Consider the following 288,358-nt stretch of genomic DNA (forward strand, 5'->3'; position numbering starts at 1 on the left):
ACAACTCCAGTTAATTTTTATGTATCTAATATCTTAATGTATATTTGACTATTAAACTAAAGCTGTTAATTTTTGACAATGGAATGTAACAATCAGGTGTAACATGAAATATTACTAGTGATCTTGCTATGAACATTTTAATATTTGCAGTATAGGCTAGGTCAATAAAATCAAAGGAAAAAAAAACTTTGCGTAAGTAAAGCTTGCAGATGTACAGCTCATAAGGGAGTGTGCAGTGAGCAGACATTTCTAATCAGATTGTGAGTTTTTACTGTATCCATTGTGCTATTTTTTAAAAAATGCTATTTTAAAAAAATTGATAATTACTTTAGATAGCTGAAGATTTAAAGTTAAGCTAACCTCAGTATTTGAGGTATTCAAGATATTTTCCATAATACACATCGTGAATCATAAGGCAATACTACAGATACTACGGGTAACCCTATTTATTTTAGGCTAAATTGGCTAGTTTTTCAGAGTATGTGCATTCTCAATAATATATTTGGAAGCAAATTATTTTTGTTATCCCTACAACTTGAAAAAGAAAGTTAAATGTCAGCAATTCCCTGCATGATTCTTAGTTATGTTTCTTGTACCTTATTATTATAGCTGCTTTATAATATGTGCAATGCCAAAAGCACGATAAGCAGCTATAAGAAGGTATTTTATTAGAGTTGTTCTAATAGGATCTGAGAGGCTGAGCCTGGAACAGATTTCCTGTGTGACCTTAGGCAAGTCACTTACTCTCCCTGTCCCGCAGTTACCCATCTGTAAAACAGTATAATACTGTAAATAATAATACTGTCCTCATCCACAGGGTTGTTCGGAGGATGAATATATTAACGATTGAGAGTTGCTCAGTTGCTACGGTAATAGGGGCTACACAAGTACCATTGAATTAAAAGTTGTACCTAACAGCACCAGCCAAGGGGAGCCCTATTGTACTAAGTGTTGTATAGACACATTTACGCTTCACTGCTTTTGATACTTACAGCAAAGACTGGAAGAAACCAAGCTTCAATTCTTAATCACCTTACTTCCGTACTTACTGGAGAATCTCAGCACCTTATCTAATTGTACATGAGATCAAAGTGTGAAGTTCTTGAAGTCAGATACCACCCCATTATCTCAACGGGGTCACTAAGAGAGGGTGCATTGTGGTTTCTGACATCAAAAACTATTGACAGGCTCAGCAGAAGCTTAAGGCATCCTGAAGGGGTCACTTTGTAATGGACTTTGCACACAGATTCCTGGTGGTTGGTTTGCAGGGGGTTGGAATAGAAGCCCCTGCACGAAAGATGAGTTCAGAGAAACCCCTTCTCTTCCTTCCTCTCACAAGGCCCATCATCCGAGAACTCCCCCCAGCATCCATTGTTTCCCCTTTTTTGCATAACAGGCTCACCGTTGGTCTGGACAGTTTTAAGAAAAGTCTCAGTACAAGCAACACATTTAGAGCAAAATCATTGCGTGTGTATATCCCTGGACTGGTTTAGACAAGAAGTGGGAAAATCTTCCCTCCCCGGGCTGCAGGGTCGCTCTTGGCTACTACTGCATCCTTAATGCTCCCTCTTTATGGGGAGATGAAGGGAGGAAAAATACAGTAGCCCCACATCCCATCCACACCTGCCCCTATGAAACTGTCACAGAGTAGAGTTCCAGGCAGTTCATGGGGTATTTATCTCCTGCTCCACCAAATTCTGCCCTTCTCCTTGTTCAGGGGAACAGCACAAGTTCTTCAGCCAGAGGACACTCACCAGCTGTGGAGCATTAGGCAAGATTTGGGTCACATTTTGTTGCTGCTTTTTAAGCTTCTCGGCAACACTAGGATGCAAATATTGAGTATGTGTTTGGAAGGGGTGTGAGGTGGGCTTAGGGTGGGTGAGGCAGAAAAATACGAATAGCTCAAAAATAAATTAACAAAACACTAAGTAGTTCCAGAAGCGCAGTAGGATATTTCATCCAAATTAAGTGTTAAAGATTGGAGACAAAAACGTACTATGGTTCATTTACATGAATTCAAAATGGCTGCCTTCCTTCTGAAGAGTGTCCCCAGATACAATGAGCTAGAGATGTCTCAGTAGAGGGTGACTGAAGCTACAGCACACCTGGGTCCACATACATACAAACTAGAAGTTTTAGTCTACGGGGAAACCTTTTTGCCAGCAGGCTTAAAAACTAACCACACTAAGGCTTGGTCTACACTACGGGTGGAGTGTGTGGGGGAAATTGATCTAAGTATGTCAACTTCAGCTACATTATTCACCATGGTGTCTTCACCGTGGTGAGTGGACTGCTGCCGCTCCCCCATCGACTCCGCCTGCGCCTCTCGCAGCAGTGGAGTACAGGAGTTGATGGGAGAGCACTCGGGGATCAATTTATCACAATCCGGTGGGTAGTGTATGTGGTTTATAGCATGGAAGGTCACTATCAGTCATCTCCTCTACTCAGACAGCAGTTTTTCTATCAGACATCTCAACTCCAGTCAAGGTATAATGTTATGCATATTGATACATGTACTCACAATTTGCTTTCTACAGTAACAATGTCAGATCTTTTCATATCAGTCTTTTCTCAGTTTTCCATGGAGCCCCTGCAGAAGAGATCTATGGACACTTTAGTACAAGTACAGTATATTGTACTTGTACTAAAACCTTGCAGAATTCTAGTGACCCAGTCGCCTCAGGCAAGTTGTATTCTTTTCTATTTTGAATGGGTAAGTAAAATGTTATGGTCAGTGTGACAGAGTAAGTTTTATGTCTGGACTGGTAAATTAACCTGACAAGTTTGCAAGGCTGCCGTTCTGTATTTCATCATTTTGTAGATATTTCATTTTGAATATACAAAACTAATGAAACTGCCCACATATTTGGCAAAGAAATTTAAATTTTCTAAATTGTATTTCTTTATGCTTCAAATGGTTGTTTCTTAGGCATATATATGTAAAACCAACACAAAGATCAACTGCTTTGTAATTTCATGCATACTGTAGGAAAGCTGAACCTTTCGAGCACAACACTGATTTGGATTGAGAAGATCACATCCACACCAGATAGAAAAACATCAAATTCCTCTGAGTAATAATTCCTTAATTGCACCCACTACGTTTACTTGGAAGGAAAACCAAAATTCCATAAGAACAATCATTAGAGGCAGTGGGCCTGGGCCTGCCTGTTCTTAATTATCCCTCTTTTCAGGCCTCCAGGTTCTGCAATGGGCTACTGTGGCTCAAGAGCCCCCTGCCCACCTCACCCTGACTGAGCAACATAGGCCTTGGTCTACCGACCTGGTACTGATGCCACAAAAATCCTAGTATTGTTTCCTCCCCTAATGCTCAAGCTGTGGCTCTCTCAAGTGTTGAATTGGCTCACCACCAAAATGCAAACGCCAGTCATGAGCTGATTGGGCCATACCAATCTGCAGCTACCCCAAATGCAGACACAGTTTCAGAGCTGGAGGACCTCTTACTGTGAGTGCACTAAACTATATGCTTTGGTAGCAGATGGCCTATAGTCCGGCCATCCCTAGCTGTGATCGTAAAACAGAGAATGGTATGTTACAATGTACAGTGACCCAAGTGATGCTATCAAGTCATGGGAATGTTTGACCTGTACATACAAAAACAGAATTAGTACCAGTTAAATCTAAACCCTACCCAATGAGATGTTCTAAGCCCCCTGCTGAAAGAAAATTGGTTCAGTGGAACAGAGAATTAAGGGGACTCTTACCATTCCACGAGACAAACTACCAGATTGATTGAGGGTCCAATTCCAGGCAGGATCTGGGACCTGTGAGCCAAGTGTGGGTTCCACCACCTCTATCTGCAGATGAACATCACTGTCACTTTCCCCATCAACTCCAGCAGCTGGGTGTGTAGCAGCTTGCTCTGTGGGTGTGTTCAATTTGCTTCAAATGATGGCCCAGACTTCAAAATGTACAGGCCTATCCCTCACTTATGCTGTTATGACTTCACTTGCTGGAACACAAAACTATGAAATTGAGGGAGATTTGTAAAATGACCTCTAAAATAAGAGCTGTGGCATTACAGAAAGGGCTGCAAACTAGCAGACCGAGTCTTCAATTATGTTGATATTATACTGACATACATTTACTGTAGCTGTAGCTTTAGAAATGAAAAATGTCTCCATTTTAAAATGAGATAAACTAAATACTTAGTCTTGCTTGCAGATAGGCACTCAACCATTGAGCTGTGATTGAAATTTCAGCTATTAATGCAGTTATCTTGATGATACACAAGCACTAGCTGCCAGATACTTAGAACTAACTGGGTATGGTATATTGAACTGTATATTCTGTCTGTTTCCAACATGAGGCCCTCTACATCCATCACAATCTGGTTGCCAGAATTACTTGCAGAATCCCTAAATAAAAAAACTTGGTTAAAAAGAAAACCAGCTAATTCTGCAAAAAATATACATCCCTACCATATTACTTTGCATTTAAAATCTAGGAAATGAATAATTAACGATATCATAAATGCACACTGCCAGAGCAATAAACGTATTCATCTTGCCAGGTATAACACAATGCTTATTTTAATCACATTCATCACCTTAGCTTTCCCAACCTAGTATTATTTTATCAGTAAATTCAAAGTATAAACAAAGAAAATTAACTATGGAAGTACCATTTCCACAATGAAACCAAGTTCAGTTTTGCACTTGAAGCACATATTTCACCCATTTTGTGCATGAAGAATGCATGTTATACTCCCCCAAAATTATATAATGCATTACAGCTTATCCTTCTCCAATTTATACTTTGAGTATAGAATGAATTTTCTGGGAGTTTACAATTAAATTGATTAGTTTGAAATTCTGTAAAGGATAAATTTTTAATTAATTTTAACTCAATGTCAGACTTTTCTCCTGAATAATCTAAATATTAATTGAGACGCTTCCAAGTTCTCTTAAAGTTAGAGCTCACCAAAACCTTTTCCATAAGCTACATTTAAGCAATGTTTAATGATGAATGTTCACTTTCCCATTACTCTTCATTCACGTAAGTTTCTTCTTCAGTGAGACTGATCAATATTGTACTTCAGAAAATTCCACATAGAATTGCCCTCTTTCAAAATGACTGCCTCTCCTTTATCATCAATAATAGTGAGGTCGTACTCTGCCCACAGTTAGGTGGGCAGTTTGAGATGACCATTTGTTCTCAGTAGGACTGAGGCCACAGGCCGATCTTTAACACAGATGGGTGCTGGCCTCATTTTCACTGGAAATAATGGGAGGCAGTGCCCTTTTGAAAAAGGGCACCTTAAAATGAAGATAGTGTTGGTCTTGATCCCACTGAGATCAACGGGAGATGGCAGTCAATTTTGAATTGCATCAACCTCTGCTGTAAAGTAAACCTGTTGCACCAGATCTACTCAAGAAGAGGGAAGCCTATGCATGTGGTGAGGGAGAGGGGGACTGGTGCATGCCACATACAGGGGGATGTGCAAGAAATGGGGAATTTGGAGGACAGGATGTAGAGGTGAACTCGGGTGTTACACTGTAGTTTTACACTGCTCTGGCAATGTAAAGCACTGTAAGCACAGCTTAATGGTCCCATATGCGCTGACTGCTTTGTACTGCTCCAGAGCATAGTGGTGTACATAAATTACTACTTGTTTAACTGTCTAAAGTTCGTACTTGATATAATTAGAATCATGTGCCCTATAGTAACACTATGGAGGGAATCTAATGTATCTAACATTCAGTTTAATCCATTGGCACAATAGTGTCTGTATTTTAAATGGCAGTTATCTGATAGTAGCCTCACCCCATCAGCTGATGCTATGCACAACCTTGGTGCAAGATGTTATCATGTTATATATCCCTAACAGTCAGAGAGAGATCATTCATTTATTACTGGATGATTATTTTTAATGCTCCGAATAAACCTTGCGCTGGAAATCTGCATTTTACAATATTTATGGACAAAGGTTAAATAGATCTCACTCCAACTTCAAGATAGAAGCTCTATTTCTATTTGTTAGCAAATGTGCTTTGTTAACTCGATATGGGTATTTAAAACAATGGCATAATTCTACATTTTTAAAGACTGCTTGGGATAAGGACCATCAGACATGTAGTTTTGCATTGTCTTTTTCTTCTTGCATTTCTATAGCACCTTCCAGCCAAAGATCCTGAAATGTTTAACTATGAATTCAACTTTATACTATCCTCTCTTTCCTCAGAGAGGTGTAATCTTCATCATGCCAAACTGAGAACTGAGGCACTAGGGGGCATTTAGTGACTTGTCTAAGATTTCTCAGTAAGTCATTGGCAGCCCGTATGTCAAGCCTCTCAGTTCCAGGCCTTAACTCTGAGGCCATATGGAGGCCACTATATATTTTACTGTACACCAGTATTGTTTTCTATCTGAAGTGCATTTGCTAGTGATATTTGGAAAATAAAAAAGATTCACCCATATGCCATCAGTCATCCATTGAGAGTTATTCCATTCTGTACACAGACACACTCTACCGTATGGAATACTCACAGGCAGAAATTTTTGGTTTTTCTTTGCTTATTCACAATGGTAAAAGGTATGTTTTATTCTCTATGCCTTCTTTCCCTTTAGTAGCTAACAGCACAATGCTTATCTTCAACATCTTGGGACTTTGCACTGTTAACCATGAGATTTAGATATGCAAATTGCTACAAATACTTATGCAAATAAAACACATACCTCAGTCTTCTGGCAAGTTACCAATGCTGCCCTTGCACTGGAAGTGACGGCCACTCCCCTCCATTGCTTTATTAGACACCCCTGTCCTTGATTTTCACACAGCATGGAATTAAGTGGACTAGTAGCAGTGGCAACATGTAGTTATGAAATGGCTTGCAGCACAACATGGCTCATTCACTAATGTAAGAGGTAGAAATATTGACCCCACTTTTACCTCTGCCACCCGAGCGGTTAGCAAGAAGAGGAATATTTAAGACATGTAGAACATACTTAAGGAGAAACAAAACTGAAATGTGTGCAGTTTTATTTGATCTACACAGTAGGTACAAATTAACTGAAAAGAAAGTGGACTTAAAAAACAAACAAACAATTCACAGAACATTGTCCAGAGACCCAACAAAGGAAGGGAAAGGCAGCATAGTGCAGTTCTAGGTAAGTATTACCAAGCAGCTTCTACCTTTCCACAAATTTATAGCATGTATATTTACTAACAAGAATATATTTGTGAACTCTGATGTACAGCTTCACACTGCAGTGGACATTAGAATGACAATTTATTTCAAAAGCAGTCTCAGCTACTAGCTGGTGGTTCTTAAGAGACATGGAATTTGCTGTTTTTAAGCCTGATCCAAAGCTCACTGAAGTCAATGGAAAGGCTCACTGATTTCCCTGGGCTTTGGATCAGAGCCATACTGAAACGTGAGTTACATATAGGGTATTTACAGTAAACTTCAGTGGAACCAGGAGCCAGAGTGTAGTCAGCTTTCACCAGGTAAAACATAAAAGAATGACAGCGATAAGTGACTGTTCTACTGTTGAGTCAGCAGCTCTACAGGAGTAAACAGCATTTCTACTAATAAATGCATGTCTCAGTTACAGTTTAGTCACTGAAGGCCAGGGTTAAAACACAAACTGTGTTTGAGTAAATTATATTACACTGAAGTAATTACATATTCAATTCTGTTTTATTTTTTCCAACAATATTAAATACATTCAACATCTTTCACAGTCACAAACAACCAAAGCATGAAAATATTTATACATCATGTGAGGAGATTTCCTGCCTTTCTTGTCTCAATTTCTTCCCGTAAAAATGGAAGGACTCCTATAAATAGAGAAGAGGGAGAAAAAAAAATCAATATTCTTGCACTGAAAGTTACTAATCGTAAATAAACCCCCACACTTCCTGCGAAAAGCCAAATCTATTTATTGTTATATGCTATGCACTAGTTATCCTATGTCAAGGTTTATAGAATAATTTAAGAAAAATACTTATGTTGAGTAAAAGAGTAAAGAAAATTTTTGCATGAAGTGCTTAAGAAAATACCATAAAAAATTTTCACTTATATAAAAATCAAGATATTTCCCACCCTCAATCTGCAATTGTGTGTTTGAGAATAAATGAATAAAATAAAGAAAGCATCTCAGAAGCATCAAGTCATATTAAATGAGAAAAGAAATAAGAAAATGGAGTGGAGGAACATTAGAACATTGAAATAGGAACCCCCCCATCTTCACTGCTAGTAAGGAGGTTAAAAAAAAGGTATTAAGTGATGTGATATGTGTTAAAATTAAACTAAAGAACCCCAAATGAGGTTTAAACTACTGCAAGCTGCGTAAAACTGCTCCTAGAAAATGTTTAGTGCAAGTATCTTGAGGCAGCATTTAGCCCTTAATCCAGTTTACAAAACTGAAAAAGGAAGGAGAGAACAGTTTCTTATTACTACATACTGTAAAGAAAAACATACAGAGAAATTATATGTAACAAAGTCTTAGAAAAAAGGCAGAAAAAATGGATTTAAAAAAATCAAAAAGGCTGGAAACAGCAACTAATCAAAAATATGTACTCTAAGCAGCATAGATCAAGGGAAGGAAATCATCTTAACTCTTCAGACCCTGGTATTTGTAGGCCATGGGTGGGGAACCTAAGGCCCACGAGCCGGATCCGGCCCATTGCTTAATTTTATTCAGCCCACGGTAAGTCTCGACGCCGTGGGCCGGAAGCCCAAAGCCTGGGCGCCCTCCTACAGGGCTGGAGCCGCAAGCATTGGTTTGCCTCATCGCAGGTGGCAAGCCCTGGACTTCGGCGCTCCCCACCTGTGGGGTTGGAGCCGCAAGCACCGGCTCCCCGCCGTGGGAAGGAAGCCCCAAGACTCCTCCCCCACCCGTGGAGCTGGAACCACAAGTGCTAGCTCGCCCTGGCGTGGGTGGGAAGCCCCAGCCTCGGCGCTCCCAACTCCCTCTCGCGGGGCTGTGTGTGGCCAGTGATTGATTTTTATTGCGGGTCACTGGCCCGTGATAGAAAAAAGGTTCCCCACCCCTGTTGTAGACTCTCTGCCAAAAGAATGCACTGGAGGAAACATATTTTCACTCTCCCCAAAACAGTTTCATGCATCTGTTGCCCTCACGAAAGGGGCATTTATAAAGGGGCAAAGCTACGTATTTTTATTAGTAAAGCCAGTAAGAGTTAAGCTGCAATGGGAAAATTAATTCTACAGCTTTAAAATCCCATCGTACTATTGCAATATAAAATAATGTACATTGGAAATAAAATAAGCAATTACCAGACACTAAAATCCTTTAATTGTTATTGCAATACACATTCTAAAAATAATTTTAAGTTGAAACACTGAGGTAAATGCCCCAAGGATATTTGATAAACACACACCTGTAGATGAGTGCCGATAAGGATCCTGTACTTTAAATACAAAAAGCCTCAGAAGGTTCTCTTCTCCCATAAATCAAACCCGATGCAGATTAATACTGTACCTACAAAACTCAGCACTTCATACATTGACTCCTTTGAGGGTTCTCCATGGAAATATAATCCCTATGCATTTAAGTATGCAACTTCTTTTATTAACATGGAACATATACAAGTCTGTGGAGCTATTTCTTTTTAAATCAGAAAAAACACTCACAGGGGGTTCAGTGAACGGGACAGGCTCTCCTGCATTCTTCAGCAGAATTGCCAAACGTTTTAGAAATATCTCATCTGTGTGAATATTCTCAGCCTTCATTTTCTCAAACAGAATTTTTGCAGAAACAACGTCGTTGTCTAATGCTAAGGGAAAAAAAATAAAAGTTACAGCAGATGTCTGTTAACAGTTTCTCTTCAGCTGTACACTTCATGACAAACACACTTCTAGTTTCCTAACTCTTAAGGCCATTTCGACCATCACAATATTAATAAAAAAACAAATCCAGTCCACAAAGCAATTTTCTTTTCTCTTTTGCAATGAGGCTGGATGACAGATTCCTTTGGCGTTTGCTAGATAGAGATAAGAGCTGCACATTGAGAAGAAAAACATTCTAAGGCTTGAGATGTTTAGGCTACATCTACACTATAAGCTAAAGAGTGAGATTCCCAGCTTGCGTAGGCATACCCATGCCAAATCTCCTTGAGCTGGCATGCTAAAAATAGTAGTGTAGCCAGAGTAATATGGCCATCCCGCTTACAAACCCACCGGAACCCTGTGGGTGCATACTCAGCACAGCTAGCGCATACTGACACTGCTCATGCTATCCCAGCTACACTATGTTTAGCATGCTAGCTTGAGGACAGCCAGTGCATGTCTACACAAGCTGGCAATTATACCCCTACCTCATAGCATAGATGTAGCTGTAGAGCCAATGACCTCTTACTGGAGTGAATGATAGAGACCAATTGTATTGCAGTTCAGATCAGTGAATCCTAGGTCTGTGGACTGCAGACTCATTTTCCCTTTCAAATAATCATGGCATGATCCAGAACTCTGTGCTGAGCTTGTTGCTCACTTTGAAAGTTACCTACTTGGAAATCCCTTTTGCACAAAATGCACAAAAATCTGTATTCACATGGGCATCACATCACGTTCAGATGTTAAAACTGTACCATCTGCAAAGAGGGATAAACTCCAGCATCTTCAGCTCCAAAGATACAAATCTCTACAGCTCTAACTAAAGGAGACTCTCCATTTGCTATCACCATAGCAGCAGCAATGTTTTTCTTCTGTGGGCCAGTCATTAGAAGGGAATGATTCACTAGCACAACATATAGTGTGTGTTGGTGGAAGGAGAACACAGAACTTTCAGAAAACGTGTTGGAACACTCCCATTCCAGAATATCCCCAATACATTTCTCTATATTTTTTCCAAACAGGTTTTTCCTTCAAAGTAGGTCCATTCCATCTTACCAACCAGGAGCAAATCTCTTCTTGAGATATTAACCTTTAAGAAAGAGACTGATTTAAAGCCTAATTGTTGTGGAGATTGCCAATGTTTCTCTAGATACACCTCTACCCCAATATAACGTGACCTGATATAACACTAATTTGGATATAATGCAGTAAAGCAGTGCTCGGGGCGGGGGGGGCTGCGCACTCCGGCGGATCTCAGCAAGTTCGATGTAACATGGCGTCTCCTATAACGCGGTAAGATTTTTTGGCTCCCGAGGACAGCATTATATCGGATAGAGGTGTATAGAATACATGGCTCATCATCTGTATCAGCCTCTAGCTCAGGGGTGGGCAAACTTTTTGGGGCGAGGGCCACATCTGGGTGAGGAAATTGTATGCAGGGCCAGGGCAGGGGGGGTGGAGTGCGGGATGTGGAGGAAGGGGCTCAGGACACGGGATTGGGGCAGAGAGGGGGTGCTGCGTGTACGCGGGGGCTCAGGGACGGGGGTTGGGGTACAGGAGGGGTGCGGAGTGCAGGACGGGGCTCAGGGCAGGGAGTTGGGGTGCACGGGGTGCAGGGTGCAGCAGGGAGCTCAGGGCAGGTGGTTGGAATGCACAGGAGTGCAGAAAGGGGCTCAGGGCAGGGAGTTGGGTGCAGGAGGGGTGCGAGGTACAGGCAGAGGGCTTAGGGCAGGAAGTTGGGGGGCGGGGGGCAGGAGGGGTTTGAGCTCCAGCCCGGTGCCGCTTACCTAAATTGGCTCCGGGGTGGCAGTGGCGCACACCAGGGCCAAGGCAGGCTCCCTGCATGCCTGCCCTGTCCCCACGCCACTCCAGGAAGTGCTGCGGCCCCTGGGGGAGGCGGGGGGGGGCAGAGGGCTCTGCGTGCGCACATGGAGCCCTTTGCCTCCCGGCCCGGGGGCTGCTTCTGAGAGCAGCGCCGGGCCCGCAGCACCACCAGGGGTAATCCCGCGGGCCGGATCCAAAGCCCTGAAGGGCCGGATCTGGCCCGCGGGCCATAGTTTGCCCATCCCTGCTCTAGCTAATAGATTTCTCACAAACATGAAACTCCACTCACCTCTTGCTACTGGAAGGAAATAGCTTTATTTCTCTTCCTTCTAAAATAGAAGTAGAAGCAGAAAGAAAGTGGTCTCTGCTCATTTGTTCCTCCCTCAGCCTACACCTTTGTGTCCACCTCCGTCCTCCTGCCCATGATTAACTTTGCTACTATCCAAAGCTTTCCCCAGGCAGCATGAAGTTGAAATGATCCTTGACAGGTCTGCTGCTGCCAACAGGGTTCTAACAGCAGTAAAACTGTCCAGTTCTGTTATGTTAATTTTGCTGCTGGTTGGTTGATGCAGAAGCAGCAGAAGAATTGGAGTTGGCCTTTCTGTAGGCTCAGGAAGACCTTTCTGTAGTGGTTAATATTTTGTTCACCTTTGGAAGTTATCTTAAGAATCACAAATGTTAGAAACTTCATTTTTTTAAAAAAAGAAAGCTTAAATTCTGTAGAATCTGATAGTTTAGACCCTACATTCACCAGGGAAAAACTTCCCACTCACACCTGGTGAGTGGGTGAACTTCTTTTTCAGTGTGGGAGGCTACAGAACCTGCACAATGTGACGGTTTAATGAAAGTATAATAGAATTGTTAACTTCCCATTTCTTTAAACTAGAAGTATCTATTGTATGAAAAACAAAAATGAGAAAGATCTAACACCTGGATTATGTTCAATGGACCACACAACTGAGATTTCACTTGATAATTCTCCATTCTTGAAAGAAAAGCAGTTTGAAGGAATTTTTTTGCCACATTCAAGAATCCAGTCCCAGAGGAGGATCACATTTCAGATAAGAACAAAAAAGTGAACGCCCCCTTACTTGTTCATAGTTGGAGATGTCTGCAATAGTCAATCCTCACTTTCCTTTCAGAATAGAAAATAATTCCTCTGTAGGAAGAGGTGGCCTGTGTTCCTACCACAAGCTTGCAAAACTCTTAGGAAACTATTCGCCTTAGTACAAAATTGACTTGCCTACAATTTATCATGATGACTGACAGTAACAGAAAGCTAATGATATTTTATTTGCCCAACAAACAATTACTCTGGATGAGTAGAATTTCACAAGGCTGCCTACAGATGGATGAGCAATTCGGATTCAGGGAAGGCTAGAGGCTATCAATAATATAAGGTCAAATTCAGCAAAGATTGAACCACCTTCTGTAGAACGATTTGTGAAAAGGGTCCCTAAAAAGAAAGGGAGATACCCAGACAATCAAAAAAGGACATTTAGTAGGACAAAGAATTCAGATCTTCTAGATTACTTGTAAGAAGTCACCATCTGGACGTGACTTATCTGTTAAAAAATCTTTGAATATTTAGAAGTGAGATTTAGCTGCCATATTCATGCCAAAAGACCCTCCCGTGGCTTTTGTAGGTAATTCTGTGTTATCTTAGAAGATGACCTCATTTATAACAAAATTATGTGACTGCAAAACTGGCTAAATTATTGCTATTTTTAAGGTTGCTGCACAAATGTGAAGAATCTAAGCTTTCATTTTTTTTTAAGTCATGTTTCTAGTCCTTGTATTTACAAACACAGTCTTCCAGCTGACATAAATGATCACTGTCCTCTTTATAGCAGCCCTTAACATATATATGTATATGTATTTGGGGAGAGGGCATGTGCACCCACACTTCTCTCTTCCCCTCACCCCTAAAGTCCCAATAGATATCCAGTAGATCAGATGGGGAAGTGTACCAGGAATCTGCTAAAACTGGTAAACATGGAACTAGGCAACTACATGAAGTTCTAAAGGAAGACAAACAGATAGCCGTACCAAGTTCACTATCTGATGGGATTTTTATTTGGGCAAACAGGACAGGGAATAGTTGTTTAAAAAGAACAAAAAAACCTCACAATGCTGGTTCAGAATGCTACCTTCAGAGCAAGGCAGGTTACTGTGAGCACAGAACATCTTTGCTCCAAGCTCTGTAGTGGCTACCCATTTGTTTCCAAGAACTATGGTGCTGGTTATCGGACCATTATTTTTGGCTCTTCCCTTATGCAGAGGTAACAACAGTTTAGGTTGGTTAAAACGCATCTGCTGTCTATTCCTGGAATACCACCTCATAGGACAAAAAGCAGGGAATTTTCAAGCAGGTGGTCATTCACTTATGGAGCTTACTTTCACTGGTGTCTTGCCAGAGTTAGGTGACCTTCAGTGAACAGAAGGCAGCAGAGTTCTGGATGGCGATATGATAAGGTCTACCAACCAGTGAAGGAGGCCACTGAATTGAAGAATCATTGGGGGGTTTGTTTTGTTAGTAACTACATTGTTTTGAATTATATGAGGTTACTAGTGTTGCAGTGATAGGTGGCATATTTACTGTGTGAGAACCTCTACAGTTCCTCTCAATAAAGATTTTCTGATTTTTTTAAAAACAACATTATAATATAATCTGGTAGGGAGAATGGTGGTTGTTTGTCTTTTGATTTTCCATTTTTGACACATTTTGCTGAGAGGTTTATTCCTTTTTGCTTGTACTGTATACTCATGGAGAAGATTACATTATCTCTCTCTAAATAAAACTGGAGCTCCGAGTCACAGTAAGGTAGGCTCAGGACACAGCGGCATGTAAGATTCTAGCTGTGCGCTGTCAAAGGGGTTGCATGTCCTGGCATTTCAACTTTAGATATGCTGCAGTCAGGCATCCAAATAAGTGGCCTGATTTTCAGAGGTCCCGAGCACTTGTTGTTCCCCACTGACTTCTACAAAAGGAAGAGTTATTCAGCATCTCTGAAAATCAGTTATAGACATACTTCGACTCCCAAGAGCCTGACTTTAGCACCCATATATACAAATTTTAGAGATATAAAACAACATTCACCGTGTTCATGGTGTGTTTCCAACAGGACTAATGAGATCACTTAAGTGTTGCAAAATATTGCTGGAGTTAAGGCATAAGTTCTCTTCCCTTTCAGGCCATGGAAACAATACTACTGCAGTATCTGCCACTTCCCCTGCAGAGTTCTGACCAGGGATCCACTAGCCACTCCCCTATCCATGCCATTTGCCACAGCCACTGTGACAACTACTGTGGTACACTGCACATCAATGCATGAGGAGGAAGTGAACTCCTCTTAAGTGGCTCTCCTCAATGTCTGGGACACCCTGCACCTCCTGCAAAGCAGAACTTTCCTGGGTTAACTGCTTTTGAGTCTTTCCATGGCCCTTCTGAAGGCCTCAAGATATGCTCCTTACTAAACAGAAACTTCAAATGTAATAAGTTACCGTGACATTTCAGGAGGTAAGAGTATACAATTTCCATATCTGGGAAGTCAGGAACCAGATCTAGCAGTGTCTTGATTTTCTGCCCCTAGGAAAATAAATACATACAACAGTGCTTACAATAGGTCTTAAAAAACAGGGCTATACTAACTTGGGTACTTATATTTCCATTATGTCTGAGTCTTTCAGATGAAATTTATAAGAGGACTGGACTATTCAATTTGACGGCTGATCTTCACATTTCTTTTCATGATTTCACATGCAGCATGAAAAACTGGGGCCAAAATATTAAAAATAGTTTCCCAAATCCATTATTAGGCTTTTCAAGTCAGTGGGAGTGTTGCCAATGCCTTTGATGGAGCCAGAATTTCACTTCCCCATGTTCAAAAATGCAGAGCAACCATCAGCTCCCATTGGCCCTAGTACTAGCTGTTGGTCAGTTGCCCTCCCCCCCCCCCTTTTTTTTTAAACAGGCCATTCATTAAGCTACCTAAATATGAATTTAAGAAACTAACTATAGTTTCTAATTTTTGAAACTCTTGCCCTGTAAGTACAAAATCATAATACAAATTAAATAAAATCTATATCTAAAAACAAAGTAGTTTCTTTCCTCACTTTTTTTTAATATGTGGACAGATTTCAAATTATGTAGAATCAGGGTGTATGCAAGAACCTGCACACACATGCAACCATGTATATGTGCATAAAACTGATATGCCCTAATTTGAAATGTGCCCTCTAATACAAACCTCATTATACAGTGATTGGCCTGGTCAACTGGTTTGTGATCTTACAATGCAGCTAACAAATAAGCTCAAATTTTCACATTGGAAAATATGTGCATGCTTACTGTAGTACAGAAAACAGACAGTTATACTGGACTGAGTAAGAGGAAGTTGAATAAAAATGTGTGAAGTTACATATTGAGAACGAGAAACAGAATTATAGTATTCTATAAACACCCAGGCACATTTAGTATTCACAATAAAATAAATTGGGTTCCTGATGCGAGTTCTATAGATTAATGATGTACTCTGAAGTTAATGTAAAAACTGTTGATATTTTGTATGGGAAAAAGAAAAAGCAATGTCTGATCAAAGCTAGCTTTGAACACCACAGTAATTAACCTTGTTAGTATGCTTTGGCTCAACTTTCTTGCTGGGCTGACAAACTTTCTTGCGACACATTAATAAACAAGTGTTCTAAATTCCAAACTCATCCAAAAGTTGTTATCCAGGACTGATTAAATAAGAATGCTGTTAATATATTTAATTACATTCATGAAAATATACCTGTCCTGGTTTTTGTGAAGATTTAGCAATGAAAGCCATCAGAATTCTCTTTTGTTCAGCTATTCCACCACACCTCTTTTTAAAAAAAAAAAAAAGGAAAAATTAAAACAGCATCAGTGAGTGTAGCTTCTTGATAAACAAACTGGCTAAGGTGAACATTTCCAATTAAAAAGGTTCACAATAATACAGTAATATATCATTAGCTAGCAGCAAGGCCTAATAAAAGACCATTAATTAAAAAATACCCCCCAAATGAAAACAAGTGCATGCCATGCCAAGCTTTTGTAAATGCTGTCCTTGGCATGGTAAGCATGAAGTTTGTTTAAAAGAAAAAGGAGAAAAAATTAAATGCCTTAACATCCCACAGAAATGAGGTTTAGGTCTGCAAAAGAAAGAGGGGAAAAAAGAAACACTATTCCTCTCCAATTATACTGCCAAGCATTCACAAGTGAGCTAGGGATCATAAGGTTAATTATACATTTAATAAGGTGTCAGGGAGATAACTGCTCGTTTCTTTATAAAAATTAAAACGTACAAAGCAAGTTCTCTTTAAAGTATAATTACCTACACTTATGCATACAAAAGGACTGATTTCAATCTCTCTATTTTATAAAAGGCTTTCATTGCAACAGACAGCCAGTGCTTGAGAGAGACAAAAGTTAAACTTAAAAAAAGTTTATGTGACAGACCAGATAAATCAAGTGTCTATCCCATCTTAGAAACTATAGTAAAATCAAATATGCAGGACAATATTTTAGTTTATGCTCATTGTAAGTGTCATTCTTATACACTTTAAAATACACATTGCTTTTTATAACATTTAAATCATACTACAAATACTAAAATGCACAGTAGGAACAAACACACTTTGGGGAGTGTATATACACACACAAAATGAATTTATAATATAAACTGATATTTTAGACATGCATGAACAATAAATAATTCTCCACTGCATTAAGAATATACTATGTATATAATATTGTTTGACAAGTTCTTGAAGGTCCAGGTGCAAAGGTTATTGTTTGACACCTCATTCTATCAAGGAAAGGCAAACTGATGAAACGCTGAAATCCATATAGACCAAGTGTTCTGTCAAATATTTGCTTTATGATGACAGTGTAAAAGCATTCTGTGGGGAAACTTACAATATTATTGCTACTGGTACTTGCCATCTTCACCTACTGTCACTCTGGGAACTCAGTTCTTTTAAGAGGAATAGAACATAGTAGGAATATATTTGCATATCCCCTTCACAGGCTAAGATATCAACACAAATATCTATCTTTTTCAAAAGTTTTATATTTTTAAAAGGTAAGGAACATCTTCACTTGCAAAATGGTAAATGTAAAAATTACAGTAAAAAGCTTCTCACAGCATATAATTTATGTTGTACCACCATAAAAACTACACATTTTAAAAAGAGGTCGGTGACATATTAAAGACCATGTTTAAAAATTATGTCCTCACATGTGTTCCTAATATCATTTTAGATTATTACAATGAAAAGGATTCAACATTTATGCTGTTGGGTTATTTTTTGCACTCCATACAGTTTGGATAATGTAAAGCTGGTAAATATCACTTTCTTCTTTCCAAATATTAGTGCACTACTTGAGCTACAGCATTGTATAGGAGTGTTTAAACCCAAGTAAAAATGGTTTCCACTGACATTTCCCCTACCCTCAAAAAGTATTTTCTCTTTCACACCCTAAATTTAAGGTCTAAACTACCTGATAATGTCCACATTTAACCTCCCCCAACACCCTAAAACAATCAACATTTTGTGATACATCACCAAAATCTACCCAAGAAGCTATCTCTAATATACAGGACAACAAGCTCCAATTTTGCAGTAATAAGATTTTACACCTAAAGTACAGATGGAATTATTTCCATAACTTCTAGAAAATTCCAAATAATTTTTTTTTTAAATCAACACTCTCTTGCTGTATTTGCAATCCAGCGTGGGAACCTGAAGGTTAAACTAACAACTGATTTGCATTGTTCAATCCAAGAGAAATGCTAATAATTAAATAGTGAAATGTAAAATGGATGTTTAAAATTCTTTCAATTTTAACTATTTATGATGTTATGATTAATAAGTGAAGAAATAGGTTTGCTTATTATGTGATTTTTAAGTTGACCATGCCCATTTTAAATAATGCCCAGATACCCAATATATCTGTGTAAACAATAATAATAATAAAAAAAGATGCTTCCACAGTGTGTAATGTGCAAATAATATGTTTACTCCTATAGCAACTATCACTGATGAAATTTCACTAGCTTTATTCCTGTTAATAAAATAAACTGTTCCTGAATGTTTAAAAAAAAAAAAACAACAAAAATAAAAAGAGAATGAATAAAGTGGAGATTTTCCATTCCTTTTACTGTTTAAAGTACTTAGCAGCTGGTAAAAACCTAAGTGAATATAGTACTATTTACTATCAGAAATTGGTAACAGGCCTCAATTTGACACAGGGAGTCTACACAAACACAGCAATCTGCAGGATCACTGTGATTGTTTGACTGCCACCTGCTGGGAAGAGACTCCCTGTCTGAGCCTGTTTGTGTATACTGCCAGTGGCAGCTCTTATCACCCACAGTTCTTTCTGCATTTGGCTCAGCTTTATATTTAGCACTGTTAAAATGGCATGAATGCAGTTGTCTCATTCGCTGAAGATTGCTAATTTAACTGAGACTGTAGGCCACAGAGACCTGCATTTGTCATTTAATGCGTCTGTGACGCACAAGTGAATAGAAAGCAAATTCAGCTCTTAATAAACCTTCCATAAACCATACAGAATGTTTGCGTATTCAAGTGAGATGCTGCACTTAAAAAGGAAACATTGCCCACTTTTTGTTTGCAAGCTGTGTAGCTATAGAGATGCATGGTATTTAAAGTATTACAGAAATTAGAGAGATCAAAGGAAAATTGTTCTTTTGCAAGAAGAGATTGCTATATAACTGAGCATTCGTGCAGAACCACTTGCCTAGGACAGGAGTTCAAGTGAGATACGAGTTCTCCTTCCCTTGTTTCAGGGCATTTCACATTAGAGGAAAACAAACCATTATTCTTTTCCCACGCTGGCACCCATAAAACTACTAGTCTATAATTTGGGACTATCTACCCAGGCCATGCTACTGCAATTCACATTGTAATTTAGGTGCACTAGCATCAGCACACTCCGTGCACTGCACTCTAACACACACCGACGTTTGATAATTTCTCAATTTACTTATGACAAGCTCAGAACACTACTATTTCTCTCCTGGCATATTATTACCTGTAGTAGAAATCTGGCATCATCCACTCTTCCTGCATCCACATACTGAAGGAAAAGATCTGTGGCAGGTTTGTAAACTCCAAATTGATTGACCAATCGCTCTGCCATGGCACTTACTGCAAAATGACAGGTATGTAAGAAATATATTTCATTTTAACAGTCACTTTTAGAAACTTTACTGGCATGATTTTTCTTGAATAAGGCAGGATTTTATATGCAATTATGTTTAATAATGTTTCTATTTAACCAGCATATTTAATTTCACTACAAATAACTTACATTTTTCCAAAGCTGGCTCCAGTCTTTCCTCAATCACCTTTCTAAACACATAGGACATACTTGTGATTGGTGAATCAGGATTTTGCATTCCAGAGATAAACAAAGGCTCAATATATTCCACTGCCATATCAAGGTTATTGCTAAAAAAAAAAAAAAAAAAAAAAAAAAAAAAAAAGGTGCATTGGCATAGTTTCTAACATTAGAACTCAAACTAAAAGAAGCAGGTACATGAATGTTTTATTTTTCTACATTAATATTACACACAGTAGCAATGGTAAAAGAACCTATGACTCCATTCATGCAGATACTGTAACAACACAAAGTGAAACAAATTTATGGCTGAATGGATAAAATCACCAGTAACAATTTTTTTCTGGAATGAACTTTGACCTGTACAATGCTAAAGTAACTTTGACATGATTTTTTTTTATTTTTTTTTAAGTATTAAACAAAGATGACTGCTGGTTAGCTACTTAAAAAGGGTGTTCTGCAAACCTAAAGGGTAAAAATAAAACATTAAGGGATGGTATTTGAATAATTAATACAAAAAACTCAAAGAGTATTTTTTTATAATATTTAATTCAATATTTACCTGAATTTTTCATAGATGTCTTTCTGGATGTGTAAAATGATATTAAATGTAATTTCTTTAGCAGCTTTGTCTATGGTCTGTTTTAACTTAGCAAGGAGTACACTGTAGCATGCTCTAATAAAATCATGGGCATAAGGTACAGTATTCATAAAATGCCAAGTCTACATTTAGTGTTCTAAGAGTTTAAATGACCATACCTTGCCTCAATCCATTCTAAAAATAATTATAATAATAGAACTGAAAGGACTCTTTAATTTGAGCAAAACAAATATTTGGTCAATTAGAAATACAGCATATTTCAGCATTTATAAGCCACTGAAAACACTTACTTTGAAATCCATCTCACAAAAGAATATTTTCCGATCCATAATGGATATTTAAATATCCATAAACGTCTGTTGTTGCTGAATGCCACAACTTGCTAACTAATTTTTTTTTTTAAAGGAAAGGGCACCAAGGTTTTTGCTATTGAAAATCTGAAGTCTTTGCATGTAGCCTGCTATGTTAACCTGAAGTTAGTGTGATAAGAGAAAGAAAACTGATTACACTGTTTTATGCAGTAAATACCTCTGTATAATCTGATCTATCTAGTTCTTGTAATCACTCCAATTTAGGATAAATACATGACAGGGCTTTGACATTCCTCCATGGATAGAACATGGAAATATAGTACAATATCCTATTTAAGAGACTGATCCCACAAAACCATACTCACACGAGTTCCCATTTCTGATGCAAATAATCAATTCACATCACTTTAAGTTAATTACTTGTGTAGAAAAAGACTGCTCATAAACTTAAAGGTTTTGCAGGATTGGGTCCTTAAAGTAAGATTATTTTCAGCCACTATATATCATACTAACAGGCCTGCTTGGCTCTCCCCACCCAGTTTAAATCATCTTGCAGTTCCAAATACCTGAGTTGGGTATTTTTTCTGGGCCTCAATGCCTGAGGCAATCATAGATATCTGCTATGTATTACATATTTCTACAGCTCTCCTGCTGAATTAGGGACAGAGTTAGCTCTATCTTGCGAGAGTGGTTTGAAATAAAAAGTACAAATAAATAAGAAAATAACAGAATGTGGGATTCCTGAGGACTATTTCCAACTGAGGTAGTTTGAGAAGCTCAAAGTTTAAAAGAAAAAAATAAATCAAAGTCAATTCACAGAAACCTACTGAAGATACATAAAGACGATGAGTGAGCAAAGAACCAACATGAAAGTTAAAATAAAAATGCCAGACCATGGAGCTATAAATCTGAGTCAAAGTATATGGATGACTTTAGGGGACACATAACACAATGGAAATTGTGGTCATACAGTAGTATGGCAAATGGATTTTTTTTAAAATACTCTTCTTATAGCTTTTACGTTCATGAAAAATAGATTAGTAGCCACACGGAAGGCAAGTTATTTAATTAATACCTTTGGAAAGTGCACACTCAACCTCTACATTTCATAACAACCTCTGGAATGGCTAGTAGTTTCAGTTCTCCAGTTAGAACTATAGGTGTCTGGTAAGCTTTCAAGTCCTATATTTGCACACACACTACACTTAACTCTGGCAAAACCGTAACTGATTAAGTCCCTAATTTTCAGCATTCAGACTTCAATAAACTTTGCATCAGGCCTTAAATGAGCACTATAATATGCACAACAGTTGAGGACAGGAAGTATTACAATCAGCTGAAGCTATGGGGTGAATTTAGGTAGGCAGGGTTTGGCAAGTACATAGATTTTTACATCATGATGTCACTCAAAGTTCTCCCAGCTAGTAGCTGCAAGTCAGCCCGTATGTTTCATTAAATGATCTCCAGGCTACACTGTACATGTAAAAGAAACCTGAACAGCAGCCAACTTGGCCAGAAATCTAGTATCCATTCAATCTTAATGAAGGAAAACAACAGAAGTAACGCGCAACAGAGCACTTTTCCCTCCTTGTACAAAAAAAGCCATACCAATCTTGCAAGTACTTACTTCTTGATGTGAGCCAATACAGTGTTATTGACAAAAAGCATGCGAGATAAACCAATTGAGGCTGCCAGGTTTTCTACCATCTTCTCAACTGTGCATATGCTCTCCAGATCACCTTTCATAGCCAGAGCCTGAATAAGCCGAGTCACAGCTAGTGGCATAGGCACCATGTCACTTTCAAGGACTGTTTTTAGAGTAGACATAGCATCTAGTCAGAATGAAAAGGGAGAAAGAAAATTAAGATTTTAGTTCAGAAGCAAACCTTATTATTAGCCTTACTTGTTCTATTTAAAATATTATATATATATATATATATATATATATATATATATATATATACACACACACACACACACACACACACACACAGAAAAGTAGCCCTAAAACAGCTGCAATTAAATAAAATATTAAACAAGTATATACATGAAGGTATCAGCAGGGTTTTTTCATGTTTAACAATTAGGCTCAGGAAGATAAAATCCTCCAAACCTTGTTCGCTGGAAAACCTTGACAGGATTCCTAAACAATATTTTTGGCACATCACATCCAAGGAAAGCAGCCATATTATGAATATTTCCCCCCCTCATACTCCTCACTGAAGCCTGGAAGTTTTTAACTTATTGTTCTAAAACAGATTGTAACCCAGTTTTTCTTGTTATGAAGCCTTTGCCATTGGAAATATTGGATACCCTAGCAAAGATATTTTGTTTAAAATAAAGTACATCAAATTAGTAAAATCGCTAGAATCCAGAAATCACACTAATTTTCTTTTCAATAGGCTTTAGAAAAAATACAATATTGGATAAAACTACATGATATGAATTTACACACAAGTTTAAAAACCATACATCAGTTATTTGTGAAAACCGAAGAGCAATCTTGCCAACCTATAAAGCAGTAAAACCACATTAACAACATGCTTCAATATCAATCCTCTTTCTCACACTAATTTAAAATAACAAAAAACAAACAAAATCCTCTCCACTAAACATTCCTCTAAACTATGATTGTTCTCAATTTACATTATACACAAGCAAGCATAAAAAGAAAGACAGACCCCTCCTGTAAAAACCTCTCACTGCTTACCAGCACAGGTAGGATTAATCAAAGGTAATAATTATAATACCAAACGATAACACTTCTACCACAACACATACACATTCATGAATAGTGTTAACATTTAGATTCTCTATACAGCAGGGATCGGCAACCTTTGGCATGCGGCCCGCCAGGGAAAGCATCCTGGCCAGCCGGGCCAGTTTGTTTACCTGCCGCATCTGCAGGTTTGGCCGATCAGGGCTTCCACTGGCTGCAGTTCACTGTCCCAGGCCAACGGGGGCTGCGGGAAGCTACGCAGGCCAGGGGATGTGCTGACCGCCGCTTCCCAGCGCCTCTATTAGCCTGGAGCGGCAAACTATGGCCAGTGGGAGCCGCGATTGGACAAACCTACGGATGCAGCAGGTAAACAAACCAGCCCAGCCCGCCAGGGTAAGTGCCAAAGAAAATACTGTACAGTATGCCTAATCCCCACAGCAAACTCCAAACCCTGGTTTAGTTTTGCATCTTGTTTTGACAGTCTTAAGCAAAGACATGCAGGACAAGATTCCTATAACCTGAAAACTAAACTGAATTACCTGAAAATTTTAGGGAGGAAAATTTCAAATTTTCCTCCCTATCCCAAGTGTTGCCCATTAGCAGTTCAGATGTTGCTTGATTGGCCTTCTCAGGAATAGGAAGAGTCTTATACAACATTACACAAACCCAGCAACATTGCAAAAAACTACTAAAGGCAACAACAAACGCATTCGGTATGTCCTTCTTAGTACACCACCTACAAAAACTCGTAAATTCACATTAGGACTAGTAAGAATTTAACATTTTTAGAATGTTTATCATAAACCAATGTTCACCTTCATGTTTGACCATGTTTTTCTCTACAGCCTGCAATCCCAAAACAAAGCTCTAAAACTTTTTATTTAATACAAACTAGTTCTTACTAAAAATATGTGATACATCTTTTAAGAAGGGTTAAGCTCTCCAAAGGATACAAATCTTTTTATACAGCACTACAAGTGTACATGGCATGTCACACAGAAAGGATGGAAAGAGATACTTGGAACAAAGTTTACAACAGTGAAAAATCACAATACACTTACTGTTACTCACGCATCTTATTAGCTCTTTTTAGTCTCTTTTTTTTTTTTACTTAGTATATTTAAATTTGGGGGAAGCATCCAGGAAGCAGGCCAGAGTGGAAGTCAGAAACAGTACGTTAGGGGAGGGGGCAAAAACAGAAAGAAGCCTCTGCATTTTGGGGCTGGTCTGTGAAATATTTTTCAGGCACATCTATACTAAATGATAACTATGATGGAAAGCTTATCAGTTTACTATTTCAAGGCCTTCTCTGCAGGGAAAGGGGTAGAAACCATTTTTGTTGATGGAAGCTGCACTTCTTTATATTTAAGAATATGTGTCTGACGAAGTGGGTATTCACCCACAAAAGCTTATGCTCCAATACTTCTGTTAGTCTATAAGGTGCCACAGGACTCTGTCGCTTTTTACAGATCCAGACTAACACAGCTAGCCCTCTGATACTTTACAGGTTACCAAAATCAGGGCAAAGGAAGAAGATCTACGGCTATGGTTTCAATGACTGAAAGCAGTGAGTTTTGAAGGACTGAAATTGTATAATGGACAAGATCAGGGAGGATATTCCAAGCATAATGGCACTAATTCTTGGAAACCAATGCAGATCTCAAGCAAAGAGAGTGAGAGGCATGCAAGGAGGAGGGATTTTTTCAGCACACGGACAGAATTGAGGTGGTGCAATGAGAGAATCTGGAATGCCGAGGGAAAGAAGTTACAATAGTCAAACTAAGAAATGACTAGAGTATTGGCCAAGGATTCAGTAGTGGGTTATGAGGAAAGAAAGTATCGGGCGATAGTTTAAAGAAAGAACTTGCAAAACCTGGACCATGCTGGACTGAGGACAAAGCAGAAGGGAGAGAGAAATCAAATATGACGACAAGTTGCAGGCCTGTCTGACTGCAAAAATAGCGGACTATCAACAGTAAGAGATGAATTGGAGATGGGGAAGAAAAGGAGTTCCACTTCACCATACTGAGTCTGAGTTGGTGTTAGGGTCCTTGCATGCACGTCAGGGGGAAAATAACCAAGGAATTTGAAACGGGCAACAGAAAACACAGTGAGATGATGTATCTCACTTATTGCAGAAACATTTTAACATAGGCAATGCTACACACATATATGGTACATCAGAGCACAGTGAAGTGAATTAATTTAAGGATGATATGGCAGCTACAAATCTGAATTTCCTTGATTTTCTCAGATTAAAAATCAAACTGTTCCCCATTTTGCTATTTGTGTTTACATTTAGTTTCTCTTGCGTTTTAGAGTAGTATTGGAAATATATCAATAGGAAAATATTTCTGCTGTATAGGCAATTGCACTGACTCAATACCCTGTTTGTGCAGGGCTTTCCAGTCCTAAATAATGAACTCTTAGTAGAAGAGTTTGGCAACCAAGTAAATAAAACTCTGATAAAAATTTTAATGTGAGGATGTACACACACACTCATAGGGCCAGATTTTTCAGAAGTGCTCAGAGAAAGACTGGAAGCTCTAACTTTACTAGCATTGTTCAGTCCTGATGCATCACCCACTTTCCATTATTCCCAATACCAACAAAACAAAGACATCAAACTGCAAAACAAATGATTCTGAAGAGCTGAAAGTTGCATAACAGTTTTCCACCATCTTGTCCCATCCATGTGCTTCCCTCAGCCACCATTTCTGTTATAATATTAAATTAAACAGGAAAGAAAAGTACAATGTATATTTCAATACTATTGGTATTGTGAACTATTAAAAAGTATTAAATTAGTTTTTTAAATCAATATTATAATCATTTAGTTCACAATCATGTACATTTAACACTCAATTTAACTCATCTGATATCTCACACAATCAACACAATATGAAAGAAGCAACTGCTGGGAATTGTTTCAGATGCTCTAAAGTATGTTAATTTCTAAAGCAAAATGACTTGTGCTGTGAATTTTAACGCACTTGAAAGCCTGTACTTTCTCTCGTTCTGGAGCACAAATTTTGCATGTCTGAAGAGCTGTGATTCATCTTAAGAAAACCCATCTTGTGTTAAATGGAATGGAAACTGGACTAAGTGGTCAAATGACAAGTACATTCATATTCAAGCTGTATTATAAATGCATGTACAGTAATTTACGTCTCTCAGCTACCACAAAAGGCTCTTGATAAGCAGGTAATTTGCTAAATGGACTCCTTTATCCAAGTATTCGAAGGGCGTTACAAGAAAAATCTGCAGAGGCATTAATGTGACGTAAAGGTCAAGCATTGTGACATACCTTTCAAATAATCCCGCCTAACTTGCGTTATGATGAGGAGGCTGCTGGCAGCATCGTTCAGTGTGAAGCCCTTGATGTGGGTCTCAGCGCTAAAAGAAGCAGACATTTAGAAAGGAATTACTGACATGCTTCTGATACGATAATAAATGGTTGAGCACCAAGGTGAAATTATAAAAACTACTGTTCGTATGTTAAAAATATTGCTGCAAAATATCGACCTGGAGACAGCTTTTGTGTTATCCTGTCAATGGTTATAGAAGGATAATTTTTTTTTGCATTCTGACAGATGACAAAGTTGGAAATGAGCAACAAAAGAAACAAAGTACAAGATTTTTTTTAAACAATCGGTTCAGATTCTTGAATGCTGACATATTAGATGACTAAAATAACTGCATGCCCTGCATTGTTCTGTTGTATCCTAAGCTGGATACTTTTTCTTCTTTTTTTAAGTCACCATAATTATAAAATGTAAAACTATTCTTTCAGCAATAAAAATGAAACATTTATTTTCAGCACTGTATATTTTAAATATAAACTAAAGCATATTATGAACTAAAACCATATTATTTGGTTGATTAATTTTCAAATTTCTGTCATCTAGATGTATACAGTTTTTAAAACTGAACATACTTCATTTGCTGCCTTTGCCATGTTAAAATTAAATTTCATTTACCATTTCTGCATCCCTTGCAATGCAAAAAAGTCACACATCTACTGCAAAGAGAACTTTGCTTTAATAATACTGCTTTTAAGAAATGAACATGTATGCTTTTAATGCAGACTAACCAGCAATCACATCTATTTTATACTTGCAAAATGCCCCTATTTCTAATGAAATTTAGGCACATTTTTAATACATAAGGATAACTTTACAAAGGTTCATTTCTAGATTACAAAATCTCCCCACACAAAAAAGGGGCATTGCCATTTGCCATATCAGCAATCAAGATAAACCTCACTGATCATCTTGTGGCAAACAACTGAGCAGCCTACCTACTTGAATTTATGAGCTGAGCGGATTGGGAGGTAAGCAGGGTCATTGCTAAATTATTCTCATCAATCCCAAGAAAATCCTTCATAGAGTACACAATATGACTATCCTCTCAGTCACTTTCAGTCTCCAGGGCTCACAAAGGCAGTCACTGGACTCAGGATTTTCTTACTCTCCCAACCAATCCTCTTAATCCCTGCCTAAGCACCCATTGCTCAGTTCCGTTTTTTTCCCTTTGTCCCATCTGTCAAAGCCCTTAAGTCAACAATTCATGCATGAGACTGTAAATTACATATAACAAAGGATTTACTTTCTCCAATCTTCCAATCTTTAGTGTGATTAAATAGATGTTAGCCACTATTACAGAACTAATCCCTCATTCCAATACTACTAAATTTCTATTTTAAAACTCTTGAACTAAGTGCAATAAACATACCTAAAATTCATTAGAATCGGAAGGCAGCAGCACTTTGGTCTGACCAAGATATCAGAAAACTCCTGGACTTTTCCAGAGTCTCAGCTGGCATGCTGCTTCCCTCTATCATCATCTCAATTCAACATTAGTTCTTTCCAGACCCGATACCAAGATATTAATTTTAAAAATAAACTAGTCTTTTGAGGCAAAAAATGCATGTTATGGTACCTATACTATTGCTAACACAAACACTAAGATTCTCTAAATATGATTTAAATTTCAAATTTGGCTTCAAACAGAACAAAAGAAAAATATGTAAGTCTACACAAGTGAAACTACCTTTCATATCTTTTACTGTAAATATTAAGAGAGATGTAAGTTTCAGGCCACTGCACATATTTAGGCTTCAAGAAGTAGTCTCTCAGTAAATGAGGTTGTTAAGATTGAGTCCTATATAGCACAAAGTTTCCAGAATATAGAAATGTGTCAAGCATGAACAAATTTACTTGTTCTAAATTGTTCACACCACAGATACTCTTTCAATTCCATTCACTACTCCAATACACTATCTAGGCATTTTTAGAAGAAAGTTTGCTTCCATAAAATTGTTTTTGAAGTCTGAGTACTTATAATTTTATTCGTTATTAAAAGACTCATGTACTGTCAAAGTCATGAGTACTGATGATAACAAGTGTACTCTCTATTATCTTGTAAAGAAAAACCAGCAAGAGTTAACCAGCATGGGTTCATTAGAGTGCCATCATGTGATATTTCTGAACCGGATGGTTTTCTGAACTGCCCTGCCAAACAATGCAGTTTTTATTATTTTAGGTTTAGATGACTGACCAATAAGAATGGAGCTTCTGGCTAGATCCTACTTCCATTTTCCCTAAACCCAAGAAGTTTTTAAGAAGGCACAATCATGAAAATTATTTTATTTGGGAGCAATATAGTGTATTTTCACAAAACACTAGAAACTAAGTTTTGTGGTGACCTACACATTGTTTAAAATCACATACAGGTATTATATGTATCCAGTTCATAATTTTCTTTTGAATAGACATGTTGCACTTCTCTTCATTGTTCTTGTTTTAACCAAATAACATACCACTTTCTGTTTTTAAACTTCTACTCTCCTCAAATCTTCCTTTGATGACTAGTTGGGTTTTATTACAGTACATAACCCATTAAAATGAAGATACTCCCTTCCCACTTTCCAGTAAAAAGAATTTTACAATCAGTTCTCCTTACTACATGACAGCTTTTCACCCAAATATTTCAACCATTTATGCAACTTTTTTTTACCAACGTAAAACGGATAGTAATCTCATCACATAATCAGATTGCCAGACTGTTTAACAACCCAACTGATTTACATCGTGACACTGCGAGCTGGTCTATACTTTTAGTCACTAGAGTGCCTAAGCCACTTTTGAAAATGAGATTTAGGTGCTTTAAGATTTTACCCTATTTCAGTATACTAATCACTGGCACATGACCCTGGGACACGTTTTACATTCAGCAGTCAAAACACATGGTACAACCACATGACTCATTAAAGTTAAACCCAATCCAACCAAATCCAATCCCAAATATTTTACTAATACACACTATAGAAAGACATATTACAACTTGATTCATTAATGTCATATTCCTGGACCAGCTAGCCTTGAAAGGTGAATAATATATTGACACCATGCACACTTCTTTTGATTTGATTTATGAAAGACCAATGCATTACTCACTATATCATGATGTTTCCAATTGGGGCCCACTTTTTGTTAGGAAGATGGGACTTTACCTTAAAGGAATGCTCATGATAATTTTCATGCAAGGTTATGAGTGCAGTTTTAGAACAGAGCCACAGGTTTAAAAAACAAACAAAAACTTACATGTTTTTCACTTTGATGGCTTCCTCAAGACAACCCTCAGCCAGCAATGCTTTTATAAGAGTGGAATAAACAGAGGGAGGAAACATAATATCCTTCTTTTGTGCTTCCAGTAAAATATTGTATGCCTCTACAAAGAGAATAAAAAAAAACAATTGAGATGTCACATTGCATTGAAGTGGCATATAAAGAGCATTCACATCTCTTTTTATTTAAAAAGACTGCATCTTAAACATAAATCTATTCCTCCTTTTCTTAAATCTTTTAGTCTAAAGCTATATTTTAGAAAATTGTTGGTTTGCCCAGGTTTGAATGAATGCTCCTATCCACGGAGCCAAAAGTTGTAGGGTTTTTAAAATGTATATATATATATAAAACTGTTGTTTCTTCTAAAATCCAGGTGTTAAGTTACATTTCTTCCCACCCTCAAAAAAACACTGAGTCAGATAAGCTAACTCCAAAAAAGTGTTTGAATTTCCTTCCCATAGTTCATTTAAAATAAAAACCTCCATCATACTTCTGTTCATGAGAAAAGGAGAACTAATGATTTTTGAAGCAACACCTAATTCTGGGGTAGATGGTTACAATGTTTGGCGCATCATCACAACAGCATTCAGCAAATATAGGCAGTGATTCCAGTATTGGGAGATCAAACTGTTTGGCTACGACAAGATTTATATAAAAACATACAATTTACAAATATACAGATATTTAACAAGTAAACTAAGCGGCATTTGTTTGACTGATTAGCAGTTTTATTTCACATATTCACAATAACTGTCAGTGTATGAAAAGACGTTACCAAAAAAAAAAAAAAAGGCAAAAAAGATAACCACACTTTTCAATCATTTACTTTTTGAAACAAGATTATGCAGCTGTAAACATTTGGCTCATACCTTTGGCGTGAAGGGGAAAATAATTTGTATTTGAATTTTAACCTCAAAGGAAATACAATATGAACAAATGAAACTTCAGGGCACACCCTGGCAGACAAATTTTCAACACACATTCTCAAGACTGAAAGTGTTACTGTACCATCTTGTCTGAACCATGGTCTGACTTGAGTTTAAGGGCATGTCTACCCAGCAAAAGCTGTGCATGGGCTTGCCTATCCAAGCTAGCTTGAATCTAGTTAGTGTGGGTAACAATAGTATTGAAGACAGGGCAGCGCAGGCTTCAGAATGAGCTAGAAAGCAGATTATGTGTCCAAGGCCTATGCTGGGCTTGTACTATCTACGCTGAAGCTGTACTGTACTTCACTGCTATTGTTACCTGTGCTAGTCGGATTCAGGCTAGCTCAGGTAGGCTGGCCTGTGCACAATTTTTCCTGTGTAGACATACTCTAAGAGTATATATTGGGACTTTTAAAAAAAATATGTATTCATATATGCATGAATGTGTGTCTATTTAAACAGGTATGCACAAATTGTGACTGTGTAGTATATTGTAAGAATACTGCCGTATAGTTATCTAACATCTTTACACAGATTACATAGCACATGTATATCAACACAGATATAAAAGAAGATCTTATGGCAAAAATTAAAACAGCCACTGTGTTTGTTGTTCTGACATAAGTCTGAAATAACATTACTTAATTACATCACCACTCTCTGGATCAATACTCAAATAAAAGGAGAGGGGAAAAAATAGTCAAGTAGCATGTGGTAGGATTTTAAAATAATCTAACTGGCCAGACATACTGTGCTTCCTGTCACAATTTTCAGAGTTCTCTTGCCCACTACTGTGTCAAACAAATTTTAATTGCTAGCATTTACAGAAAGTGTTCACTTCACTGAAAAGTTTGTGGAATTTTTTTTTTCCAATAAACTTTTTAAACTGCGAAAGTGACTAAATCACCACTAGACCAGTAAATATCATTCCATGAAATAAGTTTGCTTACATATGATAATGAAGAATCATTCAATACACAAGTGCAACAAACTCTGACTAGCATTTGAAAACTCTTACGAGCACATTCTTGCATTGAGCAGCTCTGGCACACACCAGAAGAGGGTATCTACTTTTCCTCTGCTTTACTTCAAGTACAATGGTTGTGTTTACAGTACAGTTGCTAACTATAAATGTCACTGTAATGCAAACAAAACAGTTAACTGTGCTTTTCCTTATGCTATTTGATTCAAGGCAAAAGAAATTCAGACTCCTTCATTCAACCAACTGGCACTGCAGGTGGGTTTTTGCACAGTAAAGTTCTGAACCGGAAACTACTAAAAGAATGCTCCCCACTTTCCCAAGATTTCTATGGCAAATCATAAATGCAAACACTCACTCCAGGATCTATTTTCCTCATCACAAAAAATTATGGTTTGGCAAGAGGAGTTTTAAAGGTTAATCATGTGAACAAAACAAACAAACAAACATACGAATTATTCAAATACCAAACAAGAATTTAAAGTGAGCAGAGTAAAAAAAAAAAGTTTAATCTCTTTTTCTTCAATCTGAATTAATTCAAGAATATGATGCAAATATGCTTGCTTTTACTGTCAAATTCAAACCTTTTGAATGAGATGTTAGATGCACCATAAGATCTTTTGTTGCCTAAAAGTGGTTGCCAAAAGGTATTAAATGTACATGCAATAGATTATGGATAAACTCCTGGCCCCACTGAAGTAGAGTTGCCATGTGTCGAAAAGGGACCCTAGTGGCTCAACTCAGCGCTGCTGATTGGGCCGTTAAAAGTCCGGTTGGCAGTGTAATGGGGCTAAGGCAGGCTTCCTGTCTGCCATGGCTCTGCACGGCTCCCAGAAGCAGTGGAATGTCCCTCCTCCGGCTCCTAGGCATAGGGGCAGTCAGGGAGCTTCGGCACGGTGCCTCTGCTGGTGCTGCAAGCGCCAGCTCTGCAATTCCCATTGGCTGAGAACTGTGCACCTTGCAATGCTGTTGGGCCACCTGGCCGCGCAGCAGGACATGCTCCTGCTTCCAGGAGCTGCTTGAGGTAAGCGCCGCCTGGAGCTTGCACCCCTGCCCCCCCTCCCCTGCCCCAATCCTCCATTAGGGAGGGAGGTCTCGTGCCTAGCCCCACTACCCTGCCACAGGGTGGAAGCCCTGAGCCCCAACTAGCGCATCCCGGCTCTCGAACTTCTGAAGGTTGTCATATGCAGCTTGGAGGGTTAGTAAGTTTGGCCATCTCTGCTATAATATTTTATTTTTTTCCTTCTAAATGGCAAAATATTTCATAACTGTCTCCACCACCTACCTTTTGAAAATAAACTGGCATTATCTTACATCAACTCCACTTGAGTTGCATGTCTGAAGCTGACTAAAGGGCTCTCAAATGGAGACCATACCCCCAAACAGGGATTATTAGTTTACTATTTCTCAAATCGCCATCTTTTTGTGAGAAGCTGTACTCAAATATATGAGCATTCAAAAGAGTTTCTGGCAGAAAAATCATATCATGTTGTATTACCACTTTAAGAGAGAGCTGTTAGAAATGTGACAACTTGCCAACATAAAATCTCAATTCTCACAACACAGTCACATTTGGTTCAGCAATTTCCACTGCTTGGACACATGCACACACTACCCAAAAGGCCAACTTATAACAATGCATAATCAAGTCAGTAAAATGAAAATATTGTTTTTCATAAATAAAAAACCTCAAAGAATGTTTAAAACAGCACCCTGCCAAGGAATTAATCTAATTTTATAACTAATATTCTAAACTGATTAAGTTCACTTTCTTCTAATAAAAACGTTGCATTGATACAAAATTTATTACAATATCCTATTGTATTCATATCAAAATGACACTACATTGTTTACATAAAGCTGACAAGTTAATTTTTCTAGGATTTCAGACACATGCATGCAGCACATTTCACAGTATTTTCAGCACAATATTTTCCTACAAAATTTTCATTCTTAATATCTGGTAGGTCTGGATCATCTATCAGGATCACTACAGAATGTAACTGTAGGATGTGCAATATCAATCTATCAGTAAATTCAGTCTCAAGGTGTCAGAGCTATCAGTAATAACTGGTGCAGTTTTTTGTTTGTTTAACTTTAAATCTTAGAAATTACTCAGGAAATTACTTTGGTATTCAAACCATATTCATAAATAGGTGTAAAATGTTTATGATTTTGTTTCCCTCCCTACTTCAATCCTATCATTTATGATATTCAAGGACATTAAATCAATATTACCTAGTCCTCAACACTTCCCAAAGAAAAATTAATTAGTTCTGTTTTCAGAACCAGATCCTTCTAAGGTACATCCATTTTCAAGCCTGCCTTTTGATCCCCCAAATTTACTGGTATGAAAATTAACATTCTGAGGAAGCTCTTAAATCTGTCATAATACAGAGATTACCATTAAAGTGATATGCATACAAAATATGAGCGTGCATCTACTATATATGATATATGCTTACATATGCATACACAGTACATGCAGACTTATGCATAATCCCTCAATCAGGGCTCCCAGAGTCTGATGGTGCTTTAACACCAGTTTCTCTAGTAACAGCAAAACAATTCTGGGGCAGATTATAGTGTATGCTGTCTCACTTCTGAGACACTGAAAAGGCGTAGGTGTCTGCAGTTCCAGCCTGCACAGCTTAATGCTGGCATAGACCTCCAAGAGAACAATCATCCAACAAATTATACACTAAATGGAGCTGGCATCTTTCACCCAACCAATTCGATTTTCTAATCAGTCCCTGTGTCAGATGACTACCAGTTGTGTGTTTAGGCAACGAAAAGAAGGAATGCAAATGGTCCTCAAAAACTAAGGCCCAATCACCCCTCTGCCTTAATGACTGACAACCCTGTATCATGCACGTTTTCCCTGAAGAGCATGGAAGAGGATGAAAAGGAGAGGGCCAGTTTGGTTTCACTGTCCCCACGGCTTGGGATTCTTCAGACACGCCTCTGAAGGGAATGTTAGGGATGGAATAACTATACTTAGTTCCATTCCTCATTTCCGCATATGGAAACAGATATCCAAGCATAAATTAATGCTGCTTTGCAGCAGAGAATGGGTTTTTGCATAGGTGGGAAATATACCTGTCTACTGGCAGCACCAATACTGGAAAGAAGGAAGTATAAGATCAGCTGTGGGGGAGGGAAGGGAGAGAGAACCCTCCATGGGACTAGGAATTTCCATCCCTGCAGATCATTATGATAGGGAAACTGCTCCTTTGGCTTTCTCTCTTGTCAGGTACTTCTGTAGAAGGGTACAATTTACCCTTACGACAGAGGCGAAGCATTGTTTTTTTAAAATGCTATGACATATCACTACTAATATATGGGGATAGGAGGGAGAAATCTGTGTCTCCCTCGTCTTACTCCCACTCCAGCTAACAAAGTCTTATTTTCATCTAAGAAGAGAACTCTTTTACATGAAAAGAGGAAATATGTTTCTCCCCAGCATACTGAAACATCCTTTTCGAAATGTTAAGGGAAAGTCAGAGAAAAAATTTCAGAGATTACACAAAAAGACATTTCTCTAGGAGCAAGGTTAAAATGGAATCTTAAATTATTTTAGCAAACATTTTCATCTTGCCAGCATCTTTAAAAATTGTCTATGAATCTTCATTACTGGCTCTATCTCTGCTTTGATGGAGGTAATTTCTGTTTTAACATTCTCCTTTAAAAAAAAAAAAAGATACAAGTTGAATAATATTTTAGAAACGCTTTCTAACTCACTTCTGGAACATTCTGAGGCCCAGTGATAGGCCTTTTATGTTTGTGATGTGGCAGACTGAGGTTTGATTCCTAAGTGCCTGATCCTGCAAAGCAACGAGCATTGTAGAGGAATGCTGAATTTAGAAGTTTTACGTAAATACAAAAATAATAATGATGACGATGCATTCCAGGTGAGTGCTGTAGAAGAAATGCCCTCAGAACTAGGGAAGTGGAAGGTATTGCACTGGAGTGTAAATGACCACTCGTCATGCTTAATAACAAAAATGCACATCCATTCTCAGTTGTACCGATAAACTAAAATTCATTGTTGGATATAGATAAGAAGAATGCTCAGACTCCGATTAACTAAAATGCCACAAAACTGAATATATGTTCTCTACCTTTAAAGTAAAAGAAATGTCTTAACTTTATATCACACATTGGTTTTAACTGGGGTGGTTTGTTATCAATTAAAATGGCAGTTGCTTAAGGTGATTTACTTACAGTCAGTATGTTGGAGGTTAAAAGTGTTCTTAGTTCTAACTAAATGGGGGAAATGGAAAAAAAAAAAAGACTTCAAAGAACTCTATGTAGGAATCTGTGATTTTACAGGGCTTATTTTGTTTACAGCCAAGAGACAGATGTGATCTTTTTTCAGTGGCAAGTTATCTTGCAGCATTACAGTGAAATGGGTTCAAAGACTTTCGGGCCAGAAGGGATCACTGTGATAACCTAGTCCAACTTCCAGCATAACATAGGCCAAATAATCTCACCTATTAACTTCTGCATTAAGACCACAATTACTGTTTGAACTATAGCTAGGGCCTTACCAAATTCACAGCTGTGAAAAACACACCACAGACCATGAAATTTGGTCTTTTGTGTATTTTACCCTAGACTATAGAGACGTCACCAGCTTTTTTCAAACTGGGGTTCTGACTGAAAAGGGGGTCATGGAAGGGTAGCAAGGTTATTGTAGCAGTGGTTGTGGTATTGCCACCCTTGGGTGGCTGGAGAGTGATGGTTGCTGTCCAGGCACCCAGCTCTCAAGGCAGTGCCCCGCCAGCAGCAGCGCAGAATTAAGAGTGGCAATACCATACTATTCTATCCTTACTGCTGCTGGTGGCAGCGCTGCCTTCAGACCTGGGCTCCCGCCAGCAGCCACTGCTCTCCGGCTGCCAGTAGTAGCGCAGAAATAAGGGTGGGAATACCGTGACCCCACTACAATAACCTTGCACCACCCCTCCACTCCCCCTCCTCCCACCGCCTTTTGTGACAGGACACTTATAGTTACAACATGGTGAAATATCTGAAATCATGAAATTTATGATTTTTAAAATACTATAGCTATGAAATTGACCAAACTGGACCATGAATGTGGCAGGGCTCTAACTATAACTTATCTTTTAAAAAGACATCTCAAATTGATTTATAGACTTAAGTGGTGGAGATTTTTCAAAGTTTTTCTAGTTACTCTCACTGTTAAAAACTTGCACTTTATTTTCTAGTCTGAATTTGTCTAGATTCAGCTTCAAGCTAGTGCATCTCATTGTGCTTTTTGCTGCTATATGGAAAAGCTGTCAACTATCAAATCTCTTCCTCAAGTAGGTACTTGTACACCATGATCATATCACCTTTTTACCTTCTCTTGGATAAACTAAACAGACTGTGCTCTTTAAATCTCTGACTGTAAGGCATGTTTTCCAGATCTCAAATTATTCTTGTCGCTCTTTTGAACACTTTCAATTTTTCCAACATTTTTTTCAAAGTGTGAACACCAGAAATGGTCACCATAGTCCAGTAATGGCCTCACCAATGCTGTATACACACATACTACTGCCTCCCTACTCATACTTGGTATTTCATTGCTTCTGCATCCCAGGACTAGATATAGAATATATGAAAATGAAAAACCTACAATAACACAATGTGTTCAACTGGTTACTGATAAAAAGTATAGGACAGGATAATTTCTTTTAAAATAAACCTACATGTTTGGACAGCTATCAGTGCTGAGTGGCCTCACAGTGGTCTTTAACACTGATCTCGACAGAAATTATTACCCATTGATATTCGATCAATGCAACTCACAAAACTCAGAAATGAAAGTTACACAAAGGATACTGCAGAACAACTGGATGCTGCACCCAGCACACACTTGCCTGGAAGAGATTCCAAAAATACTATTGCAATTTTAAACCCTGCATTCTAGACTCAGGTATTGCATTAGGTTTTTGAGAGTACTGGTTACTTTTGTTGATTAATAGAACCTTGCTTTTTTAAAGCCAAAGAAAAAAAAGACATGTTTTCAGTTTACCTTGGACACTGCCCTTCTTGCAGAGCATCAACACTTTCTTCTCAGGGTTATTTTCTGAAACAGGAGCTGATACTACATGGTCTTCATACCAAATCTTTAAAACAAAGTAATGGTTTAATAAAAAACATACAACATGAAGAGAGACATGAAAAAAAAGCATGATTCAAACAAAAAGAACACAATGTAAAGTTAAACACAAATTACCTCAGGCACATCAAATGGTACTTCTTGACCATTGTTCTTAAGAGTATCAGCCAATAACCTTAAAGTTGTCTCGCGAGGAATAACATTTTCTTCCTGCATTTTAGTCCAAGTGGCATCAGCTTTTCGCCAGTCATTACTGATCTCTGAAAGACAAGATTCAGTCTTCACATCTAATACATATCCAGATACTAATCCTACATTTTCAGTGAAAAGCTGTATACTGAAAAAGTAAGCAAAATCAAAAATTAAATATATAAGATAGTTCTGTTATTTTTAGAAACACCAGAATGAGAAGAGTAATGGGTGTCGACGGGAGAGCGTCCCCCCTCGACATAGTGTAGTGTGGACCCCACGGTAAGCAGATCTAAGGTATGTCGACTTGAGTTATGCTACTAACATAACTCAAATTGAGTAGCTTAGATCAACTTTCCCCCGTAGCGTAGACCTGCCTTAAGTGTTTGAAGCACCCAGGCCTTAGATTTTAGCCACGAAAAACTGGGAAACTTCACAAGTGACAAAAGGTTAGGAACCAGGAACATGCTATTTCTCTTTAAGGCAAATATTGACATAAAATGACTTCTTGATTTCTAATCATTTTTGAACTTCCACATTCAGCTCCTTTTTGTTTACAGAATATAGTTCCCAAAATAACTCTTAAAATACTTGTCTGGAAATGTCACATCAAGGTTGGATAATTATGCTGATATAAATGCAAATGTTTCATGAGCTTCTGAGACCCTGCACCAGTTTTTGTAACTTTTTAATCACATTCCCACATATTAAAAAATGTTCTTTTTCACTGTTGCAACACACAGAAAATATTGGAAACTGAGTATACACAGGAACACAAACTGACCACACAAAAAGTTCTTACATGCATAAAGTAAGCAAACCGAAAAGAAACAACAGTATGTAAAGTAGGTTCTGAGAGAAGTGTGATTTTTACATTGATGTTTTCCCTTTAATCTCCACTACAAATTCTGAGGTGCTAATCATTTCTCTGAAGACTATCTGACAAACAGTTCTCTGAAGAATTTGCTATATTTAAAATTTGGTGCAGATTCCAATGCATAAAAAACAACTTTGTTCAGAGAACTTTTAAACTCTCTCATAGGAACTTCTAAGCTACTTGAGGTCTTGTTGAGGTCCCCCCAAAGGAATTTAGAAGCTTTGAAGCTGCTATGTCAGTAAATTAAGAAAGAGCTCCTTAAGAAGACATGCATATCTGTAGAGACCCAAAGCAACTCTCAGAGGTTCACATTCTCAAAAAAGGAACAAATCCAAAATTTTTCTACCTCACTTATAGTCCTGTGCAATTGCTCTCATTCGGCACAGGGAATGAGTGTCTAGCATTTTTACATGACTATACAAAAATGTTAGCACATTCAAATGGAAAAAAAAATCCCTTTTTCTCTAAATCCCACTTCTTAAAAAAACAAAACAAAGTTAATTACCGATATATGAACTGTGGTTCTTCAAGATGGTGTCAGCAGTGTGTGGATCCCACTTTAGGTATGCCTGCACCTCATGTGTGGGAAACTGGTATAGAAGTATGTTGGGCTATGTCTGTCATCCTGTTTGCTCTGGCGAGGGCATAAAAAGGCACAAAAGCCACAGTTCCCTAACTAATGCAGAATATCAGATGTGGAGGACTCTGAAAAGTGGGGATGGGGAGAGGGTCATGGAATCCACACTGATAACATTGCAAAGAACCTCGGTTATTGTAAGGTATGTAATGTTCTTTCTTGAGTACGAGTTAGTGTGGATCTCACTGTAGGTGACTGATAAGTAGTGTCCAACCTGGAAGGTGGGACTGAGGAGTCTTGATTTAACTCAACAATGATTGCAATATTGCTCTTCTGAAATTGGCATCTAACCTTTCAACTAGATCAAAGGCATAGTACTTAAAGAAAGTCAGGAGGCTAAAGTTTCCAGATATGGGTACGTTCCTAAAGCAGAGTAGCTGTAGCTTGCGCTCTAGTGGAGTAAGCCTTAATATGTGGAAGGAAAGATACATCAGCCATTTGGTAGCAGGCCGATATGCACAGCGTGATTTGTTTTAATATTCTCTCAAAGGAGAGGGCTTACTCCTTCGAAGCACCAAAGATAGCCATGAAGAGACAAGAAGACAGAATAAGCCCTTCAGACTATCAATGTAGTATAAGGCTCCTGAAACATTCAGCATGTGGAGTTTTTCTTCTCTGGAACAGAACAAGGTTTAGGGAAGAACAAGAATAAACTGAAGGACTGGTTCAATGAAATTTCAATACCACTTTAGGAATAAACTTCAGATAAGGTCTCAACACCACCATATCTCTGTGGAATACTGTATGGGGAGCGAGGGGGTTAGAACTTGGTGATAACCGACCCTTCTAGCCTATGTGATGATGACTAAGAGAGCCCACCTTGAGGGTAAGATAGTGCAAGCACCATTCTGAAAGTGGCTTGAGAGAAAGTTATAGGAGGTTTGACAGGTGGACAAGTATGCAATAATCCTTTCAGGAATCTAGATGCTGAGGGATGTGAGAAGACTGAACAAGTGGAAAATATGTAGACTGCTGCAAGGATGGAACTGAATGAATGAGAAATTTCTTACCTTATAATTTTCTGCTAGCAGCTTCTCTCCTCATTCATCACTAACAAGTTAGCCCCCCACCCCTCCATGTAATTTGGAGGCAGTCCAGTGTTGTTGCCAGAGGCTCCAGCTTAGGCCACCAGAAGAGTTTTTCCAAAGCTTAAGAAACCCTTCAGCAACCAATTATTAGCATTAATATATTAATTAACCTTAAGTCAGTTATACCCAAGTCTCCCTTTAGAGATAAACATCGATTTGTATTCTGATCATTTACCAGACTACTAGGGTGGGTTGAATGAGGTGAGAAGCTGTTAACAAATAAGAAATTTCTTACCTGATAATTTCTTTGTTAGCAGCCTCTCCCCTCATTCGCCACTAATGGGAAGTAGTAATTAGTGAATCACAGAAATGGGAGAGGGGAATGATAAGAAGAGCTTAGTTATTGTTATAGTAGAAAAATCGGCAGGAATTGAAAGTCTTGCCCTCTTCCCCCAATAAAACAAGAACTTTATAAACTGAGAATGACTCTGCAGAGGAATAGAAACTTACTTTATAAATATTCCTCAAGTGAGACTCATACTTTTTCCCCAATGCCCCCAGGGACTTTTGTGAATAGTTTTTCAGGTGCCTAAGATGCCACCTGGTGCAGCATTTTAACATCTTGCCTGCAGCAACTTTGTGGCCCTAAGGCTTTGGCACTTATGAGGTATGAAATGAACAGGCTACAACTGGTGTGCATGCTCCATTTACTGGACTAGGACCAGGGCCAGCTCTACTGTTTTTGCTGCCCCAAGCAGCGCGTCGAATTGCCGCCGCAGACAGCAGGGGCAGTCCGTGTGCTGTTAGGGCGGCATGCGCGTTTCCAAGGCAGCGGCAATTCAGCGGCAGCTTCTGTCTTCAGCCAGAAGACAGAAGCTGTGCCACCACGGACAGCTGAACTTGGGGGCAAAAGCACATGGACTGCCGCCCCTTGCAGATTGCCACACCAAGCACCTGCTTAGAATGCTGGTGCCTGGAGCCGGCCCTGACTAGGACCCCAGAGTGCTAGGAATGCCCAAGTATGCAACAACCTTCCAAAGGAGTGCTAAGGGTTAGAACAAAATGATGGGAAAACTATTTCCCAGGAACTGTGGAAAGCGAAACTTACCTTGAACAGAAGGATTTCTGCAGCTATAAGAATAGCCTTTTCCTCACAACAGCAGCAGTGCTGTTAGAGACAAGATGGAACTAATCTCAGAAAAAACAGTTATTAACCTTCCATAACTACTGTTCTTCTAGATGTTTTGCTTATGTCCATTCCAACATAGATGGGCATGCAGCACGTGCACTGCAACCGGAAAGTTTTCCCTCAGTGGTATCTGTCAGGTCAGCTCTGGTGCCTCTTGGAGTCGGGTCTTCATAGAGCCAGTACATAGGGCCCTACTGTCACCTCAGTTCCTTCTTGCCAGCTAACTCTGACGGGGGGGGGGGGAGGGGTGAGGGGGAAAGGGGTTTGGAATGGACACGAGAAACATCTTGAAGAACAGGTTAGTAGGTTAGTAACCATTTTTCTTCTTCGAGAGCTTGCTCATGTCCATTCCAATGTAAATGACTCCCAAGCAGATGTAGGAGGAGGGTTTAGAGTTCATTAACGAGCAGACTAACACAGCTCTGCCAAATCCAGCATCGTCTCTAGCCTGCTAAATGATGGCATAGTGTGATGCAAAAGTGTGAACCGAATAAGTGTCACTGCTCTACAGATGTCCTAGATTGAGACCTGTGCCAGGAACGCTTGTGACTGGAGAAGGATCTGCTGAGACGATCAGCTAATTAGTTCTGTGCCTCTGGAAGATAGGAGGCTTCAAGGTGGATTAAGTAGGTTATGCAGAACTCCCACAGGCAAAGAGCTTCACGGTATAGGTGAAAGGAGTGCATCCCACCCTATCTGTTTATATAGAACATTGCTGTTGTGTTGTCTGTAAGTACCAGCTTGAACTTGCCTTCCAGATGGAGCCGGTACACTTGGCAGGCAAGGTGCACTGCTCTGAGTTCCCTCACACTGATGTGTGGAGAGAGTTCCCGTCTGGGACTAGAGGCTCTGGGTTCTGAGTACCTCCAGATGAGCCACCCAACCCAGTGCAGGTGCAGTTGGTGATTACAGATATTGACGGATGTGGTCTTGAGAATGGGACACCTGCACCTACTGGCCTCAAATCCAACCATCAAAGGAGAGTGGTGATCACTGAAGGGAGAAGAGTGACAACCATGTCCAAGCAATTCCAGCCTGTACACTGATGCTAGCTAAGTCTGAAGAGGTCTGAGTCATACTTTTGCATGCTGTACCACGTAAGTGCATGAGGCCATGTGCCACTGGAGTTTTAGGCAGGTTTCTTGCCATAGTGGTGGGGTGGTTTCTGAGGCTCTCTGTGAACATGCTTAGGGGCTGGAACTGGGTCTTCAGAAGGAAGGAAGGAAGGCTCTAGCTTGGACAGAGTCAAGGACCGCCCCTATAAATTTTAATTTTTGAATGGGAGAGCGTGTCGATTTCTGCATGTTTATCAACAGGCCTAACTTCGTGAAGGTTGACAGTATTAATCTTACATTTGCCTGTACCTGGGCTTTGATCAGCCAGTCATCGAGGTAACGATAAATCTATCCCTTTGCTTACTCAAGAAGGCCGTGACAACTGTCATGCACTTTGTAAATACTCAAGGGGCTGCTGACAGGCTGAATGGGAGCAGGGTAAACTGGTAATGTACCTGGTTCACAATGAATCAGAGGAATTTCTTCTGATCTTGGGAGATTGAGATATGAAAGTAAGAATCTTTCAAGGCAAGGGCGGCATACCATTCCTCTGGAACCTGGGAGGGGACAATGGAGGCCAAGGAGACCATGTGGAACTTCGGCTTCTTCATGAATCTGTTGAGGTTTCGCAGGTCCAGGATGAGTCTGAGACCACTGTGACCTTGCAGTCTATACAATTTTATAAAAATATGCTAATAAGTGAATATAATGTACCTGGAATATGCTTCATGCAAAAGGTCTCTTGTAAGGTATCATTAGAAAGCTTATAATCTACTGAGTGTCATCATCCTATTTGTATAAATATACCACTCTTGTATCTGAAACTAGAAATATGAAATAACTCTGAGAGCCTATTGTAATTACGCTAAGTGTGGGCCATTAATGGTGGCTTGGAATCTTGATGACTCCCATTAACCAGAACAATTGACTGCAGAGGGCTATGTTTTACCTGTAAGTCTTCCAGTATATGTGTGTGCTGGCAAGTGGGTAATGAAGTCTTGCAGTGACGAGCAAAAGACTTATGCAAAAGATATATAAATAGGTGGAACAGAACAAAGAGGGAGGAGCCATCATGAAAAATCCCCTAGTGACCACCTGAGCTGGAACAAATTGGGGAAAAAATTGTGCCCAGGCCTGGAAGGTGTCCAGTCTGAGGAAAATCTTACTGAAGCATCTCTAAGTGTGAGATTACCTGTATTCAGTTTGATTAGACATAGATTTGCATGTTTTATTTTATTTTGCTTGGTGACTTACTTTGTTCTGTCTGTTACTACTTGGAACCACTTAAATCCTACTTTCTGTATTTAATAAAATTACTTTTTACTTATTAATTAACACAAAGTATGTGTTAATACCTGGGTGGGCAAACAGCTGTGCATATCTCTCTATCAGTGTTATAGAGGGCGAATAATTTATTAGTTTACCCTGTATAAGCTTTATGGATTTATTTGGGTTTAGACCCTATTGGGAGTTGGGCATCTAAGTGTTAAAGACAAGAACACTTCTGCTAGGTGCTTTCAGGTAAGCCTGCAGCGGTTAGGGGACATGATTCAGACCTGGGTCTGGGTTTGCAGCAGGTCTGTCTCAAACCAGGCAGGGCACTGAAGTCCTAAACTGACAGGGCAGGAAAACAGGGGCAGAAGTAGTCTTGGCACATCAGGTGGCAGCTCCCACGGGGAGTTCTGTGATCCAACCTGTCACAACCACCACTGGCCTTTGAGATTAGGCAATAGCAGGAGCAGAACCCCTGCCCCAGCTCCGGAGGAACCTTCTCTACTGCTCCCACTTGCAGGAGTGTTTGCACCTCCTTGATTAGAAGTTGCTTGTGAGAAGGGTTGGGGGGAGGGGGGGAGAGGGGAGAGCAAGGGAAGGAGGGGAAGAACTAAATGGCAGGGTGTATCCCAGTCCTATCATGTGTAGCACCCGCGGTCTGAGGTGGTATGGGCCCATATTCAATAGAAGTGTGATAACTGGTCCACATTAATTGGGGAAGGTGGATCCACACCATACCACTGGCCTGGTATACCATCCTCAAGTGTACCCTCAAAAGGTTTGTTTAGAACCCAGCGCTTGTCTGGCAGGGCCTGGGGCCAAGGACTGGGGATGAGGCCTCTTCTTATAGCTCCTGCCCCGCCTCTTACTGTAGTCCTACCTTGACTGAGGCTGGTAGAAACAGGGCAATGGTTGGGGCTTAAAATACTTTCTTATAGGAACTGGGATGTGGAACCCAAGGGATTTTAGAGTGGCCCTCGAGCAGTGGTGGGCAATCCATTGGCTGCATGTGGCCCTCCAGGGTAATCCACTGGCCGGCTGCCAGACAGTTCGTTTACATTTGCACGGCCAGCTGCAGATCCCAGTGGCTGTGGTTCACCATTCCCGGCCAATGGGAGCTGTGGAAAGCAGCGGCTGGCAAGTCCCTGCGGCCTGCGCTGCTTCCCGCAGCTCCCATTGGCCGTGAATGGTGAACCATGGCCACTGGGAGCTGCAGGCGGACGTGCAAATGTAAACACATTGTCTGGCAGCCCACGAGCAGATTACCCTGATGGGCCGCAGGTTGCCCACCACTGCCCTAGAGTCATTCAAGCTGTGGAGCTTGAATCTGTTTGCTCTGAAAAGAGCAATGTGTCCTCGAAAGGGATAGTCTGCTGGACCTTGTAGGGGAGGCCCGAGGCCTAAAGCCATGCGCTTCTTCTCATGACCACAGTGGAAACCATGGTTTGAGCTGCAGAGTCCGCTACATCTAAGGCTGCCTGAAGGGATGCTTTTGCCACCACTCTCCCTTCCTTGACTAGAGCTGAGAATTTGACTTTGGATGCCTGTGGCAACAACTCTTTGAGTCTGGACGTCATGCCCCCAAGAGTTGAAGTTGTAGCAGCAGTTCAGAAGCACCCATTGGTTAGCGATCTGGAGTTGGAGCCCCGCCTCTCCTGGCAGAATATACTTTCCTGCCAAAGAGAATCAACTTGTTAGCATTTTTGGCCTGGGGACGCTGGGGGGAGTCCTTGCTGTCCTTGTCTCTTTTGTTTGTTGGCCCCACTAGCGACCCCGGCAGAGGATGGGTATATGAAAATTCAAATCTTTTTGTAGGGACAAAGTACTTTTTCTCCACCCTCTTAGAGGAGAGTTATAGTGAGGCTGGAGTCTGCCGGAGGTCCTTAATGGGTTCTAGAAGGGCATCGTTCAGGGGCAATGCCACTCGTGACGGACCAGAAGAGATCAAGATGTCCACCAACTTATGAGACGATTCAGATATTTCCTTTGCCTGAACCCCCGGGCTTTGAGCAACACTTCTGAGGAGCTCCTGATGAGCCCTGTAATTGTCCTGAAAGGGCGCAACGATGTCCCTGCTACAGTCTCATCAGGTGAGGAAGATGAAGATGCCTGCATGCGTACAGGGCCTTGTTCTTCTCCCTCGGCCCTGGAAGTATCCTGTGGTACCAAGTCCTGGGGTTTGGTGCTAGGCTCGGTACCAGCTTGAGGTTTCTGCACTGAGGAAGGTGGTGGGAGAGCGCTACACTCCAAAACAACAGAGTACAATCTCAACTGTGACTCCTGGACTGGTTGAAATGTCCAGGGGTTCTAAAAGGGCCACTGCACTAGCATTTACCACTTCGCTGGCCAGGCCATTTGCACCTGGGGATGGCGATGCCGGGAATGATAGTAGCTCCCTTGCTGCCTCGAATGTCTCTAGAATAGATGGTAATGCCAAGGAGAGTCCAACGGTAGCAGACTCAATGGGTCCCTTCCCAGGGCCAGAGTCAATAGTACTGTGCTGGCAGCTGTTGAATCTGATTGGCCTGGCATGGATCACACTCTTTAGCTTCCCTGTGAGCTGCGGACTTCAGAGTTAGTGAGCGCCCAGCCAGTCTTCCACTGCTTCTTCCACGGTACCGGTGCCGAGAGTCCTGTTGAGGTGTGGACTTCCTCTGTACCAGAAATGCCTGACAGTGCCAAGAGTCCTGGGATGCAGAAGAGGAGTCCTTCCTCAGTGCTAGAAATGACAGGCATCACATCGCTGTCTGACCCTCAGAGAAGCCAGAGCACTTTTCCACCAATGTTGAGGTGCTCAGTGCTGAGTCAGCATGGCTCGGCTCTGATAGGGGATGCAGAGCTGCCCCCATAAGAAGGAACAGAGCCTTTGATCCCTGTTCTTCTTGGTACAGGGCTTTAACTCCTTATAGATCCTGCAGAGAGGTTCCAGCTAATAACTGACAGTCCTAAATAATGCCTGGAATTGTTCTCTATGCTTCTGTGGAAAATGTTCAATAAAGGATGCAAACTTGTAATTTGTGTAGTCATACTTGGCCATGATCACCTGTTTGTGATCTGAAAATGGTGTGTTGCCAATTAGCAGGCCTTCCATACAAAAAGGTCTAAACTTTTCTGGTCCTTGCTTTCTGGTAGTACACCTGAAACAATGCTATCTATCTTCCTCATTTGCAGCATCTACCATCAGGGAATTAGGAAAGGGACAGGAAAAGAAAAATTCTGAGCCCTGGAGGACAGCATAATAATTCTTATCTGTCAGTTTACAAGTTGGCAGTATGGTGACAGGAGTTTGCTAAAAAACCTCCAGGAGTACTTCATTAATGGGTAGGACAACCCAGGTAGGTGTTGCCAGCTGCAAAATGTCCAGAAGCTTGTGACTTGAGTCTTTAAACTCCCCAAAAGTTATCTGGAGAGCATCTGCCATCCCATTCACATAGTCGTGGAACTGATAAAAGTTATCAGCCATTGATGGTAGTGGAGGAAGCATGACTGCTTCATTCGCAGATGAATTAGAGGTTTGAGGGGTAGCCTCTTTGTCCACCCTAGTCTCCTGTTCCTCAAAAGTCTTCTCATGTTGGGGGTTTGGTGGAGGAGACTGTAACCCCTTAGTTTCCTGATATAATGGAGAGGGAGGTCTGGTAAATTGCTCCCAATACACTGCCCGAGGATCTCAGTATGGCCATTGGCGAAGCACATACAGGGCAGGAGGTGGTACCCAGGACTGATCCCACCATCCCTGACATGGCTACGGGTCTTTGACAAAGTATGGGTTTCTGTAATGATGAGGAGGGGAACCCCGTACTGATAAGGAGGAGACTCTGCCTCAACGTCCCCCAGTGCAGGTGCCCCAGCAGAAAAGGGAGGAGAATTCTGCAATGGTAATCCAGAGAGCAGATTCTTGGTATCAGAGGGTCATTAGGTTCCCATAAGCAGTGGGGACTCTGGCTCATCTCACACTAACAAGTCCCTGGAGTAATGGAATTCCTACAATATGAAGTGGATTGGTACCGACACTGCAGTTGACTTGGGCAGTACCATTGGTTTGTAGTGCATAGGCACTGGGGCTGAAGTGTGTACTTTGATTTTGTCAGTACTGATGGAGACGACAGGCAAGGTACCATTGGTGAGTTTGAAATGGACGGTGTCGATCTGGAGGTGGATGGTACCAGGGCCCTGCCACCGATGTTTCTCCAAAGTGCTTTGGGATCTCCCTGCTCCATTGGTACCAGAGGAAGAGTCTTTTGCCTCCATGGTACCAAGTCAAGAAGTCAAGGCCTCCATGGTACCAAGTCAAAAACTAGCAGGAGTTCAGGACTGCTTGAGAGTTGTCTTCTTGTGGTGGAAGACATAGCTTCTCTTCTTCAGAGCCTTCCCTGAATCCTCCAAGATCTTCCTCTTCTTAGGCGTGACCTTAGCTGAAGGGTCACTGAATCTGTCATGAGACAGATGTTGGGAGGAGGGAGGGAATCTCCCTGACCTCACTCAGAAGCAGGTCAAAGGGAGCACTCCATCATCATCAGCTTTAGTTTGGTCTCTTGATTCTTCTGAGTTCTAGATTTTAAAGTCAGGCAAAAGTTATTCTTTTGGGAGATACGGGACTTTTCCATGCAATGGATACACTTACAGTGGCCGTCACCTCCAACAAAAAAAGACCGCGTTTGAAACCTGAAGAGCTAGGCATGCCCTGCCAGGCTAAATATGCTCCTTAGGAAAAAATGGATGAGAAAAAAAGGGGAGAGGGAAAAACTGGAATTTCCCAAACTATCTAACTAATTCTATACTAAACAACAAATAATACTACACTAACTAAACTGCAACACATGTTGAAGCACACATCAGGTGGACATACTAGAGCTCCATCTCAGGAAGAGGCAGTACAGAAGGAACCGAGGAGCGCCCTATATGCTCTCAGACCTCAGCACAAGGTTGTATAGAGCGCATGCATGTGCCAACCAGACCCTACTAATGGAAAATCTCTGATCAAAGGCTTGCGAAGCACATATGCACCTGAAGTAGAGCACCAAAGAGGGACATTATTTGAAGAACAGAAACTGTAACAAGCAATTTTGGTAAACAGCTCTTGGAATGCACTGAAGTCATCGGGCAAAGGTATCAAAGCTGCAGAGATAGGAAGAGATGTGGTGATGCTCTTGTTCTGGTGCCCTTTCCTCCTCACCTCCCTGTTCCTGCTCCTCTCCGTCACGTGTTGGAGGTCTAAAGATAGCACAAATGACTGCTTCCTAGCATAGTGGTAATGCGACTGGCTCCTGGAGATGTGAGATGGTGTACCCCAATAACTCCAGTAGAGTCACAGTGGCACACGATACTGATATGGCTAGATTTGCTGGGGTTGGCCAAGTCACTGCTATCCATGTGATGGTCTACCTCTGGTCTGCTCTGTAGGGTTGCCTTCTGATCACAGGGGAGAAGGCTCCCTGCTGTACATCAGTGAGAAGGTATACCCTGTTGAAAAATATGATGAATAGACCTCATCAAGGGACAGAACTGACATATATGGGAATCTTGTACCAGTGTCAAAAAAGGTCTCTGTATCAGCCAATGACATCCTTGGTAGACTCCTCCATTAAAGAAACATTAGGTGCCATAAGCAATTCTGTAGATGGTGCCAACATGGACACCAGCACTGCAGCCAACATCAAGGATGGTGCGAAGCCTCGTTTCTTCAGCACCAAGTTGAGGCCAATCCAGCATCACTAGCCCCTGAGTGTTTTTTTCCCCTGGAAGGCTGATGTCTAGTTCTCCCACAAAGAGAGGTCATGTCTGCCTCTTTGTGCCATTTTCCTTGCAGCTGGGGAGAGGCAGTACTAGTCTTCAGAGACAGAGTCAACTTCCTGATGCCAACTTCTTGTCAATGTCAGTCTTTGGGGGTCACCTGCCAACTGGTAGGGACGTTCAAAGAGGAGTATTTGACCAGGATATGGTGTATTTTTAGATTAATACCCTCTTCTGGATAAAAGGTAACCTGCATGCATTTTTCTAGGATATAAAACCTGAGGCAGATGCCCTAGAACTCTCTGCGGTCCCTCAGCTTGAGCAACACAAGTTAGAACAGCTTCCTTCTTCAGGATCAACTTCTGGTGAGCTCATGGTTCCAAGCAACTTTCATCTCCCAATAAAGGCGATATAGTCTTATGAACCAAGAGAGGGATTACTCAGTGGCAAAAGCATCTTTGATTTTGAATGTCTCACATACACATGATATTTGTTATCTGAAATTGTCAAAAGCTGAAGATAAATTTTATGGGCTAGATTATTTCAGAAGTTCAGATAAAAGATTTCTTAAACATCTAATAGTTTTGTCATCTCTTGGTTCTACATAATCATGGGTTAGTTTTTTATACCCAGGATCACATTTTAGATTCGATTGAGGGCTATTAATTTTGCTCTGCTTAAAATTTGAAAGCAGATACAGAATTATGGCCTAGGTATTCCATGAGATCTCTCAATTATACTCCTGTGTGGAACAGTTTTGATACTTGGTCTTAAATGGTTGAAAGCAGGCAAGTGCATGGTTTTTGTCTTTTATGGTGACAGAAAGCTGTAAACCTTTTCCATTTATTTGAGTAGATGGAATTTGTTGCGACTTTTCTTGCAGACTGAAGAATTTGTGTGGCAGAGTTTGATAAATTATATCTGTTTAGATTTCTACTCTCAGCAGACATGCTGTCAGATGGAGTAACTGTTGGAGGGGACAGGTTGCTTGTTCGGAAGTAGGAGGACTACCTCCTGGTGAAGCAAGATTATATTTTAGGCCCAGTTGTTTTATTATGGTGAGCCAACATTTATAAAGCCAGAATGGAGATACAAATATAGCTTGGTTTTAAAGCTTTTTGAGGCTGCTGAGAAAATGAAAGGTATAAAAGGCATGAAGGAAAGATGTACAATAGGTTTTTAGCCATTTTTTGTTGCATTATTCATCTCTTCTGCTTGCAGGAAGTTTAATCAGGACAGGAAACATCCTACGTTCTTGCTCTATGACGTGAAAAGGCAGTTTTCTAATAGTTTGCAGAAAGAGCACTACTTAATCTGAGTAATAACTCACCATCTCTAGTTCTAATAATAAAAGGATATATTGTGGTTATCTTCTCAGACGTTTGTGCTTTGAAGTCACTGGATTGCTCTGGGATAAATATTCCTTGGCATAATGAATTGTTAAGATGTAGCTTACATTCTTGGGGGGGGGCAGGGGGAAACCTGCACATTTGTTAAAAGATGTGTCATACTACTTCAGGCTTTAATGATAAGTTTTCCCTTGCACAATTAGAACTAAGTGTTGCAAAGGTTTCTTGATAGATATCCATGCCAACAGATTTTATTTGACCTTTCTTGAAGTTTTTTATAATACTTTCTAATGTCCTGATACAAACACATTGTTCAGTATCTAATCTCTAGAACATGAAAAACAGGTACCCCAAGCTTCTGGATAACCAGAATGAGCAGCATATTTGAAAGTATATGGTATAATTTCTGGCAATGATAATCTTTCCTGCACAGAACAGCAAAATCAATGTTAAGATAAATCATTCCTGAAAATCTTATTTCAGAGCAAATTATTAAGAAATTATACATACTACAGCTTACAATAGTTGTAGCAAGAACATTGTAGCGGGGTGGTTACCCGACTCCTGCTCTGAAGGGCTTACAACAGCCCTGGGAGAGGGCTGTGGCAGGGAAAACAGCTAATAGGCTGATTGGAGAAGCAGCCGCAACTGGGCCATGCCCCAATCAGGCCTCAGCTGGCCCTATATAGGAGGCTGGGAACCAGGAGCTCAGCAGTCTCTCTCTAGCTGTAGAGAGAGATGGACCTGGCTGCAGGGACCTGGGCAGAGTACCTGAGTGAAGCAGGGCTGGGGAAAGGCAGAGAAGCTGGGGAGGCTCCAGTCTGGAAAGCCCCAGGCTGCGGCCTAGCAGAAGACCAACAGGTACTGGGGGTTTAGAGGGCAGCCCATGGATAGGCAGAGGCAGCAGGTCCAAACCCTCCTTGCCAGTGATGAGTGGCTTATACTGCAGTCTACCCCAGGGAACGGGGGCTAGTTGGTGACTGGCAGTAGCCCATGACTGAGGCAAGGCGGGGATAGAGGGTTGGGGGTTCCCCTGGGAGGGGAGACCCTAAGACTGCGGGGGTATTGCCAGGGGGCAGTGCCCAAAGACAAGAGGCACTGCGTACTGGGAGGAACACCGGCCTGCAGAGGGTGCTCCAGAGGCTGGACGAGCTAACTCCTAGAGACAACCTGCAGGAGGCGCCACAGGGGTGAGTCCCGCGCCTTTACAACATGGGTCTCGAACTCAAATGACCATGAGAGCTAGTTCATTGGCCTGAGGGCCGCATCACTGACACACACACCCCTTGCTGCCCCCGGCCCTGCCCCCACTCCACCCCTTCCATGAGACCTCGCCTTTTCCCACCCCTTCTCTGCCTGCATTCCCACCCTTTCCCTGAAGTCCCCACCCCAACTCCCCCCCCTCCCCGCTCCCAGAGGGTGCATGAGGGATGTGGCGGGGGCTCACGGCAGGGAGTTGAGGTGCAGCAGGGGGTTGGGGTGCAGGCAGGGGGCTCAGGGTGCAGGAGGGGTGTGGGATGCAGCAGGGGGCTCAGGGCAGGGGGTTGGGGTGCAGAAGGGGGTTGAGGTTCAGGCAGGGGGCTCAGGGCAGGGAGTTGGGATGCAGCGGGCGTTGGGGTTCAGGCAGCGTGCTCAGGGCACAGACTGATTAGGGGATAATGGACATTTTTATAATCTTTCAACCAAACAAATCTAGCTACAGAATCTTCAGACAATGCCACTACAAAGAACTATAACAGAAATTAGCAGGGGTTTTCCCTCTTCAAAATATTTTAAAAGCAAAAGGTTGTAAATTGACCAACTGGTATACAGGCCAATCACACTGGATGAAATTTACTCATGGACGGAGGGTCAGTACGAGGCCTTCTTCATCACTGAAGCCCTACATAGTTACTGTGTGGAGGCTATGCTGGTGGAGTGGCTCTACACCCCTGTGTGTTATAGAAATGGTCTCCAGGCTGATCCCACATAGTTGGGCATGAAGGTGGAGTAACATAGGGTCTGCAGATCCAGTGGACACAGTAAACTCAGCAACAGTTACAGCGGAAGTGCAATGGCTATTATGGCTCATGGCTAGAAATCTCTGGCAGGCAGGTTTCTGCAGCAACCCTAGCCCTGGGTTGCAGTACAGAGTTGTATTTTATCCCTCCCAACACACCCATACAGAGCCTGAACCAGCTTTGTGAGTGGAATGGATCTCACCCAGTTATAATTGCTTGCGGGCAGTCTACATATTTGTGGCTAATTTTTATTAATGCTGTGAAATATAAAGAAAATGGGAATCTAATCTCTGCTACAGAAAGTGGCCCCAAAATTAAATGGTTAGAGCGATCACATAACTAATTCTATATTTGAAACCATTTTCCTTTCCCTTCCACCCAAAAAAGCCTCCACAAAACAAAACACTCATCCAAAAGCACAAATCACAACCACAGCAACAAACAAGTTATGGGTAAAACTTTGGAGCATGTTACAAATACATGGAATCCATGATAAATAAAACCTACGGCGTTTCTCAAGTATTTTACTTGATTTATAAAAATGGAATAAATGGAAAAATTTAAATTTAAACTTTTATGGGTTCTATCTTTAGCTACAACTATGGATGTAACTTCAGACAAATGAAGTGGAATAAGAGTTTTGAAACACGGCAACATTGGTGTTTTCTTTGGATGTAAAAAGAAGCTAGGAGAGATGACAAAGCAAATGGTTCAGTGAAAGTAGGGACAAAAGGCACTTTTCAGGCCACCTCACAAGCCAGGAAAAAAAACCCTCTCCATGATCTGTGACAAAAGATCATGTTAAGAATCAAAGGAAAAGTTTCCGTGTTGCAGAGAAGAAATTCATGGTAAAAATGCAGAGTTTACTGTCTGAGTAGCCTAAATAGAATTGGTAGATAGCAAAGCAAACCTAAGTCAGAAAATTCGTATCAAGAGCTGTGCTACACATCATTACTATCAACACCGAGAATGGCCCTTCTGAGAAATATAGTTTTAATTGGTTAATTAAAAATCCAAAACCAGTTCAAAAACTTACATTTTGTTCCCATTACACAATTTAAGGCTTTTTCAAATACTATTAAAACAATTAAAATTCCCACAAAGCTATCACTGGAATAACAGTTTCTAATAGAGCAAAAGAAAAGATTTTCAGTTAACTTACTGCATAATTTTAGGAGGTAGTAGTACATCTGATCTCTATCACACTCAAATAGTTTTTGAGTCATTTCCACCATATTTTCTAAAGTTTCCATCTGGGGGGAGGGGGGGGGGAGAACAAGAAAAAAGTTGCATAACATAAAATATCTGTATATCAGACTATGGCTTAATTTAATTTTTATATGTATAATCACATTTGCAGATCACAAATATGTATACACACACACGTTCTGTCCAAAAATTTGGAAATGTAAATATAAGACTGTATATAATTTTTCACTAAATATAAAGTATCAATTTACATCATTACTGTTTATGTAAATTGTGATATGCATGAAATACTTCAAAACTTATTTGTGTATTACCATTGAAGTATTAATCACAAACAGACAGGAAAACATCATGCAATAGATGTACCTGGTTAGTTGCAATACACTTCTCGGCAAACCACTGCAGCCTCCCAGAACGAGCTCTCAAGCCTGGTGTCTGTAAAATAGTATTTCCGCACAAACAAAAATGTCAGTTTACTTAGCCAAAGTATTTTCTTAAAATGTAAAAGTAATTATATGTTGTCATAATGAAGTATTTTATGGTTGATTCGAAGAAGACTTCTCACAATTCTAAACATTTATCCTAAGTGAGTTAAAAAATGCAAAGGTTGTATTGGCGACTCTGCAGAAACAATAACCATGTTTCATTCTAAATATATTGCAATTCAACAGTACTTTTGGACTGGAAATTGCTATGCTGTTTCTCTGATTGAACGGGATTTTTTTTTTTAAAGTCTCAGACATTAGTTGAGCCATTTGGGTAGGTAATAGTGAAAAAGTGACACGCATTTTGAAACAAGAATTTTTTTTAAAAAAAAAAAACTTCATCACATAGTTCAAGAATGGTTTGTTTCAAAGACCACAAGCGTGCCTTGATTTTTATTGTCAAGACCTTTTGATATTTGAAGAAATAAGGTTCATAATGTAAGTACAAGCAACTGAAAACTGAGCATGCAATACAACTTCCCTTTTCCTGCCATCATTTTCAACACACGCCCAAGGTGAATCTACAAACACACACAACTACAGACGACCAGAGCGCTATATATTCTGATAGAACATCACAAACATACCACCCTGCTGATTCCATTCCTTCCCATTACAAAATACTCATATTTTAGACTACAAATACACCCCAGTCATCTCTCTCACTCCTTCAGAAGAATGCCAAATGTTCACAAATTGTTGTCTTCATGAAATAGTCACCCAGAATAGTAGCAATTACTCACTAACTGAAACACCAGGACTGACTCTTTTTTCCAACTGCAGCATCTATTTACATCCCTACTCCATCAACATCTAGTACCAGAAATTTTCCTACTATATTCCACTGTTTTTAGTGCCAGCTTCTGTCCCAACTACAACACTCTCACCAGAAGACAAGCTTAATCCAGTGTACATTACAGCAGTTGCAGGCAGCAACCACTCTATTCAGGACACATATACACCATAGCATAAATTCCACTACAAATTCATCTTACAGCTATTTTTTCAGGCTCTCTACAGACTCAGAAAGAAGATACCACTGCATGTTTTCAGGATCCTCTTCAAAATCTTAAGGTCTAGATATACTGTTTAAAATAAAGTTGAGATTCTGCAATACTATTCTGTAATAAGGACTGAAGTCGGTGGGTATGGAATCACAGAATATCGGTGACTGAGGGTACAGTTAAGGTTGCAAAACAATTTACATTATAACTCTGCTTTCACTTCCTTATAATGTGATAACACTTCTCCCTTTTCAGGTGAGATTTTCTATACTTAGTCCACGTGGCTTCCTTGCTTGCTTGCTTTCTTTAAGTCTGAGTCAAATCTGTTCAATTATTTTGAGTTATGGGAATATAAAAAAAACTCCAACTAATTTTTTTGTTTTGTTATATTGCCCTTGTTTGGTTGGAAAAAAGTTGGTTTAAAAAGTAAGAAAGTGTTCAAAAACTGCATACCAAGAACATTCTGCTGAAGATTTGCTCAAATCTACATGTACACACTAAATCTGAAATACATGGTTCAAGGACAAAGTTCCACTGGTAAATTTCGTAAGCTCTGCAAGCTGTATAAGCTATGCAACAAACAGCTTACCAACTCCAAAAACCGAAGAGCTTTTGAATCTCTCTCTTCCTCATCCCCCTCCCCCCTTTTAAAGGCAAAGCAATTAAAGGGGAAAAAACGTATTAATGCAACATTAAGCTGCACACTTAAAACTGTAAGTAAGGAAATACAAAATTTAAGGTTCCAACAGCAGTGTTAATTCAGACATTACACATGTATTATTTTATGCATTTTTTTAGTTAATTACTTTAATACATTCCTTTTACAGTTGTAAAGTATAGATTATAAAATATTCATTTTGTGCAATACTGTGATAAATTATCACTTCATTAACCTTTACATTTCCTGACTCTGCTAAAAATCTAGCTGCTTAAGATTCTACAGTCTTATTATGGGTCATTTTGAACCAGAAATAGTTCAGAACAGAATCAAAGTAAGTTTAAAACAATTAAAGGGACATCATTAAGTGAAGAAAAAAATATCACATCTAAATCTGAAAATCGTGGACCTACTGTTTTCACACTGCAACAACTAATACTCCTGAGGGCATTCTGCGCCAAAAATAAAAAAAATTGTTCTACACAGAATATTTTAAAATTCTGCAAATTTTATTTGTCAAATAAATGTGGAGGCTCCAGCATAGCATTGGGGAGCACAGGCCACTGGCTGCACAGAGGTGGGAGATTATTGTGCAGCTCCTCCCAGGACACAGACTCAGCAGTGAGGCTGCACCCAACTCTGACAAGGCGCAAGGACCAGGCCTGTCCCAGAAACACCCCAAGGCCCTGCCGCACCATGCCAAGTGCACCAGGCATGGATAGGCAGGCTCAGCAAAGCAGGATCCAAGTGTGGAGGGGCTTAGTATGGGGGGATCCAGTTGTGGGTTGAGAGAGTTCTGTGTGGGGCAATCTGGGTGTGGGCAGCTCAGGGGGGGGATCCAGGTGCGATCAGCACAGGGGCTTGTTGGGGGATTCTGGATGCAATGGTAATGAGATTCTGCGGGGGGGGGGGAGGGGCAGGTGATCTGCGGGGGGGTGGGTATAGCTCATCAAGGGGTATGGGTGGGCAGAGTGAGGGGTCCAGATGCTGGGGGAGTGAGGCTCAATAGGGTGAGGATCCAGGTGTAGCTGGTTGGGGCTCAGTAGGGTGGAGATCCAGGTGCAGGTGGCTCATTGGGGTGGGTCCAAGTGCACGAGGAGCGGGGCTCATCGGGGGGGAGGGGGTTTTCTGGGTGCAGGAGGATGGTCTGGGTATGAGGGGGTCTGGATGCACGGGGGTTGGGTGGATGGGGGAGCAGCTCCCTGTACCTCCTGCACCTGAGAAGCGATGGGTGCAGGAAGCGCCGGGAGGAGTTTGCAGAGCTTCCTATAGCTTGGGGAGAAATCTGGAGGTAGGTCTCACCCAGCCCCGGATGCCGTGAAGGGAAAGAGGAAGTCCTGTCCTCCCCAGTCCACCCAAGACTAGCAGCTGAGCCTGGCACAGGGTAGGAACCACCAGCCAGGTCTTCCCCCATCTTGCCTGCTTTCCCTCTTTGCTGGCTGCCATGGTCACCCAAAACATACTTCTGGGGAGGGTCACATGACCGCTCGTGGCTTCCCTTTGCTTCCCCACTAGAAAGTCATTTTTCTGCAGGGAAGCAAAGAAATCTGCAGGGGAAATAAATTCTGTGCATGCACAGTGGTGCAGAATTCCCCTAGGAGTAAAACTAAGGAGTACAATATAGATTAGAGATAAAACATTTCTCTCGTCTCTCAATTTACTTAGTGCATTTCCAGCATTTAGTGGATAGTTAGATTAATTTTTTTCCTCAGTGCTCAGTCACCAGGCAGTCAAAGGGTGGGTAAAAACAGAATGATCCTCCACCGGAGGATGGGAAGCACTAATAGCTGCTGAGTGCGCCCTGACGGAGTTGAGAGCAAGTCCTGATGCCTTTAGATAGAGGAAATATCCAAGAACATTGGGATGCCAACAGCCTCGTTTCTGTTGGGCCCAGGATGTGAAATGTGCCCACTTAGCCCAGCAGGATCATCTTGTGGAGTCCTTCCTGCCAACGAACACTCTCATGCTAGCAGAGGTGTCCATCCAAAAACCAGTCTGTCAGGTGAAGCATCTATGGATCGGGGAGTCTGCCATTGTATTGTGTGAGCAGTTCCGGGAACATCAGGAGCAGGAATGGAAGATGTTTTGAAACGTGGAGAAGCAGAGGAAACCAGAATTGGCGAGGCCAGAATGGAGAGATCAGGATGACTGATCACCCTCTCCCATCAGAGTTTTTGAAGAATGGATGGCCCAAGTGGTAGGAGAGTTGACCCAGTCCAACTAGGTGATTACCAGCGCATCGCCCTGCAAATGGACAGAGTCCTCCCCTTGAGCAGTACTGAATGTACATGGCATTGGTGTGAGATGCAAAGAGGTCCTTGACTGGAGTTCCCCATTGACCAAAAACATCTGCAATTACCGTGTCATGCAGTTCCCATTCATGGTTGGTTGTCAAGTTCCTGCTGAGAGCATTGGCAATCACATTCTGCGTCCCTGGTAGGTAGGCCATTGACAAGAGGATACAGTGTACAATGCACCATTTCCAGAGGCACATGGCTTCCACACACAGCGCTGGGGAACTTGTGCCTGCTTGCTTGTTTATGTAGTAAACCATAGTGGTGTTGTCCGACATGATGAGAACATGATGAGAATGGATGGACTGGAAAAGCGTGCGGCATGCCTTGTGTACTGCTCAAAGTTCCAGGATGCTGATGTGCATCCTGGCTTCTCAAGTGGTCCAATTTCCTTGCATCATGCAATATCCCATATGTGCTCCACAGCCATCAATCTGTTAGGATAGACATGCTCGGTGAGGATGGGAGGAAGGGCATTCTGAAGCAGACTTGGAATGGGTCTTTCCACTAGCGGAGGGAAGTGATGATCTCTGGTGGGATGGTGAGAATGGTATCCATGGGTTGGTTGCAGCCATAGTTATAGGAAGCAGAAGCGCAGGCAAACAAACACTGTGACATACATACATGCTGCCCTGTGGCTGAGGAGTGAAAGAACAGTTCTGGCTGAGACTGAGGGGTTGGATGACACCGAAGAAAATCAGGTCCAGTAGACTCCGGGGTGTCTTTCAGCAGGTAAGCACATCTGGAGGCTGCACTGATGCATTTGCCGTTGAACTCCAGCGACCTTGTGGGGTAAAAAGTTGATTTTTCAACGTTCACTCACCCCTAGGGAAGAGAGGAGTAAAAGGAGCTGGGATATTGATTCTTGAGCTTCCTTTCTGGATTGCGCTGCCAGTAGCCAGTTGACCAAGTAAGGGTAGATGAGGACTCCTTGCTGTTGGAGGTAAGCTGCTATCATGGAAAAAAAAATTGTGAAGACTTGTGGAGCAGTGGTGAGTCCTGTATTGGAAATGTCGCAGAACCCACTTCTCCGTTATCGCGCTCCATGCTGGTAGAAAGTTTTATACAGCCTTCAAAGGGAGTGGTCAACAAGAGTATTGGGATGCACTCAGAAATAATGCTTACACAAAGACTAGGTGTGCTGTGTGGAGGGCTGCACTGGCGGATCAGGCAGACAAGACCTGTGGATCTTCGGGTGCTTCTGCGGAGATTCGTAGGCTCATTGGTGGTACAATTGGGGAGTTCAATAGCATTGTGTAGGTGGTGGATGGTAAAATGTTTCGTTTCGGTCCTGGATCATAAGGTGGATCTAGAGTCCTTCAGTGACTGTAAAAAATCATCCGTCTTCTGGATGAAGAGGTGTGATTCATCAAATAAGGGAGTTCCTCAGTTGTGCTCTGAAACTCTCTAAGGAAGCCTGAGGAATGTAACCAGGATTTCCTCTCATGATGATTCCAGTCCCCACTGTTTGCGTAATCAACTGCAGCCTGAAGTATGGTCCTGGAGACCAACTTGACCTCCTCCAAAATAGCCTGGAAGCGGGTACAATCTTTCTTAGATAGTTTATCTGCAAAACCCGCCATCTACCCATAGTTCAAAAAGTCATATTTGACCATCATTACTATGTAGTTCGAGATATGGAACTGGAGGCTGGCTGAGGAAAAGACCTTTCTATCCATCAGGTCTAACCTTTTGCCCTCCTTGTCAGAGGGGGTGGAGCATGGATGCTGCTGCCTGGCCATCTCCGTAGCAGACTGGATCATCAAGGAATTAGGCGGAGGGTGGGAGAACAGAAACTCAGATCCCTTGGGGTGGACACAGTACCTCTTTCCACTCCCTTTGGGGTAGGGATGCACATGGTTAAGATATGCCATATGGTGCATGCCGGTTGGAGAATGGCATGGTTGATCAGTAAGGCAACTCTGACCGGTACTGATTCATGCAAGATGTCAAGTAGATGGGTCCAACTGTCTTGCACCTCTTGGGTAGAGCAAGATGGTGCCGTCAAAACCCTCTGGTAAGCATACCGTTGGAACAGCATGCATAGTGTCTGAATCCTCAGACCCAGAGGAACTGGAGGCCTGTACAAACAATCAGTTGCACACGTATAAAATAGGAAATGACTGTCTAGGAAGGACTACTTCAGAAAGGGATCTGGGGGTCACAGTGGATCACAAGCTAAATATAAGTCAACAGTGTAACACTTGCAAAAAGTAAGAAAAACTTCCTAACTGTCAGGGTGGTTAAGTACTGGAATAAACTGCCCAAGGTGGTTTTGGAATCTCCATCATTGGAGATTTTTCAGAGCAGGCTAGACAAACACCTGTCAGGGATGGTTTAGATCAGGCAACCTTTCAGAAGTGGTGTGCCGAGTCTTCATTTATTCACTCTAATTTAAGGTTTTGCGTGCCGGTAATACATTTTAACATTTTTAGAAGGTCTCTTTATATAAGTCTATAATACATAATTAAACTATTGTTGTATGTAAAGTAAATAAGTCTTTTAGAATGTTTAAGAAGCTTCATTTAAAATTAAATTAAAATGCAGAGCCCCACGGATCGGTGGCCAGGACCAGGGCAGTGAGAGTGCCACTGAAAATCAGTTTGTGTGCCGCCTTTGGCACGTGTGCCATAGGTTGCCTACCACTGGTCTAGATAATACTTAGTCCTGCCATGAGTGCAGGGGACTGGACTAGATGACCTTTTGAAGTTCCTTCCGGTCCTACCATTCTATGATTCTTCTTGCTTTTGTGAGCCTTGGAACATGCCCCCCCTCCATGGCCAGAACTCGTAAATGGTGCCGCCTCTTTCCTGAATCTGAAGGAAGACGTACTGCTATTCTTATGCGCATGCTTCCATGTTTCATGGCTAGGCCCCAGCGTGGGGTCCATCGCGCTGGTTCTGGCAGGTCTGGAATGGGACACTGTGGTAGGAGGTGCACTCCTGGACTGCTCTGGCTCATGAACTCCCCCCTCCCCCCAATTCCCCAGCCAGGATCAGACTGTGGCCCCATGGGAACCTCCACAAGGTACTTCTTAAGGATTAGGGCCCAACCTTCCCAGGTAAGGAGAGATACTGCACCTGGATGTGATGTGGGCTCCCCCCAAAGCAGTACAGACAGTGTTGGTGTTCTTAGCTGAGCAAAACCAAACAAGGGCAGGAAGTGCAGACCTTGAATCCTGGTGTCTTTGGCATAATCCAGTACCCAGACATGGGTGCTGGGGGACAAGGGGGTGGCAGGAAACCACCAAAGCAGCATTCCAAAGTCCTTAATCCTACAAAAATTACTGTGAACATTAAAACTACTACCACCAAAAAAATCAGTAAAACCTGAGCTAGATACTAGAATAAAAACAGTTTTGCTGGAAAGTGCACCATGAAGGATGAGAGAGAAGGCAGAAGCTCCAACTTTGACCATGTAGCAGTGAGAAGGAATTGAAGATGAGCTCAGTCCGCCCCACCCTTTATCGCCTCAGGTAAAACCATGAGGCAATACAAGGGCGCATGCACGGATCAACAGATGCTACTACTTCGAAAAGCTCCGGCTCCAGGTGCATAACCCTCAGTGGAATACAACAGGGACCACCACTTGAAGAACAGGAAGTGTGCTCAATCTAGACTCTGGATGATATACAGGGGAGATGCCTAGGCCAAGTGTGGCCCCACTGCCTTCTCCATAAGGCATTTTCTAAGACGGAGTTCCCTCACCTCACAGGTATAGCTAGGAAAACATGGCATACATTACACCTAGCGGCAACATGTGCCTCCTTGAGACTGTACAAACAGCACTGGTGATCGCCACTGACCAAGAAGGAATGGGGCAGGACACACAACTGTTGAAGGCTGGAGTTCGAGGTAACCTGTAATAGGTTATTTTGGGGGAGGAGGGGTCTCTGAGGGGAAGAATATATTCTACTAGAAAACTTTGCTAAAAAGCTAAAAAAACTAAACTACAAAGAACTACGTACAAAAGGCACTAAAGGGAAATTTTGAAATAGTTACAGATTCAAGAAATCAAAGAAAAGCTCTGGACACTGGAAGTTCCGACCCAAGCCATGCAGCTGTAAGGAATTGGAGAAGCAGTTGTCTGCTCCACTCTTTATGCCGTCAGTTGGAAGCCTGAGGAAGGCAAGGGCACAAGAGCAGACCCAACGAACACTGCTTGCAAAAATTCTCTGACTCCTGCCACGTTCACACCCCCCCACCGCAATACACATAGGGATCAGCACTCAAAGAAGAATGGCCACTTACTTAGGCATCAGTGGCATCTTGGGTATAAAGGGGATTAAATTATTGACAAATTTGGAGTTAGGAAGGAATTCCCCCCTTACCTTCAAGCTTCTGTAAAGTATGACTCTTTAGTGCTCAACTTTGCAATCTTAACGCTCTTTTAACACAGACTGTTTGTGTGTAATTTCCTAGGGCTTTTTTTTTTTAAGCAAAAAAAATAAAAAAAACAACAACTGAAATTTCATCATGTGGCATCATATTGACACCTGCAAGGTTTATCAGCAGGGATGGAACTTTTAGATCCACCACAAAGACCTCTGCCACTTGACTTAATGAAATAATTGATGGCAGGAGAAGGTTGTTATCTTTTATGAGGAACAAGCATTAAGGGGGATGGGCCACTTAGCCAGTGGGTATGTCACAGATATTTGCTTACAGTAGAGGAATGGTCAGAGAGATTCAGGAACCTTGGGTTCTATTTCTGCTCAGATGGGGGGTGTTCTCAAGTGGGCACAGATTTCTGCCCACTTCCTCCAAGCTTGACCCCTTCTGCCCCATAATCTCCAACATGTCCCAGTCCCAATTTCCTTGCTCAGCCATTCCCAGTCCCCATCCCACCCCCTGGCTCCTCATCCAACCGGTCTCTCTCTCTTCCACATTGGGTGGAAGGGGCAGGCAGTGGAGACCATTTTCCTTGCTCCCAGTGACTCCTAATCCCAATCTCCTTTACTGGGCTCTTCATCCAATCTCAGTGTTCTGTTTCCCCACCCCAATAGCTCCGTCCCAGTCTCTATTCCCAGCCAGTTTCAATTCTTCCCCTGCACCTCAGTTCATCATCAGATCTGTCTCCTCTCTCAACTTCTTTTCCCCACCCCAATGGTTCACAATCCTAATCTCCTTGCCTAGTCAATCCCAGTCTCCCACACCAGTCCTAGTTTCCTTCGGCCCTTCTTCCTTCAGTCTCCTCCCTCCCATACTCTTTGTCCCTATTTCCCCATCCCTACCTGACTCCTTGCCCCCTCCACATTTGAATCAGGCAGATTCCTCCTCCTGGGCCCAGCTGGAGGCCATTGAGGTTACAGGAGAGAGATTCTCTTTGCTCTCAGTTCAGGGGCACAGCCCCAGTTCAGCCTGCAGCAGCCCAGAGCTGCAACTGCAGGGAATGTCCCATTCAGCCTCTAGATGGAACATGCTATATGTGGACAGATTCTTCACAGAGTTTAGCAGCTAAAATCTAGGAAGTCTTTACTGAGAATGCGCAAACTGTGATTTTTCAAAGATTTGTAATTTGGCCCAATTTGGGCAGATTTTAACAACGACAAAAGGCACATCATGATTAAAAGGCCAACCGTCTGACACATGTAAAGTTCTTACTCCATTGTACAGGGGCTCAAGTACTGTTCAGAGAAGACAATTGGTAAAAAAAATTTCCAACCAAAAATGTTTGGCAAATTTATGAACAACTGAAAAAAGGTCTAACAATGGGGTCTGAGGCAACTTTAACAACAGGCAGTGCTTCCAGCCCCGCCAATAATGCAAACTGTTTAATGTGACTATTCACAAGGATGAATTAAAAACCAGTTGCTTAACAGAGGTAGTCTTCCAAAAGAGATAAAGCACTATTGTTCTCAAGATGTTTGGTGATACTGTAGGATGGTCTCAAGGCAGGAGGTTACGCAAAAACAGGTCTCTTGTATAGGTTTCAATGTACCTAGTGCAGGTGTACACAATAAAACTATGTTGTAACAGGAACAATTATTGGGATTTATATGCCTCTGTTCATATATGCCTTTGTTTCATGCAAAATACACTGAAAACTGAATCAATAAGAATTAACATCTTATACAACAAGCTCTTGAAAATTAAAAAGAAAAAAGTATGTTACTTTCATCTGTAGTTAATCCTCTTTGTGACATGGCAAAATGCAAATGCTGCATTCACTTACAACTTCGAATATCATTGCTGATCTCAACACCAATGATCTAAATGCTCCAAAGCTGCAAACTTTATATAGTAAATCCTTTCCTGTTCAGCAATGATTGATGTGCCTGTCACTACAAGGACAGCTGAGTTATACCACAGATATTCTTATGTTTCATTTTGAAATTGAGAAGTGTTTTCACATACAGAAGGTCTCAATCATCAAAAGAACATCTAGGTCAGATTAACGAAATCTCTAGGGCTTGCACGATAGTCCATATTTGTGGCTTATCTCTTATCATCTTACTGAATTTTAAACCGTGTATCTAGAAGGAAACATTCTACAATTCAGCAAACTAAAACACAGAATCCTAGTGCAGAAACCTAGTACTAAGTTTATTAAAATACCCATTACGCTGAATAGCTATCCCCATTCCCAGGTACAATACTCAACAGGTCACCATTAATTCTCTTGTAATTTACAGTACACACACAAAAATAAAGACATCTATAAGAGATTATGCTATCTTTGGTTTCATATTATATTTTTTCTGGCTAAGAATATCACCTTTTATTTTGCTCTTTGTTCTTTTAAGAAATGTTCTGCATTAAAGAGGGTCAGTGTCAAGCAACTTACACCCCAAATATTCATAATTCTAATAGAGCCATTTTCCTGAAATTTTACTGTTGGAAATCCAAGCAATAGTAAAAATAATTCAATTTACTCCTGACTTTTCAGTGTAGAAAAAAGTGAATGCACTATGTTAGCAGGACATGTTATTTCTCATTAGCCCCATATTTTTAAAAAGCTTTTTAAGGCTAGGCTATGTGCTTTTGTATATCCTCACTCCTGTTTTACATGCTGGGAGTGGAAAAGGCTGTTTAGAAATAAGTTACCTGAAACCTAAACAACGAATTACTGAAATGCTATGGACATTCACTCACTAATTATGTGTATGTATGTAAAGAAAGATGACTTGAATGAGAAAGACTAGCAGAAGAAAATAAAAAGTTTCCTCAGGAGCATCTTCTGTATCATAGGTCAAATTCTGCTAAAGGTGCATTCAAAACATGGGAGTGATAGGTAGCAGCCATTGGAAACAGCCTTTAGATATCTGTTTTTCCTCACAAAATTAAAAAGTCCTTCAAAAAGATAATTCAGGCAATTCTTTCTCCAAGAGTTGCATTTTCTAGCTGGCTTAGCCTCCATGCATAATATGGTAAGAAGAAAATTGCCTATCTTATGAAATATTGGCCAGTCTGGAGAGAGGATCTTTTTATATAAATGAACAGGAGTTTCCTGGATTTCAGCAAGAGTAGGTTTTGACAAGATGGCGGTAGAGATACCCAAGTTCTGTCCACGCCAGGGATGGGCAAATGGCAGCCCACAGGCCGCATCCACCTACCATTTTATTTGGCCTGCCCATAAGCTGCAGGGGTGTAGCCATGGCTGGGCCTGAGTGGGCCACAGTCCACCCAATGACCACTCTGGCCCATCCAAATCTGGACAGCAGGCACAGTGCTTACAGCAAGGGGGATCGTGGCTAGTATGGCGCAGAGCATGGGATTGGTAGCAGGAGTCTAAGCACTGGGTCACACCACTGGCCCAAGCACCTCTTAGTCATTCATGCAGGGGAGGAGCTCGGTCCCAAGCCACCCAACTCTGGTTATTGCCTTCCCATTGGCTCCCATCTCCTACAGCCAATATAACTGTGGCCAGCCCAGCCCCTGAATGTAGGTGGGTCAGGGCACATCTCTGCCAATGAGGAGGCAGTAATTAGAGGTGGGAGGTGTAGCAGTGGAGCCCCTTCCCTCCTGGCATAACAGGGGGGAAGCTTGGCCAAATTTGAGAGGCACTGCAACCTGACACACAGGGTCCTGCTGCTCCTGGTCTCTGCCTTCACTCTGCTCCCCCAAGGGCACAGGTTTGGCCATGTAGGGAGCCCATGCATCAGGCCCCCCATCAGCAAAGGCTCAGTCTCCATCCCATGCCACCCAGCACTGGTTACTTCTTCCCAGTTGGTGGAGATGTGCCCTGTCCTCACCCACTGCTGGGAGGAGGGTGGGGCCTGGCCAGAACCTGATTGGCTCTCTGTCAGGGTTCCCTCCCCACTCTGAACTCTAGGGTTCAGACGGGGGGACCTGCATTAAAGACCCCCTAAGCTTATTTCTACCAGCTTAGGTTAAAAACTCCCCAAGGCACATTCTCCCTTGTACCTTGGATTAGGTAATGCTGCCACCACCAAGTGATTAGACAAAACTCAGGGAAAGGACCACTTGGAGTTCCTATTTTCCCCTAATATTTGCCCAAAAGATTTTACCCTGCTCTACTGAGGAATACATTGAGGGCTCTGCCAAAAGAGTTAAGTGAGTACATAACCAAGTGTTAACACTGAAACACAGAGCAGTGATGCCAAAAAGTTAATCTGTACTGCAACTGGGATGAACCATATTTAAGATATGCTAAGACAACTACCAGTATCTGAAACCATTCTGAAATTGGAAATAAAATTGTGGAAGAACAACTAGATCCAGAGAAGTCCAGTGAGGTAAGAGCACCTCATGAAGGGACAAGTCAACAAGAGCTTGTGACACTGGAAGTATTGGTGAATGACCGCACCTTTAAGCGGGGAGGAGGAGTGGGGAATTTGTCTGGTTGGTGAAATGAAGGAAACGGTGCTTTATGGTTGGGGGAGGGGGGAATGGGACTGCTGCAAAAGGGGACAAGGGGCCAGCCTGGCAATGCTGACTCATCCCCTGGGAACCGAGTGGGCGGAAGGGTTTAAAAGGGGTAACCCTGTGCATGACGCCCCCTTTTACACGGAGCAGACTGAGGCAGCACCTACCCTCCCTCCCCTTTAGGTGGTGAAAAACCAGGTTTGGCCAAGACCTGCTGTGGGTCTTGCACTAGCCGCTCCTTGTTATGGGGGGCTAGGAAGAAATTTCACCAAATTGGCCTAGGTGAAGTGGGTTTTTTTTTTTCTGCTTTCCTCACAACAGGTTCAGGAAGGGCTCTGTTCAAGCATGGCGTGAAGGCCAGTAGGCTCTTGCAACTCATTATGAATGTGGCGGATGTCCAGTGTAGGTAAACCATAGGGAAGGTATACCGGATAAATGGATTGGAAATGGATTTTAAAAAGGAGGTGTTTGCTAAAGGAATGGAACGGGTGGTGACGACTCCTATGATTAGTACGTCAGAGAGCCAACCCCCCTTTCTTATTGCCCACCTTAACCCTCCTACAAGGGCAGGGAAATGGGTGGGATGGTAAGGTACCAGCAATGGACTGGCTGAGGGGACCGGGATGGAAGCCCCAGGGGTAATTATGGAATAAACATGGGGTTACCTGCACTGTACGCTTTTATCCGCCGGGAAGTCCCAGACATCTAATAATAAAGTTGAGGTGTGATTAAATCCATATCAAATGTCTCCTGTCCTTCTGTCAGGATAGCTGGACAACTGAAGATTTTGGAAGTTAGGGGGACCAAAGAGGCTGCTAGCCAGAGGATGCAATGAGACCAATGAAACAGACAAAGTAGTTCTGTTGCTAGTAACAGCAAATTACGGTCAGACAAAAATAATCAACAAGAAATGCTGAGTTCACTTTAGTCACCCTGCTTTCAGAAAAGGGAGAGTAGTTTTCAAACCTTCAACTTTTTGATGATTCTTGACATCTTCAGTACAATGAATATATGGTGAGTCTATTCCACAACACTCAGCAATGGAACACTTTGCTGATTCCCCAACTTCTGAGGAAGTCCAGGGTGCCATCACCCAGACAAAAAAAATCACAAGGCACAGGCCCAGCCGGCATCCCAGCTGAGGTTTTTAAAGCTGGTGGAACAATGCTCCAGCACAAACTTTGTCAACTCCTTGACAAAATCTGGACCTGCAAAGAAATTCCCTGACTTTAAGAACGCGAACATTGTTACAATATTCAAGGAAGGGGATAGATCTTTGTGAGGGAACTACAGAGGTGCTGCTCTCCTTGCCATCGTAGGGAAGATCCTTGCCTGGATCCTCCCTGAATCACAGTGTGGTTTCAGGCCATCCCGAGGCACAACTGACATGATCTTTGTGGCATGGCAGATTCAGGAGAAGTGCAGAGAGCAACACCAGGAACTGTTTGTGGCATTCGTCAACCTAACCAAGCCCTTCGACTCTATCAATCATGATGCCCTATGGAAGGTGCTGTGTAGGTCTGGCTGTCCACAGAAATTAATTTCCATCATCAGACTACTCCATCATGGGATGACTGCCACCATTCCATGCAACGGCTCAGAGACCAAACCATTCATCATTTGCACTGGTGTCAAGCAGGACTGTGTCATGCCCCAACACTCTTCCCCTTTACCTTGCCATGATCCTGACTCTCATCCATGACCACCTTCCTGATGGAATTGGGATTGAGTATCATATGGTTGGCCAACTCCTCAATCTCCAACGTCTCCAAACAAAATCTAAGATCACGAGAATTGGCATCACTGTCCATTATGCAGATGACTGTGTCCTTGCTCACACAAAGGCTGACCTGCAAAGTATCCTAAATCTTTTTCCAGATGCCTATCACAGCCTGGGTCTCTCTCTCAACATTGGGAAACCAAGGTATAATACCAGCCATCACCTGCACAAACTACGGTACTCTCCGTACTCCGCAAATCACCATCAGCGGAGAACCCCTGGAAAATGTGGACCATTTTCCATGCCTTGGCAGCCGCCTCTCCCAAACAGCCAGCATTGACACAGAAATTGAATACAGGATTTGCTGTGCCAGCACGTCCTTTGGAAGACTATTCAAATGAATCATCAATGATAGGGATCTGTAAACAGGCACCAAGATCTTGGTTTACAAGGCTGCTGTCATCCCCACCATTCTCTATGGGTGTGAGACCTGGGTAACCTATAGACGACATCTCAAGCAGCTGGAATGTTTCCAACAGTGCTGCCTCAGAAGGATTCTCAGGATGAGTTGGGAAGACCAACACACTAACATCAGCATTCTCTCTACAGCCAACATCAGCAGTATAGAAGCACAGGTCATGAAACACCAACTCTGCTGGGCTGGCCACTGTGTACGTATGCCTGACACTTATCTCCCAAAGCAAGTACTCTTCTCTCAGTTAAGTCAGGGAAGAAGGGCTCGCAGAGGGCAATGGAAGCGCTCCAAAGACATACTGAAAGTACACCTTAAAAAGAGAGGCATCAACCCAACCAACTGGGAGGAATTGGCATGGAACAGAACACAGTGGCGCCACACCGTACACCAAGCCACAGCTCACTTTGAGGAGAACAGATGTGCTCATGAGTCAGAGAAGTGACAAAGGAGAAAAGAAAGGGCACAACAGTCCAGCCAACAACTATGTCTCCTCCAAGATTACACCTGTCACTTCTGTGAGAAAATCTGCAGGGCACGAATTGGGCTTCTCAGACACTTAGAAGCCCACCAATGAACTACCTTGGCAGACATCATCCTCGCGTCAAGGGATAGCCAAAGAAGACATTGTGAGCAGCAATCTAGGAGATTTTGGCATCTAGAATACTTATTTTGCATATCAGAAGTTGGCATACTGATTCAACAACATGAACAATTTTATACACCTTAAGAAGTCACACCTTAGGGGAAAAAAATCACTTGAGAGGGAGTAACGGAAAAAACAAATTAAGAAAGTACTGTAAAGTGAAAGAAAATATAACAAGTGTACTAATAACCATTCAAAATGAGAGAAAATGAGTTCTGATAATATCTTATCCTTGTAAACTAATACCAATCTACCAAACATACAAATGTGGGAATAACTGCTTCCCTATACATTACCCATAGGACACTACCACCACCACCACATGACACAAGTGAAACCTTATTCAAAATTAATGAAGAACTCCCTTTCAAGTAACTAATAATCTACAAGTTCAAGAGATACAGGAACCAACCCCTTCCAAGCATACTTAACAATAAAAAAGGGTGGGGGAAAGGGGAGAGAAACAACCTTGACCCTCAAGATTGTAGTTTTGTGCTAAGAGAGGAAGCAAACTTTTATGTTCAAATTTTATTGTTTCCACTATGTGCAATACCCAGTGTACTACAGTATATTATTAAAAAAACTACAGTCCAATATTATCTTACTCATTTTTGTATTAGCAGCAGCTAATTAAAAATTACTGGAGATTGCTATATTTGAAAGATATCAGTTTACTTTTTAAAAGTGACCAATATTACAACATGACAATAGTGTGTCCTGGCCTAGTAGGTAAGCGCGCGCGCGCACACACACACACACACACACACACTAAATATATTTAAGCAAGTACGCACACATTTTATTTTTGTTCCCACTGTCACACAAGCTGCAAGAATCTGCTCAGCAGGTCACAACATTAATCTAGGGAGCTAAATTTCTAATGCCAGATATAGAGAATCATTCTTGCACCATCTATATTAAAAAGGGCAAATTACACTGATACAAATCAAGTAACATCTTTCTCCAATACTTTTGTGTCCAACACAAAATTGAGTTTCATGTTGATTTTATAACGTAGATTCATACAAAAAGCAATCTGGATGAAAGAGGGTTGTAATCTCTCAATCTCAAACATAGAAATATTTTCAATGTTTTTATGGTAGATTAAAAATATCTAAAACCAGTAGCAATTGGTATCTTGAAGTCTGTTCACAATGTAAAGCATGTTACAATTCTGTGCTTTAATCAATTTACTACTACAATTTCACTAGGCATCTGTTGATACATCTATTCTGCATGCTAAACTTTTTTGATTGCGTACTAACCCAAAATAGTTCATTTGTTACATCTTGAATTTTGCCGGTTACTGCATTTTCAAGCATTTCTTCACGTCCTAGTACAACTTATGCACTGCAGAAAAAGCATCCATCCCCAAAATATGAAAAAATATTTTAGTTCATGAGATTTATCAAGGCCTGAAGATAAGTGTTCATACAATATAATTCAAGCTTGTTTAAAAAAAGATTTTAAAAAAAAGCTATGTATTATACATTGAAATTTTCAACAATAGAATCTCTTTTACTAGATGTTCCCTGTATCTCTACTAACAATGATTTTCTAAAAGGATGAGTTCCTGTCCCAAATTTTGATGTCTTTTCTTCCCGTTTTCTTGGTTTAATAGAAGATTATGAAAAAACAGTTACCTACCTTTTCCTAACTGTTGTTCTTCGAGATGTGTTGCTCATGTCCATTCCATTCTAGGTGTGTGCACGCCCACATCCATGGTTGTCAGAGATTTTTTGCCTTAGCAGTATCCATAGGGTCAACAGTGGCACCCCTTTGACTGCCATGCTCATGCGGCGGTATATCAGGCACCGCTGGGCCTATGCCCTTTCAGTTCATTCTTGCTGGCAACTCCTACAGAGGGATAAAAGGGTGGGTAATGGAATGCACATAAGCAACATCTTGAAGAACAAGTTACGAAAAGGTAGGTAACTGTTTTCTTCTGCGAGTGCTTGCTCATGTCGATTCCATTCTAAGTGACTCACAAGCAGTGTCAATAGAGCTGGCCTTGGAGTTCATGGACTTGTGGCGTGCAGCACTGCTCTGCCGAAATCAGCATCGTCCTGGGCCTGCTGGGTAAGTGCATAATGGGATGTAAACGTGTGCACAGACGACCAGGTAGCAACTCTACAGATCTCTTGGATCAGCACCTGAGCCAGGAAGGCTGCTGCTGACGCTTGCACTCTAGTTGAGTGTGCCTTGACTACTGCGGGTGGAGGCACTTTCGTCAGTTCATGGTAGTAGCAGATGCAGACCGTGATCCAGGACAAAATCCTCTGAGCAGACACTGGGAGACATTTCATCCTGTCTGCCATCCCAACAAACAGCTGCATTGACTTGCAAAACGGCTTTCTCCTGTCGACGTAGAAGGCTGATGCTCTCCTGATGTCCAGGGCGTGCAACCTGCAGATAAGTATATCTCCTGACCGGTATAAAACTGGGAAACTACCTTGGGCAGGAATGCTGGGTGCGGCAGCAGCAGGACTGTAGCCTTGCAGAATACTGTATAGAGCAGTTCTGAATTAAGCTTCCTGATCTCAGACACCCTGCAGGCAAATGTTACTGCAACCAGGAACGAAACCTTCCAGGAGAGAAGAGAGCAGGAACCCGGACATTCAAAGGGAGGCCCCATGAGCCTCAACAGCATGAGATTCAAGTCCCAGAGAGGGACAGGGTCCTGGATGTGAGGGTAGAGACACCCTAGACCTTTCAAAAACCGGGCTGTCATGTCATGAATGAAGACCGACTTGCCTTGGAATGGAGGGTGAGAGGACGTTGAACAAGGTGTCTTCCTGCTCGGCCATCTCCTCCACTTCTAGGCTCAAATTCTCAGCCACCTGCTGAAGCAGGGCCTGGTGTTCTTTAAAATCGTCCATCAGGCTGGCCCTTGAGGGTCCTGCAACCGCCTCATCCAGGGACAAAGATGATAACTTTACCACTGGGGGAAGCCCTGGAGCACTGTCGGGAAGGGAGGTTTAGGGGTGGGTACAGTCTCCTCTGCCTCGACCTCTGAGCGAGCCTCTGCTCTCTTGGTGCTGGGGGAGCTTGGGAAGGTGTTGGTGCCGTCAGGGGTTTGGGTCCCGTACTGCTCCTGGAGTTGGTGGTAGTACTTTTAAGAGGCTAAGGGCCCCCAACCAGAGAGGCATGCACATGTGGCTCCAGGTGGCCCGAACTGGGTCCCTTGCTCAATGACCCATGGCCCTTCTTGCCTGGAGCTGGGGATCCGTGCTGCCTAGTTTTCTTTTTGGGCACCAGCAACAGGGAGCCATGCCGGGTGGAGCCCAGTGCTGGGATGCACTGCACACCGAAGCTGAGGTACTAGGCGAGTCTTGGTGGGACGGCTCGGAAGCCTGGCGAAGGGCAGACTCCACGAGGAAAGCCTACAGATGAATATCTCACTCCTTCTGAGTCCTGGGCCAAAAGTTTTTACAAATATGGCACTTGTCTTTCACATGTGACTCCCTCAAGCACTTGAGGCAACTACTGTGGTGGTCACTTACAGGCATAGGCCTGTTACAGTCCGCGCAGGGCTTAAGCCCAAGAGACTGGGGCATGCCCCGCCTGGGGAGAAGTCCTTGCTGGTACTCTTCTAACTACACTTAACAACTACTAAACACTAACTACTATACACAAACTATTTACAAGGCCTTGAGGCTCAAAGTCAGTAGAAATGAAACCGCTAGCCCTTGCAATGCAAGGAAAGGTGCTCGACTAAACACCATGGGCAGTAAGAAGGAACTGAGAGGACACAGGGCTGGCAGCACCTGATACAGCGGCGTATGAGCATGACACTCAAAGGGGTGCCACTGCTGACCCTAAAGCAAAAACTCTCCAACAACCACGCATGTGGGCTTGCGCACACCTGGAATGGAATTGACATGAGCAAGCACTTGAAGATGAATGGTTAGTTTGGAGGCAGAAATATGCACTAGAAGTGGAACCTTTCACCTTTTTTATAAAAGAAATGGAGTTTTATTTTTAAGATACAGGAGGCCCCCAAGAAGCATTTGCTAGCTAAAAAAGTCAAACATTTCTTTGATAATTCCCCTCTGACTCTGCAAGCTAGTAAGAACAGCCAGTGATCTGATGGAGAAGTTAATTGAGCAATTCTACAAGGGTGCTGGTGGTCTAAAGCTTCTAAGTAGATAGTGCTAAGTTCTTCATAAGATCTCTTAAAGTTATCCATGTACTTGGTCAATGATTTCTCCAGGCTCCTTCTACTGCCAGAGAGGATTTTCTGGAGCATTAGGCAACAGAAGAATCCCACTGGGAATGGAAGTCTTCGTTTTTATCTTTTCTGTGGTAATGTAGAAACATGTAGAAATGTCAGGAACCAGAACAAGAGGGTGAAAGAAGATCCAAAAGTAGTCCAGGTATTATCCTTAATTAGCTTGAGTGAAGTATCTTTGACTCCTCTTAAGAAGGCAGAATTTAGCTGCAGAAATCAGTGATGTTTTGGAATAAAGTCCTTAAGATGTAACCAGCATCTCAAGTAGCAGTGTAGACAAGACCTAAGGAAGCAGAAGGTAAACCTCCCTGAAATGACTCATCTGAAGTGTGACTCATAACATTAAAGATATTTTCAAGTAAGAGAGTGGAGACTATTTTACTATCTACACTAGACAGACTAACACGGCTGCTACTCTGAAACCTACGACAATAGTGTTTTGTTTTTTTTTAAAGTACAAGTGGTTTCTTAGGTGATTCAGAAATGGAAATGGTATTATCGAATTGTTCTTTGGCCGCTATAAAAAGCCTGGCCCAAAGGAAATAAATTTGGGAATAAAGAAAAGATGTCTTCAAGGGCAATTTCCATTTTAGAGTCTTAGATCCTCCCTGGGTCTGAAGTTCTTCTGGTGTTAATGCAGCTCCACTTTAGCTGTAGTGTAGGCCTCAGAATTGTTGGTAACTGCTGCCACATAGCAAGAGATTTCACACCAGAGGAGCGAGAGAGAGTCAGACTAGGTTGTACAATCTCTCCTCCAAGGGAATATTTATTGGTTCTGACTTCAGATTTTTTAAATGCTGACTTTGGAAGAAGGGATAACTAAATTGAGGGAAACCAGAGCCAGGCACAGTTTGAGTGAGCACTAAGCATTCCTGCTGTTTTCCCTGTTCAAAGGAGAGAATGGCAGAGAATAGGAATCATGAGATAATCTACATCAAAACTCAAATTCTACAATTCCATTGGTCTTTTATGTCTCATCAAGTACGATACATGAAAACCCATCTTGTTAGTTAGATGCAAACTAGATCTTGAGAAACAAACTAGATTTCATGTAAACAATTCACATTGTTTTCATCTTCAAAAGAAGACTCACCAACACATTTACTACCATAAACCCAAGAACTAGAGGAATACAGATATTACAGAGAATATTTACAAGGTTTTTTTTAGATTATCTTTTTTTCTTCATAATTATCAAATGTGAAATGCTTGTGTGGGGTGATTGAAAGCATTTTATTTATTCAGTACCATTGGTGTGCATGGAGCTTTAAAGAAAAACAAAAGTTACCTACCTTTTCGTAACTGTTATTCTTCTAGATGTGTTGCTCATGTCCCTTCCATTTTAGGTGTTTGCGCGCCGACATGCACAGTTGGAGATTTCTGCCTTAGCGGTATCCTTGGGCTGGCTGTGGCACCCTCTGGAGTGGCACTTTCATGCAGCAGTATATCAGGCCCCACTGGCCCTATGCCCTCAATTCCTTCTTGCCGGCAACTCCAACAGAGGTGCAGGAGGACGAGCAATACATCTCTAAGAACATAGTTACGAAAAGGTAGGTAACTTCTTTCTTCTTCAAGTGCTTGCTCATGTCAATTCCATTTTAGGTGACTCACAAGCAGTATCTATGGAGGTGGGCTTAGAATTGACAGCTTAGAGGCTTGCAGTACTGCCCTACCAAAGCCAGCATCATCCGGGTCTGCTGGGTCAGTGCATAGTGGGACATAAAGATATGGATAGACGACCAGGTAGCCCCTCTATAGACGTCCTGGATAGACATTTGGGCCAGAAAGGCTGCCAAAGAGGTCTCCACTCTGGTTGAGTGGGCGGTCACCTCACCGAGCACTGCTGCTCCTGTGCATTTAGCCACGCAGTAGCCAAGCTATCAGATGTAGCACCACCAGGTTCGGGTGCAGAAGACTGCTGTGGTTCTGGGAAAACACGTCTGACCTGAGTGGCAGCTGGAATGGGGTCGCCACCCAGAGGTGCAACAAAGTGCTGAGCCAGTGTTGGCGTTGCCAAGCCAGCACTATGAGGATTACCTTCGCCCTATCCTGCTCCATCTTCATGAGGACCCTGGCAGCAATGGAACTGGAGGGAAGGTGTATATCACAGCCCCCGACCACGGGAGCAGAAAGACTTCCAACAGGGATCCTCTGTCCATGTCCACAATCAAGCAGAAAACGTGTCATTTTCTGTTCTGCCTAGAAGCAAACAGATCGACCCGAGGAGTTCCCACCTGTGGAAGATGGAACTGACCACCTCCAGATGAAGGGACCACTCATGGCGAGATGAGAATGTTCTGCTGAGGCAATCTGTCAAAGTGATCCTGGCTCCTGGGAGGTGAGCGGCAACAAGATTGATGTCATGCTGCAGGCAGAAATCCCAGAGCTGGAGTGCTTCCTGACAAAGGGCAGACAACCTGGCTCCCCTCTGCCGATTGATATAGAAAACTGTAGCCAGGTTGTCCATCAGGACCTGGACCACCATGCTTTGTATATGAGGTAGAAAGGCTGGGTCTAGTCGAACTGCCCTGAGTTTCCTGACCTTGATGTGCAGGGAACGATTGTGACTGGACCAACAACCTTGAGTGCTGAGATTGCCCAGTTGGGCTCCTCATCCTAGGTCCAAAGCATCAGAGACAAGGGTCATTGATGATGCTGGGCCTACAAAGGGAACTCCTTCCTGCACTGATGTGGGATCCCGCCACCAGATGAGACACCAGTACGCTGTCCGAAATCCTGACCACACTGTCCATGCTATGCCAGCTGGGAACATAGACAGACACCAGCCACACCTGTAGAGGTCTGAGGCGGAGCCGTGCATTCTGGACCATGTAAGTATATGCTACCATGTGATCCAACTGTCTCAGGCACGTGTGGGCAGTGGTGAGCAGGTGGGTTCACAGGCCCTGTCATAAATAGATAGTTAAGGGTTAAAGTCTCTTTTACCTGTAAAGGGTTAACAAGCTCAGTAACCTGATGAACACCTGACCAGAGGACCAATCGAGGGACAGGATAATTTCAAATCTCTGTGGAGGGAAGTCTTTGTCTGTGTTTCTTTGTTAGAAGGAGTTTCCAGCTGGGCTAAGTTGGAGGTAATAAAGTTTTCTAACAGGCTTTGTTAGAGAGAGATTTTCTTTTCTTTTTCTTTCTGGTTGCTTGAAAAAGCAGCTTGGGAGAACGGAGGTGTAAGGTTTTCTAGCAGGCTTGTTAGGAAGGACCCCCACTGAGAGGGCATTAGCAGATTGCTAGAGACAAGTTACCAAACCAGATTTTCTAGTTTCTTGTGAGCCAGCAAACAGTCAGTAAAACACCATTTGCAAATGAAAAGTTTTGTTTCTTTTTATTCAGTCGTGAATAGAAAGGGTAGGAATTTGTAAACCAAGCAACACAGTTCACTGACTGCAGAGGGGTGTGGCCAGCACCAGAAGGCACAAACATGAGTAGCAGTGACACAGTTGACAAACTGGAACTTGCTAGGATGCAGATAGAACTAATTAATGCAGAAATGGCCAGGGAGGAAGATGCCCACAAGAGAGAGATGGAGAAACAAAAAGCCAAAGAGGCTGACCACAAGAGAGAGCTGGAGAAGCAAGAGGCTGACCACAGGAGAGAGATGGAAAAGAAAGAGGCTGACCACAGGAGGACATTGGAGCTACAGAGGGAGGCCCACCAGCAGGCCCTGGAATTAGCAAGAGCTAACCCACATGTTCCAGCCAACCCTAACAATCCTCCAGGCACTGTTCCCCATCCCAAGAAATTTCCCACCTACATGGCAGGTGAGGACACTGAGGCCTTCTTGAAAAATTTTAAAAGGACCTGCCATGGGTACAGCATCCCTGAAGACCAGTACAAGGACTGGTCAGAAAAGTGGACTATTGCTGTCTATGACAATTATTCCATCCCCATGCTACTGGGGGAAGACTTGGCCAACCATGTGGAGCTGGCCAAGAGGGGGGGAGTGGTCACCCGCAGTCAGGCCAGACAAGCTTCCACTCCCATCCCTGTTCCTGAGCCATCCACCGGGGCCCCGTCTGTGTTACCAGAGACCCAGACAGAGGTGGTGGAACCGGATCCCATGCAAACAACTACAGCAGCCATAGTACATCCAGTTCCAGAACCGGAACTGGAAGAGCAACCAGCGGCAGAACCATTGCCAGCACTGACACCAGCGCTTGCAAACCCGTCGCCAACCCCATTGCCAGAGGGCGCCAGCGGGCCTGAACTGGCAGAAGCAGTAGACAACCCTACCCAAGAGGCTCAGTCAGAGCCTGAAATATCACCTAGTGCACCAGCGGAGAGCGGTTCACAGTCAATGGAAACAACTTCATCACCTACATTGCTTCCGGAGGGACCAAGCCCAAGTCCACAGTCTAAGGAGGAACTGGTGTCTCCAGCCTCAAGGGAACAGTTCCAGACTGAGCAGGAAGCCGATGACAGCCTTAAGAAAGCTTGGGCGGCGGCACGGAGCAACCCACCGCCTCTCAGCTCTTCTAATTGATCCCAGTTTGTTGTAGAACAAGGACTTTTATATAAGGAGATTCTTTCTGGTGGACACCAGGAAGGCCAGCATCCTCAAAAACAGTTGGTAGTTCCAACTAAGTACCAGGACAAGCTCTTAAGCTTGGCCCATGATCATCCCAGTGGTCATTCTGGGGTGAACAGAACGAAGGACAGGTTGGGGAAGTCCTTCCACTGGGAGGGGATGGGCAAAAACGTTGCCAAGTATGTCCGGTCAAATGGATAAAAAGTGTTCTTGAAACGTGAAAAATCTCGTTGTTTACATACTTAGTAGTATATGTAATAGTGCATGTGTTTTATTAATCTGTTTATTTTAAAGTTCTAGGAGGAAATCACCGCCAGTGTGTTTCCTCCACTGTCTGCGATTTGGGGGGCGTGTCATAAACAGATAGTTAAGGGTTAAAGTCTCTTTTACCTGTAAAGGGTTAACAAGCTCAGTAACCTGATGAACACCTGACCAGAGGAACAATCGAAGGACAGGATAATTTCAAATCTCTGTGGAGGGAAGTCTTTGTCTGTGTCCTTTGTTTTGGATTGAGTCTCTTTTTGGATTTAAGAGAGGCCAGTCATATCCTTCAAGTTCTCCAAGTTTCCTGAAATAGCCTCTTCTATTTAATATAGTGAGTATTAGTTAAAAAGGCGGATTAGTCTTTTGAGTTACTTTCTGTATTTGCAATTGTGTGTTTGCTGGATAAATTCTTTATTCCTGTTTGCTGTTACTTTGATTATTCTGAGGAGGAGGGAGGGGGAAGTCTCTCCAGGTTTATAAGTCAGACCCTGTGATATTTTCCATCCTGGTATTACAGAGATAACGTACTTTCTTTCTTTCTTTAATAAAATCTTTTCTTTTTTAGAACTTGATTGATTTCTTCCCTTGTTTGGATTTTCAGGGGAAGGGAAGGGGGAAAAGTGAATCCCTCTTTGTTTGATTCAAGGAGTTTGAATCCAGGTATCTCTCCTAAGTACTAGGAGAGGGGAGGAGGGAAATGGATTATTTCCCTTTGTGTTGAGATTCAAGTTGTTTGGATCTGTGTTCCCCAGGGGAAGTTTTTGGGGGAACAGGGAGTGTGTCAGACACTTAAAACTTGACTGGTGGCAGCGAGAACCAGATCTAAACTAGGATTTTATTTTAGAGGAGTCCATGCAGGTCCCCATCTTGTGAAACGCTAAAGTTCAAAGTGGGGAATAAACCTATGACAGGCCCAAGATGAGGTCCCCCGTGGCTTGGGACCGAGTCTTGGGGAGGAAGGCTCTGGCCTGAGTGGAGTCGAGAACCGCTCCGATGAATTCTATGCATTGTACTGGGGTTAAGGTTGACTTTCTTGTTTATTATTAGTCCCAGATCGTGACAGGTGGAACAGACCAGATGAAGATGCCTCCACACCTGATCTGGGAACCGGCCCCATACCAACCAGTCATCGAAGTAAGGGTCAATTTGGACTCCCTGACGTCGCAGTAAGTGGCCACTAGTGCTATACACTTTGTGCGCACTCTCAGGGTTGATGAGAGACCAAAGGACATTGCCGTGAACTGAAAGTGGCGCTGGCCCAACACGAAATGGAGGACATGCCAGTGCTCCGTAAAGATGGAAATATGGAAGTATGTGTCCTTCAAATCAAGAGCGGTATACCAGTCTCCTGGATCCATGGAGAGAATGATGGAGGCCAGGGACACCATGCGAAAAAGACGGTTACTCACCTTTGTAACTGTTGTTGTTCGAGATGTGTTGCTCATATCCATTCCAATTAGGTGTGCGCGCGCCGCGTGCACGTTCGTCGGAAGATTTTTACCCTAGCAACACTTGGTGGGTCGGCTGGGTGGCCCCCTAGAGTGGCGCCGCCATGGCGCCGAATATATACCCCTGCCAACCCAACGGCCCTTCAGTTCTTTCTTGCCGGCTACTCCAACAGAGGGGAAGGAGGGCGGGTTTGGTGATTCCCAAGCCTTACCTAGGCGGTGGGGTCGGAGTGAGATGTCGCAGAATGCAAAACTGCTGAGCCGAAGGCTGCATCATCTCTGGACTGTTGAACCAGTGCGTAGTGTGAGGCAAAGGTGCGTACTGAGGACCAGGTAGCTGCACGACATATCTCCTGGATGGGTACATGAGCCAGGAAGGCAGCAGATGAAGCCTGCGCCCTGGTAGAATGTGCAGTGAGGTGGCTCGACGGAACATGGGCCAAGTCATAGCAGGTGCGGATGCACGACGTAACCCAAGATGAAATCCTCTGGGAGGAGATAGGTAGGCCCTTCATCCGGTCTGCCACAGCGACGAAAAGTTGGGGCGTTTTGCGAAAGGGCTTTGTCCGCTCGATATAAAACGCGAGCGCCCTACGTACGTCTAGGGAGTGTAATTGTTGCTCCCGTCGTGACGAGTGTGGCTTCGGGAAGAAGACCGGAAGGAAGATATCCTGGTTGATATGAAAGGCCGATACCACTTTCGGGAGGAAGGCCGGATGTGGTCGCAACTGCATCTTGTCCTTGTGGAACACCGTATACGGTGGGTCCACCATGAGGGCCCGAAGTTCGGAGACTCGTCTGGCCGATGTAATGGCTACGAGGAAAGCTGTCTTCCAGGACAGATATAGGAGCGAGCAGGTTGCTAGCGGCTCGAATAGGGCAGACATAAGTCTAGTTAGAACCAGGTTGAGGTCCCAGGTTGGGGCGGGGCGGCGTACTTGGGGGTATAAGCGTTCCAAGCCCTTGAGGAACCTAGAAGCCATAGGGTGAGAGAACACAGAGCGGCCACTTTCCCCTGGATGGAAGGTGGAGATGGCTGCCAAGTGCACCCTCAATGAAGATACCGCTAGGCCCTGCTGTTTGAGAGACCACAGGTAGTCCAATATGGTAGGGATTGAGACCTCGGTAGGAGTAACACTATGCCTTTTGCACCAGCAAGAGAAATGCTTCCACTTGGCCGAATATGTTAACCGAGTGGAGGGTTTCCTACTACCCAGGAGTACTTGCTGTACCGAGGTAGAGCAACGTAACTTGGACTGGCTCAACCACGCAGCAGCCATGCCGTGAGGTGAAGGGACTGCAGGTCTGGGTGGTGAAGTCTGCCGTGGTCCTGAGTTATGAGGTCTGGGTGAAGAGGCAGGGGAATCGGGTTGGCTATCGACAGGTTGAGCAACATGGTGTACCAGTGCTGCCTGGGCCACGCTGGAGCGATCATGATCAAGCGGGATCTGTCCCTGCAGATCTTTAGCAGGACCCTGTGGACCAGCAGGAATGGTGGAAAGGCGTAAAGCAGTTGGCTCGTCCACGGCATCAGAAAAGCGTCCGAGATCGAGCCCGGAGAGAGAGGCCTTGGAAGGAGCAGAACGTCTGGCATTTCCTGTTCTCGCGGGAAGCGAAGAGGTCTATGCGGGGAAAGCCCCACTTCCGGAAAACAGAATGGATAACGTCTGGACGAATCGACCACTTGTGAGACAGGAAGGATCTGCTGAGTCGATCTGCCAGAGTGTTCTGCACCCCTGGGAGAAAGGATGCTACCAGGTCTATCGATTGGGCTTTGCAGCCTAGGGTCAGTCTTTTCAGAAACCAGGCCTTTACCGTCAAAGGGCAAGTACTGTATGGTATGCTGTAGTTCCAGCGGGAGGCCTGACACCTGAAGCCATGAAATGCGTCTCATGGCAACACCCGAGGCCAGAGTCCTCGCTGCGGAGTCGGCTGCATCCAACAAGGCCTGGAGGAAAGTTCTCGCCACTTTCTTCCCTTCCTCCAAGAAGACAGCAAACTCTTGACGGGAGTCTTGAGGGACTAGCTCCGTAAATTTACCTACCGCCACCCAGGGGTTATAATTGTAGCCGCTAAGCAGGGCTTGTTGGTTTGCTACCCGGAGTTGTAGGGCCCCTGCCGAGTACACCTTACGGCCCAGTAAGTCCATTCACCTAGCCTCCTTCGATTTTGGAGCTGGCGCCTGCTGGCCATGGCGTTCCCTCTCATTGACAGACTGGACGATGAGGGAGCAGGGAGGAGGATGCACATGCAAGTATTCGTACCCCTTGGAGGGCACCATGTACTTGCGCTCAACTCCCCTGGCAGCAGGCGGGATAGAGGCTGGAGACTGCCAGATGGTATCAGCATTGGCTTGGATCGTCCGGATAAATGGTAGGGCCACTCTTGTGGGGGCATCAGCCGACAGAATATCTACTACTGGGTCCTCTATCTCCGGGACTTCCTCCACCTGGAGGTTCATACTGAGTGCCACCCATCTCAGGAGGTCCTGATGGGCTCTCAGGTCGATTGGAGGAGGGCCTGAGGAGGATGTTCCTGCCACTGCCTCATCTGGAGAGGAGGAAGAGGAAAGGCCGGGGACGAGCAGGTCCTGTGTGGACTCTTGTTCTTGGACAACCTCCTGCTCCAGTGGGATCTGGGAGTCCGGTGGCTGAACTGGGGCTTCCTCCGTACCAGTCAGAGGGGGACACCTAACGGTCGCCTCTGGCACCCGGTGCTCTGATGGGACAGAGCGAGACGGAACTACAGGTACACCTTGGGCCTGGTGGTACGCCCAAGGTGTCCAGAATGACCACTGATGGGGGCCTTGGTCTTGGGTCTCCTGGAATACTCTGGTGGGCACATCGGAATCACAGTCCTGTGCATAGGAACTGTCCGCATGAGACGACACCGATGTGTGCCAGGATGGCAATGGAGGGGCTGAAAAGCCCTGGGCAGAGTCTCCCTCTCTGACTGATCTCGCTCTACTCGGCACCGGGGATCGGTACTGGGAGCCATACCGGTATCGGGAATGAGATCGGGACCTGCGACCGGAGCAGTGCCTGGAGGTCGACCGAGATCTCGAGGCTCGACGTCGGGAGCGGCTGCGAGAGTCACAGTGCTTGGAGCAGTGCCGGGAGCCGGATCTTTACCAAGAGTACTGGGCCAGCGAATGGGACGATGATCAGTGCTGCGAGTGCGACCGGTACTGATAAGGAGAACGGTGCCGGGACTGCGAGTGGCGTCGGGACCGGGAGCGGCGACGGGACCGAGAATGTCTGCGGGACCGTGATCGTGAGCGGTGCCGCTCTGCGGCGCTGACAGAGGGTGGTCTGATCAGGGCAGGCTTGCTGATAGACTGTATGACCCGCACCGGCGGTGCCGGGGGTTGAGGCAGCGCAGACTCTATCATTGCAATCAGCTCCCTCGCCATGGAAAATGTCTCCGGCGTGGAGGGAATAGTAAGCTCAACCACGGCTCGCGCCGGGGAGCTTTCAGGCACCGGACTCGACGGCCCTTGCGGGACTGGAATCGATGGTGCCAACGTTGTCGGTGCCACGGCAGGTGTCGGTGCCAGGCGGTCCGACTTAGTTGAGTGCTCTGGCTGCGGTGCAGGTGGCACGGAAGCAGCAGGAGTCTTATGCCTCTTCACCCTTGGGGAGAGGGAGCGGTGCCAAAGAGACATCGGTGCCGGCGACGGTCGGTGCCGAGAGGCCTTGGCAGTACCGGTGCGATCCGGTGCCAAGGAAGCGCTTCTGCTTGTAGACTGTCCAGCGCTTGGTGCCGAGGGCGGAGGAGTAAGAGCTGCCTCCATCAGAAGCTGTTTGAGACGAAAGTCCCGCTCCTTTTTCGTCCTCGTCTTAAAGGCCTTGCAAATGCGGCACTTATTTGCGAGGTCAGATTCCCCGAGGCACTTAAGACAGGAGTCGTGGGGATCTCCTGTTGGCATCGGCTTATGGCAGGCTGAGCACGGTTTGAGCACGGACAAAACTGTATCTTTTTAGAAAATGCTTTGCACTTTTGTAGAAAAGCAGTAGTCCTAAATGTAGTGAGCATTTGATGCTTGAGCATGGCATGGGCCCCGGCACTGGGAAGGCGCTAATCCCCGAAGCCCCTCTTAACTATGTTATTAACGAATAAAATTAACTACAACTATAGAAATTCGAACTATATACACAAGAATTAACGAGAGAACCACGAGTAGCTAGGGAAGTGGAGATCAGCTAAGCCGTGCTCCATAGTTCCAACGACCGACACGGGCGGTAAGAAGGAACTGAAGGGCTGTTGGGTCGGCAGGGGTATATATTTGGCGCCATGGCGGCGCCACTCTAGGGGGCGACCTAGCCGACCCACCGAGTGTTGCTAGGATAAAAATCTTCCGATGAACATGCACGCAGCGCGCGCACACCTAATTGGAATCGATATGAGCAAGCACTCAAAGAAGAACTTCAACTTCTTGAGAGACTTGTTGAGGTGATGCAGGTCTAGGATAGGTCTGAGGCCCCCTTTTGCCTTTGGAATTAGGAAGTGGTGGGAGTAGAATCTTCTTCCTTTCATGTTCTGAGGAACTTCTTTCACTGCTCTCAGGCGCAGGAGGTTTTAAGATGTCCTGAACAAGGAAATGCTTGTGAGAAAGGATCCTGAAGGGGGGTGGGAGAGTTGGTAGGCTATAAATTGCAGGGTGTAGTCTGAAGAAACTGTATCAAGCACTCAGTGGTCTGATGTGATACGGGACCAGGCTGACTGGAAAGTGGAGGTGATAGAGAAAGAACAGGGATGGATCTGGTGAATTGACTGGACCGTTGTCCTTGGGCATAACCTAAAAATGGCTGCTTCTGGCTTCCCTGATTTCTGGGAGGGTCAGGCTGAGTTGCTGGGCAGAAAGATAATGGATAGCATCTCTTAGGCCCCTTCTCCTTGTTCTTCCTCCTGTAGGAGCCAAATCTGGGAGCCCCCCAGGACCTCAACTGCGGTGGAGGAGGAAGAGGCGGAGGACAGAATGGCTTCCTGGACTGCTGAGAAGTGTGCAGCCGCCAGGAGCAGAGGGTGGTTAGGGAGTCCTTAAGCCCATGGAGCCTCGAATCATCTAGCTTGGAAAAGAGAGTCCTATACCCTCAAAGGGGAGGTCCTGGATCATGGCCTGCATCTCTGCGGACAGTTCAGAGGCCTGCAACCATGAGCTGCACCTCATGACCACTGCTGATGCAACCATCCTGGCAGCTGAGTCCGTGGTGTCCCAGACCATCTGGAGGACTCCCTTGGCCACTGCCATGCCTTTGCTCACTAACACAGTGAATTCTTGTGCACGATCCTGAGGAAAGGCCTCCATGAACATATTGAGGGAGTCCCACAGGTTGAAATTATAACATCCCAGCAGGACCTGGTGATTAGACACCCTGAACTGTAAGCTGGCTGTTGAGTAAACTTTCCTGCCAAACAAGTCCAGTCTTTTGGTGTCCTTATTTTTCGGTGTCCTGCTCGTTTACCGTGGACTCAATCAGTTATGCCGCAGGGGGATGAGTGTACAAATACTCAAAGTCTCGGAGGAGGGGGATTGCCACAATGATTTGGCTATTTTGAGGACCCTAGGGTGGACAGGTAATGCCACCCGTGCTGGGGTGGTGACCAAGATGACACCGAAGAAGTCGTCAGCCTCCTCGGCGACCTCCTCAATTTGTAGGCCAAGGTTTTCAGCCACCCATTTAAGGAGGATCTGATGCTCCTTAAAGTCATCTGGGGGACTGCTACAGTGGGATGGCTTGGCTACTGCATTTTCTGGGGACGACTGCAGCACCTATGGGACGTTGTTGTCCTCTTCCTCGTCAGGAAAGGACTCCCTCTGTTTGCTCACCCTGGTGGGTGATTGGCAGGTTGACTGTGAATAGTGTTGCCTGCCCAAGGAATGGTACCAGGGCGAACGAGACCCATGGCGAGATCCTGAACGACTCTTCCCGGATGGCGACCTACACTGAGGAGTAGGCGACCTGGCAAGGGTGACCAGCGCTTGGGTAACCTATGGCTGGATGTTCACCAGTATCGGAAACACCACCTCGAGTCTCGAGTCCCACGCCTAGTACATGGATCTCATTGGGGACCTAAGCCTTCTGGTCGGAGAGATGGGGTGTGGTGCCAGGGGCTCGTGTCACAGCGATGGAGACCTGCGTCTGCAGTCTGGCAACCAGGGGTGTTCCGTCAGTCCATTCTGCTGCACCCCGGTGGGCTTGCCGTTTGGTGCCGGGGCTGGAGCTGCTTTGGTCACCTGACGCGGCAGCTGCAGAGCCAGTTGGCCTTGCTCTTTAGCTGCTGGGACTGCTTCAAGCACTGAAGGCCCCACGATAGGCTGGGAGCCCCTGCCACTGCCCAGGGTGGCAGGTTGGTCCCTACCTGGGCTGGTGGGGGTCTGACCTCAGCAGTACTCCTGTGAAGCCCCGAAGTGGGCCCACGGCCTGACACAGGTCTTTTACCTGTCGCCCCTCTGTTCTTTGGTGCCAAGGGACTCCACTTCTGCTGCTGCTTCCTTGGCACTGGCGAAAGGGAGCGGTGCCAGGGGGATGGAGAAAAGAAGAGGGGGAGAAGGAGGGACAAAAGAATAGGAGGCAACAATATTGAAGAAATATAAAAATATTAGGGATGTTATTATTAAACAATCATAGAATACAATATAATTTAAATATTATTGGATGTTTTCTACATTTTCAAATATATTGATTTCAATTACTACACAGAATACAAAGTGTACAGTGCTCACTTTATATTTATTTTTGATTAAAAATATTTTCACTATAAAAAACACAAGAAATAGTATTTTTTCACTTCACCTAATACAAGTACTGTAATGCAATCTCTATCATGAAAGTTGAACTTACAAATGTAGAATTATGTACAAAAAACCTGCATTCAAAAATAAAACAATATAAAACTTTAGAGCCTACAAGTTCACTCAGCCCTATTCCTTGTTCAGCCAATTGCTTAGACAAACAAATTTGTTTACATTTGCAGGAGATAATGCTGCCTGAAAGTGAGATCTGGCATTTGCATGGCACGGTTGTAGCCAGAGTTGCAAGATATTTACATGCCAGATGCACTAAAGATTCATATGTCCCTTCATGCTTCAACCACCATTCCAGAGGACGTGTCCACGCTGATGACAGGTTCTGCTTGATAAAAACCCAAAGCAGTGCAGACCAACACACTTTCATTTTCATCATCATGAGTCAGAGGACACCAGCAGAAGGTTGATTTTCTTTTTTGGTGGTTCAGGTTCTGTAGTTTCTGCATCGGAGTGTTGCTCTTTTAAGACTTCTGAAAGCATGCTCCACACATCGTCCCTCTCATATTCTGGAAGGCACTTCAGATTCTTAAACCTTGGGTTGAGTGCCATGCATCTGAACAAGTGGGTTTTTTACACAAAAGCTTATGCCCAAATAAATCTTTAAGGTGCCACCGGACTCCTCATTGTTTTTGTAGCTATCTTTAGAAATCTCACATTGGTACCTTATTTGCATTTTGTGAAATCTGTTCTTAAAATGAACAACATGTGCTGAATCATCATCCAAGACTATTATAACATGAAATATATGACAGAATGCGGGGAAAATAGAGCCAGAGACGTACAATTCTCCCCCGAAGAGTTCAGTCACAACTTTAATTAATGGATTTTTTTTTTTAAATGAGCATCATCAGCCTGGAAGCATGTCCTCTGGAATGGTGGCCTAAGCATGAAGGGCCATACGAATGTTAGCATATCTTGCACGTAAATACTTTGCAATGCCAGCTACAAAAGTCTCATGCAAACTCTGTTTCTCACTTTCTGGTGACACTGTAAATAAGAAGTTGGCAGCAGTATCTCCTGTAAATGTAAGCAAACTTGTTTGTCTTAACAATTGGCTGAACAAGAATTAGGACTAAGTGGACTTATAGGCTCTAAAGTTTTGCATTGTTTTGTTTTAGAGTGCAGTTATGTAGCAAAAAAAAAATCTACATTTGTTAGTTGCACTTTCACAATAGATTGCACTACAGTATTTGTATGAGGTGAATTGAAAAAACATCATTTTTACAGTGCAAATATTTGTAATAAAAATAATACTATACATTGTTCATCTCTGTTCCAGAAAAATATGGTTAAGACTTGCTCTGAGTAGATTTTAACTACTGTTTTTTGAATCAGTGCTGAAGGAAGTTTATCTTGGTGTACACTTGCACATAACTATAGTTTCAGCTGCAATTTAAACTGTTGATAAAAACAGGTAATTTTTTCTAATGTTGACCAGGACAACTAAGTGGAGTAGCTAGATCAGGGGTCAGCAACCTTTCAGAAGTGGTGTGCCGAGTCTTCATTTATTCACTCTAATTTAAGGGTTTGCGTGCCGGTAATACATTTTAACGTTTTCAGAAGGTCTCTTTATATAAGTCTATAATATATAACTAAACTATTGTTGTATGTAAAGTAAATAAGGTTTTAAAATGTTTAAGAAGCTTCATTTAAAATTAAATTAAAATGCAGAGCCCCCCGGACCGGTGACGAGGACCCCAGGCAGTCTGAGTGCCACTGAAAATCAGCTCACGTGCCGCCTTCGGCACCCATGCCATAGGTTGATGCTGCTTCACCACACATTTCTAATGACAGCATTGAGCATGATTATAAGAGGGAAAAGGCCAGTCTGAAAATGTTACTGAAGAACTGTTGATTAATTGCTGTGCAGGACTGCACATGAAGAACTCAGAGGAGATGGCCTAACAAGTTAAGTTAGGGGCTAGAACAAAGCAGCAGTCACAGCAAGTGTATTCAAACTACACTGAGGTGATGTAACATCACTACAATAACAGATTCGTTAAAGAATAAGCCCCTACATACTATATCCACGGAGCACACATGGTATGACGACGTGTTGGAGGATGAGGGGGGAGGAGAGATATCCAAGTGGTATAAAGTTCCCTCCTCCATTTCCCTGGTCCTAAGTCAACTGTGTGGCAGTCTAGTCCCCAAGCATAATTTTGCGTAGTCTAAAGGATGCTGTTATGCCAACTGACAATGACCAAAATGGCAACCAGGGGTTGGCAGGATGTAACAAAACTCCAAACATGCATCCTTTGCTCTAGCCACATCTGCTATGTTGGCAACAGAGAGAAGGGATGCTATTGAGCAGTGGTCCCCAAACTTTTTCATCTGGTGGGCACCAGATGACGAGCCACAGAGGACCGTGGCGGCGGATGAGCACCCGCTGAAATGCCGCCGGCAAGCAGCAACGTCAATAGGCGTTGCCGCCGACAAGCGGCGTCATCCAGAGGTGGCGCCGCCGAAATGCCACCGATTTTGCTTGTCGGCGGCATTTCAGCGGATGCTCGTCCACTGGCCAGTACGCGGGTGCACTTAAGATGCCCGCGGACATCGTGTTGGGGACCCCTGCTATAGAGGCTGCAACAGCCCTCTGTCACTGAAGGATTCCTACACAGAGTGATCCTCCTCTTGCTAGTTACACTGAGTTACCAGTCAGAATATACCAGTAATGCAGCACAAAATGACCACACCACATGCCCAAACCAAACACTGTATCTAACAACTCTGGAGAGAAACAAGAGACTACCTGAGAGACTCCTGTGTGAATGAGATTTTGATTAGAGACACAGACTGAAGCTGGACAACGTTTTTCTTTTATTATTATTATTATTATTTAAAGACAAGAGTTAAGCAAAAGGATTTTCTAAGATGTATATTTTTTCACCCTGTTTAATAAGTATATCTTAAGTTTTGGGGCTAGTTCACTACACTTATATGTTTTTAATCTTTAGTTTTAGTGTGTTTAAACTCCACTTAATATTTATTTTGATTCTAATTGCCTTTATTTTCTCCAACAATGTTCTTTTTCCTAAGGCAACCTGAACTAAACTTGGTGACTTACTGGGGAAATTCACTGTCTGGCACCCTGGAGAAAAGGAAGTGAGAGAAAGGTACCTGTCTAAACATCTGGTCACATAAACATGTTGTGAACCCCTCCTCTGACAGTACTGTGAGGAACCTGGCTGTTGTCAATGGGTGCACAGCAAAAGACTGAACCCTGGAGCAATGTTAGGCTTGCACTACAGCAATTACTGCCTTCCTCCTGCTTCCCCAGAATTCCCTGCCTAAAGACAACTGATCCCAGTAACAACCTGCCCGCGACACAGTTTCAGAGTCCTGCTTCTGCAAAGACCACAAGCAGCAGCAGTGGGAAAGGCTCGACTAAATTAGGCCTTCCAACTCTCCTGCCCCTGTGTAGATGTCAAAACTACCTCACCTGGCACCACCAAGTCCCAAAGGAACTACAAACCAAACTACTGGACCACATTTCAACCCTCCCAAGATCAGAACCTGTACTCTATTATGCTCTATTATGCACACTTCAGCAGAACAACATCAGGAATCCCACACCATCAGAATCCTCCAGCAATCATTAATAGACTCTGCTACCACCGCCTCAGATGCATCTATTGTAATGCCACTCGTCAGTTTTGCCTCTGCACTGCCTCACCATGCCCCCCACTTTTGTTCTTGTTTTGTTGCAATTGATCCTTACCTCTGCCTTTTTCTATCTACCGTTAGCCTACCATTCCTATCTCAGTCTTGCTGCCCCTCCAACCTCTCCTGCTACTAAATGCCCTCTAACTGCCCTCATTCCTCTAACCATGATTTCATCTCTGTCCACCACAAAATTAAATTAGTTTGGTTAATAATCAAGCAACCTACATTTAAAAAGTAATTATATTTCTAACCACCGATACCTGCACATAAACATTTCCAACTCCATGATCTGACTTCTTGTATCCCTTCTCATCTCCTCCCCTCCCCTCCCTCCTTCCCCACTATTGTTATTCACCTATATTGCTGAAGGTTTAGCTCCCAAACCAGTTGTAGGATCGGGGCCCTGGGTTGCAAGTTTTTCCAAGGCCATGACTATATTTTTTATTTGTCTGCAAAGTGTCTAGCACACATCTGGGCTCTCTAAATAACACAACACTAGGCTGAAGTAGTGATCTCTACTGGGCAATAATAGCTTGAGGCATTATATTCTCTCTGATCATCACTTTCTCAGTTCCCAAGGCAATAGCTTTGTATGGTAACCTTCAGTTTCATTCAACATCTTTAGCGAGGGAACACTAAATAGCCCTGATTATCTGTTTCATTATAAACGGAGATGTTTAGAATTTACCTTTGTTACTATATACAAAATAAGGAATAGTTCAGTATTTATTGAAAATAAACCTTTGTTTAGAAAAAACGTAACCCACATATACAAAGGACCAAATCAGACTTTGTAAAGGTTACACAAGACTTGGAAATCCTAATCCAATGAGCACAAAAAGACAAGCAAGACAGCCAGATGTCCATCTGATCTTTTGATAACAGTACTGGGGTTTATGCCAGAATCTCTGACTCTTGCTGGTTTTTAACATTTCATGGTCAATCACCACCAAGTTAACTTGCTCATTTCTTCTTAATTCTTAAAGAAACAGGAGAGGTAAATTGGTAACAGCTAATTTATACAGAGAAGTAGGTTTTCAAACCAAATCAAACAATATAATTTGTTTACTGTCTGGTTAATTTCAAATGTGACTGAAATAGTCTCTGAACAAAGTCTTTTTTAAGATAAAGAAATTACCATCAGTGCACAGAAAATTCAAGAACACATTTGAAAAAACTCTGAAAGAAAAGTCTATTAAATCCAAAGAAACAGCTAGTAAAAACACAGAAAACTGCAAAATGTCTTACATTTCCTTTGGCATTCATTTCACTTCTAAACATCCCACAACAAGTTTGATCCTTCTTACGCCTTTTTCTTTTTCCTTGTATTTCAGTCATACCCTTAAAATAAACTCCTCTTCAGCCCTTGCTAATAACTGCATTGTATTCTTTTCTGTATTATCATAATAAAGCTATTAAAGCATCAAACGCTCACTACATTTAGGACTACTGCTTTTCTACAAAAGTGCAAAGCATTTTCTAAAAAGATACAGTTTTGTCCTACCACCAGAGGACTAAAGAAAAAACCAGTTAACATAATTTTTATGCAAGATTTTTAATGTCTAATGATTCAGATGAGGATTTCTGTTATCTCATGTATTTTTTCCTTCAGGAGATTACCCCTAAAGGAAAAACGGTATTTCAGAAAAGAAAGTTCAAAGAAAGAAGACAACAAAAGTTTTATTTTCTGAAAGACTCTCCCCTTACAATGTTAACTGGACAAGTAATGCAGAGTTTAAACACACACACACACACCCCCACACACGCCCCAAGGGAAAAAAAAAATCACAATCTGGGAAGGCTCTGCAGTTGCCCTTTTGACTTATCAATTTCAGTAAGCAAAATTTCAATCAAGTCTAGATAAAATATACTAATCCTAAATAGACCAAGTTTGTCACCTACCACTTTCTATAAGCTGCTTACCATGGTTTAAAAAAATTCTAAATTAAATGCCAAACAGTAGCAGACAGCACTTGTTTGGCTGATTAACTTGTAGACAAGCATTACAAATAAATCTGAGTATGGTCTGCAGCAAATTAAATTCCAGTGCTTTTAAGAACAAAGAATTCTTTGGGAAAGAGGATTAGTAACTTTACACCCAGGAATGCCAGTTTAATTTAATTGTTCCACAATCCGAGATTTAATATGCAAATATCATTTTGATATGTAACATGAATTTGATAAAGTAAGGAAACAATTTCAATATACAACCAGACTCTCTCTCTTCTGAACTGTAATTATACATAATAAAGAAGCTGGCCGAGTTCTCTGTTTTTTCCCCCCTTCATTATTGGGATTGAATTTTATTAACATGAATCAGAACAAGACTAATTAAAGGTTAAAAATTTTAAATGTATTCTAATTAAGAGTCTAAATAGCTGTATGATTAGAGTACTGTAGTTAAAAACCCACCTCAATGATCTTCTTGGCCTCTTTGTATTTTCCTGTATTCAGGAAGGCAAAGAAGATATCATAGAGCATCGTCATTTCACCTCGTTCTTGACTCACAAAGTCCATGGCTATAGAGAGAAGAAAACTCATTTCATTGTCTGTTTAATAACTGGGAAGCATTTTAAAAACAGATGTCAAAAATAATCTAACAAATAAGATTCCCCACACCTGACAAAACACAAAATAAGGATGGGGAAATAATTTTCTGGAAAGAGATACTAAGAATGAGGACAATTGCAGCTCAAAGTTAAATATACTTCAAGCACTCTTGCTAATCTGCATTATAGTTTATAATAATTAAATTTAACAGCATTAACAGATTATAAATTGGCATTCTATATTGCTGCAGACGACAAGGATTTAGGATTTCTTAAAAATGTTGAGGGAGGGACATATAGAACAAGTTAGGGTGTGTCAACACCAATGGAGTGACATATATTCCATTATAGCAGCCTTCTGTTAATAGCTAGGCATTCGGTTGTGGAAACATTAGGTTCCTTCATACTTAAAATAAACTTAATTTTTTCAATTTGCAAAAAGGGACACCTGGATGCTGCTGAAAGCTTTAAAGTTATGCACATATACTCTACGCATCCTACCACTGTCTGCACAGCCTGATGTAAAGATAACCAAAAACTAAACTAAACTAAACCAAACCACCACCTCCATAAAGAATCCAAAATAACCCAACCAACAATATTTGACTATATCCAACTAACCTTTCTGGAGGAGATCAGTATTTCCTTGTTCTATTAGCCTGCACAAGACGTCATGGAGCCTAGGGATCTTGCCATACTTTTTACAACAGTCAATGGTTGCTTCCAGAGCAGCAGGTACATCATCCCTTATGAAAAAAGGTACACACTAAGTTAAAATGATAACAGCCTATAAGCAAAGTTTGTACAAGAACAGTACAGTATGGCTTAGGGTTTCAACTAAAATTCATCTAAATCGCATAAGGATTTTTACACAGATTCCTTAACAGGCCATTAAGAAATACTGTCCATTCAGAAAATTTTCCACATCCCAGAGTCAGTTTGAATTTTAAATTTATATTAGGGCTGACGAATAATCACAGTTACTTCATGCGATTAACTCAAAAAAATTAATCATGATTATTCGCACTGTTAAACAATGGAAAACTAATTTAGATTTATTAAATATTTTGGATGTTTTCTACATTTTCAGATATATTAATTTCAATTACAACACAGAACAAAGTGTACAGTGCTCACTTTATATTTATTTTTGATTACAAGTATTTGCACTGCAAAAAACAAAAGAAATAGTATTTTTAAATTCACCTAACACGTACTGTAATGCAATCTCTTTATCATGGAAGTTGAACTTACAAATGTAGAAGTATTGATTAAAAAAACCTGCATTCAAAAATAAAACAATGTAACAGTTTAGAGCCTGCAAGTCCACTCAGTCCTACTTCTTGTTCAGCCAATCGCTCAAACAAGTTTGTTTACATTTGCAGGAGATAATGCTGCCTGCTTCTTGTTTACAATGTCACCTGAAAGTGAGAACAGGTGTGTTCTCGTGGCACTGTTGTAGCTGGTGTTGCAAGATATTTACCTGCCAGATGCACTAAAGATTCATGCTTTACCACCATTCCAGAGGACATGCGTTCATGCTGATGACGGGTTCTGCTTGATAATAATCCAAAGCAGTGCAGACTGACACATACTCATTCTCATTATCTGAGTCAGATGCCACCAGCAGAAGGTTGATTTTATTTTTTGGTGGTTCGGGTTCTGTAGTTTCTGCACTGAAGTGTTGCTCTTTTAAGACCTCTAAAAGCAAGCTCCGCACCTCATCCCTCTCAGATTTTGGGAGGCACTTCAGATTCTTAAACCTTGGGTCAAGGGCTGTAGCTATCTTTAGAAATCTCACATTGGTACCTTCTTTGCATTTTGTCAAATCTACAGTGAAAGTGTTCTTAAAATGAACAACGTGTACTGGGCCATCATCCGAGACTGCTATAACAGGAAATGTATGGTAGAATGTGAGTAAAACAGAGCAGGGAACACACAATTCTGCCCCAAGGAGCTCTATCAGAAATTTAATTAATGCTTATTTTTTTAAATGAGCATCATCAGCATGGAAGCATGTCCTCTGGAATGGTGGCCGAAGCATGAAGGGGCATACAAATGTTTAGCATATCTGGCACGTAAATACCTTGCAATGCTGGCTACAAAAGTGCCACGCAATGCCGGTTACAAAAGTGTCATACAAATGCCTGTTCTCACTCTCTGGTGACACTGTAAATAAGAAGTGAGCAGCATTATCTCCTGCAAATTGTAACTAAATTTGTTTGAGGGATTGACTGAAGTAGAACTGAGTGGATGTGTAGGCTCCAAAGTTTTACATTGTTTTATTTTTGAATGCAGTTTTTTTTTTTTTGTAGATAACTCTACATTAGTAAGTTCAAGTTTCATGATAAAGAGATTGCAGTAAGGTATGTATCAGGTGAATTGAAAAACATTATTTCTTTTGTTTTTTTACACTGCAAATTAAATTAAAAAATTAAAATTAAATTAAATTAATGGAGATATGCCAATCTCCTAGAACTGGAAGGGACTCTGAAGGGTCATCAAGTCCAGTCCCCTGCCTTCACTAGCAGGACCAAGTACTGATTTTGCCCCTGATCTCTAAGTGGCCCCCTCAAGGGCTGAACTCACAACCCTGGGTTTAGCAGGCCAATGCTCAAACCACTGAGCTATCCCTCCCCACTACTAGTAATATATACTAGGAATAAATAAATATAAAGTGAGCACTGTACACATTGTATTCTGTGTTGTAACTGAAATCAATATATTTGAAAATATAGAAAACATCAAAAATATTTAAATAAATGGTATTCTATTACTGTTTAACAGTGTGATTAATTGCGCAATAAATCAAGATTACTTTTTTTAATCGTGCAATTAATCGCAATTAATTTTTTTAACCGTTTGACAGACCTAAAATATATTTTAAAAGTAACAGGTACAGAAGTTTTCAAATTAACATATTTAATGATAGACTGTCCTATTTTGGCAATGCAGACTGAGTTTCTCCACAGATAGACAAACATCCTATAGAAATATTGATCATGTGACTAGATCTTCATCTCAGAGCGCATCTCTTGCATATTTGGGTACAAACCACTGAATTGGTTTACATTTTCAAAGTTATCCTCACAATTTTGAGGACTAGAAGTTTTTTCTTTTAAAATTAAAACTTTTATTTTTAGTATACTTGTGCAAAAAGGACAGATTCCAAGCAGAATTACACTATAGTCATTGCCCTATGTATGCAAAGTTTTTATGCAAGTCATAGTAACTTCAAACACCAATATATTTTTTTAAATATACTCAACAAGAAGAGTTTTAAAATAATTAAGAATCTGTATAGCACTGTACAGGTAAATAGTGTTTTTTAAAAGAGAAGACAAACCAAATCAAACAGTCCCTCTTCTAAAGAGCTTACAATCAAACATACAAAGCACAGGACAACAGCTGAAATAGAGCAGAGGGTGTGGAGAAATCAGTGGTTAGAGAGACCAGTGTAGCAAAGTCATATGGAAATAGGAGGTTTAAAGAAACAGTTTGAAGAGCAGAGGGTTGGTATGGGAAAAATACGTAAAAATAATCTGTGGAGCAAAAAAAAATAATCAACATTTGTTGTGTGTGATATTTGATCCTTTGTATATTTTGCAAGACAACCAGATAAAGGCTGGTTAAAAATGGGTAGGACTAGGTGGGTAAGAAACATGTATGTCTGAAGTCTGTTTACAGCAGGTGTAAATCCATACTGTAGACCTGAAACAGTAATAATAATTTTTGAAGCAACTTCTGTTGAGCACTTCCTCAACAGTATTTCATAAGCCCGAATTAATTAAGGAAATTATATTGTCATTTAAAGTTAATTCACTTCCAAAAATTGTTCATATTTTTTCTCTTGCACAAATGTTCACCGATAAGGCCAGAAGAGACCACTGTGATCATCTACTCTGATCTCTTGCCTAATACAGGCCCTAGGACTTTCCTGAATTATTTTTTGTTTGAATTTAAGAATATCTTTTAGAAAAACATCCAATCTTGATTTTGAAATTTCCTGTGATGGAGAATCAATGTATCATTTGGTAAGTTGTTCCGAAGGTCAGTTACTCTCACTGTTAAAAATTTGCACTTGATTTCTAATCGGAATTAGTCTAGTTTCAACTTCCAGCCACTGGACCTTGTTATACCTTAGTCTGATAGGGTAAAGACGCTTCTAATTTCAAATTTCTGTTCCCCATGTAGATACATGTGATCAAACTACCCCTTAACCTTCTCTTTCAAAAGATAAGTAGTCTGATCTCCTTGAGTTTTTCCACTATAGGGGATGTTTTCGTCCTTTAATCATTCTCATGGCTCTTCTCTGAATCCCCTTCAATTTATCAACATCTTTCTTGAAACTGTGGACACCAGAACAGGACACAATATTCCAGTAGTGATCACACCCGTCCCAAGTACATAGGTAACAACCGCCTTACTCCTACTTGAGATTCGCCTGATTATGCACCCAAGGATTGCATTAGCCCAGGGGTAGGCAACCTGTGGCACACGAGCTGATTTTCAGTGGTACTCACACTGCCTGAGTCCTAGCCCTTTTGGCCACAGGATAGCACGGGAAGTTCACATGCAGCTGATTATCCATGTTACCCCAAGCTTTTTTCCAAGTTACTGCTCCCCAGGATTGAGCCTCCCATCCTGTAAATACAGCCTGTATTCTTTGATTCTAGATGTATAACTTCACAGTTGGCTGTATTAAAATGTATGGTTTTATTCTGTCCATCTTACTAACTGATCCAGATTGCTCTGCGTCAGTGATTTGGCCTCTTCATTATTTACCCCATCTCAATATTTGTGTCATCTGCAAACTGTATTAGTGATGATTTTATGTTGTCCTCTAGGTCACTGATAAACGTTAAATCGCATAGGGCCAAAACCCAACCTCTATGGAATCGCACTAGAAACATACCTGCTAAGTAATTATTCCCTGTTTACAATTACATGTTGAGACTTATCAGTTAGCCAGTTTTTAATCCATTTAATATGGCACGTGTTAGTTTTGTATCATTCTAGTTAATCAAAATTTTACATTGCCCTTGATTTTATTACCATTTCATCTATATTAATATTTTAAAATGTATTAAAAAGTAAAATATAAATGCAGAAGAAATGTTAATGTTATTGTAATATTACTGACACTGTGAAAATGAGCCTAACTTGACAGATCTCTACCTTATCCCCTTACTAAGCCCTGTTTACAGTGCATCTTCTGGCACCCCACAGAGTCATTTGAATTTTTGTCATTTGGGGTGAAGACTAAATTACAGGTTAATTTCAAAACTGCAAGTAGATGTTGCAGACTAGATTACTGTCATACAAGAGAAATACTATGGATGAAATATAGATGGATATAAAGCTTCATATAATCAGTATTTTCTTCTGCTTTAGATTCAAGTTCAGTTTAACACCTTTAAAATCAGTTTTTATTGAAAACTACTCAAATTCTTGTGAGGCACAACAGCACTTACACATAAATTAAAGTTTTCAGTTGTAAATTCAGCTCAGATTGATTCTTAAACTGAAATAGTATTGTCTCAGCTGTATTCCCACAGCATTAAAGTGACTCTTTTAGGTCAAAGCTATCAGTAAATGAATGAATAATTGGAATGTTAATCAGACACATTAATAGTTTTTGGTCTCTAAATGTATGATTCTGAAGATATTTATATTGTGTGTACAGAATAAAAAAAGCCAACAAAAAGAAAATGGAAATAACATACATGTTATGGTGTTTCCTGCTGATACAACATACAAAATGTTTCCAGACTCAGGCCCCCAATATAAGTTTAAACTCAATAATGAGACCAGCGCATTATAACTTCAGCTTACAGTGATAAAAATCTACTACATTTGTCTCAAATTTCCTTAGAACAATATTGCAGGCGAGTTTTTGTTTTATAAGGCTACCCAACCACAATTTACTGTAAGACAACCTTTTTAAGGTAAATGTATAGGATTGGTTGTCAATTATTATAAAATGCAAAATAAAGGAAAATATAAACGTGTATTCTGGAGCTGTGTTTAATACAAATGGAACTTAATGCTACTGGAATTGTAAAAACTAAACCTGGCAGGCTTAAATGGCTTTGTGCTTGAGTTACAACAATTTGCAGAATAAATCATAGTATCTTTTAATTGTTATACAAAATGCAATTGTTTCAAGAGGATTTTTTTTTTCCGACTAGCAAGTATTTTTGTGAGGAGTTGTTGTTAATAATTCAGCAGAAAAAAGCCCATTGACAAAACAAGAACTTACTACACAGCCTTAAAATTGAATTTATTTTTAAGATTATGTTAATGTTCTGAATACACATATTGCTAAACCTTACAACATTTCTGCATTTTAATTGAACTGTATGAATATTATTTTTTTGTAAGTTACATTTAGAACAAAATGTGTGTGCAAATAACCAGACAGGTCCAAGTTAATGCCTGAAAATCTTATTGGACACAATCTTCCTATACAATTTATATATTCATCAATATCCAAATTTACATCTCAAAGGTTCATATAATGGATAAAGTGTCTGATCCCAAACACATTTTAGTTAATGTGTCCAATGACTTCAGCAGGCTTTAGATCAGACCCCAAAAGAGTAAAGCCCTGATGCAGCATTCACAACCAGGCTAGCAAACTTGTGTGTCCATGGGGTCACCAATGAAAGGTAGGGGTCTAAGTTTTTAAATATAAATTCACATGATCCATGGATCATTGAAAAGAACGGGAGTTTTGTTTTTATGGGTGAACTACTATTAAAATTTTACTTTTTATTAGTATCGACAAATGCCATTTATGCTTCTTTTTAAAGGGCAAACTCCTATTTCTCTTTTAAAAACACTTCACATAAGCAATTCAGATATTACTTCTCTCATTGCAATCTCTTCATTTAAAAAAAGGAGGTATGCTATCATAACCTAAATGACAGAAGCAGCCTAAGTGTATTATGATTGACCCTCACATCAATACAAGACAGCTCTAACTCAGCATTGCACTGCAATTTAGACTGTTCTATTTGTAAGAATCCGAGCCAAGTTATTTTTGTCTGGGGAACTTGTGAATTCTTATATACTGTGGCCCCAATCCTGAAAAAACACCCATGTGGGTAATTTCACTTATACATGTAATTTCACTAAGTAGGACTACTTCCGTAAATAAAGTTACAGACAAGAATAAGTGTTTGTAGGATAAGGCTCTGTAACAAGACTGACCACCATCTAATTCGTCTCTCATACTTATTTCAAATTATATAAATCATTCCCCTCTTACAGCATGTAGCTCTAAACCTAACCCTTTTACTTGTAATAAACAACTTTCCAAACCAGAGAGTCTGCTTGATAAAAAGACTCCAAATATTGATTTTAATTGGAATGAAGTGCTACAACGTTATGCATAAAGCTTTAGTGAAGTGGCAATTTACCTAAGGGGTTTACTGATTGAAAAGCTCTCAAACCTGAAATCACTAGAGAAGGAGAAAGAAAAAAGGGACTCTGGAAGGGGGGGGGGAAAAAAAAAAACCTCTTAAAACAAATCCCTCTCTGCAAATCTGAAGCAGATGTTAGCGTGGAGGGAAATCAATTCAGTAAGGTACAATCAGCTTTACAAAAATTATTCTGTTAAGAAAACGGGCTCTTGAAATAACTAAATGTTTTTTTTCTGTTCATCAGCTACAGCAAGGAATCTTCAAGGAGACTGGTGTTGCAATTACAACTAATCCTCCCCAAAAAATTAACTGTGTTGAAGGCTTTGTAATTTCCCTAGGTACAATTTAGCTGTCACTTACTTTAAAATTTACTCAAACATGCGTTCCGAACAGCACTAACTTCACATGTCAAGTGCTTTCCAGCCAATTGAGTCTAAACTGGAAGTCGGTGTTAAACAACTGAATGATTAGACAAGATAGCTCATTTCCCTGCTCTTTTGTTCAGAATAAAATGCCACATTTACATTATCAGGCTCAACAGGATTTTCTGACAGAGGGAGAAAAAACCCTAGTGAACACTGTCCGTATTAAGCACATGAAGCCTGTCATTTACCAATCATCCTTCAAAAAGCAATAGCCATGAATGTAACTTAATTACGACCCAATGATCCTTGACGAAAAATCATCTTATCACCGTCCTGTCCCCCTAGGGCAAATGAACCACTTTTGTCCTCTGGCACTGATGATGCTAAATTCCTAATTGCAATAATGTAGTAAAAGAGCCAAACCTCCTTAATTTCCTTGCAGCACTTAAGAGTTTTAAACTAGGAGGAAAAAATACAGATATAATATAAATATTTGGATTAAAGATGTTGAAAATTAGAAAAAAAACTGTCGATTAAAGTAAGCAATATTTTAAAATATAACCTATTTTTAAAATTAATGAGTTAAAAGGTCATGAAAAGTATTGTATTTACCAAGGAATCATCTCTAGCACATAAAGCCACACATGTACTTAAGTCTATGAAACCTAGATAAGAACTATGGACAAACAGAGGATTCAGATTGCACCTACACACCTGGTATATGAGACACCAAGGAAATGCATGTGTTCTCACACAGACTGCAGAACAAATTAACCCACAGGGCCCTTTAGTGGACAGCATGAATTAAAACTGCTATTTTGATCATTTTTAAACAAATATCCAGAAGGTGTAACTGGATTGTATTTTCAAATGACTCTACCAATTAAACAGGTTGTGTTCACTGATCTCTGCTAACAAAATACTTACATATTTTGCCTACATTCACATTTATATTTTAAAAGATTGCTTGTGCAGCAGCTATCTTGTACAAGTAAAATCACCAGCTGCAGTAGATGTTTATTTTCCCTCCTGTAAAGCACCATATAGCACAGAAGTAGATTAGCGTCACAAACCTCTTTACAGTTTTATAAATCTCTTAGTGTTTGAGTAGGTTTCCCTTGACAGTTGATAGAGGAGAGCAAAGAATAACCCAAAAAATTACCCACTAAATCCTCAAGGATTTTTATATTATACAGGTAACACACACAGTCACAGCATTAACCTCTCCCCATTATCAGCAACTGGAAGAATCAGTTCAAAAGTAAGACAAGTTTTAAGCCCAATCTTCAACTTATTATATTCCTATGGAAGATTTTGACAGGCTGCTCAAAATTAAAAACATCCAAAGTCAATGTCCTGATTAGGATATTTTGCCATACCATTCAAAGAAGAATTATCTTGAATGAGGGATTGAAGATTGGATATGTATGTTTTTGCGATTTTTCCTGATTTTACATTTCTTGAGCTTATACAGTGCTCACACCAAGAATAAAGCTAATACCTTTTAAGATCACTTTAAAGGATTTTTACTTTAATTGGGATAATTGCTTTATCTTGGGAAAAACAAAAAACTGTCTTTATTATTTAAGCTAAATTTATTTCTATGATCATCTATTTCTGAACTAGTTAGTAAAATTTCCTCCCTGTCTACCCATAAAAGGACTGGGGGTGGGGAGGTAGAGAAAATGGGTTGTCTGGCTATGCTAAAAGAAGGACAGGAGATATTTGACATGGGTTTAATCAGGCTGCAACTTTATTATTAGATGTCTGGGACTACCCGGCAGGTAATGTACAGTGCAAGTAACCTCATATTTATTCTGTAATTACCTGGGGGGCTTTTATCAGCTCTCCCTCTTTTTCCATCCAGGTCCCTCCAGCAAATCCATTGCTGGGACCTCACCGTACCCGGGGTCTGGGGCTTCCACCAGCTCCCCCTCTTTTTCACTCCAGGTCCCTCCAACAAATCCATTGCTGGGAACGTACCATCCAAACCCCCCTCGTAGGAGGGTTAAGGTGGGCTACGAGAATGGGGGGTTGGCTCCCTGCTGTACCAATCATAGGAGTCCGCAACTGCTCCACATTCGTCCCTCTAATGAACACCTCTTTTTTACTTCATCAGATTTTGTTAAGAAAATATTTTATTGGGAACTGTCAACCTTAAAAAGTGTTAAGAATGTGAAGGCTCTGAAGATCTTTCCTATCTTGCAGGCTGTCTGTAGGAGGAACAAGTCTCTGAAACTGATTTGGAAAACGTAAAACCTTAGTTGTAAATCCAAAAAGACAGGTAAGGCAAGATTAAGCATTTTAAAACTACGATTGTTTAAATCTTCCATAACAGTCACAGGGTTTTCCTTTCCATCCTACCAATGTCAGGAATTAATAATGTTGTTTTTTTTTTAAATGGCACCAGCAGAGCCAGTTCCATGGAACATTAGAAAATCCTGCATCTCATCCCACTGGCTTGCCAAACTTCTGAAGTGACAGAACTGTACCAGCAACTTAACTCCAGGAGTTCACCACCTGCATGTGTGCTGCCATGGAGCTATATAGCATTGCAAGTAGCAAATCACTTGGGAACCACAGTGATGAGCAAATGTTATAGCGGACATGTATAATTATACCCATTCTAACACTATGCTCAGTTCAATCATAACTGTCCAAAACTTTTCAACCTTCTGGGAACAAATTTCTCAGGCTTGATCACTTCCTGAAGGTGAACTTTTTGCGAAGTCTGAGTAGAAACTGTTCCTTCCTTTTTAAGAAGAAAAGTCAGGATGGAGTAACAAGGCTTTACCTATCGTAATAAGGGAAGAAACTCTGTCTTGTCTTCCTGAGAGGAGCAGAGAAGGAGCTAACTCTTGCAGACCTTTTAACTTATTTGGGATAGTGTGTTCCAGTGCTTTCTAGCCAAATATTTCCACATTATGGAATGTGTGTGTGTCTCACTTTTTAAAAATAACCTAATTCCATTAACAGACTAAGTTAATCTTTCATTACAGTGTCATTGTGAAAGCTCAAAATCACAAAAAGTTAGGAAACGACAAAGTTAAAGCTACACATACAACCTTTACTCTGCCCCTTTTTGTACATGCATGAAGGTCTTTAATTACATGATCATACCCTGTTTGAAACAACTTTATACAACCTTCACTACACATGTAGGATATTGTAGTAATGTGTACAAGTCTGTGGATGCCAGACACAGGCTGTGAAAGTCATTTATATAAAAAGTATGCAGAAAATTGTTCTTGCTATACAGTATAAAAGTGTAATAGTAAACATTGGGGTGTGTGTGTGTGTGTGTGTGTGTGTGTGTGTGTGTGTGTGTATATATATGATTGCAGCTAAGTTCATAATTAACTGTCCCATCCTGTGAATTGCACCAAAGAAAGCCTGTGCTGCTGATTGAGAAGGGTGTTTGACTGCTGCCAAATGTATTGGAATATTTATTTTTATGAAGAGAACTTTCATACAGTCTGCAAAGAATAACTGGGCCATTATGACAAATTTTTAAAATATACAAAATAATAAAATTAAATATTACAAAACCATGCACATACGTATGAGGTTATAGAGAAAGATTTTTCTAACACATAAGAGCAAACACTGGTAGTTAATATAGCAACAACTGGATGTTCCAGTGTTAGCAAGCACATCTTCTTGAAAGCTGACTGACTGTTCAATAGATGGCATTGTGAATACATCAGTAATATTTTATATGGGGTTTATTTTAAAAAACCCAAAAGAACATATTTATATTAAATCAGTGACCAAATTGGAAGAGACTGTTGATGAATTGAGACAGAATCTAAAATGGATAGAAGCAGGGGTGCTGGGACAATTTGTATAGTGGGAGTGCTGCGAGTGAACCAAACCGTAAACCCTGCATTTGATGGAAACCACTTCAAGACAGGGAATGCTGCCGCACCTCCTGCACTCCTAGTTCCAGCACCCCTAGTTCCAGCCAGGAAGAGAAGGCCTGAAAACCTGAAATAGATTGAACACTTAAGACTGTGTGTTGGAGGGATGGGGGGGACCTAATTCTTGATACTCCTGTGATAAAGACCTATTATATACAGTTCAAATGTGGAATTTTCCTCAAGTAACTGTGTCTCATATTAAAAAAAGACTATGCAAGGACATATGCCACATAGTGTATGAAAATTATTTCCTGCCAGAACAAATGCACGGAGTTCATTCTCCTGTTGAATTATACTACTGGTACAAATGGAAAAGTAATAGGAAATATTTGGCTTGGAGCACCCAGACTATATGGTGATACTTTGGGAGTAGTATCAGATTTCTTAACTTTTCGCTTAATAACTTAATGGACAAGGAAACCTAACTTCAACCCACATAAGTGTTATTGATATGCGCAGCGACAATGAAATATATACATCTTTTGGGTGCTTTTTGTCTCAATAACTTAGGGATGTACGTAGCATGCTATGACCAAATATCCCTTATTCAAACAATTGCAAGGCTTAAAATCTGAAACAACCAATTTGTGAGCAAATTTTGATTGTGTTAAATTTGTCTATGTGACAGTCATAGCTCTCATGTAGGCACCATGAAATGAAATATAATTAACAAAAAATAAGCTATTGGTCTGTTTTTCAAAGTGTTCCATCTAAAACAGTCTCACAAAAAGTTTTACTTTAATATACTACATCTTCACTTGTGTTTGTGTGTATGTATATAATAAATAAATCATGTAATATGAACAAATATTAGCTCATACTCTACCCTTAATACCAAGCCTCAGAAAACTTACTTTTCAAGGTGAACAGTAATCAGAGGGGAACAGAGGTTAGCAGAAGGCTTTGCTAAGCCCAGTGTCAGAATGGACTCATGTAATTGATTCACTGTTTCAACTTCACCTCGCATGGCTGCAGCATTAAGGATGTGGAAAAAGGACGTGACTGTTGTATCTTTGATAGGAATATCCTTCTCTTTCATCTCCTTTAGAATGTTAATAGCATCTACAATGAAACACCACAAAAGAACCTTAGGTAATTTCATGTAGGGAAAACAAACTGCTATTAAAACAGCATTTCAAGCCCAGCAGGAATGTAAATTCTGGTGTATAATGCCGATTTCAAGTTAATTACTACTTGCATTTCTAAACGAGACTACAATTATAAATCCACAATAGCATGGCTTTATCATTCACTGCAACTTTGACTACAAATTATAGATAGGAACTGTGTGCCCACTTTGCACCACATAACCCTGTACAGTCTGCCCTATAGCTGCAAGATCCCACTAAATGGATGCTTTTATCGTTCAATGCTAACATCTGCTAAATCACACCATTGTTTCTTTAGCAGATGGCTTGTCACGAGGCCAGATAATAAAGATGTGTTTACACTGAATATACAGCCAGACTAATGGTCTGATACCGATAGGGCCTGTTTGCTGTGTCGATACTAATTAGCCAAGGAGAGCCAATGAAAGCTTTCTAACAGACTGCATGTTAAAACATTAGGTTCATTAAGCTTCATTAGGAAGGCAGAAACAAACATTTTGGTATATGGAATAAGTGCATTTTTATAATGTTCTTAATTATTGCGCAGGCAAAATGTTTTGACCACTTTACATAAAAGCAATAAAAGCAGCCTAATGTTTTAGAAGAGCTTTGCAGATCACAAATGTACCACAGAAAATAATGCTACTCAGAAAATGTAGCCATACTTCTTCACTGTAGAGGTGACCAGGATCTAATTTATTGTCACTTGAAAGGGGGCAGGGTTATGAATATAATTCTAATAAGTGGTCAAGTGAAATTTCAATGAAATCATCTGCTGAGGAAAAAAAGGTGTAATTTTACATTAACAAAGAAAATAGCCATAATGTAAGATTAAAAACTGAAAGATTGAGTTATGTTGGCTAGACTTTGTAGTCCTTCTTTAAAACAATTGGCAATAGCCTGTAGGTTATAATAATCAGCTTAAGAACTTCCTACATTATTAGGCATGAAGTCCATATAAATTACAGCAAAGACCTAGGAATCTAGTTGGGGTATCGAATGCAATATGCTCATTAAAAGCCAAAATTACAAATCATTCTATCACACAGACTTTAAACTGTAATATAAATAAAATATAAATGAACACCAACATTAAAAAATATTAAAGTACTTCATAAAACAAGTTACCGGATTTTTACTGCAGTGTTTGGACCCTTACAAGAAGGTTATGTTTATAGGTTCTATGTTCAGCCTTCAGACCTTCTTAAGCAAAAACAAAGCCATTAGTCTAGGCACATACGCAATTTGTGCCATAAGTCATGATCTTCAAACTCAATCCAAACAGCAATGCTAATAAAAACTAGCTGCAGAAATGCAAAAAGCACTGAGCTGTGCAAATGTAAATGACAAGCTTGCCAATCCATTAAAACTAATGGCCTGTACTGTCCAAGCATCTCTGGTTGAATTCACATGCAAATTTGTATGCAAAATGTTCAAGCACTTTGCAGGACATGATATACCATTAATATCAACTCACATTTTTAGTCCACTGGCAAGATACCTTCATTATACAGCAGTAACTTATACTGAAAGCAAATGGCTTACCTTCTAGTCTGCCATGCTTTCCTAAGACTTTCACCAAGGCTAAGTACTTGCTTGTGTCAAGAGCAACAGATGAATCTTTACGGAAGCTAAAAATTAGAACATATTAAAAACTGCATTAATAGAAGTTCAGTTTTTAAAGTATATAGAATGAAGGGTTATTCTTAAAGACAAAGTAACAAAGGTATGGAATTAGTTACACAGAAGTTAGAGTAAAATATTTCAGAGAGAATCTGACAGTCAAAGTTTGCCATTGAAGTACATTTTTTCTCTTTAAAAAAGGATATTAGGCAGCAAAGAAACTTTTCAGAGAATTTAAAAAAGGGATGTCTTTATCAATTTGACAGTAGGGAAGAACAAGGCACACCTCTCCCATATTTAAGACAGAAACTTCTTCCTGCAAACACCCCGTCTTTGAGTATTACAGTACAAATAGCACTGAACATAAAGTCATCCACCTTTTGTAGCCCCTTCGATTTCTACTATTCATAGTATTTTTTCTTTAATTTAGTCACTTTCCCAAGAGTATTGAAGGAGGAAGGTGCTTTTTAAGGCACTTGTTGGCAGCTCTATAATAACCTCACAGCAGATCAATGAACCTTGACCTACCTTTGAAGCACTACTATAAAACTCAATCTTACTTGGTAAAAATCTCATGATGAGATATTTACATAAAAAAAAAACAGCATGGAAAAAGTTACTACATACACACAATAGCAAGTTTCCCAATACTAACAAGTGAGCCATTTTGTGTCTCTCTCAACACCGACAGAGCTCCCTCCACATTATGGATACTTGACTTGAATTCCACTGTAAAATCCAAGTAAATTATAGCAAGGGAAGGGGGAGAATCAAAAGTATGCAAAAGTTATATATAACTATCATGATTCACTGCAACATTAAAATTGAATTTTAATTTTTTGGGGGGTGAGGCGGGAAAGGGATAAGAAAGGAGAATGCTCTGTAAGACAATTTGCTCCCAGACAAACCATGCGTAACACATTTTAGCTGGGAGCTAATTTTCACAACCAAGATATAATCTTTGAAAATGGAGGTTTAAAAAGGAAATGTTTGCTGACAGGTCTTAAAATATAATGTCACTTACAAGCATTGCTATTCTGATGCAATATAAATGTAGTTATATTACCACTTTTCAAAAATAAACCTGAATTTAAAGGCTAAAGGCTGTTGACAAAAACATAATCATTTGCTTATTTAAGATAATACATCACACGCACACTTTCAAAAGTGTGATAATCTGAGAAGGATTGCTTGTTTTAACAAAAAATCTTGATATTTCTTAAGAATTATACACATGGGGGAAAACTAATTAAAAATGTATGAAGGGGTTAATATTCAACCTACTTAATTCAACAAGGTCTGTGTATCAGCATAAATCTCTGTGACATGTTTCAGTGCCGGTGTACTTACACTTCTTCTTTCAGGTTCATTGCATCTTCTACATTATCATGTCGACAGCACAAATTTATCAAGGCTGCATAGCCACCAACAACCATGTCCGGTTCGTATTTGGCTTTCACTTCAAGGGCTTTTTGCATATTCTAAAAAAGAGGAACAGAGCAAAGATGTGAACCACGGAAAAAGTCAACACGACATTATGAATGCTAGGGTTCAGTATGTAGCTGTATGAATAGCTTTAGTGTTTTAATACCAAAAAAAACATGTTCATGAAACAAAGCTGGTATTTAATTTTAATTTTAAAAAATAAATTCACCTGTTCCCAAAATGTTTCAGTTCAACTTAACTGAAAGGTGTATTTTAGGCATTAGTCTCCCTGTTTTAATAGCAGTCTCTACAATGTTTTATTACAGACTGATTTTTGTTGTCACACAGCACTACAAACATGATTTACTATGGAATATGGACTAATATTTATGTACAATGCCATGGTTTAATTTCATCAGGCACCAATATCCTAAACACAAAATTGAAAAAACTTTGTAAGACAAGAAACCAGTTCATAATCTAATCAACGAACAGGCTGCTTCAGCATTTGCCATAATCTTTTAAAAAATCTTTTAAAACAATTGCGTTGTTGTTTATGCAATTTAATGGGTGCCATATTAAAGCTTATGACTTATCAGACTATTCTTATAGTCTCAGGTACAGCATTATAACAGACAGTCATTTGAGAAACAGAATCTCTCCAAAGGCTGGATATACAGCAATACTGAATACTGTGCTATAATCTTAAACACAGTTATGGCTCTTTGTAAAACCATGGGTATATGACAAAATCATACTGAACAAGAAATTGGACAAAAGTCTGATGATATCCCACAAATTGCACACACTAAAATGAATATGAGCTACAGCTGGACGCTCGCCGAATGAAGGCAAGAGCCTCTTTATCTCAGAAAGAGCTTTCCTCCAGCAGGAAAATGGAATTTCAATCCCTGCATTAACAACCTAGTAATATTTGACTTGCAAATGACTACTGCATGTATCAGTTGCTTGACAATCTAGATATAAGAGACCGGAGCCATGGCTTGAAAGGACATTTGGCATGTATGATAAACCTATCACAGCTGTTACTATCATTCACTTTGCAGATTATTGTAAACAAACTTCAGCAACCCCAAAACATGTCATTCAAGGTGTAGCTGAAATTAGTTAACCTTTTTCTTTAATTGCTTTTTTGCACTTATGTTTGATTTATAAGCATCAAACCTTGAAACCTCAAGCACTGCGCTTGTCCTTGCTTAACTACATCTATCTATAATACAGTCATCTACATTCCTTTTAAATATAGCTCAGCATTTGCAATTATCTCTGCCTTGCTCAAGTTACCTCTTCTGCACAGAGAGCAACTATAAGCTGTTTTAGGACATTTCCAATAGGTTGCTTTTCAGCTTTTAGCTTTTCCAGTTCCTCCTCCAAAGCAGACACTTCAAGTTCAGTGTTCTAAAAACAGGTGATAAAAAGAAAACAAAAGTTTAAAAAAAAAAAAATAGGTCACTTTGCCAAAGGAAGGTGAAACCTGTTCATTCCTAATTCAAAAGAAAAATTTGTAACAATTAAGAATGCTGTAGCTAATTAAGAAGCTGATGCCAGTTAAAAACTTGAGACAATGGCATAATAAAAACTGAAGCCATAGGAGCTTTGAAGTCTAACATTTTTACAGTGTGGAAACATCTGCTTCTCTCAGGCTTATTTCTTTAGTGGTAGAAGTAGAGAGAAGAGGCCTGTTTCTTTACCTCTCTGCCTAGGCACACTGAAGATTAAAAAAAGACTTGATGCCACACAACCACCACCATACTTGATTTATACTCCTGTCATTCAAGGAGTTCAGAGTGCATAAGACGATTAAGCCTCACACCACCACTATAACCTGAATTTTACAAATGGGGAAACTGAGGCATGGAACCTAAATGAATTGCCAAGCTCAACCAGCAAGTCTGAGGAAGAACCTACATATTCTGACTCCCAATCTTGTGTATTAATTACTAAACTGTGCTTCCTTCTGCATGGCCCTCAAACTCCTCCCAAAACAGGAATACTTCTAGTTGTAGGCTACACAACTATATCACTGAGAACTAGTTAATATCTTCATGCATTATTCCCTCCCCCCCCCCAACATTTGATTACTATGCCACAGAGAAATCCAACTATCAGTGAATTGACTTACTTTTGGAATGTCTGCTACTGACAACTTTTCTCTATCAGTCACTAAAATTATATCCTAAAATTTAATAAGACATAAAAATACCAGTAAATAAAAAGAACAAACTATATGAATAAAATGAGCTTAAAATGCTAAAAATGTTGTGGCAAGTACAATAGCCTTTTTTCTAGTGTTATTAGATTTACTAAAAGGAAAGACTGATTCTTTAGAATACTTTCATCAAATGTAGCTCTTCACAAATATTCTAAAATAAAATTGGGTTTCAAGAGCAAAGAAGATTTAGGGAAAGGATGAAGTGTTTACACAGTTAATCAAATACATCTATTTCGGCAAGATTATATTCCTGGAACACACACCATATATATTTTATATTTTAAAGAAATAAAATAGTTACTATATAACCACAGACCTTAATTAATTCAGGAACATGATAGGCGTCCAGCAGGTTGCGAATGCCTCTGTAGATATTTGTAGGGATTACTACATTCTGTATCAAGAGGTGGGGGGAAAATTACATGAGTTTTGAAATACAACCAAACTGAAATTTGTCTAACAGAAATTATCTCAGACATAATTTAAGTCTCCAGCTCTTGCATGTCATTGAGAAGTGGTCTAGTTGTACTTAAAAGCAGCAATTTCAAATCTAATAGATACATGTCAGGCAGGACAGGCATTATGTAGCAAAAAATGAAATGGTACCATCTTCTTCAGCTGATGGAAGTATTGTCTCAAATGCTCCTCCTTGGCCTGTACCTCTGAGTCACTCATGCTGTCAATCAAGTTATAAAGAAAATAGCCAACAGCTTCTGTGGAAAAAAACAAGAGAAAGCATTCCACTAAAATTACTGAGACTGTCATGTTATCAAGATTAATTTATAAGAAATCATTTTGGTGTGAGATGTCACCCTGATGAGAGGCTCTGAAATGGCAACAATGATCACTGAGGCATAGAGATTATGTGGTTTGGGAGCACATATCTAACTGGTGAGTGAAAGGAATATTAATTATTTTCAGACCCAGTGACAGCTTTTCAGTACAGAATCTTACTTCAATCTATTCTTTCCACCACTGTGTGACAGAAGTGGTACTGCCCAAGGCCTTCCCCCCCTTTCCTACCCACTACCCCAAATAGTTGCCACAAATATTTTGTCATTGCTCAAAAGAAAAAATAGCTTCCTAAAGCTTTGCATATTTTATTCTGTATCTTTTACACATTTTTTATATTAAAATGTTTTTTATAGCCAGCTAGTGGAACATAAATACAGAGTAAAGAATATTAAATGATTTTAACAAGTAGATCCAATAATCCTGTGAAGAGCTGCCTATTAGCCAATGAAAATCAAGATTAACAAAGATGGTTTAGCTAACAGCACTAATTTTCTTATGCATTCAAGCATAAAAATTTATATGGCCTTGTACTCAAGCCTCAAGAAGGAGTTAAGGACTTTCCCAAAGGTTCCATTTCCTGTACGAAACTTATACTCAGAAAAATAGGAATTAAAACAAAAAATAGACAATGTATTTATCTAGATTAAATGAAAAAAGAGTCAATTTGTTCCAAAATAATGTATTTGGATTGATATGTACCATTTTCTTTTATAAAATTAGAAAAGGTTATCAAAATGAACATTAATTGGAAAAGATTCTACTTAAACATTTTCACTATATGAATAATATTGACACAGACTGATTTATTTGAAATCTCTATCTTACTTTTAAAAACTGCTCATTTTTCTAAATATGAAATATATTTTAATTTAAAAAAAGTAATGAAAGATCACATTGGATCTCATAAAATATGCTGTGATTATCAGGATAAAGATTTTACCCAACATGTTTTTGAATTTCACTTTCAAAAAGAAGCAATCAGTGTTTACTGTTGTAATCCCTCAAGCCCATCATTACACAGAAGAACGGATTTGTGGATAAGTTACAATCATAGAAATTGAAACTCTACCAGTTGGTCCTGGAGGCGTCTGGCAATAACGTCCATCCTTGTACAACAGTTCAGTTATCTGGTAAGACAGAGTAATCGCACATTGCAGTCAACAGAAGCAAGCAAGGACAAATAGTATCTGAAATTGAATTCTCCAAATAATAAAGGACCTCTCCACTAAGGTATTATTCTATACCACATCACAGTAATTCACTAGGAAAAAATAAAATACAAGGAAGTTTTTTTTTTGTTGTAAATAATACGTTTTTCTTTAAAAAAATATATTGTAAACTGAAATGTTTTCTGAGGTATGGCAATTAGACTCTATTCTATTCTGTTTACGTATCATTCTACAAAGTAAGTGATCATAAATAAGACATTGCTTACAGCAATCATTAACCAATGTCACTTCTGGAGTTGTTAAAATTATGTTCCAATTTGCTGAAAAACGGCCCATAGAGCTTTTATTTTCTTACAGTTTGAAACAAGTGAAGCTGTGCAGAAAAAGTTATATGTCCCACAATGTTAATTTGAAAATTTCTACAATTTAGATGTTCCACATCAGTTGCAACCTTGCTTGAAAATGAGTATATTCACTTTTAATGACACCTTGTACATACATAGAAAGCACCAACATTTAGTTCTTTAGTCTTAAATATAAGTGTATAAAAGCTAACCAATTTGACATTGGTCCAATTGGTCTTATAAAACTGAAGGAGTAGCTAATATTTTATTTTAGAAAAGGTATTCTCCCTACATTCCTTCTCTCCCCAAACTGATATGATAAATGCTCACCCTAAATACAAAAAACCTTTAAAACATCTTTGTTTTTTCTTAATACAAAGACACAGCCATTACATAAAGTCCTATTTCATTCTCTCTCAAATATGTCATTGTTCTACATTTGGGCTTTTTCTACCATGATGCTAGTATCAAAGCTAAACCAAACGGGTAAGAAAGGTATTTACGTTGTTACCTAAATACTGAGGGAACAAAGCTCTATTTTAAGTAATGGAAGGGGGAGGGAACCACACATCTTCACCTTACTAATAGAGAGGAACAAACAAAGCCAGACACCTGTCCTGCTCTGGGATGCCTACATCACATTCAGTTCCACCAAGAAAACACAATGTGGACAGTTAAACTACTGCTTCCCTCGTCCCCCTTTCTTACTCGTACTTGGAAATATATCAGAGAAGTCACAAAAACATACAGCCCACTGCTCCAGAAATCAAATCCCAGAATGGCATGAGAGGAAATAACAAAAAAAAAAGAGTGACTGTTACAATGTTCACTTTTAAAAAAAAGTAAGAAGTCTTGTAAATTGAGATTCTTTGGAGGTGCAACCTTTGTTCATTATAATGATATTTTTCAATTTCAATACTTGACTTCTGAATTGCAAGACAGCTTTTTTCTAAAATTGAATGCCTTAAGAAAAAAATGTATCTACTTGTAAATCTAGCAAACAACTTCAGCTCAGCTACTGTCACAAAAGAAACTTCATCCTCTCTTTCTCAGTTGTGGGAAAGAGCTGCAGCAGCTCAGGTTACAGCCTCATGCTTGTGACATCACTATTTGATATCTCCAAAGATCTTGCCAGGCTCCTCCAGCAATGGGAGGGAATTTCCTGTGTGACATTATTGATAGTTCAAATGTTAAAAAGCAAGCAAAAAAAAAAAAAAAACCCCAAAACACACCAAAAACTTCCATCTAAAAAGAGTTTAAGACTTTCCCTCCACATTAGAAAGAGGCAATGAAGCACAAGAACAATCTACTTGTGCTTCACCGTTCTTGTTTATATTAGCTGACTTAAACTAATGTAATGTAATTTAAACCCATATAAATTACATTCTAAGTTTTCTACTTTGTCCTCAGTTTTCCTCATAGGCAAATTGAAGCACAAGATCATCATGAAAACATGCTATGAGCCATGCAGTACTTCAGCGTGGCACAGTGAAACAAATACAGGATAGTAGCTTTAAAAACAAAACTAAGTAAACTCCTGAAAGCAAGGTGTTGAACTCAACGTAGTGAAAGCTTCTTACTCACAGCTCTATTAATGCATCTCAGTCCTGATCTAACAGCAACTTCACTATCCAGTACTCTGCAGATATTACCAAATGTGTTACATTGTGGGGTGGAATGTAACGTGGACCACACTTGGGAGGACAAGATGATCACAGTGATTTCTGTTTGTGACTTGAGCTGGGTGACTGCCTTCATCTGGAATTTCCTTGCTTTTGTTCATTTACATCAGATCCTCCATATTACTACAACATAGTAGTGACACGGTGCAATTTTTTTCACCTTAAGCTTTGTTTTTAAGTCCTAGCAAACATTTGAAGGGAACAGAGTCATAGGAATTGGCTCCTGAATCTACATAAAATTGTGTATTAGGTTTAGTGACTGTATAAGTAATAATTAAGTTGTTGTACTTGTTATACTGAGATTTCATAGTAGTATCATGTATAAAACTAAATGAAGTGGCACTAACACATCAGTTTTTTCTTCAATATGCCTACCATACAAACCTAATACTACTACTATGCATGACCAGATTAAGTGTCGTAATTTCTTAATGACAAATGTCATGATCAGAAGTTACTGTCAGGGCTGCCTGTTACCAGCAGCTGAACTCAAATTCACAGTAGTGCATTTTACACATGTAGTGGTTAGAGATTTTGTTTCTGAATGCATTCTAAATAGTTCTATTTATAATTTCAGTTTTACCATCTTCACTTACCTTGCTCCAAAGATCTATATCGTTAGACCTGAAGAGGGCAGCAGAGGATAAAAAATTAACAGCAGTAAGATAATTTTTGAGTTTATTATTTTTTAAAAAGCAAAGAGTATTACCGCTAACAAGCACCCAGTGTCTGTGCATAGTAAATATTCATCTTACTCTGGGTTATTTATCAGTCTTTTTTTAAAATTTACATAAGATACTATCTTTTCACACAACAGATATACATTTCACATAAATATTTCTGTTTCTGACATGCATATTCATTTGTTTGCCATGTTGTTTAAAACTGACTCGCTATACATACAGTTACCATTAAGACTAGAGTGAGATTTACAAATTTATTATTCTATCAGGTGATAACTGTACTGATATTCTGTACTTCAATCTATTCAGTATTTCATTCACATCAATTTCAGGCAAATACAGAATAGGTCACATTTCATGCAGTTGCATGTGGAATTAACTACAGCAAAGTCCAGAGAGTCAAACACTAAAACTAGATTTTAAAACGGGGTGAATAATTTTTGTGAACAACATTTGCAATTATACATGCAAAAAAGGAAGTAATCAAATCTCATGTTCCAGTTGTAAATCTGATTATACGCAGGTTGCGAAAAAGAGTTTTCTCCCTTCCCACAAATAGCATGGTATAATTGCACTGAGGGGGTGGGGGGAAGGGTCATTTTTTCCTTTGCAGCATCAGATATTGGACACAGGCCAAAAATGGGAGCAGGCTGCCAGACTGCAAATCAGTTATTCAAACTGGTATAGCAAACCCTAAGTTCCTACGTTTTATACAACATAAAAACACTACATAGAAAGTAGAGCTCAAAACACCCATCACCAACACCGCATCAAAACTATCAGACATCACAACAGCAGTAATTTTGATAAGCCCCAAGAGCAAAGATGTAACCGGTATTTTGCACTCTTTTACCTCTCCCCACCATAAAAGGATATCAAGCTCTCAGCCTAAATAGGAACATGGAAACTATTATAAAGCATTCAGAAAAATTCATGGTGGTTTGTTTGTTTTTTTAAGCACATTCAACTTGTATTTCACTTAGACTGACAATGGCACAAAAAGGTTAAATTAAAAATGAGTCACACACAAGTTTATAGAGAAAACTGAATGCTGTCTCTGAGCTTTAGTGAACTTTCCAGACTAATAACTGATCTACCATGTCACTTCATAGTGATGTCAACCAACTGATATTCTCAGATCACTTGACTCTTCCCAAAAAAGAGCAACAAAAAACAACTACATACACACACACCTACCTCTACCCTGATATAACGCTGTCCTCAGGAGCGAAAAAATCTTACCGCGTTATAGGTGAAACTGTGTTATATCAAACTTGCTTTGATCTGCCGGAATGCGCAGTCCCCCCTCCCCCCCCCCGGGGGTGCTGCTTTACCATGTTATATCCGAATTCGTGTTATATCAGGTCACGTTATATCAGGGTAGAGGTGTATGTATATATATGATTAGCCTGGACATTATTTTGTGTGTGTGTGTGTGTGTGTGTACATACATACATACATACACACCCCCAAAATAATGTCCAGGCTAATCATTTGGGGGTTCTTTTACATAAAATCTATTATGTATCGGGGGTGGGGGTGGGGGGAGAGTTGTATGAAGATTCTAGCCCTAAAATCTACTTATGTAAAGATTCAAATTGGACATTTACTTCCAAAGTCTTCTGTGGGGTGCAGGACTTGAAATCGGCACACTGATGCCAGGTTGCTGATCTGGAACTTCTTCAGAGTTTGCTAGATTCTCAAATTTCATAAAAAAAATTCTAGCCATGACAGTTGCGAACAAAATCTTGAATACATGAATTGAGTGTAAATGGCATAGCGATGTCTGTCCCAATTTGGAGACACCCTGAAACAATACTCCCCATTGTATGCCCCACACATCTCAATGGGTAGTGAACTGAGTTCTCCAAAGATAATTTAAATGTCAACACCGATAACTGTTTCATGGCTGACGGTATTATGAAGATCTGAACAATCTGCTTAAGGCTCATTTTGGCGCTAAGAGTGGATGGTGCCTAGAACATACCATCCCCAACCGCTAATCTGACCCTGGGAGCCAAAAGCCCAGAAGGGAAGAACAGAAGGGGCATCTGAAGAAGAGATTTTGTGATGAGACTGATGGTCACTGCCTTCAAAGCAGCAGGTTCTCAGGTAGGGGTAAGTGGCCACTAGAGGTGAATTCTTTACTTCACAAAAGCCAGACCTTACACTTGGAAAGGTTCACCCACAATTTTGAGATTAGGTGCCTTTCACAAAAGCAACAGATCCCCTGAACTTGAGATACCAGTCTCAAAAAACAGACAACCCCCCCGCCCACACACACACACAAAAAACCACAAACATATAACACAGCTCCTATTTTGAGACATCAAGCCTCCTTTTACAAAGCATTTGCCCCATGCTCCATCTCAAATCGTACATAACCAGAAACCCAGCTATGGTTCCATCTACGACTGGATGAATTTGTCCTTGACCAAGCCCGAAGAACCAAACCTCCTCTTTGAGTCAAATAAAGTTTAAAAAGGGGGAAATTTGTGTGTGTGATGTCTGAAGATTTTGAAACAATTTCTTGTTTCCAACACAGAGTACAAAGACAGAACAAAATAAAGCAACAACACATTTCTTGAAACAACAGTTGCTTGAAAAAAAAAAAAAAGAGAAGAAACACCAAAAGTTGGCATTTTATTTCTACTGCACACCATATAAATACTTAGCACTCATATACTGCTTTTAGTTTGTAGAATTAAGAGTACTTTACAATGTAGCGAATATAATTATCCTCATACTACAGACAGGGAGAACAAGGCACACAGAGGATAAGTGACTTGTGCATTCACACAGTAAATCAAAGGAAGAACTGGGAAAAGAACCCCGATCTCCTTTCTCCCGTTCCAGTGCTCAATCCACTGAATCATGTTGCCTCCCAGCTAAATGACTGTGGCTAGCAGCCTAACAGTTCTGTCTTCAATAATCACAGACACAAATATAGCACACAGGATGACACCTAACATTTTTAGCTCACTTTCTGAATAGTTTGAAAAGAAATAAGAAATTCTTTCATTACATTAAGCCATAATTTCATCAAGTTTAAAACTCAATTTCTTCTCACCAAAGTAAGTAAATGATACAAAGGGCTGTAAACCTCCCTTTGCTCCTACACACCTATTTCTATTTCAATACCAGCAGAAATGCAAAAAAGTGACTAGAAATAAAATAGTCGTGGTCATGGTCTCAGGTCAATTTTACACTCTTCCAGCATCATACAGCTAGCATTATTGCTACTAGGCTGGGGATTGGGGTAGGTGAGGGGCTGTTACAGCAATCTAGTCACTTTAATGGAGGAAGGTGCAGAGAGGGGGCAGGAGTGCTCTGGACTTTTTGACCTGTCCATGGAAACCAACTTCTTTTAAATTTAAGTTTTCAGATTTAATCAGGGAAAAATTACATAAGGGTGGGGTGCAGGAGGGGATATCCGACCAGTTACAGAGGGGAGGGAAGTTTACTTTATGAAATCTTACCTTCTAAAGCCAAAAATGAGACAGCCTTTAAAATGAAACAAATCCACAGAGGGCATACTTGGTGAAGACACTGTAAAAATAATAAATATTTAGAAGAATCTCTCTTTTAAAAAAAAGTTATCTGCTCAACTAGAACAGGACCCAATGGAAGTGACGCTTTTTCCTTATCTAGTAAGTATTAATCATCTTTGTAAATCACCATTAGAAACACAGGAATTGCCACACACTTAATCCAAAAGCAAGGTCCATTTAAGACCAGTATCCTGTCCCTGGCAAGTACTAGTTAGTAAGAATCCTGCTGTAGACAGATGTTGGATAATCTGTCCTCCACATTAGGTCCCATCCTGGTGTTTAATAGTGAGACTGGTCAAAGGCCTTATCCACACTACACAGTTGTATCAACAAAAGTCAGGTTTCGTTGACAAAACAGTGGAGTTGTACACACCACAATACTTCTGCCAACAAAACTCTCCTGCTTTGCTGACAAAATAAAACCACATCGACGAGAGGCATAGAGCTTTTTGCAAAGTCATATTGACAAAGTGTCAGTGTAGACACCGCGCTTGGTTATATCGCTGTAAATGGCCTCCAGGAGGTATCCCACAATGCCATCCTGACCACTCTGGTCAGCAGTTGGAACTCCGCTGCCCTGCACTCAGGTACACAGGCATCTGCCCTTCCCTCTTCAAAGGTCTGGGAATTTTTGAAATTCCATTTCCTGTTAGCTCAGCATGGAGAGCTCACATCACATCTTCCCAGCTAACCATGACGGCTCCATGCAGCAAACGCTCTCCCACTTAGAGCACACCGGAGCTGTTGGATCTGAAGACTATATGGGGAAAGGAGGCTGAGCAGTCCCATCTCTGCTCCAGCCGTAGGAATTTTGATAACCACAGGCAGATTTCTCGTGACTTGTTGGATAAGGGCTATGAATGGGACATGCAGCAGTAGTGTGCAAAGAAAAAGGAACTGAGGCAGGCGTAGCAAAAGACAAGGGAGGCAAACCATCACTCTTGTGCTGCGCCGAAGACCTGCCACTTCTTTAAGATGGACGCCATCCTTGGCAGCAACCCCACCTCCACCACCAAGAGCCCCAGGGATACTTCAGCGACATTAGAGGCGGTGAACAGTGGACCTAATCCTGAGGACAAAGTTGTGGATGAGGAAGTCGAGTTGGAGAATGACATGGCAAACACAGCAGGGTCATCCAGTGACATGGTGAGCCAGGAATTCTTTTCCACTCCAGAGGAGTCTAGCCAGTCCAAGCACTCTGTCTGTGATGCACACGATGCAGGAGAGAAGAACCCTGATAAGTGATCTTTTTTAGTTGATGCTGCTGGGTTATATGAGGTAGAGCTGTCCTTTGCTCTGTATACTGTACAAGAGGGTGAAAGGACAGAAATGTACCAGACTAGCTATGTTTGAGTGTGCTCCACATTCCCCTCTGCAGCTAAGCAGTGCAGCGGAACAGTGTGTTAATGCACACAGAGATTTCACGGGAATCTTCCAGAGAGATTTCAAGGAAACGTTCCTGGAGGTACTCGCCAATCCTCTGCTAAAGGTTCCATGGCAGAACTGCTTTGTTCCTTCCCCCATTGTAGGAAACTTTCCTGCTCCACTTGGCAATCACTTATGCAGGGACCAAAACAGCACACAGGTGAGCAATATAGGCACTGGGTCTGAACCCACAAGCAAGCAGGAGATGCACCCTTGCATATCCCTCAGGAGTCAGATATCGGCTTCAATGACCCCCCCTCCCGCCTGTGGAAAATAGTGGCAGAATTTACAATACTGTCTCTAGTCACCTGCACTGATCCCCTTAAAAAAAAAAAACAAAAAAACCCCCCAAAGACACACTTAATACCCTTTGCCCCATCTTGAATGCCCAACACCCACCCAGGCTGAACTCACCATGTTGAGGACATTTGCTGAGAGGTGTGCTTGCAAAGGGAGTGAGAAAGTGATTTGTGTGTTAAAAGAGGTGCATGTTACTAGAATGATTCAATGCTGTGCATGAACTAACAATCATGCTGCTCTGTATTGTTGCTTGTGCTTTGGCAAATGTGTCCTTCATAGGAACCCTCTACACACCAGCAAAGCGCCTCCACCAGATGACCAAGGTGGAGCAAGGAGGACATGTTCTGGGAAATTCTCCAATCCTCAAAGGCTGGGGGGGAAAAAAAAAAAAAAAAAAAAAAGAAGGGGGGAGCGGAGGGAGATCCTGAAGGAAAAATTTAAAATAGAACGGCAGGACAAAAAGGAGAGTGAGGAGCACACTGTAAAGGTCCAGGAATTGATGATAAAAGTGATGGAGGAGCAAACAAAGATGTTGAAGTCCCTACTCATGCTCCAGGCAGAACACATGCATGCTCTCCCCCTCAACTCCATCCCCACCACCAATACAGAACTGCTTTTCTTGCCCTCCCAAAACTCCTCCCACATATTCCTTGCAACTCTTCAGAACATCTCATTACTCAGTTCACTCCACCCCTTCTGACAGCTTCCAAAATGATAGCTGAACTTACACACAGCTATGAGAGACTACACTGCTCTGCACTCTTATCTCCCTTCCTATCAAGCCTTTTGTGTGTATTGTTAATTGGTTTAATAAAAACAAAATCTCTGAAAGATAAGCCGTCTTTATTTGTCCCCTACACATGACGGCTGCTACTGATAGTAATACATAGTGGCAGTTTGATCATTTGTTGACTACAAATCCCAGTCAAGAATCATCACAATTTTCATGCAAGGTGGCAAGCTAACAAAGCATGGCAGAGTGCTGTATAGAAAAACATATTACTGGTGCTCATTATCAAAATGTTGCGTCAAAGCCTCCCTGATTCAAATCGCCCCTTGTTGTGCCCCTCTAACAGCCCTGGTATCTGGTTGCTCAAATTCAGCAGCCAGGTGATCCACCTCTTTGATCCACCCTGGAAAAACTTTTCAGCCTTAGCCTCACAAAGCAGGTTGCTATGACTACAGAATGTTTTCCTCATTTAGGTCTAACCTGCCATAAAGGCAGCACCAGCGTGCTTTTAATTTGCCAAAGGCACATTCCACAGTCATTCTGCACTTGCTCAGCCTATTGTTGAAGTGTTCCTTACTGCTGTCCAGATTTCATGAGCTTTAGGGGTACACTGGATCTCCAAGGATCACTATGGGCATTTCAACATTCCCCCCACTGGAATCTTCTGGTCTGGAAACAAAGTCTCTGCTTAGAGCTTTCTGTACAAGCCAGTGTTCCTGAAGATGCATTGTCATGCACCTTCCCAAACCACACTGCATTCCACAAGCACCTGCAATATCTTAGAAGTACCCCTTTCTATTGATGTACTCTGTCGCAAGATGTCCGGGGCCAAAATTGGACTATGAATGCCATCTATCAGCCCTCCGCTGTTAGGAAATCCCACTGCCACAAAGCCATCCACTATTTCACGCACATTGCCAAAACTCACAGTCCTTCGTAGCAGGATGTGATTAATGGCCCTGCTCACTTGCATTACCACAGCCCACAATGGTCAATTTCCTGACTCCGAATTGATTCGTGACCGACCAGTAGCAGTCTGGAGTTGTCAGCTTCCACAACGCTATCGCCACGTGCTTCTCCACTGAGAGCGCAGCTCTCATTTTGATGTCATTGCGCCGATAGTGCTGGGGGCAAGCTCCGCACGCAGTTCCAGGAACGTGGCTTTCTGCAGCTAAAAGTTCTACAGCCACTGCTCATCATCCCGGGACTAGATAATGAGGCAATCCCATCATTCAGTGCTGGTTTCCCGAGCCCAAAAGTAACAGGCTAAAACGTTCACCTGCTCAGTAAATGCCAAAAGAAATCTGGTGTTGTTTCTTTCCATGGCACACAGCAGGTCAGGCAACTCTGATTCCTGTTCAGATTGGAAGCTCATGATATACTGCATGACCATCCACGAGGTGTGTATAACAGTGACCACAGCAGTAGAGAGCAGCGCAGGATACTTCGTTTCAGACAGAGATGGTGGATGCACAGTAAACAGAGGCTGTTGAAAAATGCCATGAAACGCAGTTGGAAGCTCATGGAATGCTGGGATGGAAAGAACTGCATCATGGGACGTTGAGCCCACCCATAATGTACTTCCCACAACTCCTAGCTGTAGAAGGCAGTGTGTAGCACAGTGGGATAGCTACCCACAGTGCACTGCTCTCACTGTCAATGCTAGAGTACCAAGTGTGAATGCGCTCTGCCGACAGAAGGAGTGTAGTGTGAACATGCACAAACTATGTAATTATACCATTTTTTGATTATCAGCATAACTTGTGTTGACAAAATTCTGTAGTGTAGACAAGGCCTAAGCCCTGGAAAGCATTATATGTTTAAGACCTCATCCAAATTTTTTCTTCTTATGGCCGTTATTTGAAACAACTCTGGATATTCTTGTTACCCATAAACATCCACTCCCTTTTGAATCTTGATAAGTTTTCAGACTCATTGGTATCCTGGAGCAATGAGTTCTGTGGTCTCATTACATCTTATGTGAAAAGGGTATTTCTGTTTGAATTTGCCATCTTTTCAAAGGGGTCTACTATTCCAAAAGTGACAGTGAGATTTTAACTCAGTTAAATCTCATTAATGCTAACAATTTACATGCTAATCCTGACCACAAGACAATATAGGGGAGATACGCCCAAGCGTTATAGAAGTTAGCACTCTTGTGAAAAATGCAACAAGATTAAAAAATTTAGGATTGTGGCATTCATCACAAAAGAGAACACAAGCTTCAGGGGAAACAGCTTGAAAGTCAGTACATTTTAAACAAGTTAAAAATTGTTTCAAGTCCTAAAGTATGCTTGCCAAATTCTGGTGGTTTTACAATCACATTTTCTTATTTTTTAATTTTTTCCCTCTTTCCACTGTTCCTGAGTAAATTACCCACAAAATAAACTAAATACATATACAGGAAAACAGTGAAACTGATTATCTCTCAAGTGCCATCCAATGAACTAAGTAAATCAACAGAATGTGACATAGAAAAATACTTTTGCTTTAATAACATTCAGCTGTAGTAATCTTAAGTGTTACTTTTATCAATATGGGGGGAAAAATTCAAGGAAAATTGTGAAATTAAGTATCCCTTAAAGCTCATTTAAAATTCTAATTTATTCCCCATAACCCCTTGTTTTCTGAGTCCTTAGCTGAGCACTCCTGCATTTAAATCTTTCCAGAATGCTGGTTCCCACTCCAGCATAACACCCCTGCAATCACTGAACCACAATGATGCATTTAGACTTCATATGAAGCAAGTTCAGTTTTCCAATACATGCTCTCTTATATGCTGGGTTTTTTTATAACCTATTCAAATGGTGTACGATTGACATTATAATGAAATTAACCCCATGCAAAGCTGAATACATCACTGCTGTTCAATGAGGGCTAGGGTGTCACTATCAGAAGGGCTATATGATATAGGTAGGTAGAAGATGTGAGAACAGGAATGCTGACCTGAGCAGAAATTATTACACATACACAATCCAAAATCTGAAATGTTTGTTTTAAGAGAACCTTTACAGTTGATTTTACAAAATCCCCAAGCAAAAAACATTTTTCCAGTGGCATATTAAACTTTCTGCTCAAAAAAAGACTAGCATAAAACACCTCAGTATGCTCAGCGGCTGCTGACAATTGGCAACCTGGTTTCCTTAGCAACAAACAAGTCTGAGAAAATCAAAAGAAGCTGACAATGAAGTGGAATGGAATGGCATGATAAAGGGGAAAATAGCTCTCATCTATGCTGACTTATGCGCCCAGATTCCTCAACTGATGCTTCACAGTTTTCATCTTGTCAGTAACAGAAATCTATACATTATAGGGGATAAGAAGCAGAATCAATAGACCTTGATAGCAGCCAACATAAATGCTTCACCTCCACTGACTGCACTGGTGAGACAATCTTAAAGTTTTTTCCCTATAAAATTACATTAACAAATTTATACTTTTTACAGTCTGTGCCTTATTATCTTTTGGGTGCTGACGAGATTAACTACCATTAATGAACACTGGGCCAGCATTAATTTTACAAAAGTAATTTCCTTTTAAATTAGTGTTTGTAAGGTAAACATTTGCATGCTTTCTTCAATTACAAACCTTAATATATGGAATACTACTACAAAAGGTGGTTGCTCATGTAATGAATTTGTCTCTGGCTAAATAATCTACTATTTAAGACTACATCAAGAGTGACAATACAAAACCACTCTTACTGGATATACCAAAAGTTGATCACTCTAGCCAAAGTAAAAAAATAAAGGACACTTAGTTTTGCTTCTTCAAGTAACGGAAACCTTACAAAATGTTTCATTTCCAGCAGAGCTACCATTGCTCCAGCCAGGCACTACTACTCTGTTATCTGAAAGAACAGCTAAGTATTGTATTTTCATGGTGTTATTGACTGAGTTAACAGGAACAAAAGATGGCAGAATTCAGAGTGAATTTTATAGAATCAATAATTGTTTGAGGTAAGTACATATCTTACTTACAAGAAGTACCATAAATAATCAGGTTAGCAATGTAACAACTATATAAACTTGAACAAAACACTGTCAATCTTTAATTTTACAAGGATACTGGTCAAAAACGTAACTAATACCAAATTGGGACCTGTTGAGTACTGCAAAGTCTTCTGACAGAAATCCGGTCCTTAAAAAACTTTACTTGCACTATTGTAAACCTAGGGCCTGCTTATCCCATTAGTTATATACTTGCAGCTCCTATTGACAAAGGGACTGATGGAGAACATAAAATTAACCTAAATACCAGTTTGTCATTTTTGTACCACGTTTATAATTTTTTAATAAATGTAATATGAAGGAATAAAAACATGTATGCAAAGCCCATGAGGCATGTTCATATTAAAAAAGCAGTTTGTAACACATGTAAAAAACCCATTGCCAAAAACTGGCAGCTTCAGAAGATATCCTTGAGATCCTTTCCACAAATGCCACAATGCCCCCTTATGGTACAAACTTCATAATAACCCCAACCACTATCTAAATATGTCTGAATATTTACAAAACACACACATCAACCTAAGTACTCCATATCTGCATCTGTTAAAAAGACATCTACTAAATACATTGAAGATACTTACATAATGATAAAACATTTTCCAATGTTCCATATATTGCTTCATGTCTTAATTCTGCTACAGAGAGTTCTTCAGTTTCAAATGGACAGCCATTTTCCTATGGATAAAAAGCATTACACTACATACACACACGGAACCTGATACTCAACAATATTTTTAAACACTGCCCTCCCCATGTCTCTGCTTAACAACATCCCCTTTCTACAAATATTTTGGAGCCCCAAATTGTAGACACCATTCTTCTTGTCAAGAGGACAGAATGACATGCTTTCGCAAGCCCATCGGTGCTACAAATTAGCTGGCCAAAGGAGCCACTCTTGACCACTAAAGGTACAATCCCTCTACAAAGACTGAGCATGTACCACCACCAGTAGGAAAGAAAATTCCTGGGAAAAAGAATTGGAACCTGAAATTTTTAACATAATTGGAAAATAATAAAATAAAGCTACTGAAATCAGCTACATGGTATTACTTAAAATCTTTTATTTCCAAAAATGGAAAAATGCATTACTGAAAAACATCACATGGTATAGCAATTTTAAAATCCTCTTTGGTGAATGGGGAGAGGAAAATGTGGGCAAACAATGGAAAATAACTTTTAAAAAATTGTCCATAGAACAATTAATGGGCTTCTCTGTGTGGCAACTGCATGCCCCAGAACACCACTGGAGTCAATGAGAGTCCTACACAAAGCTGCAGAATTGGGCCATAACATAGCAATATATAAAAAATTGTTCATTTAAACTCACCTGTAGCAGAGCACGAAAAGTCTGAATGTCATCAAAATTTGTCAAAACATAGTTTGTGTATGTTTCCACATCAGGTTCCACCCCCAGCTCATGCATTGCTTTAAGGACCCCAATAGTACCTAAAGAAGCAATATTAGAAAGTGTACAGAATGCTGAACAATTTCAGATAACTAAAAGTTCAATTTTTTTTATAAAAGGAAAGATATAAACATTAATTTCCATGCTTATTCAGTACATTTTTCCCCTTTTCTAGTTCCTGCTGCACAGAAGCTGAGCATTTTTTTTTACTTCAATAATCAAATTCTTAATTCTGAAATCAAAAATAGATAAACCATTCTTATACCTATCTTATTCCACAGTAAACTGACAAAGACTGAAAACTCTTAGTTCACCCTGCATCTGTAGTGTTAGTAAAGCATAGTTTTGGTTTAGTGAAGATGAGCTGCTTCATTGGGATTATAATTAAAGAACTAGCACCTATAACTAGATGAGACTCCAGCCCAGAATTGTGGCTCAATTTACTATTTTTACTTCGTTATAAATATTTTAAGACTGTACATTGAAGATGTCCATATATCTGATGTGCTGAATACGGAAACTAATTTGAACTGCATAAATAAATGCATATAGCCAGCTTCAAGACATTTGTGATCGTGTGTTAAGAAACACACTTAGCTCTGGTCCTCGCGCCCAACTCTACTGCCAAGGTCCAGACTTTCAAAACAGGTATCTAACCTTGCATAAGGCTGAATAAATATTGACATGTTCAAACTAGGTGCTTAGGCATCCTGGTGAGTTGGCCTAGTTTGTACATGGATAATGGGCCCAATTTTGCAAGGTGCGAAGTTCCCACAACACCCACTGAAATCACTCTGCACTTCCATGAGGCTCTCAGCACCTCACAAGATCAAGTCCTAAATTTTCAGCATAGACATCTATTTGAAAATATATGAACAATACCAACACAAGCTAAATATAGTAAAAATTAAATTTTAAGAAACATAAAACATTTTCTTAAAATTGACCACACAGCTATTACACCAATGTATCAGCTGTTCTTTTATTTTTTTTCTAAAGAGAAAGAAATACTGCTGGTATTATACAAACATTAATAATAATAAAAACTGATATTATTCCATTGAATTTTGAATCTTTACCACACTCAGCATTTATTCTAATGAGGGCATTTCAGTGCTTTAATGGCTTTTCTTTCAAATTTGCAAGAACTTCCCGAATTTCATTATATCAGGTCTAGTTAGCTAACTCTGCATTCATGTCACAAGCTATACAGGTACTGGAATTTTTGCTGGCAAAAAATGATTTGTCAGATGCTGCAGGACACCAGATCCAAGTAGCATATGTTTTTCTCAACTTGCCTCTCATATTTGTTACTTTAAAAATGTAAAGTTTCCCAAAGACCCTGTCTTTGCCCCGGAGTGCCACCTATGGAAAAGTGACACTTCCATGAATATTTTATGCAGTGCACTATGGTGCAAATAATCAAATGTGAATTCCCTTTGAGCACTTAAAAATACATGCAGGCAAGTCACACTAAATTAAAGTCGCATCATCTGCTCAAGTCTGCCTTAAACAAAACTCTGTCTGATTTTGGCTAAGAATCTGCAAAATTATGAACAAAGAATTAATTACAGTAAATCTTGCTTGATACCTTTCAGATCTTGACACCAACTTTCTATTTTATGTTTGCAAGATGTAGAAAATGCTAATATAGAGCCCAGCTAATGTTACTTTTCAGAAAGACTGTTTCATTGTAAGAGTTCGAGTCAATATTACAAGTAATAGCTGTTTTCAACAGGGAGCTACCTACCACAGTGAATTATGTACTCTAGCTGCAGGAGACTTGGGTTCAAATTCTTATTTAGGTCAGAGTGGAAAATGAGTTTATTGGGCTCTCTCAAATCCCTAGTAGACATCTGCCACAAAACCACCACTCAGTTTGGGACAATTCTTGAGCAGAGACAAGGAAGCGTAAGTATTAGAATAGGGTGCTGCAGATGAAGATTAAGGTTAACTGGCAGAAAGGAGTGGGAAAGCTTCCACGGTATCTGTTGCTCTATGTCTGGTCGCTATTATTGGTATTAACACTCACTGTCATGAAGTTCTCCCACTTCCCCCTCTCTGCCCCAGTTTTTAAAACCCCAAAATATGTCTCATCTTTCCTATTTCAGAAAAAGAAGGTTATTCATTTTCATTTGGTTTTCTTTAAAAGCTTTCACTGTCAAGTCAATATTTGCACAGCAAAAACCAGAAAACCACTAATTTATCATCACAATAGAAGTCCACAGTTTTACGTTTTTAAGTTTTGTTCCATGACACACAGCTTTATTAATTAGTATACTAATGTTTTCTCAATATGAAGTTACAAGATACTGTCACTCATGTAACACTTTAAAATGTGTAAATCAAAATCAAATACATTAAGACCAGTATTTCTGCATCTTATGGTTGCCTTTAGAATTTCTTTGGACATCACAAGGATATCAGTGCTGTTCAGCCTTTTATATCTCTCAAACCTAACCAATGGGCATAAAAACAGCCAGAAGTCAAGACACACAGAATGCAATCATGTGTGTTTAGTAAGAGTGAAACTGGCTAATACAAAAAAGTCATTCTATTGCATTGTCCCCAAAAGTAGTATTTTACAATGAATATGTTCTTCATAAAGAAGCTTATGTACCAGTATTTTACATATCGTGTAAGCAACATCTGTTAAGAAAGAATGCTCTTAGTTTTCTGAGTTTCTTAAATGGATAACTGTTGTTAAGAGACAAAAAACATTTAGAAGGATGCTGTCATGTCAAATTTTGCCCAAAATTTAGGCTTTAAGAACCTAGTAAAAAAAGAAAAAGCTAAGAAAATTTTATTTTAAAAAATCTCTTTACTACGCAAGATTCCTCTGAGTATTTTTGAGATTCCTGAGAATGTGAAAATGAATTACTAGAAACTTACTATAAATGAAAATGAGCTAGTTGGTTTTAATTTCCTAAATTGAGAAAAATGCAAAAGTCAGACAGCCTATAAAGTGTACAGCAAACTAGTTTAAAGCTCTTTCGTTTTTAGTAATCCTTTTTAGTAATCGTTTTTAGTCCCCAATCTTCAAAAAAAAATTACACTCACTTAACTTTAAACAGGTAAGTGGCTCCAGTGAAGTCTACAAGACTACTCACATGCTCATAGTTAAGCACTTGCATAAGTATTTGAAGAATGAGGTGTCTTGAAGCATAATAAAAAGTGACCTTTTTTTAAAAAAAATTCAATTGAGATTTTAAATATAATTTCACTATTTAAAATAGGCTGATGTTCTAATTTAAAATTAATGCATTTAAAATACAACAAATTTGAATGTATATGTTTTATTTAAGACAGAATGCACATTTACAATGCAATCAAACTCAGTGAAATATAGCAAGTTATTGATATTTCTGTTAATTATTTTGATGTGCCCAAAAGCATGCTAGACCATTCCACTCCCCTGCCTCAGGACTGGTCCATAAATAGACCTTTGAGACACAATTTACATATATAATGTTCGTAATATATTGTGTACAAACAATGCATAGAAGTCAATCAGACTTAATCCTGGCAAGTCTTATTCTTCAGCAGAAGTCTGGTGGGTTTTAACTGTCCCAACTGAAACAGGATGAATGTTTTAAACAAAAATTCCAGCACACTTTAAAATATATCCTAATCATTATTTCTAATTACTGGGGAGTGTAGGGGGGAAATCACAATAAATAAGCAAATAAAAATCATGTTTTATTTAGAATTCATGTTAAACAGGAAACTATTCAACATATGGACAATCTGCTATAGAAGATTAACTGAACCAGTTTTTTTCCCCATTAAAAAAAGCTCTCTCTCTATTAAGTTTAGGGGACTTGCTGCTTTACACTAATCTGAAAGTGTGCCCCTCCCCCCCAAAACTGGTAATTTTTCAGGCTCTACTTTGGAGAATCAAACCCTCTTGGAAATGGCAGCACACACTGAAGATATAACCCTGTGCCCTAAATGGAGATTCTGCAATAGTGAAAGTTATGTCTAAAACAAGTTTTAAACGCCTCCCCCCCCTTTTTTTTTTAAACATACTCCCTAGACAAAATTGTTTGTTGGTCTCACATAGCTGTGCAGAGGAGCAAGACGCCTCCAACCATTTCTATGCCTGATCTTACAGGGCCTTTGAGCTCCTGGGTTCAGACACTGGGTGTCCAGATTCTGCTCTCTCCCTAATTCATATGACTGAGCTAGTAGGAACTGCCTGAGAGGATGGAGAGGGACAGGGAGTGGATAGAGCCACAGCTTCTGTTCCCCTCCCCACATCTGGCTGAAACCAGCTCCTCTTCTACTAAGGGACAGATTCTACCACTTATTCTCACACTGAGCAGTACCTTATTCCTCAAGTAGCCCCACTGAAATCAATTAAACTTCTTGTTGAGGTAGGTACAATTCTGCACAAGTAAGGGCAGCTGAAAATAGATTTAAGTATTTATTTAGGTCAGATACCAAATAATGAGGCTTTCATTTTGAAAGATGAGGTTATATTCAGGAGAATGGTGTAATGCTGCTAAATGTACAGTCAAAATTTGAACTTAAAGGTGCACTCCAAAAATTTCTAGTGGAGTAATATACCATAAAGACAAAATTCTGACAAATTTTTTAAATTAGTATTTTCAATTTTTCCTGGGGAACACCATTACCCACCTCAAGGAAACCAAAAAATTACCTTGTATTTAGCTCATTTATTAAGCTTTTTTATACTGGGTCAATGGGAAAAATGAAAATATTCTCTAATACCAAAGGGAACCTTTCATATTGTATTTTGTAAGTAACTGTTGATGTGATACTGCAGTGTTCTATAAAAAGCAAAAATAAAAAGCACAGCTAAGTATTTTTAAAAATAAGCTTCAATAAAGTGGCTAAATGATGCTAAGCAAAAACTTAACATGGCAATACAACTTTGATATAAGCAAAACATCACCCAAAACCATCCTCCACTTCCAAAGATATTTTATTGTATTGTCTATTGACACAATGTGTCCCAATGGTCTTTATATTTGTAACCCTCCTACGTCGTTTTTTTCTTAACCCTCGCAGCATACCATCTTCTTGAAAAAGTGTAACTTCGCATTTACTTAACCATAGGAAAATATTAAAATAAAAAGCCTGAACTTGCTTTTAGCTTTATCAGCACACAAAATAAAAACATGTCTAATCTGTAATAGGCATATTTAATAAAATTGTAGAAACCTGCTACTCTACTCTTGTAATCCAGACACTTGTCTACAGCATATTCAACCATTTGTCCACTCTAGTTTTATATGACTCAAACAATGGGGCATCCTCACTTTCTTTGGAAGACTAGTCCGTAGAACAACTAATGTCAGCAATAAGATGTTCTCCCCAATGTTCAGTTTTTTATTTCCCTTCTACTACTTATAACCACTTGGGCCACCCTATATAATTCCTCTCCCCCTTTGGCGTTTACACCCTTCAAATACTGGTAGGCAGTTATAATACATGCCACCTCTTTTCAAGTTGTTATTTAACCTTTAATCTCCCTCGAAGTCCATCCTCTCAATATGTTTTGCCTCTTCTCCAAAGTCTATTAAATTTGTCAATACTTTTCTGGTATGGAGATAGCTTCCCAGAAGTGTATGCCACATCTGACTACTGTGGAGAATGGAACCATTATCTCCACTCTGGTATGCAATGTTGTACTCTATCTATATCCACCTTTATTTGATACATCCCAATTAATTTTTGCTACTAGGAAACACTGAGAACTCAGATAATTTACTGTCCACTGTCACCTTTAGGTTCTTTTCAGAACTACTACTTTCCCTATTGTCTATCACAAATGAATAATCTTTTTGAAAAAATTATTTTTCCTCACATGTAAAAAAACGAAGCTAATATAATGTTGAATCTCTCTTTTATTCTCTCCCCCCCCCCGCCCCCAAAAAAATCTAAATGCAGGGGAGATTTCACATGGCAAAGGGCAAGAAAATTTATTCCACCTATCTACAGCAAACATATTTATATTGATAATTCAGTGCCAAAGGGAACGCTCAAAATTCTTCCTTTAATTTGAAGTTTAACTTTAAGAGTTGTGAATTTACTCACATACTGGCTGTTATAAGTACGTACACACACACACGGAATCTTCATGCTAAACTTAAGAACTCATAACTGTGAAGGAGCAGATGCTAATCTGGGTTCACAAACTAACTTTGTGAATGCACACTATTATCACAGAACCAACGAGAGGTCACTCTCTGATGTCTCTGTGGGCAGAAAAGGCATGGCTTCATTCTGATGCTTACTATCAGTTCTTACTGACAGTCAAGTAAAAGTAGTACAGATTTTTGAAGACTCTACGATTTCAAATTAAGCCAAAACAGTTCAGATCACAAAAGTTACTCTTCTCACAACAATTAGGTACAACAATTTAATACAGCTTTAGAAATATGCAGGAGCCTTTGCAATACAGCATACGTCTAGCATATTTTGTTATTATGTAGGTAGAGCCAAGTTTTGATAAAGCAACACAGCAGTATTATATTATACACGTACACAAGCATGGATGACGGTTTTGAGCAGGAGTAACTAGTATCATATAGTAGCCCTGCCCTGTTTAGTAGGTTTCAAGAGTTTTTATGCGATCGTGAAAACTTTCCAGTTTTCAGAAAGTGTGTGTCGCAGGCAACTTGCCGTGTGCTCTAGCACCAGCCTGGATCTAAAGAGTTAATAAAAACTGAATATTGTTTTCATAAAGGCTTTTCTAAAAAGGATTCAGACACTTTTATAGCCAGAAACAATTAGGGAATACTTGTTTCAGCATTTCTTCCAAACTGGAATGTGACTGTATATTTAAAATAAAATTGCAATATGAACAGTCTGCTAAAAGCACTTTTTTTTTGTTTGTGCATTTTGTTTGTCACCCAATGTCACACTAACAACTCTGCATCTCATTCTAAAGCACATTATACTGTGAGATAAGATGAAAAAGACAGTTTTTTGTTTCCCAAGGGGGAAGTACTTCTGTTAAAAGCATCTTTTTATGAGACCACTCTTTCTGAATTACCAATAACGCAAACCCAAGAATTAGATACTGTACTCTAAAATTTAATATTTGTTCAATTCTTATTCATATCCTATAGACATCCCCATGTGTAACAGGGGAAAGTGTGCTAAATGCTTAAGCCTACTTAAGAATCCAAAAGATTGAACCTTTCTGTCCTTCAATCAGTATGCTGTCAGGTCATGATCACTCATTCAGCAATGGAAGTTTTCTTGCCTCTCTTATTATTGTAAGTTAGCTCACATTTAACTTATCAGTGAATAGAAATTTAAAAAAAAAAGGTCAGAAAAGAAAGATTCAGCTTTTCAGTAGTTATAGTGAGTCATTACCATTCAATCTTACTTTTAAAGGCTTCCTACTTCCATAGAGTAAAAGATCAGAGAACTACTGTATGGGATACAGAACAGCAGAAAACCTTTGTAGAGCCAGGAATCGAAAGAGTTAAAAATCCCATTCAAATAGTGTTTTTCACTCTGCTTTCTATTAAAAACTGAATTCTTTATTTAAACTAACAAAACTGTGTCACAATTAAATGGGAAACGAGTGAAAAGCATTTCTGAAAAAATTGTAGAAATCTCTGTGATGGCAAGAACCACACACCTTTGGGCCTCCACTCAACTTCAAGCACATTTCTAGATAGGGTTTAAATGTCAGTCTGTACATTCAGTTATGAATAAGGCAACAAAAATGTGTCTCAGAAAGCTAACCTTGAACATTCTTCTCCTTCTGATACCCAACAAGCAGTGGCCAGGAATAGTGAGGTCTGAGAGGCAAACCTTCCTCTTTCATTGTCTTCATCAGGTTAATTGCCAAAGCTGAAAACATCCACAAGGCAGTTGACTATTAATAAGACAACGACAGAATAGTTTAAATAAACTGATGTTTAAAATAAGCAAATGAATAAGTACCTGCTTTTTTAGACTCCAACGCACAAAACAAAGTAAACTGGAGGGGACTTGAGTGTATACTGGCTTCTTTTAACTCATCACAGAACTGTTTCAGCTTGCTCAAGGGCTGGAAAGAAATTTAAGAATTAATTTATATAATAATAAATTGTAATGAACACATAATGCTTCTCAATTTCTGAACTCCTTTCTAGCAATTAAAGAAAAGATCCTTCCTATACCCATAAAGTAGTTATTACAGACACCAACAAGCGTTTTTGCTCATAAACATTCCACTTACTGTGTAAATTGGTAGGTGAAATATTAAAGTGATTACCTTAATGCATTCCATCTTTACTCTTTAACTATAAGTGCATGAACAAAACTACAATTTCCACATTTTCATAACTCCCTTAAGCTCACCAACCATACAGCTGTAAATCCAGTAAAAAGATAACATCTTGCATACCTTATCCATAGTTACACAGTGTCGTAAGAAGAAGTTACCATAGTCCATACTGCTTTCACTGTGATTTTCAGATGACAAGGTAGGAAATGATTTGAAAACTTGGAAAGCTGTATCTTCCAAACCTTGAGTTATCAAATTCAGAGACAAGTTCATTGCATCTAGAGATTTAAAACACCAAAGACAATATTTATTAAGAGTTTGGAACAAACTATTTTCGCATTAAACTACAAAAGAAATCAAATTAGCATGATCCCTGTCTTTGTATCTATGGAAAGAAAACAGAAATTGTTTTACAAGCATCTTATAACAGTTTGTTTGTGGGACTAACTGCTACAGAACTCAGATTTGAAACTTTTTATTTGCATAGTTTATATAGTGCTATGAGTATCTCCTTTACAACTGAAAGACTCATGCCACATATTTTAGAAGTATCACCTTCATAGTGGTCCAGGAACATCCCAAATACTACAACTGAAAGACAAATCTTTGAGATAGGCTAATGGAGAAAGGCTACTGAAGTATATCTAGAAGTACTGTCAAATAGGTGTAACATATCAGGATTCAAAATTGCCTCCAATCATTGTTACAGAAAGTCATATTTAATGTTTATAACCTCTCTTCACTGTATTCCTACATATCTGCCACTACAGAAGTTACACAAAATCTTTTTTTCTTTAAGAAAAATGCTAGATTATCAAGGGTTTAAGGGCAAAAAGCAAATTTAAGAAGTTTGTGGTAATGCAAATACAAAAAAAAAAATAAAAAATGCTTACATCTGTTTTTAAATTCTGAAAACCCTTAGGTTTAAAATATGACCCAGACTAATCCACATCTGCTATCTTTAGAAAACAAAATTAATTAACACACAGCATTATTTTGCCTCAGTAGGATTTCACAAAGCCTTATACACAATACCACACTAAGTAACAAATCTTTTTCTTTCATTGCAACCAACTGAAAATGCATTCCTTCTTAACCTTGAGTAACAGTACTATTTCAAAGCACGGCTACAATAACCCGAATTTGGACACATGACTGAAAGCACTACCTGGAATATATCCCCTTTCATATCTCATCTGCGACAAAATATCTTGGACATACTGAGGATATCCAGCCTTAGCAAGGCTATAAATAACCTGCATCAAATCCCTGTCCATAAAATAGCCTTCCATCTTCTCAACCTTTTCCAGGATCTGTAAGTCAAAATCACAAACCAGAGAATAAGTGTAATGTTAATGAAAAGTCTACACTCTGACTCAAACATTAAAAACCCCAAAACTATTTACATTGACGTATGACTCCAATTTGCTACATATTTCCTAAACACAAGCACAGATGCAGTTTCTGCTCCATAGAGCTTAAATTCTAAAGAGACAGATGAAGGCAAGGGGGGAAAAGAGAGTGATACAATATACAATGATCAGATTCTGACACCCTTTCTTTCTGCTCAGTAATATCTTATGCTGTGAGTACTGCCATTAGTTTCAAACTTGCAACATCAAATACTACTGAAAAAAGGATTGCAGAATCTGGCCCAAAGTGATAAGAGTGATGACATGTATCTTATTAGTTACATTTGTTTGATTGTTTGGCGGGTGGGAGTGAGGTGAGTTTTGTTTTTGTGGTTTAAGTTAAACAAATTAAACTCTCCTCCCTACAGTCCACACCCCCACTTGAGTCCCCTCTATTTTCCCTGACACCAAAACCCTAGTCTTACAATAAGTGTCCTTACTCCCCTTCTCCTACATGGGGAGTATTTATTTATTGACCTTATGACATAAGCAGATAGCAAAGGCCCCAATTTTGCAAAGGAGCTCCATGTGGGTGGACCCCTGCACCAGGATGTAACCTCTTCTGAAATAAGTGGGGCTCCTTCTGGGCACAGAGGTTTAAATCCATGGAGCTCTTATAAAAATTAGGGTCTTAGTGGCAAAAACTCATTGACTTCAATGGGAGCAAGATCAGGCCCTAAAAAAGTTCTCTTTCCATTCATGAAAATAAAATACTGTGCAATACTCTTTTCATCTGACTTTCAAAAAGTTACATTTATGATGAGACTGAATGAATCAGCAAGCATTATTCACCATTTCTACATATACAATGTACAATAAAAGGCACCTATCAAAAGATAAAATAGAGTTTTATAAAGTGTATAATACTAGCCAGACAGGTTTCAATTAAATACACAATTATTCAGCTGAAAAAAATATTCTCCTTAATTACTGCTGACCACTCGGGAATTATTTTAGAGAGACCAACTGGTATATTTTTGTGTGTGAGGAAAAAAAGGGAATTTCAGTATTAAATAAATCAGCTAATATTAAACAGATCATGCAATCCATTTTAAACAAACAGTTTTAGGAAAAGCTTTACCTATGCATGAAATATTAATACCTGTTTAACATTGTTAATGTCACCCTTCTCGGCATATGCATTCAGTAATGCTAAGTAGGTGTCTGGACCAGGTTCAATTCCTGCATCCCTCATCACTGAAAGGATATTTTCTGCATTCTCCATATCTCTGCAGATGTTTAAAAAAAAACAAAACAATGGATTTAACTACAATCATCAATATAATAACCATAATTTTGGGTTTTTTTCAATCTTTTAGATAAAGCACACGGCAAAATCTATACTGAAAACTGACCTTTTACTTCTCGGTATTAAGTTAACAGGTATAAATGTCTACGGCCTGGTCTACACTACGCGTTTATACCGAATTTAGCAGCGTTAAACCGATTTAACCCTGCACCCGTCCACACAACTAAGCTCTTTATATCGATATAAAGGGCTCTTAAAACCGATTTCTGTACTCCTCCCCGACAAGGGGAGCAGCGCTGAAATCGGTATTGCCATGTCGGATTAAGGTTAGTGTGGCCGCAATTCGACGGTATTGGCCTCCGGGCGGTATCCCACAGTGCACCATTGTGACCGCTCTGGAAAGCAATCTGAACTCGGATGCACTGGCCAGGTAGACAAGAAAAGCCCCGCAAACTTTTGAATTTCATTTCCTGCTTGCCCAGCGTGGAGCACTGATCAGCATGGGTGGCCATGCAGTCCCAAATCCAAAAAGAGCTCCAGCATGGACCGTACGGGAAATACTGGATCTGACTGCTGTATGGAGAGACAAATCTGTTCCATCAGAGCTCCGTTCCAGAAGACGAAATGCCAAAGCATTTGAAAAAATCTCCAGGCTATGATAGACAGAGGCCACAGCAGGGACTCAACACAGTGCTGTGTGACAAGCGTAACAGAAAGCCAAAGAATCAAATGGACGCTCATGGAGGGAGGGAGGGGAGACTGAGGACTCGAGCTATCCCACAGTTCCTGCAGTCTCTGAAAAGCATTTGCATTCTTGCCTGAGCTCCCAATGCCTGAAGGGTCAAAAACATTGTCGTCAGTGGTTCAGGGAATATGTCATCAATTTATCTCCCCTCCCCCCCTCAAAGAAAAGGGAAAAAAAATCATTTCTCGCCTCTTTTCAATGTCACCATATGTCTACTGGATGCTGCTGGTAGACGGGGTGCTGCAGCGCTGAACAGCAGCATCCCCTCCCCTCCCCGGTGGCAGATGGTACGGTTCAAAATGACTGATAGCCGTCCTCATCATCATCCTGTGAGTTCTCCTGGCTGGCCTTGGTGAGGTCGGCCGGGGGCGCCTGGGCAAAAATGGGAATGACTCCCGATCATTCCCTTCTTTAAGCTTTGTGTCCTGGAGATTCAGTCCTGGCAGATGGTGCATTAGAGCTGGTAACCATCCTCATCATAGCAGCTGGAGGCTGAGCTCCTCTCTCTCCCCCCCACCCCCTTTCATATCTAATGGAGATTCTGGACTATCATAGCAGCGGGAGGCTGTGCTCCTCTCTCCCCCCCCCCCCTTTAATGAGTAATGGAGATGTCCTGCCTGGAATACCATAGCAGCTGGAGGCTGCCTCTCCCTCATTTTATCTCACTAAAAAGGCAGTGTTTCTTATTCCTGCATTCTTTATTACTTCATCACACAAATGGGGGGATAACTGCCATGGTAGCCCAGGAGGGGTGTGCGAGTAGGGAAGCAAAGGGTGGGGTTGTTGCAGGGGCACCCCCTAGAATGGCATGCAGCTCATCATTTCTGCAGGATATCTGGGGCTCTGACCCGGAGCGGCTGTGCTCTCTGGTTCTCTAGTAGACTTGCCCCATATTCTAGGCAGGACTGACTCTATTTTTAGACAAAACATAAAGAAGGGAATGACCTGGGAAGTCATTCCCATTTTTGTCCCTGCGCTCCCGGCCGACGTCAGCGAGGCCAGCCAGGAGCACCCATGACAGCAGCAGACGGTACAATATGACTGGTAACTGTCATCGCCAATTTCCAAAGCAGCAGACGGTGCAACAGGGCTGGTAACTGTCTCTGCTACCTTGCAAAGGCAAATGAATGCTGCTGTGTAGCACTGCAGTACCGCGTCTGTCAGCAGCATCCAGTACACATACGGTGACAGTGAAAAAAGGCTAAATGGGCTCCATGGTTACCATGCTATGGCATCTGCCAGGGCAATCCAGAGAAAAAGGGCACGAAATGATTGTCTGCGGTTGCTTTCACGGAAGAAGGATTGAGTGACGACATTTACCCAGAATCACCCGTGACATTGTTTTTGCTCCATCATGCATTGTGATCTCAACCCAGAATTCCAATGGGCGGGGGAGACTGTGGGAACTATGGGATAGCTACCCACAATGCAACGCTCTGGAAATCAACGCTAGCCTCGGTACATGGACGCACACCGCCGAATTAATGTGCTTAGCGTGGCCGCGTGCACTCGACTTTATACAATCTGTTTTAAAAAACCGGTTTATGTAAAATCGGAATAATCCCATAGTGTAGACATACCCTAAGACATAAATACAAAGATATTTAAAGAAAAACCATATTGACTAATGGATTCACATTATTCACATAATTTAGGACAGTTGGTTTTACTTCAGCGGAAGAGAAACTTTTGAACCAACTACTTCTCCTTCCAATAACATCTGTCTTAAAATTAAGCTTACTGGAGGTAGTGGTAAATGGTCTTCCTTTCATCACTTCCAGTGTCCCATAATACCAGAATATATTTATATTTCCAGAATGAATAGTGTCTTTATATGCAGTAATTCACAATGATTCTAATTGCCCCCCATTTTGTAGCAGCTAATTATCAATGTACAGGGTAAGCAGAAGAAGATTTAAAAACAAACAACATTGGTATATTGTTACCCAGTTCTTGCATGGCCTGTCAGAAGGCTACTGAATACTGCCTCAGTGATTGGGAGTTCTTTCATCTTCATAAATCCAAGAATCTTACTGTAAGATACAAAATAATAATTACAGTTATGTTTTCCTTATATAGAAACTGGTGAACTACAGTTGTGCTGCACATTAAGCACTAGATCATCAGGCACAACACAGAAAGATACATTTGAGTGACCAGATTTTGGGATGTGGAACACAATGTTAATCATTTAAACAATTATGTTACTCTTGAAATGTTGTATCTTATGTTGTTTGCAGTGTTTTTTGTACCCCTGTGGGTCCCAGAGTATTATAGGGACAAGGTGGGTAAAGTAATATCTTTCATCAGACAAACTTCTGTTGGTGAAAACTCTGTAGAGCTTGGATGTTTGTCTCTTTTTCCAACAGAAGCTGGTCCAATGAAAGACATTACCTCCCCAACCTTGTCTCCAATGATGTATCTTAGTCATTTAAAATATAAACATAATTCTGTTTAACATCCGTTACAAGTTTTATCAGTTTCCTCTCACTCCCATACATGTATATTCCTCTTGTGCCCAGGAATCACACTGTCACAACTTACCAAAGGCAATTCCTTCTGGAATTAAAAAGAACTTACATTACATGGATCAGCTAACAATAAGCACTATACAGGGGGAGAAAAAACATATATACTCCTTCCCCAGTGGCTGAGCACTTTTCCTGCACGGTAACACCTCTTCCTTCATAATCTTATGTTCTTTGTCAATGACCATTGAACTGACAAGACAATCTACTACTTCTACACCAGTGAGAAGGCAACACATTTGAACAAACACACTAAACTGGACCATCATCTACTTGACTCCTCTTTGCTCCAAAATTTAAATTAACTTGAAGTAGGTTTTATATTAATGGGGGGGAGGAGGGATAAGAAGCATATGTATTTAAATCACTTGTAGCAAATAAATGTTTAAAGTGCAAAGTAATACCTAGCACCTTCGATATCACCCTCGTTGCAATATGCAGCAATCAATCTTTGGTATGTAACCTGTGGGGGAAAAAAGGAAAAAAAAAAATTAAAAGTCTGGATTTATTCAATAGTAGAATTAGAAGGGGGAAAGGATGCCATCAAGTAGTACCTACTCGATTGGGCTGCACATTAGCTTCCTCCATTTTCGACAAGAATTCAGTTGGAGAGAATTTATGTTCATTTTGAAGGTAGACTTTAAGCAAAGCATTATAATGACTTGCATCATACACAGCACCTAAACAAGATGTTACAAAGTGATTGAAATAAAGCAGCTTGCTTCAAGTTCAGCAAGTTAAATATCTTTAAGTGTTATATAAAGAAATCCAAGGAATTTTCATGTATCAACTTTATTATGCAAAAGAAACTACGGTACAAACAAATCAATTAATTTTATCCATCTCTGTGGTGTATGTCACAACTGTTTAACAGAGCAGAGTAACTCTATAAAGTGTGCATTTATTTATAATTAAAATGTTAAATGTACAGAAACATCAATGCTATCCTGTGTGTTATTCTGCATTCTATATATGAACTGCTAAATTCTGAAAAATAATGTGACTTCTTTCAACCCCTACCCAATATTAACTTTTAAGAACACAGTATCACGCATATATTTCAGAAGATGGACATTAATGGATAATAAATTGTCATTCTAATGGTTCTCAGAATGAAATAGCAATTTGGCTATATATAGCTTTTAACACTAGAACACTGGGACTGCCAGCTGTTGAGGAAAATAATTAATAACTAATAATTTAGCAATACAAGATTCAGTGTTACAATATTAAAGAACTATAATCTGTCACAACAACAACAAACAAAAGCAACTATCTGATATAAGCAATGGGGAAAAAAAAACCTCAGGTTCACTGTTAGTACCCCTAGATGTCAGTATAACTCTCAGAATGGCAAACAGGTCTCTAGCCTCAAAAAAACTGGGTGGAAAATATAAGGTTATATTTGCCAATGTTTAAGGAAAAATTCCTGCAGTAAAACATAACAATTCAGCATTTAACATTACTAAAATGCATTCTACGTTTTGTTTCCAAGAAAGCAAATAGAATATACTGCTATCATACGTATATGCTTTATTGTAGTCAAACATATGAAAAGACATACCCAAGTCTTGCAATTTGCCCCATATCATGTGGGCTAGTTCTGTTCTTTCACATAATGGGACCTCAGGCAACAAGGAACCACAACTTCGCAACAGAAGCAGGGCCTGGTTACTACTTGGATACCCTGCAATAAAACAACACTGTACTTAGAGATAAAATGCTAGTCAAACAAAAATGTTCATTACAAAAAAATATACAAAAGAAACTGTGCACCATGAGTGAAAGCTATATGAGGGAGTCTCTGGGAAAAAATGTTAATAGAAGAATGAGTACATTTCATTGTTCCACTGCCCCTTGATCTAGCAACATAAAAAATGATTTTAGATTTTAAATACACACCTCTACCACGATATAACGCTGTCCTTTGGAGCCAAAAAATCTTACCGCATTATAGGTGAAACTGCGTTATATTGAACTTGCTTTGATCCACCGGAGTGTGCAGCCCGCCCCCCCAGAGCACTGCTTTACTGCGTTATATCCAAATTCGTGTTATATCGAGTTGCGTTATATCGAGGTAGCGGTGTAATAATTTTTAAACACAATAGCTACCATTTTCAAACTCAGATGCTTAAAGTTAGGCTCCTAAATCCATATTTAGACTCCTAAGTAAGTGTAACCACTTTCAAAAACATTGACCAATATTCTTTCTAATAATGCCCCAAAATCTTAAAATATAAATCTTTCCTTTTTAGTGGCTTTTGCAAAATGTATTGGTTTCAATACTTTTCCTAGTGAACAAGTATCCATGCCATGGAGCGTCCAGCTAGCACTCATGTTTCAATTCTCATAAAAGAGGTCAACAACTGAAAAAGAATGAAGACAATTATCTGCCAACTTCTAAAAGTCATCATTCCAAGTCAGGGTTGAAGCTTATAGGCAAAGCAGCATGTAGAATCTCACAATGCAGTTGCCTCTAATGTAGGCATTTTCTTCACAGAGAGAATTTCATTTTTAGCAGTGATGATCTACTACCTTGCATCAGCATTACATTCACTTGGAGGCGGGGGGGATCTATAATCTTTTTGAGTTTGCCTTTTGATTTACTCAGTTTGTTATTTTGTTGCTATGTTATTGTTTAAACGACTTAATCTCCAATTTTTGTTCATAAAGCAAGCTGAATGAAGTTTATGGCTGTATAAATTGACGATGCTGACAAATATGGATTCTTATTCACTAAGCGTATGTCTGAATGACTCATGCCACACTAAATTCTGCTATTATTAATTGAAAAGTGAAGATTTAGGGGGAAATGTAAAATTTAAGTCAAAAATATGTACAGCTAAAACTTTCTAAAACTACAATAAATGAAATCTAGAACCTAAAAATCTTGACAGTGTACTTTTGAAATACACACATGAAACTTCTGTCACAATTTCGTTTTTTGTTAAACAGGACATCTAGGAAAAATTAGGTAACAGTATTTCATAATTACACTGAAAAATAATGATTTTCACCAGAATGCAAGGATGCTGTACAGTTACCAAGTCAATCATCTGGTAGTTTCAGTAATGTAAGGTATACAAGTCCCTGAACTCAGACAGGCTACTGCCCTGAATTCTTCCATCCATACATCCACAAACACTGCCACTTCATCTTCTCATTGTATACTGCTGATGGAGAAAAAACTTTTGGACAAATATTTTTGAGACATGGTTGGAGAATATTAGCAAGATACTTCAGAATAAGCTGACATCATACCAACTTGAACAACCAATATATCCTGAGATAATTAACACTTGGTTTTTCACCCTCAGCATCCATTTGTCCCAAAACAGAGTTATTATCTTGTTAACAAGGTTACTCAAGTATCATCTAAATATGAATATGGTGATTACTCTGTACATCAGTCTACAGTTTGGGAAAGGAGCCTGTGACAAGGTCTACCTCTAGAGTTCCTCCAACTCTAATACTTAGCCCCAGGGGTACCAGAGAAAAATAACCACAGCTGGTCTGGCTTTCTTGGGTAGACCAGTGGGGCAGGTTGTAGCAGGACCCCTGCAAGAGAAGGATTAAGAGAGAGAAGGGGTACAGTGCACTCAGGACTTCACAAGCAGGCAAACTGCAAACTAATTTTACAAGAAATCTTCAAGTCTCTTTGAAAAGTCTACCTACTTTAAAGCAGCATGTACCTATACCCCTTTCCTAGTGTACCACCTTAACAGAGAGGCCTCATTACATCAGGCCTGTGACAGACAATAAGTGCTGCATTAGAGCATCAGATACAGAATATCAAATTTAGGAGAGACAATAATTGCTGTTCATGATGGGCTGGGTTTTTTGGTGTGCATGGGTTATATTATGGTTTTGTTAATACAAGTGAGTCTCATCTTACGCTGGGGTTACATTCCGCTGTCAGCATGTAAAGCGAAAATCGCATATAGTCAAAATTACATTGAGTGTAATGCCAGGCGGAATTGTCCGCACTACAGGTACAGTATTTAAATTGTTATTTTTCTCTTTTTTTGTTTTTGCTGACCGCGCAAAGCTGAATTCGTGCATGTTAAATGCGCGTAAGATGAGACTCGCCTATACTGTCAAACAGAAGCAGGCCTCTACTCGACACTGTGAAGAATAACCAAATTCTTGAGTCATGCAACTCACAAAAATGCCATTAAGCCTTTATAATGTAAATTAGTCACCATAAATTATGCACAGGAACTGTAAAAAAGGAAGGATAAAATAGAATAAAATAACTACAAGGTAAAACAATTAATCCCTTGCAGCATAAGAAGAAATCCCTTTTAGATGGATGGAGTCTAAACCCACATCTTGAGAGATTTTTTTATAAAAAGTGTCCATGTGTACAAGATTCTGCATCACTACTGACGGCAAACAATATTTATGGGAAAGGAACACTAATGCAGACAAGCTATTCACAGGTAGGAAAAGAGGACAGTGAATCAAGACAGGTAGGAAGGGAGAATGGAAAAGAGGTGAGGAGAAAAAGGGAAAATGAGAATGAAAGTCCAATATTAATAAAAGGCAGAAATGTGAACTGGAAAGAGAAGACAGAAGACAAAGAAAGAAAGCAGGCATAAAATCAAACACAGGAGAAGAAAGATAATGCACCAACGCAACCCCCAGATGGAGATGTCCGACATTGGTTCAAATCTTGACTAGTTTCAAATCCTAGTCTATTCTTTTATAAAAACTGGGGCAAACTGCACCAGTGCAATTCAAGTGTAAATGAGTGGCTCTAGCTACTTCATGCCAACTTTCAAGCTATTCTTTCTATCAAAGGAGTATCTTTGATGTTGCAGGACAAATAATGACATTAGCAATGGTGAACTTATTTACAGAGCCAAACTAAAACCCTCAGTTTGTATCTGTAATTAATCTGCTTGTAGCAGGGTGGTCCCCTGCTTCTGCCCTGGAAGGGGTAAAAACAGCCCAGGAGAAGGCTGTGGCTGGGGCAGGAAGCCTGGGCTGATTGGGGAAAGTAGGCTCAGCTGGGGCCATGCCCCAATCAGGCCCAGCTGGCCCCTATAAGAGGCTGTGAGCCAGAAGCCCAAACAGTCTCTCTCTAGCTGTAGATGGAAATGGGCCTGGCTGCAGGGAGCTGGATACAGGGTACCTGAGTGAAGCAGGGCTGGGGAAAGGTTGAGGAGCTGGGGAGCTCCAGCCTGGAAAGCCCCAGGCTGCGGCCTAGCATTGGGCTAATAGGTACTGGGGGTTGCAGAGGGCAGCCCAGGGGTAGGCCAAGGCAGCAAGTCCAAACTCTCCTTGCCAGTGATGAGTTGGCTGATACTGCAGTCTGCCCCAGGGGATGGGGGCTAGATGATGACTGGCAGTACCCATATACTGAGGCAAGGTGGGGATAGAGGGTGGGGGTTCCCCAGGGAGAGGAGACCCTAAGATTGAGGGGTTACTGCCAGGGGGCAGCACCCCAGGTAAAAGGGCACCGGATCCAGGGAGGGACACAGGGGCCAAAGGACAGGCGGATCACCGGCCTGCAGAGGGCGCTCCGGAGCTGGAACCGAGCTAATTCCCAGAAGTCACCAGAAGGAGGCGCTGCAGAGGCGAGTCCACTCCTCTGCACTGCTCATTAGTATAACCCAGGGGTAGGCAACCTATGGCACAGGTGCCGAAGACGGCACGCAAGCTGATTTTCAGTGGCCCTCACACTGCCTGGGTCCTGGCCACCAGTCCGGGGGGCTCTGCATTTTAATTTCATTTTAAATGAAGCTTCTTAAACATTTTAAAAGCCTTATTTACTTTACATACAACAATAGTTTAATTATATATTATAGACTTATAGAAAGAGACCTTCTAAAATGTATTACTGGCACACGAAACCTTAAATTAGAGTGAATAAATGAAGATTCGGCACACCACCTCTGAAAGGCTGCCGATCCCTGGTATAACCAATCAACGATCAAAAAGGAATAACTTGTGCTTGAGATCGAGGACTTAAAACCCTTGACTGAAAAACAGTACTCTTCTAGTGGGGAAGATCTTTCTTGATAAGGCTGCTCTGACCCTAACCTTGAATGAATAATAGGCTGGATCCTGTTCAAGAAGAATCAAGAAGGATTCTGCATTCACTTCAATTGAGAGGACTGGACCCTATAGAAACCAAAGATAATATCTGAGTTTCTGACAGAATTGAAAGGGACAATTCCTAAACTGGCCACAGCCACTTAATTACGGCAATAACATGACTTTTCAAGGAGAGAGGGGACACCCAGAGAAAAGACAAAATTAAAGCTCAGACCAAAAAAAAAAGTTACAAAAAAAGATACCTCAAAAATATTAATGAGGGAAGGAAAAGAATTGAGCCCCTAGGTATGTTAACAGTTATCTGCAAAACCATGCATGTTCAATGTCCTCAAAAACTTCCTGTGGGAGCATTCAACAGTGAAATCAGTTTAACTTTAAAATAAAATAAACCCACTTTTGGGAAAGGAGGATGAAGAAAACTTTTGAAACGTAACTTGTTTGGAGCATTCACCACATAAATAATCTAGTTACAGGGGGATCTGGGATAATCTCTCTCTTTTTCCTTTTCAGTTCACCTTCAGCAATAATCAGCATCTTAAAAATACAGTGTCGTTCCTTATAGCTACAATTTTTACATGTGCTGTATAGAGAAAAAAAGACAATCCCTGTTCCAGTTTTATAACCAAGCTTAGATATGACACAGTGAAAGATGATGTTCAGCAGAGGGAAAGATAGCTTGTTGCTCTGATGTACGTAAAATAGTACAGGCAACTCATTAGGAGATAATAAAAGCACACTGAACATCAGCCTGAACTAGCACCAGATTTTTCTGCAACCCTGTTCTACCACAATAGTGGAAGAGTGAAGGTTTGGTGCTTTATTATGGTCACTGGTCTCTTACATACAAGTTAATACAGTAACTCCTCACTTAACGTTGTAGTTATGTTCCTGAAAAATGCGACTTTAAGCAAAATGATGTTAAGTGAATCCAATTTCCCCATAAGAATTAATGTAAATAGGGGGGGTTAGGTTCCAGGGAAATTTTTTTCACCAGACAAAAAACTATATTCCTCTCTCTCTCTCTAGATAGATAGATAGATAGATACACACACACACTACATTTTAAACAATTTAATACTGTTCACAGCTATGATGATTGTGAAGCTTGGTTCAGGTGGTGAAGTTAGAGGGTGGAAGAGGGTGGGATATTTCCCAGGGAATGCCTTGCTGCTAAATGATGGACTAACACTCGACTGAACCCTCAAGGGTTAACACATTGTTAATGTAACCTCTCATCAAGGCAACACGAACAGGAGGGAAGGGAGACAGCATAGCAGACAGAGACAGACACAGACCTTGTGTGTGGGAGAGAGCGAGAAATGCACACTTCCCCCTTAAGTAAGCTGACCCACTCTTAAGTGCATTGTCTTTTTATGTGGATCAGGAAGTTGAGATAGTAGCTGCTGCCCCAGGCTCTCTCCGTCCCTGTCCCCACCCTGCTCTATATGGAGAAGAAGGGGTAAGCAGGGTGTAGGAGCGGGGGGAGGGAGACACCCTGACATCCCCCTACCCCCTCCCCCCCCCGCACAGCAAGCAGGAGGCTCGGGGAGCAGCTCCAAGGCAGAGGGCAGGAGCAGCACATGGCAGTGGAGGGAGGGATAGCTGCAATTGCTAGCCTGCTGGCAGCTGCTGCACAGGGGACTTAAGGGCGCAGGGAGATGATGGGGGGCTGCCGGTTCACCCTGGTTCCAAGCCCCCACCAGCTAGCTGCAACAGGCTGCTCTTCCTGCAAGCAGTGGACAAAGCAAGTGGCTGCCAGATGTTGGAAGGGAGCATTGTACAACTTTAAATGAGCATGTTCCCTAATTGATCAGCAACGTAACAACGAAACAACATTAACTGGGACGACTTTAAGTGAGGAGTTACTGTAAAGCTAAACTTCCGCAACTGCCTGTAAGTTTTTGAGCCAAGGTGTGCAGTAGGTTTAGTAACACCCAAAAAACAAAACCAACAAATCAGTTTCATTTATGTCCTTTCATTTTGACAAAAACTTTAAAATGAAATGTCAACTTAGCATACAATGAAAAGCAGCTTTACCTGTTCGGCACATGTCATGGAAGATTCTTAGTAGAAGAGTTCTAGTAATGCGACCAGTTCTTCTGACAGAGGTATCCAGTTTATTTAAGGCCCAGTCAAAATGCTGTGCTTGCTTATTCTGAACACCCAAAACAGGTTCTTCTTGAACTTTCCCCTTCTGATGAGGTGCAATTGCAAAGAGCCTGGCTTGGTAGATCAGATGTGTGCTAAACAAAAAACAAAAGCCAGTTATGGCAGTTAATGAGCAAAGGATCTATTGACACTTAAAAACCTCCTTCCACAAAACGTTAATTCCCCTCTACCAACATCTCCCACTCCACCCAAAAAAAAGCCAAAACGTTTTACAGGTCTGTCGCATCTTATGCTGGGGTTACGTTCCGCAGACTGAGTGTAAAGCGAAAATCGCGTATAGTCAAAATTACATTGAGTGAAATGGCAGGCGGAATTGCCCACATTACAGGTACAGTATTAAAATTGTTATTTTTCTCTTTTTTGTTTTTGCCAACCGCGTAAAGCTGAAATCGCGCATTTTAATTGTGCATAAGATGCGACAGACCTGTACAGATGACATTCAATGCTGATTTAAACCAATGCAGGCAATTCAGACTACTGTATCATGGGGGGTGGGGGGGGCGCGCCGGGAGAGGACTCAACTAAGAAATGTCTAAAACTGTATATTTCTCATATTGTCAAATGTTTGCTTATTTGGGGCGTCAGGCTAAACTGATTATAGCTTTGCCTAAAAATGGTTCACATGGTATTTTTGTAAAACAAACAAGTTTTGAAGCAAGGAATACGATTTCCCCATGAATAGTTGTAGACAACTCTTCTGAAGAGCAATAAATGAGACAGCGAGCAACAATCATTTTTATAACCAGTTTAAAGTACTAACAAAGAGGGCTGAACAATGTAAAGATTATAAACTTAGAAGATATTTTTTCATCTTATAAAATTACACTATTACATCAGAGATAAATGGATATAAAAGACTTACTATGCTGTTTTAAAACACATTGTAGCAACCATCAAAGATTTTTTAAAATTTATTTCCACAGCACTAAGGACTAGGAAAATATGACAACTATAAAAAATTCATAAAATTTCTTAACTGTTAGAAATTCTTGTTCTGGAATCAGAATGGTCCACACAGAGTTAATCAGGAAACAGCTTTTATGCTTTAAATTCACACCCTACCTTAATCCACACCAACTTTCAAGTGCAGATAAACCCTGAATTATCATTAGGGCCCTACCAATTTCACAGCCATGAACAACATGTCACAGACTGATAAATCTGGTCTTGTGTGCTTTTACCCTATAGTGCATAGACATCACAAGGGAGACCAGCGTTTCTCAAAGTGGGGGTCCTGACACAAAAGGGAGTTGCGGGGGGAGGGGGGGTCGCAAGGTTGTTTTAGGGGAGTCGCAGTATTGCCACCTTTACTTCTGTGCTGCCTTCAGAACTGAGGGGCCAGGCACCCAGCTCTGAAGGCAGCACCCCACTAGCTGCAGTGCAGAAATAAGGGTGCAATATCATGTCATCCTTACTTCTGCACTGCTACTGGCGGTGGTTCTGCCTCCAGAGCTGGGCTCCACTCTCCAGCTGCCCAGCTCTGAAGGCAGCACCACCGTCAGCAGAAGCACAGGAGTAAGGGTAGCAGTACCACACCCCCTCCCCAAAATAACCTTGCGACCCCCCACACACGTCCTTTTTGGGTCAGGACCCCTAAAATTACAACACCATGAAACTTCAGATTTAAATAACTGGAATCATGAAGTTTACTATTTTTAAAAAACTATGACCGTGGAGTTGATCAAAATGGACTGTGAATTTGGTAGGGCCCTAATTATATTGGTGTGGTCCACAGTCACTATACAGACAAAAATATGCACTGAACTGTACTCAGCAGTTCCTCATTGTGTGCATATGTTTTCTGAAGCATGTGCTGAAGTCATTCTTGCAGCTACCCAGATTGGCCCAGATCATCCTCTTCTAGATCCCTTGCACAGAGGGAAAAAACAGATTGTGCATACTGAGAGAAGAAGGGCTCACTGGCATCTACAACTCTGGCCCCTCCCTCTAAACCCTGCAAAACATACGCTTGGGTCCAGAGTGATAACTCGGCAGGCCAGACACACCAAGAACTTTAGGTGAAAGAGGCAACACAGACAGAGGTGCAATATCTTTTCTGTTGTGCCCCTCCACAAAGGGGTCTTGGTGGCAACCTGAAAGAGACTTTGGAAGGCCAGCTTGATTGTAAACAACATTTGAGGAACAAGGGACAATACAGTTCCACCACGTTTGTGGTCATTCTCCAGGAAAATTCCACCCAACAAAAGGGACAGTGTGAGGAATCTCTGAGGAACCCCTCTTGAGCACCCACCTGCAGATTTTTTCACAGGCGGGATGATTTAACACTACAAATTGGGGTGGAGGCAGGGAGAAGGAAAGACTGTCAAGAAAGTGTTTACTCTTAAATCCACACAGAAAAACAATTTTTAAATTCATCAGTGTTTGGGAGGTGAAGCTCTTAAAGTTGTCGTCCTACCACCAGACTGCACAGTTTTATACAGTTGATGAGACCACAATGCAATTAGTGCTATATCAATTCACACCATCTTAGTAATGACGTTTGCATACAGTCAAAAGAAATATCTGAAATCAATTATTTTGAGCTAAAAGGAAAAAAAAAGGTCCTATGCATTTGTGACCATATACAGATTTCACTGATTTAAAACTAAAGTCAGTCGAGTTTGGGAGAAATAAGATTGCAAAATATTTTCAGAGTTAGACAAGAGGAATAACAGTACAATAAAGCTTTTTGTTGTTGTTGTTTTGGTTTTATTTTTGTTTGTTTGTTATTTCAACCCTTAAAATGACTAATCATCCTAGAAGCACAGTTTTCTGCCCAGGCAGCTTAATTATCAGTGACCTATTTGCCAGACAACAATTATAATCCATTACATTTTTATTCTCACCCTAGCTCTTTTCCATATCTACCTGTACATAAGGACACAAACAACAAAGGAAAATGGTATGCACTAGTAGCTTGGAATGCTACTTGAAAGTTTGACACACTACTTCAAGTCAAGGTTGATATCATGAGTGACCATACTCTTCACAAGCAGCAACATACGAGTATACTATCATCCTAATGCACAAGAATTTATGCTTGCAACTTCCATTAGCATTAATGGACACAGCTGTGCCATTACAGCCGTGCTGCTAAAAGGCATGCCGCCTAGCTGTTGTTTGTCAGTGGGAGACAGTTCTCCCGCTAACAAAAAAAACGTCCACTCCCAACGAGCGGCAGCAGCTTTGTCAGCAGGAGAGCACTCCTGCCAACATAGAGCTGTTCACCCCGGCACTTTTCGTAAACTTTTGTCGTTCGAGCATGTGGTTTTTTAGTACCCCTGAACAACAAAAGTTTTGCTGACGAAGTTCCATGGTAGAGAAAGCCTATGTCTCTGTTCCTCGATATAAGAAAATAAATCTTAGTTTCAATTCTAATAAAATCCGGTCATCATTCTGCAAGGATACGCCAGACAGCTCATCCATGCCTGCAAATATTTTGTATCCACATTTCATATCTACAGTTTATACGAGTGGTCCCCAAACTTTTCATGGTCACACTCCCTCCCCCCAGAGCTGGGGGTCAGAAGCCGGGGGAGAGGGGAAAATGTGGACAGGGACAAGGGTACCGCAGCTGGGGCCAAGCATGGGACCAGGAGTCAGGGCAATGGCTGGGAGTGGAGCAGGGCTGGGTGGCACTCCCACCCCACCCCCCTGAACAGGGCTGCGCCCCAGAGTTTAGGGACCTCTGGTTTATACACTGTCTTTGCAAACAAACAATCTTATCAAGGATCCTTGCATTTAAAATGCAGCTAGCACTTTAAAGCTTCTATAGCATCAAGGAAGATTAAACTTGGTAGTATGCAAAACTCTACTGCAGATGTGTCAACTATCAAATTCAGAACTCAGATCTGCCATAAAATGAAGTATATCATTTGTTACTGAACTATCCTTGCTCAAAATTTAGCCTAGTGGTCCATTTTTTAAATAGGGGAAAAGTCAAGACTTGGCACAAGTCTAACTTAGTATAAAGCAGAATACATTGCTTCTGTAATCAGGAAGAAAGCAATTAGTGCATTTGGCTGACATACACAGGCTTATAAACATTGCAAAAAAATCGAAGTATTTATTGACAGCCATGTTCAGACATTAACTCATCAATTTAAAAAACTGCACAACTTTAAACAGTTTAGTCAGCAGAGGATAGAACCCATTACTCCTCGGGGAATTTTGCGTCACTGCGTGTGTGCAGAATTCATGGCCCCCACCGATTTCTTTGCTTACCCGCAGAAAAATGACTTCTGACAGGGAAGCAAAGGGAAGCCGAAAGAGCGGTCATGTGCCCACTCCCTGGCAGTGCAGACTCGTCGGTTTGGGCACCAGAGCAGCTGGTACAGATGTAAATCACTGCCTGGGGAGGGAGGGAGGGGTGTGTGTGTCCCCCTTTCACTCGATATTGCAGAATACTCAGCATGGAGGGGCAGGGCTTTGGGGTATTTCTGAAGAGGTAGGCGTGAGACAGGCTCTGTTCCCTCAGGCAGAGGAGAATGCAGCAGCCTGCCTGCTTAGTGAATTCCCACAGGAGTATTAAACAGGTATAAAATTTTAAGGCTCCTTTACATTGTCAGAGTGATGTAAATGAGCCTTACTGTAAAGGACAGCATGTCCTTATAAATGTTTATGGTGCATTAGTGATTAGAACTGGTCTAAATTTTTGGACTGAAAAAATGTCCTATCAAAATGTGCTCCATGAACTATTTGCTACTGACCTTTTTGGAGATGGTCAGTAGCCAGTATAAATTGTGAATTTGAGTCCCCAGCCCTCGCTTTTCAGTTGCTTATGATGTAACACTGAGCATATGGCTGCATATTACTTGTTGACTAATAATTAGAAGGGTCAATACTAGCTACATTACTATTACCCAGAGGGAGTTTGGGGATTTCCTCTAATGCTCCCCACTCCTGTTCTATATCCAGTGTATTATAGTTTAAATAAATTACCAGAATAACTGAAACTAGCTGGATTAGACTGCATTAATTTTGACAACAAAATATGCAGAATTTTGCAAAATACTGTTCACAGAATTTTTAATATTTTTGTGCAGAACTTTAAATTTTTTGGCACAGAATTTCCCAGGAGTAACCCATTCACCTCAAATAAAGTATTCTTACACTGGGCTAACTATATCAGTTTTTTTTTTTTAATTATTGCATTTGAGATCATAGAAAGAGGAACAGTTACACAGGAATCAGAGTCTGTCAAATGTTATCACAGATAAATAAAATTAAAACTCACTAAATTATAAACAACACACTATACAGGAAAGCTTAGTTTGATCTTTTTACAAGTTAATATTTAGCACAGTGATTACAAATTCTTAATAAACCTTCCTTTTAGGGCTGTCAATCATAGTTAACTCAAGTGATTAACTCAAAACAAATTAATTTTTAAATCTACTTAATCGCGATTAATCACAGTTGTAATCACAGTATAACAGAATACTAATTTAAATTTATTATAAATATTTTTGGATTGTTCTACATTTTCAAATATATTGATTTCAATACAGAATACAAAGTATTCAGCGCTCACTTTATATTATTTTGATAAATATTTGCACTGTAAAAAAAACAAAATAGCATTTTTCAATTCACCTCATACAAGTACTGTAGTGCAACCTCATTATCATGAAAGTGCAACTTACAAATGCATATTTTTGTTATATAACTGCACTCAAAAACAAAACAATGTAAAATTTTAGAACCTACGGATCCACTCAACCCTACTTCTTGTTCAGCCAATTGCTAAGACAAACAAGTTTGTTTACATTTATGGAAGATAATGCTGCCTGCTTCTTATTTACAATGTCACTTGAAAGTGAGAACAGGTGTTTGTATGGCACCATTGTAGCTGGCATTGCAAGGTATTTACGTTCCAGATATGCTAAACATTCCTATACCCCTTCATGCTTCAGCCACCATTCCAGAGGACATGCTTCCATGCTGATGATGCTCGTTGAAAAAGTCTTGATTAAATTTGTGACCGAACTCCTTGGGGGAGAATTGTATGTCTACAGCTCTGTGTTTTACCCGCATTCTGCCATATATTTCATGTTACAGCAGTCTTCAATGACAACCCAACACAAGCTGTTCAATTTAAGAATACTTTCACCGCAGATTTAACAAAATATAAAGAAGGTACCAATGTGAGATTTCTAAAGTTAACTACAGCACTTGACCCAAGATTTAAGAAAATGAGGTGCCTTCCAAAATTTGAAAGGGACAAGGTGTGGAACATGCTGCTGGAAGTCTTAAAAGAGCAACACTCAGATGCAGAAACTACAAACCCCAAACCACCAAAAAAGAAAAATCAACCTTCTGTTGGTGGCATCTGATTCAGATGAAGAAAAAGAACATGCGTCAGTCTGCACTGCTTTGGATCGTTATCGAACAGAACCCAACATCAGCATGGAAGCATGTCCTCTGGAATGGTGGCCAAAGCATGCAGGGGCATACAAATGTTTAGCATATCTGGCACGTAAATACCTTGCAACTCCATCTACAACAGTGCCATGCGAACAATAAAGAGATTGCACTATAGTACTTGCATGAGGTGAATTTAAAATTACTATTTCTTTTATCTTTTTTACAGTGCCAATATTTGTAATCAAATATAATATAAAATGAGCACTGTACACTTCGTATTGTGAGTTGTAATTGAAATCAATATATTTGAAAATGTAGAAAACATCCAAAAATACTTATAATAAATGGTATTCTATTATTGTTTAACAGTGTGATTAAATCTGTGATTAATCGTGATTTTTTAAAAATCTTGTGATTAACTGCGATTCATTTTTTTAAAATCACTTGATAGCCCTACTTCCTGTATACCCAACTAATCTTCATTATAAATATCAATACATAATGCCAATAAGATATAAATGTGATAATGTGAAATTCAGACCTAATTGGGACATTAGTGGTTCAGTCAGAATTAAGATAAGCTTTTTCCACACACTACAGAGATGTGCCCCTGCAGGGAGGTTTGTATTTCACTTAGGCCTGGTCTACACTGGGGGGGCGGGGGGGGGCGGTTGTCGATCTAAGGTACGCAACTTCAGCTACGCGAATAGCATAGCTGAAGTCGAAGTACCTTAGCTCGAATTACTTACCCGTCCTCACGGCGCAGGATTGACGTCCGCGGCTCCCCCGTCGACTCCGCTACCGCCACTCGCTCTGGTGGAGTTCCGGAGTCGACGGGAGCGCGTTTGGGGATCGATATATCGCGTCTAGATGAGACGCGATATATCGAACTCCGAGAAATCGATTGCTACCCGCCGATCTGGCGGGTAGTGAAGACGTACCCTTAGATAAGGCAGTATACTACCTGCAAAGAGAGCAATTTTATATTCTTTATTATGGATTGTGATGCTTTAAATTTCAGGCAGAATATCTGAGAGCTACTACAAGTTTTGTTCGGTTATCGATGACAACCCAACACATGCTGTTCAAAGTGTTGGGGACAAAGTGACAAAGGACATCATTATCCCTGTAAAAGAACAAAGTCTCTAATAAGATGACATGAAAATAAAAAATGCACATGAAGAATAGTAGGACAGTTTATTGCCGGCTATACATTAAAGTTTGAAATTAAGTTTCTCCAGTAATATTAAAACAATCATACTGAATGCCTTCTCTGCATCTAATGCTAGCAGGCTACTTTTATCCTTTGGTTTAATGAAATATTAGTGTTCCACCTATTATGATTTGTGACTGTTCCTGGGACAGAGCCAAATTGGTGTGAACTGGTAGTAACTAAACTAATAGTTTGACTAAAGTCAATTGATCAGTACATTCCATGGTCTTCTTGATTTTAATCATTTGTACATTTGTACATACAGTTATGCTGACCTCCAAAACTGGAACTGGCCAATTTTCCCCATTCAAGGAAATAATAATAGAAGATTTTGAAGGATTTGACGGGATTGGTCCAGTGGTTAGAGTCAGTGGTTTGAGCACTGGCCTGCTAAACCCACGGTTATGAGTTCAATCCTTGAAGAGGCCACTTAGGGATCTGGGGCAAAAATTGGTCCTGCTAGTGAAGTCAGGGGGCTGGACTTGACCTTTTGAGGTCCCTTCCAGTTCTAGGAGATTGGTATATCTCCAATTACTATTACTAAGCTCCTGAAAAAGATATACAGAACTCCTTTCAAAAGCCATCCAGACCTAGAGGTTTTTCACTTGAAAGGGTTTCTTAGTGTTTTGAACTTTCATGTTATCTGACTTACAACCATATTTGCTTTCTACAGTAATGTGTGATTTTTAAGTTCTCCAAAAAAGTATACATTTGCACTATAAAAGGAGTTGCTGAGGGTTACAGTTTTTTGTAGAGCTAAAATAGTTCTCTTGATTCACCATCAGTTTATTCTATAATAATTGCAGGGAATGAGTGGGATGGGGTATTTTTGAAAGCATATGGCTACATTTATTTCAAATACCACTACTGGGTGGGTGAGAGGGACATGTTTGTCCTGGATTTGATAATGTTGACAAGTTACACTTTTAACTTATTCAGCTTGAATTTTTCAGATGCACTATTACTGATTTTTTCCTGTAATTCTCATAACTGCTCTACAGCATAAAATAGATGCATTAGTGTACACACCTTCAATTAAAATGCTTGAAAGGTAGAAGTTAGTTTTGTTCCAAAGTCTCTTTCCACCAATCTGACCCTATCACCACCCCCACTCCTCCAAATCCTTCAATAGTTCTGTCTCTTAATATAAAAATACAAGATTCTCATTCTCATCTGCAAGACCCTTTGCAGTCCTGCTGCCTTCAAAATGTTTGCTCTCTTGTTCTCTTTCCCTAGTCCCCCTTTCTTTATTGCTCCGTTGGCTTCTCTTTACTTCAGTTTTGGCTGCATCCCTCTTTCATACTGTCACATATGCTTGGAACAGCTTTGATAACCTACACCATGAGGAACCTACTATTCTCCTCCACATTTCCGCTAAAATGCACAACTCTTCTGCTTCTCATCTTCCATAAACCCCACATCCTCCTCCCTGAATGTTGGCCTAGTCTTGTTTTATGTTTGCCTCCCATAAAATATAAGCACTTCCATACAAGAAGTGTGTGTCATTGAGGTTTATAAAGCTCTTTGGAAAGTAATGGCACTTTTTCTTAAAAATAAAACACTAAAGCTAATGGAATTAGCATCCATTCCTGCATTAAGAGTTGTATTCATTCTGCCAACCCAAAAAGACATTTTTAATTAACTACAGAAAAACAAACGTTGTACCCCTTGACATTACTGTAAGTACTAGTGTTTAGCCAAATGGTTCACAAATACAATTACATTTAAAGTGTTGAGTATATACTTCAATTAGAACAAAAATTCTTCTGAACTGTATTATAATTGGCAATCTTGTCAATATGAAATCCCAGTAAATAGTTACTGTTGGCATTCACTTACAACCATAGCTACAAAATTTATAGATACAGCTTAAATACAGAAGTACAAGAAAATACCCGTAAAGAAAATGGAAATTATTTATATTATAGTTGCAGCTAAAGACTATATTCAGGATTGAAACATCACTGTAGGCATTACACAAACACAAAATGGCCCCTGTCACAGTCTCAATTTACAAAGTAAAATTGAGACAAAATGTAAAAAAATAGTCTCAGTGTTTTGCCAATACTGGCTTTTGCTATATATTGGCTGGGAAAAAGGAAATCACAATGTATTTGCCATACACTGAATGTGAAATTGTTTTCTTGTACTTGCTTAGTGTGCATCCTGGGATTAATCCACTCTCCAGTCATTTCTCATGGAAAAAGAGCACTGAATCCAATACAAGTTTTGCATGCAAAAGGAGAGCAAGATCAGTCCTCCAAGATGGTGTATACAATAGATCCAAGTCTCTAGACCAGGGATCGGCAACCTTTGGCATGCAGCCCGTCAGGGAAATCCACTGGCAGACAGGGATGGTTTGTTTACCTGCAGCATTCGCCGGTTTGGCAGATTGCAGCTCCCACGGGCCGCGGGAAGCGGCAGCCAGCACATCCCTCAGCCCACGCCGCTTCCGGCAGTCTGCATTTCCCTGATGAAGTTGCCGATCCCTGCTCTAGACATTTAAATAATCTTGGAATGAAAGCTGCACTACAGGCACTTTTTTGTAACCATTTCATACAAGTAGTGGAGTAAGCTGCTTGGATTGTTTTGATGTCAGCTTGAAGACAAAAAAACAGCACCAGGAAAATTGATTCCTTTATCAATGGTCAAGGCCTCCTCTGAGTGCCAACACTCAAACAAGCACTAATTAGGGCCTTCTTCAAGAACACCCCACAAACCACCACCTTGATAACTCTACCAACCACCACAGTCATAAACCTTCCCCATTTATGTTTTGCTTTACAGAGTTTATATCACAATACCAGCTAGGCACTTGTTTATAGAATTTAAGATACACTTTAAGGAAAAGCAGCAAAGAGTCCTGTGGCACCTTATAGACTAACAGACATATTGGAGCATGAGCTTTCATGGGTGAATACCCATTCTGTCGGATTCACCCACGAAAGCTCATGCTCCAATACATCTGTTAGTCTATAATGTGCCACAGGACTCTGCTGCTTTTACAGATCCAGACTAACACGGCTACCCCACTGATACTTTCAGGAAAAGGTCATTTAAAAGGTCACAATGGTGCCGCTCCAGTTGTATCTTGTTTCATGTGTAGGTATAGAACATAGACTGCATTAGTATCTTTCCATTGTCAGGAGATCAACAGCAAAGTCATCAAGTATGGATACTTATTATATGTATCAACAGTTTGACAGTGGACCATGAGGCATTGTTTACACTCTGACAGGCTCTGGCAGGAATGGATGATATTGTTTCAGTGGCACTGTTCCTTCCGTTGAAAGGTTTTGTGTAACCGTTTGTTCATTCCTTACATCCTTATCATGTGGTCTCACAAGATTCCATTATATCACCACTCCTGGTCAGTGCACATGAGAGGCTATTAGAGTAGAGTGCTAATTCTTTGGGATCACAGAGCTATTAGCATGCTTATAAAGTCTAGTAATGCTGGTTGCCAGGAAGAAGAAACTAGAGAAATTGACAGGGATTTGTGACTGCTCCATCTAGTGCTGGAGTGCATCTACCTCTTACCAAAGTGGCTTGCAATTCTGGACTCCCAGTCAGTCATACTGGCTCATTCTGCTTCCCCAACACCCACCTCCTCAACAATCTGAAGTCGGCCTGAAGGCTTTCTTTTTCCATGATGATTCAGATTTTGCCAGTCATCCACACCTGGCACCTGTAGGTAGTTTTTTCCCTTTCTAGTGTTTATATGGTGCCCAGATACTGTAGTAATGAGAATCTTAGAAATGCATGAATTAAGGGACGTTTAAGGCAACATGTGAATATTAAATTGGTGTCATAGGCTAAGATGTTATTCTTTTAAAAAGTTCAATAAGCATATGAGAGAAAAGAAGTCATCTCTTCTATGCCCCTGCTAGTGCAGAATATTGCTTACTATGTGTTTGCTGGACCTATGTCCTATCTTTAGCTATCCCAAGCAATACAGTTGCATCAATATTCTTTGGAATATATTCCATACCATACTAGATCTCCCTGTGAGGTTACTGTGACTTTAAATTAAAGACTTAGGACCCAAACAAGTTTAAGATGAGTACTCTTCACCAATGTGGTGTAAAACGACACAATTTTCTTACCAAATGGGGCCATTTCCAAAAGTTAAGGCTCGTACAGTACACAACCCAAGCATGACCTATGCCTTAGCTCAAAAATAATCCAGAGCGTTGTCAAAGATGTAAGAACATTTATGAACCTAAATGGCCCCTCAGTTTTACACCTTTGCTCTTGTACCTTACATATATATATATTTTCTGGGAATGCTGAATGCCTCTACAACAGTGACAATAAGGAAATAACATTTCAGCAGAAATGCAGACATTTGTTTCAGGACAAGTAGTCATGTGGCAACTAATGATCCATTAAATGAAAAGCTAAATAGAGTATTCCACAATCCAAGTAACTGAATTTAGCCAATCAAGAAGTAAACACAACAAAAGGAATAATACATTTCTAAATGGCTTGTTAGTTTATTTTTTTCCAACTTCAGTTTAGTTTTTAATTTCAGATAGTTTTTCACACAAAAAAATAGTAATACAACAACTTAGTACTACATATATATATATTCATCTTTGCTGGGGGGCGGGGAGGAGAGACTGGGGACTGGGACTGTTCAGCTTGGAAAAGAGATAACTAAGGGGTATAGGATAGAGGTTTATAAAATTATGAATTGTGTGGAGAAAGTAAATAAAGAAGTGTTAGTTATTCCTCATAACATAAGAATTAGGGGTCATCAATGAAATTATTAATCAGCGGGTTTAACACGGTTCAAAACAAGAACTAGATAAACTCATGGTCCATCAAAGGCTATTATGCAGGATGGTCAGGGATGGTGTGGTTGAGGTAGAAGTAGCCATCACTAAGAAGCGCCTCTGAATATTCCAGTGAAGTATGATTTTAATGTGATTATACCTATGTTTATACAACAACATAAAAACAGCCATACTGAGTCAGACCATTCGTCTATCTAGTTCAGTATTCTGTCTTACAACAGTGGCCAGTGCCAAATGCTTCAGAGGTAATGAACAGAACAGGGCAATTATCAAGTTATCCATCCCCAAGTGTCCTGTCCTAGTTTCTGGCAGTGAGAGCCTTAGAGATACCCAGCATCCCTGACCATCTTCGCTAATAGCCATTGGTGGAACTATCCTCCTTGAACTTGTCTTTCGCCCCCTCCCCCCAATCCAGTTACACTTTTGGCCTTCACAACATGCCCTGGCAACAAGTTCCACAGGCTACCTGTGCATTGTGTGAAGTAGTACTTCCTTATGTTTGTTTTAAACCTGATACCTATAAATTTCACTGGGTGAGCATTGGTTCTTGTGTTATGTGAACAAGTAAATAACACTTCTTTATTTACTTTCTCCACATTCATGATTTTATAGACTTATGTCATATCCCCCTGTTGGGACTTGGAGATGGTTTCTATGAGCCATCGCTAAAGCTGACTTCAGGCAGTTGGATGAGAGAGATGGCAGCTGCACAAGCACTGTCATCAGTAGCATCATGGCACCCTCCCCCCACCACAGCACACTGGTCTGGATCCTCTGTGAGTTTCACAAAGGCCATCCCTGAGCAGCTGTAAGATATATAGTGCCCAATCCATGCCTTTTAGGGAAATAAAACAAGGAAGCTTTCAATCCTACTGAAGAGTTTACAATTCCGAAGTCTCTGTCACAATGAGAGGACCAGACATGTTTTAGCCTTCACCTCATGTTTCCAGCTCAATGCTCTACAAACTCAAAAAAAACTGGATCTGACAGGAAAGTGATCAGACAGATCCTGTGCCTAAAACAGAATCAGAGAAGGAAACTTGTGAATGGATCCCTCTCCCCCACTTCTTAAATGGTCAAAGAGTCTGCAGATGGTACATTATTCCTTGCCACTGATAAAACCTAGAAGAAAGTGTTGTTTCGCTAATAAACCCCTCTGTTGAAACCAAGTTTCGTAGTGACTGACACCACCCAACACCATTAGATATAGCTCTCTTTACCTGTGCAAAGCTGCTCCCCTTCTTGACTAAAATAATTGAGGCCAACTTAAGGAAAGCTACTCTTCCCATACAATAGAGAAAACTGCAGTTCCCCTCAACTTTTAATAGAGATTCAGTCCACAGATCATGCTGAGCATGACACGCTGAGATCAAAGTTTCTATGGACTATTTATATCAGCACTGGAACCTGCTGATGTCCAAAGCTGTACCTTCATAGCAGAGATAACGGCTTGTTAGCTGCCTAAGAGAAAAAAATCAATGTCTAAAAGTTGCAAAATTAATTACTTTCTGATACAAAAAGTTACTTTCTAATGCAAGTGCAACACGCTGCATGGATCTCATGGAAGCATGAGAATATGAATGTGCCTAACCGAACAGTCACATGAGAACAGTACCTTGTCTTGCATCTCTTGTTTTCCCCATTCAGTATTCATTTATGATCATTTGTAGTGTTATACACTGAAAACTCTTAAGGGATGCATCTATAAGCCACATCCTCAAAGGGACTTAGCTGTTGTCATGCATATCCTTTAGGCACCTGTAATGGGCATCTTGGCTCCCTATACAATGCATGAAAAGAGTTAGGTGCCAAAAAACATGCTCCACAAAAGCCAGCATACTAACTGCCGAGCTGCCTAAGCAAGGCAATGGGAAATGCTGAGAAAAGGGGTGTGGCTTATGCCCCATCCCACAGGGAGTTAGGCACCTAACTCTGGTTGGAATTCCCAGTCATGAACCCTCTTCTGCAGGTCAACACCAGTGTTCCCTGTTTTTTCCCACCCACGTGCAGAATGAATTTTGTTACGTGCACCAATATGGAGGTGATGTTTGACACATCACCTCCATATTGATGCACATAACAAAATTCATGTGGTGGGGGTGGGGCTGAGGGGTTCAGAGTGTGGGAGGGGGCTCAGGGCTGGGTGCAGGGGTGAGTGCTTCGGCTAGAGGTGTGGGTCTGTGATGAGAGGCTCGGGGTTGGGGAACAAATGGATATAAACTGGACACTAGGAAGTTTAGACTTGAAATTAGACAAAGGTTTCTAACCATTAGAGGAGTGAAGTTCTGGAACAGTCTTCCAAGGGGAGTAGTGGGGGCAAAAGACATACCTGGCTTCAAGAATAAGCTTGATAAGTTTATGGAGGGAATGGTATGATGGGATAGCCTAATTTTGGCAATTAATTTGGCAATTGATCTTTATCAGCAGGTAAGTATGCCCAGTGGTCTGTGCTGGGATGTTAGATGGGGTGGGATCTGAGTTACTACAGAGAATGGTGGGTCTTTCCCACATGCTCAGGGTTTAACCGATTGCCATATTTGGGGTCAGGAAGGAATTTTCCTCCAGGGCAGATTGGCAGAAACCCTGGAGGTTTTTTGCCTTCCTCTGCAGCATGGGGCACGGGTCACTTGCTGGAACATTCTCTGCAGCTTGAGGTCTTCAAATCACAATTTGAGGACTTCAATAACTCAGACATAGGTTAGGGTTTGTTACACGAGTGGGTGGGTGAGATTCTGTGACCTGCATTGTGCAGGAGGTCAGACTAGATGATCATAATGGTCCCTTCTGACCTTAAAGTCTATGAGTGCAAGGATCTGAGTGCTCCGGCTGGGGGTGTGGGCCGGTGATGAGAGGCTCAGGGCTCGGGCCGGGAATGAGGGGTTCGGGGCTGGGGCAGAGAATTGGGGTGGGAGCATAAGGGCTAGAGATGGCTTGGGGAGCGTGAGGCTAGAGATGAAGGCTTGGGGTGCAGGCTACCCCAGGGCTACGGTGTGGAGAGAGGACTCCCCCCAGAACTCTCTCCCCACAACAGCACCTGAGCTGGGGAGGGGAGAGGTGCCTCTCCCCATGGCCGCAGGATGGGGGCCTCTCCCCGCCCACGGGTCCAAGGCTGGGCTGGGACAGAGAATTGGGTATGGGGGTGAGGCCTCTGGCTGGGGGTGTGGGCCAGCGATATGGGGCTCGGGGCTGGGGCAGAGGGTTGGAGTGGGAGGGTGAGAGCTCCAGCTGGGGGTTAGGGCTCTGGGGTGGGGCCAGCAATGAAGGGTTTGGGGTTCAGGCTGCCCCAGGGCTACGGTGGGGAGAGAAGACTCCCCCCAGGAGAGGCGCCCCTCTCCTGTCCACGGCAGGGCTACAGCTGAGGAAGGGGCGCCTCACCCCCAGCCAGTCCAGGACTGGACTGGGGCCGGGGTGCCTCTCCCGCTGGCTGCGGCAGGTCCGAGTTTGGGGGAAGAGTCATCTCTCCCCGCCACAGCCCTGCTGCGTAGCTCAGAGGGAATTTATGTCAGCACCGTAATCATTTGTTGCCAGAAACACCAGAGGGCAAAGTGGCAGCACCCACATAGCCTTTAGCTCAGTAATTAGGGCACTCACCCAGGATTCCCCTCTCTTTGTGATGAGGTTTGATTTTCCCACCTCTCAGATGAGTACCCTAACCACTGGACCACAGAGTCACACATGTTCTCTCTAGCCAATGTATATTTAAATCAGTCATACAAAATGGAACAGCACCAACAAGAGAGATTGAGAGAGCCACATCAGAATACTCTAAATCCCAGAGATTGAGATACATATCTGAAAGGGGAGACCCTTAAATTCAAATCCCTTTTGCACACCAGAAAGAGGGGGGAATTGAGTCCAGACCTCCAACATCCCAGTGGAGTGTCCTAACCATTAGGCCAAAAATGGTAAGGGGACCACCCTCTTACCAGCCATTTTGCATGGGATTAGGCATGCTCAGAACACCTCCTGCAGGGAGGCCCCCACTGGAACTTAGATGAGAGAGGTTCCCAGGCATCTAGATTGAGATGGCTGCATGCATGCTCACTAGCACAAACTTGGGCACCTTGAGGGCTTTATCAGTGGAAATTTAAGGGCTTCAGGCACCTCCAATGAGAGATGAAGGCTGAACTGGGGTTTGGCAGGTATGTAGTACCTAAATGTTGACTCAGAGCAGGTCTACACTACGGGGGAAAATCGATATAAGATGCGCAACTTCAGCTACGTTATTCACGTAGCTGAAGTCGAAGTATCTTATATCGAATTACCTACCGTCCTCACGGCGCGGGATCGATGTCCTCGGCTCCCCATGTCGACTCCGCTACCGCCGTTCGGGTTGGTGGAGTTACGGAGTCGACAGGAGCGCGTTCGGGGATCGATATATCGCGTCTAGATGAGACACGATATATCGATCCCCGAGAAATCGATTGCTACCTGCCGATACGGCGGGTAGTGAAGACGTACCTTTAGGCACTTAACTCCCTTTGTGAATCTAGTCCTGTCTCTCTACTTGTTTCTGTATGGTACCTAGGTTTTAGTGTGTTCAGAATAATAATGAAAGTTGAACTGGGATAAGTGACCATCCCACCAAGCAGTGGAAGCTGGAACTACCCCAAGGGAATTAGAATATCCCCAAGAGAATCAGAACCGAGGCAATGGGATCTTATGGTTAAGAATGAAAAGGGGGGAAGCCAGCTTGGGTTCTATTCCTAGCCCTGACCTGCTGCATGACCTTGGAGGAATCACTTCCCCTCTCCCTGCCAGCTTTCCCTTTGTCAGGCTATAAATAAAGCTCTTTGGTAGGGAAGCTGCCCCCTCCTCTGTGCAGCTCCCAGCACAACAGAGCCGTATCTCGGGGGCCCTACGGCTGCTACTCGGGGGCTCTTTGCAGCCAGAAAGGGGCTTGCGGGGGCTCGGGGAACCCCAGGCGGCAGCGCCCGTGCGGGGCGGGACAAGGGCTGCCCCGCCCGAAGGAAGGGACAAGGCGCGGGCGCGGGGGCGCTGCCCGAGGGAAGGGTCTGGGCTGCAGCAGGGCCCGGCGTGGAGGGTCGCGGTCCCAAGGCCCAGGGGCGGTACGAGAAGGAGGCGGCAGAGCTGCCGGTCTGACCGGCCCCCGCGGGCCGCGCCGAGCCCGGGCACTCACCTGCCAGGGGCTCCCGCCCGCCCTGCGGCGCGGGGCGCGGGGCGGCGGGCGGCGGCTCCCCGCGGCAGCCGCAGGAGGAGGTGGGAGCAAAGAGGCCGGAGCCGGCGGGCCAAGCTCAACAGCGCAGCCATTATCCTCACACACGCAGCGGACAGGAGGGGCACGTGACGGCTCCAGACTCAACCACGCGGAGCCGGCGGTGGGGGGGGTGGAGGCGGGCACGCCCCTCGGGCCAACCCATCCCGCAAGGAGAAACCACGAACTTCAGGGGCGTGACCGTGTCAGGCGCCCTATAATTGGCCCCCATTGTGTCAATTTTCTCTGTTGGTCGAGCCTGCTTTTCCCCCCTCCCAAATGGTACAGCCCCAGCACGGTCGGCGCGCGCTAGACCTTAGCTCTGGGTTAGAACAGTTCGCTGGGCCGGCCAGAAACAAGCCCGAAGTTTTCTGAACCAAGGCCCAGCGGTGAAAGGCAAGCGGAGACCCCGGCGAGGGGAGGAGAAGAGCGGGATGCCGAGGGAGAACGCGCCGCGCTGGGCGGGCGGACGGACGCTCCCTCAGCCTCCGCAGTTGATTTCGGGACGATTGGTGGTCGGCCCATAGCGGGACCAGGCCCCAGCCTCGGTCTGCCCTCGCGCGCCTGAGAGAGGAAGTCACGTGTCTGTAGCCTGATCCGCCAACCCTACGGGAGGCTGCGGTCTCGTCCCTCAGCGCGGCTCTCTCGGCCCCTACCCCGCGCTGGGGGCGGAGCTTGGCGGTAGGCGCGTGGCTGCAGCCGGGGTGAGGGCGGGGCTCAGACACCCCGCGGCCCCGGGCGCGTGCCGAGAAGCTGCCACTGCTCCCTCCCCAGCGCGCGGCTCCGTGTGAGCGGCCCGCGGGAGCCCGGGTGGTGGGTCGGACTGATGGGAGTTGTGACTGGGCAGTGGCGTGGCAGCCCTGCCAGTGCGTCAGAGCAATGCGGTGGGAGGTTGCGAGAGCGAGAGGGCTTCGCGTTTACACGGCACTCTTCAGGTCTGGGAAACCAGTGCAAATTCTTGCAGGCAGGAGCTAGGATAGATCAGTCAAGGTAACTTTTAAAAGATTAAAATGCGCTCCTGCTTTGCGCCCCCCCTCCCCCCAGAGAATTATCTGCCCTGGCTGTGGCACAGGATCTGCTTAAAAATATTTCCTCCTATGTTTGGAGGGGTCTGTCTAGAAAAGTTGCCAACTTGGAAAATAGTTGTTAAGAGTCCACTCTGGTCAAACCATGTCACACAGCACAGTTTGGTCCAGCCTGTGTGGACTGACTAGAGCAAAAGCGTACAGTAGAACCTCAGCATTAGGAGCACCTTGGGAATGGAGGTTTGTAAGGCTGAACAAAAAGTTATGGTGGTTCTTTCAAAAGTTTACTATTGAACGTTGACTTAACACAGCTTTATGTCTTTTCTATGCAGAAGAAAAATGCTGCTTTTAACCCTCTTACTTTAACATAAACAAGCAAAGAAACGGGTTCCTTACCTTGTCAAATCTTTTTTTTAAAACTTTCCTTTTGGTTTTTTTGTAGTTCATTTAACACAGTACTGTACTGTATTTTTTTGTTGTTGTTGTTGTCTCTGCTGCTGCCTGATTGCATACTTCCAGTTCCAAGTGTGTGGTTGACCAGTCCGTAACTCTGGTGTTTGTAACTCTGAGGTTCTACTGTAGGTAGTTTGTTTTGATTTTTAAAGGTTTTCATTTATGGCCTGGTTCTGAACTTAGTTAAATCAGGAGTAACTCCAAAGACAATAGAAAAGTTTCACTTCTACAAGAATGGTGTGAGATCAGGATCTGGCTCTTCAAGGGTTGTCTTCATTAATTATTTTGATAGCACCTGAAGTGTGTTAGGGCAGTGGTGGGCAAACTACAACCCGCAGGCTGGATCCGGCCCATCAGGGCTTTGGATCCGGCCTGCGGGATTGCCACCCCTGTGGCATCGCAGGCCCCGTGCCGCTCCTGAAAGCAGCCGGCACCATGTCCCTGCAGCCCCTGGGAGGGCAGAGGGCTCTGTGTGCTGCCCTCGCCTGCAGGCACTGCCCCCCCCCACAGCTCCCATTGGCTGGGAACGGGGAGCTGCAGCCAATGGGAGCTTTGGGGGAGGTACTCACAGGCGAGGGCAGTGCGTGGACCCCTCTGCCCTGCCCCCCCCCCCAGTGGCTGTAGGGATGTGGTGCTGGCCGCTTCTGGGACAGGCGTGGGGCCAGGGCAGGAGGGGCCGGAGCCCTCATCCCGAACCCCTCCTGCACCCCACACTCCAACCCCCTGCCCTGATCCCCATGCCGCATCCCCTCCCGCACCCAAACCTCTTGCCCTAAGCCCCCTCCTGCACCCCTACCCCAGCCCTACATTCATGGCCCTGAATGCAATTTCCCTACCCAGATGTGGCCCTCAGGCCAAAAAGTTTGCCCACCCCTGTGCTAGGCTGTACAAACAAATCACAATCCCTGCTCCAGTAGGCACCATCTGGGATTCCAGGATGCAGTAGCAAAACCTGATAGCATCTAGGATGACCTACCAAACCACCCCCGACTCCTGCAAAAACCTAGAACAGTTGAAAAAGATTGTAACTAGGCTTCTGTTCCATGGTATAATTTTGCATCTAATACATTGCACTTCCTATATTATAGTTTTGCATGTTAAAGCTAGTTCTGGGATTTAACTATAAACTACCAACTTAGACAAGAAAGTACACGTCTACGTTTAAATGACTATTTTCATAGAAATACTTACAATCACCATGTGTCATGACTCCAGGGGGCAGATTGTTAATTAAAACAGACAGGATTGTAATTGATTTGATAAATTCAATCAGCCATTATCTGTTATGCTGTACAGTAATAAGTCTTATAAGTCCACTAGTTAAGAGGCTAAAGGCCTGATTTTCAGAAGTACTGAGCACCTGCATTCTTCACTGATTCGAAATGGGGTTGTGTGTACTCAGCATTTCTGAAAATCAAGCCATAAAACACATGAGTAGTGACAAGTACTTTAATATTTTGTATGTTCATTAGGCCCTGATTCTGCAACCCTTACAATGAGTAAGTATCTTAAGATGAGATCTGTCAAGGCTCCCTCCCCACTCTGAACTTTAGGGTACAGATGTGGGGACCTGCATGAACACCTCTAAGCTTAACTACCAGCTTAGATCTGCTTTTGCTGCCACCACCCAAATAGTTTGAGTCATTTGGGAAACTCTGTCTTCCCCCAAAAAACCTTTCCCTCCCTGGGTAGCCTTGAGAGACTCCTCCACCAATTCCCTGGTGAACACAGATCCAAACCTCTTGGATCTTAAAACAAGGAAAAAAATCAATCAGGTTTCTTAAAAAGAAGGCTTTTAATTAAAGAAAGAAAGAAAGAGGTTAAAATCAGGATGGAAAATAACTTTACAGGGTAATCAGATTTAAAGAGCCCAGAGGAACCCCCTCTAGCCTTAGGTTCAAAGTTACAGCAAACAGTGGTAAAAACCTCTCAGCAAAAAAGAACATTTACAAGTTGAGAAAACAAAATTAAACCTAACACGCCTTGCCTGGCTGTTACTTACAAGTTTGAAATATGAGAGACTTGTTCAGAAAGACTTGGAAAGCATGGATTGATGTCCTGTCCCTCTTTGTCCCAAGAGTGAACCACCCCCAAAACAAAGAGCACAAACAAAAGCCTACCTCCACCAAGATTTGCAAGTATCTTGTCCCCTTATTGGTCCTTTGGGTCAGGTGTCAGCCAGGTTACCTGAGCTTCTTAACCCTTTACAGGTAAAAGGATTTTGGTGTCTCTGGCCAGGAGGGATTTTATAGTATTGTACACAGGAGGGCTGTCATTGACCTTCAATACCATTAGATGGAATCCTATAGATGAGAGTGGACGGGTTCTAAAAGGAGGTGAAAGGCTTGCACATTTCAGGAAGTGTAGGGTTGGCAGAGTAAAGGTATGTGTGTTAATGGGGCATAGTGGGGCACTGCTGAAAGAGTGCAGTTAAGTTTGCATGGGCGACCTTAACTCTGCACGCCCTGGTTTTCTGAATTTGGGTTTTGTTCAGCATTCTGGAAGGGGATGACCTACAACCAAGCAACCCCAGCTCTGTGTTAATGTAGGTTTTTTGCCATTGAATTTCCTAGTACTTTTAACAGGAAAAGATGTTATGTTAGTAGTCATTTAGGCAGCTGTACACATCATGTCCTACGCTTAACATACCGAACCAGACTGGAGTCAGCAATCTCTGTGTCATGGTATACTCCTTGCTCTTCCATAAACTTCTGCAATTTCATGATCTAGGAATGGCCCAGAAGCCTACACATTGGCAATGCTGACAATGCACATATTTCTTTTCCCTCAGCAGTCAGGTTTGGAAATGACAGTGCCAGTTCCTTATGTGCTACCTGTCTTTGGAAACACCGCATTAATCTGCCCAAAGGTCAGGAAGTAGCCACTTGCCATGCCCCCACCTTGCCCAGTGCTAGTGAAATACATATTTTCTCAAACAGCCAATGCAAGGCTTGCCTACCACCCATCTGCATTGCTGAACCCCTCTCCTGGTCCCCACATCTCGCCCACCACCGCACACACACACACGTCCGCTGTCTCCAGATCATCCCCACCCAGTATGACAAACATTTTGGTTAGATGAGCTGCTGACTATGCTGTTCTGTTCACAGTAGATGTCCCTGTAAAATAACATGTTATAGTATAACAGAGACAACTTGTAGCAATCGGTTATTAAATCTTTATTGCATAGGTTTACAAAGTTCAGACTAGAAATATCAGGGGCAGGATGTTTACAAGGGGCTATGGCTTTGGCACTTTCCCTGGAACTACCCAGGCAATCATAAAGTAGTTGTATAGAAACCATCTCCTGGTTTCTTTGTTTTTCTTTAGTGGTGCATGTGCACAGTAACCCTTTTAGACTGCACATTGACACAAGTGAAAAAGTGAAAATGTTCTTAAATACCATTCGCAATTTGGGTACCCTTAAGATTTAGTGTGAACCGTGCACTGTTTGAGGTAAAAATTGACTGAGATCATTTTGATCCACATCACAAAAAAACCCACCTAGAAACTTTGGAAAACATTTTTTTTTTTTTAGAGCTTTTATTTCTGGAGTCTCTGGCTCTAATGAACCCAAATGTGGGTCACTAACCCTACTCTGTACACCCACCAAGCATAGCAAATTGCAAGAAACTCCATGTAAGCATGTGGATTTTAGAGCACTTAGAAGCATCATCCTTTAAACAAGAAGGATAGAGGGATGGTGGAGGAAAAGGGCTCCTCCTCTACACATCCATTTACAGTATAGGAGGCTCTAAAAAGTATGAAATGGCTAATGCATTTCAATTTGATGTTCTCAACTGACTGAGAGCATAAGAATCGCCGTAGTGAGTCAGACCAACCGTCCATCTAGCCCAGTACATTTTCTACTGACAGTGGCTAATGCCAGATACCTCAAAGGGAATGAACCTGAAAGGGAATGAACAGAAGGCAGTCATCAAATGATCTATCCCCTGTTGTCCAGTCCCAGCATCTGGCAGTCAGATGCTTAGGGACACCCAGAGCATGGGATTGCACCCCTGACCATTTTGGCTAATAGCCCTGGATGGACCTATCCTCCATGAACTTACCTAATTCTTTTTTGAACACAGTTATACTTTTGGCCTTTACAACACCCCCTGCAACAAGTTTCACGGGTTGATTGTGCATTGCGTGAAGAAGTACTTCCTTTTGATTGTTTTAAAGCTGCTGCCTATTAATTTCATTGGGTGACCACTGCTTCTTGTTATGTGAAGGGTAAATAACACTTGGCCTGCTAAACCCAGGGTTGTGAGTTCAATCCTTGAGGGGGCTCTTTAGGGAACTGGGGTAAAAATCTGTCTGGGGTTTGGCCCTGCTTTGACCAGGGGGTTGGACTAGATGACCTCCTGAGGTCCCTTCCAACCCTGATATTCTATGATTCCTTATTACCTTTCTTCATGCCACTCATTATTTTATAAATCTGTCATATCCCCCCTTAACTGTATCTTTTCCAAGATGAACAGTTCCAGTCTTTTTAATCTCTTCTGATATGGAAGCTTTTCCGTACCCCTAACCATTTTTGTTGCCCTTCTCTGTACTTTTTCCAGTTCTTTTGAGATGGGGCGACTATAACTGCACACTGTAAAGTGTAGGAGTACCATAGATTTATATATTGGCATAATATTTTCTGTCTTATCTATCCCTTTCCTAACAGTTCATAACATTCTGTTAGCATTTTTGACTGTCGCTGCACATTGAGCAGATGTTTTCAGAGAACTATCCACAATAACTCCAAGATCTTTTTCTAGAATGATAACAACTAATTTAGACCCCATCATATTGTTTGTATAGTTGGAATTATGTTTTCCAATGTGCATTACTTTGCGTTTATCAACATTGAATTTCACCCCATGGAGATGAATGCTGTGTGAAATAATTGCTCTGAGATATACTCCACTCATCTCAAGGGCTGTTCCCATCCCCCCTCCTGAGTGCTTTTAGAGCCTTTGCTATGCATGAAGTATACCATTATCAGCTCCCCACCCAAAGGGGCAGGACTTCCCCAGATCCTGGCTCACATGGGGAGAAAGAAGGGAGTCACAGACCCTCCCAAAAGGGCAAGCTTGGCTCACATGAGCAGGAGAAGGTCCAGTGTCTGCAGATGGTCATGGCTTCCCAGATCACAGGGGTAGTGAGATGAGCTCAGACAGCTCCAGAGGGGTAAGGCCCCCATAGCCTAGCTCATATAAGAGGGGCAGGGAGGGTGGTTCAGACCCTCCCCCCACCCACACACTGTGAAAGTAGAATGAATTATATTGTAAAAATAAGAATGGATTAAAGAAATGTTGTATGTACCTTTAAGCAGAAATAAGAAATGTTGAAATACAGGTGCCAGGAAAAGAAACATTAGGCATAAACAATGGTGCTAATGGCAAAACATTAACAGAAGATGGGTAATAGTTAGTAAGGAAATAAGATATGCATGCCTAGCCCAGGTAAACTTATCTGATTCTGCTTCCTTTGTTACCTTGTTAAGTTCTCACCCTTTTATCTGTATAAATAAGATAGTTTGTGTCTTGCATGGTGCTCACATTATCTGGGTGTTATTAGCAGAGCACTGTGCTAATAAAACAGAGTGGTCTGACAAACTGTGAGTCCTGAGTCTAACTTTGACACCACAAAAGGAGCTATAGGGCTTGGCTACACTTGCAAGTTGCAGCGCTGGTAGAGGCTTTCCAGCGCTGCAATTAGTAACCGTCCACACCTGCAAGGCACATCCAGCGCTGCAACTCCCTGGCTGCAGCGCTGGCTGTACACCTGGCCAGGTTGGGGTGTAGCGATTGCAGCGCTGGTAATCCAGCGCTGCTCATCAAGTGTGGACACACACCAGCGCTTTTATTGGCCTCCAGGGAATAAGGAGATATCCCAGAATGCTTTTAACTAAATTACTCCCTTTGTTTTGTTATGCAGCCTGTCTTTGTTTTGTTGTGAACCTCCGGAGCTCCGTTTCTACCGGAGCTGCTTATCAGCTCCTGTTTGCTGTGATCAATCTGTGAACAATCAAATGAGATCCTCCTCCCTGTTGTGAACAGCTCTGTGGAGCTCCTCCGTTGCCGCTGCTGCTATCTAAAAAACAAACAGAGCTCCTGTTTGCTGTGATCATCTGTACCTGGCTGTAAACAATCAAATGAGAGGCAGGCAGGGAAACAGCGGGGAGTCGTGTTGCCTGCAGGCTGTTTGCAATTAAGAGTTAAGACTAAGGGGTCGGAAAAATGTTCTGATTTTTCAAGTCAGGAAGCTAACACACAGTGTTGGCTCCAAAAATCCCCTCTCTCTCTCCCCCTGCTCCCTGTCACACTAGACCCCACTCCACCCCCTCTTTTGAAAAGCACGTTGTGGCCACTTGAACGCTGGGATAGCTGCCCATAATGCATCACTCCCAACAGCACTGGAAATGCTGCAAATGTGGCCACACACCAGCGCTGGTAGCTGTGAGTGTGGCCACACACCAGCGCTGCTCCTACACAGCTGGATGACCAGCGCTGCAAACTACCAGCGCTGCAAACCGTAAGTGTAGCCAAGCCCATAGTGCCCAAGCTCTAGGCATATACATACAAGAGGGAAGAATGTGGGGCTAACATGTTCCCCTCCTTCCTAGTTCCCTTCCATTCACCCCATGTCTCCCTACACCCCCCAGCCTCCTTCACCTGAGCCTTCAAGCTGCCTCCCATCCCCTACTGCGCATCCCTATTTACCCCTCCACTCACTGAAGCCCCAAACTCCTCTCCCTGTAGTCCTCCAGGCCCTAACGTGTCTCCTTTCCTAGGAAGGATTCACATATCTAATTGCCCCCCAAAGACTTTGGAGGGTGCAGGAGGGTTGGGATACACTTGCAGAGCTGTGGGGTGCATGGGGGTTGGGGTGCATTGTCAGAGCTATGGGGTGCAGGTTTCAGGGCATTGGCAGAGCTATCGGGTGCAGGGGGGTTGAAGTGCACTGGCAGAGCTGTGTGGTACGGGGGGTTGAGGTGCACTGGCAGAGATGTGGGGTGCACAGGAATTGGGGTGCATTGGCAGAGCTGTGGGGTGCAGGGAGGTTTCAGTGCATTGGCAGAGCTATGGGGTGCAGGGGGGTTTCAGTGCATTGGCAGAGCTATGGGGTGCAGGGGGATTGAGGTGCACTGGCATTTTTCTGTATTGGTGCATGTACAGTGTAAAAATGTACATTTTCTTAAATTTTATTCTCAGTTTGGGGCCCCCCAAAGATTTAGTAGGTGCCATGCACTACCTTGGGTAAAACTTGATAGATTGAGACCATTTTGACCCCCATGACATAAATAGTTTAATCTCTATCTCTGTGCAAAAAACTCCAAACAAACAAAACAACCGAAAAAAACCACCTGGAAACTTTTTTTTTTAAAAATGACTCTCTTTTTCAGGGCTCATATGTCCAGAACCCCTCAAAGGACTCCAAATCTGGGTGACTAACCCATATCCTTCACCCTAATAAGGCACATCAAATTTCAACAAAATGTGACTAAGTATATCAATTTTAGAAGTTGTAGAAACATCTACCTTTAAATAGATGTTGTGATACAGCCTTAACTATAGTGGCGCTACTGCGCCACTATAAGTTATCCAAAGTGGAATAGCTTCAACTTGAGAGAGTCTCACATCAGAATATCCCATAGCCCAGTGGTTAGGATATTCTCCTGTTAAGTACAAGATCCTCATTCAGATCTTTTCCATGAGGCAGAGAGGAAGACTGAAGCTGGGTCTCCCACATCCCAGGTCAGTGCTCTAACCACTGGACTAAAAGATATAAGGGAGGCATCAGCACCTGCTGCACAAATAGTTTAGTCATCTTACTGCGGGAGAGGGGTACTCAGCTGTAAATCACAAGCTGAGAATGGTGCTTCCCTGGACTTAGGTGCCTAACTCCTCTGAGAGAGACACAGAGCTTGGAACCTTTTTAGGGTTGCCAACTCTCCCGGATTGGCTTGGAGTCTCCTGGAATCGCAGTCAATCTCCCAGGGGCTCTTGAAAGCAATCCAGGAGATTTTAATAGGTTGCTAACTAAAAGTCCAGCCACTGGCGCAGTGGGGCTAAGGCAGGCTTCCTACCTGCCCTGGCTGTGAAAGGCTCCTAGAAGTGACCGGCATGTCTCTCTGGCGCCTAGGCGCAGGGCAGCCAGGGAGTCTCTACATGCTGATGGCCAACTCTGCAGCTCCCATTGGCCGGGAACTGCGCCAATGGGACCTGCAGGGGCAGTGCCTCGGAGACGGGGCGGGGAAGGGGCATGGCCTCAGGGAAGGAGGTGGGGCAAGTGTGTTTGGATTTGTGCAATTAGACAGTTGGCAACCCTACTTAGACTATGCCTACACAGGGATAAAAAGCCTGCAGCTGGCTGGGTCAGCTGACTTAGGCTCACGTGGCTTGGATTGCAGGACTGAAAAATCTATGTGTAGATGCTTGGGTTCCAGCCTCAACAATTTTTATCCCTGCAGTTGATCCAGTCCAGCTGCGGGTCGTCTGTCCCTGTGTAGATGTACCCTTATCAGCATCTCCCATTGACTAGCTTAAGCGTCTTCCCACCTAGCACCTTCCCACCCACCTTTTGTGGATCCTATTCTCAGGCACTCATCTCTCCCCCTTCATTATATAGGGAGCTTAGGCACCTGTGGCATTCTGTACCTCAAAGCAGCACCCTGGAACCCCCATATTCACACCTGTCGTATAGTTATATTTCAAACAAAGCATGTCATATAAAATATATTAAAAGTCATGATCTGCTGACGCCTATTGTTCTGGTCAAATATGTATATTGTTAGTGTGTATGAAGTTATGAGATTTTGCTGTATGCTTGTCACTGAAATAAGTTGTAAATTTGAGAATCAATACTGCTAGTTCCCCAGCGATACCCTCCACTCCCAGGAGGGTTTTAAGTGACCAGAAGGGGAGTTGTAAACAAGGGATTTACAATTCTGTAAGAGAAGCACCACACAATGGGGGATTGCTCGACCCTGTGACCCAGCAAAGCCCAACAGGACCTGTCTGGGCTAGTGTTTTCCAGGCAGGTGGACTGGGGATATAAAACGGGACAGTGGTATCATTCTCTGGCCTTTCTCCTCCCCCACTGATGCTGGACTCCACAAGAATGCTGTGAAGACAGTCTTGAACTGAGGAGACTGATTCCAAGCTTAAAGGGGAAGCCTGTGTATTAAGAACTTTAACCTAACTACAACATCCAGTGGGGTGAGAAAAACTGCTTGATCCAAATACTGCCTAGTGTAATAAGGTTTAAGATTTAGACTGTGCACTTACCTTTTATTTTCTTTGGTAACTATCTCTGACCTTTTGTGCCTACCACATATAGTAACTTAAAATCTATCTTTCTGTAGTTAATAAATCTCTTTTGTATTTCACATAAAACAGTGTGTTTTGCTTGAAGTGCTTGGGAAATCACAGCTCAATGTACAGAGGCTAATGTGTGTCCTCTCCACATCGAGGGAGGGGCAGACTGGTCAATAACTTATACTGGTCAGACATATATTGGTATATTCCGAGAGTGCAAGGCTGAGGGCTTGGGAGATTTGCAGATGCCTTTCTCTGTGTGATTTGTGAGTGTCTCAGAGACCATGCATTCAACTTAGCTGCGTGTCAGGCTCTACATGCTGTTGTACTGAGTGATATCAGCGTCTAGAGGGGTTTACTACTTGTCCCTAGCAAAGCAAAGCCCAAGCTACAGAGTTAAGGGAGCACAGTGGTACCCCAATTCCAGGTTGTACCCCAAGGATCCTGTCATAGCACTTCACCCAGGCTTTGTGGATTACAGTGGCTTTCAAGATATCTAAAAGTTAGGCTTTCCATTGCTCATCATTGAAATGTCCAAGTTCCTTTATGGATCCAGGCCAGTGTGATTGTCTGTGAAATTGATATTGTCCACTAAAAATAGTTATCTATAGCAAATTAGAAATCACATCCAAATAAAACATTGCCCTCAACTATTTTTATCAGAAAATAAATTGGAGGCATAATCCTATTCCTACTGAAGTATATAGCAACACACTCAATGAGTTCAGCATGAGATGACTTGACTATCATTCTCATACAGAGTTGGTTTTGCACAACCAAAGTTTGTATTACATAGATTTTCTAGTTTCTACAAAACTTTCCTTCATAAGACCAGTTTCAGGCCCTCCCCTCACCCATTAAATTTACCAAAAAACAAAGTGATCTGCCAGAAATGTCACATGCAGAGTCATAGAACCCAGTAGAGTTTTTACTGAAAGCTTGGGGCAAAGCAGACAAGCTTTTTGGGTGTTATGACAGGTCAAACAATGAGGTAGGTTTTGCTTCCAGGATATTTTTTGGTTTGTCACATCTCCAAAATTGCATGGTCTAGGGGCTCTACTTTTATTTTAATGTGTTGTTTGATACCAAAGACTGATTTTGGTGGGGGAAAGAACTGTTTACTTGTTAACAGTTTTCTAGTATTTCAAAGTCTGTATAGCCTAGATGATAATGGATTGGAGCTGCAGGTAGGGAACCACATGGTCAGGGAGGGAGGAAGGTGGGCCAGTATAGGAGGTGCAGGAAAGAGTCACACACTCCTGGTGGAATTTTGCGCTATTGCGTGTGTGCATAATTAATGAGCCCCACATATTTTAAAGTTTTTGTGCAGAATAAAGTTTCTGCCAAAATGTTGCTGCAGTTCTGCTGTTTGCCCACCAGAGGATGCTGTGGTGCAAGAATAGCAGCAGCTCCCAGCAGAAAATAACTTCTACAGTTCCCCCTTTTGCCCACCAGATGGCGTGGTGGTGATAGAACAAAGCATCAGCTCCTGGCCAGCGAGGGAAGAGAGAAAGCTGCCTTCTTCGCAGAGGTCCAGGTCAGGGGACAGGGACTATGGGGAGACAGACCGCATGGGATGCTGGGGGGTGTCATACAGGGGCTCATAAAGGCTTGTGGGGGAGGACAGACTGGGGCAGGGGCTGAATGGGAGTGGAGGCACAGGGCCATGGGGGGAGGGAGGTGCAGAGGCTCATGGTGATAGGGGGTGCAGAGCTACACAGGGACAGGGTGTGGCAGGGTGGGGGCACAGAGACACATGGGGCAGGGGGTGGAGGTACAGAGAAGAGTTGCCTCTAATTTTTTCCATCCATGTGTGAAGGACATAAATCCACACCGTGTAGAGGTCAAGCATAGGAGTTTACTACACACTGCGCTGGCAGAGTGTTACCTGGCTTATTAGGCTCAGAGACACTGTCAATCAATTGATTACAATAGAATATATAGATTTTCCATAGGCGAGGGAAAATGACAGGGTAGGCAGTTCCACCCCTCGGGATTGGTTTTGCAGCAAGACAAAATAGCACATTAGCCAGTGGTTAACACGTTACATGATGTCTCCGCCCATGGTCTCAAGTTAACATTTAATTAATACTTTGATAAAATGTTATTAGTATAAAATATATATGTTGAATTCTGATTTGGGGTCCATAGGAATGGAGCAACTCCTTTGATTGTCCAACAGGTACATTCCTAGGGGTTAAAGCAAAGAAACATTGGAAACATATGTCAATAAAGATTGTCTCCTTTATGTCTTAAGGCAGGGCATTGGTCCCTGGGAAGGGAGATGGAAGGATGCCATATCTTATACTGACATGTGCCAACTTTCCATAAACTCAAGGTTGGATCTGTGGGAAGAACATCTCCCTACAGAAGAGACTAACACAATAGGAACAGGGATCCTTTGTTCAGTTTGAAACATAATTATTCAGCTATTGCTTCAACATGTGGCATTTCTACTGACCAAGCATATCTTTAGCAAAGGCAATGTTATCTTGTTTATTCTGCTTTTCTCTTAGCTAATCACTATTTGCTAGGCCTCTGGTCTTTTGACCATACTCTGGACTTTGGTCTGGAAAAGAGCTGGCACAATCCATATACCAGCTTGTTATATAAAATGCACATGAATTTTAACCCTTCAGTGTGCTGAATGAATTTTGTTATATGCACCATATCGAGGTAATGTTGTGGATATGTGCCACCAGTAGAAACCAAAAACCTAGATGATATATATATTTAAAAAGAACTAAAATAACACACTTTGAAAGAAGTATCAAGAAGTAACAACAATACAAAGTATGTGAGGTGAGTGTGAAAGACTGTGTGTGTGTGTGTGTGAGAGAGAGAGAGACAGATCGAGAGGTGCATTGCCCTTTTAAGTACACTGACCCCACTTTAAGTGCACTGCCTTTTTAAGTAGATCAGCAAGTTCAGAGACAGCTGACAGCAGCTGCCAGCAAGCTCCCTCTGTCCTGAGCCCTGTCCTGTCCCATCCCCCCCGCTCTGTGGAGATGGGGTGCAGGGGAGGACACCCTGATATCAGCACCCCTCTCCCCCCTGCTCTGCACAGCAATCAGGAAGCTCCTGGGAGCAGCTCCAAGGCACAGGGCAGGAGCAGCACAGCAGTGGGGGGAGGGACACCTGAACTGCGAGGCACTTGATAGCCTGTTGGGCAGCCGCCCAGCCACACAGCTTACACGGAACTTAGATACAGAGCCACATAGAGACGGGGAGGCGGTGCAGGGCCACATGGGGATGGGGGCAGTGGGTGTCTGAGTGGGGGGTGGAGGGACACGTGGACAGAGGATGCAAGGACACATGGGGGTGCAGGAACACATGGGGAAAGGGGCAGATGTTCCTGACTGAATGGGAGAGGCTAGATTCATCCAGGGTCTGCAGGGGGAAGCTCCCTAACAATCCCTCCCTGCCCCCCCAAATAACCTGTACCATACTTTTTCCACCCATACCCAACAACCCTCCAAGTTGACATGCAAGCTCTTTCCCAGCAATTTAATTCCCTCTTCCTCGGCTCCTCCATTACCCCTGACTCCCCCAAGCCTTTGCACTGCTTCTGAGGAGTGAGGGAAATATGGTTCTGTATTGTAGCTTAAATGAATTATTACTCAGAGTTCTGTATTAATATGCCTAGTAAGGAATCTATTTGTCAAAAAATATTTCCTGCATCTTTTTTTGTTGTCTGTATTGTTACAAACATACTTGCTGACAGGTATTTTGAAATAAATGACCAAGAATAATTGAAACTGGTGTGATTATATTGTGTTATTTTGACAAATAAAATATGCAGAATTTTGCAGAATTTTAAAATGTTTTGTGCAGAATTTTAATTTTTTTGTTGCAAAATTCCCCCAGGAGTGCACGCAGGAGACAAGAGAATGGGAGAAAGGAAGCAGTCTGGAGAAACATGATTGTGGCATGACAAAGGTAGCTAGAGAGAATTGTAGAAGGACCCATCATAAGCAAAATATAATCAAACCCCTGTTTCTCCCTCACCTGAAGAAAGCCCAAACCACCTGTTTTGTTCTTAGCCAGACTAGATTTAACTGCACTTGATTGCCTCTTCACTGCCAGCTAGATTTCTAACACCCTTCCTGGGATTTAACCTACAAAAACACATATTTCTCGGATTTAGCAGGGCCGCTGGGGGTAAATGGATCGGAACTGTGAGACCCAAATAAGAGCTATACACACAGTTGGAGGAGTCCATTTTATGTAGTTTTGCAAGCTCTGCTGGAGTCACTGGAAATTCCACAGGGAGTCTTATCAATAAGCCATTCTTAATTATTCTTTAAAACTTAAAGTAATTTATGACCTGGAAACTTCCAAAGCTGGAATTTGAGTTCAGCAGATGTAACAGAACTTTTGGAGAGACTTAAAACTAAAAAACAAAAACCCTAACGTTTGGAGAGCCTGAAAATTCCAAATATAAAGTTCAACTTTAAATCTTCCCCCCAAAACCAAACACTGGAAAAGTTGTGGAGCCAATGAATGTAAGATATGTCATAAACACCCCGAAACCAGTAGCTGATTTGCATGGAACCACTAGCGCCATGGGGCTGGGCCCACACTCCAGGGGGGACCCAGCCAGGGCCACTCTTCTCCGCCCCCTGCTCTCTCCTGTGGGGGGCAGAAGCTTGGTGCTCCTGGCACTGAGGCTTCTGCTGCAGTAGGGCAGCCAAACTCCCCCTCCCCTGCCTCCTCTCACAGCTTGCTCCGTTCCCGCCCTCCCCCTCCCTGCCGCCAATCAGCTGTTTGCCGGCAGGAGGGCTGGCCACAGCATCCTCACCTGGGGAGAGGAGGCAGAGAAGACTTGGGGTAGGGCCTTGGGGAGGAGGGTGGAACAAGCACACCTACTCTGACTGCAGAGCTGCACAGCCAGGCTGAAAAAAGGTGCTGCTCAGCTCCCGGGACTTTGCAGCTGGACCTTCTGGGTCCTAGTGCTGGTTGAGCTCCCTTCTGTGTGTTGGGAGCATCCTTCATAGACTCATAGACTTTAAGGTCAGAAGGGACCATTATGATCATCTAGTCTGACCTCCTGCACAATGCAGGCCACAGAATCCCACCCATCCACTTCTATAACAAACCCCTAGCCTATGTCTGAGTTATCGAAGTCCCCAAATTGCGTTTTGAAGACCTCAAGCTGCAGCGAATCCTCCAGCAAGAGACCTGTGCCCCATGCTGCAGAGGAAGGTGAAAAACCTCCAGGGCTTCTGCCAATCTGCCCTGGAGGAAAATTCCTTCCCAACCCCAAATATGGCGATCAGTTAAACCCTGAGCATGTGGGCAAGACTCACCAGCCAGCACCCAGGAAAGAATTTTCTGTAGTAACTCAGATCCCACCCCATCTAACATCCCATCACAGACCACTGGGCATACTTACCTGCTGATAATCAAAGATCAATTGCCAAATTAATTGCCAAAATTAGGCCATCCCATCATACCATCCCCTCCATAAACTTATCAAGCTTGTACATCAGTGAGTGCCTGTGGTGGGACGGGCAGGGCAGGGGGACAGAGGCAGTGGGGAACGAAGGGGGTGGGATGGGAAGGAGATGGAGTGGTGGGGAAGGGGCATGGGATGGGGAGGAGAAGGGGATAGGGCAGGGATCTGCAACCTTCGGCATGCGGCCCGCCAGGGTAAGCCCCCTGACGGGCTGGGCCAGTTTGTTTACCTGCCTCGTCTGCAGGTTCGGCCGATCATGGCTCCCACTGACCGTAGGTCACTGCTCCAGGCCAATGGGGAGCTGCAGGGTGAGGGATGTGCTGGCCGCGGCTTCTTGCAGCCCCCATTGACCTGGAGCAGCAAACCACAGCCAGTGGGAGCTGCGATTGGCCGAACCTGCAGACGCAGCAAGTAAACGGCCCGGCCTACCAGGGGGCTTACCCTGGTGGGCCGCATGCTGAAGGCTGCCGATCCCTGGGATAGGGGAAACGGGGTCCCAGCATGCATAGCCCCTTGGCAGCAGCTGGGGCTTCCCTGTTAAGCAGGCCCATCAAACCCTCACCCTGACAAGCCCCACCTCCCCTGCATCTGTACCACCCCGATGAGCCCACGACACCCTCCCCACTGAGCCCCAACCACCTACACCTAGACCCCCACCCAAATGAACCCTGTAGATAAATCTCTGTATTAAGCATCTTCACATAACTTTCATATGACTTTGTATTATACCTCTCTATATAACCTTGTATTAAGCCTATACATATATATCCTCTAACTTTCATATGACTTCGTATTATGCCTCTTCATATAACCCTATATTAAGCTATTTTCATACAACTTTGTATCAAGTCCTTTGATATAGGAACTTTGTATCAGATCCCTATGTAGAAAAACTTATAGAAAACTTTGTGTTACGCCTTGGTATAATGTTATAGCCCCTAAGGATAGTTAAAGTAGAAGAAAAATGTCTTTTTGCTAGGAGTAGAATAAGATCTCTCTCTCCCCCCCCCCCTTAATCAATTGCCCTGTTGAATGAATGAGGTGTGAATGAGCAAGACATGGAAGGCGAGCACCCCCAGACAGCTAGTTGGAGAGGGTATACTTAATTTTTTTTATCATTAGGCCCAGGTGTGGCTCTGTTTTTTGCCGCCCCAAGCACAGCAGGCTGGCGGCTTTCGGTGGCGTGCCTGCAGGCGGTCCGCTGGTCATGCGGATTTGTCGGCATGCCTGTGGGCGGTCTGCTGGTGCCGCGCCATCGACATCCCCGCCGCCAAAGCCACGGGATCGGCGGACCTCCTGCAGGCGCGCCGCCGAAAGCCGCCTGCCTACCGCCCTCACAGCGACCGGCAGGCCGCCCCATGCACGCGCTTGCTGCACTGGTGCCTGGATCCGCCCCTGATTAGCCATGATGTTAAAAAATAGGTTAATCAAAATCAGAAGTAAGCACAAAGATAGTATGACACACTGTAGAATCCTTTATTATTGCTGAAATACGGGATAAAATGTGACTTGATCAGGGATGTGAGACATCAGAGAAAATGCTGCTTATTTGGTGCCTATTCCAATCACATATTTCAGCAGTAAATCAAACAAAAGATTATATGATGCACTACAAAATATTATTATTTTGTACACTGAATAAAACCTTGTGGGATGCTGTCTTTTAAAAATAAGTAGGGCTGACAAGCGATTAAAAAAATTAATCATAATTAATCGAGCGATTAATTGTGCTGTTATACGATAAGAGAATACCATTTATTTAAATATTTTGGATGTTTTCTACATTTTCAAATATATTGATTTCAATTATAACAGAATACAAAAGTGTACAGCACTCATTCTATATTTATTTTTATTACAAATATTTGCACGCTTTAAAGACCAAAAGAAATAGTATTTTTCAATTCACCTCATACAAGTACTGTAGTGCAATCTCTTTATCCTGAAAATTGAACTTACAAATGTAGAATTATGTACAAAAAATAACTGCATTGAAAAATAAAACAATGTAAAATTTCAGAGCCTACAAGTACACTCAGTTCTACTTCAGCCAATCGCTCAGACAACCAAATTTGGTTATAATTTACAGGAGATAATGCTGCCCGCTTCTTGTTTACAATGTCACCTGAAAGTGAGAACAGGTGTTCACATGGCACTGTTGTAGCCAGCATTGTAAGATATTTATGTGCCAGACGCGGTAAAGATTCATATGTCCCTTCATCTTCAACCACCATTCCAGAGGACATGCTGATGATGGGTTCTGCTCGATAACGATCCAAAGGAGAGCGAAACAACGCATGTTCATTTTCATCATCTGAGTCAGATGCCACGAGCAGAAGGCTGATTTTCTTTTGTGGTGGTTTGGGTCCTATAGTTTCCGTGTCTGAGGGCTTGGCTACACTTACAAGTTGCAGCGCTGGTGGAGGCTTTCCAGCGCTGCAATTACACCCCGTCCACACTTGCAGGGCACAACCTGCGCTGCAACTCCCTGGTTGCAGCGCTGGCTGAAAACCCATCCGGGTTGGGGTATAAGGAGTGCAGCGCTGGTGATCCAGTGCTGCTCATCAGGTGTGGACACTCACCAGCGCTGTAATTGTCCTCCAGGGAATAAGGAGTTATCCCAGAATTCCTGTTCAGCCACTCTGCTCATCAGTTTGCACTCTACTGCTCTTGCCTCAGGTGACCCGCCCTTTAAATGCCCCGGGAAATTTAAAAATCTCCTTCCTGTTTGCTGCAGCCAGGTGTGTGTGGAGTGCAATCAGTTAATCTTTACAGGTGACCATGCCTCCACGCGGCAAACGAGCCCCAGCATGGAGCACTGGCGAATTGCAGGACCTCATTAGTGTTTGGGGGGAGGAAGCTGTGCAGTCCCAGCTGCGCTCCAGCCGTAGGAATTACGATATCTTTGAGCAGGTATCAAGGTCCATGCTGGATAGGGGCCATGATCGGGACGCACTACAATGCAGGGTTAAAGTTAAAGAGCTGCGGAGTGCCTATTACAAAGCCCGCGAGGGCAATCGCCGATCCGGAGCTGCCCCCACGACCTGCCGTTTTTACAGGGAGATGGACGCGATACTTGGGGGTGACCCCACTGCCAATCCCAGGACCACGATGGACACTTCTGAGCAGGGTGGGGGACAGGAGGAGGAGGAGGAGGAGGAGGCAGAGGCGGAGGCGGGGGGGAGGAAAACGCGAGTGAAGCTACTGGGATGGGGGAAGACACCCCAGAGTCCCTGGAGGCATGCAGCCAGGAGCTCTTCTCAAGGCAGGAGGAAAGTACCCAATCGCAGCAGCCAGCAGTTGCAGAAGGACCAGCAGAGCAGCGGGTTACCGGTAAGCGGCTTTTATTTTCTGGGTGGAAATGTTTCTGGAGAGGAAGGGGGGTTATGGCTGCATGCATGCCAGCCTAGATGTGGAAAAGCCCATTGATGTGGTCTATCATGTCGCGGTAATCGGCTGCAGTAATCTCTTCAAAAGTTTCAGCCAGAGCGTGGGCAATATGCCTGCGCAGGTTTATAGGGAGAGCCACCGTGGTCCTTGTCCCAGTCAGGCTAACGCATCCGCGCCACTGTGCCGCGAGGGGTGGGGGGACCATTGCTGAACACAGGCAAGCTGCATACGGTCCAGGGCGGAATCCACATTGCTGTAGAAGAGCCTCCCGTGCTTCCCTACTGACCCGCAGCAGGGAGATATCTTCCAGGATTAACTCCTGTGAAAAATGTTGGGAGACTCTTTAGTGAAGATAGTGATAGAGCTAGGGAGATAGTGAAGATCACCCCTGCAGCTGCATCTTCACTCAACCCCTCTATCACTGCAGCTGTTCGGTGCACTTCCCTGAAGCAACCAGCACCCCTCTATCCCTCAAGCCCCACTTCTCCCTCTATGCAGCACCCTCACTCACCATTTCGTGTCTTCTGTTGTGTTATGTGTGTGGTAAAAGAATGCTAAAGTGAGGACTAAGAAGTCCTTCAGTGTGTGGGAATTACTGTCTGGAGATAGTGAATACAATGCTACCCTATTAAATGTTGTCATTTCTGCCTTTCTAAAGTGACCTTGACTGCTGGACTGACCAGATGTACCACAGCACAGAAACTGCAGAATTTGAGGAAAAATCCCTGAAAAAGCAAGGAGGACATGCTGAAAACTGTTATTGCTCACTCTGCTAGAGAGAGTAAAAACTTGCAGGAGTGGAGAGAAAAGGAAAGCAGGATCCGCCAGAGGGAAAGCAGGACCCGGCAGAGAAATGCAGTGGCCAAGAGGAAAAGCACAGAGCAGCTGCTAAGCATCCTGTCGCGCCAAGCGGATTCTATCGAGTCACTCGTTGCCATGCAAGCAGAGCACTACCGTGCTACTCCCCCACCCCCCTGTCCCAAAGCTTTTTGCCTTGTGCACCAATGTCAGTTCAAACCCCCCTTCCCCAGCATCCAGGTTCTTACCACCACCAGCTGCCTCCAACACCTGTACGTTCACCAACCAGCCCTGATAACTACAACCCTTACCCTCTGCACTCAACCCCCATCACCATGCAGTTTATGCACCCTGAAGTGCAGGATTCATTGCACAGCACTCCAGACAGGACGTATGCAAACTTGTGACTGTGCAGTTCACCAACCCACACCCCTGCCCTCTTGTGTTCATGAAATGTTGTGTGTGTGTGTCTGTCTGTCAAGGAAGTTTTTTCTTTTCAATAAAACAATTCTTGGCTTTGAAAACAGTCTTTATTATAGCAGATAGTGAAAGATACCTTAGCCCAGTAAAGAAACAGGCACTGCAAATCATTTTAGGGATAATGGAATAATAGTGTAAACAGTGCACTTCACTCCCATGCAAGGCAGCAAACATTACTGTTGGCTTTCAGCCTCAAATTCTTCCCTCAAGGCATCCCTAATCCTTGAAGCCCTGTGCTGGGCCTCTCTATTAGCCCTGCTCTCTGGCTGTGCATATTCAGCCTCCAGGACTTGAACCTCGGTGGGCCATGCCTGACTGAATGTTTCACCCTTCCCTTCACAAATATTATGGAGGGTACAGCAAGCGGATATAACCGTGGGGATGCTGCTTTCCCCCAAGTCTAGCTTCCCATACAAGGATCTCCAGCGTGCTTTTAAACGGCCAAAAGCACACTCCACAGTCATTCGGCACCGGCTCAGCCTGTAGTTGAACTGGTCCTTGCTCCTGTCAAGCTTCCCTGTATAGGGTTTCATGAGCCAAGGCAGTAACGGGTAAGCGGGGTCTCCAAGGATCACAATGGGCATTTCAATGTCCCCGACTGTGATCTTCCTGTCTGGGAAAAAAGTCCCTGCCTGCATCTTCCTGAACAGGCCACTGTTCCGAAAGATGCGTGCATCATGCACCTTTCCAGGCCAGCCTGTGTAAATGTCAATGAAACGCCCACGGTGATCCACAAGCGCCTGGAGAACCATAGAGAAATACCCCTTACGATTAACATACTCTGATGCCAGGTGGGGGGGGGGGCAGAATAGGAATATGCGTCCCATCTATCGCCCCTCCACAGTTAGGGAAACCCATTTGTGCAAAGCCATCCACAATGTCCTGCACGTTCCCCAGAGTCACGGTCTTTCTTAGCAGGATGCGATTAATTGCCTTGCAAACTTGCATCAAAACGATTCCAACGGTCGACTTTCCCACTCCAAACTGGTTCCCGACCGACCGGTAGCTGTCTGGAGTTGCCAGCTTCCAGATTGCAATAGCCACCCGCTTTTCCACCGTCAGGGCAGCTCTCAATCTTGTGTCCTTGCGCCGCAGAGTGGGGGCGAGCTCAGCACACAGTTCCATGAAAGTGGCTTTTCTCATACGAAAGTTCTGTAGCCACTGCTCGTCATCCCAGACTTCCATGACGATGTGATCCCACCAGACAGTGCTTGTTTCCCGAGCCCAAAAGCGGCGTTCAACAGTGCTAAGCATTTCCGTGAATGCCACAAGCACTGTAGTGTCACACGCGGCAGGCAAATCCATATCGATATCATCGTCGGACTCCTCACTGTCACTTTGGAGCTGAAGGAATAGCTCGACTGCCAAACGTGTTGTGCTGGCGACACTCATCAGCACAGTCCTCAGCAGCTCGGGCTCCATTTCCCACAGAAATCGCGATTCACACACAGAGTAAAACAGAAAGACACTCACAATGGCGCCAAACGTTGCCGGAAAGACAGAATGCTGGGATGTGAAGCGATGCACCACGGGGCGTTGGCACAGGAAGCGGAATGACCCACACACTTCCTTCCCCTTCCCACAATACTCAGCGCCAAAATGGGACGAGGTGCTCTGTGGGATAGCTGCCCACAATGCACCTCTCAATACAGCGCTGGAAAGTGCTGCAAGTGTGGCCACACTGCAGCGCTGGTAGCTGTCAGTGTGGCCACACTCCAGCGCTGGCCCTACACAGCTGCATGACCAGCGCTGTAACTCCCAGCGCTGCAACTTGTAAGTGTAGCCAAGCCCTGAGTGTTGCTCTTTTAAGACTTCTGAAGAATGCTCCATACCTCGTCCCTCTCAGGTTTTGGACAGCACTTCTGATTCTTAAACCTTGGGTCGAGTGCTGCAGCTGTTTTTAGAAATCTCATATTGGTATCTTTGTATTTTGTCAAATCTGCTGTGAAAGTGTTCTTAAAAAGAACATGTGCTGGGTCATCATCCAAGACTGCTATAACGTGAAATATATGACAGAATGCGGGTAAATTAGAGCCGAAGACATACAGTTCTCTCTCAAGGAGTTCAGTCACAAATTTAATTAACGCATTATTTTTTAACAAGCATCATCAGCATGGAAGCATGTCCTCTGGAATGGTGGCCAAAGCATGAAGGGGCATACAAATGTTTAGCATATCTGTTATGTAAATACCTTGCAATGCTGGCTACAAAAGTGCCATGCAAACGTCTGTTCTCCCTTTCAGGTGACATTGTAAATAAGAAGCAGGCAGCAGCATCTCCTGTAAATGTAAACAAACTTTTTTGTCTAAGTGATAAGCTGAACAAGAAGTAGGACTGAGTGGACTTGTAGGCACTAAAGTTTTACATTGTTTTGTTTTTGAGAGCAGTTATGTAACAAAAAAAATCTGCATTTGTAAGTTACACTTTCATGTTAAAGAGATTGCACTACAGTACTTGTATGAGGTTAATTGAAAAATACTATTTCTTTTATCATTTTTACAGTACAAATATTTGTAATAAAAATAATAATATAAAGTGAGCACTGTACACTTCGTATTCTGTGTTGTAGCAGAAATCAATATATTTGAAAATGTAGAAAAACATCCAAAAATATTTAATACATTTCAGTTCATATTCTATTGTTTAACAGTGTAATTAATCACAATTAATGTTTTAATCACAATTTTTTGAGTTAAGCAGGTGAGTTAACTGCGATTAATTGACAGCCCCAGTTAAAATCTCTTTGAGTTTGATGGGTGTGACCAGTAAGGATGAATTAATTGCAGTCCCCCACCAAACACAAAAGGATTATTTTATGTGAACCTGCCCTGGAGTATTGGACAATGTGTGGAGGAGAGGTTTTTGCTGAGTATTGTTTGGGAAAGCGGAGGGGGGGAGGGGATGGCAGAGACCAGAGAGAGACAAAGCAAAAGCAAAAGTCTGTAAACAGGGTGTGACCCTGAGAGAAATTTAGAGAGGTTCTAGGTCAGGGGTGCTGGCTGCAAAGAAGGTTGGGCCTGTAAGCTAAGAAACTAAGTCCAGATCCACAAAGATATTTAGGCTCCTAACTTCCCTTGAAAGGAGCCTAAATACTTTTGCGGTTCTAGGCCCCACTCCCTTTTCCTTTGGCTCCTTCTGCATTCGGAGAAGCAGGACTTCATACATTCCTTGTAAATAAACAAGACTGCATCAAAGAAAATATCAGCCTCCAACATCAATGCCTACTCCCCACTGGAACATCCCCTGGGCCCCAAACTTTGACTAGCCACGCGGGTTGAAAAGGGATAACAACTGCCTATTCCCTTAGTTTATGCCTGCACTGCAGCTGGAGGCAAATCTCCCAGCATGGGTAGACTGACTTGGGCTAGCTCTACTCAAGCCAGCACTTTAAAAATAGGAGTGTAGATGTAGCAGCTCGGGTGGCAGCTCAGGCTAGCCACCTGAATTCAGATCCAGTGCATCAGGTGAGCTTGAAAGCTCAAGCTGCAATATCCACACTGCTATTTGTAGCATGCTAGCTCGAGTAGAACAAGTATGAGTCTATCTACCTGGGCTGGGAGGCTTGCTCCCAGCTGCAGCGTCAGGGCCGGCTCTACGGTTTTCGCCGCCCCAAGCAGCACGCCGAATTTTCGCCGCGGACGGCGGGGGCAGTCCCTGTGCCCTTAGGGCAGCAGGCGCGTTTCCGTGGCGGCAGCAATTCGGCTGCAGCTTCTATGTTTAGCTGAAGCCGCCGCGGACAGCTAAACATAGAAGCTGCCCCCAAATTGCCACAACTGCAGAAACGCGCCTACCACCCTAAGGGCACAGGGACTGCCCCCGCAATTTGGGGGCAAAACAACAGGGACTGCTGCCCCTTGCAGAATGCCGCCAAGCACCAGCTTGGAATGCTGGTGCCTGGAGCTGGCCCTGTGCAGCATAGACATACTCTTAGTGACCCATCAAAATCTTTGCCAATAGCTAATTCTTTATTCTACTTCCTACAGAAATCTCGAATGCAATTCATTTGAGACTGGTACATTAGGGCTTGTCTACATGAGTTATTCTGGAATAGTTGTTGGAAGTGAATTAAACTAAACTGGAAAAAAGGCACTTTGATTCCAGAATTAATGTCCACACCTGGTATTATTCCAGAAAAGCTATTCCACTTTAAATTTGTACCGTGTCTTTATTATGGAAAAACTTTCATGTGTAGACAAGCTCTTATGTTTGGGCCCAGAGCTGTGTTCTGGGCACATGTTGATCTGCTTTGACTTGAAGATAAAGTCAGTGGGAGTTCAGGGTATGCAAGGAATACAGGGATCAGGTTATTAATATTTACAGTTGTCTAAACTAGTACACTTGCTCCAGTTCAATAGTAAAATCATACAGTATTTAATTTTGTCCGGCAAAGATGTATTTCAGTCTTGGATAGCAGAGTACATTTCTTATTTGAAGACAAATAGAAATATTTGTGTGAACACATGGTGTTTCCATCCTAATTGAACCATAGGACCCATTGTATAATCAGAACTCACCCTTTTCCTGGAATTTGACCTAATTAACAACCTATTTGTACATGAAGCAAATTCCAACTCAACTGACCTTTGCTGACTTAGCAGTTATCCTTCCCTTAAGAGTAACTACTTCCTTCTGCCTAGAGGGACATTTCCACTCCTTTTACATGCAGAGTAGAGTTCAGCTACAACTCTCACACTGAATCAACAGGAATAAATTAGGATTTCCCAGTAGGGTTCTGTGACAGGTTGGATCACAGAAACCCGCTTGGGGCTGCCAACCCATGTACCAAGACTACTTCTGCTCCTGCCTTCCCTGCCAGCTTGGGACTCCAGCACCCTGTCCTGTTGAGCCAGACATGCCAGTCTGCTCCAACACAGACCCAGGGTCTGAACCATGTCCCCCACAAGCTGCAGGCTTAACTGAAAGCAACTTAAGAAGTGTTCCTGTCTTTAACACTCAGATGCCCAACTCCCCATGGGGTACAAACCCCAAATAAATCTGTTTTACCCTGTATAAAGCTTATACAGCAGTGTTTCTCAAACTGGGGTCACCGCTTGTGTAGGGAAAGCCTCTGGCAGGCCGGGCCAGTTTGTTTACCTGCCCTGTCCATGGGTCCAGCCAATCGTGGCTCCCACTGGCTGCGGTTTGCTGCTCCGGGCCAATGGGAGGTGCTGGAAGCAGCGCGGGCCAAGGGACATACTGGCCACCACTTCTAGCAGCTCCCATTGGCCTGCAGCGGTGAACCGCAGCCAGTGGGAGCTGCGATTGGCCAGAGCTGCCGACGGGGCAGGTAAACAAACCGGCCCGGCCCGCCAGGGGCTTTCCCTACACAAGTGGTGACCCCAGTTTGAGAAACACTGTTATACAGGGTTAACTCATAAATTGTTCGCCCTCTATAACACTGATAGATATGCACAGCTGTTTGCCCCCACCCCCGCCCCAGGTATTAATACACACTCTTGGTTAATTAATAAGTAAAAAGTGATTTTATTAAATACAAAAAGTAGGATTTAAGTGGTTCCAAGTAGTAACAGACAGAACAAAGTGAATTACCAAGCAAAATAAAATAAAACACGCAACTCTAAACCTAGCACAGTAATAAAACTGAATACAGATAAAATCTCACCCTCAGAGATGTTTCAATAAGTTTATTTCACAGACTGGATGCCTTCCTAGTCTGGGCACAATCCTTTCCCCTGGTACAGCCCTTGTTCCAGCTCAGGTGGTAGCCGGGGATTTCTCATGGTGGCCGCCGCTTTTGTTCTGTTCAACCTACTTATATATCTTTTTGCATAAGGCGGGAATCCTTTGTTCTTCTGGGTTCTCAGCCCTCCTTCTCAATGGAAATGCACCAGGTTAAAGATGGATTCCAGTTCAGGTGACATGATCATATGTCACTGTAAGACTTCATTACCCACTTGCCAGCACACAGGTATACAGGAAGACTTACAAGTAAAACAGAGCCATCTACAGTCAATTGTCCTGGTTAATGGGAGCCATTAAGATTCCAAACCACCATTAACAGCCCATATTTGCATAATTACAGTAGGCCCTCAGAGTTCTATTTAATATTTCTAGTTTCAGATACAAGAGTGATACATTTATACAAATAGGATGACCACACTCCGTAGATTATAAGATTTGTAACAATACCTTAACAGAGACCTTTTGCATGAAGCATATTTTAGTTACATTATATTCACACTCATCAGCATACTTTCATAAAATCATATAGAGTGCAATGTCACAGTTTCCAATACCACTAATGGGATAGATCAGCACAAGAACCCAGCCAGCCTGTTACAGTTATGGTCCCAGCAAAGTCATCTTTGTCACTTATTTTCCAAACATCAGCCTTCAGCAGCCCTACTGTCTCCTTGTCTGTGTGCTACTTGCATATGTGTCAAGAAGAGTTGGGTTTTTTTCTTTTTACCCTTTAACATGTTTAATATGTTACTTTAGTAGTTTGGGGGCGGGGGCTGGGGGGCATGCTAACTTTTGTCTATAAACTTTATAAGACATTTTTCTCCCTTCTGCCCAGCCTCTTGATAAGTTTGGTGACTATCCTGCAAACATACTTGTGCTTAACTGTACCAGCACTACTCAAGTGTATAAAGTTAAACATATGTATAAATGTTTGTAGGATAAAAGCCTAGATGTTCATTGAGTAACTTCCTTTCCCTTATTAAAAAACCTACTTTATTTATGAATATTTGCAGACAGACAAACTTTATATAACACATTTTCCGAGATCTCTCTCCGTTTTTATATTCTGTGCCTCTTTGCTTTTACCAGCTCTTCCCACTTGACTGCATACACATTCTATCAAAGGGCCATGTGCCTTAAATGTAAAGAAAAATTATGAGTTTGGGCTCTTTTTTTTACTTCTTTATGGTAAAGAATATCTGAAAATGCTTTGGGTGTTTGGTGTTTTTTTATTTTTATTATTATTTTTGTTTTGTGGTAGTGTCTATTTGTGTGGGGGGTTCTTTTTGTTTTTTTGGTTTTTTAGTTTTTAAAGAGGTGTTTTTCCTATTTCTTCCCCCTTTCCTCACAGAAGTGTCAGGAGCATCAAATCATGTATTTATTGTTTTTATAGAGGTCTCCTTGTGAAGGTCTCAAATGTGGATTGCAAATTTTCCCATCCCTTGAATTTGATGAATGAAATGTAAAATCTTTTCTCCTACATATTCCTCAGGCGTCCATATTGAATAAGTGCTAACAAAAAAACAAATTGTTTTAAACACTCTGAATATAAATAATTTCCCCTTTCTAAATTAATCAGATTTCACTTGAATGGAAACTGATATCATAATCCTGCAAGTTCTCCGGTCATCCATAGTGTCTGTCAGGAAGAACAGAGTTGGTGTGACTTGCATTTTTAATGTAAAAAACCAAGCAGCCATGTTAATTTTATTTTTTAAATCCTTGTAGGCCTCTTTTTATACATTATCAAGAAGCAAAAAAGGGCACAAACTCACATTTTCTAACTTTTGTCAATCACTTTTAAATTTCATGGGATTTGCACCAGGGATGAATTTGGTCTTTGTGTATTCCCCACCCCTAATTCTCTATTCCCACTCAATCCAATCTCTTTCCTTTTGCTCCATAAATTTGCTTCCAATTCTTATCCTGCTCTTCTTTACATTCTCTGCTTTCCTTTTTCTTCCCCTCCTACCTCCCTTTACCTCTTCCTGTTTCTCTTCTGTGCTCTTTACATTTTTACAATTTTAGAAAGCCTCCAATGTGCTGCTACCACTATGCCTCTTTCTTTTCATTCCTCTTCTGGAAGTCTCCATATGAGACACTATTAATTTATCAACAGATTAAAAATATTTTTCTAATTATCTGTCAATGTAAATTGCAAAGCTCCTTTGGAAATCCTTTTGTTGATTTGGCCACTTAAATACGTTACAGTGAGAAAGATGAGGGTTGCCTAATGTCAGTAAGATAAGCTTCCTGCCTTGAAACTGTTTAGATTTGATTGCATTGCATTATAGAATGCATCATTACTAGTTTAACCTCTCAAAGGTTTTCAGCTGCTGTTTTATTTAGCTATACCGAATACACTGCCTACAGCAACTCTGGGCAATGATTCCCCCAGTGGCATGCATGAGCTGCCCTGTTCTACTGCAAAAATACATTATGGCTGAATTTGCCCTGAGAGTTTGGAAAGATCTACGGTCTTTGGAGACTAAAAATGTGTTTTTTCTTTGTTTTAGCTGGCAGTATGAGCCTCTGGCATTTTAAAGTGCAAGTCATTAGCATCCACAAGGGTGATGTTAATATGTCTGTGTTTCAATCTCAGGACATTTTCCAGTTGTTTCTGCCACAACAATCTCTGCCATCTCAGTGCTTTTTAAGCCCCATGTGAATTAAAGGAAGCTTTGCAATGCCAGCAGGAATCACTGTAGACTTCAGCTGAAACCAGTTGCTACCTGACTTACTCTTTGCAGTAGATGCCACTGAAGTTGAAAGTCACTGTCATCCAGCGCTACTGGGGGAAAAAAGAGAGACGTAATGCTTAATAACATTAAAGTAGATTAAAAGTAAAGCTGAGAAATTCTGGAAAAATTCACCTAGTTTGCAATGGCAATTTTTTATTATTTTAACTTTTCCTGAACTTAGGTTGATTTTTTGTGAACCCTCCATACAATTAATAGTGCAAAGAAAAATACAACAGCAAAGCAGCCAGAAAGAAAAGAAAAACAAGTAGTGGATCAATTGGATGTAGTCCGGAGAGCAGCCTGAGGGACCAGATGACAGTCATAATTGAGGCAAGGGATAGAATCTGTGAAGGAAAGAGAATGTCATGTGGGAAATGCAATGAGGCAAGAGAGGAGGATCAAGGGTCTTTCACCCATCCTGTAACAGCTGAGTATAGATGACAAGCATGTTTGGTCAATTGCTGCTTGCTTTAACCAGCAGGGACGTAAATATTCCCCCTTCCCTTTTAGAATACTTTACTGTATTCCCTTCAGTTCCCAGCTCAGACATAATCTTCTTTCCCATGACCAAGAGAAATGTAACCTAAACAGCATGGGGGAGGGAAAGAGAGAGGAAGTGTGAATATTAACACAGACAAAACCAAAACCACAAACATTTTGGCTATTATTGCCATTTCCTGGCCTTTTATTTAGGCCTCAAGAACTCTAAGGCTCTTAAGTACTGGTATGGTGCCAAGTTAATTATTCAAAAATAAGGGCCTGCGGTTGGACCATATAAGGTTTCATCAGCTTTTATTGCCCAACCATGCCACACAAAAATGAGGACTATAGAAGAGATTTATTGAAGAGCAAAACAACAAAAGAAAACTAGATTTCTTTAATTGGTTTGCAGCACCTCTCTCTTTAAAGGACTCCCCTTCCCAAACGTGTCATAAGTAACACAGCTGGTATTGAATGTACTCTGCAGATGGGTCTTCATTGACACAAATACAAGTGTGAATTTTGGAACAGGTGTTTGATTCTGGACTTGCTGGCTAGCCAGATTTTAGTGGATGAGTGAGAGCTGGGATGTCGGAGAACTGGAAGTGATCAGTTATAGCAAAGAGAGAGAACTAAAGAATCTTTCTCAACTCAGCTAGTGAAGTCCTTGAGCCAGAGCTAGTTTTCCCTTCCCACCCCCTGTCAGTCTTTTCTGTTTAGAATGTAAGCTCTTCAGGGAAAGGACTGATCTCACTACATGTTTGTACAGTGTGTTTTGGCCTCTGGGTGCCACTCTAATATAAATAATGGTACAGTACTCTCGTTTTAGTTCTGATTTTTCTATTGGCTTCCGTACTAATTCCTGAAATGGAGGACTCTGGAGAGGACATATCTGCAGTATCAATCAGAAAGAATTCCATATATATCACATTAATTTTTTGGTACTTTTGCTGCCAGCTCATTTAAGTGGCCTCTCAATAGAGGGGAGAGAAAAGGACACACTCCTGCACACCCCTTGGTAGTGGGTATAGTATAAGAACATGAACAGAACAGCTATTATTGAATTAAATTATCACCCTTGCCACCCTATTCATCAGTAGATGTTGATTTCCAAGCAGTTTCAGTAGCCAATAAAAGCCTGTCTCTGGGTATAGCTGTACTACAGTGGCTCCAGCCGCACAACTACAGCACTGCAGCTGTGCTGTTGTAGCTCTGTAGTGTAATCTCTTCCTACATTGATGGAAGGGTTTTTTCTGTTGATGTAGTTAATCTCCATCTCTCCAAGAGATGGTAGTTATCTTGATGGAAGAATTCTTCCATTGACAGTTTTTCACAACCCTGAGTAATGTAGTTAGGTTGATCTAATTTTTATATAATGAGAGCTGCGAGTGCGGCGCCTGCAGGCAGACATGTCGCTGCTTGTGGGGAGCTGCCCAAAGTGAGCGGCAGCCGGATCCCGCACCCCAACCCCCTGCCCCGAGTCTCTCCCTCCCAGAGCCCGTGCCCTGCACCCCCTCCAATGCCCCAACCCCCAGCCCTGAGCCCCCTCCCACATCCAAACTCCCTCCCTCTTAGTTGACTGGAATTTTTCACTTATCAGCACCCCCCATTTCCCCAACATGCTGGATAACAAAGCTTTTACTGTAACAGTATTTGAATGAAATAGATTCAAACAGCGTAGTCATCTTCTTTGTATACCACAGTCTATATGTCCAAGAAATGCTCTGTGTCTGCATTTATATAATTATACACCTTACAGTTTAACAGGATACGTGTATTTGTGATTTAATATAAAAATAATCTGGCAATATTATATACTTTACCTAACCAGCACAGAGTTCAGAACATTCTATAGTAATTTCCATCCTATGGTGCTCACTTAAGAAATAAGTAAAATGAAGATTTTTAATATGTATTTATATCTTATATATTTATATCTAAATTAAAAATACATATATAGATGAAAGTAAGACATTCATAAGTTCATAGTCTCAGTCTTTGAAATTATGGCCCAGAGTAGTACTTTTTTGTGTGTGGATAATTGATTTGTACATATACATATAAAACAATACTAGACATATGAAATGATGAGGTCTACATTAGCTCTTATCACTCAAGAAAGAGATCTTGGAGTCATTATGGATAGTTCTCTGAAAACATTCACTCAATGTGCAGCAGCAGTCAAAAATGCTAACAAAATGTTGGGGGAATCATTAGGAAAAGGATAGATAATAAGACAGAAAATACCATATTGCCTCTTTGTAAATCCATGGTACGCCTACATCTTGAATACTGCGTGCAGATGTGGTCACCCCATCTCAAAAAAGATATGTTGGAATTGGAAAAGATACAGAAATGATTATGGTACAATCATGACTGGTGTGGAGAAAGTAAAGAAGGAAGTGTTATTTACTCCTGCCTACAACACAAGAACTAGGAGTCACCAAGTGAAATTAATAGGCATCAGGTTTAAAACAAACAAAAGGAAGTATTTCTTCACACAACGCACAGTCAACCTATGGAACTCCTTGCCAGAGGATGTTGTGAGGCCCAAGACTAAAAAAAGAACTAGATAAATTCATGGAGGATAGGGCCACCAAGGGCTACTAGCCAGGATGGGCAGGGATGGTGTCCCTAGCCTCTGTTTGCTAGAAGCTGGGAATGGGTGATGGGATGGATCACTTGATGGTTACTTGTTCTGTTCATTCCTTCTGAAGCACCTGGCATTGACCACTGTTAAAAGACAGGATACTAGGCTAGATGGACCATTAGTTTGACCTAATATGGCCGTTCTTATGTTCTTATGTACATATAACAATAAACTAAATACATGCAGCCAGACAGCTTTTATAATATTCTTTATTATTTGTATTATAGTAGCACCTAGAGGCCCAATCTAGATCAGGGTTTATGCAAATTCATAAACACGTTATTCACATTAATTCATGCTCACTAAATTGGTCTGGGTTGTTCAAACAAGTAACTGAAGACTTGGGTGTAAATTTCAACTTCTGATTGCCTTGCCTCCCTTCTGGACAGACGAGTGAGCAAAAGTTATAGATCTAGAAAAATGGATACTTGTGTGGCAAGTAGAGATGAATACCATCAGATCAACAGCATAGGCTTTCTGCTCATCCTGGTAAACATTTACCGTGCTATTCAGAGTGGTATATATATGGGCTCTGTGGCCTTTAGTCCATTGTTGTTGTTTTTTAAAATGAGGTTACTTTGGGACTTAGTCCATTTCCCTGTTGTCATTTCAGCACCACTGCTGCTTACTGGCCTTACAAAAGACTGAATTTCCAGTTGTGCAATTTCCAAGGTTTGTTTTCTTTCCCCCCGCCCCCCGGTTCATTTGCAAGCCTAATAGCTATGCTCAGACCCCCACAGGACAGCAAACCTAGGGGGCAAATTGCAAGTAAGTGTAACCCTTCTGCCCGTCTGAGTGGGCAGCAACAAGGGCTGGGTTCAGTATCTAGGGGTTCCATTTCAATAACGCAATGCAAAACCGGCTCGAGTCCCCATCCAGTGACCTGGGGCAATTACATACCACCCCCTGGGTGCCTCTAAGAGGCAATACTTCCCCTCCCGCAAGCACGGAGTCTGAGTGTAGCAAAATCCTTTTAATAAAGGAGGGAAACAATGTGGCATTATGTTGGGGAAACACCAAAAACAGGATTCATAACGTAAACCGTGAGCAAAAGACCCACCCCTATCTGTCCCACAAGCCACTCCAGTCATCCCGCAAACTGCTCTGCTCCGCCAGCTGCTCAGCAATATATTTTCAGCCCCTGCCCCCAGCACTCAGTGATTTCAGCTCTCAGTAATTTTAGCTCTGTAGTGATTTCAGCTTGTTGTAGGGGAGCCTCAGTTCTGGTGCACCATTGGTCCAAAGTGAATTCAGCTCAGCAGCCTGTAACTAGACTCCTAATGGAATTTAAATTAGCTCTGATATTCCACAGGGGAGGGGGCAGTAATTGGTATTTCAGGCCCTCAAAAGGGGCCCATACCATCAGGTACAAATACCTGTCCCCAGCCTCTCTCTCAATTCACTAGGTTTTGGAACCCATGTTCCTTATCTAGTGAGTGCTACTTAGTTGATGATGAGTCCCTCTGTCATAAAACAGTTTCATTGTCCTTGATTCACATAATCAGGGTGAAAACACTTTATTCTTCCTGTCCCAATAACAGAGAAACTGGGGATCCCACAGCAGCCAAAGTGACCATTTGGGCTCATGCTAGGTGGGGTGGGGGTGCCTATGCAAAGAAGATCAGCCCCTGAAGTTCTTTTCCACAATTTGCCACAATTCACCACCAGATGTCAGGGTAGAGCTCATCCTGACTGCTTACATCAGCATGTGAACTTTCTGTGAGTTGCTTCTTTGCCAAAGGGGGGAACAAATCAGTGCAGCTGCAGGAAAAATATCTCCTCTTTCTACTTACAAATCACATGTCAACAATTAATGTGATAGAGTGCTTTTTCAGTATTATACTTTGTATAGTTTATTGATTTTATTCAAGCAAAATGTATCATTTAGAAGTTCTACAGACTATTAAGAAATCTGATGAAGACAAGACTTTGACTTAAATTAGGTACAGAAACTGTTATAATTTTTAAATTGTTTTTAAGGGCTGAATTTTCAAAAAATGACTTCAGAGTTTTGCATCAAAATATGTATCTGCATGTGCAGTCAGCTGCATATGAAACTATGGCGCTGCATTTGCAAATCTGGTAAGTGCATATATGATCTATGTTTCTCAAAGTTGGCCCTTAGAGTAAGTTTATCTGCCAATGTACCTCAGCCTTGCTCTGGAGATACCATTTCTAAGGGGAAAGAGTTACTTCAGCCTCTATGCCAGTTTGTGGCTTTTCTCAGTTTGCCAAGGTAGGCACCAAATTGAGGGAAGAAGAGGCATGCGGAGAGGAGACAGGCTTCTTTTTTATGGCATAGATACATGCCCAGGTGGAAATGTACTGGGGCTACTAAATATTTTGGTTATACCTAGAGAAAAGCCTGGCCTGGAACACTGGATCCAAAACCACCAGCTCTGAACCATGGGGAAGCTCTAGGTCTGGATCCTGACCTGGTCTGGATGTGAACTTTTCAGTTTGGTCCTAATGTTGCTCTACAGGGAGCCTGAACTGGAACACCCCAAAATTTTAAATGTGAATTCAAGTCCAGATTGCAACACTATGATTTAGACCCATTTCTAGTCCATATTAAACCTGGACCAGATCTTAAGCAGTAATCCAGAGGTGATAGGTAATGGGTAACAGACTCTGAGTTATCCAATCCTCTTGTCAATAATTAATAGTATTGTAGGTCATTTCAATAAATATCAGATCATTAAGATGATTAATCTTTGATTTTAAGTATATTGTTTTTCTTTCTTTACTTCAAACAGCAATAGCTAGATGTGGCTTAGCTTTACTACATTATTATGCACTAGAGCATAATTATTTATTTATATAGCATTAAGGAAGTTCATGGCGTGGTATAATGGACAGAAGCATACAGTGTTCCTGCCCCAGAGGTCATAAATCCTGTTGGTATGAGTCAGTACAGTACAGAACACACAAACAAGTGGGGTCTACACTGGTATACTTTCTGGAACAGATGGTTCTTCAAGAGTCTTTTTGAAACAGAGTGAAGGCACTTGGTGAACATTAATGAAAAGGTTGACAGGTGTGCAGGGTAATGTGAAAGAAGGAATAGTCAAGAGTAGACAAAGGCCATGTCTACTCTACAAACTATTGTCAATGCAAGTTACATTGGCGTAGTGAATGGAGGAAGCAGTAGACATGCTATATCTTGATGTTAATTAGGCTTTTGACGCAGTCCCACATGACATTCTCATAAACAAAATAGGGAGATGTGGTCTAGACGAAATTGCTATAATGGGGGTACACAACTGGTTGAAATACTGTACTCAAAGAGTAGTTATCAATGGTTCACTGTCAAATGAGGAGGATGTATCTAGTGAGGTCCCATGGATCAGTTCTGAGTCTGATTCTGTTCAGTGTTTTCATTAATGACTTGGATAATGGAGTAGATATGATGCTTATTAACTGTGCAGATGACAGCAAGCTGGGAGGCATTGCAAACCCTTTGAGGCTGGGATTAGAATTCAAAATGACCGTAACAAATTGGAGAATTGGTCTGAAATCAATAAGATGAAATTTAAAAAGGCAAGTACAAAATACCTCACTTACAAAGGAAAAATCAAATGCACAAATACAAAATAAGGAATAACTATCTAGGTGGCAGTACTACTGAAAAGGATGTTGGGGTCATAGTGGATCACAAATGGAGTATGAGTGAATAATGTGATGTGGTTGCACCAAAGGCTAATGTTATTCTGGGGTGTATTAACAGGAGTGTCATAAGACATGGAGGGTAATTATCCCCTGAATTTAGCAGTGGTAATCATCTCGAGTACTCATCTGGAGTACTGTGTCCAATTCTGGGTGCCAGAGTTTAGGAAAGATGTGGACAAATTGGAGAGAGTCCAGCAGAGGCAACAAAAATGATGAAAGAGTTAGAAAACCTGACCTGTGAGGAAAGATTAAAAAAACTGGGCATGTTGAATCTTGAGAGAAAAAAAAACGGAGGGAGGACCTGATAAGTCTTCAAAAATGTTAAGGGCTATTATAAGGAGGTGGGGGATCCATTGTTCTCCATGTCCACTGAGCTAGAACCAGAGGTAATAAGTATGCAGCAAGGGAGCTTTAAGTTATATATTAGGAAAAAGTTTCTAACTATAAGGGTAGTTAAGCTCTGGAATAGGCTTCCAAGGGAGGTTGTAAAGAATCCCAATCATTGGAAGTTTTTAAGAACAGGTTGCACAATCACCTGTCAGGGATGGTTTAGGTTTACTTGGTCCTGGCTCAGGACAGGGGCCTGGACTAAATGACTTCTCAAAGTCTCTTCCAACCCTACATATCTATGATTCTGTAAAGAATTCAAACCCAGATATCAGAAATAAAAAGCCAGCAGATAATGTCTTGTGCTGTTTTGTTCTTTGCTGTAACTTGTGCATTTTTATAAAACCCTTTAAAAGCTTATACATATTTTACTGCCAAGAAGAGTAGACAACAACATGTGGTCCTGTGATAATGTAACAGATGCCAATGTGATGAAAGTATTCTGTGCAGGCACATCTTAGTAGAGGCCCACTGTAGTTGTAACTGTTGTTGTTTCAATTTAATTTCTTATTGTTTGTTTGCAAAAACTGAGTTTTGTGAGGGCATCATATTATTTAGTGGTTAATGGCCATAAGCAGTTTTCTTTGTATTTTTTTAAAATCAGTATTCCTTTTTATATAAATGCAAGAGCAGTACATCAGACTTCCCAGATGAACAATTGTCTGAGGATAATAGCTACAGGAGACTCTTGCGCTTCTGATTTGCATTTCTATAGGCCTTTCCATTTGAGGCTCCAAATGCACTTTACAAACAATAATACATTTAGCTTCACAATGTCTTGGTAATGTAAGCAAGTATTGTCCACATTTTATAAATGGGAAAACTGAAGCACAGAGATATTAATGTCAGATTTTCAAGAGGAATCACTGATTCTTATTTTTATTTTGGTATGCCTCAATTCTTCAGCGCCCAATTTGAGAATTCCCTAAAACCACCCACAGTGTCATCAAATCAATAGCTGAAAGCAACATGAAAAAGTTATTACAGGGCTAATGTAACTTCTGCAGCCTCCTCCTATGTTTGAGATGTGATAGAAACACTATAGTTCAGTAGTCTAGGTGGACCTTTAGGACATCTTCCAAAAATCTCACTTCAGGTTTCATAAAGTCTAAGGCCAGAAGGGATCATTATGATCGTCTGATCTGATGTCCTGCATAGCACAGACCACAGAATTTCACACAGCGCATCATGCTCATAACTTGTGGTTGAACTAAAGCATATATTTTAGAAAGTCATCCAATCTCAATTAAAAGGCTACAAGTTAAGAATTTAATCTGTTCAAATGGCTAATTACCCTCACTGTTAAAAAATTGCATCCACGTGTAAAAAATTGCACCTTGTATGTATTATCTTAACTGGTCAGAGCACTGTTAAAAAAAACAACATATATTCTTACACTTACAACATAATGTTAGTGTGATAGATGAAAAGCAATACAAATATTTTCTCCTTACCGTTAGTCTTCAGGTGTGTTAATTTAAGTGAACAGAAACAAAAGGTGAGGAAAGACAATTTGTGAGATATTAAAAGGCCTTACAGTCTGTCTGAACAATAAACAGTCCTCAGAAGAGAAAGGAACCTCATAGTATAATCCACAATAAACAATATCTCACAGATCTGAGCTGATTAGGCCCTAAACCTGGCAGCTGATCTGTGTGGACAGATTCCTAGATCCACGTGGAGCCCTGTAAACTTCAGTGGATATCTACACATTCAGCTCAGTGTGCAGGATCAGGGCCTTGCTGGATTACATTCATCGCCTAGGTTCTATCGGCTTCTATCCAGGTCTCCTGTGAAGGAAATTCCTCACAAAGCTAAGAGTTGATCTATGCTGAAAAGCTAAGTCAGCATAGCTACAGCCCTCAGCTGTGAAAAATCTACACCCCTGAGAGACATAGTTAAGCTGCCCCAGCCCCTGGTGTACACAGCGACCTAACTCCAACCCTTTAGGGAGATAGATTACCTTCAGCGAGGGGAGATCCCCTCCCATCACTGAGGGGTCTACACTGAAGTGCTACATGGTGCAACGCAGCTGCAGTGCTGCAGTTGTGCTGCACTAGCACTTTAAGTGTAGGCGTAGCTATGGCTGCGAGTCAGTCATGGAGGTCACAGAAGTCACAGCGTGATTTCTGCAGCGGCTGGTGAGTCTGGCCCGGGGCTGCCCAAGCAGCTCGGGCAGCCCCTGGGCCAGCCGCAGCAGCCACTGCTGGGGCAGTCTCAGGCCACACACTACCCCACCCCCCCAGTAGTAGCGGGGGTCTCGGGCCACCACGCCCCCTGTATCCCCCCAGCAGCAACAGGGGTCGCAGGCCATGCACTGTTGCATGCTGCCCCTTCCCCCCAGCACCAGTGGGGGTCCTGGGGAATGCACTGCCACCCCCACCCCAGCACCAGTGGGGATCCCAGGCCGTGCCCCACTGCACCCCCCCCCCCAGAGCACCCGCAGCACTCCTCGGCTGCCCCCCTCATGCCCAGAGCACCCAAGATTTAGTCAGGGGTATATAGTACAAGTCGTGGACAGCTCACGGGCCATGAATTTTTGTTTACTGCCCGTGATGACTTTTACTAAAAATACCTGTGACTAAAACGTAGCCTTAGGCATAGCCTGAATCACAGCAGCATCGGGCACCTGTAATTCTGTGCTCAAGCAAAGGCAGAATCGGCCAGTGTAGGGCATAGAATAGAATTTGAAGTAGCCAGGGTTCAAAGCAGCCCTTCCCTCTTGAAGGGCAGCATTGACACCATTGCTTGCCATACCCTAGCAGTGTATTCCTGCTCTGGCACAGCTACACCTATGGGAATGGTATCCACAGGGGTGAATCTAGCCATTGTATGTAAAGGTATTTAGCACTTACAGCTTTGGAGCTTTAAAATTCTACCTGAACTATATGGGATTTTCTTCTCTGCAAGCATAACAGAGGGTTTTTTCATTCATCTTCATATTTAATATATTCTGCAATTGTCCCAAACAAATGATGAATGTGTCTTTTACAAATGTGCCTTATTGTGCCATGATTGCTTATTTTATGGTTTAATAATTCATATTTTTCATAATTTATAATGTCGCTTATTTGAGCTAGACACGTTTTATTTCCAGTGGGACAAAGTAGTCCATTTACAAAGAAATATTTACATGTAGACTTCCCAAATGGAACACTAACAATATCACTGTCCCACTGTGAACTTTCAAATGTCACTAAAAGACATTGGATGCTCAGATATAAGGTAATGGGATGATTTATTTTCTGTCTTGCAGCACTCTGGTAATATAGTGCTTTATTTTTCACTAGAGCTGTAAATCTGAATGACCAACCTTAAATGCCATGTTTATCTTTAAATCTGAACATTAGCATTGAACTTCTCATGCATCAACACCGTGTTATGCATTACTCGGAGACAATGAATTAAAAAAAACCAACCATGAATAGGGGCCTGTTTACAATCAGGTCTGACTTACTTCCAAACTTTCCCTGCTTATCAGAATACATTTTACAGAGCATTGGTTTCTATAGTCTTAAAAATAAGATCAATGTCCATTTAATCATTTACTCCACTAGCCTTTCAGGTATAGGAAAATGTGTGGTCTTAAACATTGGGCCATTGCAGACTTTTGTTCTGGAGCTGTAGACTTCCCAGGCAGGTTCACACAATGCTGCAACCCCCAGGGCCTGGGATCCCCACCCCATCAGTGAGATGTTGAAAGGCTGTAGTGGTATTCCCTGCTCATGATCCAGAATCTCATGGTGTTGAATAAGGGCCAGAACCACAAAGATACTTAGGTGCCTAAGTCCCAATTTTAAGTGCCACTGCAATCCACAAAACCCTCTCTTCATTGCAGCCTTATTCTGTAGGCCTCTAACACACTTGGTGCCTAAATTTTCACTGTAAAAGTTCTCTAAGTTTTTGACTCTGGGCATGTGCTTTGTTGCCTAACTCTAGGTGCCTGGGGCTTAGCCTGTGTTACGTCTATCCCCCAGTGGGATCCTGAAACCAGGGGAAAGGCGTTTCCACGACTTATCTTGCCTGCAGGGCCTGATCTGATAGGCTTGCTAAGAAGCCACCTAACTCCATGCACTAGCCTGCTGGGGTGGAGGTAGGAGTTTGAGCTCAGTAGTTAGTGTACTAAGTCAGGATGTGAAAGACTGTGGTTCAATTCCTCCCTCTACCAGCTGAGAAGGGATTTGAACAGGGATCTCCCACTTCTCAGGTGAGTGTCCTAACCACTGGACTAGACTCAGTCTCTGGCTGAATTAATATTTAATTAACATGGAATGGTTTCAACAAGAGAGCTAGAGAGAAATCCATAACAAAAGAATCCACAGTCTACTGACCCTTGCAGGAAGAGACCTGAATCAAATGGATTTGTAGATGTCCCCATATTTGCTTGAACGGTCCTTAAATAGAATATGATCTTTTGATTACCTGCTGCTGCACTTCAGTGCTCCTACCCTTTCGCAAATACTTCATTAAGAGAACAAACTTTGAGAGCAAAGAAAACTGACTCACTATTAACAAGACTTATTTTGAAGATCATGTTTTAACTTGTTAGCAGTTTAATTCTCTTTAAAGATTAACAAGGCTAATTATTTATCAGATTTCATTATCTTTGTCAGTTTCAATAAGGGTCTTTTGTTATGATGATTAAGGTATTTTAATTGTAGTTTTCTAAGAGCAATAATTCAATCACACAGTATTTGCTGAATCCATGGGAATCTTGAAAATGCTTTGACAACTGAACTCTTCTCATGAAATGAAAGCAAAGGAATATATATATATATAACTAACAAAAAGTGTTTTGCAGTACATCATTAATATAGATTTCTTTATCTGAAGAGACTCACTTTATCTGAGTTCATTAAACTACTCTCCTTGCATGTCAATTTGCTATCTAGGAACATCAGTACTGAAAGCTTTTCAGATTTTTAATGGCCTTACTCAACTAGCTGATCACTCCTTTTTTTTAGCATATTTGTATGAATGTGGCCATACACCAAGGTAACTAGCTGCTGCTAAGATGAATGGCTAAATTGGTGGACTGGAACCAGAGCTCTGCCTTGCTCTCAAAGAGAATGTGCGATCTCATCGTTCTTTTCCTTGGGAAATCAGAAGCATTAGAGGGGTGAGGAATAGATATTGTTGCATAGCACAGGTTTGTAAAAGTTTTAAAGTTCCAAGAGTTAAGACTTGAGATGGGCCCTATGCAAGAAGAGTCCCAAAGTGCCCCACTATGGCAGCATTCCTGCCTCTTTGCGCCACCCCTACAGCACAAAGGGCCTGAGGATCTGAGCCTAGGCTTTTTGGGGATGAAAGGTAATACAGTACCGCTGACAACAGAGTAAGCAGAGTAAGTGATGGGTGCTTTTGAAATTCCCAACCACAGTTCTTAAATGTAAGATTATTAAAGTACTCATTTATACTGTGCCAATAGTCTTACCTAGAATAATAGAAATGGAGGGCTAGAAGGCATCTTGAAGGGTCTAGTCTACTGGGCTCCCACCCCCCCCCCCACTCCCATCCCCATACACTGATTGTATCATCATCCCACTTTCTCTCAGAGCCCTCGCCTGTCAAAATGGTGTTAAAGAACTCCACACACCCACAGATAAAATGAGCTGTAAATGAAAAGATAAATGTGAGTTATTCAAGAAGAGATAGATACACATGCTTCTTCACTCATAAAAATATCACTGCGTGGAGGGATGAAGCTAAGCTCAGAGATGTAAGTTCCACTTTCTGAGCCAAACACAATTCAACATTAATAGTACCAAGAAAAGTGTCAGAGCATGTGCCTAAACCAAAGAAAATGAACTAGAAATGAAGGGTCTGATCCTGAAATGTTCTGAGCTGCTTCTGCAAGGTGCTAAGTGAGTGGTTTAACTCTTGTTGAAATTTTGACTTCAGCACCTCACAACCTCTGGCCCTAAAACCTGGCATGATATTCCAGTTATGCAACATGATTAATATGTTGATTAAAACTATTAAAATGAAAGATTCATATGGCCCTCATCCTATGTTCTCAGTGAAGAGCCTGATCCTCTATCACTTTTCAGATGAACTGTCCAGTGACTTCAGGACAGGTTTGGGGCTCAAGATTGGAACTGTAGTTCCTAAAGAATTACTCCTTAACCCACATCAGAAAAACAAATGAAAATAAGTAGCTAAATAATGGGATTAGAGGAATCACATGTTAGGAAGGAAGAGTCTTGAGACTCTAAGCCTGCTCCAGCTGTCTACTGGATTTGTCTAGCTCAGGAAAAATCAGGGTAGGGGGTTAACTGGTATCAGGTGATATTAATTTAATGCAAAACTAGAAATTGTATTTATTATATTCCCCTTCTGTTTTTGTTATACCCTTTACATGAAATTCTAATAAAGATTTCACAAGTGTACACAAATGGCCATTGCTTCCTTACGCATTTTACCACATATCCCAATAGAGTGACATTTTTAGCATGCTTTTCCAAGTTGTTACATTAACAAATTTGCACTGATTTCTTTATCCTGTCATCTAAAGACCACCTTGTAGTAAGACAGTGAACTTTTACAGCATTCCATAGCTGATGCACTGTCTAATGTCACAAATGTCTGCTCAGATTACCTCACTAAGACTTGAGAAGATTCTACATTGTGCCTTCTATTTGAGCTTGATTTGACAGAATCAGTCCCCATGCTAGCTCATGGCACTTATCAGTTAGTCAGCCTTCCTCAGGGAAGAAAATTTAGAGTGCACCATATTCAGTTTTCAAATCAAGCCCTGTCCCCTTAGGAAGCTGTGTGCTGCATTATTAAACAAGATGCCATCAGCCATACCACCATGTTTAAGCATTCAGTCAAATAAAAGACTACATCATTATGTTAACTCTTTTTTACCAGGTTCATTTATGTTTTAGTGATCTGAAATAGAACTCTCAGGGACAAAGAAAACTTTGCTGTATCTCATTTGTCACTTTACTGCCTGATATTATAATATGATGATCTAAATTTAATGCTTTATGAGCTTTTCTAAATTAGAGAGGTTTTTAAATAACATAACCGACAGAAATTACCATACCATTTTGTTTTAGTTATTTTGTGAAAGTATCTGGGTTATTTTTGTTTTTTTTTGGGGGGGGGGGGCGGAGGAGGTGTGTGTGTGTGTAAATTTGTTTAGATAGTGTAGTCAATTTACACAGTCTTTTGTCTGCTATACTTTTCCTTAGGGCCAAAGTCTGATCAGTTACACTAAAGTACATACTGAGTTACTCAGTTGAAAACAAGGAAGTTATGCTAGTTTAATACCAGTGTAAATGAGAGCAGAAATTGGTCCTTAATTTGGCAGCCTTCTTCAAAGGCTGTGTTTTTAACATATTATGTTCTTCCACCAATGTAGTATCCAGTAAGATAGATAAAATCAAATTGCGCAAATACTATAAAGAATGACCAAGTCTTAAAAGTACTTTGTGATATTCCAGTAACCACACAAACTACAACCAGAAGCAAGAAACCTGCTCCCACATGAAAATAAACAGATTCAGGATGCATATTTCAATATTTGTTTCAAATCTCCTTGGGTCCTCTCCTTATATTCAGAGTCAGACGTGTACATCTTTATTTATCTTGTCAGAGCAGAAATTGACAAGATTCTCTGAGAAAAGGGGAGATATCCTTTTTAAAGCTTCATGTTGATATAAATATGAAAATGGATTAAACTCTGCTTCCAATTTCCAAACATATGTACTTCAATGAATATTAAATGGTAGACCCATATCATCATCATGACTTATTTACTTTGTAGAGTTTTTATCAAAAAAGGACTGGAGTTTGCTATGGAGCGTGAAACTCCACTGTAATTGAGTTTAGAGTGGTGAAACCACTAAAGAGGCCATGGCCCCAGAGAGTTCCCTGAAACCCACCTGTCAACGGGTGTTACATCACAGCTCAAACAAGCCATGCCTTCCTGTTCCCACTAAAGACTTCTGTGGTACAAAAAAATAAAAAAAATAGAAATTGAAGTTGCTCCTAGAGAAAAATTCAGCAACAGCTGCACAGTGTCAGTAGAAATAATGATCTGAAACTCAGCCTCCAAGGGATGCTACTCTGGGTCCTAATTCTGTAAGGTGTCATTTCTTTCATTGCAATGCCATTAAGCATGAATGTAATCGAGTGGACATGAAGCACTCATCAAAATAGAACAAATGAAAGAAAGGGAGCTTCAGAGTTTTTTTGACAGGAAAAAGTGGATTATGCTTCTTAAAGGCTCCATACATAAAATGGCAACCAGATGAGATTCTGGATATTTATGTGATTTTGAAATTTCATAGTTACAATGAAAATTTTGTTGCATGAACAAGGTTCATTAAATGAAAATTGAAATTGTGAATAAATCTAGCTCAGGTAGTCACATGTTTGATCAAAAAAATTTGTGGAAAGGCTGAATAATACAGAGAATTGGTAATGGGTATATAAAGCCTTTTACTTTTAGATCACAGTGAATCCAGTCTATCAGTAAAATTCTCTGCTCACAGAACTCCAGGATTTCAACAGAGTTAGGGCCAAATTCTCTATAGGCATATGTTTATGATAACCTTTGGTCACTACCATCAGATAGCTGTTACATGGTCTTAGTCTTATGTCTAGTGGACAAGTCCCACTACAAAATACATTGCTATATTTTGCGGCCACTGGCAGCCTTGCTTGCAGCTGCTGAATGGCATGGAGGAGGAGCTACTTTCTAAGACTTGACATGGTCCCTCCAATAAAATGTTAAGGGATGTTGGGAGGGCACTGTAGAGAGTCTTGTTCTGATCTTATAGTGTACCTGTTCTTTGGATAAAAAGAGGGTTTCAGACTTCAGTCAATCTAGCATCTTTCACAAACCCCAAATTCATAAAAGGGAAGAGTCACATGTTTTCTTTTGGTATCCTCAGCTACATCTTTCCAAGTCACCTATTCAGCAGAATGCCTGAAGCTGTGCAGTTAGACTTGATTTATTTCCAAGATCCTCCCTCCTACAGCTTCATTTTAAGAAAACTGCTCCTGGTAGGTTATATCTGTTACACCTACATTAATATCCAGTGCAAATGGATTTTCTGTTTGCACTCTGAATTATTCCTGTGATTAGTGGTAGTGAAATTGAGGGGCGGGGGGGAAGGAGGGGGAGAGAGGAGATAGGTCATTCCTCGTATATCCATATTGTACCTCAAACTCTGCAAAGCCTGCTTTCTATAGGAGCCATGCTGCTCCCTAGGAACTGTCCTGCTGTAGCTTGCTTCAAAAAATGTTTGCTGGGAGTACATTGCAAATTGTTCTGCACCACCTACATGACCTTAGCATTCAGGCTTGTTGAAAGAACTGAACACAAAACTGGACCACTGCTGAGAAATGGATACACGAAAACTTCCAATCCACTCAGGAACCGATTTGGGCTCCCCTCCAGTAGGAGAATGGGGTTGACTATTTCAATTAGTGTAGCTGCTTTCCTAGCTTACCTTAAAGAAGTATTTTTTGGAATCAAGAGGGTCTCATTGCAAACTCAGTGCCTCCCAGTGTTTCCAATTACATTCAGCCTCAGATGCAGTCTTATAAGTAGTTCTGAGAACAACCTTAAATAGAAAGTCAACATTTTTTTGCTCTACATTGGAGAAACCTCCTCACAAGCCAAACACTGCACTATTCTCCAAATGCTATGTTAAAAAATATCATTCTGCAGGCTGTGACAAATTTAGTCATGTATTAAAATGAACAAAAACATGTTTTGTAGTGAGACAATTAAAGTTTAATGTCTCTGCTTTGATTTTAATTGAACAAAATGAGCTTTTTCATTTCAAAGTGTATTGCCTGTGTGTTCAAAACAATGTCTCCCTTGATTTGAAACATGGATATTATGTTAGTACTGATCAGTCAAATTATACTTTTACTGTCTTGGTACAAACTTTTAGGCTTGTTTAAGTCATATATCTGATATCCATTCATTATTACTTTGTTCTCACATAGTGTCCTGTATTTTAGAATTTCAAAGCACTTTGCAAGTAAATTTTATTTCACAAATCCTGTTGTTGTTGTTGTTGTTATGCTCATTTTACAGATGGGCATACTGAGGCATAAAAAGGCTTAATGCCAAGATTTTTTTTAAATAACTGCCTAAAGCTAGTCTTCCATGCCCATGTTTAGCAACTCTCATAGGCATCCGTAGTAGATCCTAGAACGGGGAAAGGAATCCAGCAGTTAAGTGACTCCCAGGCCAATGGGCTGGAGAGTGAAAGCTGTAGGAAGTAGAGTCAGGAGAGAGGTTCCTTGGGATGAGGATCAGATGCTGGTTGTTGAGGAAGCTTGCTATGAATTACAGCATAGACCCAGAGCTAAACGGCAGTAGTTTGTGACCTGATGGAGCAAGGCAGGTGCCTTGGAGTGGTATCAGAACCTGGATGCTTGTGAGAGTGGAAAAGCTACCTGAATTGTAAACAGGCCCAGGAAGGAGGGATGTGGAGCCCTTGAACCATGGGAAAGGAGTTTAGGAGAAAGGACCCTCGGGAAAGGCCAGGGGCTGCAGTGTGACTGGCAGAACTCACTTGCTTAGAAGGAGCTGTGTTCTGGGAGAATGGAGCAGAACCAGAACCTGGATGCTGGTGAGCTAGAGAAACCTGCCTTAATCACAGCCTCACCCCAGGAAGAAGGGCTTTGTGGTCCCTGAATTAAGGGGAAGAAGTTTGCGAGGTCAGGGACTAAGGCAGAAGGAGGCCTATAGAAAGGATTGTCCAGAGAGTTTAGGAGGAGGACTGGCAGAGTATTCTGACTCAGAGGGAACAAGGGGATTGGGGGAGAGCTAGGACCTGAAGTCCTGGAACAAGGGTGAATTAGAAACCCCAAGAAGGAAGAGTTTGGGCCTGAAAGGCCAAGGATGACTGCATTCTGTAAAGTCATAAATTAGATCCCAAAAGGGGGATGCTATTTAATGCTATTTATGTTCTCTGTGCTGTGAATGACTTACTGAGGGAACCAGGAAGGACTGCCACAATATGCCATGACAGGGCATGCTCTGGGACTGCACCAGGCTACAGGCATTTATTTAAGTGCCCCAGTTTTTAAAAGTGCTGAGCACTCAGACCCTCCTACTGCTAGAAATCCCATGTATTTCAGTCATTTGGAAATGATGGGTTTAGGAGGAAATCTTTAAGCACTTATTTCTTAAAAAAAAAAATCTAGGCCTGAATAACTGGATGATGGTCACATAGCAAGTGAGTAGCAGAGCTGAGACAACAACCTGAATTTCTGGGCCACTGAAAGCATTTTTTCCTGAGTTTGGTCAAAGCCTTATGCAGTGACCTAATAAAAGGAAGGCTGATAAGGCTTATTCTAATAAACTCATAAAAACCCTGTACAATTTTAAACCTTATTCAACACTAGTAGAACCTAAAATCAGCCACGTAGCTACAGAATCAAAGGAAAAACAATGAGGAGTCCTTGTGGCACCTTAGAGACTAACAAATTTATTTGGGCATAAGCTTTTGTGGGCTAGAACCCACTTCATCAGATGCATGGAGTGGAAAATACAGGAGCAGGTATAAATACATGAAAAGATGGGAGTTGCCTTACCAAGTGTGAGGTCAGTCTAGTGACAATTATCCACCTTCCCATGTTGCAACCAGCTTTAGTTTTAATTTCTATTTTTGGTAAGTACATCCATATCCAGATGATGAGAGCATTAGAAGTGCCTGTGGTAATACTGTCAGTATGTTTTTTATGGACAGCCTCTTTTATGTCTGTGATTACTGAACACCTGTCTTGCTTTCAGTCCTGCTCAAATGTCACACTTTCCTGCATTATTTGGGGACAAAAATGTGCTAGGTACTATACAGAACAAACAGAAAAACATGACATAGGCCATGGCCCCCAGAAATTACAATCTACTTTTAGATACGATGCAACAAAAAAAGTAACATACAATAGATGGGGAATGGGTAGAGACCAGCGGTTACAATGATAGTATCATAGTCATTCACTTTTGGTATGTGCACATCTTGTTTCCATTACATTTATCATTTCATTTTAAAATAGGATAATTCACTTCTTATGGATAACATAAAAGGGGTGAGTCTTTAAGGAGGGATTTAAATGAGCTGAAATTGGTGCCTGAGTCAACAAGGATAGTGAAGACATTGGATATGAGGTGGACAACATGGATAATAGTGTAGAGATGGGAGTATAATGAAAAAAGACCTCTTCACATTTTCACCAGTTTTCCACCAGAGTAGCTCCACTGACTTCAGTTGAGTTACTCCTGATTTGCATCACTGTAAGACGAGAATCAAGTACATACTGTAAGAGAACTGCATCTTTATTACTGTTGCTGGTTCCTATCTGAAATCAACACTGGCACATTCAGGAAGAAAATCTGTGTAAGGAGAAAGTGAGAAGTAGAAAAAAGCTATAGCTAATTATTTGCAGCCACGGTAGGATGTATTTTAGTTTACTGAATTAGAATTAAGTTCCAAATGTGTCACGCTTCGAAATATTCCAAAATTGGCATTAATGGAAATATATCTTGTACTCGAGAGTGGTCAAAATGAAAACACCTCCATCACAGTGGTGAGTTGGAATGATGTCTAAGAGGTCAGACTAGCAAGCTGCAAAAGTGAAATGGAAAAATAGCCTAATATCAGAAAACCCAAGAAAAACTTTTTTAAAACAACCTTTTTAAAAAAAGGTTTGTTTGCTATAGTAAGTTTTGACCAGAGATAATTGAAGTATTCATCATTATTTAAGTTCCTTTATGGGTTAGTAAATTGTTTGTGAACTAAGCCTAAAGTTTGTGAACTAAGCCTAAAGAATGGTTTTTTGTTTGGTTGGTTGGTTTTGTGTGTGTGTGTGTGTGTGTGTCTAGCCAATATTTTGGATGAATAATTTTCAGTGAGTTCTTCATGAATTGTTCAATTACACTATTCACTCTTTGTAGTTTTTCACCTAAGTTACATCATGTCTCCTCTGCTCCCTGACTGGTTGCCTGAAATTTTTAGATAGCTTAATGAATAGTGAACTCTGAATGCAAATTTTCAGATGAATAATCGTTCGTGCTAAAATCTGTGAAACATTCAAGACTTATGAATATTTCTGTGCCTACCCAAATGTGCTACAAGAACATGATCCCATGAACCACAGTGTGATGGCCACAGGCCATCAGAGAAAGGGGTTAAGGAGAGCCTATAGGCACAGCTAGCCCTGTCCTGCTATACTTGAGGGGAAATAAAAGGAGGGCGCATGGTTCAGTTGAGGGCTGGCTGGCCAAGAAGGAGGATGAGCTCTTCCTCTCTGCCTGAGGGGAAATTTATTTGCAGAGTTGCACAAACTGGAGCAGCCAGTGGGGACAGGAGGAGCAGTTAGACTCCAGGAATGATCAACTCACGTGTGAGAGACTGTTTGGGAGACAAGCCTGAATGGAATAACTGGGCACCCCACTGGAAGACTTGGGAGGGGGGAGAGGAGGATGACCCAAGTATCTAGTTGGGTTTGCTTTTTGTTTTGGGGCTTTTTGAGGCTGAGCACCTACAACCCCCTCAAATGGGGATAAGACTGAAGGGACAATTAGCTGGTGGGCTGGAGCCCTGCTAGAGTGGCCACTGAAGATAGAGATTTCTTTACCCAACCCCGTCAAGATACCTAGAAGGGCCCAAAAGGGGTACTGCTCACACCACACTACAACACATAGTGAAATGCATGTCACTTTTATCTATGAAAATATTTGCTAATCCATTTTTTGGCTATTCAACGAGCTCTAGTTGTCAATGATATAACAAATAATAAGCTTAAAAAGCATTGCACAGATAAATGTGCAATCGAACAAGGGAAACAACCTTTCATGAATAAACACTTCTTTTAAACATGGCAAACAGAACTCTATGTTTAGTAAAAGTTACAGCTGTCATACAGGGGCAAATCCCAAAGTCTTTATTTGGTCCTTTACGCAAAACTCCCCTTGGCACACAATTAATAACTGAGTGCCAGATCATGCTCCCCTGCCCAATCCATTGCAAATCCTCTGTGTTCAGATCTTACCCCTCTTGTGTGGAAAAGAGGTGAGGTGGGGTGTGTGAGACAACTGTCTCCATGGCATTATCTGTGCTGCTTCATAGGACCCCGCAGAGGCTATTTCATGGGGTTGGAATCCAAGGGGGAGGAATTTGGTAGGGGCAGGGCAGGGAGTTGGCGGCTCCTTGTTAAGTGTGGGTAGGGTTAGTGAGGGATGCAGTAATGTCAACCCCAAGCATTCAAAAATCATGTCAGTCCTCCCAAATTATAAAGCTGTGTTAAAAGTCATGAGATTTTTTAAAAAAGGTAATAAATTGTGGGTTCTTTATTGTTGCCTCCTGGTTTCTAAGCCTTTGGGTTGTGCTTGTTTCACATTTTCAAGTTTTCTCTGAAACATGAAGAGTAGAAACTTGCTTCTTTTTTTTTAAATGAAAGTCAAAATCCTCTAACAATCTATTGATTCCAGGAACTGAGCTGATGCTTTAAGAAAGACACTGAAAAGTTGCAAGACTAGTGATAAGATAGAGTTGGCAAAACTGGGGATGCACAGTTCCTTACTGGCTCCATGGAGCCCCAAGAAGCATTACAGAGATTTCCTTTCCCTTAGCCCACTCCTGCAAGTTCTACCTGGGGGTTGAGAGGGGGAGAGATGAGGGCAGAAGAAAATCTAGCTTCAGCAAAGACTTCAGTTCTAACTTAGATGTTTAGGTCCACACAATCCTCCCTGACAATAGAAATGGTGCTCTCACTGGTGGGAAAGGCTGTCTTAAGATGATTTACAGTAACTATTAAATCAGCCTAAGAGCCTTAAAGGAGAAACAACATGGGAAAATATTAGGAACTCCACCAAAGGAGGCTGCAGAGTAACACATCCCTTGTCTGTCCAGGCCCCCATCTCTTTCTTGTGAAGTGTCACTTACCTGTTGGCTAGTGCTCATCTTTTGCAGAGCATTCCCCTTCCTCCACTGGTGGTTTTGTGGAGATATAAACTTCCCCTGACTTTCCATTGTTGGGAGCTTTGGATACTGGTTTAAGATGGGGGAAATGATGGCTGAATTGAGTCCTATGTCTAACATTAATGACTAATATAATCAAACAATAACATGCCTAACAGACAAAGGATGATAAATACTTCATTAGTAATATTTGTAAAATTAGTATTTTAAGTTTTTTTCCCTCTTAATGAACAGTTTCGAACACTAGATGGCACACTTACCCTCAGAATTACAGCCTATGTTTTATACATATTTTAGGTTCTCTACGCTCTCTGATTTATGAGCTGTTCTTTCTTTTGTTTGAAGCAGTTTTATGAGGAACAATATAGGTGGTGTTATAGATAAAAGGTGGGGTCAACCTAATAAAGTAGTATTTGTTACACTTATGTGCTTTGGTTTTAAAATCTCTGCTCTGAAACCTTCACAAGGCTTGTTATTTTCCTGAAAATTTAGCAAACTGGAAAATCTCCAAAATCTAAAATGCATAAAGAAACAGCTAAAAATGGTAGCATCTTGTCCTGATGTGTTATACTCTTTCTGATAATATTTTCTTGGTCCTGTGAGTTATGACTATCATTTATTTTTCATTTGGCTGCACATCCCTTTTCCCCCAGGAGGGGAGCCCAGACCACTGACTACACTGCAGAAGGATTTTACTCAAGGTGCTAAGCCAAAACTTCCAACCTTCCCATCCAAATACAAACAAATTGTAAGTGGGTCTCTGCTATGTCCCTAGGAATAAGGGGTCACCAATCCAGTAAAGGGAAACAAGAACAAGTGTCCGAAAACAGAACAAGTCCCTTTCTCTTAGAGTGGTGAACATGTCTTCAAATACTCCTTCCCTGGCAGGCAGTTAGACAGTTTAGGTCCTTCCTCTGCAGAGTCCTAAATAAGCAGGTCTAAATCCCTCTTGTAGGTAGGAAGAAAACACCCCAGAGATTTTCTTTTTGTAATATCCAAGAAGCAGGCCTAGACTTTCCTCATGGCTGGGAAAATACAAATATTTCCCTTAACAGGGGGGCACAGAGGAACATTTAAGAGAGCGTGGCAGGGCCTGGGCCAGCCCCCATGTGGGGTGGGGAGGAAGCACTACCCAGCCCCACTTTGTCCCCAGCTCCGCTCCGGCCCCAGCCGCAGCCCAAGTCACAGCTTTGGCTCCCAGCCCTGGTTTCGCTCCCAGCCACAGACCCACTCCTGGCCCCAACCCCAACCCCGGCTCCTGACTGTGGCCTCAGCCCTGGCTGCAGATCCCAGCCCTAGCTCCTAAGCCCAGTCCTGGATGCAGCTCTGCTTCTGGCCCCTGCTCCTGCCCGCAGCTCCCGGGATGGGGGTGGGCGCAGACAGATTCCATTATAGGTCAGTGGGGGGCACCACAGAAAAAGTTTGGGGACCACTGTCTAGTGAATTTAAGCCTTATACCATCTCTATGCAGTGTGGGAAGAAGTTTAACTTGTTCTTCTAGGTGCGTGAGGCAAGGACTACCTGACCACAACACCCTCACCTCTTCATTAGCCACAGCTAACAGCTTTTTTCCACAAATGTCCCTTGGGCCATCTTTTTCGGCCAAGCAGAAATTTATCCTATTCACTATCCAATTGCGTGTAAGTAGAACTTTATTATAACTTGACAGAACAGCAGTCTTTTCCGTCCCTCTAAAGTGCAGTGCTGCCCTTTTTATCCAAGTTGCTTCTCAATAAATCATTGATTGAAAACTTGTTCATAGTCTTTGTTGGCTGTTTCTGAAAAGTCCCTATGAACTGTTCCTCCAACAGCCCTCACAAGGTTCTTGGAAAAACAGCTTTTCTTTTGCTGACATCAACATTAGCATCCCTCTACCATCACAGAGTATAAGCACTCAGTTTTTTCTGTACTTCACTAATCAGTCACCCAGCTCTAGGAAGATGTGTGCACCATGCTATTGAGAACAGAGGCTTCTGTCAACTTCCTCCCTCACCTATCTTAATTCTGAAGGGTCCCTGCCAGTTCTTTGCCTCACTCACTTCTACATTGGCATCAGGCACCCAGGCACGTTTGTGGTATTTGTGCCTCATCCACTTATGGTTGTCCAGCCCCTGTCCCACCCCTTCTCTGAGGCCCCATTCCCCCACTCACTCCAGCCCCCCTCCTGCTGTTGCTCACTCTTCCCCACCCCTACTTACTTTCACGAGGCTGGGGCAGGCGGTTGGGGAGGCAGGGTGGGCTCCATGATGGGGCCAGAAATGAGGGGTTCAGGGTGCGGGAGGGGGCTCCTGGCTGGGTCCAAGAGCTTTGGAGTGCAGGAGAGGGGTCAGGGCTGGGGCAGGGGGGTGGGGTGCCAGACAGGGTGAGAGCTCCAGCTGGAGGTGCAGGCTCTGTGGCAGAGCTCAGGATGAGGGGTTTTGGGTGCAGAAAGGGGCTCAGGGCTGGGGTAGGGGGTTGGGATGCAGGAGTAGGTGCAGGGTGTGAGTGCTGAGAGGGAGTTAGGGTGCGGGAAGGGGTTCTAACCTGGGGCAGGGGGGTTAGGGTGCAGGAGGGGGTGCAGGCTCCGGGAGGGAGTCTGGGTACACGAGGGGGTGAGGGGCTGGGGTAGGGGCTTTGTGGTGTGGGGGCTGGGAGAGAGTTAGGGTGCAGGCTTCAGCCTGGTGGCACTTACCTCAGACAGCTCCTGGTTGGCGGTGCAGTGGGGCTAAGGCAGGCCCACTGCCTGCCCTGGCTCTGCACTTCTCCCAGAAGTGGCTTTCATGTCCGGCCCCTAGGCAGAGGTGCGGCCAGGCAGCTCTGCACAGTGTACACTTCCTGTGCCTGAAGGCACTGTCCCTGCAGCTTCCATTGGCCATGGTTCCTGGCTAATAGTAGCTGCAGAGCTGGAGCTGGGGGTGGGGCAGCGCGCGGAGCTTCCCTGATCATGCCTGTGCCTAGGCGCTGCAGGGACATGCTGGCTGCTTCCAGGAGCTGTGCAGAATCAGGGCAGGCAAGGAGCCTTCCTTAGCCCCACTGCCCTGCCGACCAGACTTTTAACAGCCTGGTCAGCAATGCTGATTGGAGCCGCCACTTCCGGTTGAAAACCTGGCAACGTACATTCACTTCCCTGCAGGGCTGATGTCAGCATGCATGCCTCTGTGAGGTTTCTGCCACACCAACTTTATGCTGCATCGGTGATGACAGAGTACAGGTCTCAGATCCGCTTTCTTCATAGTCTTCTACTCAGCATGACTAATATTGGGGCATGGTCCTCTAGTAAAGGACCTTGCCTCAGGCACCTCTCCTTGCTGGGCAGCTGAGGCCAAGGAGCAGGTCACTAATGCTAGAGCACAGCTCCCTGTGATGTCTCTGCCTTACCATTGCTAAAGGGCTATTAACATAGCCCCAAACTATCTGAGGTTCCTAATCTCATTTCCTTTCGTGCTTCCTCCATCCTCCTGACCCTCTCCCCTAGCAGCAGCAGAAAATGGGGCTGAAAGGGCTTCCAGGGCTGAGTCTGGTGGATTTCCCAGTAGCAGTGGCTACAGCAGCAGAAGGGGGAGCGGGGGCGTGGAATTGCTCAAGGCTTGTTGCCATCCACAGTTGGCAGGGAGGTAGCAAGGAGGACCCCTAGTTGGTTTTGGTTTCACCATTAACAAGAGAGAAGAGTTGGGACACGATCCTGCTATACTGTTAGAGTACTGTGCTGTACCAGCAGAGGTGCAGCTTTCCGTTGCCCTTATGTAGAAGGGCTCAGCACCAGTTCTGTAGCACATTCCTGAGACAGGCCCTTCAAGCAAATGCCCCATTGTCCAATAGTCCAGTATGAGCCTGCTGATGTAAATGTCTTTCTAATATATGTCACATAACGTTCAGTCCTGAAGTGGATTCACACTGATAGGCTTTGCAGAAGTGCATTTTAAAGAAGATCTTTGGGGCACAGAATAAGGAGGGTGTTCCAGGAATAAGGAGAGTGCAGGAATGATAACATTAATTGGGAAGATGATGGCTCTTGGTAGAAACTAAACATCTTCATCACCAGTTGGCTGAAATCCAGCCAGCAATAGGCTAGAAGAGAAGGGATTTGATACTTTTGCTAACTGGCAGCAATGTGTTATGAAAGAGCCCCTAGCAACTAATCACTCCCCTGTATCAAGTGCCTTCAAATAAAGAATGCCTAGACAGATAAATGGCTATGTGGCAAAGAGACACAAAGAAAAGAGAAAGGAGTCAGATAGTCAACAGAGCACATTTCAATTATGGTGATAAAATGCTGAGCTACTGTTATTGAAGGGTACAGTCCAAAATGAAATTTGGAGAGAGGTCCATGGGAAAATAGGCTTTGCCAGCTGTCTCCAGGCACAATATAATCTAACTGCAGCAGCAATTCTGTGACAGCTACTTGACAGACCAAGTTCTCTTCTGATATAAAAGTTGCCCATGAATAATTCTACCTTTCCACAATTGCACAACTGAGAAGAGAAAGAGTTTGTCTGTTGGGACTCTACTCCAGGTCACTTTACTGAGACCTAGTTAATTTAGCAACGAGATGGATAGAGAATAAACTAATGTGCAGAAAAAACAAGGCATGAACTCATTATGAGCCATTCAAGGAAAGGCATCTGGTGATGTGGGTGGGGATGTACAAATGTCCATGGAGGGGAGGAGGAGCAGACAGTACACACAGGCCTTACTCACACTAACCAATCACTGATGCCACATGACTTCTGAGTGAGATGTTCAGCAGAATCAAGCTAGTTTGGTCTTTTTTCAATGTGCATATGGGAAGGGCTGGCGAGATGGGGTATGAACTGTGCAAGGGAGGGGACTGTGTGCCTGGAGCACAGCCGGACAACAGGGCACAGGAAAGTGTTGAAGAGGCTCAGGGATATCTATAGTGGGAAACAGGAAGGGAAGACTGTATATGGAGAAGCTAAACAAATGCAAATGTTTTATTTTATATTTACAAGCAATGGACACTGAATATCAGTTGCACCAATTTATATTTTCCCCCTTCGTATAAAGTTTTATCTTCTACATATCCTGCTGTAATGTTTAAAACAGTAGAACTCTTTATCATACAAATTCTCATTTGTTGCATTTATTTGATTGTTTAAAAAACTTTATTTTATACTTTTGGGTCTATACATTCTCCACTCACCACTTCATGTATGAAATTAATGTGTGCTGTGTTCAGCTATTTGTTTTCATAATATGGCATGGACCAAATCTTGCTTATCTTAGTCTTCTATGGGACTACTTACATAAGTTCAGTTTGCAAGACTTGCTATGTCTCTAATAAGCATAAGAGGACCTAACAAGGTGGGTGTGACCAGTGTGGCATGCTGGGATTGTGAATGTGGTTTATGAGTAGAGTGCTAATACTCTTCTCTCCACTTAACACCTGTGTTTACCCCCAAAATGTTTTAGAATAATTAGTCACTGGTTTTCTCTAATGTACCAGTTTTACACTGGTTTAATTCCAATAAGTTAGTTCAGTAGAGTTATTACTGATTTACACCAGTGTAAATGGGAGGAGAATTAAGCCATTAGTATTTTAGAAAAATAATAAAGGCTCTCATCCTGTTGTTAATGAAGTTAATGGCAAATCTTCCATTAACATCAGTGGGGCAGGGCTAGGCACCAATTTAAAAATACCCTCTGAAATAGCTCCCTGCAAAAAAAAAAAAAAGACAGAGAGAGAGAGAGCGCACAAAAGAGCATCATCCAGCTGACACAAAGGCAGAAACCTGATAAAGGAAATGCAGTGCAAAAGTCAACATAAATCAGGTTTGTCAGAATAAAACAGGTGAGTCCATTTGTTGATAGACCAGATTAATGTAAATCAAAGCATTGTAAAGGTTCCATATTATGGAGATTTGCAACTGGTAAACTTTCATAGTGTGATGAGAGATAGTAGTCATCAGGCAGTGGGAATAAAAAGTCAAAGTGAAGCTTAAACTCTGAATGAAAAACCAGTCCTGTTAATGTCTAACACACTGAGGTCAAAAAATCATAAGAATCCAGCTGTGAAAATAAGACAGGAGCTGTATTAGTTTTCTCCATTCTGCATCTCACATTTAAGTGTTGTCAACTGATGAGAATTTTGTCCCTCGAGGATTGTCATGGGGTAGTTTATTCCATGTAAAGTGAGAATTCTGCATCACATAGAGGATCTTGTGAAATGCTGTAAAGAGATGAAGGCTACACGCTGAGATCAATAATGGAAAGGATGAAGGAACAGGAGAAACAGAGTAATCTGCCACATGTTCTTATCTAGAACAGTTTCTCAGTGAAAGGAGGAAGCATGTTTGCAACATGCAAGCTGCCAGCAGCTGTGACACCTTTTAATAGTCAACAGTTATTAATAGATAAAAGTTGATATGTTTATTCTGAAACTGACTTGTATATAACAATTTAGGATAGTTATAAATCCCAACCAAGGCATTTCTTTCTGTGTCTCTTAATGCCATTGTCATTTGTGTTGCAAAGTTCCATTATTTTGGTCAAAAGCATATTGTAAATAGGCTACCAAATCTTAGGCGGGATTTGTACACTGAAGAAACTTCAGCAGTATGGCTTCACTGCACAGTCAAGAAAAAGAAAATTAATCAAACAAATGAACTTCAAAGGAAAGGAGAGCGTCTAGTGTTTAGATCAAGGAACTCTTGCTTCTATTCCCAGCTCTGCCATTGACTCTGTGTGACCTTGAGCAAGTTACTTAATCTCTTTGGTCTAATTTTTGCACATTTAAATAGAACCTTACTCTGCATGGAAGCCCACTTTCTTTCAGTTGAAATCAATGAGGATGTTCAAAGGATAAGATTCTACTCAACGAGGGTATAATATACTTACAAACCAGGCCACATAGCACCTTAAGTCTGAGGGATTCAAAGCATTTTGCAAAGGTGTTTTGTTAGCCTCATTTTATAGATGGGGGTCACTGAGGCATAGAAAATATAAGGGCCTGATTTTGCCACTCTTATTCACAATGAGTAGCTATGTTACCCCATGAGTATCCCTCTTGAATCAATAGAAGTACTACTCTTCATGAGTAAAGGTGACAGTATTGAGCCCTATGGGCCAGATTGGCAGGAATCAGGGCGTGCAGCAGAGCCAGTCTTTGGCAACTTCACAAGTGCAACTGGCATGTAGCAGGCTGCTTGATTGGCTATGCCGCCTGATTGGCTGGAAGAGTCAGCAGACTGGCTCTTAAGTCCAGCAGCATCAGTTCAGTGGCTATTCAAAAGATTTGCCTATGGCTGTGATAGCTCCTGTGCCTGCTTGTTCCCAGCCTTGGACCCAGCCCTACTCCTGCCTTCCCTCACTCCAGATAACCCGGCTGTGACCTTTGGTGCCGATTCTTGACTTTTGACTCCAGCTGTTAACCTTGGCTCTGGTGCCTGGCTTCTGACTCTGGCTCTGACCCTATGCTACTATTCCTGGCTACTGACTCATGATCGAACCACTATGCCTGACGTGACTTGTGATCTAACCACTACACCTGACTGCTCACATCCCAATCATTGACACAGATAGTGAACCCTTACTCCCACTAAGAACATTAGAATAGCCGTACAGGGTCAGACCAATGGTCCATCTAGCCCAGTACAGTATCCTGTCTTCTGACAGTGGCCGGTGCCAGATGCATCAGAGGGAAAGAACAGAACAGGACAATTATCAAGTGATCCATCCCCTGTTGTCCAGTCCCAGCTTCTGGCAGTCAGAGACTTAGGGACTCTTGAGGGGGCCATTTAGGGAACTGGGGTAAAAATCTGTCTGGGGATTGGTCCTGGACTAGATGACCTCCTGAGGTCCCTTCCAACCGTGATATTCTATGACTCTATGACTCCCAGAGCATGGGGTTGTGACCCTGGCCATCTGGACTAATAACCATTGATAGTTGGAACCTATCTAATTCTTTTTTGAACCCAGTTACATGGGTGGCAAGTTTGTAGAAATTTTGGTGGTGCCCAGAACCCACCCCCCAACTCCGCCCCCCCAAACTCCACCCCCACCTGCCTAAGGCTCTGGGAGGGGGCTCAGGGAGGGGGGAGGTCTGGGGTGCAGATCCTGGGCTGGGGATTAGGGTGCAGGAGGGGTGCAGGGTGTAGGCTTTAGGATGGAGTTTGGGTGCTGGGTGCAGGCTCCGGGCTGGGGCAGGGGGTGGGTGTGCAGGAGGGGGTGAGGGGTGCAGGCCTTGGGACGGAGTTTGGGTGCAGGCTCTGGGCTGGGGGTGGGGGCATAGGAAGGGGTGAGGGGTGCAGGCTCTGGGAGGGAGTTTGGGGGTGGGAAGGGGTGTGTGGGAAGGGGGAGGGGGTGCACCCTCTGGGAGGGAGTTTGAGGATAGGAGGGAGTGCTGGGGTGAGGGGTGTGGGGCTGAGGATGAGGGATTCATGATGCAGGAGGGGAGTCAGGGCTGGGGCTGAGGATTAGGGTGTGGGGGGATGAGGGCTCTGGCTGGGGCTGGGGGATGAGGGGTTCATGATGCAGGAGGGGGCTCAGGGTTAGGGCAGAGGGTTGGGGTGTGGGGTGAGGGCTGTGGGGCTGAGGATGAGGGGTTCATGCTGCAGGGGGGGCTCAGGGCTGGGGATGAGGATTAGGATGCAGGGGGATGAGAGGTTCATGCTGCGGGTGGGGGCTCAGGGCTGGGGCACAGGATTAGGGTGCAGAGGGATGAGGGCTTTGTCTGGGGCTGAGGATTAGGGTGTGGGAGATGAGGGCTCTGGCTGGGGCTGAGGATTAGGGTGCGGGGAGATGAGGGCTCTGGCTGGGGCTGAGGATTAGGGTGCGGGGGGATGAGGGCTCTGGCTGGGACTGAGGATTCGGGTGTGGGGGGATGAGGGCTCTGGCTGGGGCAGAGGATTAGGGTGCGGGGAGATGAGGGCTCTGGCTGGGGCAGAGGATTAGGGTGCGGGGGGATGAGGGCTCTGGCTGGGGCAGAGGATTAGGGTGCGGGGAGATGAGGGCTCTGGCTGGGGCAGAGGATTAGGGTGCGGGGAGATGAGGGCTCTGGCTGCGGCAGAGGATTAGGGTGCGGGGGGATGAGGGCCCTGGCTGGGGCTGAGGGTTTGGGGCGTTGGGGAGGCTCAGGGCTAGGGCAGGGTAAGGGCAGCCTGCCTTACCATTAGTGGAGGGCAGCCTGCCTTACCATTAGTGGAGGGCAGGCACTAGGACCCTGGGGCAGCAGACAGCCGTTCTGCCGGGAGCCCATCTCTGACAGCGGAAGCAGCCAGGGGAGAGGCGTGCGCTGCTTTCTGTCAGGCAGGGACGCGGCGCGGTGGGGGGCGGGGGACACGCAGGGGGAGGGGTGGCAGGCGGGGGCTGGGTCCTGCTCCAGGCAGGGACGCGGCGGGGGGAGGCCCGCGGGGGCCGGGGCCCGATCCAGGCAGGGCTGGGGGAGAGACCCAGCTCCAAATATTGCTGGAGCAGGGCACCCGGCCCTGAATATTCCTCAAGCCCGGGCACCGCAGATGTATATAACCTGCCGCCCATGCCCAGTTATAATTTTAGCCTTCACAACATCCCCTTGCAATGAGTTCCACAGGCTGCCTGGGCATTATGTGAAGAAGTACTTCCTGATGTTTGTTTTTAAACCTGCTACCTATAAATTTCATCAGGTGACCCCTGGGCTTGTGTTATGTGAAAGGGTAAATAACACCACCTTATTCACTTTCTCCATGCCATTTATGATTTTATAGCCCTCTATCATATCCCCCCCTTAGATGTCTCTTTTCTAAGCTGAACAGGTCCAGTCTTTTTAATCTCTTCTCATATGGTAGCTGTTTCAATATCCATAAATATTTGTGCTGCCCTCTCAGTACTTTTTACAATTTTAATATATCTTTTTTTGAGATGTGATGACCAAAACTGTACTCAGTATTCAATTTGGGGCATATCATGAGTTGATTTAGTGGCATGATATTTACAGTCTAATTGTAACCCTTCTGCCGGGCCGAAACGATAGCAGCAAGGGCCGGGTTCAATACATAGGGGTCCCTTCCCCACAACATAATGCAAAACCAGCTCGAGCCCCCACCCAGTGACCTGGGAAAATCTTACACACACCCCTGGGCGCCTCGAGGAGGCAATACTTCCCCTCTCGCAAGCACAGAGTCTTGGTGTAGCAGAAAAGGTTTAATACATGATAAACAACAAGCATTAAATTGGGAAAATACCTCAGCTAGAGTTCATAGGTCAAACCGTGAGCAAAGACCCACCCCAGCAAATTGGGCCATGTCCTTCTCTCGGGGCCCTTGAGTCCAGCAACCCCCAAATCACCCACAGTCCCAAAAGTCCCACAATCCAAAAGTCTCTGTCCTGGGTCAGTGCAGCCCCAGAGTTCAAGAGTCTCTCTGCAGAGGTCCCCCTCCCCAGCCTGGGTAGAAAGGGGCACCTTACGTGGTTTCGGGGCCAACTGCCCTGCCTCTTCGTGGGGTTCTGCTTCCACTAGTCGTCCCCGCAAACAGCTCAGCTCCGCTTGCTCTGTGGGCTGCTCTGCTCTGCCAGCTGCTCTGGTCCACCAGCTGTCCTGTGAGCCACTCCAGCCGTCCTCATGAGCTGCTTGGCTCCACTCACCCAGTGGCTGCACAAACTGCTCCACTCCGCTCTGCCAGCTGCTCTGCTCCACTGTATTGCTTCAGGCTCCCCCACTCATTAGCACAGTACTCAGTGCTCTCAGCTCAGCAAGTCCAGCTCTTCAGTGATTTCAGCTCTTAGTGATTCCAGCTCATAGTAGGGGAGCCCCAGTGCCAGTGAGTTCAGCTCAGTAACGTGTATCTAGATTCTTAAGGGAATCAAAAATTAACTCTGACGTTCCACAGTGGAGAGAGACATAGGTGGAACTGGTGCTTCTGGCTCCCACAAGAAGCCTGCACCACCCAGTACAGATATCTGTCCACAGCCTCTCTCCTTTCAATGGGTTTTGGAACCCATGTGCCCCATCTAGCAAGCGCTATCCAGCTGACAATGAAACCCCCCATCACAAGACAATTTTGTAGTTCCCCATTTACCCAATCAGGGTGACAACATTTCATTCCTCCTGCCCCAGTAACAACGAAATTGGGGCTCCCACAGCTGTGAAAATAACCATCCCATGCAGCTTTGCGGTATGCTAAGTGGGGTGGGAGTGCCCATGCAAATAACTGAAATGCTAATGCGAATACTTGAAACTTCCACTCTGCACTCCCCATAATCTACCACCAGATGTCAGGGTAGAGCTCATCCTGACTCTGCTTACATAATTATCTATCCTTTTTTTAATGTTTTCTAATATGCTGGTTTTTTTGACTGCCACTGTACATTGAGCAGATGTTTTCAGAGAACTATCCACAATGACTCCAAGATATTTTTCTTGAGTGGTAACAGCTAACTTAGACCCTATCATTTTATATGTATAGTTGTGATTATATTTGCCAATGTGCATCACTTTGCACTTATCAACATTGAATTTCATCTGCCATTTTATTGCCTAGTCACCCAGTTTTGTAAGATCCCTTGGCAACTCTACACAGTCTGCTTTGGACTTAATTATCTTGAGTAATTTTGTATCATCTGCAAACTTTGCCACCTCACTGTTTACTCCTTTTTCTGGATCATTTAGGAATATATTGAACAGCACTGGTCCCAGTACAGATCCTTGGGGGAACCTGCTAGTTACCTCTCTCCACATGAAAATGGATAATTTATTCCTCCCCTTTGTTTCCTATTTTATAACAAGTTTCTGATCCTCTTATCTTATGACTGCTTACTTTGCTTAAGAGTCCATGGTGAGGGACTTTGTCAAAGGTTTTCTGAGAGTCCAAGAACACTATAGCCACTGGATCACCCTTGTCCACATGTTAGTTGATGCCCCCAAAGAATTCTAATAGGATTGGTGAGGCATTTTGTAAAAGCCAGGTTGACTCATCTCCAACATATCGTGTTTATCTATGTGTCTGATAATTCTGTTCTTTACTATAGTTTCAACCATTTTGCCTGGTACTGAAGTTAGCTTTATCAGCCTGTAATTGCCACAATTGCCTCTGGAGCCTTTTAAAAAACTTAGTGTTATACTAGCTATCCTCCAGTCACTCAGTACAGTGGCTGATTTAAGCAATAGATTACATACCAGAGTTTGTAGTTTCATATTTAAGTTCCTTCAGAACTCTTGGGTGAATACCACCTGGTGACTTATTAGTGTTTAATTTATCAATTTGTTCCAATACCTCTTATATTGATACCTCAATCTGTGACAGTTCCTCAGATTTGTCACCTAAGAAGAATGGCTCAGATTTGGGAATCTCCCTCACATCCTCTGCAGTGAAGACTGATGCAAAGAATTCATTCAGCTTCTCTACAATAGCTTTGTCTTCCCTGAGTGCTCCTTTAGCACCTCAGTTGTCCAGTGGCCCCACTGATAATTTGGCAGGCTTCCTATTTCAGAAGAACTTAATGGTTTTTTTTTCCTTTTAGTTTTTGTCTCTTTTGCTAGTTGCTCTTTAAATTCTTTTTTGCCTGCCTAATTATACTTTTACACTTGGCTTGCCACAATTTTTGCTCCTTTTTGTTTTCCTCTGTTGGATTTAACTTACAATTTTTAATATATTTCTTTTTGTCTCTAACCACCTCTTTTACTCTGCTGTGTAGCCCTGGTGGCAATTTTTATTTTTGGTCCTCTTACTGTTTTTATTATTATTATTATTATTTTATTATTTAATTTGGGGGTATATATTTAATTTGAGCCTCTATTATGTTGTTTTTTAAATTGTTTCCATGCAGCTTGCAGGCACTTCACTCTTGTGACTGTTCCTTTTTAATCTCCTTTTTAACTAGCTTCCTCATTGTGTGAAGTATCCCCTTTTGAAGTTAAATTCTACTGTGGTTCGTTTCTTTGGTATTTTCCCCACTACATTTTGGTTGCTATTACCGAGTAGTTCCATTACATTCACTTCATGGGCCAGATCCTGTGTGCCACTTACAACTAAATCAAGAATTGCCTCTCCCCTTGTGGGTTCCAGGACTCGTTGCTCCAAGAAGTAGTTGTTAATGGCGTCTAGAAATTTTATCTGTGCTTCCTGTACTGAAGTGACATATACCTAATCAATATGGGGATAGCTGAAATCCCCATTATTATTGAATTTTCTGTTTTTGTAGCCTCTCTCATCTCCCTGAATTTTTCACAGTCACCATCACCATCCTGATCAGGTGGTTGGTAGTATATTTGACTGGTACGCAATTACTCATGAGTGACTACTTATGAGTAACTGATCACCAATGGGAGTGTTGGTGTCACTAGGCATAACCCTAGGTAACTCAGGAGGGTGGAAAGCCATAAGTGTCAATAAAGCCTTCTGTAGTAGGCCTGAATGAACTAAAGTCACTCCATGTCTGACCAAAGCGCTTCCATGTTTATGTTTGAACTTTAATCAACCTAGCAGGCCAGTAACCGAGAATGGAATGTACAACAGCTAGCTCAACCGTGGTACTGCCAGGAGATAATGATGAGGCCTGCTTACACCTGGCTAAGGGGGGGGGGCAGAATAACAGATCAAATAAATAAAACAAGATAACTGTTCACAGAAGAGTTACTAACGAGCTAAAGTGGTTTTTGCCAAGTATGACTTAACTGCTTAATGTAATTGCTATTGCAAAGTGTATTTGCTGCATGGGAATGAAAGGTGGGGGGAGAGGAGGAGTGTGGGGGTGATGGGAATGCTTAGCTGAAGTTATGTATAAAGAGAGAAAAAACGCTTGTATCTGTGTGCAGGATTTGAGAATGCTTTTTCTCCCTGGCACCTTTTTGGGCTCAAATAAACCTGGTTTGCTTCTCCACCCTGGTGTGTTAATTAGTGCGGCGCACACTGGGCAACAAACCCCCACTGTTGCTGTCCTCGGCCCTCTGTGCCGGCAACAGTTTTGGCGTCCCTGGGTGGGCTCGAGGCAAAATTGTGCCTTGCCCGGACTCCTCCAATGGCGGTGGACGATGGTCACAGCCGACGCCCAGCACGCACCGGTGCCTTTACCGGGGGCCTCGGCAGAGACGCGTCAGGCTGACCTTGGAGGACACAACGGTGCAACACACTCAGATAGTGGAGAAGCAGCTGCGGGCGACGGTGAGGAACCGGTCCTGTGGATAAGGTAGGAACAGTCCAGTGGTGTGGACTTTTTCCTGAGGCTGGGGACGCCCAGCCGTTGTAATTCCCACTAGACGAGAGAGCGTCCTATAGTGGGTCAAGGGCAAGCCCGTGGTATGGGGCAAGGACAGGGTACAGCCGGCAGGGCACGGTGTACACCCTTAAAATGCATTCTGATGAATTGGAAAGTGTTTGAATCAGATCCATTGACTAAAAGCAAACTGAAGAGGTTCTGTACAGTTGACTGGCCTCAATATCAGCTAGAGAGCCAGGAAAGGTGGCCACTGGAAGGATCACTTAATTATAACATGATCCTTCAATTACTCCTGTTTTGTCGCGAACAGGTAGCTTCTGAAGCTGTTTATATGGAGAGCTCTTGTAAAAATCCCCCATCATATGCCCCAGAGCTGCACTGGGAGGAGAACTGTCCGTGGGGACGTCTGTCTCTGTTGGGCTCACGCAATCTGAACTTATTGACTGTGCAGCAAGATAAGATGCATCGTGGTAATAGGAAATAATGGTCTTGGTGTGTGTATGTGTGTGTATACCAGTGTGAGTGATTGTTACCGGAAGACGCCCAGAGTACCTTGTGAAGCGAAGGCTCGTGATCAGGACTACTCTAACGCAAGCCCGGTAACTAGTGGATCTTTAGGAGATCCGACCCACGGTGGGCTGACTCAGCCTGGCATCGTCCAGCGTGGAAGCTTCCTGGGTCTAGGAGTGTGTGAACCCATCTTCCCTCCCCTCTCCTTTCTGTGTGGGCTACTGACAGTCTGATCATCTCACTGGACGCAATCAGAGTAAGCGGTGCCATCTCCCAGAGACTAGCCGACGCTCTTTGCTGAAGGGAGGTGTAGGAGAGTCGTGGTCATCTTCGTTAGTCTCTCCTGTGTGAGTGCCCTGTAGGGAGAGATCCTTAGTTTATGTGCCGCTAGCGCGGACAGGGCACCCTCTCTGTGTGTGTAAGTGGAAAATGGGGGAGGGACAGTCTAAACATTCCACCTCACCCCCTAAGGGTACCCCAGCATGTTACATGTACGTACATTATGGTCCTAAAACCTGCAGGTATTTAGAGAATTGGAATCTTTACACGCGTGAAAATCCATCTAAACAATGCCCATTAGAAGGTACTTCAATCTAGATAAGATCATATATCTCAGAGGAGCTTTTAATCACCAAAGAAGAGCCTCTGACACAGTGTGAGCAATTTGTCTAGGAACGGGTTAATTTGAAACTTGGCTAACCCCAGAGATAAAGAGAAAGCTGCTCTGCGTACAAGGTCAAGAATCAACGCAGACTATGCTAAGTACAAAGAAAAACTGCTTTCGGCCCCAGCTGGCTGTGGAAAAATAGAGACAGAGGCAAACCAAAGGCAATACAAGTTACAGAACTGAGATTGCATTTGCAAAGCTTAACGGTTCAGTGAGATCCAACAGTCTTTGCAACCCCGAAGCCGGACAGGCAGCTGACCTGAACTGGAATCTCTGAAAGAGACGCCGCAGGAGATTCCAGGGTGTAAAAGAACAGCCATCCCAAGAGCAGAAGTATGTTGGAAATTCTGAACAAGCTGTATACAGGATATTCTCCCGTCCACCTATTCCCCCTTCTCTGACCATTATACACAGACGTGGCCAGTCTGGACATGTGTGAGTATTAAAGTGGCTTAAGGCTTGGGGCATTCATGTTCTTCCTGAGTGATGTGGGAGCGTTCCCAACACTCTCCATTGTTGTTTTATTATTTTTAATGAAGCTTTAAAATTTGGTTATATGGTGTGTTTTCTCTATCCTCCCCCACTGTCCTGCAGTGTCAGTTTGATCACCTGACATGAGGGATTGATTGGTAACAGAAATTTGTCACAGTTTGGTGAGCAATTAAGAATGGGGGAGCCCTGCAGAATTTACACCATCTATCTGTTTTACCCTTGTTATTTTATGTTTGCTTTGTTTGGTACTGTTGGTGTTATATGTTGAGGATTGTATAATTAAAGGTGTGCCCACTCTCAGCCGCAGTAAGTCTGAGAACTGGAGAGGGGTTTAGCATTCCTCTCTCCACCCTGGTTGACCAGGAAGGGTGGCATGTGGATCTACCCCCAGTTGTAGCAGGACTGGGCAATAAAGTAGTTGGAGAAAAGGGAGGATTCGGGTAGTCTTGTGAGTAAAAATGTTTTAGGGAAAAGACCAGAAGGGTGGGGGCTAGTTAAGAAGCCCACCCTCCTAGCTAAACTGGTAGTGGAACAAGTTGGTACCCACGGAAGGGACGGGTCAGCGAGAAAAGCAGGATTGGGCCCAGGCGGGCAGGCAACAGAGAGAGACTGGAAAACAGGTTGGAACAAGTAAGTGATTTAAGGCATAGTGGAAAGTTAACTCTGTAGTTCCTGGAGGGAACAGCAGTTGAACCTTGTAAAAATGCTAAAGAGAAGTTCTTGGTGTCTTTAAAATGTTTGTAAATAAATTCAGGCAATGGAATTATTGGATTGCAATCATTTGGCTATGAACAATTTTGTTGAATTAGCTGAAGAATGTATACAGTGCTATGTAATTGAAATTTTATTAGGCTCTAAGGCCTGGTCTACACTAGGACTTTAAGTCGAATTTAGCAGCGTTAATTCGAACTAACTGGTCAACCGTCCACACCAGGAAGCCATTTAATTCGAACTAGAGGGCTCTTTAGTTCGAATTTGGTACTCCACCCCGACAGGTGGAGTAGCGCTAAATTCGACATGGCTAGCTCGAATTAGGCTATGTGTGGATGCTAATCGAACTTAGTAGCTCCGGGAGCTATCCCACACTGCACCACTCTGTTGACGCTCTGGTCAGCAGTCCGAGCTTGGATGCTCTGACCAGCCACACAGGAAACGACCCGGGAAAATTTGAATTCCTTTTCCTGTCTGGGCACTTTGAATCTGACGTCCTGGTTGGACATCGGGGCGAGCTCCGCAGCACCTGCAACGATGCAGAGCTCTCCAGCAGAGGAGTCCGGGCAATCCAAGAATAGAAAGAGGTCCCCAGCATTGACTGACCGGGAAGTCATGGATCTGATCGCTGTGTGGGGCGAGGAGTCTGTGCTCTCGGAGCTGCGCTTCAACAAGCGGAATGCAAAGACCTTCGAGAAGGTCTCCAAAGCCATGATAGAGAAAGGATACAGCTGGGATGCGATGCAGTGCCGCGTGAAAGTCAAGGACCTGAGACAAGGTTACCAAAAAGTCAGAGCGTTAAACGGACGCTCCGGAGCACAGCCCCAGACATGCCGCTTCTACGAGGCACTGCATGCCATTCTAGGTGGGTCTGCCACCACTGCCCCACCAGTGACCGTGGACTCTGATGATGGCATAGTGTACCTGGACAGTTCCTCGGCGATGTTCGCCGATGGGGAAGATGAGGAAGGGTTTGTGGAGGATGGCGCAGGCGACAGCGAACACAATACCGCTTGCCCTGACAGCCAGGATCTCTTCATCACCCTCACAGAGATCCCCTCCCAACCCTCCCCGGCCGTTAATCCGGACTCAGAATCAGGGGAAGGATCAGGTGGTAAGTGCTATAAACATGGAAACATTTATTTTTTAAAAAACAGGTATAGAAAAAATAGAAATACTATATAAAAAATTTTAAATGTCTAACTATATAAAAAGTAGGTCCACACATATAGGGATAGAACAATAATCCTCTGGGGACAGTTCAACAAAGCTCTCAGAGAGCTGCTTGAAAAGCCTCCGCAGGAGGTTCCTGGGGAGAGGTGCCTTATTGGGTGCTCCGTGGAAGCACACTCTTCCGCGCCAGGACATCCTAATGTACAGAGGAATCATCGCCTCCACCAGCATTGCTGCATATGGTCCTGGTCTGTGCAGGGCTTCCCTTAGCATCCACTCTCTCTGACTCCGAGTGACCCGCCTCAGGGTGATGTCGTTCTGGACAGGCTGCATCTAAGTAGGGCAATTAGTGTATTGTTACTACTGTTAATGGTTTACAATTAGGTTGCATAACAATGACCCTCGCTTAACAGCCACGTGCTGGAGGCCACAGAGAACAAGCATACATTGATCTTTCCCGTGCACTGGCAGGAGGGGCTGGAAAAGGCTCAGCCTTTCTGCTTTCCAGATTGCCTTTAGCAGGAGAGCACAGCTATCCACTAACTGATAAGCATTATCTACTTTAAGGCTTACCAGGACTGTCTGCAAGACGGATTCAGCTGTCTCTCCCCGCTTGTCCGCTCTCCTGTGCAATGGCGCCGCCAATGAGAGCGTATTCCGAAATCTCGAACTTGTCCTGAGATCTCGTGGAACTTGGTGCCCTGTATGGTCTTGTTCAGAGAAACTGACTACACTGTGTTCACTGTTCGCAAACATGTATCTGTTCAAGGAAATCACTTACTGTTTCCCATCACACAGCTTCTGCTCTTTCCCGGACTGCCCCGGCATCCCCCTCGCAGAGGCTGGCTCAGATTAGGCGGCGAAAGAAAAAGACTCGGGACGAGATGTTCGCGGAACTGATGGCCTGCTCCAGAGCCGAGGCGGCCCAGCAGAGCCAGTGGAGGGAGACCCTCTCTCAGCAGCAGCGCTCACACAGCGAACGGGAGGACAGGTGGCGGCAGGAAGACCAGCAGGTGACTCAAACGCTGCTTGGGCTAATGAGGGAGCAAACGGACACGCTCCGGCGCCTTGTTGATGTTCTGCAGGACCGCAGGCAGGAGGAGAGAGCCCCCCTGCACTGTATCTGCAACCACCCTCCAACGCCAAGAAGTCCTGTCCCCCCCTCACCGAAAATTACAAGACGGAGGGGCGGTAGGGGCCGTGAGAACTGTCACTGCACCACAGCTGAGCGCTAATGTACCACACACCTCTGACGCTATAACTGTGTCGAAGCGCTTCCCTTACAGGATCACCCAGTCCCAAATCCAAGTTTCATCGCCCCACTCTGTAGTAGATTAATAAAAGCTGTTTGCTGTTGTTCACTATTTCCGTCACGTCTTTCGTGTCAGAAGACTGTGTGTATGTAGGGGGGGGGCAGGGGATTTATAATTGCACGGGATAGCCTACATTAGCAGGGTACAGACTATCGGGGGCAGGATCAACTGCAGGGCACACACAGACTGCAGTCAGTAGTCACCAGGGTCACTCTGTGTGGTGTATGCTGCCCCGGGTCATTCTGTGATGTGTACGCTTGTCCACGGTCCTAGCGCCTGCCACCCCCTAATGTTAAGGCATGCTGCCCTTACCATGCACTTCCACCGTAGGCGCGATCCTCTCCGCTGCCCTGAGCCCCAAGAAGAGCCCTCATCCACGGACAGATACTCACCCTTCCCCCACACCCACAGCCCAGAGCCTGCATCCAAATCCCTATCCAAAGACGGCACCACTCGCCCCTTCCTGCAAACCCACCCCTACATGCACAACCACTTGAAACTGTCCCCCACCCCAGAGACCTAAGTAGGAGCAGGAGGCTGTCCGTCCTGTATTGTACAAGCGGTCTGTACATCAGTGCACACCGTACCCAGCACAGTATGCGTCCATGTTTCAAACCCTGAACAGAAATGCAAAGTAAAAGAAAGATTTATTAACAATAACTGTTCCGTTTAATTTGTTTTAAAACGTGTTTGGGAAGTGGGGGAAACTTGGAGAACGGGGTCTGTAACCGCAGATCTCACTCAACACATAGAGACACAGGCCCAGGATCAGCTTCTCTAAAAATCAAGTGGAGAGTCATAGGTTACCCTGCTCTCCGAGGAAACTTGCTTTCAAAGCCTCCCGGATACACAGCCCTTCCCGCTGGGATATTCTTTCGGCACGGGTGTCTGGCTGAGCGTAAACAGCAGCCAGGCGATTTGCCTCAACCTCCCATCCGGCCAAAAAGGTCTCGCCCTTGCTCTCACAGACATTGTGGAGCACACAGCAAGCAGCAATAACTATGGGGATATTCTTTTTGCTGATGTCCGAGCGAGTCAGTAAGCTCCGCCACCTCCCCTTAAGACGTCCGAAAGCACACTACACCACCATTCTGCACTTGCTCAGCCGGTAGTTGAAGAGTTCCTTCTCACTGTCCAAGGCGCCTGTATAGGGCTTCATGAGCCAGGGCATTAGCGGGTAGGCTGGGTCCCCGAGGATGACTGTAGGCATCTGCACATCCCCAACCGTTATTTTGTGGTCCGGGAAGAAATTTCCTGCCTGGAGGCGTCTAAACAGACCAGAGTTCCTGAACACACGCGCGTCATGAACCTTGCCCGCCCACCCGACGAAGATGTTGGTAAAACGTCCCCTATGGTCCACCAGTGCTTGCAGCACCATTGAAAAGTAGCCCTTTCGGTTAATATACTGGCTGGCCTGGTGGGCTGGTGCCAGGATAGGGATGTGAGTCCCATCTATAGCCCCACCGCAGTTTGGGAATCCCATCGCGGCGAAGCCATCTATGATGACCTGGACGTTTCCGAGAGTCACTACCTTTGAGAGCAGTTGCTCAACGATTGCGTGGGCTACTTGAATCACAGCAACCCCCACGGTAGATTTGCCCACGCCAAAGTGGTTCGCTACTGACCGGTAGCTGTCTGGCGTGGCAAGTTTCCAGAGGGCTATGGCCACTCACTTCTGCACACTCAGGGCTGCTTGCATCCGTGTGTCCTGGCGCTTCAGGGCAGGGGCCAGCAAGTCACAGAGTTCAAGGAAAGTGCCCTTACGCATCCTGAAGTTTCGCAGCCACTGTGATTCATCCCAGACCTGCAGCACTATGTGGTCCCACCAGTCCGTGCTTGTTTCCCGGGCCCAGAATCGCCGTTCCACACCATGAACTTGACCCATTGCCACCATGATCTCCACTGCGCGGCGTACCCTGCTTTGTGAGAGGTCTGCGCCACTCTCCTCACCGTGCTGCCGGAGCCTCCTCGCCCGATTTCTCAGCAGCTGACTGTGGAAGAGGTGGACGATAAGGTGCGAGGAGTTGACAACGGCCATAAGTGCAGCGATGATCGCAGCGGGCTCCATGCTCGCAGTGCTGTGGCGTCCGTGCTGTAACCGACCAGAAAAGTGCGCGAACAGATTTCCCGCCGGCGCTTTCAGGGAGGGAGGGCGTGATTGACGGTTCAATGATGACAGTTACCCAAAACCACCCTCGACACATTTTTTCCCCCAGCAGGCATTGGGAGCTCTACCCAGCATTCCAATGGGCAGCGGGGACTGCGGGAACTGTGGGATAGCTTCCCACAGTGCACCGCTTCAAAAGTCGATGCCGGCCCTGTTAATGTGGACTCAGAAATTCGAATTAGTGTCTTTACTGTGGATACACAAATTCGACTTCATAAGGTCGAATCCACAAATTCGACTTAAGTAGATTCGAAATAGTCTTGTAGTGTAGACAAGGCCTAAGGCACTATAAGTGGTGGTGTTTTCTTTCAGTGTTTAAAAGCAGGAGTTAAAAGTAAAAAGCAAGCCAGAAAGCATCTGTATTAATGCAAATTATCTAACTGATAAGGCAGAAACCACTGAAACCTGGGCTGCCTATGAAACACATACAAGAAAATATGGGGTAATTCCCCTGTTTTGCCTGAAATCAACAAGGGTATTTGTATATTTTTAGCAATGATTGACTGCCCCGAAGGGGAGACCTCTGTTCTTGTCTTTCAGATAATCAGAGAAAACTGATGCCAGCTGAACAGCATTCAACGTACCATGATTTGCTGGCACAGTAAAAATTATGTTTTGTGTTCTATGTTCTGTCTTGTGGTGTTTGTCTCATGGCCAGAATTGTTGTGTTTAATATTTTCATGGGATGGTCTGGTTTAAAATCAAGTGGAAGGGTTGGATTGAAATGCAGATACTTGTTTTGTTCAACTTAGAATACAAAGTGTTTAAATACATCAGGAAAAATGTGATATACTCAAGTCTAGTACAGTTCCTTAAGAGAAAGAGAAACTTTATTGGCCAAATCTTTTAATTGAAAGTTTTTAAATTGATTGTTTAATTGAAGTTATTAAAATTTGCATATTAACAGTCTTTGGAAGCAAGGACATGAAGAGTTAACCCACTCCCCATATTGTGCATGGGATCCTTCTGGCTACCTCAGACTTCTAGCCAGCGGGCTGGGGATGGTGGAAAGCTATTGGACTAGAGGTTGTATTGAATAAACTCCTCAAAGTGGGTGTGCTTGTCCTGGCTTGTTGTTCCAAAGCTCTGTAATAAGGTTAATTTAGTAAAAGGATATATGTGGCATACATTAACTAATAAGATTAATGTACTGTATAACGGCAATGTGTATGTGTTCATTGTTAACAAAAGGTGTATAAGTAAAAAGTAAAAGTTTCCTTTGTAGGTTAAAAAAAGCCAAAAAGGGGAAAAAGAAAAAGAACAAGTTAACTGAAAAAAAAATAGTTAACATGCTCAGTCTAAGGATAAGGCGCTGACTCCGTTCAAGGACACTGCTCACAGCTAAGACTTGGCTAACAACCAAGAAAAAGGGGGGGGGGGTTGAATATACCCAAGCAGATGTAAAATCTGCAAAGACACTAATGCAATGTGTTAGGTTTCTTTTCTCACAGGTAAAGAAGCACTATCCGAAGACCCTCGCAGCCCTGCTACTCCTTGGAACCAGGAAACTAGATCAATTTAAAGGTCCACCAGCGAAAGACTGCTTTGGATCCATGCTGGAAAGGCCCTTATTGAGTCCTGCTGACTACTGACACCGCTGTGAAGTGCCAAAGATTGACTGCCTGGACCCAGGATTCTCACTGCAAAAAGACCCCTCCACCTCAGAAGAATTCTCCTACTGATGATTAACCTATTCCTTTTTTTCTAGTTTTACTGTGCCTTCTGGACAGCAGGGAAAAAGGACAAGGTGACGTGCTGGTTAAACCTCTCCCTTGTCCACGAACAAATCTATTGTGCCTTTGAATTTTTCTAAAAGAAGCAAAACCATTACAGGGTGATGTACTCGTAATCCCTCCCTTGTAGAATGCTGAACTACAACTGTTTCGGGAAAGGAGAAGAAACACTCATTTCACTGACATTGCCAAAGTCCAGGAATTCCTGACCAGAAAGGACATTGAGAACTGACCCTGGTGAAGAAAACCAAGGCATTATACACTGGCAGGAAGAAACTTGTGGGACCCATGTTTGGGAATGTGGTATTAATTGGATTTTGGGGTTTATTCTACAGGCTGCGCCCTGTGTTTTGGATAAATCCTTCAGTATGTATTGCCCTCCCTAATTGGATTTTAAATGACATTGCCTTTATCCAGTTTTCAGATCACTTTTACATACCCAGATTGCTCACAAGGGGCTGCCATTAGATTAGCACAACAAAGAGCCTGGGTTATTTCCTCTGGAAAAAGAGGAAATTGGGCAGATCCCTGTGGGCTGGGGCAAACAGTGTAGCAGCCATTTGGAATATTCTTAAAGGCCAAGAACATGATAAGAAATTGGGCCAACCAGAAAGGGCCACTAGCCTTATTTCTGAAGTTCAGCTAACCCAAGTATAGGCTGGAGTTGGTGAGTTACATGTCATTTCCACCCTTAGTTCTGTGACCCAGAAGTTACTGACAGAGATGGTATTGAATATCACTGAGGCTGGGAAGGCATTGCAGTGGGATCTAGTATGTTTAGAAATTCAGGATTTCCTGAATGACCAGCTGATGGCCATTCGGAGTAATCTTGAGCACCAGACTTGGCCTACTGCCCTTACAGACGCATCAGGAGCACCATCTGATCTGTGGTCATGAAGACATACTTGGACACTTTCTGGGTGGAAGTGTGGACATGCACAGTGCTCCTTCCAAGCATTTGGACCGGTTAGGGTGGGTGTGGGCTCCCTCATACCGAATCCTGCCGGGTCCATGGGGAGGATGAATGTGGGACTGAATACCCCCTCATTACTAACCCCAGCTCCCTAGAGCTTAATTGCTTTTTGTCCTCAACGTTTGAGAAAACTCAGCCAAGAGGTTTGTTGAGTATTCTCAAAGGGGGGAGTTGTTGGTGTCACTAGGCATAACCCTAGGTAACTCAGGAGGGTGGAAAGCCATAAGTGTCAATAAAGCCTTCTGTAGTAGGCCTGAATGAACTAAAGTCACTCCATGTCTGACCAAAGCGCTTCCATGTTTATGTTTGAACTTTAATCAACCTAGCAGGCCAGTAACCGAGAATGGAATGTACAACAGCTAGCTCAACCGTGGTACTGCCAGGAGATAATGATGAGGCCTGCTTACACCTGGCTAAGGGGGGGGCAGAACAACAGATCAAAGAAATAAAACAAGATAACTGTTCACAGAAGAGTTACTAACGAGCTAAAGTGGTTTTTGCCAAGTATGACTTAACTGCTTAATGTAATTGCTATTGCAAAGTGTATTTGCTGCATGGGAATGAAAGGTGGGGGGAGAGGAGGAGTGTGGGGGTGATGGGAATGCTTAGCTGAAGTTATGTATAAAGAGAGAAAAACCGCTTGTATCTGTGTGCAGGATTTGAGAATGCTTTTTCTCCCTGGCACCTTTTTGGGCTCAAATAAACCTGGTTTGCTTCTCCACCCTGGTGTGTTAATTAGTGCGGCGCACACCGGGCAACGAACCCCCACTGTTGCTGTCCTCGGCCCTCTGAGCCGGCAACAGGAGTAAAGGGTTCACAATCTGACCCTCTTAGTGACTCACCCAGGGTGACACAAGGAGCTGGTTAAATAATCAAGAAAAACCCCTACGTGTCTTGACTCCCAGTTCCCTATTCTAATCACTAGAAGTAACAGGGCTGGTCTGTGTTCTTTAAAGGTAGAAGGGACTAAGGGTCAGCCAACCCCTGTTCCATGGCACGACCCTATAAGATTTTGGGAATTTTGATGTACATGAGGGCCTGTTCATGTTGAATAGTATCTTACTGCCTGAGTACTCCCATTGATTTCAGTGGGATAACTGGCGGAATAAGATACTACTCTTTGAGAGTAATATAAAGAAAGAACCTGCTGCTAAATGTCAACAATGTCCTTAGCTTTTGAGTTGGTCAGCTGGTCAGCTGACTGGCCTTGCTAATATGCCATGTGGAGTGCTAATTGTGAAGTCAGTTTATTTTCTGTGACCAAGATGCCTTAGTAATCTTGTAAATGGTGTAACAGCAGCAGTTTAACTAGTGATTTTTCTCTTGGTTCCCCCATAGGTTCCTTCAGACAGAATGACCAAACCATAACATCTCTTAAATTATTGCTGCTGAGGAAGAAAATACTGTTATAGCCAGAACAGTGAAATGTAGAGATACAGTTTGATATTTGTAATTCCCAGGAAAGGCACATGATTTATTGATTTCACCCAATCATGTAGTGGGGCCCTCATCTAGTAAAACATTACATAGATGAGAAAAGTAAATTACAGTCACAAAGCAAAAAGTGTTACAGTTAAACTAATGTCTATAAAAATATACTTGCCTTTTATTTAGAAGGGTCCCTACTTAGTTATTTTACAGAGTACTTCTGTGGGAATTACTTTCTTTACCATAGAAATGCAGACACTACAGAGGTGGGACTTGGCAGCTGTTTAACAATTCAAAGCAACGTGATACTAGTTAATGACAGGAAGTGAAGAATAAAATGTCCCATTGAAATAACAGCAGTGGTTTTTGCTAGAATGTATCCAACTACAATTCGTCCAGGATATCGGGGTTAACTTTTCGGTTCCTACCCAAACAGCCATGGAATATTTGACTACAAGTTGTCAGGTTCACAGTTTTATATCTTATCTGAAAGACGACAGAGCAGTAGTCCCAACCCTGTTCTTGGGCATTAGTTGTGAACCACAGACTGGGACTGAAAAGTATGTCACCTACTGAAAAAGCACTACCCCTTCCTGCAGCCATCTGAGTTTTCCTTGGAAGTTTCCCATCCAAATCCTGACCTGGCCTGACCTTACTTAGCTTGTGAGATCTGATGAGATCACAGCCTGAGGTGACGGAGCTAAACTAAAAAATATGATAACAAAACAGAAATGGCATGATTGACAGGGCGTTGGGCTAACACAATAAACCCATAGAGAGTTATGTGTATGTGTTCTGCTTCCTAATATCTTATTTGTAGATAAGAAAAATAAGCCTTAACCAGGGGCTAAAATAGTAATGGGATGAGGGCTTCATGCATTACTTGATGGCCGTAAACAAAAAGTATATTATACAAAGGCAGATTACTGAAATGGAACGGAATTGGGTACTTGTGAGATGCTACCTCCAGGCAGGACTAAAGCAGGAGCCATCCTAGACCTGTGTGCTGCCTGCGTTTTATCTCCTTTTGGAGGCTGTATGCTTCTCAATAAGCTGTGATCTGACCCTGTGCAGTCCGGCTTTACTGCTTTCCACTGTCAGGCTCATTGAGACTATATAAGATTATTTTTCTTGAAGAAAAAAAAAAGAAGATATGTGAACAAGTCACTGAGTGCATCTACAGATAAAGGAAGTAGTCAGCAGTGAGCTGTCTAAAGAGGTTTTCTTTTGTAGTGCACCAATGGAAAGTAGCATACTTAGGGCAATGAAAGGAAGGGTAATATTAGGGTTACATAAAAGGAGCTCAAGATCCTTTTTAATTTTTCCCCATTCTTGGAAATTATTAAGGCAACTGCAAATAAGAGTTTGCACTGCATTTATTTTAAACTGTTGTAAGAGAGCTGTGATTGCTGAGTTTATTGGTGGTGGCAAGTGCTGAAACTCAGAAGCAATCCTGGAGACTGCTCTCAAATTCTGCTCTCATTTTGATGCCATTAACTTCATTGGAGTTGATCTAGACTGATGCTGATAAAATGGAAAGTCCAATGAGTCTAATTCAGAGTGCAGGGGCAAAAAAATTTTAAATTTCAAGTTTCATATAAATCAGCCTTTACCATGTACATATTCTTTATGGCCAGTCAACCTCATTACTTTTTGCATTAAAAAAATAGCTTATTTCTAAAGCACTTTTCTCTTCTGCATACTTAGCTATCAGTAGGCAGAATGATCATATGCAGCTCTTTCATTGCTTGGCGAGTCCTGCCAGGGGCGGCTCTAGAAATCGGGCTGCCCCAAGCAGCGCGGAGCGCTGCGCCGCCCTTCCCCGGTCCCGCGGCGGGTCCCCTCTTCCCGCGGCTCCGGTTGAGCTCCTGCCGGCATGCCTGCGGCAGGTCCACCGGAGCCCGGGACGAGCGGACCTGCCGCAGTCATGCCTGCGGGAGCTCAACCGGAGCCGCGGGAAGACGGGACCCGCCGCAGTCATGCCTGCGGCAGGTCCGCTCGTCCCGGGCTCCGGTGGACCCGCCGCAGGCATGCCGGCGGGAGCTCCACTGGAGCCAAATGCCGCCCCCCCCGGGAAACGGCCGCCCCAAGCGCCTGCTTGGCGCGCTGGTGTCTAGAGCCGCCCCTGAGTCCTGCCTATCTCATTTTCAACTCCGATAGGTTGGTGGAATGATGCAGCAGAAAAAGAACAGATGCAGTCTGCAAGGTCTTTTCTTCAAGGAGTAGAATTCAAATAAGTTAACGTAATAAGAAAGTATACAAAAATCTTCCAGTCGCAGGAATTCAAGACAGTCCCATGATAGGGTGTGCAGTCAAAAATGTTCACATTGAAACTGTTTTCCAATGGAAAATTGGGGATTTGATTAAACAAAAATTTTCATAGAAGACTTCTGCTTTCCACAGAAAATTTTATCTTTTCATTGAAACACCAAAAAATCCACTTTTTTCTTGATTTTAAAAAAACAATACCACATTTTTTGTTCAGCTCTAGTGTGGATCCCATCTTCTCATAGGCCTTCCATCTGTTCTGTCTAACTAGGTACTTAATCAAGTGTAGAAATCACAAATGCATGGTCTACCATCTCCAGGTCTATGGTTCAATCACTTGTCCTATCACAGATGGAAGTCAGCATTTTGGGTGTTTTTTTGCTGCTGTGGCTATTTGCCTCTGATATCATTGATGAGTCCAAGGATATGTCTACACTGGCAGAGTTACAACACCAGCAGTTACAGTGCCACTCAGAGAGCACTGAAGGGAAACTGCTGTTGTGTGTTCACACTGACAGTTGTGTGTTCACACTGACAGCTGCCTGTGCAACAGCGTGTTCACATTTGCGGCACTTGCAGCTGTATTCGGAGCGGTGCACTCTGGGCTCTATCCCACAGAGCATCTCTTCCTCTTCTGCTGCTAAGAGTTGTGGGAAAGTGGAGGAGGTTGCAGAAAAGTGCATGATGCATGCATCTTTCGGAACACTGACCTGTTCAGGAAGCTGCAAGCAGGGACTTTCTTTCCAGACCAGAAGATCACTGTAGGGGAAGTCAAAATGCCCATTGTGATCCTGGGAGACCCCACCTACCCCTTAATGCCATGGCTTATTAAACCACACATGGGGCACCTTGATAGCAGCACGGAGCAGTTCAACAACAGGCTGAGCAAGTGTGCTTTGGCTGTTTAAAGTCCTGCTGGTGCTGCCTCTATGGGAAGCTGGACCTGGCCGATGACAATATTCCTATGCTTATAACCGTGTGCTGTACACTCCGTAATATTTGTGAAGGGAAGGGTGAAAGCTTCACTCAAGGATGGACTGCTGAGGCTCAGCACTTGGAGGCTGAATTTGAACAGCCAGAGACCAGGGCTATTGGAGGGGTGCACTGCAGGGCCATAAGGATCAGGGATGCCTGGAGGCAGCAATTTGAAGCTGAAAGCCACTAATATTTGTTGCTCTGCTCGGGAGTGCAGTACTTGTAATGCTAGGAGGTGATTGTGATTGGTGCAGATGATGCAATATGAAGGTTTAAGATAATTGTCTGTTGCTTTGCAGGGTTCTGTTTGCTTTCAGTTAATAGAATAAAGATTGCTTTCAAACCAACACAATTCTTTTATTAAAATACAACAACCGGAGGAAAGAGTCAAACAAAAAAACACATCAGCACTGAGGGGGATGGGGAAAGGGAAGGTCCCAGGAGGAGGTGGGGTCCCAGGATGGCTTAAGATTTGTATATGTCCAGGGATCATATCCAACCTTCTCCTTTGGAGTACAGTTCAGAGGATACTGAACTTCACCAGGGCCAAACTTTAGAGGGATGGGTGTTGAGTGCAGTGGGTACTGGGAGTCTGCAGTGCTGGACTGTGATGGGGGAGGAGTGGAATGTCATGGGTACAGACGGAGCCAGGAGTTTCATAAAAGTGTGTTGGTGGTGTCTGGGGGCTGCATAGAAAAGAGTTTTGTCACAGCAACTGCAGGGGAGGGCGGGCGTGGAGCTGCTCAGTTTGAAGAGCTAGTATCAACTGGAGCATGTCCACTTGGTGCTCCATAATGTTTAAGAGCCACTCCATGGCTACATTCTGGCGTGCCATGTTCTCCTTTTGGTCCCTCTTCTCGCTGTCCTGCCACTCCTTCAATTCCTGTTTTTTGGCCACAGAGTGCATCATAACATCACGCAGAAAGTCCTCCTTAGTTCTTCGTGGCCGCTTTCTAATTCTGCGCAGCTGTTCAGCTGGCGATAACAAAAAGTGAGATTGGGCTCCCAAGGTCATCTCTGTGAAACCAAAATGCAGCATTTTACAGAAGCAGTATTGTTTGCAACACCCAGAACACTGATTCAGTGATTTCAAACACAGCCACTATTCACATACCTGTCACTAACTGGCTGACCCCAGGCAAGCACACATGAGCCACAAGACCCCCAAAATGGTGACTAGCCACAGGGGCAGGGTAAATCAGTGTTACCGGACCTTCTGTACACTGGGCACATGGCTCTTGGGGACAGCCAGCACTTGGGGGGGGGGGGCCTGATAATCTTTCCTGTCCCCACATTTTCCACATGCTGAGATCATTATGGAAGCTATCTTGCTGCTGAGGGTGAGCAGGGAATCAAGGGAAGGTATTCTACAATAGGGGTCCCCAACCCCCGGGCCGCGGCCTGTTAGGAACCGGGCCGTGAACCGACCCCTAGCACATCAAGCAGCGTGTCTCCGGCGGGGCCCCTGAGCCCCGCCCCGCTCAGAGCCGCGTGGTGAGGGGGCGGGGCTGCGAGCTCCGGGCTGCGCTCCGCGGCCTCCGCTCGGCGTGGCGCTCCCAGCCCCACCCCCTCACCACGTGGCTCTGAGCGGGGCGGAGCTCAGGCCCCGCCAGAGACACGCTGCAGCTGTCGGGCGAGGCTCTGAGGCTCCGGGTGAGGAGGGAGCCGGGGGTAAGAGGCTGGGCCAGGGGGGTTGGCTAAGGGGCAGGGAGTCCTGGGGACAGTCATGGCACAGAGAGGGGGCGTAGGTTGGGGCGGTCAGGGGCAGGGAATGGGCGGGTTGGATTGTGGGTGTTCGGGGTCTGTCAGGACTCAGCGGGGATAGGGGTTGGGGCAGACAGGGCACAGGGAGCAGGGGTGGGGACCCATGGGGGTGTGGGGGGCAGGGTCTCTGGGGGCTGGGGAGGGGACAAGGAGCAGGATGGGTCGGGGATTCTGAGGGGGGCGGGCAGTCGGGGGGGCAGGAAGTGGGTGGGGGTCAGAGAGGGGGCAGGCAGGGGTGAGCTGCAGGCGGTTATAGCAGTTCGCGTGAACCGTTTGCTAAAATTAGGCGCGGACAGAGAACCGGATGCTAAAGATCTCTGTCCGGCGTCTAATTTTAGCAAACGGTTCGCGCGAACTGTTGCAAATTCTGCCTCCACCTCCTGCCATGAAGCTCCTCCTTGCTTCTCCTCCCGCAGGGCTTCCCGCGAATCAGCTGTTCGCGCGGGAAGCCTGGGAGGGCTGAGAAGCAAGCAGGCTTCCCCGGCCCAGGAAGACAACTGGGGGCGGGGGGGCGTGTGCCCCTGCCGGTCCCCGCCTCCCCGGCCGTGACCCTGCCCGGCCACCCGTCCCCCCCCGTCCCCGGGTCCCCGCTCGACCCTCCCTGGCCGCGTTCCCGGCCCCGCGTTCCCGGCCGCGACCCTGCCTGGCCCCGGGTCCCCGCCCGACCCTCACCGGCCATGACCCTGCCCGGCCACCCGGCCCCCCCCGTCCCTGGGTCCCCGCCCGACCCTCCCTGGTCGCATTCCCGGCCCCGCGTTCCCCGCCGCGACCCTGCCTGGCCCCGGGGCCCCGCCCGCCGGGCACCGGCTGCGGCACGGCCCGCGTCCCCATCCCGGCCGCGACCTTCCCGGCCCGCGTCCCGACTCCCGAACCCCTCCCGGGTCCCGCCCGACCCTCTCTGGCCGCGTCCCAGCGTTCCCGGCGCGACCCTGCCCGGCCACACGGCCCCCCCGTCCCCGGGTCCCCCCCCCCGCGTTCCCGGCCACGACCCTGCCCGGCCCCCCCCCGTCCCCGGGTCCCTGCCCGACCCTCACCGGCTGTGGCACGGCCGCGTCCTGACCCCCGAACCCCTCCCGGCCGCCCGGCTCGGCGCACCCCGGCCCTGCCGTGCCCCACCTACCGGGATGCTCGGCTCTGGACACGGCCCCACCTCCAGCCCGGCCTGGCCCGTGGCTCCAGCCACCCCTGCTGTTTTGCCAGGGGCCGGGCTCCGGCAGCGCGTCTGGGCGTGGCGGCCCCGGCTGCCCGGCTCCAGCTCTGGCCGCAGCCCTCCCTGGCTCCACCCGGCCAGCCACCTGGCTCCGGCCGCCGGGCTCCCTCCGCATCCTCCGGCTCCCGCCGCGCGACTCCTGTCCAGGCAGCGCGGTAAGGGGGCAGGGAGGGGGTGTTGGAGAGAGGGTAGGGGAGTTTGGGGGTGGGGGGGTTAGAGGGCAGGGAACAGGGGGATTGAATGGGGGCAAGGGTCCCGGAGAGCAGTCAGGAAAGAGCTGGGTTGGATGAGGTGGTGGGGGCACTCAGGGACAGAGAGAAGGAGTAATTGTATGGGGTAGGGGTTCTGGGGGGCCATTGAGAATGAGAGGAGGGGTTGGGTGGGGCGGCAAGGGGCAGTCAGGGGACAGGGAAGGGGGGGATGGGTCAGGAGTCTCGGAGTGTGTGTGTCAAGGAACATGAGGGGTTGGATGGGGCACGACCCCCCCCCCCGAGGGGGGGAGGAAGGAGGGAACCCGTTGTTAAAATTTTGGAGGGAGGAGGGAACCCGTTGTTAAAAATTTGACAGCTCATCACTGGGGGCAGGGCTCCCACTAATTCTGCATTATGGTCAGTTGTATAATTATTTCATTATATATTACAATAATAATACAAATAAAAGTACAAAAATAAATGTAATGTGCTTGAATCGTCCCAAAACCATCCCACAGGTCCGCGGAATTTTTTTTTCTACGAAACCGGTCCCTGGTGCCAAAAAGGTTGGGGACCACTGTTCTACAAGACTGTGGCCTCTACCCTGGCCATTATGCAGCTTGCCTGTGTGCAGCAATTGTCATGTCGTTCCCTCCCCCACCCCCTGACAGTGGCACAGTGGCACGGGAAAGTTACTGTTAATGGGGCAAAAAACAACAGCTCTGCCAAAGAACCTGTGGCAGCGGATTGCCCAGTATCCCCTTGAGAGTTTCCTGGAGATCTCTGAGGCAGATTCCCGTGAAGTGAGGGAGTCAGTCAACAGCCTGTTCCACCACTCAGGGTATGTCTACAGTACGAAATTAAATTGAACTTATTTTATTCGAATTTTCAGAAGCAATTTTATACATTCGGTATTGTGTGTTCCCACTAAAGCGCGTGAATTCGGCAGAGTGCGTCCACAGTATCGAGGCTAGCATCGAATGTTGGAGCGGTGCACTGTGGTAGCTAGCCCACAGTTCCCGCAGTCTCTGCCGCCCACTGGAATTGTGGGTTACGCTCCCAGTGCCTGATGGGGCAAAAACATTCTTGTGGGTGTTTCTGGGTGTGTGCCATCACTCGCTCCTCCCTCCGTGAAAGCTATGGCAGATGCCATGCTGCCAGCAGATGGTGCAGCATGGTGCACTGCCCGTCTCCTGGTACTATGAATCTACCTCGCATGTCCTCTCGTCTTTCTATCTACTCTTTCATCTAACCATTTCCCGCCTTTTTTCGGCTACCATGAACAGAGCCGAACAGCTTCCGCCGCTTTTCCCATGTTGTCTGTCCTGGACTCCCGTGGAAGCTACAGAAGGCAACAATTACCTGCCATTTTTCGGCTATTGTGAACAGCTTCCGCCGCAAACTCTGCTCACGTTTCCGCCACAAACTCTGCTCTCCCGCTCTTGCAGCTCTAACAAGCTTCCCAACTCCATGAAAGCTACAGAAGACAACCATTTACCGCCTTTTATCAGCCATCTTGAACCAAACAGCTCGTTTCACGCCCTTTTTCCAGGATTACCCATGAAGGCACCATAGCGTGGCAAGCATGGAGCCCACTCAGATCTCCGCTGCAGTTTTGACCATTGTAAATACCTCGCGCATTATTCAGCAGTATGTGCAGTACCTGCAAAACCGGGCGAGGAAGTGATGACAACGCAATTACTATACTGATGAGGACATGGACACAGACATTCCTAGAAGCATGGCATGTGGTGATTGGGAGATCATGGTGGCATTGGGCCTGATTCATACCATGGAACACCAATTCTGGGCCTGGGAAACAGGCACAGACCGGTGGGATCACATAGTGTTGCAGGTCTGGGATGAGTCCCAGTGGCTGCGAAACTTTCGTATGCGTAGGGCCACTTTCATGGAACTTTGTGTCCCCTGCCCTGAAGCGCAAAGACACCAAAATGAGAGTAGCCCTCACAGTTGAGACGCGAGTGGCCATAGCACTGTGGAAGCTTGCAACGCCTGACAGCTACTAGTCAGTCAGGAATCAGTTTGGAGTGGGCAAATCTACTGTGGGGACTGCAGTGCTGCAAGTAGCCAACACAATCATTGACCAGCTGCTATCAAGGGTAGTGACTCTGGGAAATGTGCAGACCATTGTGGATGGCTTTAATGAGCTGGGGTTCCCTAACTGCGGTGGGGCAATAGACAGAATGCATATCCCTACCTTGGCCCCAGCACACTGGGGTGGCCAGTACATAAACCGCAAGGGGTACTCTTCCATGGTGCTGCAAGAACTGATGGATCACAAGGGATGTTTCACTGACATCAGTGTGGGATGGCTGGGAAAGGTGCATGACGCTTGCATCTTCAGGAACTCTGGTCTGTTTGAACAGCTGCAGGAAGGGACTTACTTCCCAGACCAGAAAATTACTGTTGGAGATGTTGAAATGCCGATAGTTATCCTCAGGGACCCAGCCTACCCCTTAATGGCATGGCTCATGAAGCCCTACACAGTCAGCCTGGACAGTAGTAAGGAGCAGTTCAACTATAGGCTGAGCAAGTGCAGAATGGTGGTAGAATGTACTTTTGAACGTTTGAAAGCTCGCTGGCACAGTTTACTGACTCGGTTAAATCTCAGCACAACCAATATTCCAATTGTAATTGCTGCATGTTGTGTGCTCCACAATCTCTGTGAGAGTAAGGGGGAGACATTTATGGCAGGGCGGGAGGTTGAGGCAACTCGCCTGGTGGCCAATTTCGCACAGCCAGACAACAGGGTGATTAGAAGCGCGCAGCAGTATGCGCTGTGCATCAGAGAAGCTTTGAAAACCAGTTTCATGACTGGCCAGAGTAAGCTGTGACAGTTGTGTTTGTTTCTCTTGAAGTTACCCGCCCCCTATATATATGAAAGGAAATAAAGTCTAAATTGTTTTAAAACTGTTCTGTATTATTTGTTGCACAACACATTGAGGGAAGTCAGAAGGCAGACTTAGTGTGGGGGAGGAGGGTTGAGTTAGCAGGGTGGAGGAGGAGGGAAGGACAAGTCGAGAAACCAAATCGAAAGTTCGCACATGCCAGCTTTCTGCTGCTTGGGTGATCCTCTGGGGTTGAGTGTGTGGGTCCCTGTAGCCTCCCCCCTTGTGTTCTTGGGTGTCTGGGTGAGGAGGCTATGGAACTTGGGGAGGAGGGAGGGTAGTTATACAGGGGCTGCAGTGGCAGTCTGGGGTCTTGCTGCCTTTCCCGCATTAGATCCACCATACAGCGTAGGATGTCAGTTTGCTCCCCCATGAGCTTGACCATAGCATCCTGCCTGCTCTCATCGCGCATCCCTCCTCTCTTCGTGTTCCTATAACGTTCTGCAATTGTTTGCCTCCACACATTCAGCTGGGCCCTATCAGTGTGGGAGGACTGCATGAGCTTGGCGAACATGTCTTCCCGAGTTCGTTTTTTCCACCTTCTAATCTGGACCAGCCTCTGGGATGGAGTAGATAGGGGCAGCGTTGAAACATTTGCACCTGCGGGAGGAGTAAAAGAGAGGGTAGTATTTTAAAATATACATTTCAGAGAACAAAGGGGACACTTTGGTGTGAGTAAGCCATCACACACAGCCGGGCAACAGAATTCAGCTTGCAGGCAGCCTAGGGGCACATGGGGTTCTGCTTCTTCTACATTCATTTCTATGTTTTCAAACTGCTGGGACCCCTTTCCCATAGTAAGCAATGCCTGGTGGGTTTGCCATAAAGGAGGTCCTGTGGGCTTTCTGGGATGATCACTTCACACAACACACACACACCCGCACCCACCGTGTGGTTTTGATGAGGCTTTGAGCAGGGATGAGCCCTTTAAACTACCCAGCGTGGCTGGGTTCCCCCCCTACACCACATGGCTCTGATGAGGCTCTCATTCATCAGAAGTACCTTCTTCAGGGTCATGGTCTGGGAGCCCACATTGGGAGTGCGGGGAAGCTATTGGCTCCCGTGTTAAGCATAGTTCCTGGCTAGGGGGGAAAACGGATTCCCCACTTATCGCCTGTGCACTGTCCTCCTCCTCCTCCTCCTCTTCGTCCTCCAATGACTCTTCCTCCTCGCTCCGTGCAACTCCCCCCTTGCAGGTATCCATGGACAGTGGTGGGGTAGTGGTGGTGTCAAACTCCATAATTGCATGGAGCTCACGGTAGAAGCAGAATGTATAGGGCTGTGACCCAGAGCACCCGTTTGCCTCCCTGGCTTTTTGGTATGCTTGCCTGAGCGACTTGATTTTTGTATGACACTGCTCTGTGCCCCTGGAGTAGCCTCTTTCCGTCATGGCCCTGGAGACTTTAGCGTACGTATTTGCGTTCCTTTTTTTGGAACATAGTTCTACCATAACAGACTCATCTCCCCAACATGTGATGAGATCCAGTACCTCCTATTTGGACCATGCGAGACTGCGTGATGGTGGACTCTGCATGGTCGCCTGTGATGGTGGACTGTGCTGACAGTCACCTGTGCTGATGGTGACCAAACAGGAAATGAAATTCAAAAGTTCCTGGGGCTTTTCCTGCCCACCTGGCTAGTGCATCAGAGTTGAGAGTGTTGTCCTGAGCAGTCACAAGGGAGCATTCTGGGATAGCTCCCGGAGGCCAATAACATTGGATTGCGTCCACAATACCTTTAGCTCGGGATTGCGATCTCGATTTAAGCGCTACTCCACTTGCGGAGGTGGAGTACAGAAATCGATTTAAAGAGCCCTTTAAATCGAAAAAGCTGGTTTGGTCATGTGGACAGAATCATTTTTTTTTTTTAATTAACTCAGCTAATTCAGAAATAACAGACTAGTGTCGATCAGGCCTCAGACTTGGCACGTGGTGGTATGTGCATCATACAGACACAAACCTGCTTTCTGCAACCCTCCTGCCCCCAACAACTCGCTTCAGCAATTTCCAAAATTAAATCCACTTACCAGGGGCCTCCTCTCCTGTTTGCACTTTGCCAAGATCCGATAGCTGTGACTGGCTAGTCTCCTCCAGGGTAGAAAAGAACTCCTGGCTGCATGCATCTCTGACCTCCGAGTCATCCTCTGCCTCTGGGTCCCCCTCCCCCTCCACATCCTCATCCAAGATTTTCTCCTCCTGGCTCGGTCCAGTCTCCACTAGCATGCAAGCCACTGAAGTATCCACAGTGGCCTTTGCTGAGGAGGTGGGGTCACCACCGAGTATCATGTACAGCTCTTTGTAGAACCAGCAGCTCATGGGCACAGCACCAGAGTGGTGGTTTGCCTCCCACACCTTGTGGTAGGTGTTCCACAGCTCCTTCACTTTGACCATGACTATCCTGGTCATGGCTCCTTTCTGTCATGCATTGTGAAATCTGTCCGTAGGTATCATAATTCCTACGGCTGGGACTGGACAACCTCCTCTCCCCAAATGCTGATGTGGTCCAGCAGCTTGGCATTGCTCCAAGCTGGGGATCGCCTGGTGGGTGGAGCAGGCATGGCCACCTGGAAAGATGCGCTGAGACTACTGCACATGTCACCGAGCAAACAGGAAGGGGACTTTCAAAATTCCAAAGGAATTTATGGGGTGGGGATGACGGTTGGTCATCTGAGGGCAGGGCAGTTGAGTTCAAACCGATGACCAGAGAGGCGAGAACAGGCATTGTGGGACACCTCCCAGAGGCCAATCGCAGAGCTGTAATCAACCAGGGTGTCTACACTGGCACTGTGGCACTGTACCCCGGGGCAGAAAGCTGTACGCTTCTTGTCAGAGTGGTTTTTTTACAATGCTGCAACTGCGCAGTTCCTGTGCACTAAATGGCTTGGCAGTGTGTACGCCTCAGGAGTTACAATGCAGAAAGCTGCTTTACTGCGCAGAAACTTGCCAGTGTAGACAGGGCCTAAAAGAACCCCAAGGTTACAGACTGACTTAGCAATCTGAGGGCTGGTGCCCTGGATAGAGGAAGATGTTACAGAAGAGGGAAGTTCGTTGAAATGCTTTTTTCTTCCTATTAGGATCATCTCAGTCTTACCTAGGTTCAGCCAGCTGCTCTTCACCCACACACTCACTTTGAGTAGCACTAAGAGAGCTGGGAGATGCTGTTTAAGTTCGATGTCAAGGAAGTGTACAGTTGGGCATCATCAACATACCATTCCCACTTCATCCTGTGTTGTTTCACTAGGCCTATAACCCTCCCTACGAGCCCTTCAGTGCCCACTGGCAAAGGGCTCACTGCCATGTAATGGCAACTCCAAACAAACCTGACAAATTCACTGCACCTCGCATATTGCTGTCATGATATTTATCTATAAAGAATGTTGTGTAAGATAGCAAAGGAAAACTTATGTTGTATGGGTCATCATAGGTGTTGTGTGATGTATGTATGGGTGATAATTAAAAAGCTGTATGTATGTACTGTAAGCAGAGTCAGGATAGGCTCTACCCTGACATCTGGTGGTGAATTGTGGTGAGTTGTGGAAAAGAACTTTAGGGGCTGGTCTTGTTTGCATAGGCAAACCCACCCCGCCTAGCATGAGCACACAGCCGCCCAAATGGTCACTTTGGCTGCTGTGGGATCCCCAGTTTCTCTGTTATTGGGGCAGGAAGAATAAAGTGTTGTTACCGTGATTATGTGAATCAAGGCCAGTGGAACTGTTTTATGACAGAGGGACTCACAATCAATGAAGTAGCACTTGCTAGACAAGGGACATGGGTTCCAAAACCCAGTGAATTGAGAGAGGTTGGGGACAGGGATTTGTACATGATGGTACCCCTTCCCCCGTGGGCCTGAAACACCAGTTGCACCTCCTCCTTTCTCCATAGTTGAATAGCAAAGCTAATTTTAATTCCATGAAGAGTCTAGTTACAGGCTGCTGTGCTGAATTCACTTTGGGCCAATGGTGCACCAGCACTAGGGCTCCCCTACTATGAGCTGAGATCACTGACTGCTGTGTTAACTAGTGGGGGAGCCTGAAGATATATTGCTAAGCGGCTGGCAGAGTGGAGCAGTTTGTGGAACGGTTGGCATGGCCCATGGGACGGTGAGTGGAGTGAAGCCGAGTGGAGCTGAGTGGAACTGAGCAGAGCAGTTTGCAGGACAGCTGGAGTGGCTCATGGGATGACTGGTGGAGTGGAGTGGCTCATGGTGAAGGCTGCAGCAGAACTCCACGGAGAGGTGGGGCAGTTGGCCTCAGACCACGTAAGGTGCCCCTTAACACCCCCTGTGCCCTTCCCCCCCTCACATTTCCACCCATGCTGGTGGGGGAGGGGATAAAACTCTGCAGATAAACTTTTGAACTCTGGGGCTGCACTGACCAGGGACATAGACTTTTGGGTTGTTGGACTTTTGGGTGATTTTTGGGGTGTTGGACTTTTGGGACTTTGGGGTGATCTTTTGGGTTGTTGGACTTAAGACTCTGAGGGGAAAAGGATACTGCCAAACTTACTTGGGGTTGTGTCTTTTGCTCATGGTTTGTGTTATGAATCCTGTTTTTGGTGTTTCCCCAATATAATGCCGCATTGTTTCCCTCCTTTATTAAAAGGATTTTGCTACACTCAGACTCCGTGCTTGCATGAAGGGAAGTATTGCCTCCTAGAGGTGCCCTGGGGGTGGTATGTAATTGTCCCAGGTCACTGGGTGGGGTCTCAAGCCGGTTTTGCATTTGCGTTATTGAAACGGAACCCCTAGATACTGAACCCGGCCCTTGCTGCTGCCAACTCAGACGGGCAGAAGGTTACAGTACTAAAATACATTTAAAACCATGTAACCAAGCAGAGTTGGTAAACAAGTCTTCCCCACATCAAGGAATGTCGATTTACCTAGATATGTCTAGATATCTGTTGTGAATCAAGTATTGTGAAACCAACACAAAAGATGCTTCATTTGCATTTTAAGTCAACAGAAAAAGCAAGTTATTGGGAGGATAAGAAAACTGCCCGGCATCAGCTCACTGGAGCAAAAACAGCAGGAGAGAAGAACTTTATCTGGGGATACATTTCAAAAGAACACATTTCAAAGGTTTACTGGACTATAAGAAGAATGTGGAAAAAAAACCTTTCTTATCCATCACTGAGGGCACAAAGAGGTCAATGCTTTTTGCAGTCCATGAACGGTGGATCCCCCACCATATGGACTGGGTGACACTGAAAGGTTGCTCATCTTAGTCAAGGACTGTAGCCTGTTGGGTTACGTTTTGGTCACCAGGAAGCACAATTATACTTTTGTTTTATTTGTAACCTTTTTCATTGAGTGTTACATGTACCCCTTCTAGTTCCTGGTCCACAGAAAATATGTCTGCTACCACTAGGAAGCTTTTATTCCTTTAACTTGTTTGGTGGAGGTTCATGCTTTTAGTGCTGGAAGCCCCACATTCAAACTCTAGTGACAGCTCATGACAGTAGTTGTTGCATGTGGACAGAAGGAGGTCATCCACTAAAGCAACAAGTGCTGTTTCTGTACCATGCCTTGTCCTGAAGTCTGAGTGAGAAGGATCTAGGATATTGGCAACTAACAGGTGGTGCCGGAGGCTGTTTTTTGTTTGCTTCTATATCAGCTTCCTCAGAAGAAGGCAGCTAGTCATTGACAGGGAATTTGCCAGGGAGCTATTGTCTGTCTGTCAATCATATTATTCTTCCCCCAGAACAAGGAGAGGGGATAGTTGAGCTGACATTAACTCTCTGTTCACCCAGAATCAGATTGTATCCCTGCACCTATTCCATTACTATTACTGAACAACTTCCTGCGCTTGACATTATTAGGTTGGTTTTGTGACACTATACTCATCCTTCTTTGGTTGTTGTTAGGCTTGTTTTTGTTCTTATGTTAGTTCTTTCTGGCTCTACACCTACCACATTTACATTTTTGGTTCTCCTCTAAATGCCTTTGTATGATGATGTCTTGAACTTTATGCCATGAGGGCCTAATTCTTGTCTCACTTACACCAACTAAGGTACCCCAACTAATTATACCTAGATTGTGAGTGGGTTAGTGGGAGAAGCCCTCTGTGGAGGGCTCTCAGTTCTAGAATTTGTTTTCTGCACTGGTCTACTAGAGCCTGATGGTTTCTTTTTCAGGGATGCTGTGCACTTATAGCTCCCATTAAAGTTGATGGGAGCTGTAGGTGTTCAGCACCTTTGAAAATCAGGCCATATGTCCATGTCCTGGGTAGCATAAACTGGGGAATCTCAAGGAGGAATAGAACATTTATTTTATCTCTATATTTGGCACTGGGATGGCTGCTGTTGGAATAGTGTGTCCACTATTCAAGAAGGATGTTGATAAATACAAGAGGGTTCAGAGAAGAGCCACAAGAATGATTAAAGAATTAGAAAACCTGCATTATAGTGATAGACTCAAGGAGCTCAATCTATTTATCTTAACAAAGAGAAGGTTAAGGGGTGACTTGGTTACAGTTTATCACTACCTACACGGGGAACAAATATTTAGTAACGGGCTCTTCAGTCTAGCAGAGAAAGGTATAGCACGATCCACTGGCTGGGAGTTGAAGCTAGACAAATTCAGACTGGAAATAAGGCATACATTTTTAACAGTGAGGTTAATTAACCACTGGAATAATTTATCAAGGGTTGTGGAGAATTGACTGTTAGTGATAACTTTTAAATCAAGTTGGGATATTTTGCTAAAAATTATGCTCTGGGTATAATTTTGGGGAAGTTCTGTGGCCTGTGTTACAAAGGAGATCAGACTAGATGATCACAATAGTCCCTTCTGGCCTTGGAATCTATTAATCTATAGGAGGGGTGCAGGAATACCTGAGTAGCACTGCAGGATGTGGCCTCTTTGCTAAAAATGTAAGCAGTTCCCTTCCCTATACATGTTTGCAAAGGAAATGAATTTATTTGGAAAGCAATCGTGTATTTTCAAAGTGGTTTTTCCAAATTTTGTTTTATTTCCTTTCAGAACATACTGAGAGTATCATTGTTTTACATTCTATATAAAACTCAAATGTGAAAAAACATGAAATTCATTTAGTATCGTTATCCCAGTTGTGACAAAGTACTGTATTCGGTCAAATTCACAGGCATAGCTTTGTCAGTATTGAGAAGTCACTTGCTCCCTGTGAACCCAATCACCACGGCAGGGACACCTCAAATCTGGAATACACATCATTCTATAAAGACAAAGTGGTCCAACCTCAACTCTTTGTTACTAAAATCATGAATATGATTTTCAGACATCTCAGGCTACTGCTTGGAAAAGATGATATTGGACAAATCCCTGATTAGACCCTTTGTAATGTTAACCACCCCCACTGCGCTTGAATTGATTACGCACATTTGGTGAAAGGCTATTTGAATGGTAAGTCACTTAGTCATATTCTCGTTTTCACACATCCTTCAGCTTCCTACTGTCCTCCTGCTCATTCTTTTCTCCTTTCTCACAACAGTAGGCACAGCATGTTCCCTCCATTGTTCAGCATAGTTTAAAATGGCATTAAGAGGGGAACAGTGATGTAAACAGGTGGAAATAGTTCCCACTGCAATGGTTAGTATTCTCCCGCATGTGCACAGCTGCAGCACTCTGCTCTCCCAGGCTATAAGGAAAAGAGAGAAATTAGCAGCACTTCATTTGAAGAGATGAACTAATTATGGCAAACATATTTAGGGCCCTATCCTGCGAGGTGTTGAGCACCCTCAACGCCCACTGAAGTCCCCACAGTTGAGATCACTCAGCATTTTGCAGGATCTCCCCCTTAATGAGGTTTATCAGTTTTCAAAAACAAGCAAACAAACCTATTTTCTGCATATTTAGTACATTGGGGACTGAATATGAAATTGAAGATTAGACTGAGCCAAAACAGAACTCCAGACCTGAGATCTAGATCCAGACCAAACTTTCTATATTATAGTGGGTCAAGCCGAAACTCGAGATCCAAATCCTCTCACACTTTAAGATTTTAATTCCATATTGGGGTCTGAACTTTCCCAGATTTCACAGTGTTCAAATTAGTCCTCTTTAGAGAACTGTTTGCTGCAAACTCAGATCTGAGCCTGGACCTTGACTTTAGCGCTGGGTTGGTGGTTTCTGTTTGTTTGTCTGGGTCCATCACTACCAAAATCTATTATTCTGGTGGTCATATCATACTGATATATCATTCAGTTTATTAAATAACATTTATTCCTGGAGGAATTCTGCATCAAAAAATTAAAAATTCTGCACACAATATTTTAAAATTCTGCAAATTTTATTTGTCAAAATAACACTACATAATAGAAATGATTATTTTGTTAATTTATTTCAAAATACCTGTCAGCAAGTATGTCTGTAACAATAGAGACACACAAAAATTCCCCCAGGAGTAGACAGTTAAAGAAACCCCTACGACAATCCAGTTCCTGTTTCTCTGCCCCCAGAGCCCAGCCGAAGGACCAGACACTCACACTCCCCAGAGCCCAGCCATGATCCCCTCCAGCCCAGACACTCACATTCCCTACCCGCCAGAGGCCAGCTGGGGGGGGGCCCTAGCCAAGACACTCACACCCTCTACCCCCCCAGAGCCCAGGAATCCAGAGGGAGAAACAGCTTGATGCTTGGTCCCAGGCTTGCATGGAGTTTCCTATGTGCTGCCGCCTCCTTCCTTCGGGGGATGTTGGGAACTACAGCCACTGGGGACCCTACAGTTCCCTCCACCTTCCCCCAGCCTTGTCTTCTATTTGTGAGCTGGGCTCTGTCGGGTCCAATGGCCCCTAGTGGTGGCCAACATTCTGCAGCCCATTTCTGTGTGTGTGTGTGGGGGGTGGGGGGGTGGAAATGCTGTGTGCACAACATTAATTTTGCAAAATTCTGTTTATTTTTTTAAGTACTCAGACTACCTGTACACTGATATTTCTCCCTTCACCAAAGTGATTATAACATTTTAAAATAACTTGCCAAAAAGCTAATTTTTTTAAAAGACACTTATTTTTTAGTGTGAATGTGACGATACTACATTTTAGATTCCTCATCAGCACAATGTCTCTGTGGCTTTCTGAACTGCATAGACTGGAGATGGCTGGATTCTGGTCTACTCAGGTGATAGATCAGCTTCTGCATTTTGCAAACAAAGAAACCAAAGCATATCACAGAATTGCTGAGTTGCTCATTGGAGAGCTACAAATGCTCCTGCCACCTTTCACACTCAGCTACCTTCTATGCTGGTGTAAAACATCACAGCATTTAGGGCCTGATCCTGGGAATGCAGACAGCCTTATTGTGACTTCAGGGCTGCATGCTGAGAAGGGCTGAGCACAGGCCCAGATTAACCAATGTGCACTTGGTGCACTTGCATGGGGGGTCCCAACCACTGGGAGAAACCCAACATCTCCCCTCCAAACACATACACACAAAACCAACCCAGGGTCAGGAGCAGACCATTTTGGGAGAAGGACCCTGCCTGTTTCCTGGGTGAGAGCCAACGGGCTGGCATGGGGGAAGCTCCGGGACAAGAGTTACTGTGCGGTGAGTCAGGAGTAGGCTTATGCTCTAATGCCCCCTCTGGGGTCCCCTACCTACCCCTTGTGGGCAGGGCAGGTGGAGGGGTGCCAGTTGCCATAGTGAAAACAAGTAAATTTGCTCACCATGCAAGTTTCCCCACATTTAGACATAAACATCCTTACAGTTAAATCAAGTAAAGGAAAAGTGACTTTGTTTCCTAGCAAACATAGCTTCAGCAGCCATCAGCACTTGATCATTTACATGGAGAGGGAACTGTTAAGCTGCTGCCAACTGCCCATAGTGCCTTTCAGAAACAGATGTTACTATTAGAAAAATAACTTATGCAGCTTGACATGAATGCTGCAATTTTGATTTAAAAGGGAGATGAGAAAATGTGGTTGAATTCATGAACTGAGGTAGATGATGTACAGTATGAAAAAATTATAACAGAAGAAAGTGGTGAGTGCCCACTTGCCTGAGACAGTTAAAACCTGATTGCATGGATTAATCATAGATAGTAAGGAATAATCCTGCATTTGCATGAGAATGGATGAGTCTTATTGGGTCTTTTCTGACTCTAACGCCTATGATTTCATGTGGACTTTTTGGTCAATTCCCAGATGTAGTAAACTGAAACTATATATTGACCAAGGTCTAAGGGCAATATTTACCAGGAGGGGAATAATCAAAATCCACATATGTTACATACCAATCAGCCTGTCACACAAAATTAATTGTAGTGTGGATTTTGCTATAACTTTGTTTTGATGTCTGGTGGCTTTTTCATTTAAAACAATGAATCTTTTGCATTCTAACCTGTCACTTTAGTTTATCTGGGTACCACCATCCTATTAGCTAGGAAGGACCTTGTCTTCAAAGGTAAATAGTACTATTTTTTGTTTATTCCATAAACAAAGAACAAGTTACTTTCAGTCTGGACAATTTAGACAGAAGGAAATAGTAAAGAAAGAAAAAAAACAAATATAAGGGATCAGATCTGCTGCTGCAGCCAGTGGAGTGATGCCAGTTTATACCAGTAGAGGATCTGCCTCAAGGTCTCCATGTGACAGCACAGTCTATGTGTTTCTGTCGGAGCAGCCAACTTGGACTAACACGTGGGGAGTGTCTCTGCAGTCAGGCTAGGTGACTCACTTTACCCATGAAGGTGCCATGCATACAAAGCAGCCTTCTAGTTACATAGCCACACGCTTCACAAATTCTCCCCTCTGCTTCTGGAAGCAGCTGAGAGGGAAATGAGAAAAGACACAGAAGGGGAGATTACCAGCTCTCTGCTATGCGCCCCTTTCTCTCTCTTGAATACGCCTTGGTGCCCTCTGATATAAAAGAATACAACTTTCTATTATGATTCATCATATGGTAGCCACTAGAAGCGCAAATAAGGACTATGGCCCCATTTTCTTAGATTTTGTGAAAGTAGTTAACATTGACATTTACCAGTTTGCCACCAGTCATGAATGAGTAAGACTCTAATGTAGGTAGAGTCAAAAATAACTGATGTTAAAATCCAGTCACAAATCAAATACATACCGTATTTCACACATAGTTAACACTGTCTAATTAAGTCTTCAGTCTTCAGGTGTAATTTTGCTGTTCAGATTTATATACACCTTTGTAGACTATATTCCCTACAGTGAGTCATAATGTCTCTTCATAAATGTTGTTAGGGATACAAAGAAAATCTTTTGAAGCTTGTGTTTTTTGCAGATACAGTGTGACACAAGTGAGGACCTGAGAAGTTGTCCTGGTCATTCAGGTGCTGCTTACTTCATTGGGAACAAAGTACATAGCAGGGTTCAGATTACAGTGCAGTTCTGAAATCTGCTCCCCGTTCTTTTTCTGGATGGTTGTAAAGCACAGTACTGGCAAGGGCTGGGGAAACTAGACTTCTACGGAAACAGGCATTCTAAAGCAAGCAATCTGCTATCTAGGCTTAGGGGAAAGTCAGAATTACACTGCAGTAATGATTTGCAATGCACAACAACACAAGGAAGTGAATTTCCTGCTTACTGAGTGTGAATTTTTGCCCAGTAGGCAAAAAAATAATAATGGAAATGCACGGAATGACAGTGCTAGCTGGAAATCTGTTCTCTTTTGGGAGGAAAAGGGAGGTCCTAATACAACTTTACAATAGCTTTTTTCTGTTGTAGATAACAAAATTCTGCTAGATTACAAAAAGAGTTTGGAGGGTTGGTTAAAATAATAAATCTGAGGTCACCTGTAGAAACATTATGACAGTTACAGCAATGTACACCTTGGCTGCTTGGAACATCATAGCTGCAGTGGCACAGGAACCAGCAAACAGAGCTGTAAACAGGGGAGTTTGAATGGGAGTTTGCAAAGGGAGTTTGGGGGAAGACTAAGAGAGGCAGGCAGAGGAACACACAGGCTACCGAAGGGAGTGTGCAAGCAGTGTCTTGGTGCTTGTTGGGGGTTTGTTTTGCTGTAGGTGGTGGTGTTTTGGGTTGGTTTGTGTTTCTCAGATTTACAGGATTTAGGTGGGAAGCCTATGACAGATAGAGGCAGCAGTTGTAGTGACCCAAGCAATGGAAGACACAATGAAGATGACTGGATGTGGAAGCTGCGGCATGTACATTATCCTGGAAGGGGTACCTGAAAAGAGTTTTGTCTACATGAACTGCCGTCTGATAGAGCTGACGGAAGAAAAGATCCGAGGATTGGAGATGCAGGTGGAAACTCTGGTCAAGTTTAGAAGGGGGTTCGAGCGGCTGATGGAGCAAAGACATGATGAGGCTGAAGGGAAAAGCTCAGACTTGCAGATGGAAACAGGACCAAAGACCTCTGAGGGGAGACTGCTAGATGAGGCAAGTTGACGGTGGAAGCATGTGACTAAACGAACCAGGCAGAGGAAAAGACGGGCTAGTGAAGGAGCAATAGAACTCAAGGAACAGGTTTGCGGAGTTGGAAAATGAAGAAGGGGCACAGCAAGTGGTCGCTGAAGGTGAGAGGGCAAGGAAGAAAAGAGCAGCTAGCCCTATAAGGAGAGGGGATGAGTCAATGGAGATGACACCAAACATGAGCCCCAGGAGGATACGGGATGGGTTGCAGAGGATTGCAAGGGTGAATAGGAATCGAGAGGACTTTCATCCAGAGGGAACAGGGGATAGACCGGAGAATCGCACAGTCACCAGGAAAAGGCAGGTCTACGTGATTGAGGACTGAGAAGAATAGGTCTGTAACCAGAGCTGATCCAGAGAACAGAAGGGTGTGCTGTCTGCCCGGTGCTAAGATATGGGATGTGGACCTGAGGATGAAGAGGATCCTAACGAGAGCAAGAAAGAATCCACTGATTGTCCTTCATGTGGGAACGAATGATACAGCTAAATTCTCACTGGAACGTATCAAGGGAGATTATGCCAGGCTGGGGAAGACGCTTAAGGAAATCAAGGCTCAGGTGATCTTCAGTGGGATTCTGCCTGTTCCTAGAGAAGGGCAACAAAGGTGTGACAAGATTATGGAGATCATCAGATGGCTCAGGCAGTGGTGCTATAAAGAGGGCTTTGGGATGTATGGCCACTGGGAGGCATTCATGGACAGAGGACTGTTCTCTCGGGATGGACTTCACCTGAGTAGGGAGGGAAATAGACTTCTAGGATGGAGGCTGGCACAACTAATTAAGAGAGCACTAAACTAGGAATTGGAGGGAGATGGTTAGGAGATGTCCAGGTAATCTCCACGCCGGATTTTAACATTGAGAGTTAACAAAGAAAACAAAGCAAGAAAGGATACTGTTGTGGGTAGGAGAATGGACATACGGAGTAAGGGTAGTGTAGATACCAGTCTAATAGGTGATACTGGCAGTACAACATCTGGGCCAATGTGAGTGAAGCCAAATGGCAAGAATTAAGATGTTTGTACACCAATGTGAGGAGCCTAGGTAACAAAACAGAGGAACTAGAATACTGGTGCAAGAAGGGAAACCAGATATTATGGGGATAACAGAAACATAGTGGAATAGTAGTCATGACTGGAGTACAGGTATTGAAGGGTATGTGCTGTTTAGGAAAGACAGAAATAAAGGCAAAGGTGGTGGAGTAGCATTGTATATCAATGATGAGGTAGACTGTAAAGAAATAAGAAGGGATGGAATGGATAAGACAGAGTCTGTCTGGGCAAAAATCACATTGGGGAAGAAAGCTACTAGAGCCTCCCCTGAGATAGTGCTTTGGGTGTGCTATAGACCGCCGGGATCTGATTTGGATATGGATAGAGACCTTTTTAATGTTTTTAATGAAGTAAATACTAATGGGAATTGTGTGATCATGGGAGACTTTAACTTCCCAGATATAGACTGGAGGACAAGTGCAAGTAATGATAATAGGGCTCAGATTTTCCTGGATGCGATAGCTGATGGGTTCCTTCACCAAGTAATTGCTGAACCAACAAAAGGGGATGTGGAAGCAGGGAAATAATTAACAAGGATTTGAAGGGGATTTTAATGCATGTCAGTCAGTTAGCAAGAGTCAGGCCATACTGTAACCCTAATGACGTGAGACTTGTAGAAGCAAGGATAGTGTGAGGCGAGAGGACAAGAACTGTGTACAAAGTTATTACGACCTTGCAACAGTCTAACCAAATATGCAGGCTTGCTTTTCTTAGGAGTGAGACAAATAAGATAGCAGAAAGGCTTATGTATAAACAAAATGTATTTGTTGCTTTTTACTGTCTGTATTATTGCTAGAAATTGTCTGTAACAAAGGTATAAAGGCTTGCTGTAATTGTTTACCAGTTGAGAGACCTGTCCGGGACTGGGGTGACCCTGTGTCCTATGGCACTCTCTCCCTCCATTGTAATTACTGGAGAAATAATAAAGTATTTGATTTTGCTGCACCCAAACAAAAAGCGAGAACTGAGTTTTTCTCCGACAGGGATGCCATTTGAGATTTGGTTTTGGTGAGTCGTGAGGACCTCATAGAAGAAATGGTTGTAGGGGGCAACCTTGGTTCGAGCGATCATGAGCTAATTCAGTTTAAACTAAATGGAAGGATAAACAAAAATAGATCTGTGACTAGGGTTTTTTATTTCAAAAGGGCTAACTTTAAAGAATTAAGGAAATTAGTTAGGCAAGTGGATTGGACTGAAGAACTTGGGGATCTAAAGGTGGAGGAAGCCTGGAGTTACTTCAAGTCAAAGTTACAGAAACTATCAGAAGCCTGCATCCCAAGAAAGGGGAAAAAAAATCATAGGCAGGAGTTGTAGACCAAGCTGGATGAGCAAGCATCTCAGAGAGGTGATTAAGAAAAAGCAGAAAGCCTACAAGGAATGGAAGATGGGAGTGATCAGCAAGGAAAGCTGCCTTATTGAGATCAGAACATGTAGGGATAAAGTTAGAAAGCCATGTAGAGTTTTCCCTTGCAAAGGGAATTAAAACCAATAGTAAAAGGTTCTATAGCCATATAAATAAGAAGAAAATAAAGAGAGAAGAAGTGGGACCACTAAACACTAAGGATGGAGTGGAGGTTAAGGATAATCTACGCATGGCCCAATATCTAAACAAATACTGCTAAAACCCCTCCAGCGCATCATCAGGGATCTACAACCCATCCTGGAGAATGATCCCACACTTTCACAGGCCTTGGGTGGCAGGCCAGTCCTCGCCCACAGAGAACCTGCCAACCTGAAGCATATTCTCACCAGTAACTGCACACCGCACCATAGTAACTCTAGCTCAGGAACCAACCCATGCAACAAACCTCGATGCCAACTCTGCCCACATATCTACACCAGCAACACCATCACAGGACCTAACCAGATCAGCCACACCATCACCGGTTCATTCACCTGCACGTCCACCAATGTAATATATGCCATCATATGCCAGCAATGCCCCTCTGCTATGTACATCGGCCAAACTGGACAGTCTCTAAGGAAAAGGATAAATAGTCACAAATCAGATATTAGGAATGGCAATATACAAAAACCTGTAGGAGAACACTTCAACCTCACTGGCCACACAATAGCAGATCTTAAGGTGGCCATCCTGCAGCAAAAAAACTTCAGGACCAGACTTCAAAGAGAAACTGCTGAGCTCCAGTTCATCTGCAAATTTGACACCATCAGCTCAGGATTAAACAAAGACTGTGAATGGCTTGCCAATTACAGAACCAGTTTCTCCTCCCTTGGTTTTCACACCTCAACTACTAGAACAGGGCCTCATCCTCCCTGATTGAACTAACCTCGTTATCTCTAGCTTGCTTCTTGCTTGCATATATAAACCTGCCCCTGGAAATTTCCACCACTTGCATCCGAAGAAGTGGGTATTCACCCACGAAAGCTCATGCTGCAAAACGTCTGTTAGTCTATAAGGTGCCACAGGATTCTTAGTCTTTAATGAGGCTACCGAGGAGCTTAGGGATAACGGTAGGATGACAAATAGGAATGAGGATATGGAGGTAGATATTACCACATCCAAGGTAGAAGCCAAACTCGAACAGCTTAATGGCACGAAATCAGGGGGCCCAGATAATCTTCATCCAAGAATATTAAAGGAACTGGCACATGAAATTGCAAGCCCATTAGCAAGAATTTTTCATGAATCTGTAAACTCAGGGGTTGTACCATATGACTGGAGAATTGCTAACATAGTTCCTATTTTTAAGAAAGGGAAAAAGGTGATCTGGGCAACTATAGGCCTGTTAGTTTGACATCTGTAGTATGCAAGGTCTTGGGAAAAAATTTGAAGGAAAAAGTCGTCAAGGACATTGAGGTCAATGGTAATTGGGACAAAATACGACATGGTTTTACAAAAGGTAGATCATGCCAAACTAACCTGATCTCCTTCTTTGAGAAGGAAACAGATTTTTTTAGACAAAGGAAACACAGTGGATTTAATTTACTTCAATTTCAGTAAGGCATTTGATACGGTTCCACATGGGGAATTATTAGCTAAATTGGAAAAGATGGGGATCAATATGAAAATTGAAAGGCGGATAAGGAACTGGTTAAAGGGGAGACTACAACGGTCATACTGAAAGGTGAATTGTCAGGCTGGAGGGAGTTTACTAGTGGAGTTCCTCAGGGATTGGTTTTAGGACCAATCTTATTTAAATCTTCTTATTACTGACCTTGGCACAAAAAGTGGGAATGTGCTAATAAAGTTTGCGGATGACACAAAGCTGGGAGGTATTGCCAATACAGAGAGGAACCGGGATATCCTACAGGAAGATCTGGATGACCTTGTAAACTGGAGTAATAGTAATAGGATGAAATTTAATAGTGAAAAGTGCAAGGTCATGCATTTAGGGTTTAATAACAAGAACTATTGTTATAAGCTGGGGAGGCATCAGTTGGAAGTAACAGAGGAGGAGAAGGACCTCGGAGTATTGGTTGATCACAGGATGACTATGAGCCGACAATGTGATATGGCTGTGAAAAAAGCTAATGCAGTCTTGGGATGCATCAGGCGAGGTATTTCCAGTAGAGATAAGGAGGTGTTAGTACCATTATACAAGGTACTGGTGAGACCTCATCTGGAATACTGTGTGCAGTTCTGGTCTCCCATGTTTAAGAAGGATGAATTCAAACTGGAACAGGTACAGAGAAGTGCTACTAGGATGATCCGAGGAATGGAAAACCTGTGATATGAAAGGACACTCAAAGAGCTTGGATTGTTTAGCCTAACCAAAAGGCTGAGGGGAGATATGATTGCTCTCTATAAATATATCAGAGGAATAAATATCAGGGAGGGAGAGGAATTATTTAAGCTCAGTACCAATGTGGACACAAGAACAAGTGGATATAAACTGGCTATCAGGAAGTTTAGACTTGAAATTAGATGAAGGTTTCTAACCATCAGAGGAGTGAAGTTCTGGAACAGCCTTCCAAGGGGAGTAGTGGGGGAAAAAGACATATCTAGCTTCAAGACTAAGCTTGATAAATTTATGGAGGGGATGGTATAATAGGATAGCCTAATTTTGGCAATTAATTCGTCTTTGACTACTAGCGGTAAATATGCCCAATGGCTTGTGATGGGATGTCAGATGGGGTGGGATCTGAGTTACTACAGAGAATTCTTTCCTGGGTGTCTGGCTGGTGAGTCTTGCCCACATGCTCAGGGTTTAGCTGATCGCCATATTTGGGGTCAGGAAGGAATTTTCCTCCAGGGCAGATTGGCAGAAGCCCTAGGATTTTTTTGCCTTCCTCTGCAGCCTTGGGCACGGGTCACTTGCTGAAAGATTCTCTGCACCTTGAAGTCTTTAAACCATGATTTGAGGACTTCAATGGCTCAGACACAGGTTTGATACAGGAGTGGGTGGGTGAGATTCTGTGGCCTGCATTGTGCAGGAGGTCAGACTAGATGATCATAATGGTCCCTTCTGACCTTAAAGTCTATGATTCTGTGAGATGATCCTCCTACTTCCAAAGCATAGGACCCTACCATCTGGGCTAATAGATCATCTCTAGCAGCAATATATAAGCCCTATAACATACAGCTGAGCTGTTCTGATGCTGTCCAGAGAAGAGCAGCAGTACCCATTCACAGAAGCCAGTTCAGTGCAATACTTGTATCATGCTTTCTATCCTACAGTAGGATCTCAGAGCTTGTTATAAATATTAATTAAGTCATAAAACATCTCTGTGAATTTGGTAAGTATTATTATAGCCATATTGCAGATGGTGAATTGAGGCACGGAAAGAAATAGTGACTTCTGCGGTGTCACATGGGAAATCTATAGCAGAATGGGGAATACAGTCCAGGCATAAACTAATGGTGAATCTAGCCTGAAATGATTTTTCTGCATTAATCCTCGACTTCAAAATATTTCTCTCTACGATATAATTAGTGCTTGATTATTTTTTGTTCAGATGATTTATTCATGTAATAATGCAGATTTTGGTGCCTAGAGGAAGTAAAATAACTACAGAACTTGCGGTTGAGAGATAGTGCTGTGTTAGTAGCACCTAAATTATAAATCACGTGACCACTGGCATTCATGCAGTGATTATGGGATGCAGGTCAGTAAGACCCAGACAGTTTTTAAACCACTAACAAGTGAACTCTCAGACACACAATTGAACTCTGAGACACTAGCAATTGAACTCATGTGAAATCAGTCTACAGAGGCTAAGAGCTGCTCATTCACACTCCAACCACTGCTTTTGTAAGTGGAATTTTCAAACTACAAATAAATTATTATGGGAGGGTAAACAAGACCCCCCTAGGGAGCTGATGTACACAAAGCCTGCTGCTCTTGCAAGATCTATTTCTACTACTAGCTTTGCTGGAGAGGTTGAGAACTGTAGCAGAATGAAACAGCTAAGCTATGGACTGATAACTTTGGAAATGGAAGAAAAAAGAAAATTCTACATGAAAGTCAAATGTGTTAGTCTCTTGGGCAGCATCGGGGGGATGTTGCTGGAAGAACCCATGTAAACTGAAGGATAGCTCTTTCAAAATATACAATTTTGTTCTGTTTATTTCTGTATTAAAATATTTCTAACTTTATTTTGAAACATTTCCCTTTCCAACCCAAGTGTTGTTCTGTTTGCATTTTTGATGGAACTACTTGTCTTTGCAATGAAAATGTGTGAAACATTTGAATTTTCACAAGTTTCAAAGACAAAAGCCATTTTTGCTTGAAAACTGGACTAATTTTAACTCAGAAATATTGTGTATATTCATGATACAAAAAGTCAGTTTAGTCAAAGAGACCAAAGCCCATGTCATCATCAGATTCCTCAGATTCTTCTTTCTTCTCCTCAGCAGGGGCAGCCCCACCAGCAGCAGCAGCACCCCCAGAAGGAGCAGCAGCAGCTGGAGCACCACCAGCTCCTACATTACAGATCAGGCTTCCAATGTCAATGTTGGCTAGAGCCTTGGTGAACAGGCCCAGCCAGAAAGGTTCAGCATTTACTCCAGCTGCTTTAATAAGTGCATTAATTTTGTCCTCCGTGACGGTGACTTCGTTGTCATGCAGGATGAGCGCGGCGTAGATGCAGGCGAGCTCGGAGCTGGAGGCCATGGCTGAATGGGCAGGTGGTGGTGGAGCGCGATGCTAGTTGCCAGGATGTAATGGCCTTAGCTTCAGCTGAAGGACAAAGCACCTTTTGTGGCCAGAGAGATGAGAACCATTCATGACACTTTTTTCAAATGCACTTATTTCCATATGGAAAAGCAAAAAAATTAGAGTTTGTTACAGATATTTCTCATATCTGTGCTGGGAAGTTTCTGGTCCGCACTGTGATTGGTCACATTTCTGGGGTTAACTGTACCTCTGTCCCCTCAGTGGTCTGCTTGAGGGTGCCAATTTAGGTTTCATGCTCCCAACCATCACCTCTGGATAGATAGCGACCTGCAGCCTTCTTCCTCCAGACTGGGGATGTAGGCTTGCAGTCTCCCTGCAATCCACTGTGTTTATCCCAGCAGGTCTGAGCTTAGCCTAAGGATATGTCTACACTGCAATTAAAAACCTGTGGCTGGCCCATGCCAGTTGACTCAGACTCATGGGGCTTAGGCTAAGGGGTTGTTTAATTGTGGTGGCAACGTTTGGGCTTGGCCTGGAGTCCAGGCTCTAGGACCTTGCAAGATGGGAGGGTCCCAAAGCTTGGGCTGCAGCTTGAGCCTGAATGTTTACACTGCAGCCCCTTAGCCTGAGCCCTGTGAGTCCGAGTCAGCTGGCACGGGCCAGCCAAGGGCCAGCCACAGGTATCTAATTGCAGTATAGACATACCCATAGAGGCCCAGATCCACAAAATGACTTGGCATTACAAAGGTGAGTGTCACAGTGCCTAACTTTTAGGAGCCTAGGAAATCATAGGAACAATACTGTGACACTGCAAAGCCTAAATTATGTGCCTATACTCCTATACAATGAATGGGGAGAGAGAGGTGCCTCAGAATGGGAAGCACAAAAGCTAGCACACTATGTGGGGGAGCCATTTAAGCTAGCCAGTGGAAGATACCAAAGGGAGGCATGTGTCCTAGGCTCCATCCCTCTTGTGGATATAGATACCTATCTCTGCTAGTAACCCACAACTGGGAACTCCTCTCCTGATGGTAGCATGTGCTGGACTATAGGATCTTCTGATTTGGATCTCCCTCAATCTCTCCTGTTGATGTTGTTCCACTTTAAATAATTATATTGGGCCAGACAAAGAATGAGACTCACTCTATAACCCAGTGGTTAGAGCACTAACCTGAAAGGTGGGTTCAAATCCTTTCTCCTCAGCATGCAGAGGGGGGGAGTTGAACTGGGGTTTCCCACATCCTAGGTGAGTACCCTAACCAGTGGACTAAAGGAATATCCTCCTCCTTTCCCCTCCCCCTGACTTTTTGTGTGAAGTTAGGTGGCCTCTGAGCACGCTTACTGGCTCAGACTCGGCACGTGACTTAGGTGGAGGAATACCTATCTTCCCCCAGTTTTTGGAAGTTTTTGTAACGTGTAGGGGACAATTTCCTGGTGCAAGTGCTGGAGAAACCAACTAGGGGCAGAGCTCTTCTTGACCTGCTGCTCACAAACCGGGAAGAATTAGTAGGGGAAGCAAAAGTGGATGTGAACCTGGGAGGCAGTGACCATGAGATGGTCGAGTTCAGGATCCTGACACAAGGAAGAAAGGAGCGCAACAGAATACGGGCCCTGGACTTCAGAAAAGCAGACTTTGACTCCCTCCCCTGATGGGCAGGATCCCCTGGGAGAACAACACGAGGGGCAAAGGAGTCCAGGAGAGCTGGCTGTATTCTAAAGAATCCTTATTGAGGTTGCAGGAAGAAACCATCCCAATGTGTAGAAAGAATAGTAAATAAGGCAGGCAACCAGCTTGGCTTAACAGTGAAATCCTTGCTGATCTTAAACACAAAAAAGAAGCTTACAAGAAGAGGAAGATTGGACAAATGACCAGGGAGGAGTATAAAAATATTGCTCAGGCATGCAGGAGTGAAATCAGGAAGGCCAAATCACATTTGGAGTTGCAGCTAGCAAGAGATGTTAAGAGTAACAAGAAGGGTTTCTTCAGGTATGTTAGCAACAAGAAGAAAGTCAAGGAAAGTGTGGGCCCCTTACCAGGGCCGGTGCAAGGATGTTTCGTGCCCTAGGTGAAACTTTCACCTTGCGCCCTCCCCTGTACCCGAGCCCCCGCCCTGAGGTGCCCCCCTGCAGCAGCTACCCCATTCCTCTGGGGAGGAGGCAGAGCAGGGGTGAACTGGGGCGGGGAGTTCCCCTGCGTGCCGCCCCACCCCCTTACTTGCTGCAGGCAGCCCTCCCCACGCCCCCTGCCCCAGTTCCCTCCGCTTAAATGCCGGCGGTGATCAGGGCGGCCGAAGATCCGGCCTCTGCGGTTGCTGCCGAAGAAAATGCCGCTCCCCAAATCCTAGCGCCCTAGGCGACTGCCTAGATCACCTAATAGGTTGTACCGGCCCTGCCCCTTACTGAATGAGGGAGGCAACCTAGTGACAGAGGATGTGGAAAAAGCTAATGTATTCAATGCTTTTTTTGCCTGTCTTCACGAACAAGATCAGCTCCCAGACTGCTGCACTGGGCAGCACAACATGGGGAGGAGGTGACCAGCCCTCTGTGGAGAAAGAAGTGGTTCAGGACTATTTAGAAAAGCAGGATAAGCACAAATCCATGGGTCCAGATGCGCTGCATCCAAGGGTGCTAAAGGAGTTGGCGGATGTGATTGCAGAGCCATTGGCCATTATCTTTGAAAACTCATCGTGATCAGGGGAGGTCCTGGATGACTGGAAAAAGGCTAGTGTAGTGCCCACCTTTAAAAAAGTGAAGGAGGAGAATCCAGGGAACTAAAGGCCAGTCAGCCTCACCTCAATCCCTGGAAAAATCATGGAGCAGGTCCTCAAGGAATCAATTCTGATGCACTTAGAGGAGAGGAAAGTGATCAGGAACAGTTAGCATGGATTCACCAAGGGCAAGTCATGCCTAACTAACCTAATTGCCTTCTATGAGGAGATAACTGGGTCTGTGGATGAGGGGAAAAGCAGTGGATGTGTTATTCCTTGCCTTTAGCAAAGCTTTTGATATGGTCTCCCACAGTATTTTTGCCGGCAAGTTAAAGAAGTATGGGCTGGATGAATGGCCTATAAGGTGGATAGAAAGCTGGCTAGATTGTTGGGCTCAATGGGTAGTGATCAATGGCTCCATGTCTAGTTGGCAGCCGGTATCAAGCGGAGTTCCCCAGGGGTCGGTCCTGGGGTCGGTTTTGGTCAATATCTTCATTAATGATCTCGAGTATGGCATGGACTGCACTCTCAGCAAGTTTGCAGATGACACTAAACTGGGAGGAGTGGTAGATACGCTGGAGGGTAGGGATAGGATACAGAGGTACCTAGAAAAATTAGAGGACTGGGCCAAAAGAAACCTGATGAGGTTCAACAAATACAAGTGCAGAGTCCTGCACTTAGGATGGAAGAATCCCATGCACTGCTACAGACTAGGAACCTAACGGCTAGGCAGCAGTTCTGCAGAAAAGGACCTAGGGGTTACAGTGGATGAGAAGCTGGATATGAGTCAACAGTGTGCCCTTGTTGCCAAGAAGGCCAATGGCATTTTGGGCTGTGTAGTGATGTGGACTCACCCCTGCAGCACCTCCTGCTGGTTGTCTCAGGGAATTAGCTCTTCCAGTGTCTGGCGCACCCTCTACAGGCCAGTGATCTGCCTTACCGCTGGCCCATGTCCCTCCCAGGACCTGGTGCCCCTTTTACCTGGGGTGCTGCCCCTCTGGCAGTAACCCCTCACAGCCTCAGGGTCTCCCCCACCCACTATCCCCACTTTGCCTCAGTGTTAGGCTACCTCCAGTTCCCATCTAGCCCCCACTCACTGGGGTGGACTGCAGTGTACGCCACTCATCATAGGCAAAGGGGGTTCGGACCTGCTGCCTCTGCCTACCCATGGGCTGCCCCCAGCAACCCAGTACCTAATAGGCCTTACCAGGCCTGCAGCCTGGGGCTTTCCTAGGCAAGAGCTCCCCAGCTCCCTTGACCTTTCCCAGCTCTGCTCCAATCTAGGTTCCCTGCTTGGCACCTTGCAACCAGGCCGTTCTCCCTCTACAGGCAGAGGGAGACGGTCTGGGCCTCTGGCTCACTGCCTTTTATAGGGGCCAGCTGGGCCTGATTGGAGCATGGTCCCAGCTGAGCCTACTTTTCCCCCAATCAGCAGGGGGGTTGGACTAGATGGCCTCCTGAGGTCTCTTCCAACACTGATATTCTATGATTCTATGATTGCTAGCGGAGATAAGCACCTTTTCCCATGAGAGGGGCAGGGCTTAGGACACACCCCTCTAGTCGACATCTCCCATTGGCAAGCTTAGGCACACAGCTGCCTAGCATGCTTGGTTTTGTGGGTTGGATTCTAAGGGTATGTCTACACTACGAAATTAGGTCGATTTTATAGAAGTCGATCTTTAGACATTGATTTTATACAGTTGATTGTGTACATCCCCACTAAGCACATTAAGCTGGCGGAATACGGTGGCTATGGCTAGCATTGACTCATGGAGCAGTGCACTGTGGGTAGCTATCCCACAGTTCCCACAGTCTCCACTGCCCATTGGAATTCTGGGTTAAGCTCCCAATGCCTGATGGGGCAAAAACATTGTTGCGGGTGGTTTTGGGTACATGTTGTCAGTCTCCCCTCCCTTCCTCCCTCCCTCCGTGAAAGCAACAGCAGACAATCGTTTCGTGCCTTTTTTGCTGGGTTACCCATGCAGATGCCATAGCATGGCAAGCATAGAGCCTGCTCAGCTCAGCGCTGCTGTTGTGAGCATTGTAAACACCTCATGCATTATCCTTCAGTATGTGCAGAACCTGGCTAAGAGATGCCAGCACGAGGATGACTGTGAGGAGGACATGGACACAGATGTTCCTGAAAGCATGGGATGTGGCAATTGGGACATCATGGCGGGAGTGGGGCTGGTTAATACAGTGGAACGCTGATTCTGGGCCCGGCAAACAAGCACACACTGGTGGCACCGCATAGTGTTGCAGGTATGGGATGATTCACAGTGGCTGCGAAACTTTTGCATGCGTAAGCCCATTTTCCTTAAACTTTGTGAGTTGCTTTCCCCTGCCCTGAAGCGGAGGAATACCAAGCTGAGAGCTGCCCTGACAGTTGAGAAGTGAGTGGCGATAGCCCTGTGGAAGCTTGCAACGCCTGACTGCACAATTTGGAGTGGGCAAATCTACTGTGGAGACTGTGTGATCCAAGTAGCCAATGCAATCACTGATGTTCTGTTATTAAGGGTGGTGACTCTGGGAAATGTGCAGGTCATACTGGATTGCTTTGCTGCAATGGGGTTCCCTAACTGTGGTGGGGCGATAGACGGAACCCATATCCCGATCTTGGCACCGGACCACCTTGCCAACCAGTACATAAACTGCAAGGGGTACTTCTCAATGGATCACAAGGGACATTTCACCGACATCAACGTGGGATGGCTGGGAAAGGTGCATGATGCTCGCATCTTTAGGAACTCCGGGCTGTTTGAGCAGCTGCAAGAAGGTACTTACTTCCCAGACCAGAAAATTACCTTTGGGAATGTTGAAATGCCAATAGTTATCCTTGGGGACACAGCCTACCCCTTGCTCCCATGGCTCATGAAGCCATACACAGGTAGCCTGGACAGTAGTAAGGAGCAGTTCAACTATAGGCTGAGCAAGTGCAGAATGGTGGTAGAATGTGCCTTTGGGCGTTTAAAAGCTCGCTGGCGCTGTTTGCTGACTAGGTTAGACCTCAGCGCAACCAGCATTCTCATTGTTATTGCTGCTTGCTGTGTCCTCCATAATATCTCTGAGTAAGGGGGAAACGTTTATGGCAGGGTGGGAGGTTGAGGCAAATCTCCTGGGGGCCGATTTTGAGCTGCCAGACACCAGGGCGATTAGAAGAGCGTAGCTAGGCATGCTGCACACCAGAGAGACTTTGAAAACCAGTTTCATGACTGGCCAGGCTATGGTGTGACAGTTATCAGAAGGGTAGTTTTTTTAGTCTGGATCTGTAAAAAGCGACAGAGTCCTGTGGCACCTTATAGACTAACAGACGTATTGGAGCATAAGCTTTTGTGGGTGAATACCCACTTCAGACACATATAGACTCCAGCTTCAGGGTCGGGGATCCTGCCTTGGGAGGGTATTGTGTGACAGTTGTGTGTGTTTCTCCTTGATGCAAACCCACCCCCTTTGTTGATTTTAATTCCCTGTAAGCCAACCACCCTCCTCCCTTCGGTCACACCTGACAAAGGAAATAAAGTCACTATTGTTTTGAAACAATGCATTCTTTCTTTATTAATTAAAAAAAAAAACTGACAAGGTAGCCTGGGTGTGGTGTGGTAGGGTGGGGAAGGAGGGAAGGAGAAGGCCACATTGCTTATTGTAGCCACACTACAAATGAAAACTGTTTGAATGACAGCCTTCTGTTGCTTGGGCTGTCCTCTGGAGTGGAGTGGAGTGGCTGGGTGCCCGGAGCGCCCCCCCCCCCCCGCGGCGTTCTTGGACGTCTGGATGAGGAAGATATGGAACTTGGGGAGGAGGGCAAGCGGTTATACAGTGGATGCAGGGGGGGTCTGTGCTTTTGTTGGCTTTTCTGCAGCTCCACCAGATGCCTCATTATGTCTGTTTGCTCCCCCATTAGCCTCAGCATTGCTGCCTGCCTCTGCTCATCGTGCTCACTGTGTGCTTTCCTGGCCTCTGTCACTGAATACCTCCATGTATTCAGCTGTGTCCTATCAGTGCGGGAGGACTGCATGAGCTCAGAAAACATGTCATCACAAGTGCTTTTTTTTTTGCCTTCTAATCTGCGATAACCTCAGGGATGGAGATGATAGGAGGAGCGTAGAAACATTTGCATCTGTGGGGGGATAAAAAGGGAGAGTAAAATTTAAGAAGATACATTTCTAAGAACAAAATGGAGACTCTTTCACAGTGAATCAAGCAATTCACAGCAGACAGCACATGGGCTTTAGGTACAAGGTCGCATTTTGCCTTTTACATTGAGCACCTGCCGATATGGTGACACATCACACGCAGCTGGGCAACAGAATTCGGTTTCCAGGCAGCCATGGTAAGCCAAAGGGTACGTGGGGTTGGCTTCTTATGCCTTCATAACATGTGGGAATGGTTTCAAACTGCAGCGCCCTCCTTTCCCATAGCAAGCAATGCCAGTTGGGTTTCACATTTAAAAGGAGGGGCTGCGGTTTTCAGGTGGATGTGCAGCACACACTTCCTCTGACCCCACAGTGTGGCTATTCTCTGGGATGATCCTTTCACCTCTTCCCCCACTGCATGGCTATTCTCCGGAATGATCCCTTTTAGTCAAGCGCAAACAGCCCAGCATGAACGGGGTCCTTTTACTGATCCCTTACAAAAATTCCCCTATTTCAACCAGGTGACCATGAATGATATCACTCCCCTGAGGCTAACACAGAAAGATATAGACGGAATGTTGCTTGAGTGCAACCAAAATCCAAGGCCATTCGCTGCCATGCTTTGTGCTGCAATGATTCCAGACTATTTGCTACTCGCTTGGCATGGTAAAGTGTCCTATCGTGGAGGATGAAATAAGGCAGCCCTCCCCAGAAACCTTCTGCAAAGGTTTTCAGAGTACCTCCAGGGGAGCTTCACAGAGGTGTCCCTGGAGGATTCCTGCTCCATCCCCAGACACGTTAACAGACTTTTCCAGTAGTTGTACTGGCCGCAAATGCATCCCAATTCTTCAGGACAAATCAAAATTAAACACTATTGCTTTTAAACCCTGTACTGTAGTTAAAAATGTGTACTCACCAGAGGTGCCTTCTCTGGCTTCAGGGTCAGGGATCCTGCCTTGGGAGGGTATTGGCTCCTGGGTGATGAAAAGGTCCTGGCTGCTGGGGAGAATGGATTCACCAGTTGCCTGCTGCGCATTCTCCTCCTCCTCCTCCTCCTCTTCCTCATCCACAAAATCCTCCTCCCTGTTGCATGAGACTCCCCTCTTGCAGGTGTCCATGGACAGTGGTGGGGTAGTGGTAGGGTCTCCCCCTAGAATGCCATGCAGCTGATCATAGAAGTGGCATGTATGGGGCTCTGACCAGGAAAAACCATTTGCCTCCTTTGTCTTTTGGTAGGTTTGCCTAAGCTCCTTGACTTTCACGCAGCACTGCTGTGTGTCCCTGTTGTAGCCTCTGTCCACCATGCCCTGTGCGATTTTGGCATATATATTAGCATTTCTTCTTTTTGATCAGCATTTGGCCTGCACAGATTCTTCTCCCCATACAGCAATCAGATCCAGTGTCTCCCGTTCGGTCCATGCTGGAGCTTGTTTGCAATTCTGGGGGGATTGCATGGTCACCTGTGCTGCTGAGCTCACCACGCTGACCAAACAGGAAATGAAATTCAAAATTTCCTGGGGCTTTTCCTGTGTACCTGGCTAGTGCATCGGAGTTGAAAGTGCTATCCAGAGCGGTCACTCTGGGATAGCCCCTGGAGGCCAATACCATTGAATTGCATCGATCTGCACTACCCCAAATTTGACCCAGCAAGGTCAATTTTAGCCCTACTCCCCTCGCCAGGGAGGAGTACAGAAGTTAATTTTAAGAGCCCTTTAGGTCGACGGAATCGGGTTGGTTGTGTGGATGCATTCATTTTAAAATCAACCTAACACAGCTAAATTCGAACTAACCCCATAGTGTAGACCAGGGCTAAGTCACCATTTCTCCCCCTTCATTGTATAGGAAGACTAGGCTTCCTATACAATAACTCAGGCTGTGTGGATTGAAATTGTTCCTGTTATTTTCCTGCAGCACTGTACTGTAGACACTTCTTACATCAGCGGAAGGGGTTATTGATGTACTTAATCCACCGCTCCAAGAGGCAGTAACTAGGTCGACAGAAGGATTAGCCATGTCTACAGTTGGGGTTAGGTCAACCTAACTACAGTGCAAAAAGTTTACAGCTCTGAGTGACATATCTAGGTTGATCTAATTATTAAGTGTAGACCAGGCCTAAAAATTAGGTGTTGAGATGCTGTGTGTCACAATGCCTAAATCCCTTTGTGAATCTGGGCCTGTGTGTGCAAGTTTTAGTTAAAGGCTCAATCCAGCAGTTACTTTAAAATTCATTCTTCCAGGAATACAATCTAACTGTTTTTTGTGCAGCATACCTGGTACAAACTCTCAAAAGGCTTTACACAAAAGTATTATTCTGCTTTCTCGGGGAAATTGATTGATGCAAACTTACAAGCGGTTTTTAATCTTTTTTTCCAGTTTTTAGTTTTATGTTCTTTTACTCATGAATATTCTGATGTTTATTTATTTACTCACAGTCAGATCACGTGTAGTACATAATTACATACTTTATCATTTACTGACTGATTTATTACACGCTGTATTGATATAATAATATATCCTACCATGCAGAGCTGAGGAGCCATACCTTCATCAAATGGTGCTTCAGAGAGACGCACACTAATCAGAGAGCTGTCCTGTCACTGCATTTAGATGGCATTTGCACTGTCACAACATATAAACACAGTGTTGTGACACGGATATCACAATGCAGTGTCAGGACACCACTCTGCATGTGTTTTGTGACTATCAGCAACTCCATTCAGTAACATTCATTCTTTTGTCTGCCCCTTCCTTGTTTCTTGGGAAAAGGGTGTTTCTTCTCACACTCTTTCCCTATTTCTCTTTCCTTCCTGAGGCCCAATCTTGCCTGGTGTTTTAGCATCTTGTGGAAGGTCCTGAATGCCTTTAATTGCCACTGAAGTCAGTTGAACATGAAGATGGTCAGCATCTTGCAGCTCATGCCCCTGGTTGCTTGAAAACTCATAGGGGTTTGGACTTGCATGTTTAGGGCAGTGGCCTAAGCTGCCTCACATGTGAGCGCCAGGATTCCACAAGAAATAAGGTACAGAGCCGAGAGAAATTGTATTTGGCTGCAGAGTCACACGTTGGATATTGCTGCATCAATATTGATACTTAAAAAAATGCCAAAATGAAAGTATGAGTCATTTCACTGGCCTATCTTATCACAGGATGTAATCAATAAATCATATGCCAGTTCTGGTCATTCTGCATGTCAGATGTGTCAAGTCACATGTCTACATCAGTGTCCAGACTGTCACAGATTGCTTGTTTGTTACTGTCTTTTTCTACCTCCTCAGTGCTGACTTAAGAGCTATTATCCCAAGTTCATAGTAATTGCAAGAAAATTCCATCTGTTTGCCCCAAAAGAAGGAAACCAAATAAAGAAATTCAAAGGAAACTGCACTTACTAACCACAACATGCCACCACCTGTGGCTTTGCTAAGGGATCCTCATGCTGATGGGAATTCCGTGAAGTAAACAAAGTGCCTTCCCAGTAAGAAATCTGCATAACCTCTAAGTCATGCCATTTCTCACCAACTGGTTGAGCTGAAAGATGAAAGTCACTTTTGATATTTACAGACCAGGAGTTATTGATTGTTGTGAGGCATATACAGACCAGTTCTATAGGGAAAATGCTTCTCAGTGGAAAATGAAGCTGATAGTAATTTTATTGTAAGGATGCTCTTTTGCCTGTCTTGTTCATTTGTCATATTGTAAACTAACCTAGTTCAAATGCAAGCTACAGTTTAAAATTGTACTGAAAATCAGACAGGAGTAAACAGATCCAATTCAGCACACCAGATGAGAATACAGATTACAAAAAATGTACAGATCTGAAGGGAGAAAGATAAAGCATCAGACTAAGAGCCAGGATATCAGGCTTCTATTCCTAACTCTGACAGAGAATTCCTGTGGAACCTTTGGACATAAGGTACAGAGGTTATTTTCCCCATTGTGAAATTAAGGTAACAATACTAACCTATATCACAGAAGTTTTGTGAGGCTTAAATTAATATTTGTAAATGGCTTTGAGACTGACAGAAGTGCAAATCATTATTTCAGTATTATACTCCTGGCTAGAATTTCCATAGTAAGGGAAGTTTGTTAATGTTGATTTTGGTTTGTTTTTCTGCTAAATAAGGGGACATTGTAATGTGTTTCTGAATCTACTGTCCTTTTTGGTATCTCACCGTGATTGATTTCCACTTAATCAAGGTTTATGGGCAAACCTTCAAAAAGCTACTCTGTTCTCACATCACATGTAGCATTTAGGAGCCTCCCTCAAGATGGCACTATTAAACTGCTTCACATACCTCTGAACACTTGCATAATCTTGTTTATGAAGTACTGAGGTCATTTTAAAGCTAAGATCACGCGATGCTAATTTGGCCAATTATTTTCAATTTCTTTTTGGCAAAATGCCTTTTTTATGTCTAGATGCAGACATTTAAAGGCAATGTTTGTGTGAAAGCTCTGCCAATAGATTTTTGCAGTCAGGGAGTGCTAACTGAAAAATTGCTGGGATTACAGTTTTGAATCTGTTTGAGAAACTGTGAATCCCACTGAATCAGTTGCAATGTTGCATCACATTCCTCTCAGTCCTTCAGCTGAAACGCAGGATGTGCACTATGGGGGAAGATACAAAGGATACGGGGAAAGAGGATTTATTCCTCCAGGCTCTGTGAGCTTAGGTCACCTTCTCCATGCAGATATTCTTAATCCCCAAGCACCGTGCCCCACCCCATCTCACTTCTGTTCCTGTTTTCTCCTCCATTGTCTCCAGTACTTAATTGTGGCCTGGCCTTAGTGGTTCCTCCCCTTTAGTTGAGGGTCAGGCCTTTAGTTTTTGGTAGGCCTAAACCCACCTGTCCCAATACTGCAAATAGTACCGTACCCCAGCTGGCCTCTAGACACTGTGGAGTTCCCATGGTGGGTCTGGGCTTTCTGTGCAAGAAAGGGAGAGGGGGCAGGGAAGAGCCAGGGGGATGCTCATTTTTGTCTCCCTCACCCAGACCCTCCAGGAAATCCACCAAATAGCTTCATTAATCCTGAGTCTGCAGTGACCTTTGTATATCCAATCCTCCTAGCTGTGAGCATCCCCTTAATGGGTTGGGAGGTCCCACCGCTTAGGCCAACTGCTCCTTATCTTTATTGTTCCTTTGCCACAAGGCCATTACCCCTCCTCATTCAAATCCTGCCTGAAGGCTGGTAACCGAGAACTCCCATCTCCATTGCCCCCCTTTCCATCTCTAATCTTGGCATCATCCTTTCCCCTAAACTCTCTTACTTTGACATCAATCATCTGCGGATCTGCCTATTACCATCATATTGGCCCATATTCTGCCACCTTTATGCCAAGTGAGCACCTTTCTATTCACCTGGGCCCTGATCATGCAAACATTTATTCAAGTGTTTAACAATTGTGGGTAGCCCCGTTGATTTCAATTAGACTTCTCATAGTAGTAAAGTTAAGCATGTGTGTAAGTGTTTGCAGGTTTGGGGTTTTAGGCCCATTGAAATCATAACTTGATGAGTAGGTGCTACTCAGTGTGAATAACGGTAGCAGAATCTGGCCCATTAGTACCATTTACTTGTATTATGGATGGGCCTACAATATGCTAAATGCTAAGAACACACACACACTGCAGTGCAGAGCTGACAAAGAACACATTAAATGGCTGAAAGGGGGTGAGATGGATAAAATGTATAAAAGAAAGCTGAATGTATTTCCAGTCCTAGAATACCTGGTATTTCTGAATGGTTTCTATTATGTGATGTACATAAACTACAAGGAGTATTTAAGAAATTTTTATGACCGTATGAATGAATAATAATTTCAAGGTGCAAGAAATGAGACTCAAAACCTAGTATAAAAAATGGTTCATGTTACAATGTGTTTGTTTGTAGGGATCATTCCTTTCTTATGGGGAATATCAAAAGTATGTATTTTTACTTATACACCTCTTCTCTTCTTATACCCATCTCCTCTTTCAAGTCTTCTATCCTTTCTTCTTCCCCCTCATTCAAATTCTTTGCATGATTTTTTTATGGCCTACACAATAATGTTCTTGCACTAGCCATATATTTACTGATTTTTTTAATGTGTTTAAAATCTCTCAGTATAAAAAGAACTAGAGCTGAAAAAACAAAGGGGGAAAAATGAAAACAATTCACATTTCTATGTCTTCATTAGTTCATTTTTAACTCTGTACAAACAATAAAAGCAATTCTATAACAGAGGCCCAATTTACCAAATGACTTCTCTGCATAGGTTATAATGGATGCCAGTGAAAGACGCAAGAAAGTACACATTGGGATGCCTGCATTCCTAGTTGCTAAATCTATTATACACATGCATGTATTGAATGTTCCTACCATGATACTCTGAAGCAATGTAACTAGCATAGAAAGATGAAGGAATATAGTATGAATTTTCTATGATCAAATGGATCCATCAGAATGGATATGGGCAACTGATAGATGTTGGAATGCCACTTTGATTTCTGATAAGAATGGCAATCTTATGTGTACATGGGGAAGTAGGAGAGGGAGTAGTAAGGTAACCTTTCACAGAAAGGCAGCTAGAATGCTGGGTGGAATCTAATCAATGTAAGACTGCTTACAAGAAGGTTGGCATCAAAACACAACAGCTGAAGTGTAGCAGATGTCTAGATCTGAAGGAGATGTAAACAGAGGTTGAATAAACAAGCATTGCATTCTGGTAGATGTCAAAGTTTTCAGGCTGTACAAAGTTTAATTTAAGAACTCTACTGCAACTGCCTTACCTTCTTTTACTAAATACCCAAATGTGATACACCTCTAAGGGCACATGAGGTCTGAAAGGCAACAGAATCACTGTGGCTATTCTGCATGGGATGGATGCCGAGCTGGCCACTGAAGGTATGTCTACACTGCACTTAAACACCTGCAGCTGTCCCATGTCAGACTATAGGGCTGTTTAATTGCTGTGCAGATGTTTGGGTTTGGGCTGAACCCTCTCACCCACCACAGGGTCCCAGAGCCTGGCTCAAGCCTGAGGCTGAACATCTATACCACCATTAAACAGCCCCATAGCACAAGCCTGAGTCAGCTGACATGGGCCAGCTGTGAGTGTTTAATTGCAGTGTGGACATTCCCTGTGTGCCCAGGCAGTGAGTGGGAATATGATCCCCTCTTGCACCAGGTGCTCTGGATCTGTACTCTTCAGGGATTCCATCTATAGTAGCCAAGAGAGGTTGGT

The 288,358-nt window shown here is 42.9% G+C and overlaps 2 protein-coding genes across 4 annotated transcripts; both read right to left on the reverse strand.

The window, feature by feature from the left end:
* Positions 1-7,642: 7,642 nt before the first annotated feature.
* LRPPRC (leucine rich pentatricopeptide repeat containing) lies at positions 7,643-168,783 on the reverse strand. 2 transcript variants are annotated; one of them, XM_039529687.1, is made up of 38 exons: positions 168,612-168,783; positions 150,962-151,167; positions 144,426-144,548; positions 143,420-143,541; positions 143,266-143,324; positions 142,280-142,366; positions 139,442-139,568; positions 138,096-138,240; positions 137,048-137,205; positions 136,603-136,708; positions 136,402-136,509; positions 128,596-128,714; positions 127,850-127,943; positions 120,732-120,801; positions 117,166-117,193; positions 114,444-114,501; positions 113,186-113,292; positions 112,896-112,973; positions 112,490-112,543; positions 111,652-111,765; positions 110,272-110,402; positions 108,844-108,929; positions 107,044-107,251; positions 95,099-95,223; positions 94,341-94,447; positions 55,225-55,293; positions 54,812-54,902; positions 38,441-38,583; positions 38,237-38,330; positions 30,271-30,397; positions 26,973-27,061; positions 22,574-22,778; positions 20,005-20,144; positions 19,726-19,841; positions 16,436-16,510; positions 15,147-15,231; positions 9,621-9,763; positions 7,643-7,804 (listed from the first exon to the last, which is right to left on the reverse strand). In XM_039529687.1, exons 1-38 carry the CDS (start codon positions 168,740-168,742, stop codon positions 7,736-7,738), a joined length of 4,197 nt encoding a protein of 1,398 aa, XP_039385621.1. In that variant the 5' UTR covers positions 168,743-168,783; the 3' UTR covers positions 7,643-7,735. The 2 variants fall into 2 exon arrangements, with proteins under 2 accessions (XP_039385621.1, XP_039385622.1); XM_039529688.1 differs by lacking the exon at positions 168,612-168,783 and adding an exon at positions 148,910-148,990 and having other exon boundaries at positions 150,962-151,096.
* Positions 168,784-273,971: 105,188 nt separating this feature from the next.
* LOC120402157 (60S acidic ribosomal protein P1-like) lies at positions 273,972-274,295 on the reverse strand. 2 transcript variants are annotated; one of them, XM_039532590.1, is made up of 2 exons: positions 274,225-274,295; positions 273,972-274,149 (listed from the first exon to the last, which is right to left on the reverse strand). In XM_039532590.1, exons 1-2 carry the CDS (start codon positions 274,293-274,295, stop codon positions 273,972-273,974), a joined length of 249 nt encoding a protein of 82 aa, XP_039388524.1. The 2 variants fall into 2 exon arrangements, with proteins under 2 accessions (XP_039388524.1, XP_039388523.1); XM_039532589.1 differs by having other exon boundaries at positions 273,972-274,295.
* Positions 274,296-288,358: the final 14,063 nt, after the last annotated feature.

The sequence above is a fragment of the Mauremys reevesii genome, linkage group 3 (genome assembly GCF_016161935.1).
Source record: "Mauremys reevesii isolate NIE-2019 linkage group 3, ASM1616193v1, whole genome shotgun sequence".
NCBI lineage: Eukaryota > Metazoa > Chordata > Testudines > Geoemydidae > Mauremys > Mauremys reevesii.

What these genes read in the sequence shown, in the direction of transcription:
- LOC120402157 (XM_039532589.1), bottom strand. Translation starts at nt 274,295, where the DNA reads ATGGCCTCCAGCTCCGAGCTCGCCTGCATCTACGCCGCGCTCATCCTG.
- LRPPRC (XM_039529687.1), bottom strand. Translation starts at nt 168,742, where the DNA reads ATGGCTGCGCTGTTGAGCTTGGCCCGCCGGCTCCGGCCTCTTTGCTCC. An exon ending in GCCATCAAAGTGAAAAACAT is followed by an intron (nt 27,062 to 30,270) that starts GTAAGTTTTTGT and finishes TGCTTCTTTTAG; the next exon opens with CGCTGAGACCCACATCAAGG. An exon ending in GGAGCCAGCTTTGGAAAAAT is followed by an intron (nt 19,842 to 20,004) that starts GTAAGTTATTTG and finishes GTCATTTTGCAG; the next exon opens with TAAGTGCCATGGCAGAGCGA.